Genomic DNA, 269,503 nt, shown 5'->3' with positions numbered 1-269,503 from the left:
GTTGATTCGTGACAACTCATTCAAGTGCATAGCCTACACTTCAGTCCACGCTTGGTGCTCACACTCTCTGGGTTTTGGCACCACATGATGACGCGTGTGCAGCACACCCAGGGTCATTTCACTGCTCCGAACATCCTCTGCGCTCCGCCCATTCCTGCCTCCTTCCCTCGAGCCCCGGCTCCTGGGAGCCACTGGTGGTTTTACTGTCTCCGTACTTTTGCTTTTTCCGGAGGTCACATAGGAGGAGCCCTGCAGGAGGTTATCCTTTTCAGATAACTGGCTGCTGTGTAAGAGGATTCAGCCACTCCCTGACTGTATCTGGCAGGATGGTTAGGCCTCCTCTGAGGAGGAGGCTGAAATCGGACACGAACGCCCTGGGGTCTTGTGGAAACGCAGGCCCTGATGCTGGGGGCTGCACTTCCATCACCTTCGCCGGGAATCTGCATGCCGGCGGGGACCACACTTGTTGGCGTGGGGGGGCTTCTAGATCACAAGGAGGAGGGTCCTGAAATGGTGAGAGGAGTAACGAGACCTACAGCTCCCCAGGCCAGTCGGCTGGAGGAGGCCCCCAGCTCCTTGGATTCTGGGAGGCGGCGGCCTGGGGCAGGGCAGAAACGCGGCAGTGATCGCAGGGCGGGGTCTGCCGTGTTGGCCTCGCTCGGGTTCCGTAGAGTCTCCAGGCTGCTTCAGCTTGAAAACGCTCCCCCTGCGCATGGGGTTTAGCTAAAAAAAAAAAAAAGAGCATAGATGTGATTCTTGTTTTGAAAAGAGATTTGAAGGAGCAAACACTGCAGCTAGCCGCAGCTCCTCTTTTCAGAAAATCTGCTCTCTCCAGCTCTTCTTCTGACGTGATTCCCCTAGCTACAGATTACAAAACGCTCATTTTTCTACACGGCTGCCTGCAGCCTGCTCTCCCCACGGAGATCCTGTGGATGTATTTGGTACTGAAGTTCTAGAACATTCCATGGTAACAGGGCACAAGGCACATTTTGATTGAAGATAGTGCATGCATGTCAGTGTGTGACCTAAGGGCCCTCTCTTTGGTAATTTGTAACTATAAAAATATCAGTACTGGGACTTCCCTGATGGCTTAGTGGTTGAGAATCTGCCCTGCCATTCCAGGGACGTGTGTTCGATCCCTGGCTGGGGAACTAAGATGCCACATGCCTCAGAGCAGCTAAGCCCTGCACCACAGCTAAAGAGTCTGTGCACCACAAGGAGAGATCTCACATGATGCAGCTGAGACCTGTAGCAGCCAAAAAATAAATATTTTTAAAAATATGTCAACACAAGCATTCAAGAAAACTCTGGAAAGGTGCAAACTGAAAAGCTGAGGTCATCCAGTAACCCTCCTGCCCTCCAGCTGGCTTTGAATTTGGACTTGGAGACAGTTGAAGGGAAAGGATTTCCTCCCAGATTTGGCATTTTGCAGGCAGCCCACGGGGAGGCTTGGATGGAGCTGCCCTGTTTCCTTTTATGGATGCTCAGATTATTTTTCAAAGTGCCTTTATTGTTTGTTGGAATCTGATTTCGTCTGTCTATAAACATTTGGAGGACCAGGGACAGAAGGGTGCCCGCAGTGGGGTTTGTCCCAGCCAGCGCGCCCAGGGATGGCCTTTGTGGGCTGTGTGGCTGTCTGTCCAGCCACCCAGACCCTAACCCTCTGTTCTGAGATGAAAGGCCATTTTCCTCGCACAGTCAAATAACAGGGTGTGTGTGCCATGAGCTCTTAGTTGTTCCAAGGTCTCAGAAATGCCCCCGCCCATTGCCATTATTCTAGCTTAGTTTGCATCACATCCAGTTCTCCGTTTTTTCCCATTTGTCTCCGGAAGTGTGAGCTGTTAGGTCTATAAACACAACAAATGCTCAACCCAGGACCCAGCTGGGACAGCCTGGTGGGTCCAGCTGGGGATTTTGTGCCTGATGCCCACAGGGTGGTCATACACGTGGAAGCATCTCCTTTTCCTAAAGGGCTTGGCAGTGGAGCTCCATGATGGGCAGACACACGACAATAAATGAGCACCTCATTCAAACGCACTTGTGCTTCAACAGCTGGTTTCCTGAGGATGGCGGACAGATGAGGACCTCCTGCCGCTGGCATCCTGTCCTGGCGACATATGGTTTGGGACGCGGGGCTGCCCAGCCCGTGTGAATATCTCACAGAATCTTGTTGCCGCGCCTCCCCGACCGTGTTTCTGATGAGCCTCTTAATAGCAAGGGGTTTTAATAGATTCTTAATAAGAAGAATACCCAAAGAAGTAACAATTATTTTCTAGTTATAAAGTGTTCTCGCTTCTAAATATGCATCCTGTTCTGTGTGTGTGTTGGGCACGTGTTCAAGTGTTTGCAGACGGAGGCGCTGGCCTGGCCCCATCCTGGCTGGCTTCCTTTGTCTATGCTCTGCTCCGCCGGCCCAGCGTGTGCAAAAGGGAACAGATGGGCGCTTCTCCTCCAGTTAGATCTGCAGATGCCGCTTGGGCTTAGAGCTCTGAAAAGCCAGAGACACAAAAACCTCTCTGCCTTCCTGCAAAGGGTATGTTTTCCAGCTCTCTGCGGTGGCAGCTCCTAAATCCTCTGAAGACCAGCTTGTTCTCAATCCTCCTGTAAAAGCTGAAAGGCAAGATGGAGCCCAGGTTCATCTGTGTGGTCACGTGAGCAGACGTCAACCTGACATGCAATGAACAAATACTTAAAGTACAAATTGTGCCTGCAACGAGTCGGACGTGGCAGAGAGACTGGGCAGCAAGTTGCGCCACTAGATCAAGAATTGTTTAAAATCCTTTCTTTCTGAGAGGCCCACATGGACCCAGGCAGAAATCATTTCAGACTTTTTTTCAAAAACCACATATTAAAAAAAAACCTTTTATTTTGTATTGAGGTATGGCCGATTAACAATGGTGTGACAGTTTCAGGTAAACAGCAAAGGGACTCAGCCATGCATACACATGTATCCATTCTCCCCCAAAGTCCCCTCCCATCCAGCCCGCCACCAACATGGAGCAAAGTTCCATGTGCTATACAGGAGATCCTTGTTGGTTATCCATTTTACATATAACAGTGATTACGTGTCCCTCCCAACTCCCCAACTATCCTTTTCCCTCATCCCTCCCCACACACTGCATAAGTTCGTTCTCCAAGGCTGTGAGTCGCTTTCTGATTTGTAAGTAAGTTCCTTTGTATCATTTCTTTTAGATTCCACATATAAGGGATGTCATACAATGTCTTTCTTTGACTTAGTACAGTAATCTCTAGGTTCATCCACGTTGCTGGAAATGACGTTATTTCATTCTTTTTTGTGGCTGAGTAATATTCCCGTGAGCCTCAAACCTGGTCTACACAACACTAAGGTCGGGACTCTCCCCAGATCTGTTTCTCCGTCTTCCTCATCTCAGAAGATGGCAGCTCCAGCCCTTCAGCCCGTCAAGCCCCAAACCCAGCAGTCAGCCCTATCCCTATGCCTTCTCTTGCCGCCACGAACCACATCCAGGGCACCGTCCAGTCCCGTTCCCTTCCTTTGCGCGCACCCACAATCGCCTCTGTCCCTCTCTCCTGGGGCCAAGGCGCCGCCGCCACCCCTCTGACTTTCGGCAGAAGCTTCCTACCTCGTCGCCTGAATTCTGGCCTTGTTCCCACTTCAGCCTACTTCAGCAGAGCAGCCAGAGTGATCCTGTCAAAACCAAAACTGGGAGTAAGATGCTGCTTGTCTTAGAAATGTCCGACACTCTCACAGCACCCCTGCTCCCGCAGAGTAAAGGCCAAATCCTCTACAAAGGCCGACGAGACCCCACCCTGTCCCCCAGACGCCTCGTACCTCATCTCATACTTGTTCACGCGGGTCGTTCTCTGAACACTGCTGCCCCAGGGCCTTTGCACTTCCTGTTTCTCCGTCTGAAACGTTGCTCTCCTGAAATCTGGCACCTCTTTCAAGTTTTTGCTGAAAGTCATCTTCTCAGAGAGTCCTTCCTGACCAAAGAGTCTAACTTGCAAGCCCCCTTCCCGCTTCCCCTTACTCCCCTCTGAGCTTTATAACTCTGACTTTTACCACCAGCTGATATAATACAGATTTTACTTGTTTTTACAGTTGTCTCTTCCCCTTTGCATCAGACTGTAAGCCCCCTGAGGGAAGAATTTTTCTTTTCTGGTTTATTCACGGCTGCATCCCAAGACCTATGCCAGATTCCTGGCACAGAGAGGACCCTGTGATGTAAAGATTTGTTCACAGAACGAACACCTCTGAGAAATAAGGCATTAAAAAAAAAATTATTTATCTGGCTGCGTTGGGCTCAGCAGTCGTGGTGTGGGCTTAATTGCTCTGAGGCATGTGGGATCAAACCTGCGTCCCCTGCCCTGCAAGGTGGATTCCTAAGCACTGGACCACCAGGGAAATCCCCGTAAGGCATTTTTACGTATGTCAACGTGATAAGACAAACCTAACTTCCCTGGACACCTTGGCGTGAGACTGTTAGGTCTGAAAACTTTCTGAAGCAGGAAGGCAGTGTGGTGAGCAACGTGGCATCCAGTCTCTGCCCCTCCAGAGACTGGGGGTTCCAGTTTGGCTTCTAACACTTACCAGCTGTGTGAGCTTTAAAGAATGACTTAACCTACTCCCTCACAGAAAAGTGGTTACTGAAGCAAACTTGGGTCCCCTCGCCCTCCTGCAATAAAGCCAGTCTCCTGACACTGGGTTGTGGTGGAGTGAAGTGCAGCTGGTCTTGCAAGGCCAAGCAACCAGCACAGGCAGCTTGTGCTCGAAAGGCCTGAGCTCCTGACGGATTTCAGGGTAAGGGAGGGACGAGCAGCCCGGGAATGGTTTGCTGATTGGCTGGGGAGGTGATTGAGCGCCAACATCAGCTTTCCAGCTCCAGCCCCTCCAGGGTCTGCGTGCTTGGGGTCAGCACGCAGCTGATTTCTTCCCCCTGGTGGGGATTTCCGACTCTGCTAAACAACCCGAGGATACGGTTCATAATATCATCTACAGCCCTTGAAGAGGCTCTGAAGGTCCTTGACTTTGCTTTGTGGCTAAGCTCTTAGTTTGTCCTGCTTCACTCTTTTCTTTTGTTCTGTGTTTCCTCACTTTTCTGATTAAATTTGCTCTTTGGAACTCAGGGAAGGCCTCGGAGGCTCAGGTCTTTCCACAGACAAGAGGCAGAGGGCACAGCAAGGCCCTCTTGGTGACAAAATGAGAATGACTCCTAACTTGGGAGGATGTGAGAATTAATTTACATAGAAAGATGGCTGACATAGGGTGGCAGTCAATAAATACAAACCATCACTACAACTTCCAAGCTTCGAAATACTTTTCAGCTTGAAGTTAGTTATAAATATCTATCTTAGTTGTAATAGAGGAATGAGTTTCATGAATCATTGTACTCTTTACTAGGGGAAAACAATACAATCAAATAGCACCTAAAGTGACCTACAACTGTAATAAAAATTCTATTTTTTCTTATTGAGAAAAGAGAAAAATGAGAAGAAATCATGTCATATGTATTTTCTTCAGAGTTCACTTTTCAAGTCATTTCACCATGTTTTTTATTGATTGTGGGCTACAGAGTCCTACTACTAATAATTTTCTGCATGTCTCTTAAAAATCCTCAATTTCAAGCATCAAGGAGCCTTCACTGCCTAAAAAATTGGTCCAGAAATTGCTGACAAGCCCAGCTGCATTACCTTCCTGCTGTTTTTTTTCAGATAAGCCAGTTTTGATCAAAGCACTTCCAACCGCCAGTTCCCCTTTCATCTTTCTTTTTTTCTGGAAGAGGTGAATTTTGAACAGATCATAAAAGGAAGTGACAGGTGAACAGAGAAGAAAGGAAGGCAGTCCCGTGGGGAGAATCTCAAGAGCCAGGGTTCGGAAGCAAGCAGAAGAGCATCCTTGGATGACAGCAAGCAAATCTGCCTGGAAACACAAGGGGCTTCCACTGAATAGGGAGAGAAAAGCTGCGGTCTCAGGGGGCACGATGGAGCAGAGGGCCTTTGCTGACCGGTCAGAGATTGACTTGTTTTTGTGGCTCTACATGTTGCTGGAGGCTTAGCACAGATACAGCTTGAGCGGCTAGAAGATGGAGAAGGTCGTGCTTGCCCAAGAAGGAGGCAGGCTGGAGAAGCAGAGGGATGGGCTCCCTGCCACACAAAGCATCTCTGGGCCAACAAGCAGCTGGGAGGGGACCCGGAAACCATAAAGACACGGCATCCTAAGGGGGTCAGAAGCAAGCCATGGGCAGTCTGGAGGGTCCCAGAGATGGAAAGGAGGCATGAGGGCAAGGCAGAAGCCCAATGGGCAGTCCCATTTCCGCACCTGGAAACTTCCCTCCCAACGCAGCTCTTCCCAGGGCTCTACAGAGCAGGGGTCAGCCCAGCACACGGGTCTCCTCCCCCTGGAAGGACAGCAACCAGCTCAGGTGGGGAGATCCTGGCAACTGCAGTTCATTAGAGGCAGCTGCTGTTCATTAGAGGCAGCTGCTGTTTGCGGGGAGCTCAGCGTGTTTCTCAGAACGGACAGACCGTGGAAAAGCTCACCCTCGATAACCGATTCACTCGGCTCTGCTGCGGCTTCCAGGAGGCCGCGCTGTCCCGTCACTGTGTCTATCCACGTCTTCCTCAGAGAGTCCGGGATGCAGTCGTGAAGGTCAACGCGGTCCCTGCTGCTGTTTCCAGATCTGGGTTACCAGGAGCCAGTAAATCAAGCCCCTCACTGCTGCCATCCCCTCACTTTCCAAAAAAGTCATAAACAGGGAAAGAAAAGCGCCCTCGCTGCAGCAACCCGAGGGTGTGAATTAGATGTGATCCTGTGCCCATGGGTCATCTTCCTCCACGCTCCTTCCCAGGGACGCGCTTGCGATAAACAAGAAAACCCACCTCTCCCCCGAGGATGCACTGAGCTGAGCCAAGGGCTTCTGCTTTCCTGCTCTCTGCACTCACCGTGCCCCCTCTAGAGTTCCAGTCCTCCAGACAGTCCCTTTATGCAGCACAGGGGGTCCCCAAAACCCCAATCAAGCAAAATCCTGTTCCATCAAGTCCAATTTTAAGTATCTTGGGGGAAGTAGAAAGCTCTTTCTTAAAAAAAACAAAGAATCCTTGTAGTTGATTGGAATTTTGAAGTTCTGGATGCTTCCGTGTCTGAGGACATGGGCATTAACTTAGATACTTAAGGCCAGTGTTTCCTAAAGAATGGTGATTGTTAGGAGGCACATAAGGCATCCGTGGTTACTGGAGTAATTCCCTCGGTCTTCACCTTTCACTGGCGGTTTCCCCTCAAACCACTTCTGTTGGCACTCTCCTTCGCACCTTTTCTGAGACCTCTACTCAGAATTCACCCTCTCAGCGTATCCCCCCAGGCCTCCAGCCCACTAAGCCAGGCGTTTTCAGTCTTGACTGTGCCTTGGAATACCAGAAAGTTTCAGAAAACATTGATGCTTTCTAGGTCCCGGGCTTCCCTTGTGGCTCAGCTGGTAAAGAATCTGCCTGCAATGCGGGAGACCTGGGTTCAATCTCTGGGTTGGGAAGATCCCCTGGAGAAGGGAAAGGCTACCCACTCCAGTATTCTGGCCTGGAGAAATTCCACGGACTGTATAGTCCATGAGGTCGCAAAGAGTCGGACACAACTGAGCGACTTTCACTTTCTAGGTCCCACCCCAGAGCTTCTGACTGAACTGGTCCAGGGTATACTGTGGGCAGTGGGACTTTTGAACTGAGTTTTAATTACTTTGATAGATTTGATGCTTTTCTTTGAAGGGACCTTTATGAGGCTTTATCACATAGGCACGACTGGTTAAGTCAAAGACCATTGGTTTTTAAACTTTATCTCCAACCCCTACCTCTCTCCCCACCCCAGAGATTGGGTGGAGGGGTGCTGAGCATTCTCACCTAATCACAGGGTTGAACCCCTGGCAACCCAACCCCATCCTTAGGTTACCTAAGAACTTTCCAAAGTCACTTCGCTAACATAGCAAAAGACAGCTTTATCGCTCTCAATGCTTAGGAAAATGCTAAAAAGGGTTTTAGAAGCTCTGTGGCAGGAATGGGGACAAAGATGAAATATATACTTTGTATAAGCCACAATCTCACAAAGTTGCACAGAGCCCCGGGCAGAGCTTCGCAGGAGCTCGTCCCCTGTCCCTGAGAGATAGTGGCACCCAAGACCTGTACAACTCACTCAAGGGCATCTCGGAATGCCTGCCCTTAGGCACTTGGCCAAATCACCAAGGGGGCACTCCAGGTGGAGAGCTTTGGAAAAAGAAGGCAGCTGCTTCTGCAACTTCCAGTTCTACCGAATTGCAAGTGGTGCTGAGAAATGTAAGCACCAGTTTCTAAAAGTGAGGAGCTGTGCTCCTTACAGGTCCAGCCCTGATCGCAGGGACGCTAAACCTCTGCCCACGTGATCTGAGGTCAGGAGACCCAAAGGTTCTTCTGTCACAGAACACTTTCTTCATCTTTCGTCTTGCACCCAGGAAGTCAATCTTCTGGTGAGAATGTTGCCTTTCAAGAAACAACGCAGACAGGTTGTCAGGGACGTTACTGTGTCATCTGTCCGCGTAGGAAGCCGGAAGGGAGTCTGGCAATGGGGCGGAATGATGCCACCGTCTGCATAGCGCTGTTGATGTCTTCCAAGGGTGGGTGACATCATTAATGCCTGATGACAGTCTAGGAGGAGAGTCACCTGGCATCCGGATCCCCCTTTTCTCAAGAAGGAAACTGAATGTGGAGGAGATGTTCGTGAGTTACCGGGGCTGTTTATGACACAGCACCTGAGCCAGCAATCTTCTTAAAATTGTGGTGACGTTGGTCTGTAACGTGACATAAGTTTCATGTGTTGGTCAGTCAGTCGTGTCTGACTCATGCGACCCCATGGACTGCAGCCACCAGGCTCCACGGGCTCCTCTGTCCACGGAATCTCCTGGGCGAGAATCCTGGAGTCGACTGCCATCCCCGTCTCCAGGCTCCCTGTGTCCACCGTGAGAGTCTGCCTTCTGTATGCCCTGCAGTGTGCTCACCGTCATGTCCAGTTTCCAACCATGCACTTGAGCTGCTGTGCCCATTTCACCCTCCCCCACCTTCTTTCCCTCTAGTAACTACCACCCTGCTCTCTGTATACCCCTGCATACCCCAAGAAAAGCCCTAAAGCCCTCGCTGAGCTGAGCCTCAGCAACCTTCAAGAGGAATACCGAAGCAATGGGAGAGCAGAAGGGACCCCTGGCCCAGCTTGGTTGCCCTTCCCTGCACTCTGCTGGGTCCCACTATCACCACCTCAAGCTGGTCTCAGGCCTCAGTGCCGGGGTCTCACTATCACCGCCCCAAGCTGGCCTCGGGGTCTCAGGCCTCAGTGCTTCCAGCACGTTTCCTGAGACAGAAACACCTCCCGGCTGGGCCACTCCACTTGTCAGCATTGACTTCTCAGGGTGCTTATAAGATGCTTCAGCAAATAAGTTTAGTCTGTTCTATTTTTATTTTTCTATCTGTATCCTGTAACAATGCAAAATAACGGCCACAGTTTGTGCAAATACATGCATATGATTACACCATTTATAGATACACAATAAATTGTGAGCAGGCGGTTCGCAGGTCTCTCTGCTTTCTCCCAAAGTTGTGAGTCATCCCTTCCCCAGTTTCGTAAAGACCAGGATGCTGGTTCTGACCTCCAGACTCCCCTCATTCTTAGTCTAGGCTGGGATTTGGGTGGGGAGCCTCCGCCCCTCTCCAGAGCCCAGGCTTCACCTTCTATGCACCCACTAGGGGTCACGCTTCTGTCTGAAAAGGTTACTGTCACAGTAGCCACTGAAAGGGCTGGGGTGTGTCCACATGCGGCAGTTGGGGAGGGACCCAGCCAGTCTCAGGCATAGATGGGCGTCTGGACATCCTCTCCCGGACAAGCCAGGGGTCTGAGCAGGTAGCTGTCATGGCGCTGTCACTCCGCATGACCGGTAAACAGCTACTGCAACTCTTGAAATGGTCGCAAGTGCAGCGCTGTAGGCTCAGCCTCCAGGGGTGCCCCGTGGTACGCCCCTCCCCAGGTCCAGTCCGCCCAGCAACCCCGGCCCACCCTCCCTGCGCTGCTTCCAGCCTGATGACCCTCCCTCTCCCTCCTCCCTGGGTGGGAGAAGAAAACTGGCCGGCCTTTTTCCTTTGATTCTAAAAGGCCTGTGTTGGGGGAAAGCATTAAAAACTGTACTCTCATTTTGCCTTTGTTTCCTATTCCTAGTATAGCGATCCGTTTCTCCTCGAGGCTGCATCACATCTGCCTCCCCACTCCCCCAGGACAGACCATTCGGTGAAGAGAGAAAAAAGAAAGCACCCTCCATCTGTTCCCTCTTCTCCTTTAGAAAGGTGTGTTGGTTGCTCAGTCGTGTCCGACTCTGCAACCACGTGGATGTTAGCCCGCCAAGCTCCTCTGTCCATGGGATTCTCCAGGCAAGAATATTGGGGTAGGTTGCCATGCCCTCTTCCAGGGGATCTTCCTGACCCAGGGATCGAACCCAGGTTTCCCCCATTGCAGGCAGATTCTTTACCTCTTCTCTAGAATCAGGACCCAATTTTGTTCAGAGAGGAAAAGTGCTTAGTTAGAACACTCTGTTTCCCAGACTCCTTTGCAGTGGAGCATAGTCTGGCTCACAGTTCTGACCAAGGAGGCCTAAGTACTCACTGAGGTGGGGCTTCCAGGAACTTTCTTTAAAGCGGATTCAGTTAGAGTCCAACTGCACTTTGGGCCCTTCATCCTTTAAGACTTTCCCTCCTGGAACATGAACTTGATAGCTGGAGCTCTAGTAATCATGTTGCGACCCTGAGGACAGAGCAGGATGGACACCCGGAAAGACATAAATTGCTGAAGACACTACAATCCTGCTGCGCCAGCCCCAGGCGCTTTACCTCCTGATTTTTAACTAAAGGAGAGAGGGAAAAAAACTTCATTTTTGTCTAAATGACTTCTTACTTGATACATCCTTTTATATAAGATGTTCCTCAAAAAATAAAGCTCCCAAAGTCATTCAAAACAGCACATGTCTTTGAACAGCAGCAGGGGTGCTCAGTTCCGGCTGTGCCTTATTGTCACCTGGTGTGCTTTAAAAAGGTCAGGGCCTGGGTCCCCCTCAGAGATCCTTAGGTAAATCGGTCTGGGGCAGAGCCTTAGGCAATAGGATTTTTAAAGCTCTCGGGGTGATTATGATGTGCAGCCAGCCGCGGGTCCCAAAACTCTGCTGTTCTAGTTTCCAAGGCAAGAATAATTGGTTAATTGATTCCTTCTGCTCTCATTAAACACTAATGGGCACCGTGGTGGACCATGTCCGTAGCCCAGAGGTTTATCAGCATCACCTGCTGGGCTGATTAAAGCACAGGTTGCTGGCCCCGCGCCCAGAGCTTTGGGGCCTGGGGTGGGCTGGAGAATCTGCATTTCTAACAAGCTCCCAGGATGTCGATGTGGTAGTGAGGGGCCAGAGCAATAAAACCAGGTATCTGTTTTTCGTTCCCAGGCCCTTCCTGCTCTGCCACCCCTCTGGGCCCTGAATGTGCTGCTTTGCTCTACTCTTGTGCCCTCCTTGGAAAGCAGAACATTAGCTTGCTCCCTCGGAAAGGACTTTTAGGCAGTACCACCCTAGAAGCTTAGGCCAAGACCCTTACCTCCTCTGTCTGAAAAAACCTTCACTGTCTTCCAAGTTTCCACTCAGAGGTCACCTCCTCCAGGAAGTCTTCCTTTCAGCTCCCACATCTGTGCTCCCAGAGGCCTTGGTCCCTCTGTCTCTTTGCACTTTAGTGCAGTTGCCTTGTTGAATCCCTTTTCTCCTAAGACAGAAATAAAGCTTCCTCTCTCTATGCCTGGGATTCAGCTGAAGCTCCAATACTTCGGCCACCTGATGTAAAGAGCTGACTCATTGGAAAAGACTCTGATGTTGGGAAAGATTGAGGACAGGAGAAGGGGACGACAGAGGATGAGATGGTTGGATGGCATCAGAGACTCAATGGACATGAGTTTGAGCAAACTCTGGGAGTTGGTGATGGACAGGGAGGCCTGGCGTGCTGCAGTCCATGGGGTTTCAAAGAGTTGGATGTGACCGAGTGACTTAACTGCCCTGGTCTCTGTCTTCCTCACCCTCCAAACACACTTTGCTTTGGGGACGCTCGGCAGAAGTTGTCTTGCCAGCACCCCAAGCCTGCTGCCCTTTCTGCCTCTTGTTCTGAAGTCCCCGGTCCTGGAGTCGTTGCTTAGAACAGTGGTGCTCACCTGGGGGTGATTTTGCCCCCCACTGGGGGCTCTGGGCACCTCTGGAGATACTTCTGGTTGTCACACCTGGGAGGCTCTACCGGCCTCTACTGGGTCCAAACCAGGGACACGGCTCAATGTCCTCCGTTCTTCGGACAGCTACCAGCAACAGAGAATCCTCTGGCCCAAATGGTCAGTAGTGCCGAGGCTGAGAGACCCTTCCCCTCTAAGGCCTCCCCAGGAGTGGAGAGGCCCCTCTGCCCTTGGCCCAGTGCTGGGTGGGTTGGTTAGTGCCGGTCAGTCTGTAACACAACAGTTCCTGGGGGTGGGCTGAAGGGGTCTTCACCAGCACAGGTGAGAATCCTCAGGCTGGTGATAGTGGGGATGACGGCAGTCATTCTGAGCTGAGGCCTGAGGTGCATGAGGCAGGCCCTCCCGGGCTCAGGGGCAGCTGAGCGGAGCTGGCGCCTCGGAGACGGAGGGACAGCGTCGTCTTTGTAGAAGAGCTGCTGGGAAGGAGAAGCCTCACAGAGCTGAGGAACTGGCAGAGATGGTCTCAGGAAGGACCATGCCTGGGCACCCTCGGGAACCGAAGCCTCTGCCCCATCGCTGCAAGGCCTCAGTTCAGTGGCTCTGGGAAATGGGCGGGAACCCTGGCAGGAAATGGATCCCAGGCGGGGCGAGCTCACGAAGAAGCGCCCTGAAGTTCTGCCAGATCCTGGCTGGCAGCTCTTTTCAGACGAGCTTCTCTGACCCACGTCGTGGTGTGTGGGGCTCAGAGCAGCGCTCCTCGCCACTCAGAAGAAATCAGCCTCTGTGGGGCCGCCCCCGGGGCCCCAGGGGCCTCAGAGGAGGCTGTGGTTTGTCTCCAAGATTTCAGAGTGTAGTGTAGAAGGTAGGATCCCTCCAGAGATGCAGAGAGAACGTCCCAGTAGAGCCAGCTGAGCACTAAGAACACATGTGTCTATCATAAGATACTGGAGAGCAGAAGGATGCCCACAGGAGGGCATGAAGCGCAGACTAGAGGGCTCGGTGTATGCTTAGGCGAATGACTATTGCTTCAAGTCAGAGCTCCTTAGCCCTCAGAGGGTCAAGGACCCTCGTGACGGTTGGATGACAGCTCTGGACCCGCACCCTAGGAAAGTGCATCTATGCATAAAAGGTCATTGTCAGCTTCGAGGGGCTGGAGGATCACTCTAGCTGCATCCCTGGACTCGGGATTTAATGCATCCATCCTCAGGACCAGAGAAATGCCAGCATCTCAGGCTGGCATCTGGCATGAGATAGCCACAGAGCAGATGTTCAGATGATTAAAGACAAGGTGTTTGGCAGGAAAAGAGGCCAGTGGATGAGAGAGACAGGCAGCCACATAATTGTAACAGTATGGATATTGGCCAAAATGAAATATTGATTAACAATTATATGGTCCAGTGAGTGGGGACAGGTCCCTGGAGCCAGGCATGCAATTCTTGGCTTTACCAATTATTTATGTAGCCAACAAATATTTATCACAAACCCACTGTGTATGAGCTGAGGATACAACAAAGTTCCTGTCCTTATGTGCCGGACCTTCCAGGCTGGACACGGAAAATAAACAAGTCAGGTGGTGAAGAGTGTTACAACAAGGGGGGAAGGCTTCACTGAAATGACAGCTTTGAGCAGATACAAGAATAGGGTGGAGGAGTGAAGTGTGCACGTGTCTGGGAGAAAGGTTCTGGACAGGAAGCAGCTGGTACACATGTCCTGGGGCAGAAGCACACTTGGCACATTTGAGGATCAGCAAGCTGGTGGGTGTGCCGTGAAGTGAGCAAGAGGGAGAGCAGGAGGAGATGGGGTCTGTCTGCAAGGGAGGTATGCGATCTTTGGGTTTTGTTCTCAGTGGGATGAGAAGCCATTAAAGGATCGTGAGCAGGGAAGTAACGTGATCTCATTTAGGTTTTTAAAATTAACTGAGTGCCAGTGGAGAAAGTGAATGGGCATGGTAAACATTCTCGTGACAATATTAATAGTCATATTCTCTTGCTTTGTCAGATAAGTTATTCACTCTTCCTCGATCTTGATGTGGGGTCAGCGAACTCTCTCTGTAAATGGTCAGATAGTGAATATTTTAGGCTTTGTGGACCATACGGCCTCTGCCATCTCTCCTCTCCTCTGCCTTTGGAGCTTGAAAACAGCCATCGGCAGCAGGTAAATGAATGACCCTGGCCGTGTTCTAGGGGACGAGCCGTCCCAACCTGCCTGGGACAGAGGGGTTTTCCGGAATCTAAGAGTCGCCTCTTTCTTAGCTCAGCTGAGATAATGTGGGCAAGTGGGGATGGCTGGCGAATTCCAAGACACCTTTGTGAATGCTGAAATTTGCATTCTCTGTACATTTTACATACCATGAAATAATATTCTTTTAATCTTTTCCCCAATACTTAAAAAAACATAAAAGCCATGCTTCGCTCACACAAAAACAGTCTGCGTTTGACCCACAGGCTGTAGGCTGGCAACCCCTGGCCTTGAGGACCCATCAGTGACAGGCACGACCAGGCACACCTGCCCTTCTGTGTTCCCCCTCCATCAGGCCGCCAGGGATCCCAGCCCCTGCCCACCTCTCTAGCCCCATCCCCTGCAGGTCCCCATGTTCCTGCCGCACCAGCTGGCTTCAGGGTCTTTGTCTATTCCAGACTCCATTCCGCCTGAAGACTTGACACGTGCCGCCCCCTTTTCCTGAGAATTCTTCCCCTACCTTTTCATCTGGAGAAGGAATAGCTCCGGCTCAGAGTGAAAGTTACATACTACTCTCTGCTTGAGACGCTCTCATTCACACGCCGTTTGTTTTTTCTGCCCCAAGGTTGACCAGCAGCCTGTGTCCCGGGCTGGAGTGAAAGACGCTCCAGTAGGAATACAACCAGTTCTCTGGCTCAGGAATCCAAACTGAGATATGGGAAAGGAGAAGTCACTTCGTAGCATAAGAGGAAATTGAAAAGATGCCCAATGGAGGCAGGCAAGCAGAAACCATGAAGTGGTAGGGCCATGAGACCCCAGAGAAGCAGAACATAGGCGTAAGCAGTAGTTACGGTTGAGCAGAAGCTGGAGGCGAGGATGGAGGCAGAAAAGGCAGCAGGGAGAGCAGCCGTTACGATGGCTGAGACTTGATTCATAGCTACAGCCTGCGGGGCGACCAGACTCGCTGGGCTCTGGGGTACTCTTGAATCCTGACTATCTTTCCACTCTCTGCAAGGCCTTGCCTTATGACTGTTTGGGGCTTCCGTGTGATTCCTGTCCTCTGACCACCATGTAGCCCCTTCCAAAACCGCTCTCCCCGGTGCAGCGCCTTACACATAGCAGGTATGTGTGTGATGTGAAATGTGTAAGAATCTCCTCACTTGAGATGATCTAAGGAAAAACTGCTTCCTGCAATCAGAACTTCTTGCCACACCACTTACATTCTGAGGTCATGATCTGTATCCACTTTCTTGGGGATGAATGTAGGGCTCTTTCCATGTCTTCCACAGTTCAGCACATCAATCGCTGTAATTGCTGAGCAAAGGATCCTATCTGGAAGAGCCTGAGCTCGTGGTGAGACACGGGCGTGTGTGTACTCAGTCGCGTCTGATTCTTTGCAACCCCATGGACTGCAGCCCACTAGGCTCCTTTGCCCTGAGATTTCCCAAGCAAGAATACTGGAGTGAGTTGCCATGTCTTTCTCCAGGGGATTTCCCAACTGAGGGATCTTACCCGGGTCTCTTGCATCCCCTGCATTGGCAGGCAGATTCTTTACCACTGAGCCACCTGTGGAGCCCAGAAAAAATCTCGGGTACAGGTTGGTAGGGCACTGGGAGGGGGACCCTAAATACAGCAGCTGCCCATCCAAAGGGTGGGTGAGAATCTCTCACTTCTTTGTATCCAGCAGTTATTGAGAGCCAAGTGGGAGACAGAACATGCTGTCCGGAAGACAGGCAGCCTTAAGAAATGAGAAGGACTTTAATTGGCTCTTAACTGGGCTAAATGTGCCAGGAAAGTGAAGAGACTGGTTCTCCAGGTGGAATAAGATTAGTTCTCATTTGGCATGTTTAATGGGTCAGCAGACACTCAATCGAACAAGCTCTTCCACTCCTCTCCCTCTCTGCCGCAAGCCTTTGAAAACTCATTTTATCAAAATTAAAGCTAGATTCTGCTGTCAGCTGCTGCTGCTAAGTCGCTTTAGTTGTGTCCGACTCTGTGCGACCCCATAGATGGCAGCCCAGCAGGCTCCCCTGTCCCTGGGATTCTCCAAGCAAGAAAGTGAAGTCCCTTGGTCGTGCCCGACTCCTAGCGACCCCAGGGACTGCAGCCCACCAGGCTCCTCCGTCCATGGGATTTTCCAGGCAAGAGCACTGGAGTGGGTCGCCACTGCCTTCTCCAATGCGATCACTATGTCACATTAAATAACAATGTGCTTGGACACAGTCGGGTATCCTGTGGCCTCACATGAAGTGATAGGCAGCAATATCCCCAGAGAAGAAGCTTCAATAAATGGTCTGAGAAATGGACAATTCATGGAGATTAAGGCAAAGGAATGGTATCAGAGGGGAGGAGAAGGCGGAAGGAAGGGAACTTCCGAAAACATCAGAGACGCTCACAGCTCCATTGTCATAATCCAGAAACACTCCAATCCTACCCGGAGGCCTTTTCACAAACTGAACTAAGGGTGGGGAGGTGGTGGACAGAACATACCTCTGTAGAACACAGAAAAAATGCTTCTTCAGTACCAATACTGATGCTGGTATCACTTGTCAAGATGCTCTGACAGACCCGCAGAACCCAGCTGAGGACTGTGCCACGTCCAGCTCCCAGTAATGCCTCCCAGAGGCGAAGGCCCAAGCCCTCCTAGGACACGGCACACGCCACCCCCCCACCCCCCCGCCCCGCCCGGGACTGTCTGGACGCACGGGGTGGTCATCCTCAGACATCACACTTGCATCATCGAGGATCGCATGGTGAACGGTCGCTGTCTGACTCAGAACATTGTTCACACTGAAGGTGTTCGGCATGTGTAGGAATGCAGAGACAGGCCAGGAAGGCAGCTCTGGGTTCACGGGCTGCGGCTTCTGCATCTGTCCCAAGTCAGTTGTTTCCTGCGCGTTTTCCAAGCCCTGGAGCAGTTCCGTGTCCAGCTTGCGGCACATCCCATGAGCTCTCTATACATTTCTTTCAGCCTCTCTCTGAGTCGTCCTGAACACACTCTCCTTGAGTTATAGACGAATGTCCTTAGCTCCTTTCTTCAGGGCCTCCAGAGGCAGCTGCTGCTCCTCCTGGAGCAAAATGTGTATCCTCTGGTATCAAGCTGCAATCATGAGCTTCCTTAAGGCTACATATTCCTTAAATGGCTGAATTTTCCCAGCCTCCTGGTTCAGAATTTGCATCTCTTCTCTCATTTTCTGTAAAGAGCCCATTCTCTCCGAAGTTTCTCCCGGGATTCCTCGGCAGCCCTGTGTATCGGCCTGTGGCTGTGAGCTGCGCGCTCGGGGCGTTCAGAGCAGGGTCTGGTCAGCCTCACAGAAGAGGCCTTTGGCTTCCTAGTATGTTACACAGACCTGCTCCTCAGAGCTGGGGTGGTGGTCAGCTCTGGCCTGCCAGCAAACGCTCAGACAGGGACGGCAGAAGTTGTGCAGTTTATGGAGACGGGGTCCAGGAAATAGTTCATGCAGATGGAGCAGGTGACTCCCTTCTGAGGCAGCTCCAAATGAATTAATTTGGAATACTCGGGTAATGAAATCCTTGCCAACCGCAGCGGTTGTGATGGGCAGGGACAAGTCCTGCCTGTAGGGGGCAGTATTGCAAGAAGAGAGCGGTCCCGGGCTCAGAGAGCTGGGAACGGGGGACGCTCCCCTGAGCTCTTTAGTCGGAGGTCTTAGCACTGGCATTCTAGGAAGGAAGGAAAAGTCCCAGTTGAATGAGATTTTAAAGGAATTTTGCCTAGCTCCCGCAACATTTAAAATTCTTCACATACACGTGCACTATAAATACACATATACAAGCACGCATGGGTGTGCACACAGACACACACGCCCCTGCCAAATAGTAAAACGTGTTCCTTTCACTTAAAAGGTGGTCTTTTTTCTGAGGCTGTTTGGCTGTACTTTTGAGAGGGGAACGCCCCCCCCCCCAGATAAATCCCAGGTTCGTAGTTCCACTGCTTTCTGGGGAACTGCCGGGAAACGTTTTGGAGACAAAAGGTAACCCAACCTCTGTCAAGCTGAAAACTTCTACACTTCACTCGTCAAGGTCACGACTGAAATTCTCTGGAATCGGGTGGCTGCCTGAAGCCCCCGAGTGCTGTGTCTTACCCTTATCCATGCCTTTCTCTCACACCACGGATGGCGATTCGTCCTTCTTCCGCCCCGCCCCGCCCCCGTATCCCTTCTCTTTCCTTCACAGAGTCTGCAGTTCAGCTCTGCCCTCATTTGGCTGCATTCTCACTAGACTGCCTAGTATACACTCTATATTCTGGGAGACTACCTCGGCTCTGCTTCAGTGACCGGCTTGGCACCTGAATTGTAGGAGGAACACACGGTTGATGTTGGCTGAATGAATGTCTTCATCTTGGAATCCCATGCAGAGTGTTTAAATATTCTAAGTATATGATACATGCGTCACAAACCTTTTTTTTTCTTTCCCAGAACACATAGTGACTTGCTTTCTAAATTAGGCTATCTTATGAGCGGACCCTTGGGAATGAATTTCAGTAGCCATCCACATTGGTGAGCTTCTGTGCAGTTTTGCAACCTCCTTTTCCTTCAGAAAGCCAGAAGGAAATTGAATATTCAAGGAAGACAGTGGATGCCCCCACCAGTCTTCCTCCCCACAGGCCCTAGGGGCGCCCGCCATGGCTTTGCCCCCAGTGGCTTCCTTGAGCCCCTGCCAAAGGAGGGGGAATGGACGGGCAGATGGGCGTCTGACTGCTGGCCTCGGGCTGGCTCTTCACGACAGGGAAAGAGGCGGGGGTGCTGTGACAGGCACCCAGGCTGCATCGTGAAAGAACCAGCTCACAGCTCACTGAGCTCCTGTGAGGACTGTTCTTCATGCATGTAACTGAAGAGCACGGGAATCCAGCCCCCAACTCCTCCTCGGGCCCTAAAGCAGATCCTGAGCTGCCCCTGCAGCTGGCGCGTGGAGTAAGGAGAGCCAGATCTTTCCCTCGCAGCCCTGCCGCCCAACCCGACAAATCGCCCTGGACCTACAACCTGCTGGCAAGCAGCCTCATCAAAATACATGAGTGATTATTTTCCCAACAGTAACTAAAATATATATATAAAACTTCAAACATTCAGGGTTTTTCCATCTGAAAAGACATGGAGGGCATAACTAAAGTCTGTGGTGCCCTGTCTGGGGCTCTGTGATGGTCTCTGGTGCCCCAAGGCCTCTGTGCCTTCATTTGGGTGACTACCCAACAACTCCTGGATGGAGAGCAGCTAGGGAAAGGGATGGGGCCTTTTTCCCTGTGTCCCCAGAGCCCAGGACAATACCAGACACACAGTCACTGCACAAGCCTTGTCTGTCCAGGGAATGGGAAGGATGCAGAGAAAGCGTGTCATCAGACTGTCCTCTGAAGTCTAGAATACCAAACCTGGGAGGGGGGTCTCCTTGAAGCCTGAGGAAGACAGTTCTCAGATGAACACAAGAGTGGGGGACTTGACACGGCGTCTCGCGACTCAGTCAGCAAGCGCCGCTCGACTCCCATTCGTGCCCACTCTTGGCGGGTGATGCTCAACAGACCACCACGGGGATGAAGTGGCCAGGCCAGTGTCCACCTCGGCCACAGACAGATGGGATGATGGCCTGAGCATAGTCCTTAACCTTCTGGGCTTCCATTTACTCATGGAAACAAAGAGGAAATGGGTTTCTAGTTCTAATAATATACTGTCTTCTGATTCAAGGAAGTAACCAAGCAGAAAACATAGATTTAAGAAGCATTGAAAAAACAAGAGTAGAATAGCTATCTATATATAGTAACTCTTGTGCCACCTCACAGGCCCTTCTTGGGGCTGGATGGAACACTGGGCAGGCCCTCAGTGGCAACAGGCATGTTCCAGGTACCCACTGTTCTAAGGTGAAAGGATTCACCTTGCAAAATACAGGCCTGTCTCCTGGGGGAAGAAGACGTCTTAACGTGGCTGCCTGGGCTGTCTGCCCACGTGGGATTTTAACAGCACTTCCAAGTGAACCCTTTCATCTTGCAAATGACATTTAGAGTCAGTAAGTGTCCCTGGGATGCTTTTTGCAGATAACTAGCAGTAATCATCCCAGTGGGAGCTGGAGAGATGCAAGCTGGGCTGGCGAAGGAGGCTGTGATTAGAGATGTGGGTGTCAGGCTGGAGGAGACGTGGCCTCACTACGTGTGCTCCTCACGGAACTGCAGGGAGAACGGGTCGCCAGCCCTGAATGCGGCACAAACTCAGGCAGGAATTGCAGTGAGCTGTTATGTGCGACAACCTGGCGGAAAGGACGCAGGTTGTCCTTTTGTGGGGCTCCCTGTTTAATTCCATCTGCGCATAATCTCGGACTTCCCAGGTGGCTCTAGTGGTATAGAACCCACCTGCCAACACGCATGAGAGACACGGGTTCCATCCCTGGATGGGGAAGATCTCCTGGAGGAGCAAATGACAACCCACTCCAGTCTTCTCTCCTGGAGGATCCCATGGACAGAGGAGCCTGGTGGGCTACAGTCCATAGGGTTGCCAAGAGTCAGATGCAACTGAAGTGACCTAGCATGCACCCACAAGCAAAACCTCAGGGTGAGTGCGAGTGAGGGAGGAACGCATGAGGCCAGCCTGAATTGTTGCTGAGCCTGTGAGCACTCGGGCTGGCAGTGCCTAGTGGTTGGCTGGGTCCCTGTTTGCTGGTCTTTGTCTGAATAGTTTGGCCACCTGCTTCCTGATCCCAAACTACTGCTTAGATGTTCCTTCTCTACCCTTATCTTTGACTTCCAGGTTTCAGGGTTTCGTGATATTTGGCTTTCTCTGCATCTGGAGACCTCACAGGGAAAGATCGTCCTATGACTTACCCCTCCCCTATCCTAGGGGCTTCCCACAGATCCCCAAGAAAGAAGACAGGGGCTGAGAATACTGACCCAATACCAGGATGTTAACCCAACTTCCACGCAGCCTCAGTGGGTGAAGCATGAGGCTGTGTGGAATAACCACCAAGTCAAGGAAGGATAATAGCTAAGGGACAGAATCTTAGATTCAGGAGACCCGCGTGAGCTGTACTCGCGTGACCAGACCATTGCAGAACCACGCCCGGTCCCAGTGGATACCGAGTCTCTGTGGATTCCAGTCCTGGCAGCTTTGTTCTGCGTTGTCTGGTCAAGTGAAATACTGTGCATGGGGTGATTCGTGTAAAGTCGCGCTCTCTGTCTACTTTCCTTCAATTATCATGCTCTCCAGAAAAAAACACAAAAAAGGTATCAGTGTGTGAATCATTTCAAGGGGGTCTGGCTCCCCTCTTGAGTGTGGACAATGTCAGGAGGGAGGAAATGGGAGGGGAAGGAGCTGGAGGTCAGACAGGAAAGGACCCTCCTCTTTTCCGGATGGAAGTCCCTCGGGACCTGTGCTGTGTACACAGGCATGTGTACTGGACTTACGTGGTCCTTTCCAGCAAGGAACCTGGATCTCTCTGGCAAAGTTTTGTTCATTTGATTCCCTCCCAAAACGTAACTGAAACAGTTAGAATAGTCTCAGACAGTCGTGAGCCCATTAATTTAAAAGCCTCCCCAGTGCCTAGGGCAGTGCCTGGCCTACAGTAGCCTCTCAATATGTTTACTTGATGAATGAGGGGTAAATAAATAAATAAATCAGAACTGGCTTCTGATGGTCACTCCAGCCGCTTTCAACTTGATTAAACCTGGGGGTGGCTTAGTTGCTAAGTTGAATCTGACTCTTGCGACCCCATGGACTCTAGCTCACCAGACTCTCTTGTTTGTAGGATTTCCCAGGGCCTGGCACTGGAGCAGGTTGCCATTTCCTTCTCCAGGGGTTCTTCCCGACTCAGGGATCAAACCCTCATCTATATTACAGGCAGATTCTTTACCACTGAGTCACTAGGGAAGCCCCTGATTAAACATATATGTGTTCATTTAGCCAAGTCACAGGAGAGAAGTTTTAGCCCGGCATAGACAGAGCCTACTCTTTACTTTAAATGCTTCTCACAGAAAGAACATGCAAGTGTCCCAGGTGTGACACTGGGTTTAAAATGCTCAGATTAGCTATGACAGCCCATACGTAGTTTATGTAATTTCCTGATGGAAACTCATTGAAACATAAGAAAGAAGGACCTAGCATACAAATTCAGTAGTCAGCCTGGTGACTGAGCAAAGTCAGTAGGAATCAAACATGTTCTAGAATTTCTGAAAGCTCATTTAAGCCATGTACAAGTTTATTGGAAAGTTGTCTTCACGATGACAAGTAGAAGATCCTCATACCTTCATACCTCATACCTACAAGCATGTGGTTTACAAACCCTAGATTTAAACCAATTTTAGTTTTCTGCATCTACCGTTTTCCTCTCCATTTCAGCTCAGTAAGCATGGGTTGAACAATTACCACGAGACTAACCTGGTGCTTGGGTGCTCTGGGGGACGCTGCAATCGTTTTATTGACTTGGGAAAACACAAACACTCAAAATCAATTAAATTATTTAAAACAACAGCATGAAAAGAGGCAACATTCACAAGACATATTGGTTATGAGCACAAAGGACCAGAATTTCCTCAGCAAGGACACAGGACTGGGAGCACTGCTCTAAGATGGCCTGTCCTGCCCACACCAAGCAGATGTCAGCACCTTCAGGGAGCGGGAAGGATTGCCTAACAGTAGCTATTTAGTGTGATAATGGCGTTTGATAGTTTGGACACAAACACCATTGTCACACTCCACAGCTCTGCTAAGGGAAATGGGTAGCCGTGGAAGTGTTGATTTCACCTCCGTCTTCCACCAGAGTCTCTGAGCATCATCAGAGAATCTTGTCGGTTTCATGGAGAGACCTGAACAAAGCAAAAAAGAGGGATAACAGGTTGGGAACATCTTGAGCAATGGAGAGAAATAAAGACGTTGGACTTGTGGAACAGACACTCTAATAAAGGGATCTGTTGCCTGTGATCTGCGACCACCCGCACCGGGAAGGAAGACTTCCTGCGGAAATGGATGGGAAATCTGTTTGCATCAATTTTCTGAAAGGGCGAAGAGAGAGGAAGAATCCCTAGTGGGACCTGATTTTAGAAAACAAATACTTAGTGGAAGGCAACATCATCAACGGTAATAACGCGACTGGAGTCCTGGCTCCTCCCTGCCTCTCTTCCTCACCATCTACCCCAGTCCATCATCAGTAACCGGGGGCAACCTTGCAGTCTGAGAACAGACCTAGCGTTTAGACAAGCTGTGATCCACTCTCAGTGTGGCTGTTGGATACAGGGGCTCGGATGTTGGCTCTCACTCACCGCAGTGGTTTCCCGTCACAGTAGCGAGTGGGAGATGGTGGTGGGGGGGAGAGGAGGAACGTGGAAAGAGAGAACTATTCCATTGTTGTTAATAACTCTCCTTTTCTAGCCAAGGGGGCCTCCTGAGAATAAATCCCTCCTGGTTTACTTGATTTCCTGTTGAAAACGGTTTCTGCCTGAAATATGCACTCCTGCCCACAATGCCACGTGAGAGGAAAGGAAGCATTTTATCTAATCCTTTCTTTCCCCCAAATTCTGGAAATGGAAAAGGGTGGAGGCCAGCTTACTCTTTCCCCCAGGATAACTGAGTTTTTAACCAGAGCCTCGCTTTGGGCATAAAATCAACCCATTTGTAATAACTGGAAAATGAACCCTTCTGCATATTTTTTTTTCAGTAAAAATGGCCCTTATTCACAGGCACGCCTTGCAACAGCCCTCTTCAGCCTGGGCTGTGTGGTTGTGAGCATACCACGAAAGTCACTCAGCTCCCACGGGGTCAGAATGTTGATCCCTGCCTCTTTTTTTCCTTTCTAGTTTTATCGAAATGTAAAACATATTCATTTTAGGTGTACAACATCGGCGCTTTTTTTTTTTTCTCGTTTTTTTTTTTTTTTTTTTTACTGTGTTCATGTGCTCATCCTTCCATTAAGGACTGACCTCCCTTGGTTCCTGTCTGAGACCCCGGATCACCTTTACAGGGTGCTGAGCATTAGCAGAGTCCCACCCAGCCCATGTGAGGTCTGCTCTCTTCAGGGGGAATTCTTCCCCTGGGCACTGTTCCCAGGATTCCCACTGAAGCCCGGCTCTAGAGCTCCAGCTGACCCCAATTGCTACCGCAAAGCCCTGGCATGCTGGCTGCGGCTGCTCATGTGATTAACCATCTCTGGTTTTTCCCCTCTCCTGATGATTTAGCCAGGTTCATCCACTTTGTCTTTGCCTGAAGGACATAGAACAGAAACCCCTCTTCCTGGTCACTCCAGGGATGTACCAGTCATGCTGAGAGGCTGCAGAAATCTTAGCTTGGTTGGAAAGAATCATTCACTAGTGACAAAGGTCCTGGTAGGACACGCTTGGAGGGTTTTCTCCCAGACAGACTCCTGAGGTCATTGCACTTCTCAGAGCCTCCCAGCAATGTCTGACCTCACTCCCCATCTCCAGGTGAGCCCCATGTGCGTCAGTCTTTCATTAACCTGCAAAAGACAGAAGGTAGAACCGTAAACAGGGAAATGAGAGGAGGCAGTGAATGTGTTAATGGTGTCGCCTCCTCTAAATAAACCTCAATTTCTTCAGTCCAGGAAATTCGTGGCCAGGAAAAAGTCCTCAAATTTGTAGAAAAGATTTTCTTTTTTACCCATTTGTAGAAAGGTTTACCTATCAGGTTGTCCACAGGAGCACTGTTTATAGCAGTGAAAACTGCAAGCAACTGTCCAATTATAAGAGAAGTATGACATATTTACAATACATACTAGTCACTTAAGGTGATGTTACAGAAAAATGGTTGTTGACTTGGAAAGAGATTCCGTGAAGAAGTAGTTTGTAAAACCATTTCAAATGCCCTTTCTGTGAAAACTGGTATATACGCCTGGGGCAAACATATCAACTATTAACCCTGGCTATGCCAGAGTGGTGGAATTACAGTGTGGGTTTGTTTCTCCTTTTGGGTCTCTGCATTTATTAATTCTACAATGAATGTAATGCTTTTGTAATGAGAAAAATAATTAGAATGTAAACATCTTTAAGAACCTTTTTTTGGGGGGGAGCGTGGATTCCCTAATAAAAATTCCTTATTGCAAAACACTCCCCTGAAAATTGGGAGGTTAGAATTCACCCTCTTCCTACTCTGCTTGCCAACAAGCGTGAGAAGTTAGCGCTGCGCTGAGATGGAGCTGCAGGCTAGTTTGCTAGCAGTTATTAGCAAAACGCTTTATCATACAGTATAACTGTTCTATGGTATTATGGCATCAATCAAACACTTTTATTGAGTGCCTATTATGTTCTTGGCCTTGTAAACAGTTTTAGATGATAACGGCCATCATCTTTTATTGCTCCTTTGGCTTTGGCAGGAGTGGTTGAATTCTGTCCACCTGCAAAGTAGTTTAAATGGGCAAGTCGAATGTTCTCATTTTTCTCAAATGCCATCCAATCATATGTCACCGATAAAAAAAAAAATTGCAAGTGGTTAATGCCAGGATCTACTTTGATATAGTTTTTAAATTTTACATAGTCACATCTCATTCTGCAGGTTTAAAAAAAACTTTCATATTTTCAAATTTAACCCCTGAACTTAAATAGCACCAGTTAATGAAAAACTGAAAGTAGTTTATAAACTGGTTGGGAAATCATTACACATGCTATTTCCTGTGAAAAAAATGAATCCTTAAAGGCAAAGGGGTTGGAAATTAATTCAGGGTGATGCGTCCGCATGCCAGCAGTTTTTTCACAGCTAGTAAAGGCCTTGGGGGATCTTGTTAAATTTCTTTCCTCTGATCTCAGCTCTATAAATCTCCCACCATCTCTCCTTGAGCCGTACTTCCTGAGATTTCCTGAGAGAAGCTGAGTCCCAGGCATTCCTAAACGGCTGTTCATTAGAATGAAATTTCTGAGCCGTGTCCTTGGCTCCCCTCCCTCGCCTTCCCAACCTGGACAGAATCTCTAGATGTTTCTCGTTGCTGTGGTCAGTTCAGATTGCCGTTTTCCTATTGAGCTCGCGGGTATGAAAATCGGGAGAGACTGGATTTTGCTCCCCTTTTAAAGTCGAGGGTTTCTTTTCCTAAGCGGGGAACAGGCAGGAAGGGGAGGAGTTTGTTGAGGAGGCGGCCTTCACAAAGCTTGATCCACTGGTGAATTCACCAGTCTGTAAGTATTCTGAGTGCATCCCAGCTCCCTGAAAGATGTCTTGGATTTGCAAGTACCCAGAATATCACAAAGCTCTCTGTACTTCCTTGGGTCAGGTCGGGGCATGAGCAACCTGGCCTGCTTTCGCAGGTCATTTCCTAGGGTCTGAGAACCTTCCAGGGCCAACTCCAGAGGGCTGAGAAAACAGTGCTTTGGGGACCACGCCATGCCTGTCTGTCGCAAACCTACCCCTTCAGCACCTAAAAGAGATCCTTAAAAAGCAAGTGAGACACGGAGATGCGCTTTTTAAAATCCCACATTTGCATTGCCTGTCATTTCAAATAGATGTATTAAACACATCAATTTGAGTCTTGTAGGCTATTATAGTCTAGAAGACAAAAGAAGTCAATAACATACGCCTGAGTCTTGTCATTCTGAAAGCACATGGAAACTTAAAAATAGAACGTTCTTTTCAATAGAGGCCAAGGAAGGATTTCTTTTTTTCGCTGAAATCTACCTTTTGTTCAGTTGTTCAGTCGTGTCCGACTCTTTGCGACCCCGTGGACTGCAGCACGCCAGGCTTCCCTGTCCTTCACCGTCTCCCAGGGTTTGCTGAAACTCACCTTCGCTGGGTCGGTGATGCCCTCCAAGCATCTGGTCCTCTGTCACCCGTCTCCTCCTGCCCTCTCCTGCCTGAAATCAGGGGAATCTGGAAAGCTTAGGCATGTATCTATTATGCCTGCTGTCACCAGAGATGAAGAGAAAATCACTGGGCAAATTCTCAACCAGGTTGGGGGTCTCAGTAGACTGTTTTATTTTTTAACATTGTTTGGCTGCACCGGGTCTCAGGGGCAGCATGTGGGATCTAGTTCCCTGACCAGGGATCGATCCCTAGTCCCCTGAACTGGGAGCTCGGAGTCTTGGCCGCCGGGCCACTGGGGAAGTCCCTCAGTAGACTCTTTTTAAAGAGAACTGCTGAGGTCTGGGGATTCCTAGGAACCAGTGTCATTTCTATGCAGGTGCCCAGCTAATCCCAGTGCTGTCCAGGGAACAATCCTAGTTGGACAGAGGAAGAATTCCAACGTTGGAGTTTTAGAAGAACAAAATATAGGGAGCCTTGTGGTCATGCTTGCTCTGAAAGAAGGGAAAGGGGAGGGTTTCTGGTCAAATAAACGTCCTAATGCTAGTATCCCACTGGTAGGACCTCGTTCAAAGGCCTCTACGTTACTGCTGGATCAGACCATCATAAAATAGAAAGTGGCTTCGTGTATAGCCGCTCCAAGGCCAGAAATAGAAGTCCACGACCCCTCCACGTGTGCAGAGTCGCTTCAGTCGCGTCAGACTCTTTGTGACCCCATAAACAGTAGCCTGCCAGGCTCCTCTGTCCATGGGATTCTCCAGGCAGGAATACTGGAGTGGGATGCCACGGCCCCCACCAGGGCATCTTCCCACCCCTGGGGTCTGACCCGCGTCTCTCACGTCTCCTGCACTGACAGGTGGGCTCTTTACCACTAGAGCCACCTGGGAAGTATCTTCTTTCCCTCCACTGGGTGGGAGAAGCATCTTTAGGAAAGTCTCTGGTTTTCTTAGGCTTTGTGAAGACACAGAACAATCATGGCAGATGAATTAAAATGTGCTGTGTGTAACATGACACAGTGCTCAGGGGGTCTTTCTAAACACCTGGGTCGCACCTCACCCCCACTTCTCAAAGTCAGCGCTCCCCCGCAAAGGGACAGCCCGAATCGCACAGAGGCGTTGGAGGGTGCTGGCAAGTGTGTGGGAAGCACTTACCTTCCAGTCCGCGCAGGCGTCTCTCTGCCCCTGGCCCCTTCTCTGCCAGTGGGATGTGCCTTCTGCAGGCTGTGTGGGGGCAGCTGTGGGCGCCAGCCCTGAGCATCTGTGGGTTTTAAGCCTTTCCCCACTCCCTTTATGGGATCCAGGGGTTTAAAGTAAACAAGTTTCTTTCTCTTTCTGATAAGTCACATTAAAGGATCGATTTGGAGGGAGGGAGGGAGGCCACAACCTTAGCCCTTAGTCATCGTCACCTTTGGTCCAGCTCGCTAAGCCGGGCTGAAGGCCCTTACCCCTGCCGAACACATTCCCCTCAGACACGCAGGCTTCAACCTGTTTAACTCTTTCTTCTCAGGAAGACTGCAATCTATTACCTTGTTGCCTCCTCAGAATTCTAGCTCTCGAAAAGTCACCTGATCCTAAGAGCCTATTAAGCATACCCTTGGCTCATCCTACTTCCAACTCTTGACCAACATTTGGAAGCCAGTCTGACTCTTTCTGACGTACTTACAATCTACTTATTTGTTCTCACCAACAATTATTAAGCGCCTCCTTATCTGCTCAGCTCTGGTATCACAATAGTGAGCAAGACAAACGGAGTTTACATTCTGTATTTCTTTTTAAGATAGATAAAAAGAGATATACAAAACTGATAACATCAGCAGGGCTGCCTCCCCTCCCCCAGCCCTAACGCAGGGGTCCGCAGCTGCCACTTGGTAACGTTTCCGACCATTTCTTTCCCTCCTCGGCCCACTTTGTTGGTTCGCCTTCCTACCCTGTGAGAGCAAGCTGTTTGCCACTCTCTCTCGTGATAAATGCCGTCTGAAGTGAGGTCTGGCTCTCCTAGTCAAAGCTCATGAGCCTCTGAGGCGAGGAGGCAGCCTTCGCTAGCCGGTACGCTGCCATTTCCCTCACACCTGTGTTTGGTTGTCGTGTTGTGCCTCAGGTAAAAGTTGGAGGGCAAGCAAAAATGTGCCCTGGGTTTTCTTTTTCTTTCCTGAGAACTGATCTCAAGAAATGAGCCCCGAGGTTGCCTCTCTTTTTGGGTCCCTTCCCTCAAACCACTTGAAGTCAAACTGAGCGCTCGCTCCTAGGAGAGACCAGGGGCTCCAGGAGGGCTGAGCCCCGTGCAGGCGGGGGCCCCGTGGGGGCTGGCACACTCACAGGGCAGAAGCCCCAGGTTCACCCTGAAATGGGAAAAGCACCGCAGCGGGCCCAGCGGGGTCGCCCAGGCTCTGGCTTCGTTCGCCGGCTCTGGCCTCACCGTGAGGCCTTACCAGCTCGCCTGTGGAAACTTGCTTTGTACTTTCAAAAGCTGCTTCTCCTGGTTTCAGGAAGCTTTTTTTTTTTTTTTCCAGAATTACTGTTGACTTTTCACCTTTTCAGTGAGATGGCATCTCAGTCTCCCAGTATAGATATTCTTTCAAACAGCAGGAAAGGTCCCCCCGACTCCCAGGCCTCACCACAGGGACACCCTGGTCACTTTCACCGGCTTCTCTCGGTCTCTGAAAGTTGATGCGTTTTTGCTGACAGTTTTCCTTTTGTTTGGAAAACCATGATGAAGACAAACGTTCAACTTTCAGATGACTTCCTTTAAATTCCCAGCCATGGTACTTGCAAGGATTTTGAATTTCAGAGAAAGGGTACACTTTGCCTTATTTATAATCTTAAAACAAACTTCTTCCTGCAAATCACAGAATCTCGGCCTTGGCTGCTTTAAAATGATCTTTTTTTTTTTTCCTTTTTTAAATTAAAGGGGATGCATACTTTTAAGATAAGATGAATTTGAATCCTGCAAGGTTGAAGTTCAGTGTGGCGTATCTGAAATCCCTGATATTTGTACTCAGGTACAGGCTGCAAAACAGAGAAAAACAAAATCGGGTAACTTTCCACCAGTGCAGCTGGAAGAAGGCCCCGCCCCCTGTGGGTGAGTGACTGGTCTTTTCCTGCCTGAAGTGCAGGCTTTTTAAAATGGAAAAAAAAGTAATCAGTTCCAATGAAGAATGCTAAACTCTTGCCATGAAGAAGGCTGAAGTTTGAGGACTGAAAATCCTGGGTCTCATTCGAGATTCTTTACCATTCAAAGTTTTGCCTTTGAAAAACACGCTTTATATTTCTGGGTTTCCCCTCTGTGTAGCAAAGCTGAGGATACTAGCTTGTCACTTGCTCTGAAAGCTTAGGCGACCTAGGAGGTGAATTCATCTTTATTAATGAAGAGAAGCGAAACAAAGACGGATACAGAGAAATTACCAAGGTCTTGAACTGTATTGACTCACTGTTTGTTTATTGGGCTAGTAAAGAAAAAGAGGCCCAGGGAGCTGAATTTACCATGTGAGGGAAAGAGAATCAAAGCTGCTTTCAAACCAGTGTCCTAATCCAGGACTCAGGTGGAAACCCAGGATGCTGACAGTGAGTCCTGGTTCTATCACTGCGGTCCCACACTGGCCACCTTCTCCCACTGAAGCTCCTGCTCTTACGAGTGGAAGTGGGCTCAGAACACCATTCGGCATGGTGGGGGGCAGGGACCTGACTCCTGGGGGGTCAAAGCAGTACGTGCTCATTTGAGTGAGCAGTACATGCTCCCAGAGTGCAGTCACAAACTAGTTGCAGAACTTATTATGCTACTTCTGAGCTAAACATTTCAGCCCATGTCCCTGGGGAATAGGAGTTTTCTGCTTAACCTGAGTACCCTGATCAGAGCTACATTAACAGTAATTCCCTAATTGTTGTTTAGTTGCTCAGTTGTGTCTGACACTTTGTGACCCCATGGACTTAGAGCCTGCCAGGCTTCTCAGACCATGGCATTTCCCATATCAGCTAATATTTAGCTCATTTTCAAAATTTCCCAATTATCTCCAAAATCTCTTTTAGAGCTCTTTTCTTTCTTTTTAAAAGCTCTGATCCAGGCAAGATTGATGCCTTGCATTCAGTTCGTCTTTCCTCACTTTTCTAAATCACAAAATTAATCTAGATGCTGTCTAGCACTCTGCCAAAATGTTCTGTTTCATCCTAGTTCTTCTGAACGTTGGCCACTCCTCTGGGACTTCTAATGAGACATGGTGTAGAATGCAGGCCCTTTAACCTTCTGCCTGGCTTCCCCTCTCCTCACGGCCTCCCTGCTCTGAAGATAAGCAGATACTGTCAGAGTAAATCTTCCTTCAACATCGAACAAGAATCTTCAAAGAGTCCTCACCCATTCATTCAATCAAGAAATATTTGTAGAAAGCCACAATGTCCACGGCATTATTCTAGATACTGGGTATGCAGAAGCAAAACCTACTCAACCAACCAAGAAAATCAGACTGAACTGCTCCTCTCCCATGGAGTTTACATCCAAAAGGAGGTGAGCTATAAACGAAATGAAGTCAGAAGCGGGTAGTGAGTTTGAGAAAGGACCCAAGTTCAAAGAGTGATGGCCAGGCCCCACCATCTGAACAGAGAACAGACAGAAACTACGAGTGAGCCGTAGGGAAGAGGGCTTCCAGGCAGAGGGACCTACATGCTCAGCTGTGTCTCAGAACGGGACGGAGGCCCGTGCAGCCAGGGCAGGGGCGCTGAGGGGGGCGCGGTTGGAAGATGAGGTAGTGTGGCCTGATGCTCATCTGGTATTTAGAGCTCCAGCGTGGGCTTGGTAGCCACTAGCCACAGTAGGCGGACAATAAATGGTTCATTTTAACTACGTTTGTTACAGTAACAAAGAGACAAATTGGAATTGGAAGAATTATTCAGAAATTAGTTCCACCTCAAGGTCATTTCCTAAACAATTGAATCTAGCAGTTTTTCAGATATGAACACACAAGATTTTCAACATGGTAAAGTGTGGGGGGAAACTGTATCTTTCAAAGACAGTGAAATACAGTCATTTGAGTACCGTTTCCTCTCTGCCTCTTTATGTTTGGTAATGTTCTTACATAGTGTCATTATCGACCCTGAGGTTAAGCTGCCTGGGTTTAGCCTCCAGCCCTCCCGCCTTCCAGCTGCGTGATCTTCAGAGAGGCACTGGGCCACTCTGTGCTTCTGTTTTCTCATCGATGAACTTATCTGAATAACAGTACCTGTTTCATAAGGCCACTGTGAGGATTTAGTGAATTAATATGCATAAAGTGCTTAGAACAGTGCCTGGCACAGGGTAAATAAGTAAGCCCTGTTAAGTGTTGTTATTATTAAATCCTTAGAACATCTTTGATCTATTTCCTGATTTTAAAATTGAAACAAGAATCATCAGAGACATAGCTAACACAGGTCAAGGCAGGGACTTGAAGCTCCATTTTTTGGAAGGCAACTCTGCTGTTCTCTTCAGCTTCCCTACCTAGGGAGGCTGAGTTTCAATACCCGTGACTTTGTTTTTCCAAGAGTAACTCAAAATTCTGGGCACCGGGGACAAACTCTTGTGCGTCACACTGTTTGTGCCCCGGTCCATGACCTCTGTCCGGGTGCTCCGTCGTGTTTTACAACCCACTGACCTGTCACCTTGAGCGTTTCTCTGCTGGGGAGCACAGGAATGTGGAAGGGACAGAGCGAGCCCCTGCTGGGGCTCAGCGGAGTTCCCTGAGAGTGGATCTCAGCAGCCACGAAGCTCTGGGCCTCCTTTCATGAAGGGAGTAGTGCTTATGACTCCTTCCTGCCAGGGAACCCAACGCCCAGGCCAAACGCTGAGTCACAGACCCAGATCCTCAGGCTAGAGGGGCCAATCAGCTCTTCCTCTTGCCCTTGGTGACTTACAAGAAATTCTGATGGCACCGTCTTCTCCCATCACCAGAGACTTCATATAGAAGAAGCCAAGCCATTTCATGAAATGCCACATGAAGACAAGATTTAGTTGAGCCGTTTATTCATTTGTTCATGGTCTATCCTAGGTAGCTCTCTGCTTGGACTTGCGCTGGCATCACAGAATCATCTCCCTTCCATCCCACCTCCCCACAAACACCATGAAGCTCCTAAGTATAATCCCAAAGTCGTCTAGATGTCTAAGGGTTAAAGGAACAGAGTGAATGACTGTTGTGATATGATTGTGATATGTTTAACAATAAATGCGCATTTGGTCTTCATCCCCAAGTCTGGCACAGAGCTCCTACAACTCTTGAAATTTCTTAAGTGGTAAGAGCTCTAAAGATGCCTTTTGTTACATTAATGAAGTGACTTTTGGAGCTTAGGTAACCAAAAGAGGCGGGCTGGTTGCCAGAGGCCCCAACCCCATGATTAGAGAATGGGACTGTTAGTGTCACCCCTGGACCTCTGGAGAGAAAGCTAAGAAGTCAGGTCAATAGTCAATAGCCAATGATTTAACCAGTCATGCTATGTACTGAAGCTTGCATAAAAATCCCAAAGAGTGGGGTTCAAAGAGCTTCTGGGTCATGCGCATGTCAGAGGTTTGGGAAGAGTGGCTGGTGGAAGGAAGACACGGATGCTCTGTGCCCTTTTCCCGCCCCTTGCCCTGCAGATTCCTTCTGTCGGACTGTTCCTGGGCTATACCTTTTTTTTTTTTTTTTAATAAGAAACAGGTAACTAGTAAGCGAATGTTTTCCTGAGTTCCATGAACCAATCTAGCAAATTAATGCCACCCGAGGAGCGGGTTCTGTGAACCTCTGATTGCTCAGAAGCACAGATGATAGCCTGGACTTGAACTGGTGGTGAAGTGAGGCGGAGGGCCTGTCTTGTGGGACTGAGCGTTTACCCTGCGGGGTCGGATGCTGTCTCCAGGTAGATAGGGTTAGAACGGAACTGTAGCACACCCAGCTGGCGTCCGAGAATTGCTTGGTGGTGTGCAAAACTCCACACATTGTGATCGATGGCCCAATCTTAACCACATACTCTGGACAATTTCAAATGCACCCCAGGTTGGCGGTCTCTGCTATAATTTCCTTGAAGGCCAAGGCCTGTGTGGACTAGTTTACAACACACATCCTTGTGTGAAATCCTTGAAATAGGAACTTGGCAGGAAATCCAGAGCTACTTACAGAATCGTCGTAATGCGGCTTCTCTTTCCAGTTCCCTTTAGATCCTGTCTTGGGCTGAGCAGTTCGGGCGCAAGTTCTGGGCGTGTTTCCCTCTTTTGTGCCCTCCTCGAGCATTTCTCTTAGACCCCGCTCTGACGGAGAGCTCTCCATTTTGCGTAGGCCATCACTTCCCCTTCTCTCCTTGCTCCCTGCCCTGGGTCCTTTCCCTGTTGCACAGGGAGGTATTCACAGACATTTACCTCCAGCCCTGGGTCTCCCCTGAGTCCTGTCCACCAGCACCTCCCAATAAAACTTTCTTGACTCGTTTCCTTTTCTACCCCCACTTCCTGGCACACTTAGGTCTCCGTAGAATCAACCCAAGAATTACTCTGAATTAAACAAGGTTCAGGGACTTCCCTGGTGGTCCAGTGATTAAGCCTCCACACCTCCAATGCAGGGGGCATGCGTTCGATCCCTGGTCAGGGAACTAAGATCCCACACACCTCGAGGCGTGGCCAAAAAAAGACGCTTAAAAAATCAAACGAAAACTAAAATAAATAGAACGATGTTCAATGGAAAGAAGTCTCTAAAAATCAAGTTAGTTCATTTGCTTTCTGTCCTGGCTGCAGCTACTTCCGTTTCACTTTTCTTTCCGAGTCAGGCAAAGAATGGAGTCGGCACTTAGTTTATTTTCTATTCTGGAGCCGCTGAGTCCAGAAGCCGCTGAGTCAGATGCCAGACTAGTTCTCTGGTCAGCGGCCTTACGGTCAGAGCTGGAGCCCCGAGGCATGTCAGGCTGTCCCTCGTGCCTCTCCTGCCGTGGTCCCAGCCTGCTGTCCCTTATCACCTCCTGGGACCCAAGTGTCAGCCCTGGGAATGACTGGTTAGGACCCACATCCAGCACAGGAATGCTTCTGCAGAGCCCCCATCCTGGCCTGGCAGTGGACTCTTGAGCACAGAGAGAGACCACTGCCCACTGCTTGTGTCACGTAAGGAGCGAGGCCTCAAGGAGCTCATGATGGAATTGAAGAGACTTGGCTTTAGAATTATTAACTCTATTGCGATCACGTGCACGGCCCCATAGTGGACTGTGGAGATAGGACTCTGGTCAGAGCAGGAGTCTCAGACCTGGCCCCAGCCAGTCTTCCGTGAGAGGGGCACTTTAGAAAGCTGGATTTGGGCTTGGGCCAGGCCCTGTGAATACAGAGGTCCCAGCCTACCTCAGTGACCAGGCTGAGAAGGGTGTCTTTAATTCAGCCAGCCATGGGGAACCAGCAGGCCCAAGGTGGTATATAGGAGACAGTATCTGCTAACTGTGGGCACAGAGGGGTTGGGGAGGCACACAAGGCTGAGATCCAAGCTGTGGGGCACAGGAGATGGTGGGGGGGGGCACAGAGGATTGTGGGAGGCACAGGGGGATTGGGGAGGCACAGACGGCTGAGATCAAGGGTGCGGGTACAGGGCATTGTGTGAGGCACAGAGGATCATGGGAGGCACAGAAGGCTGAGAGCCAGGCTGTGGGGCACACGGGACTATGGGAGGCACCAAGGATCATGGGAGGCTCACATAGCTGAGTTCCGGGCTGGAGGCACTAGGGATCCTGGGAGTTGCTGAGGACCGAGCGCCCACTGAGGGTGCAGGGGACGGTGACAGAGGGGGGGCTGGCCCTGCTAGTTGCTTGGCGTGTAGTTGGGAAGCAGAGAGAGGAAGCAGCTCCAAGGAGCAGGCGAGAAACAGCAGCGGCGGGATTAGTCAGGAGAGGACAGCTCCGGTCAGGGGTCTTCATTCACAGAGATGTACTGCAGGCCGTGCTTACGAGCGGGGGATTTGCAGCCAGAGAACCTGAAGCTTGAGTCCTGTTCCTGCACCTGTTGGATGGACTTGAACCTAAATTTGCTATTCTGTAAAATTCAGAAAATAATGCCTACCTTCCCAGACTATGGTGAGGATTAAATGCGTATGGGCTGCGTCATGTCTGACTGTTCTGCGACCTCATGGACTGTAACCTGCTAGGCTCCTCCATCCATGGGATTTTCTAGGCAAGGATCTGGAGTGGGTTGCCATTCCCTCCTCCCGAGGATTTTCCTGACTTGGGGATTGAATCCGCACCTCCCACTCTCCCGCGTTGGCAGGAGGATTCTTTACCACTGAGCCACCCGAGGATTAAATGAGATGATATTTTAGCATTATTATTACTATTGTTAAGCAGATACGATGGAGAAAATGTTGAGAGAAAAGACATTCAACTGGCTGTTGGTAGGGGCATGAGATGGTTTATCCTGGGAGACCACAGCCGAGTCCCTCATGGCCTCTGCTCTCTCTGTATCTGGGACCATAGGCTCCAGTGGCTATGAATTCCCTTCCTCGCTTTGCCAGGGAAGAAGGATCCTTGGGTCAGAGGTTTGGGGCCAGCTCGGAGGACAAATCTGGCCATTGGTCTGAGCCCTAAGGATTTCCCTCTGCCTGAGGCTCCCAAGTGAACAGGGCAAGTTCCAGATAATAGATAAAATGCAAATTAAGGGGTGGCATTATCCCTGTCTGTCTGTACCCTCTCACTCAAAACCATTCCTTCTATTGCTCAGATAGCTGCTTTGGCCCTGGGGAGGGTCAGCAGGGGAGTTCCAAGACCATGTGGAGCCTCCTCAACCTCTCGCTGCCTTTGGCTTTAGCTGCCGAGAGCCCAGCCTGGCCTGGACCAGGCAGCCAGAGTCCCCAGCTGCTGGCTGGGCTGCCTACCCTAGCTCCGCTTCAGCCCTCCCTGGCCTGGCTCACAGGCCCAGAAATACGTGTGCTATCTTACGTTGCTTTCCTTGGCTTGTGGTCGGCAATCCTTCTGTACATTTCTCAGAAACAAAAGACAATATCCCTTCATCTACTTGAGAGCCTCTTTCTTTCTTGGGTTCTGTGAAGCACATGCTGCTCTGCAAGACAGTATAGAACTGTGATTATTTCTCCAAGATAAAAAAGAAAATTTGTTTCACTGAAATCTAATTTAGTCCCCTCTACTTCGTTTTCAAGCTTCTGCACAGAAAATAGCTTTGTTTCAATGCTGAATTACAGTGTAATCCTGGAAGACATTTTCCATGGCAAACTCAAACTATGTTGTACCTACAATGCAGATAACGTAGTGAGCTGACACCATGACCAGCCATCACTGAGTTCTCATCGATGACAGTTACATTGTCTGCTGGCTGCCCAACAGCACTGATAAGGGCAATAAATCCTACAGGCATCCTAATTTCAGAGAGGCTGAAACATGAGGGGGAAAGGTACACTTTAACAGACAAAAGACAATTGTTTTGCAAAAATACGATAATTTAGCAGCTTGTATTTTTCATTCAATATTCTATCCTCAACACAATTCCATGTCAATATCTGTATCAACACTCTTAAAAATAATTTTGGATACCATTTTCATTCCTTGTGTTCCATCGACTGAACTTATTATTCACCAAAACTGTATTCTGAAGTAAGGTGGGTGTTTCCTTTTTTATTCAGAATGGTTGATAGTGATGCAAAGACCACATTTAAAGATAAATGATTGCACATATCCTCTGTAATTTCTAAGGCTTTGATACTTAATGCTTAACTTTTTAGTTTATACCAAGAAAAATGAGCAAAAGTATTTCTTGTCTATGAGATTTAAAGTGTTACAAGGTGACCTTTCTATATTTCTATATTAGTTTCTATGTTAGGAAGTCACTGTTGCAACTCAGCTAATACCTCCTCAGACCAAGAATATCACAAATCTTGTTACATGTATCAAGAAACTGTCTCTCTTCTGTTAGACTTGTCAGATTTAGCAACTAAAAACACAGCATGTCCAGTTAAATTTTAACTTCAAATATATATATTTTTAGGGTAAGTATGTCCCATGAAATATTTGGGGCTTTCTTATACTAAAAATTATTCATTGTTTATCTGAAATGTGAATTTAACTAGGGATGCTATATTTTATGTGACAGCCCTATCTGAACATATCCCAGGAGCCTCAGGATCCTGTGTTACTTAATCCACTGACCTGGCTCAGTTCTTTTTGGAGGTCGAAGGTCAGCATCCTTAGAGTTACGTCATTCCTTGAGCACAGAGGTGATTATTTCAGTAAGCGCTGCAGATGAACCTAGCTCCAGGGCAGGAATGGAGATGCAGACACGGAGCACAGACGCACAGACGGAGTGGAGGAAGGGGGCAGGGGACCTGGGAGATGAGGTTTCACGTAAACACGCTGCCATGTGTATAAAACAGACAGACAGTGGGAAGCCGCTGTTCAGCAGAAAAGCTCAGCTCTGTGCTCTGTGATGACCTAGATGGGTGGGATGGGAGTGGGGTGGGGAGAGACTCAAGAGAGCCCGGGATACACGCATACACAGAGCTGATTCACACTGCTGGAACCAGCACGACATTACACAGCAATTATATCCCAATTGTTAAAAAGCGTTGTATTTAGGCTTAGCGATGCTGTTCCATGGAAGCTGATGTAACCAGGAAGGGCGGGGGAGCTGGGGAAGGACCAGTAGATTCGGAGTACTAAGAAAGAGACTTGCGTCCCAGCTCAGCCCTTCCCGCTGTGTTAGCTTCATCTCACAGGACTTCCATTTTCCTGCATAAAAATATTAAGAACAGTGTTATGACTCTCCCTGGGTTGCTGTGTAAAACATCAGTGGGCTGATTTCCATGAAAAGATTTACAAACTCCAAAAACATTACGAGCTAAAACTCAGAGGGTAAAGTCCCGTGAAGCCAGAGCTTTAGAAATACTGCCTTTCTCCCCGGTTTGTGCTTCTGTGTCTTGTCTACCAGTATCTGTGCAGCTCACCCTCATTAACCCCTTCCTCTCCACACACATAAAGCTGCCCTGCAGGCCCTCCGAAAAGTCCCAGCTACTCTCAGGGATGGTTTAGCTGAAGGTGCTGGCACACAGAAGACCAAGGGCCACGGGGGAGTCCTCTTCCCCAAAAGCTTCAGGAAAAATTCAAGTAGATTCTTGTGTTTTAAGGGCAAGACTTTAATTAGGCCAGATTTTATGGGATGGTTTATTCAATCAGGACTGTATAAAGGACATTTGAAAATAATCAACAACCCAGACAATAGATTGGAACCAGGGGAAAAAAAATTAACCTCAAGCATATTGGTTATTTTGGCTGAATTTGTGAATTGGGGAAGGTCTCAGCTGCTGCTGCTGCTGCTAAGTCGCTTCAGTCGTGTCAGACTCTGTGCAACCCCATAGACGGCAGCCCACCAGGCTCCGCCGTCACTGGGATTCTCCAGGCAAGAACACTGGAGTGGGTTGCATTTCCTTCTCCAATGCATGAAGGTGAAAAGTGAGAGGGAAGTCACTCAGTCATGTCTGACTCTTCGCGATCCCATGAACTGCAACCTACCAGGCTCCTCCATCTATGGGATTTTTCAGGCAAGAGCACTGGAGTGGGCTGCAAGGCCTCAGCTAGGACCATCAAAAGGAAGGGCAGCCTTCAGCGTCTTGTTAAACTGATGTCTCAAGGGGGCTGAGGAACAACAGGCACCAGATGAATCTTTAGGACAGATGGAGGCAATTGTATAGCTCTTCCCCGGTGGCTCAGACGGTAAAGAATCTGCCTGCAATGCGAGAGACCCAGCTTCGATCCCTCGGTCAGGAAGATCCCTTGGAGAAGGAGATGGCAATCCACTCCAGTATTCTTGCCTAGAGGATCCCATGGACAGAGGAGCCTGGTGGGCTATAGTCCATGGGGTCCCAAAGAGTCGGACACGACTGAGGGACTACACTTAAAACTGGTCAAAATATGTGTAATTCTGGGCCAGAGAAGGCATTCTTAAGCAGCCCACAGAGCCTCAAATCCAGACTTTCTAACATTAGATAATTAGTAAAGTCAAAAGAAAAAAAGATCCAGGGAAAAATATTAGCAATCCAGACCACAGCCACATTTCTTCAGTTTAGAAACCATTCATATAAATAAAAACAGAATAATTCAAGAAGAAAATGAAGAAGGGGAAGAATATGAACATGGAATTTACAGAAAAATAAACACAGGAAAACATGGTTCACTTCATTCATCATTATAGAAATGCTGATGAGAGATCAATTCTCAGAGAGTTCATAGGTCAAAATTAAAAAGCTGGTCAATATCCAGTATTGGTCAGGCTGTGGGCAAGATGCCATTCTCGAATGCTGTCACTGGAAGTGTTACTGGTCTACTTTTTAAAGGATAATTTGACAGTGAATTAAAATTGGAAGTACACCCCTCTTGGTGCAGTAATCCTATTACTGGGAATTTATAAATATGGTCACAAAAGGACACTAAGACATGTACATAAAAATATTCAGTGCAGCATCAATTGTAAGATCAAAAACCTGGAAAGCAGACTGCAGATCCGTAAGGCAGCTGTGCCCCGCTCGGTTGCTTCAGTCATAGCCAGCTCTTCGCCACCCCAGGAAGCACAGCCCTCCAGGCTCCTCTCTCCATGGGCTCCTCCAGGCAATAGCACTGGAGTGGCTTCCCATTCCCTTCTCCAGGGGACCCTCCTGACCCAGGGATCAGACCCGTGTCTCCTGCATTTCAGGTGGATTCTTTACCAATGAGCCACCAGGGAGACCCCGGTGAGAGTGTAGGTCACGCCAAATCGCAAGGCAGTTTGGAAATATCTATCAAAATTACAAACGTACATAGTTTTGGACACACAATTCTACTTTCAAGAATTTATCCTACAGTGTGCAAAACTGCAGTGTTGTTTATATAGCAAGGTACTGCTGCTGCTGCTAAGTCACTTGAGCCATGTCCGACCCTGTGCGACCCCATAGACAGCAGCCCACCAGGCTCCTCCGTCCCTGGGATTCTCCAGGCAAGAACACTGGAGTGGGTTGCCATTTCCTTCTCCAATGCATGAAGGTGAAAAGTGAAAGTGAAGTCGCTCAGTCATGTCCAACTCTTCGAGACCCCATGGACTGCAGCCCACCAAGCTCCTCCATCCATGGGATTTTCCAGGCAAGAGCACTGGAGCGGGCTGCCATTGCCTTCTCTGGGCAAGGTACTAGAACATATCAAATATCTATTAGAAATATCAAATTAACATAGGATATATTTATAGAGCAAAATATTCTAGAGCCATCAAAATCATGAGAAGTATGTGGGTTTTTTTTTTTTAAACAAAACTGATAAAACAATTTCAAAGATCTATTCTTAAAAAAAACTCTTAGAACAATCTTAAAGTTTTACGAAGTGAAGGAAGCGGTATACCCAGCAGTGTGTGTAACCTATTTCCATTTCAGTACACACAGGGGAGGGGTAACCTGTGTCCTTGCTGGTCTAGAAGGATGTCTGGGAAACTGCTCATGATGGTTTCCAGGGGAAGGAAAATGGTGCCCTGGGGTCTGAGTGGTGGAGACCTCTCAGCTAAGACTTCGTCTCCAAAGGCCCTGATAAAGTTCAGCATCTTGGCTGAGAGGGTGGCCCATTCACCCATTAGCACTTCGGCGTAGACTAGTTGGTCGTAGTCTCAGCTAGAAACAGGAAAGGGATCCGACAGGGGCAAGATCTCACCCTTCCTGGCGCTGCTGTTCTATCCACAAGGTTTGACACTGAACTAATAAAAAGGCGCACACTGCAGCTGGTGAGGGCACAGACCTAGTGTGTGCTCGGGACGGGGTCCTTACAGTGCGTGACATCGACAAATGGCAGTTTTGATAGTACTCTTATGGTTCCCTTCAGGGTCTGGAGTTTCTGGAAATGTGTGTAGAAGAAAGAATCTCTCAGAATATGAGAAAAATTGGGTCTGGGCCCCTCTGCCACTGACGGCTTGTGTGACCTGACAAGGCAGCTTTCTGACGCAGGTGTCCGCATCTGCAAAGTGGGGCTGGAAAAATAATAGCAACCTCCCCCCGCCCCAAGTAGCTGTGATGTTTAAATGAGACATGATACAACCAACTAACCTGTACATGAGTATCAGAGCAAAGCCTGTGTCCTACTCAACAGTGAAAAGTACCAGATTTTAAAAATGGGGAGAGGAGCTGAATGGACATTTTTCCTAACAAGGTGGGCAGGTGGCCAACGGGCACACGACAAATTGCTCAACATCACTGATTACTGGTGGTGTTCAGTCGCTCAGTCATGTCCAGCTCTTTGTGACCCCGTGGACTGCAGCACGCCAGGCTTCCCTGTCCTTTGCCGTCTCCTGGAACTTGCTCAAATTCATGTTCACTGAGTCAGTGAGGCCATCCAACCGTCTCATCCTCTGCCCTCCCCTTCTCCTGCCTTCAGTCTTTCTCAGCATTAGGGTCTTTTCAAATGAGTTGGCTCTTCACATCAGGTGGCCAAAGGATTGGAGCTTCAGCTTCAGCATCAGTCCTTCCAATGAGTATTCAGGATTGATTTCCTTTTGGAGGAACTGGTTGGATCTCCTTGCAGGCCAAGGGACTCTCAAGAGTCTCAAAGCTACAGGGAGATGGCTTCAACTTGTTAGAATGGCTATTGTAAAAGAGACAGGAAATAACAAGTGCTGGAGAGGATGTGGAGAGAAGGGAGGCCTCGTACTCTGTTGCTGGGAATGCCCACTGGTGCAGCCACTGGGGAAACCAGTATGGAGAGTCCTCAAAATATGAAGCAAGGAACTGCCGTGTGACCCAGCTATGCCACTCCTGAGTATTTATCCAAAGAATGTGAAAGCACTCATTCTAAAAAACAAGATGCACCCTGATTTACATTAGCCGAGATGTGGAACAACCTAAGTGTCCATCAACAGATGAATGCAGAAAACAAGTGTGGAGTATCTGTGTGCAATAGAATACTACTCAGCCACGAAAAGACGAAATCTTGTCATTTGCAAAAACATGGCTGGACCTTGAGGGTATTGTGCTAAGAGAAATAAGACAGATTTTGTTGTTTATACTTGCTAAGTCACGTCTCACTCTCTGTGACCCCATGGATGGTAGCCCACTAGGCTCCTCTGCCCATGGGATTTCCCAGGCAAGGATACTGGAGTGGATTGCCATTTCCTTCTCCAGGGGATCTTCCCAATCCAGAGATGGAACCTGAATCTTCTATATCGGTCGGCAGAGTCTTTACCACTGAGCCACCAGGGAAACACATTAAGTCAGTTAGAGAAAAACAAAAACACTCCATGACTTCAATCATATATGGAGTATAAAAAGCAAAATACAAAATGAATGAACAAGCTAAACCAAACAAAAACCAACGTGCAGATACAGAGACCAGAGGAGCGGTTACGAGAGGGGGAGCAGCAGGGTGGGAAAGGCTGAAATGGGCGGGGGGGCTGCTATGCGGCGATGGGTGGAAGCACAGGTTTTCCATCCGCAGGAGAGCACACCCTAGGGTATCAGAGGTAGAAATACAATGCTGCGCACATGAAACCCAATGTTTTAAGCTGATGTTACCTCAATTAGAAAAAAAGACCTGTGCCCAAAGTTCTGGATACAGTCATTTCTCCATGTCTCCACTATGTTGCCTCTTGTTCTTTTTTCCTCTTTCTCTTGAGGATGTTTAATCACCAGCATCTTTTATTGGGAGCTGCCTCTCCTCCTCTTTAGAAACTGGTGGTGCATGCCCAGCAGGTTTATTTTTGTGAAAGTAACATGTGGCTTTCCCTTTGCGGTATCTACGCGGCTTTCTCTTTGCCATGCACCACACACTGGCGATGCCCACCACTGCTCTATTTTGCTCATTTCTTGCTTTTGCTAAATGGGTGTGATGTCACGTTTAACTGGGTCTTCTCTCTCCCTTCTCAGCCTAGGGCAGGGAGTCACCTGTATTGAATGCCTGCTCCATTCATGGAGCCTTCAGTGAAATGTGAGACCCTAGCCCCCGACCCCAAGGCCACCACTGTTGTTTCTCGTATGGACTGTTAACACAGACACACGTGTGTGCATCATAACCATCTTTAAAATACAAGTTGGGGCCAAATTATTCTGAACCTTGCTCTTTCACCTCACAGCATGTCTTTAAGATCACTCAGTATCAGTACATGTGGAGCCCCTCTCGTCTCTTTCCTCGGCCGAGTGATAGGATGCTATGTGTAACATTTCCTATTGCTCGGTAATGGTAACCAAGGCCCAGAGCTGTCGATGACCGATGCCAGGGGTCCAGGTGTTCGAAGGGGAGGTCCCATCGGCTTCCTGGCACCTCCTCAGAGGAACCACCCCTCACCCCCACTCCCCCCGCCCTGGCCTGTGTGGGGTGAGCCCTGGGGCTGGAAGGAGGCAAGGGGCCAGCTCAAGGCTGCACACAGTACTTGGGGAGAAGTCATACTTGCTGTCCCACCCACCGCCCACCCCAGGCCAAGTGGGTGGATGGGGAGAGACATCCCCAGGAAGCACTGAGAGGGCTCGCTGAGGGGAGGGGGCCTGCTGGCTTGACCAGCCTGTTGCTCATTGAGCCACAGGACAGACAGCTCCCGGGAGAGAGCTGGACCACTTGACAAGCCCTCTGGCAGCTTGTGGAAAGGCGGGCTGGGTGTTAGGGCCCCGCAGGGTGGAGGGGCCATGTCTGGGCAGGAAGGGAGGACAGCCTCACCTTCCCACTTCCCTGGGCCTCAGTGGGCTCCAAGAAGACCCACCTGAGCTTTCCCTGAACCTCACCATGAGGCTCAGACCAGGAGACGTGGGGCGGGGCCCCGCCGTGCCCAGGGAGGGGCTGGGGCTGTGCACCCTCCAGTCTGGGCCAGCAGGAGAGAAGGCACCCCCCACCCCCCCAGGACAGCCCCAGTGCCAGGAGCCCAGGGCCAGGCCGAACCCCACTGGCCTGAAAGCCACACTCACCAGCACCCAGAGACCACCAGGATCTCCAGAGACCCCTCCCCCAGTGGAGCAGAGACCAGGGACCACCAGCCACTAACAAGTCGTAGGGGAATGAGAGGAATCTGCCAGCTGTTCCTCCTCCAGCCCCCAAACCAGAACACGGAGGGGAGGAGGGACGGAGGGGGCCTGAGTCATTATAAGAGGTTGGAGTTTCAGGGAACCGCGTACAGGCAAAAACAGAGAGTTGCAAAGCCTGCCTGAGCCTTTGAGCAAACTCCAGGAGATGGTGGAGGCCAGGGAAGCCTGGCCAGCTGCAGTCCACGGGGTCACAAAGAACCAGACGTGACTTAGCGACTGAAAACAAAAAGGAGATTATTCATAGGCTGGGTGAAAGCAGAGACTTGGTGGGGAGAAGAAGAGAAATGTTATGTTGACACTCCACGACCTGAGTTCTTGATCAGCTCCTTCCATCTCTGTGTGTCCCTTGTAAGAGTGCATGGAGCTTGTCTAAAACGTTCCCCAGATTCATTCATCTTTTCAAACTATGCTGCCACCTAAGTCCCTTTAACCCCCTTGAGTGCTGTGTCTGGTTTGAGTTACAGCGCCGTGCTGAGAGTCTTGCCCGACTTTGTGGGACCTCATGGACTGTAGCTCACCAGGCTCCTCTGTCCGTGGCATTCTCCAGGCAGGAATACTGGAGTGGGTTGCCATGTCCTTCTCCAGGGGGTCTTCCTGAACCGGGGATGGAATGCAAGCCTTTTATGTCTCCTGCATTGGCAGGTGGATTCTTTTCCACTAGCACCTCCTGGGAAGCTGGTTTGAGTTAGTCTGTGGGTAAATTCCCATCTCTGAGATGTGAACATCACAGAGCACATCTCTGAACGCAGTCTCTGCCTCTCGGACCGTCGTCCTGACTTAGAATCAAGCCCTTTGGCAGCCAGAAGCTGCGTGTCCCAGACCCAGGAGGTTCCCCTTGCTGATGATCTGAACGTGGCCGGCTCAGCCTGGGGGGGCGTGTGTGCGCGCGAGGGGGGTTTTCTTGCACTGTGTCCATTTCTGCAAGGAGGACCAAGTCCTCCACTTGGAGCACTTCTTCCCACTGCTGGCTCTTTAGCCACGTCCTCTCCCTCTGCGTCTCTGGGGCAGAAATGCTCCTGCTGGTGCCCTTTGAGGTTGTCTGGGCTCCTCTGTGCCACGCTGCCGAGCAGAGGGCGGGTGGCCAGGCAGGACCCTGCGTTTGCTTGTGACACGGAGCAGGGTGTAACTTACAGGACAAGGGCCTCTGAATTCACTGATCTGTCCTGGGTGACACCATCTGAGAAGCCACAGCCAATCCTGTACCACCTTGAACACCTAGAAGAAAGCTGGATGACCATTTAAGAGAAGCAAGGAGAAGTCGGCTGCTTTCCAGAGCCTGGAACACAGCGGCTCTGCTGGCCGCCGGGCTGGGGCAGCTAAGGGCAGGCCCCATCACCAGGCGCTCTCCCCTCGCTGGTCAGAAACCCTGGAGTCTTACTGCTGCTGCTCACAAACAACAGGGATGCCCTGGTGCTGACGCCCTCTGAGCTCTCAGGGCAGGATCATTCCCCGCACTGGAGCTGATTTTGAAGCCCACAGATACCCCGCAACAGAGGCAGACAATTCGTAGTAACATTTAGAAAACCCAGTTTCCAGCCATGTGCGACAAAATGATGATTTAATAGATGCAAATGTCGGGCTCGAATATTTTTAGTCTTTCCCGTTGGTGCGTGAGTCATTTGGAGTGACAGATTGCGTTCAGAGGGAGAGCAAGGCTCTTACAGAACCCCACTCCTTCCCTAGTTTATTTCCTAACTTTGACTCCGGTGAACCTTCTCGATGATCCTGTGGGAAGTGGCCTGCAGCTTTCCGACCACCTGTTGCACACATATCCGGGATCAATTACCCAGAGCTGCAGCTGGGCCCCCGTGAGCTCATGGGTCAAGTCCCTTAGAGGGAAGAGCAGCTCCCGCGAGCTGGCCCTGCCGTGTTGGCACGGTGCACGTTTAGATGGCAGTGGCTGTTCCAGCCTGTTGGTTTCTGTCCCCACCATCCGCAGCTAGCTCTGGAGGAAGGCTTCTTACTTCAGTGGCCCCAGGCCTGGGGGAGTCTTTCGCTGGAAGGTGGCACTGGCCTCCTTTGGAGCAGGTGGTGGGGAGTCGGGGTGGCAGCTGCGACGATGCTCAGACAGCCCCACTCCCATCCCTCGTTCCCAGCAACGAGGCTCCCAGGAGCTGCAGCGGGTGGAATTGGGGCCTGTGACTCAAGTGGTGCTTCTCAACTCGGGCTACAGAATTTGATTCCCGAGGGGCGACTTTTCACTCCCCACGTGTGGAGCTCAGCCCCAGAGCCGCTGTTCTCATGGGTTAAGGGCGACCCCGGGGCCAGTGCTGTTTCTTCTGTTTCCTTTTTTAAATTTTGGCTTCAGATTTCCTTTTAAAAAGAAATATGTAGAGGATCCTGCTGTGATTTATGTCTGAGAGTGTTTTGCCTATATTCTCCTCTAGGAGTTTTATAGTTTCTGGTCTTACATTTAGATCTTTAATCCATTTTGAGTTTATTTTTGTGTGCGGTGTTAGAAAGTGATCTAGTTTCATTCTTTTACAAGTGGTTGACCAGTTTTCCCAGCACCACTTGTTAAAGAGATTGTCTTTACTCCATTGTATATTCTTGCCTCCTTTGTCAAAGATAAGGTGTCCATATGTGTGTGGATTTATCTCTGGGCTTTCTATTTTGTTCCATTGATCTATATGTCTGTCTTTGTGCCAGTACCATACTGTTTTGATGACTGTGGCTTTGTAGTAGAGCCTGAAGTCAGGCAAGTTGATTCCTCCAGTTCCATTCTTCTTTCTCAAGATTGCTTTGGCTATTCGAGGTTTTTTGTATTTCCATACAAATCTTGAAATTATTTGTTCTAGTTCTGTGAAAAATATGGCTGGTAGCTTGATAGGGATTGCGTTGAATTTGTAAATTGCTTTGGGTAGTATACTCATTTTCACTATATTGATTCTTCCAACCCATGAACATGGTATATTTCTCCATCTATTAGTGTCCTCTTTGATTTCTTTCATCAGTGTTTTATAGTTTTCTATATATAGGTCTTTAGTTTCTTTGGGTAGATATATTCCTAAGTATTTTATTCTTTTTGTTGCAATGGTGAATGGAATTGTTTCCTTAATTTCTTTTTCTACTTTCTCATTATTAGTGTATAGGAATGCAAGGGATTTCTGTGTGTTGATTTTATATCCTGCAACTTTACTATATTCATTGATGAGCTCTAGCAATTTTCTGGTGGAGTCTTTAGGGTTTTCCATGTAGAGGATCATGTCATCTGCAAACAGTGAGAGTTTTACTTCTTCTTTTCCAATTTGGATTCCTTTTATTTCTTTTTCTGCTCTGATTGCTGTGGCCAAAACTTCCAGAACTATGTTGAATAGTAGCGGTGAGTGAAGTAAGCCAGAAAGAAAAACACCAATACAGTATACTAACACATATATATGGAATTTAGAAAGATGGCAATGACGACCCTGTATGCAAGACAGGAAAAAAGACACAGCTGTGTATAACGGACTTTTGGACTCGGAGAGAGAGGGAGAGAGCGGGATGATTTGGGAGAATGGCATTCTATCATGTATACTATCATGTAAGAATCGAATTGCCAGTCTATGTCTGACACAGGATACAGCATGCTTGGGGCTGGGGCATGGGGATGACCCACAGAGATGTTATGGGGAGGGAGGTGGGAGGGGGTTTCATGTTTGGGAACACATGTAAGAATTAAAGATTTTAAAATTTAATAAAAAAAAAAAAGAGAATGGAAAAAAAAAAGAAAAAAAAAAAAAGAAAAAAAAAGAAAAAAAAAAAAAAAAAAGAAATATGTATTTGGCTGTACCGGGTCTCAGTTGTGGCATGTGGGATCTCGTTCCCTGACGGGGGAGCAAACCTAGGCCCTCCTGCATTGGGGGAGTGGGATCTTTGCCAACAGACCACCGGGGAAGTCCTCCCAGCACCATTTCTGAAGGGACGAGGGAGGAAGGGAGGGGAAACCACAAAGACATCTTCCTGGAGCCCATGTTATTGGTTCATCTCCTCACTAGCCCATAGAAGATACCCTAGAGGAGAAATAAGAGGCTGAATGGATGCCTGAGAATGAACTGGGAAGTTTTGGAGACAAATGACGAGAGGCCAGTGAAGGGCTGTGCTGGGTAAGTGGGCTCGGGCGTGTCCTCTCCCCTTGTGAGCTGGGTGCTTCAGGCAAGATGCCTCTCCTCTCTGAGCCTTTGTTTCCTCATCTGAAAGCAAGGGGTTTGGAACAAGCACTTCCTACTGTTCCATTTCTAAACTCCTCTGAGTAGACAGTTGCTATGCCGACCCGTGGCATTTGGCCATTTCTCTCACTTCATGTGTGATTCCAGTGCTTTCTTTACTGGCTTAAGCTAGAGAGCAGTTGTCCTTGAACAAGAACTCTGGGGCCATCAAATAGAGGTTGCTTGGTGACGGTCTGTGCAGCGAGACTTTCTGCTCAGCGTGAGGGGAAAGGCAGAATGTTCCAGGACATTCTCTGATGCCCACTGTAGTTCGTAGGTGGGTGGATCGGGGAGGGGCAGACGCACAAGCCTGCAGTGTTTGCTTTCTGATGTGAGCTGTAGGCGTGTGATGGAAGCGTGGAAAGCAGAACCTGGCTTTAGAGATTTAAAGGCAAAATTGACTTTTCCCCTGACCCCGCTTGGTCCGGCATTGCCCAACACTCTCCAAACACCACGGGACGGCTGTTTGTGTGGAGATGAAGAGAAGCTCTCTGTTGACTTGATTTCCAAACCCTGCCTTTTGGAATTGACACAAGGAGAGGGCGGATCACTCAGCAGGCTTGACCATCCGGTCAGGCTGCTCCAAGCCCCGATTCCAGCTCTCTGGCTCCATGTCCTCAAACAGAAGCTATTGAAACAGGTATCGACAACACAGATGAAAAAGGAGAGGAACCCGGGCTTTGAACCCCGGGGCCAAAAGGCTCATTGCAAACTGGTCAGCCTCTCGGTGGTTTCCAGCCTCCAGGGGTGAAAGACCACAGCTCTCCTCCTCCCCTGATACGGCTGCGTGCGTGGTCTGTCCCTGGGGAGGGCACAGGGCCACTTCAGGGACGTCATCCACGCTCCAAGTTGCCCAGAGCCCCAGATTTGCTGGGACTGCAGATGAAGCAGAGATGCCCAAATCAATGCAAAGACAGCGTGGTACTGAAGCGCCGACGCTGACACCAGACCACCTCGTCTGCGCCTTACTGGCTCCATGATCTTGGATGAGGGTTTTCTTTTTTTAATCTTCTGTATACCTTGATTTCCCCACCTGAAAAATGGTGATAGTAACTTACCTAGTGAGGGTGTTTGGAGGATCAAATGTGTTCATGATCCTAAAGCAGCTTAGAACACCCCCCTGGCACATCGGGTGTTTCAACTGAATCAGAGGTTCTGAAACTTCTGCATGAATGAGAATCTCCAGGAGAACTTATGAGTGGAGATTACAGGGCTCCCTTTTCCGAGGGCTTCAGGTGAGAGCCCAGGGTTTTTATTTTCAGCACCCGTCCCCAGGTGAATCGGAGGCAGGTGGGCAGCAGTGCCTGGTCCCTGCTGCGCCTGCCTCTCCTGCCTGAGCTATAGGAGCCCCTTTCCTTGGTGCTGGCGCTAGCTGTCCCGGGGGCTGCTCGAGGCTTTGCAGGTGGTGTGCGTCTGGTGGATGCTACGAAGGTCTCCCTCTGCGCCAGCTGGTCTTTTGAGTTCAGTTCAAGTGATCGCTTTTCCAGGAAAAATTCTTTTTTTTTTTTTAATGTATACAGCATTGTAGTCTGACATCTATGCCTTACAGAGTGTCAGTCTCAGAAGTCGACTGCCGTGCCACTGACTCCCGTCACCCCTGCCACCCATCCCCGGGTCCTCTGTCCCTCTGGTAACCACTAATCTTCCTTCTTATCTGTAAAGGTTTCTTATTTTGTGCATGTTTTTTTTGTGCTTGTTTTAGATTCCACATATGAGTGAAATCCTAGGGTATTTTATTTAGCATAATACTCTCAAGGTCCCTTCACATGATTACAGATGGCAAGATCTCACTTCTCAGGCTGAAAAATATTCCACTGTATGTATGCACCAGTTTTCCTTATTCATCCACCCATCAGTGAACATTTAGGTTTGTTCCATATCTTGGCTATTGTAAACAAAGCTGCAGTGAGCACAGTGGCAGAAGCATCTTTTTGAATTAGTGTTCTCAAATTCTTTGGAGAAATACCCAGAAGTGGATAGGTGGATGAAATGGTGGTTCTGTTCTTAGCCTTTGGAAGAATCTCCATACTGTTTCCAAAGTGGCCACACCAGTTTATAATTCCAGCTGAGTACAAGGGTCCCCTTTTCTCCATATCTTCTCCAACACTTGCTGCTTTTTATCTTTTTGATGAAAGCCATTCTAACAAGTCTAAGGCGATACCCCATTGTGGGTTCTGATTTGCACTTTCCTAACGATCGCTGGTGCTGAATATGTTTTCATGTGTCTGCTGGCCACGTGCATATCTTCTTTGGGAAAATGTGTATTCAAATCCTCTGCCCATTTTAAAAATTGGATTGTCTGGTGAGTTGTATGATTTCTTTATATACTTTGGATATTCACCCCTGGTCAGATATACAACTTGAAAATATCTTTTCCCATTCAGTAGTCACCTCTTTTTTGGGTGATAGTTTCCTTTGCTGTGTGGATGTGTTTTGGTTTTTTTTAGTCCTATTTATTTTTGCTCATGTTTCCCTTGCCTGAGGAGACATATCCAGAGAATTATTGCATGCCTGTTTCATCCTTGGGTTTTATGGTTTCAGGTTCCATTCAAGTCTTTGTTTCATTTTGAGGTGATTTTTGTGTGTGGCATAAGAGGCCTGATTTCATTCTTTTGCATGGGGCTGTCCACTTTCCCAACACCATTTACTGGCGTCCAGGGTGCATGTTATTTCTCCATTGTACATTCTCGCCTCCTTCGCTGTAGATTAATTGCCCATAGAAGTGTGGGTTCCACTGCTTTGTGTGTGTGCCAGGACCATACTGCCCTGGTTACTGTAGCTTTATGTTTGAAATCAGGGACTGTGATAGTTCCAGCTTGATTCTTCTTTCTCAAGATTGTTTTGGCTGTTCAGGATCTTTGGCATGTTTCTCTATACATTTGATAATTATTTATTCTAGTTCTATGAAATATGCCACTGGAATTTTGATACAGCTTGCACTGAATCTGTAGATCCTTACCTGAATTTTTGACAGACACTGACCTCTGGGCAGAGTCACAAGCCCTTATCTGCCATTTCAAATTCATTTTTTATAAAGGTGAAGCAATTCCATTTGGGACGAAAACCTTGTCAGATGGCAAAACCCTGACCTGACCTGACGTGAGGCTATTTATAGCGCCTGTTTATTCCATTTGGTGCGTGCATGCACGTGCCTGGCTGTAGAAATGTTAACGGGTTTGACAGTGTATCACCCTACCCTCTACTGGCGGCATCACATAAGGTTTGTTGTTGTTGTTTGGCTGCTAAATAGTGTCTGACTTTTTGCAACCCCATGGACTGTAGCCCACCAGCCTCCTCTGTCCATGGGATTTTCCAGGCAAGAACACTGGAGCGGGTAGCCATTTCCCTCTCTAGGGGATCTTCCTGACCCAGGGGTCGAACCTGAGTCTCTTGCATCTCCTGCACTGGCAGGCAGATTCTTCACCACTGAGTCACCTGGGAAGCCCATGACTGGGGCACTTCCTTTTCCAAATGCAGAGGCCTCCTCTGCACCACGCACCAGCCCCTAAAGGACATGGCTGAGCCGCCTTCAGGAATCACCTGCCCCTGTGTCTTTGTTTAGAAGGCCACACGCGGCTCAGGCACCTGAAGGTCTCCAGGGAAACCGCCATCTCTTGAACTAAAGTGTTGCTGATCTACAAGGCTTGAAAACCCTGAGAAGGATGAAAAGCAGAGTGAAAAAGGCATTGTGTTCATTTGCTATTTTTTTAGGCCGCAAAGAGAGTCGGCAGGCGCCAAAGCGCCCGGGCCGAGGCGGCACGACTCAGCAGGTCCTTTTCTGCAGTTTCAGTGTCTTTTGCTGACTGTCTGCTTGTCTCCTGTCTTCGTCTTTCACCAGAAGCCCCAGATGACTTTCTCACAGTCAGCTGGGTCTGGGGTCCCTCGCCAGGGTCGTGAAGTGGAAGATGCTTGTTCGCCTGACCAGTTTGATTATTATTCAGGAGTGGACCAAGGCGGGGAACAGTGAGGGTCATCCCAGCTGAAGCCCACAGATGACCTCCAAGCACTCTGGAACCTGCAGCCTCACCCTGCTTCCCCAGGCACCTAACCAGTTCCCTTTGACCCAGCCTTACTGAGCACCCAAGGGACAGAGAGCATTGATGTAACCTATGCTTTCAGGGTGCTTACGGTGATGAAGAGGAAGACAATAATTATACAACGAAGCACAGCAAAAGGCAGAAAGGGGCAGAGTGCTGTGGGTTCAGAAATGAGATGAAACTTCATTGGGTTGGAGGGAATCAGGAAAGGCTCCCTGGAGGAAGGGACATCTGAGATGGACTCTGAATTTTAGGTAGATTTAGACATGGGGGAGGTCATTCCCAGGAGAGAGAACTGCGTGAGCAAAGGCAAGAAGGAAGGATTGGATGGGCTGCGTATGGGGGGCTCGTGTGTTTGAGAGAAGAGAGGGGCAGGGAGGGAAACTGAGTCAAGGACCTGCTCACCCTTGGCCCGGAGAGCTTGGCTGAGGGGCTTAGATGTTCATGGGGTGACGCTGGCAGCCTTGATGGATTTCCGCCATGGAGGGCGATGATGAGAGCTGGGCTCTCAGAGCTGTGAGCACACTGCACTGAGGGAGGGAAGGGCAGGGGGGTGCGCTCAGGGTGGTGGGGGGGTCGTCATCACCACTTGGGCAGAAGGTCCCGAGGCGGTAAGGCGCGGGGTAGCCTGGAGTGGAGCGAGCCGCCGGGGGGCTCACGTGCGCCCCAGGCCTGCCCCCTCTGCGGAGCCTCCTCTGGTCGGGCCTCTGCTCCCCAGTCCCACCCAGACCTCCCCTTCCGAGGTCCCCGGTGAGTCCTCTGTTGCCAACTCGTAGTCACTTCGGTCCTCATGTTGGAGACCTGCCAGCAGCGCCTGACATGTGCCTCCCCGCCCTCCTCAAGCCGTGTCCCCTACCCTGCTCTGTTCCGCCTCCCTGCCACTTCTCCTCTCCTGACTGTGGCAGCCTCCAGCCCGGGAATCCCACCTCCTCAGTCTCAGCTTGAAATTCCATCGGCCGGCTGATGGCGCTGAAGTTGTTATCTCCAACCTAGATGTCTCCCTGAGCTTCTGCGTTCAACTTTGTGCTTGCCTTGCTCAGCTGGGATGTCCAACAGCTGACTCAATGCTAGCACATTCCCAAAGGGCCTTGGCCCTGCATCCCTGCCCTTCTTAGGGCCTTTGTGTTTGCTGCGCCTCTGTTTGCACCTGGTCTTCCCCAAGTAGCCACAAGACTCACCCTTACCTCCTGAGATCTTTTTCCTGAGCCACTAACCAATGTTTTGGCCTCTCTGTGTGGCATGAAGCATCTTAGTTCTCTGACCAGGGAGGGAAACCATGGCCCCTGCGGTGAAGTGCAGTCCTAGCCCCTGGACCACCAGGGAAGTCCGTTCTGTCCAGAGTTGCGTCCTCCCACGCCATCTCCTCCCGTTTGCTTTCCTTGGTTTCACCAACATTTAATGCGGCGCACTAGTCACTCATTATGCATTGATTGTCTGCTTCCACTGGAATGCATATTTATCGGAGGGGAGGATTTTTGTTCTGAATGGTTATATTTCTAGTTGCTACAAGCGTGTGGCCCATGGTGGCATGTTGATGGCTGGATGAGTGAGTGGAAAGCTGAGCTTTTTCCCTCTTGGAACCTGGGGAGCAAGGCCATGCAAGAGGTCACAGTTAAAGCCCCAGGGTGGATGCTTGGAAGACACCAGAGCAGAACGCTAGAGATGCTTAGGAACAGAAGTCTGGAAGCAGTGGGCACTTAGCCGGGGCTCTCCCGAGGAGGTCCGGGGGTGCTGGAGGGAAGGGTTGAAGGTGCTGGGAAAGGCCGGGCCTAGAGGCAGACCCGGTCACTGCTCGCGCAGCAGTGATGACTTTAAGCCACAGGGGAGGTGGGGAGGAGGGGCAAGACAGAGCGAGACGGGACACCGAGGATGACTTATTGGGAAACAGCTGCATGAGGACGGTACCGTGAGAAGGAGGGAACAACCGGGACAGGAATATGTCATGGGAACCAGGATCGAGCTTCAAGGAAGCAGAAAACGGTTGACAACAGTGCAGGCTGAAGCCTGGCAAGGCGGTGTTGGGGGCGACCCCCTGGAGGCCTGTCCTGCTGCCCAGGTGCCCTGCATGGCCCTGAGCACCACACAGGGGCTGACGGGCAAGTCGTGGACACAGTGGCCAGCCTGGCGGTGTGATCAGAGCTGGGCTGGAGGCGGGCTGGCCAGCGTGTCGGGCAGCTGGGAAAGGGGGAGAGAGTGGACACGTGCCTTGCTATGGTGGCCGTCCAGGCCAGTGGAGTGGTCTGGGAGCAAATTGTAAGGGCTGGTGGCTTCCACGTTCAACTTGCAGAGCAAAAAGACTGGCTCCAGGTCGCCTGGGTCCGTAAGTGTCCTGGACCTCCGAGACAGACAGCTGTCGCTGGTGACACAGGAAGAGCAACAGCGCGTTTCTCAAGGTCACGGTGCTCTGGCCTCTACAGCTAATATTTGCCTCTTATTGACCCAATACCCAGCCTGTTACTTTTTAACTGGAGCCTGGGGTTCAAAGGCCTGACTTTTGTTTGACTACGCCTTTGGATGGGGAGGGCATGTCCCCTGATAACCTCACCTGATGAACAAGCAAGGATCTTCTGAGTAAATATAGGCTGCACAGAGGCAAGATGGAGGCGGGCCAGAGCAGGAAGAGGCTGGGGGTTGGAGGGGAGAGGACCCCGGTGCCAGAGGAGCTCTTCTAATTTGTAAGAGAGCTGAACAACTAGAATTAGAAAGACAAATCCCAAACTCTCCACCACAAATAGTATTAAAGGATTTTAGCGATTAGCTTATGTTTATCCAACAGAAACACTTAAAAAAAAAATGTACATCCTGGCACTCCATCAGATAGTTCCCGAGGTAGAGAACCCAGCCCCCCGGCCTCCAGGTCTCCACAGCCTGTCATCTCTGTTGGACTAAGGGATGTTCGTGTTGCCCCTGGATCTGGAAAATGTAGGGCCCTTGCTTTCGAGGGTGGAAAGAGCTCTGTCCTGGGGCAGAGAGGCAGTGCGGGCCTGGGGCTGTCCCTGGGGAAGAGAGGCAGGGCGGGCCCGGGGCTGTCCCTGGGGCAGGCTGTCTTTGCAGGTAGGGGTTCCTTGTCTGGGGCTTCCCCGGTGGCTCAGGGGTGAAGAATCCGCCTGCCAGTGCAGGAGATGCAGGAGACACAGGTTAGAGCCATCCCCGGGTCAGGAAGACCCCCTGGAGAAGGCAATGGCACCCCACTCCAGTCTTCTTGCCTGGAGAACGCCATGGGCAGAGAAGCCTGGCGGACTGCAGTCCGTGGGGTCACAGAGAGTCGGACACGACTGAGTGACTAAACCATAACCTCTCTGTGTCTGTTGGACTTTGTGGCTTGAAGCGGAGCCTTTGCCCTCAAAAGCCCTCTTCCACTCAGCTTTCTGCGGGCTTCCCTGATAAAGAATCCACTGCACCTGCAATGCAGGAGACCCCAGTTCAATCCCTGGGTTGGGAAGAAAGAAAAGGCCACCCACTCCAGTAGTCTGGTCTGGAGAATTCCATGGGTCCAAGGGGTTGCAAAGAGTCGGATACGACTGAGTGACTTTCACTTAGATGCCATCAGGTCAGTCTTTACTCCTGTTGGTTTAAGTCTAAGCCTCACCTTTGGAGTCTGTAAAAACATCTAGAACGGGTCACGCATTTGGTGTGATCAGTCATGTGTATCTTGGTGTGAACGAGTGTCTGGGCTCTTCCCTTGGAGAGGAGGCTTGGTGCAGGGAGTGGAGGGTGGGCCAGAGTGAGTGGCTGGTGGGAGGCTTTGAGCCAAACCACCCGGGTTCAGATCTCTTCTCTCTAAGACTCTGGGCCTCCTGGTCTGAGTCCTCATGTGTAAGTTGGCGGGGACAGTATCTACCTTATTAGACTGAGATTTACGTAAGCAATAGGACTACTATCCCAAGAGAGGACCTGTAGGCTATGGAAGCTTGGCAAATGGCAGGAAGGGCACTCTCCGAAGGGGAGATCCATTCTGCAAAGAGGTGCTGAAGGATGCCTGTCGCTGAACTCCATTTCCCAGCCTCTTCTGCGGTCAGCTGTGGCTGGCGGGGGGTCTGTCCCTCTGGTCCTCTACTCTTTACAACCTTACATGGGCCGTCCCGCCCCCTGCCTGGGGGCTGCAGAGGGTCCTGAGACAGGGGATGGTGGAGGGGCGTCTGGGAGCAGCCCCTCACCTCCCAGCCTAGAGTTTACTGTGCAGACAGTAGGGCATGTCTGACTCTCTGCGACCCTCTGGGCTGCAGCCTGCCAGGCTGCTCTGTCCCCGGGATTCCCCAGATAAGGACACGGGAGTGCGTTGCCATGTCCTCCTCCGGGGGATCCTCCCAGATCAGGGCTGAAGACTGTCTCCTGCTTTGGCAGGTGGGTTCTTCACCACTGAGCTGCCCGGGGAAGCCCGCAGTTGTGCAGCAGCCCCGATTCCCACAAACAGCTTCTGTGCTGCGGGGCCCTTACCCTGCTCGAGGGCTCCTGCATTTTGAGGAGGGTGTGGGGACACACCCAGAGTGGCGGTGGGCTCTGGCCCCTGCCAGCAAGAGACGGTTTCCTGAGGATGTTGACTACGACCTCTTCCTGGCTGAAATGATACTGCTTGAGGTAGACTGAAGCTTTTTACACCATCCTGGTGGCCCGGCTCGGAGGAGAGAGGCTGCCTGGGGTGCCCCTGGCACCCATCTGGTCAACTGCCCTCCCACGGACCACCCTGCACTCTGCTCCACTGTGAGGGGTTTAAGAGAATGAGACCAGCTCAATGTGTTTGCAAGGTTCCCTTGACAACCCAGGTTTCCCATCTGAAGCGGGATGCTGAGGGTCTGACCTTGACCCTGGGCCTGACCTCACCAGAGGTGGCCTCAAGACTGAGGGCAGCTGCCCGTTTCCAGCTGGGCTCTCAGTGGCCCTCCTCTCTCTCCCGGGCCTGGTGGCGAGCGGCCCCTCTGCGGCAGACAAGCTGCTGGAGGGAAGAGACGGGGTCAGAGAGGTCACACCAGCCCCCAGGGACCCACGGGGTTTGGCCCCTCCCTGGGGGGGGGGGTTCCTACGGCTATCATCCTGGGTCTCTGCAGGGCCGCCCCCGAGGGCAACAAGTGAGGCCAACCGCACTGGGCACCTGGGGAGGAAGCGAGGGCAAGAACTGGGGACTCAGGCAGCCAAGGTCCTTCTGGATCAAACATTTGGCAGTTGTGTGATTAAAGCATGGTGAGCTCCAGGCAGTGCAGAATGGTCTGCCTTTAGCTGGTCTTGCTCTTCAGTCTGAACAAGGCCACACAGGGTTGAAAATTGGTAACTTCACTCTGGGAAGTGTATGTAAAAATCCCACGGTGCAGGACTGCTTAGAAGTTGCCATTAGAATGTATGATTTCCCTTTAATCACAGCGAGATCTGCCTGTCGGCTGTCACTCCAGCATCTTCAGTGTGCAGCTGGGGGCTTCCTTCCCACACGACCCTACACCCCTTCCAAATGGGCCTATCTGCAGGTGAACTTCTCCCGCAGAGAAGAGAAGGCTTTCCCCGAGCACTGGGGGAGGTGAGCGGAAGGGCTCAGGGAGGAAAGAGCCGCCCTCCCTCCTCCCCTCCTCCCCTCCGGCCCCCTCTCCCCGAGGCTGTGTCTGTTCTACAGCCAGCGAGGCCCCGAAGGGGTAAGTGGGCCAGACATCTGGCCAAGGAGGGGATTCAGATAGAACAGGCAGCTCAGGCTTCAAGATAAAGTGCAGGAGGCGGACCCAGAGGGGCCAGGATCTGCTGCTGTGAGCATGGGGGGCCGGGGCTGGGCTGCCTCTGACCTGCTCTCTGAAGCCCCAGGTGTCGAGGGAGCCTTGCTTCCGAGGCCCAGCTGAGGGGAGATGCCACTTTGCTTGGAGGCAGGGGGCAGCCTCTCCACTGCTTTCCGGTCAAGCTCACTCTGTGACTTGCTGCCAGGATGGACTTGGGCTTGGCTGGGAAGGGGAAGGAGGCACTGCCCAGGGTTGCAGGAAGGGTGATCGGGCCACTTGACCTATTCCCCAGGCTGGCCTGCGGTCAGTCCTGAAAAGGGAGCCTTGGTTCTGCACTTCCTAGCCCCCACCAGCAGGTGTCCCCTAGGTGGGGCCAGGACCCCCTAGTCCCCTGACGAAGGAGTCCGTCTGGGTCAATAAAAGCCACCATTGTTTTGTTCTCCTGTCCAGTCCAAGTCCTACAAAGACTCGCTTAGAGACCCCGTGGTCTGGGTTCTCTGGGAGCACAGTGTTGAGAGGCGCCGTCTTCCGGATGGGGACGCACCAAGGGGATGGGAACTGGAATCTGCCCTCATATGTCCAGGGGCCCCTCCGGATGTGGTACCCAGGACCAGCCACAGTGATGAGAATTCCCAGATGCCCATGCTTACCACCAGCTTTTACCAGGAGGCTTTCGAGTTTCAGGACTGCCTAGGTCACCTTTGGACTTCAGAGCAGGGTAAGCGTTTACTAACCCAGCAACCGTGTTACTGATGTATGATTTATTCCTCTATTTCATATAAACTCATCACGTGGGTTTCTCTCTGAGGATGGCCGCACACGCATTCAGGGTGGCTCTATCTGCTGACTTCTCCCTTGTGTGTTCCTGTGAGGCTGGAGGAGGCTGCAAGAATGCCGAAGTGCCGTCTTTCCAGCAGGACATGGTCTACTGCTAACTGAGAGACAGGGGGCAAGAGACCAGGACGAAATTACATCCTGCTTGGACGCCACCTCCCGGCAGTCTCTGAGGGCACAAGTTAAGGTCAGCAAGAAGTAAGAAAAAGGAACAAAATTTGAGTCGTCCACCTGTTTTATCAGGGAATTAACATGATAGCTGGATTTTCTGAGAACCATCTTAGGCTTCATTACTGAGTCTCATTAACGAACATAAACTGAGGGTGAGTTGGACGAAAACCAGAGATGAAATATGCCTTTCCAGTCATGGACTTTATACTACCACTTGGGTAATCCATCAAGTCATTAATTCTTAAATAAAAGACAGATGGATAAGAACAGAGGTACATCCCATTAAGCTCAACCCATGTGTTCAGGGAAGTCTTTAATGATGTTTTAAAAGATGTGGAACTTCTAGGGAGATGCTTCTAATGAGCATACAATCTACAAAGTTGCAGGCATTTGAATATCACCCCCCAATTAAGACGATGCATTCATGAAAAAGCTTTAAAACAGACAACCTGTAATACTTGATGTAGAAAAAGTTCCGGCTTCCACAATCCTTTATTAAATATTTGACAAGTCGCATCACGTCTTTACAATGACTTCATTTTGTCACAATACTCTTGTTAAGTCAGGAAAAACAATCCACAATTTCTCTTTAAGTCTCTCAAGAAAAACGAAAAGCAAAAGGAATTTGTTCTTCAACGAAACCTTTTCTACGTGTACCAAATTCAACTGTATTTTAAAGCTATTCTGATTGTGAAAATGAGCATTTAGCCAGACGATGTCTTTTACAAAATTTCCAAGTTGTTTGTTTTTTAATCACTGTATCAAATAGTACTTGGCTTTGTATTAGGAGGTGAGGTTATAATAAAAAGTTACGAAACATTGAGAATTCATTTGGAATGCTTGAAACTTTTCACCTTAAAAGTCACTTTTTTTTTTTTTTTCATGTTTTGTTTGATAATAGATGCTGAATTAAGAGATGACAGCATATTCTCTCATCATCTCCCTTGGGTTCTCTGAGGGTCAGAATTCTCAGGACACAGCTTGGAGAAAACGGTAGCAGGGACTAACCTCTCACTCCCTTTCGAAACCAGATTCCTCAAGGTAGGTGTAAATGCCATACAAATATATACAGATAGATTTGCACAGCAGATGTTCGTACATATATTACATACATAGTAGTGAAGGGGCAACAGGTAAATGCAAAGTTAACACGAAGGAGACCGTGACAGTCCAGGTGAAATTAGTCTGAGGGAGGGGCAAAGTGGCTTCTGTAGGAACGCAGATTCTGCCTGTGGACACGGGGTCACGGTCACGAGGCTTACGATGCACTGATACACGTCGAGAAGGCAGCACACACAGGCCTGTCACCAACGCCGTGAGACTCTACCGTCACTCGTACAAACACAAAGCCGACCACTGAAAAGACATGCGTCCTAAACATGCGCTGCTCTGCACGCAACACCTTTAACGAAGGGGAGGGGTCTAAACGAGAGGTTTTCTTGGACGATTCTGCACCAACAGAAAGCTCGCCTTTCCTATAACACATACAAGCTCACATCCTAACGCTACAGCTTTGTCCCTGACGTGCTGAAAACACTCTGGGGACGGGGGCGGGGGGTGTGAACGCAGATGTATATACACTGTTCGTTAAGGCTTCGATAAATTAAAAAAAAACCAGTGGTCCAAAGTATATCACATTTTTCTTCCCAGTTTTAAAATCTAAAGTACAAAGTGGAGTTTATTAAGGTTTATTTTAAAAAGCACATCTCGGACCTAAAACTGGCAGTTTGACTTACCAGGGTGTACCCCAAAGTCTGAATAAGACAGAGGTAGTGCAGGACCTCCTGGGGGTCGGAGGAGGGCCCCCTGCACGGCTTCGCCCCCTGCCGGCAGGGCAGGAGACGACACGGGGGTCCGCCAGGGCTGCGGAGACAGGGTGAGGAGGCCCAGCGCACCACTGGGCAAGGGCTTGAGGACTGGTTAACCCAGGCGTGCTCTATGGATCCTGATATTTCAGAGGCAAGATACAAGACTTAGAAAAACAGTGGAGTCAAGTGAGAAACAATTAGTAACTGTGAGGACAATTAGTAGTTTGCGGCACACAAGCTCGGTTTTCAAGGGGGCCAGTTTGGACCTGGCAAGGTCACACGGCAACGGTCCATGCTGTCCATTGAACAGTGTGAGATGCAGAGAGTGGTTCAAATATTTTGCGAACCATTCTTCTCAGAACCTGTCCCTGCATCCTTATGTGGGAGGAACAAACCATGTCAGGCATTTGTCATCCAGCCTTAGGGAGTATCTGGTGGGAGCTACCAAAGCGCCTTGCTAAGTAAAGGGACGTGTTTCAGGAGAAAGGAAAAGAGTGCTGAGACCCACGCCTCATCACTCCCTGTCGCAGAGGCGGCAGGTAGACGAGCAGACCCTGCCTGGAGCCAATCCCTACCAAGCAGGACTCCCCAAACTCACTGTTAGGCCGACAAGAGGGGGGACTAGAAACACGCAGGACTTTTACAGGTGACTGGGTTAGCCGATGTTTAAAAACCTTTCAACCACATGCAAATTCTGGAACTGACTTCTTAACCTTGTGGCAAAATGGCCCACAATGGCTCTTTTCCAGGGGACTAGAGAAGCTGGATCCCAGTCATTTCTAGGAAGGCATCACTGTTAAAGAGATCTGGGGCGGCGACACCATCCTCTGCCCCCAGGCCTGCTGAGCCAGGTGGGCAGAGGCCTCTGCTCGGCCCACTGCGCCTCTTCCTTGCCGCCGCCTGAGGCTACAGCGTGAAAGTGGTGGGCAGTGGTCGTCAGGATCCAGAGAAAGCAAGGTACGTGACCGTTTTAGACAAAGAGTGGAACACGGAGAGTTGCTGAGAACTGGGAAAGCTTATCTGGATTCAAGGAAGCCAAAACCCCCAAACAAACTCTAAACCCAGCACTTTCGAGCTGTCACTGAAATCAGATAATAAGGGAGAGATGAACCAAACTGTCGTTCACAATTACCGCCTTCCAAGTATTCACGGGGGTCTATTTCAATAATTCTTATCTGTTCTTGGCACAGAAATGATCTTAGAATGGGTTTTCTTGCGTATTTTCAGTACTTTGCCTAATTTGCATTCAGTGAACATTCTGATTTAAGAATTTATGAAATGACAGAAGAATCCCAGTTCTTCGACAAGGATTGTTGGATTTCTTCCCTATAATTACACATTTATAAAACCCATCCCGGCACACTGCTCTCCCAGGCTTTGACATGAATCATAAAAAGCAAGCTGAGGGGCTAAGAGAAGAAGATACTTGTTATATCAACTGAAGGGAGAAAATCCCACCAAGAGGTAAAAATAACGAAAAATATTGTTTTTTTTCTAATTACTCAACATCTAGGTTTTCTGATCACTACTGGATTTTTAAAAATCAACGTGAGAAGGGAACAACCCTCAGCTCTGTAGAACTCCACCTTTTAGATGCCAAGGGCTCTGCAGCCCCTTTAAACAGCTCAACCACAAACACTCGAGGCTTCCCACAAGCCACCCGGAAGATCCTAAGTGGAGGCCCTGAAACCACAGTTCTTTTGGTCTCATCTACGACTGGCAAGCAATCTATCCAGTTTCCCTGGGTGGCCGCCACAGGGCTTAGGACAACACAGGTTACGAAGGACAGAAGGGTCTGCTAGACCCCCTCGCCCTGCCTCAGGCGTCCCCTCAAAACACAGTTCTGCAGCGAGGACTCGCGAGTGGCCATGATCGCGAATCCCGCAGAGCTCTCCACCCCCAGCAGGGTCAGCTGGAGAGCCAGACGTCCGGGTGTCAAATCAGGTCTCTCCGCCCTTTTAATCTAGCACGCGACGGACACAGCGCGGGCAGAGCACGGTATGGAAGCATGCAACAGGTCATCGGGAACAAAACCCGGTTAGATTGTCTAGTAATCTTTGCAGTGGAGTAGAAATCACAAAACGCTTGGTGAGGACAGGCCTCTAGGCTCAGCTTTACAGCCAGGGTTTAGACACCAGCAGCCAGATTCACCACCGATAGATATTGCACCGGAAAGGCGTGTGCAGAGAGAAGAAATCACATTCAATGCTATGATTAAAAAACAAAACCAAAACAAAACCAGGCATGACCTCCATGTGGTACATAAAGTGCCTTCAGAACTGGTGCAGTTAGAACAGATGTTGCGTGTTCAGCTACCGTTCGCAAACGTGCACAGGCAGGAGGCTGCACAGGCCTGCTCTCCCGTCACTCGGTGCCAAGTTCCATTCGAGCGTCTCGACTACAACAGCGAGGAGGAGAATATGACAGGAGGGCTGTACAGCATCGGGAAGGGTTAAGTAGCTTCTCTTCGAGAAGTCATAGTCCAACCCTGCCTCAAACGTGCTCCTGCACACGTAGTTACTTCTAAGGAATAATGGTGTGATTCCTTCAAGTCAACACAAATTTTGTCATGCTATGTTACAATTCTCTCAGTCTGCAGCTATTACGCTAAATTTGAACAAAAAAAAGTAATATCCAGTTTTCATTCTGAGCATGGAAAAAACTGTCATGATGGCTAATGTTAGAGTATTGTCTGCAGAAGGATTTTGGACAGAAGTCAGTCTTCCATAGCTAATCCGGTAGGGGGTGGGGCTTTCCAAGTACTTTAAAAATAAAAACATCACCGACATTAAACCTGGTATGAAATTCAAATACAAAAAAAAAAAATATGCTCACTTTTCCAAGTACATGAGACATCTTTAATTGTGAAATAAAATCTGCAAATCGGTCTAAATCATTTTAAAAAGTAAACATGAGTGGTAATACTATACCTGTAGAGTGATTAATTCCATTCGCTGTCATTATAAAGTATGGAAAATATTTATTAAGGGCTTGGCCTACAGAGGCACAACATAAATAGAATAAGTCCTCCTGAAATGTAATCAGTATACACATCAACCAGTTGGAAATTGGTGGTGGGAAATGCAGGAACGCGACCCGGGACGGGGTCTCCCTGTCGGCTGTGGGCAAGTCGGGGGCAGGGGCTCCGTTCCGGGACCCCTCGCCGCGCTGCTCTCTGCCAGCGTCTCTGCAGAGTCTGTCAGGCAAATGCAAAAGTGCAAGCAGGACTTGCTCGAAGAACAACCGCCCTGAGGCAGGGGGCACTTAATCCACCCCCTCGAATCCCTGGGCATTTTCCACAGCCATGAGAAGCTTCTCTCGTAAATCTTCGAAGGTTTCATACGGAGGTAAGTCAAGGCGATTAAAGCTGCAAAAGTAACAACAAAGCAGAGGTAAAACACCAGCATTTCTGTCTGTGAGCCACACCTGGGTCTCCTCGATTTGGCTTAAGAGCGCACGTGGTGTGTTTGAGCGAGAGGATTGTAAAAGCCTCAGCACAAAAATTATAATCCAGTGATGACCCTGCCCACACCACACACCTGCAGGGGACAAGAAAAGGATTTCCAAATCGTCTGTGAAACCTCTCTACTACAGTCGGATGTGCACCCTAGAAGCGCATGCTGGGAAGGGAAGAGAACAGGCAAGGTAACTGGCGCACACGCCGAGGCTTCCAAGCCGGAAACCCAAGGGCTTTCCGCAGCAGGACAAACGGAGGCTCTCTGACGCTCTCCCTCATCTGACGCTATTTTAGGAAGCCAGCGCTTCTGCATGCAGCGCCCGTTTTCAGCACAGCCCCTTTGAGCGGGTGATGTTTCCCCGTTTTGCAGATGTGGGCCCTGCAGCTGGGTGGCAGGTCGCCGTGTCCCAGCCTCAGCCCTGACCGCACCGCAGACCTGAGACCAGAACCGAGGCCCCCGTGGCTCTGGGGCCCCGACACGGAGCGGCCCTCTACCCAGAGTCAGGCAAGTCACTGGCGTGCGGCGTGAAGAGCTGCCTTTACACAAAGCCCCTCCACAGCTGGAGGCCTTGGCTGGGGGGGTACAAGTCACCCTGGTGACGGTGAGACCTCCAGACACACGGGGCCTCTGTGAGCAATGATCACACGTGTTCACAGGACTGAGTTCAGATCCTGTCTCTGCCACCTGCCAGCCGGGTGACCTCAGGCCAGTCACTTCCCTCTCTGTTGGCTCTTCTGTGAAGTGGGGAGACTGCCGCAGGCTCAGGTGCTGGGAGGGTCCGATCACACACATAAAGGGGTCTGGCACACAGCGAGCGCCCACGGGCAGCCACCACTCACTCGCCAGTCCCTGCCCCCCACCACGCACCCCTCCACGCCCCAGGAACAGGGACCTGGAGCCCCAGACACAGACCAGGGAGGCGGGCTGCTGGCAGGCCTCTGTCATGACAATGGCCACATGTGCTCGTGGCTTGTTTGCACATGTGTGCATGCGTGCACACACACGTGCACGCCTTAGCTCATTATGCTTTCATAAGCTAACATTCGTGGAGCATTTGCCCCGCGCCAGCACTGTTAGTGGTGAGTGAGTGCAAGTCGCTCAGCTGTGTCTGACTCTCTGCGACCCCGTGGACTAGACAGTCCATGGCATTCTCCAGGCCAGAATACTGGAGCGGGGAGCCTGTCCCTTCTCCAGGGGATCTTCCCCGCCCAGGAACTGAACCCAGGTCTCCTGCACTGCAGGTGGAGTCTTCACCAGCTGAGTCACCAGGGAAGCCCAAGAATACTGGAGCGGGTTGCCTGTCCCTTCTCCAGGGGATCTTCCCCGCCCAGGAACTGAACCCAGGTCTCCTGCACTGCAGGTGGAGTCTTCACCAGCTGAGCCACCAGGGAAGCCCAAGAATACTGGAGCGGGGAGCCTGTCCCTTCTCCAGGGGATCTTCCAAGCCCAGGAACTGGACCTGCGTCTCCTGTGTGGCAGGTGGAGCCTTCACCAGCTGAGCCACCAGGGTGCTGTTCCTCGACCCCCTCAGCGAATCCTGGTGCCCACCCGTAAGGTAGGTGATGACGCATCCCTACTTGTAGAGGAACCCAAGGCACAGAGAGGTTAGGGAACTTGCCCAAGGTCACCCAGTAAGTGGCAGAGCCCGGATTCAGCCCCAGGCTGGCTCCAAGGCCCGGATACGGTCAGGCTGCCTCAGTGTCTAGGACTGTGCGCTCTCGGCACTGGCATAGGTTTCCAAGGATGAGCAGAGCATCTTCCTGTGTTTTAAAGCCAATCATTGTCAGCAGTAAGACCCGGACGCATGAGCAGGGTGGGCCCTTTAACAACCACTGAGTGTCTGATAAGACACACTGAGCTCTGAGATTTTTTAACATCAAAATACACAGCAGAGCAGAACACTGTGCCTCCCAAACCAGAGGGCTCAGGAACTCAGGAGCCCTGAAAGATTAAGACGGAAAGAAGTTTTCAACGTTTGGTTTTCACCGTGATAACGACCTCCAATGTAATTTCACCAGCGACAAAGACAAAACCCCATTCTGCAGCTACACTTAAAAGAGCCTTTTCCCAGGAGGCGGCTGTTGTCTTGATTTTAAGCTGGTATTTCACAGTCCAGGGCCTGCAATCCTGAGGGGCTTCAAGAGTCTGTGGCCATTTTAAAGAAGGTCCATAGATTATTCAAGCTTGAGAAATACTGGCATGATGGCGGGGAGAGAGAAGCAAGTCGGGGAGTGTGAAGAGCTGAGGTTTGGGATGTTGTCAGCTCTCGGGGCATCAGTTCCTCCACTGCTTAGAGGGGACTCTCAGGACCCGCCTCTTAGAACTGCTGTGACGGTGTCACAGGTTCACACACACGGCGCTTGTTAGGGCGATGCCCGGAGCACAGTGAATGCTCAGGGTTGCCATTTTTTCTGATGTCGGGAGAAGGTCTGGCTCTGGCCTGCCACCAACCAGCTACATGGCCTTCTTACCCTCAGGGGGTTAGCCTTGTTTGGAAGATGTGTGGGCTGAAGGAGATTATTTTTAGGTGGGTCTGTGCTGCTTAGTAAAGAGGAATTTTAAATATATGAGCAGTGACCTTTGATAGAACAAAGGAATGAAGCCGCTTCATGCTAGATATCCCACAATTATATGTCAAAGAACCCGCTCCGCCAAGCCCTCGCTCTCCTAGTAAATCAGGTTTAATCTTGACGCGTCACTGTGTATTTTGTATTTTCATCAAACATGGAAGAGATTAAACACATATGGCTAGATTTTATTTAGCCACATCTATGGTTGTCGCGGGGAAGTCTGTTCACAGCGTACCAAGAATGAAGCATGGTTGTTGTGTTTCTGTTTCAGCAGAAGCCAGGGCTGGATAGGAGGAGAGCCACAGCAGAGAAAAAAGAGGAACTCCCATGCCGCCAGCCCCGGGTCGTCAGCAGAACTAGCGCCCTCCTTGGGGCCCGGGGAGAGCGGCCTGGGAGAAGGCCCCGGACGCTCTCCTCCTGGGACACTCGATGAGCAGCGGGGCTGCCTTCCTCCCAGGGTTGGCCTCTGTCCTTCCAGAAGAAGAGCAGCGATTCTGAACCCTGCCTGTCCTCGCCAACCACCCGGGCGGCTCTGCAATCCCATGGCCCTGGTCGTACCAGACCAACTGGGTCCAAACCTCCGTGAGTGGGACCCCAGGGCCAGTGTTTGTATTTAATGCTTTCTAGGGGGTTCCAATGTCCAGCCAAGGTCGAGAGACACCGAGTCAGCGCCTTGTCTGGGCGGCCCTGTATTTTAGTGGCAGCTCAGCACGCGGACTCAGAGACAGAAGAACCGTTCAACGGCAAGATATCTGTCTTTGGGTCAACAGTAGGATGTGGGATGAGCGCTCAATTACTTGGTTGTCTTCAAAGAGTCTGGAAAGAAAGGGAACCATGTTCCCGTGGCAGCAGCTTAACTCTAGCGGTCAGTGTGGAGATTCTAATTCGGGCAGACCTGACTTCAAGTTCTGAGATTTGGGAGCCTGTGAATTCAGGCCACAAGTAAGCTTCCCAAGAACCCACAGGAACACTGCCGTCAAGGTGCAGGGCCTGCTCCACACGAGATGGCTGCGCCCAGTGACGCCGCTGTGACTCCTCTTTGAGTCTGGGAGCTCGGGCCCCATCCCGACCATCCTGGGGCTCAGCTCAGCACTGGCAGCCTTTCAGAGGAAGGCTACTGAGCCCAGAAAACCACACTGCATTCTGAAACTGGAATAAAAGCTCCAAAAGGCCAAAACATTCTCCCCTGAGAATAAAGGCAGGTGGTCAGGGAGACCGACTGCTCCGGCGATCGGCCAGTTTTAGCAAGACTCAGCCTGTTCTCCTGGCGCCGATGGGCAGGGACCACATCCATTCTGCTCGGAGTTCTTGGAATGTGAAAAATGGGGAAAACGTGCTTTCTGGCAAGGTGACGGAATCGAAGAGAAGCAAAAAAACCTCGCACAGCCCATTTTCCACAAATGCACCTGAATGAGACCTTCCTCCGAGCTGCGCCGGGCAGGGCGGGATGGCCCAGCGACTCTGGCAGTCCAAGCTTCTCCTGGGGAAGGAGGCTGGGGGCCTGAGCATCCACAGGATCCCCTCCACCTGCTTCCTATGAATAAGAAGCCAAAGCCTCGGCCGGGGAAACCAACCCAGGGGACCTGGGAGCCAGATTGAGAGCTCCTGAGGTCCTCCTCTCTGTGGGTCTCAAGAAAGTCCTCGGGGGTCCCAGAGACCCTCCCCCCTCCCCTCCCCTCCCCCCTCCCCTCCCCTCCCACCCCCTGGAGGCCTTTTGAGTGCCACTGTGCTAAGCCTCCCTGGGCAGGGATCCTTGGAACCTGTGATCCTCCTCTGTCACAATGAAATTACTAAATCCCGGAGACTCATGGGTTCTGGATAGCCATGGAAAGTCTTTTAAAGACCCTGTTGCTCCAAGGAATCTCATTCATGGTTCTAAACCAATTTAAGGCTGGAGTAAGAACTCAGTCTGCTCAGAGGCCAGGTGTTGTCACAGCCACATAGGGAGATGATACAGTGAAATCTCTGCTTCCCAGAATATTTAAGGAAAGAGGGGGACTGGAGGAGGAACACCCCAGGGGAAGCAGGAAGGGGGCATTTACCCTTTCATTATCAACATACCGGCCCTTTCACCTCCTGGTTCAACTTCATCAGCTCCCGTCTGATTACACTTCCACCTGCATCACTGACCGTTCCCACTCTAAACGCTCAATGGGCAGGGAGCACAGCTCGTGACCCTCTCGCCCAGTATTATCCATGGCTAAGCTTTGAAAAAACAAGTCTGTGTCACAGCTGGGTGGTTTTCCGTCACTCACCACGTGTGAGCTCTGGGCAGTTTTTCAGGACTTCCCCATTGCTCTATTGTAAACAGCTGAGGACCATTGGAACCTAGACAAAAGGAAAAGAAAACGCAAGGCTGAGTGCTCAAGGCAGCAGAGCGAGACAGGGAGGGGCTGAAGGAAAGAAGGCGGGGCGGGCAGGGCGTGCCTGGGGTGAGCCCGGGAACCCCTCTGCAGCTGTGACGTCACAGTGTGCAAAACAGGGGCAGCCACGGTTCTGCACCACCTCAGACCTCAGACTCACGTCTCCATCAGGACGGAACTGCGCCAAGCTGAACAGAGCAGGCATGACAACATATGGATGGGCGGAAGCTACAGTCTTTCAGCCCAGCCCTGCAAGCTTAAATGTGAAACTACTCCTGGGGCGGGGGCGGGGGCGGGCGGGGACATGAAATATCATGACCTTTAATATGCAGAGCAGAAAGTGATTTTTTTAATCTACAGGAAGCACTGAAGAATCCTGCCTTGTGGAGGGGTGCGGTAAGTTTAAGGTTCAGCTTACAACGACATGGATGATTCTGCAAAATCTAGTTGTTTTGGAAGATATACCAAAAAAACAGAAAAGAAAGAGAAGACCAAACTTACGGTTCTCTGTACAAAAACAAGAAGTAAAAACAGTTCCCTGCTTTTATACAGAGGTAACTACACAACAGGAGAAGGGGACGACAGAGGATGAGATGGCTGGATGGCATCACTGACCAGTGGACGTGAGTTTGGGTAAATTCCAGGAGTTGGTGATGGGCAGGGAGGCCTGGCGTGCTGCAGTCCAGGGGGTCGCAAAAAGTCGACACAACTGAGCGACTGAAGGACAACAGCAACACGAACAGCTGAGGATACAGCATGCTGCCGCACCGCCACGTGCTGTGTCCAATGCTGCTGCTGAGGCGCGTCAGTCGTGTCCGACTCTGCGCGACCCCATGACAGCAGCCCACCAGGCTCCCCCGTCCCTGGGGTTCTCCAGGCAAGCACACTGCAGTGGGTTGCCATTTCCTTCTCCAGTGCATGAAAGTGAAGTCGCTCAGTCGTGTCCAACTCTTAGCGACCCCATGGACTGCAGCCTTCCCACTCGGCTAGAGGCCTGGGGGCAGCCTTCTGGAGCCACAGCTGATACCTGGTAAACACTCATGGGGTGAGGGGAGGACAAGACGCCCTGGCATCCTGCTCACCATAAAGCTCGGCAAATCCATTCATAGGTACTCGAGACGTCCCCGTGACAAACTGCAGTAACCGGATGCGCTTCTCGGCGTCCATCAGCAGCACAGCCTGCAGATAGGGAGGGGCAGAGGTCAACACGCGGCACGGGCCGTGCAACGCAGCCCGGCAAACCTTCATCCCACGGGCACTGCGGCGGAAGTCCTAGATGGTCTTATACCTGGACGGGGTAAGGCCGGGAAGCATTTTTTTAAATGGCCACAACACTGGCCTCTAATATCAGACCGAGGGATCACAACGTCCCTTTCTCCATGTGTCCACTGGTCAAAAATAAGTGGTTAAAAAAAAAAAGGCAAACTCGTTGATGGCACTGAGCTCATGTTTCTGTTTGCAAGGCTTGCCGGTCCTCTTGAGCCAATCGAAAACACACACGATCCTCTCGAGCCATTCGGAAATACACACAGTTTGAAAAGTGTCAGCTCCAGGGGAACCCAGGTTATGAGGCAGGATTTCTGACTAGAGAAATTCTCTAAAGATAACATTTTAGCAAAAGAGAAATGGAAGCCAGGCTAGGCCTCTGAAATAACCGGTGCATCTTACTTATCTGAATTATTCTAAGAATCTAGTTGGCTTCACTGGTAAAGTCACTTGAACTGATATTAAAAAAAAAAAAATCCAAAATCAAAGCTGAGTAAGACCTGGACTAAGACTTTAGGATTTGATGATTCTGCTTTCTTCCTTTTCTACTTCTCTGCAGCACTTGAAATCTTATTAGTAACAGATATTTAGAAATTAAGACAATTCAAATGGATTTCTTATTTCTGTAAGTAAATAACCAGTGCTTCCCCCGCCCCCCACCGGAATTGTTGTTTCAAAGTCAGTTCACACTCTCTTCTTCAGACCTGCTCACTGTTTCACTTCTCTCCTAAAATGAGCAGGGTACAAACACTGGCCTTTAGAGAGTAAATCAGATTTCATTTTCATCTCTGATTGAAAGATGTAAACATCAAAATGGTTGTTGGAATTCACAAAAAAAGTTGAGAAAATGGTTTTTTAAACCAAAATGGCATCTTGGAAAAGCCAGCCCCAAAGCATGGATTTGTCCTGAGAAGCCTTTCTTTCTTATTCACACTCTGGAGGACTCGTTCCAATTCTTGAATCCAGCTATCTGCTTCTTAGGGTCATCCAACTCACACAAAAGCACTTGAGTAGGTGACTGAGGAAGACAGTGTGGCTGACTCAGGACAAGTGAGGACAGGCGTCCACCACGGTCACAGAGAAGCAGCGAGAAGGGCTCCGTCTGGCTCAGCAGACCTCTTTCCTCCCCAGCAGGCCACAGAGCCCCAAACCCAGCGGTGGACCTTGGGAGGCAGCACAGGCCCCGGGCCCCGGACTTACCTTCCAGAACCACTGGATCACGGGGTGGTTCGGGCAGTAGCCGTTCTTGTAGATAGAATGTTGTCGCCAGTCGTTCACATCCACGTCGCCAAGGCCGCACATCAGCAACTGGAGGAGACAGACCAGAGGTGAACAGGGTGTATCGTGAAAGCTGAAGAGATACACACGGAGAAAAGGCCTTCTCTCAACGCCAGCATCACGTCACGTGCAAAGCCAGACGATCCAGTGGACTGTACGAGCAACTGACGGGGAACACGTGCGCCACACCCCATCGGCCGCCTCGGGTCAGAGACAGAGAGGCAGCGGGGGACCCGATTCCAGTGCCTGTACGGACCCCCGTGTCTCATGCTGGAGATGAAAAGTCCAGACCGATCGCCCACCTGGCCCCTCTGATCTCAGCTCAGTGCTCACGGATTTGCTTATGCTGTTTACATCTGCTCGTGATGCTGGCTGGCTGCTCTTCTGAGAGGTTATCTGTCTCACTATGTGAAAATACCTCTCCACCCACAACAGAATTTGTGCTTTATGATAGCAAGAACGTGTCTTCCCCAGACGGATCCACCAGCTCAGGGCATCACCTCACCTCCCGGTGAGCAGATCTGTCCTGAGGCTGTGATTGCTTCTCTGCCTCACCGGGCCTGGCTCCCCTTTCCTTACTGCCTAACCCTCTGCTTCCCAGGTGGCTCAGCGGTAAAGAATCTGCCTGTCAACCTGGAGACACGGGTTCAACACCTGGGTCGGGAAGATCCCCGGGAGAAGGAAATGACTCCCCACTCCAGTATTCTTGCCTGGATTCCATGGACAGAGGAGCCTTGTAGTCTAGTCTATGGGGTTGCAAAGAGTCGGACATGACTTAGCAACTAAACCACCATCTCCAACCCCCTGCAGGGCAGTTTCCTGTGGACAGATGAGTGATATTCTCACAGAGGCACCAGCAGAAAATGGGAAAACAACTAAACCAGAGGCCTGAAAGGCGGGCTCGTAGGCCTGACTGTGCTCAGAGCCTGCTGGATAAACCTGTAATGTCATTAGCCTCTCCTAGCCTCAGTTTCCCCATCTTTCAAAAGAAGGGCTTCCTTGACATGCTTTCTATGACATCATCTACCCGGACGTTTCCATCTGAAGGTAGGAGAACGGAAAGCCAGTCCCTGGGAGCCGCTTCACTGGACAAGCGGCCCCTGAGTCCCGTCAGCAGCCTCTGCACAGACACAGCCTGCCTCGTCCTGCTTCCCTCGACACAAAGGCAAAGAGGTCCCTCTGCTCTGCAGACGCCTTGCTTTCCACATCAACCCCAAGAAGCTAGCACAACCTGGGATGAAGCCACCTCCTGCTAGCACCTTGCTGCTTTCTGGTGTGCCTCCTCACCAACACGACCCCTTCAAGTTCACGGCCACCTCTGCTCTAGGAGCCCTCATAGACACTCAGGCTCACGAGCCCCCCTTAGCTCTCACGGTGGGTGTGCAGAAAACCCGAGTCCTCAGCCGGCCCCCGCCCGGGGAGCAGGGTGGTGGCCCCCTCCACGCCAGCTCTACCAGAAGCAGCAGGTTCCCCGTCAAGCCAGGCCCGGCGGTAAGCCAGCTCAGCGCGGCAGGCCTCTGTCTGCTGCATCCCGGACCTGCCCTCTCCCAGGAAGGAACGCACAGGTGACGACTGCTGTTCCCTGCTCCCCAGTCGGCAAACAAGCCCCTGAGAGACCTGCGGTGGAACTGACCTAAGCTTACTCACTACGACACTGTGGATGAGAGCATATTACAATGTCAGCAGTGAAGCAACTTAAATAAAATCTCCTTTACATAAAATGTTTACAAACCTCCAGTTCATTTTCATCAAAGATTTTAATCAAATCAATAGGGAGCAGTTCCGTGAATCCCTGAAAGAAAAAAAAAAAAAAATCACCCTCAATACCTTTTTCTCTGAAAGAGACAAATTTTACAGGGCTAACCAGCTTTGTGTGGTTAGCTAGGAAAAAACACATTGTTCTCTGATGATTTATAGCTATCAGTGACAGTATTCAGTGATTTTAGTTCCGATAAAAACAGCATAATCACAGTATAAAAGATTTAAAGAGCGGCAGACTCCAGAGGGTTCAGGTACTTGAGTAATTCCTGAAACACTATGAAAATATGAGTTGCTGTAAGCAGGCAGCGGATTTCAAAAGCCATTTATGACACACTGCCGGGAGTCAGGGTGCCCGTAGACACACAGGCCATAGGCGTGCAAGCGAACTATTTACAAATAAGGTATCAAAGGCAGAGATGAAACCCCAGAGGTGGCTGTGTGATCAGCAGAGAGACAGGGAGTACAGAGAACCAGCCCTGTTCCCAGCTTAGTTGCTTAGTTATCACTAACTAATGGCTCAGACAGTAAAGAATCCACCTGCAATGCAGGAGATGTGGGTTCGATCCCTGGGTCAGTAAGATCCCTTGGAGGAGCAAATAGCAACCCACTCCAGTATTCTTGTCTGGAGAATCCCATGGACAGAGGAGCCTGGCGGGTTACAGTCCATGGTGTTGCAAAGAGTCAGACACGACTCAGCGACTAGCACTTTCACTAACTACTGCTCTGATCCAGGACGGATGCTCCGTGTTGCTGGCCCTTCGTGTGGTCCGTTTCTGCAAGTGAGATCACCTAGAGTGAGGCCAGCTGGGTTTCTTGTGTAAATAAGGTATGATGAACCCTGCAGTTCTCAAGTGCGTCCAATTCACCCATTACACCCAAGGTCCCAGAATTTTTCCGAGTGTCCTGCCTGGGCTGGTGCTTTATTCACTACGAGCAGGTAAGCGGGTGAGGGATGAGCTTGAGAGCATCAGCCAACGAGGACCCGGCATCGGTTCAATGAGAACGGAAGCCTGGAGTGGACACCTGGGGTTCGTTCTAAGTAACTAGAGCAACTATTAGGACTTGAAAAGAAACTGCACTTTGGGTCACAGTGAGCCATTTAAAAAAATGATGAACCACTATTCTCTGTGACGGGCCTTTCTCCTCAGGGGCCTTGTGGCATCACTGACGTTAACTACCAGGGTTTGAGAAGTAACTGCTTCTTACTTTAATAGGGTGAGGAATTGTTCAGCCAGCCATGAAGAAAGGGCAGGGGATTAAAAAAAAAAAAGTCCGACCGATGAAGGGGAAGGCACCGCTCCCGCAGAGGGATGGTATGAATGGAAACTGCCCAGGTCCTCCAATTCCTCAGAACCTGCGGTCACCGCGGCAAAAGGCTGAGGTGCTCCCAGCCTTCCCCGGGCACCACTGAAAACTGCAGGATGATGGTTCTAGCCTCTGTGGGGGAGCCTGCCCTTCTGGGTCAAGTCTGTAAAGATCTCTCTTTAAAAACAGCTACAGCAAATTAAAAACTAATAGCAACAAAGCTAGAAAACACTGAACCAAAGCTAACAAACTGAAGGCCGCAGCTCACACTCCTGTCCCGGGGCTGCAGGCGGTGGGAGTGGGGTCCCCCACACCTGCGCCCGTGTAGGGGACTGTGATGGTCCTCCGCCTCGTGCCCACCCCCAGGAGGAGGGTGGTCCTCTCCCAACCTCAGGGCACAGGCCTGGCTCCCAGTGAGCCCGACTCACCTCCAGGAAGGCGTTCATCTGCTTCTGGACCCTGTTCACAAACCTCCACTGGATGACTAGGCTGTGGGAGGAAATGGACGGCAGTTAACCACCCCCTTCACCCTGCTTTCATTCCTTCCTTCACAACTGCAGCCGCTTCTCGTCGGGCAGGGGAGGAGCAGGGCCCGAAGAGGGCCAAGGAGAGGGTGGGGCCACTGCTGCTGAGTCCTGGATGCTTTCGAGAACAGGGGCACACGTGGAGCCTCGAATCTCATTGAGGATTTTAAAAATGTAAGACTGGTTATCCTCGCTCCCCTCCACCAAGCCTGTTTACCAAAGCTGCTTTATAAATGTGACTGTCCAGAGAAAAGGGCAAATGGGCTTTGAATACAAACATACCTGGGGATAATGGACACATACACAAAAACCCACATATGCACATACCCACACTTATGTACAACCATGTACATATTTTTAAGGGGAATACCCAGCACAATATATGTGATCATATGATATTTCGTTCTAGTATCCAATGTGCTGGTTTTCAATGAAGACATACAATTTATCAGCATTTTACCACTAACATTAATACTTTAACACCAACATTTGGAGGACTAGTGGTAAAAAAACCTCTTTGAGTCACAGAAATCCACTGAAACCATGCTCCCTGTGACAACGTGTAGTGTACAGCAGCGTTTACTGCCAGACGAATCCGCTTTGGAGTCCCCCTAAGGCGTTCTGTCGTGAAATAGCACAGGGACCTTGTCACCAAGGGCTTGCACTTGCAGGGGAGGGGGAGCCGTGGCAACAGCGCCCGGGGACCAGCCTGCTGCCCGCCCACCGCTCAGCATTTCGGGGGCTCCCTGGCTGGGCTGCGATCACCAGCCCAGCAGCCTCCGCCTGCGCCAGGGGTGCAGGGGGCAGGGAGAAGCTGGGAGTTCAACCTGACTTCTGGCGGTGAAGCCAGTGGAGACGCTGCCTGAGGCCCTGCCCCCAACCCCCGACCTGAAACTGGAAAGAATTAACTGCAAAGAAAGATGTACAACACGTATCACAAGGTCCAAACCCTCTGACTCCTGGCCCTAGTCGCCCTGGGGTGGAGGGCTGTTAAAAATCGATTCCAAGTCTGCGCTTTCTGGGTGAAGACAATGGCGTCTGCTAGGACACCATTTACTTGCTGAGACTGTCCAAGTTCAGTGCCAATGAACGTGACCAGGCAAGAACTGTAGTATCTTACTTCTGGTCTTTGACTAAGAGTAGCAAGCTTTCAAACGTGCGAGTGGAGAAGTCCGTCCTTTATCAGGGTCTCTAGGGACTCGACACTCCCCCATTCTTCCTAATTAGGAAAGACAGTAGGCTTTTCTCTGCAGATGCTAAGGAAGGATGCTAGGACCCTTGGCCATTCTCTCAAGTCCTGTGACCCATTATACTGAGAGAGGAGGCAACCTGGCTTGTTGAGATGATGTTCTGAACACAAACAAGGAGCTCAGCCCATGGCTGTAGCTCACTAGACGAGCAGGAACTAAGACCCCGGGAGCCAACCACTATTACGCTGACCCACCCGAGGTTAGCGAGGGCAGCCCGGCAATCCTTGGAGGATACCAGAACCGTGTGCTTGAAGCATTACCTATACACCAAAGAGGAAAATGTAAGCTGCCCAACAGAGAAAGCCCTGCCCACTACAGATGTCCTAGATTTCCAAAGCACTCAACATCTTGTTCCACCAACGGAGGCTGAGGTTGAGTAAAGAAAATTACACACATCAGGAATGATGTTTCAGCACCTGCTGAATTCTCCTCATCCATTTTAACTCTTTTCCTACACTTTCATTATGGAAGAGAAGTCAGGAGAGAGAGGCAATATCTTCTCTTTGGTTGTTTCTACTTTTACCCTAACTGGCTTTCGACAGTGTGTTCCACCGCTGTATTTCTCAGTTTTAGACAGGACGCCCACTGGCTCCCAGAGTACCTGCTATGTTACTCAACAAGGACCCTTCTCTCCTCCCGCGGCTCCTCTGTCGGCGGCTCCAAGAAGCCGTGACACAAGCCGCCCTTTCCATCCCGTGATCCGGCATCCCGTGAGCCCAGCCGGAAGGGAGCCCAGGCTGCTCTGAGGGTGTCCACAGCACGCACGAGGTGTTCTGGCGAGGGCTGCCCACCAAACACGCCGCGCGATTTAATCAAAGGAAGGGCTGTGTGTGTACGTACTCGATGTACTCTCTCTTGTTTTCATTTGTTACCATTATTTCTGACCCGTTGGGCTTCAGATCCACTTGATATGTCTGCAATTACAAAGATAAAACAACGATCACCATCGTGAAGCTGTTTTGCACATTATCACTGAGTAATAACATCTCACTATAAAAGGAACGTGAGTAAAATTTATTCAGAACTCTTTCCCAGAAAATGGGCTCTGTGTCCAAGGGAGTATCTAATGAGGCCTTTAAATTGTTAAGATGTTACACGCTTAAAGATGTTATCATCGAAGGCAAATGATTTTATGGTTATTTATGAGTTTTAATTATCCTTCATACATTAGCAACAGTGGGGAACAACACTTTTTTTCATCTGCTATTGACTTATCAAGAAATTTAATTATGTTTCACAGAAAAGACAGGGCACATCCATCAAGACTGCAGAGATCCCAATTTGTTGCTGAAAATTAGATTTTATAGCCATAAAAAAAAAATACATGGAATTTCTTTCAAAGGGACTTAAGAGAGAGATGCTGAGGAAGTCAAGCTGAGGAATGGATCCACCTGCCCCCGGAGAAGCCCGCCTTTTCTGTGCATCAGACACCACCTTGGGCGTCCCCGGTGGCTCAGCAATAAAAGAATCTGCCTGCAGTGCAGGAGACGCAGCTTCTAGCCCTGGGTCAGGAAGATCCCTGGAGGAGGGCTTGCAACCCACTCCAGTGTTCTTGTCTGGAGAACCCCATGGATGGAGGAGCCTAGCGGGCTGCAGTCCATGGGGTCACAAAGGGTCGGACACGACTGAAGGGACTTGGCAGGCACACGACACCACCTCCTGGCTCCCTGTCCCAGAATGTCCCCGCCTCCATCAGAGCCGCTCAGGAGCGTGAAGAGCAAAGACGGCGAGCCCAAGGCAGAGTCTCCTCCTCTGCTGGCCCTGGCTTAACAGCTGAGTGGACAAAGTGGTAAGCAGCAGAAGGGAAGGAAGAGTCTACTGATCTAACAGGAGAGTGTTTACTCTCGTGGAAATTCCGGGGAAATACGGAGGAAAAAAACACCACCCACAGCTCCCCTATTCACAGATAACCACTTTCATATTCTGCTGGGAGTCCTTGTGGTCTTTCCCCTACATGCATCCGGCTATGTCCAGGAGGAAGCCAAGCCCGAGGGAGCGGGTTCTCCAGAGTAAACGTCCGGGCCTCATCCCTCACGCGGGATACAGAGTCACACCCGTAAGAGACCCCTGCTCTGACCCAGGTCCACTTTCAGCGACCTGCCCCAGCCCCAATACTCTGGCCACCAGATGAAGAGCTGACTCACTGGAAAAGACCCTGATGCTGGGAAAGACTGAAGCCAGCAGAAGGGGGCGGCAGAGGATGAGATGGTTGGATGGCACCACTGACTCCATGGACAGAAGTTTGAGCAAACTTGGGAGATAGTCATGGACGGGGAAGCCTGCTGCAGACACCCCTGAGCAACTGAACAGCACAGTAGAGCGCCCCAGCCCTGCCACACACACCCAGGAGCAGACCGGACGTCTCTGGCCTGCCCATCAGATCCTCTTCCTCTCTGAGCACTTCCTCTGATGGTGCACTTGACTGTTGTTCTTTTTCACGTGGAGGCAGCTTTTTCAATCGAAGCCTGCGGAGCCTTGGTCTTGGCCCTTCCCGTCGTCTTCTTCCTCCTTTCCTTCATTATCTGGGAAGAGATCTAGCTCCCCTCCCACGTGACTGAACCCCACTTTCAGCAGCATCAATACGATGCTTTCCCGTCCCCAGTATGGACTTAACTGCTACTGTATTTTTATATCTCTTCAAACCCTTCCTTCCCACTGGGCTCCCTTCCACCACTAACTTTCAGCCTGTCCAGTCGCCCCCCGTCCCCTCTAGCGGGGATCTGCTCTTGTACCATGTAGGTCCCAGCACTTCTTGAGGATATTGAACAGCTCTGCTGAGGAAGTGGGAAGGCAACAGGCGTCATGATTTTAAGGTGCAAGTCCCTTCTTATAGTCACTTCTCTTTTAGGATGTATACCAATGGTAAGATATTGGTACCAAAATGTGTCTTTCAGGATTGCTGTCTTCATACTGTTTATACGGTGAGATACTGAAATAGCCTAGATGCCAACCACTAGGGCGCGGCTAAAAATGTTTGGTCTATGGGGCTTCCCTGGTGGCTCAGTGGTAGAGAATTGGCCTGCCAGCGCAGGAGACATGGGTTCGATCCCTCCTCTGGCCAGACCCCACATGTGGTGGGGCGACCAAGTTTGTAACTGCCGAGCCTGCGCTCCGGAGCCCGCGCGCCCAACGAGAGAGGCCGCTGCGGTGAGCAGCCGGGGTACCGGGACGAAGAGGTGCTCTCCGCTCACCACAACCAGAGAAGAGCTCCCGCAGAGCAACACAGACATTGTGTAGCCACGAATAAATAAACAGACATTATTAAAAAAGGATGTTTGGTCTGTGGAATGAAATCCAGCATAGCTATTAAAAAATGGTATTTACTGACATGGAAAGCCAACTAGGATTTATTAAGTTAAAACTGTGCACACTCTACAATTCCACTCCTGTAATTAATAAATAAGTAAAAATAAAAATACCTTGTGTGTGTTTACAGAGAATAATTCTGCAAGACACAAACAAAAATTTAATGGTGATTTTTCTCTAGGTGGTAGGAACTAAAGGTGATTTTAATGTGTGTTTACTGTACTGACTTTAGTACAAAGATCAATATTTTATTATTATATTTGATAATCAGAGACATAAAATCATTTTTGAAAGTAAAAAAAAAAAAAAGAGCAGACTGTACTATCTGTGCAGGGAAGGAACTGCTGGCCAGGGCAACTCTGGGTCACATGGCTGATCAGGGCCATGGTTTCTCTGGGAGGCGGTGATGGGGGCTTGGGGGCTCCAGGCCCTTCTCTGGAGAACGCAAGTCCTCCCAGAGCCTCAGCTGCCCCCCTCCTTGCCCTCACACACCCCTGTGGGCAGGAACAGCTGTTATTCAAACTCCATTAGAAACTCACGTCCCTTGAGTCAGCAATGCCATCCAACCATCCTCTACTGCCCCTTCTCCTGGTGCCCTCAATCTTTCCTGGCACCAGGGTCTTTAAAAATTCCACTTTTTAGAAACAGTTGTCATCTCATGTCTGAATTCCTTCCTTAAGGACCCAACACTAACAAACTAACACAGCGCCTGGCACACAGGAGGGGGTCAACAGTGCTTATGGAAGAAAACTTCTTTCTTGAAGTCTCTTGGCCCAAGTACGAACTCCTCTCTTGTCTTTGTAAAGCAAGACCACGAAGACCAGCAAAACCTCTGGGATGTGGCTCTCACAGAACTGGACCTCACTTCTTTGCTAAGTAACAACTTGGGACTCACACAGGTCTCCCCGATCTTCTGGCAGATGCTTTAGGACAAAGGTCTGAGAAGTCCGCAGAGACACTGGGTCAAATCGGGCGTGCAGGAGCTGGTCAGAGGAAGGTCTGGCTGCTTCTCCTCCCACTCCTGGGCACTGCTGTCCCCGTCCTCCCCAGGGCCCCCAGCGATCAGTGCTTCTTCCCACCCTCATGCTCCCCGCAGCTGCCCCTGCCCATCTTCCTGACCCCATCTTGGAGGAGCCGCCTCCTCCCGGGTTCCTGGTCCGGCCTCTCCCCTCTCTCTCCCCTCCTGTCCCCAGTGTCTGTCTTTCCCCTGTTTGCTCTCCCCCACCCAGCGCTTCTCAGCCTTTTTCCCCAGTCAGGACCCCCTGAGGAGGCTTTTTAGATGCCAGCCCCATCAACTGCCCCTTTCCTCTTGTGCAATCTTACCAAAGGCGCCTATGGGACATCAGCGGTATGTTCTGTGGCCTCATGGAGGACACAAGCCCTTGTGATGGCTGAGACCTCTTGTCCTCTAAGAATGGGTTTTTGCCCCCAAAGGAGCACTATCGCCCCAGCTGGAAACGAGTGCCTTCACCCAGCTCAGGCCAGGCCCCAAAGAGCTCGCCTGCGCGGCTGCCGCCCAGTCTCTGGCCCGCCCCACTGCACGGCGCCTCTCACCCATCGGGCGCTGCTTTGCTGGCCCTGCAGTCCAGAGCTTCTGCGTGTCACAGCTTACATCTCTAGCTGGTGTGTGACGATTGTTAAATACTGAAATTTGTTCACTTGGAACATTTTTAACAGGCCTCCCCACCCAGCAGCTCCAGAGTCTCACCAACCAGAAAGAAGACAAACCGGAAAAGCACGGCAACAGCTGCAGCTCCATTACGTGGAGCGGCTGCCGCCACCCCACGGGCTGACATTTCTAATCACAGAAGGAGAGAAAGTGGAGAGCACTGGGGAAGGCTGACTGCACGCACATCTCGCTTCCGTGGGCACAAGGAGGTGTGGGCTCCCTTTTGGGTTAAGAAAACTGCAATGCACTGCAGAGCCAAGGAAACCATAAACAAGATGAAAAGACAGCCTTCAACATGGAAGAAAATAACTGCGAATGAGGCAACTGACACAGGATTAATCTCCAAAATACATAAGCAGTTCGTGCAGCTCAGTATCAGAAAAACAGAACGGCAGCTTTGCAAAGGGCTGGAGAGGGCGATGCCGGTACAAGCCTCTTGCTGATGTCCACGTTTTGGGCTCAACAACTCTGTTCTGGGCACTGGCCTTGCAGCGGGCACTGAGAGGTGGTGAACGCACAGCAGTGAGTGACAGGCAGCCCCAGGACAGCCGCCACTGGGTGGAGCCCGACGGGCGAGGCAGACGCTGAACACGCAACCGTACAAACGAGTGGGAAGGCACTTATGGTACCTGCCACAGGGAGACACAAGGGACCCTCTAAAGGACTGGGGTCTGGGGTCAGAGCTGGTTGTCCGAACCGAGGCTGGGAGTGTGTTCCCCACTGAAGGAATGGAATGTGCAAAGGTCCTGAGGCAAGAAGGAGCTTGGTGTGTGCAAGAGGTCTCGTGGGAGCAGACCCAGAAAGTATGAGAGGCAGCAACGACGCAAAGTGCAGCTGAGACAAATACGCCGGGCCCGGCCATGCAGGACTTCACAGGGCACGTACAGGATTTGGGTCTTTACCTCGACAGTGACAGAATGGGAATTCTCTGTGTGCTTTCAGCAGAGGAATGACATGACCATCTCACATTCTGCTAAGACCACTCTGCCACTGTAGGAGGTCAAGGTGGATATAAAAGACCAGTTAGACGTCTACAAGAGGGGATTCCCTGGAGGCTCCGTGGTGAAGAATCCGCCTGCCAATGCAGGAGACACAGGTTCGATCCCTGATCCAGGAAGATCAAAGATCCCATGATGCTGTGGAGCAACTAAGCCCGTGTGCTACAGCTACTGAGCTTGTGCTCTAGAGCCTGGGGGCTGCAGCTACTGAGCTTGTGCTCTAGAGCCCGGGGGCTGCAGCTGCTGAGCTTGTGCTCTAGAGCCCAGGGGCTGCAGCTACTGAGCTTGTGCTCTAGAGCCCGGGGGCTGCAGCTACTGAGCTTGTGCTCTAGAGCCCGGGGGCTACAGCTACTGAGCTTGTGCTCTAGAGCCCGGGGGCTGCAGCTGCTGAGCCCACGGGCCCTAGAACCTGTGCTCCACAAGAGGACGCACCGTGATGAGACGCCTGCGCCCCACAACGAGAGGGCAGCCTGCTCGCCGCAGCCAGAGAAAGCCCGAGCAGCGACAGAGACTCAGCTCAGCCAAGAAATGAGTAAGTAAAGTTACATATATGTGTGTGTGTATATATATATAAAATATATGTCACTATATATTATATGTGACCCCGTGGACTATACAGTCCATGGAATTCTCCAGGTCAGAATACTGGAGTGGGTCGCCTTTCTCTTCTCCAGGGGATCTTCCCAACCGAGGGATCAAACCCAGGTCTGCCGCATTGCAGGCGGCTTCTTTACCAGCTGAGCCACAAGGGAAGCCATATAGTATGTATATGGTAGCTTACCCTCAGGTACTGGTGAGGGGGCAGACAGGGAAAACAGAGAGAAGTGACAAACAGCAGGGAGTGAAAATGAACAGGGCCTGGCGACGGACTGAGTGTGGGAGATGAGAGCTAGGTGCAGCTGCCTGATTCACTCTACTTTTTCCAGAATACAAAATAGATTCGCTAGTTCCTCGTTAATCAGGTTTAGCTCTCTACAAAGGCAAGGCAGTAATTTCTCAAACAGGGCACCTAATCATTACCTTACTCACTGCGCGAGTCTGTTTTGATTACTGCATTACTCTACCTGATTCAATCCAAAGTCAGAAAAATCCACATTAATATGAGGAGGCTTGAGAATTGCTTTTAATGAATAATTGACATGAATTATGACGATCATGAAAATCTTTATCAGAAGTCTACTTAAAAATGCAAACATTTTCTGTTTGGTTTGTACCTGTAAGGTAGAAACAGTCATATTTAACTGTAACTGAGGAAGGTCTCTCAGGGCGTCTGCATCTAATCACGGCATCAGTGATGCCTTCTGAAACCGTGTTATTTAAGTTAGTCATATGGAGTCTTATGGGCTTCCCTGATGGCTCAGCAGTCACCTGTAAAGCAGGAGACGCAGGAGACATGGGTTCGATCCCCGAGTTGGGAAGATGACCTGGAGAAGGAAATGGCAACCCGCTCCAGTGTTCTTGCCTGGAGAATCCCACGGACAGAGGAGCCTGGCGGGCTACAGTCCAAGGGGCTGCAGAGTCAGACAAGACAGCGCAACCTGACTGAGTGTGGATGGAGCTCTATAAGTGGATATACATGAGACCCTTCTTTTTGCATTTGACAGTCCAAGACTGATTTTAAGTCTTCTTGGCTCTTTACGTCTCCCTCCATGTGTTAAAAACGCAAAGAAGAGATTGTTCCAGGATGACTGGCCATGTGCTACTTCTGCTAAGTTGCTCAGTCGTGTTCGACCCTGTGTGACCCCATAGACGGCAGCCCACCAGGCTCCCCCGTCCCTGGGATTCTCAAGGCAAGAACACTGGAGTGGGTTGCCATTTCTTTCTCCAATGCGTGAACGTGAAGTCGCTCTGTCGTGTCTGACTCTTGGTGACCCCATGGACTGCAGCCCACCAGGCTCCTCTGTCTATGGGATTTTCCAGGCAAGAGTACTGGAGTGGGTTGCCATTGCTTCTCCGAGCCATGTGTTATCCTTTGAAAACTGGCAGTCAAGACCCTTAAAAAAAAAGTCCAGCTTAATAAAAAGTCACCACAATTCCAATTACATTTTGTTTTCTCACATTTGGAGCTTCCATTACTTGCAACATTAAAAAAATGAGATGAGTACGATTCAGCCCTTTGCTCACTAAGCACGCAGTAGGCATCGCTACATGCTGGGCCCTGGAGAAACCCAGGAACCTCGAGGGCTCAGGGGGCGCAGCCGGTCAGAGGTGGCTGGAGGTCAGTGTGGGGAGGGCACGGGGCGTCCTGTGGGGCAGGACGGCAGGTGCCCACGGCTGTGAAGGTGGGAGGAAGGAGGTGTCAGGAGGGAAGGCAGCGGTATGCCGTGCAGGGAAGGCTGCGGCTCACACTGAAGGGCACGGGACGGCAGCGGAGGAAATGCTGAGCAGAACGGCCCCGGACTTAGGTGTGCTTCCCACAGCTACCACTCCTGGAGCACATGCATGGGGGCATCAGGGAGAGGCCTGGAGAGGCGGCAGCGTGGGGGCCAGGGGCCTGAGCGAGGGGAGGTGTGGACGAGGGGAGCGACGAGGACGCGGCGACCAGCTGCACGTGGTGGGCGGGACGGGGAAGGAAAAGAGGGAAGAGGCTGAGGTGGAGGGGGTGGGGGCCACTGATCAGACTGAGGCAGGGGGCAGGGCTGGGAAGAGGAAGTGGCTTTAGTTCAGTCTGGGGACCTGTGGGTCTTTCTGGAGGGAGGAGGGGTTCAGGAGACCAGGGGGAACCTGGACACGAGAGGAGGGGTGTGGACTCGAGATAACAGACTCGGGGGTGAGCAGGGCAGAGACGGGTGGAACCCGAACCACATGGTGGGGGAGTGCTGGGGGCAGGAGGAGCAAAGAAGCAGGCAGAGGAGCACCCACGTTGTACGGCTGAAGCAGCAGGACTTGGAAGAGCTGGAAGGGTGAAGGGGGGAGGAGTGATGGGGGAGGGGCGGGCTGAAGAGGGGAGGGGGAGGGGCTCTAGAGAGGGTGAGGGGTGAATGGGGCGGGGTGACGGGGGAGAGGGGTGACCTGGAGGGGCTCAAGGGAAGGGGGAGCAGCAGACGGAAGCAGATTAAGGGCAGGAACCATTTACACTTAGTCCTTGGGGGGCTACTGCTAATCTGGGTGGGACACCTTAGCGGGGGCAGGTGTGCAGAAAAGGTCTCCTTCCCCGTTCCCCACAAGACTCCCACAGGGACAGGTGGCGTCCACTGCCTGAGGGTTTTTGGTCACGAAGCACGATATGCAGCGGAAAAAGGACAGGAGGGTAAACGAGGTTTTTAAAGGAATTCACTGATCGCTCACATTTATCACAGGGTCCCTCTCATCCCTGGCGTTTGAAATTTTATGAGCCTCAACTCTGCCAACCAAGAAGGAAAGAAAACAGACTCCCCGAGTCCCGCCCACTCCCAGACTCACACTAGTGACTGCTCTTGGCTCCAGCACATGTACCAGTGACCCTGGCATCTATGTGATCATCTTACCGCTGAACAGTTTCTGCCCCCTCCCCCGCCCCTTTGTCAGAAACTCCTTTGTATCCAGCGGCATCAGCTGCTTTTTTCTAAGACTATGAACCCAAGAGGGCAGGGACCTGATTTCCCCACCTCCCTTATAAAACTGAGCCCAGCATCGTGAACAAAGAGAGATGTGAGCACACTTTTAGGGCAGTGGAGGACACTTTCAGTAATCTCTGACGCAATAAGGAACAGACCAACATCATCTTCCATAGTCAGCCCTTAAAATGGGCTCCATCATCTCATGAACGTCAAGCCTATGAGGTCTGGTCTGGGAGATGCAACTCTCTCTGGGCTTTTGTGAAAGGACAGGAGCCGGGGCTGGATAACATCTTGAGAAGACTCTCCCTGCCCCTACAAGCAGTGTTATCATAGGGGACAAATGAATCAAAAGTAACACATCCCCTAGACAACTTTAGGGTGATGATGAGAATTCCAAGCAGGCAATTTTTATCTTTGAAATTAATCTTTACAGTTAACATAGCCTGAGCTATGGTTTTTTCAGTAGTCCTGTATGGATATGACAATTGGACCATAAAGAAGGCAGAGAGCCGAAGAATTGGTGCTTTTGAACTGTGGTGTTGGAGAAGACTCTTGAGAGTTTCTTGGACTACAAGGAGATCCAACTAGTCCATCCTAAAGGAAATCAGTCCTGAATGTTCATTGGAAGGACTGATGCTGAAGCTGAAACTCCAAAGCTTTGGCCACCTGATGCGAAGGACTGACTCATTTGAAAAGACCCTGATGCTGGGAAAGATTGAGGGCAGGAGGAGAAGGGGACGACAGAGGATGAGATGGTTGGATGGCATCAACAACTTGATGGACATGAGTTTGAGCGAGCTCTGGGAGTTGGTGATGGACAGGGAAGCCTGGTGTGCTGCAGTCCATGGGGTCGCAAAGAGTTGGACATGAACTTAACTGAACCACAAGGACAGTACAGGTGCCAAGCAAGAAGGTTAGAAAACCCTGAGCCTGCTGAGCCCCCAAAGACAAATTTCATCATGACAAGGGAGCTATGAAAGCAGAGGGAACAAAGTCAAGGTCCCCCAGACATCACCCATTCCTGGTCACACATTTACATCACTAAGCAAACACTGACACTGAATCTAAATTTTAAAACCAGGGAACCAACATTCACATTCAGATCTGCTTTAGATGAGGGGTAGGTACTACTTCTTGCCCCAGAGGCCTTAGGATTTCTCTGACTTTGCAGCAAGAGCAATTCTGTGGCTTCCCTGGTGGTTCTGACCATAAAGCACCTGCCTACAATGCGGGAGACCGGGGTTGGATCCCTGGGTTGGGAAAATCCCCTGGAGGAGGGTGTGGCAACTCACTCCAGCATTCTTGCCTGGAGAATCTCATGGACAGAGAAGCCTGGTGGGCTACAGTCCATGATGCTGGAAAGAGTTGGGCACGACTGAGCGACTGCTCTTTTGCAGGAAGAGAGGCAGTTGTAACTGCGATTAGCTTCCTGGCATGACGATAAGGTGCCGATGATACAATGAGATGATAATGAACACCTAAAGCTCCTGGCAGCCATTTTTAATTGTCCAGCAAAGTTGTGGTACAGCCTGTGCAGAAGCAAAGACTGAAAGTCAAGGGCGAGCGCGGGTGGCCGCCTACAGCACGCACCTGCCCGAAGTTCTCTTCATCAATGCAGAACATGAGGTCCAGTTCAGTTGGGTCATTTTCTAAGATCCATTTCAAAGAGTTGTAATATTCGCTATCCTAGAAAATTGACACAAAAATTAAAATAGTTTTTCAAAACACACACTCATTTGACTTCTTTAAATGACTATGTCCTTCCAGTGTAATTCCATTCAGAATCTCAAGAAATGCATTAGTTACTGATAGCATGTTTCCAGCTCTGCCCCACTCTACTCTCCCCTGCTGAGGGTTGTAGTTGGATCCCATCCTCTGAGAAGGGAACTGGCCTGCTCCGCAAGGCAGTCAGGAAATCATACAACTGCGCCTGTAGAGCTCAGCACACTCCCTGTCTCTTAAGAGTGAAAATATCAGAGGGAAGTAGGAAGGACAGAGAACGTCCTAATTAAACACCCGTGGTTCCAAGCCGTGCCGCTTCCTGGGCTTTTATCACTCTCTGCAAGTCACTGTGAGCAAAATTTGGAACACAGGCCCCAGAGCCTGGGCTCCAAGAAGGAAAAAGAGAATGTGGGCGCCTACTATCCCTGTGGGGGATGAAATTAAATTAGACTTGGAGAGAAGCTTCTGTGCTCCAAGCTTCCTCACTGCACAGTAACAAAAGCATAAAGCTTAAGCTAAAGGTGAGAGCTGAAGAGAAGCCTGAGATGGGTAAGGTGGATACGCAGAGCTACGGGCCCACAGAAAAACCAGCTGAGTGGCCTCACGTGCACGCTGGCCTTCTGCCCAGAGGATGCGCTGTGAGCCACGAGTACACAGCTCACAGACCCAACTCCACAACACGAGCAGGCAGTGTAGCGGCAAGGCTGAGGGAAGAAGATGCTTCCTGATGGCCCCAGGTAAACACTCCCCCTGGCTCCCACCCTCGAGGAGGTGAACAGTGGGGTCGCAGGTAAAAGAAAAACAGAAGCAAAGGATACTGGGAAAAGAGCATTGGATTTTGCTTTTACAGAAAATCCTTTAAACTTTGAAAGGGTCAGCCTAGATTAAAAATGAGTAAGTTAAATGCAACATGAAAACCCAAATCAAAATTCAGCAATTACTGTCTAATTTTTCATTCTTCTTTGCTTATTTAAAAAGTTACAGACATCAATTAGCCTCTTGAACAACTAAACGTTTCCTGGTGCTCATACTGAATGAAGGTGCCCGTAAAAATCGCTGTGACTACCACAAGGCCTCAACTCCCTTTCTATAAAGCACAAGTGGCTCACGAAGTCCACTGGAGTAACCCGCGTTTACTCACCACAGATTCCATGTCATTCAGAGTTATCTGCTTTCCCAGCATCATTTTATAAAACGGTCGAATGAAGAAACCTAAAACGTGGGGAAAGCTGGGTTAGTTTCAAATCTTTGATGATGCTGTACCTCAGGGCACGAACTAAAAACTAACCCGCTTTCATGTGAATGAGAGACCAGGGTAGAACAATCGAGGGCTCTCTGCAGCCAGACACGGGCCTGGTGTGCACAGGGGTGGGGAGCGGACGGGGAAGCAGGGCAGTTACGCTGTCAGGGACGGCCCAGCGGAGAGCGGAGGGCGGAAAGGCTGCTGCGAGACGACCTATGAACTTCAAGCACAGGCAGGAACCTGCAGTGCAAACGGGGCGTGTGCACTCCTGGCGGGGGACAAGGCGGGGGCTCGCCGGGACAGCGGCACAGGGGCCCCGGCCGGCAGGCCAGGGAGGGACCAGGCAGTGGACACAGCACTCCCATGAGGCGCTGCAGAGTCTGGGCTCCTGCCCAGGGGCCAGGGGTCACCGACACGATGAGGGAGTCCCGTCTGCGTGTCAGTGTCATCGCTGGGGCCGAGGTGGGGAAAGGAGGACGGGGTGAGAAGGGAGCGCGGGAGACCGTGGAGGAGGCTGTGTAGCCTTCCTGGGTCAGGAGGCCTGAGCAGGGCGATGGCGGTGAGGAACACCCACCATGGTCCCGCAGGGGGCCCCTGACACCTGTGCCAGGCCGGCCTGTACCGCACGCCTCTCAACAGGACGTGGGAACCTTGGTCCCCCTCCTCCACCTTCAACCTCCATCCTCAGCCCACCCCAGGTCTCCCCAGGCAACCACCCCCGGCAGCAGCTCCTGCCCCCTCGGGCTCAGTGTAGCCCTAAGGCGAGGCTTAAACCCCGTCGGTGTCTGGGGAGGGAAGAAGGTGAGGCCCCAGAGGGGCTAGGGGGCCGACACCGACATGTTGCCTGTCTGCTCTGCCTCCAAGGGCAGTCACGGTCTTAGAAAGCACCTTCGTTATGGGCAAAGCATTAAGAAAAGAATCCACTGATTTACAGAGAACCAGTGAGGCTCTTCTGCTTAAAATCTATGATGTGAGTAAGACACCTCATAACAGACCACAGAGAACACTGTCTTATTACCTCCAGCACTTTTTAAAATAACTTACCATCTAGAAGTTTCCCGTGAAAAACTGCCAGCCCAGCAACTCTTCCAATGAAAGTGAAATAAGACAAATGATCTTCATTACAGAGGCCTGAATTGGGATTGATCTGAAGTGTGTAGTTGTCCCTTTTGGGGAGGGAGAGAAAAAAAAGAAATGTAATCAAATCAATCAGTCCTAAAGGAAATCAAACCTGAATAGTCACTGGAAGGACCAATGCTCCAATACTTTGGCCACCTGATGCAAAGAGCCAACTGAGTGGAAAAGACTCTGATGACGGGAAAGACTGAAGCCAAGAGGAGAAGGGAGTGACAGAGGATGAGACGTTGAGATAGCATCACCGACTCAACGGACATGAATTTGAGCAAACTCCGGGAGATGGTGAAGGACAGGGGAGCCTGTCCATGAGGTTGCAAGGAGTTGGACACGACTTAGCCACAGAACAACAGCAAAAGAAATGCAAGCATCTGAAGTTTCTGTTTCTGCCTGTCAACAGGCTTTCATAGTGCACCTGTAACATCCTATACCTGACAGACAAGGTGTAAAAGCTAGAGAACAGGGTTTACTTAGTGGCTAGCCTCTCTCCATGACCAAGGACGGAGACCTACTGGAGCTGGTGCGCATGCCCTGTTAAGGTAAACCTAAGGAGCTGCGGATATCTGACTGCACTGACTGACAAAAGCGGCAGTTTCATACGGTTCGGCCAAGTACCTTTGGAAGCTGAGAAACACCACAGACCACAGGGGCTAGACAGGGACTCCCAGCCATAGGAGTGCTTATGTAAGGAAGAGGGTCGGTGGTTTTCACAGGCTCTGCGGCCAGACTCCTCTGGAGGCCACTCTGGGATGTGGGTGAGGTGTGGGTGTGGCCTCTGATCCTCTCCTTTTTCACGGCTTTTATCAATTTCACAAAATGGGAAATTCTTGTCAGAGCACTGAGAAGAATACCGAGGCTGCTCTTTCCAAACAGCCCTCAGGAGGCTGGCACCAGGGGGAAGGCGTGGGAGAAGTCTGGGCCCCAGGGAGCACAGGCTGCTTCTCAAGGTCGACGACTCTCCTACTGAGGGACTGGACCCAGCCTGAGGCTTTGGAGAAGCCACAGCCTGGAGGACGAGACGGGTGGCCTTGTACGCAGCCTCGGCTTGATTCCTGAGAGAGCCTCAGTCCTCACGCCCTGCAGTGGTGAAAACCTAATGCGAGGGGAAGGCAGGGCCTCGCCTCTCAGGCTCAGGACAGTCCTCTGGATCCTAAAGGACGGAGCCTCAATTTCCCTTTAAGTAGTATAACGTCAGAAACTATTTCTGTTCATGAGACAATGACCTTCTGAATTCTGACAGTGACAAATTCCCCTGAATTAACATAACAAATGCAAAGTGCTTTTCCTTACGATAAGTACCCAACACATTTTCAATTTCAGTTACATGAACCCAACAGACAAGGGAAGAATTATTCTTAGGTGTTCACCGTGTGGAGTCAGATTCTGTTCTAGATGTCCGGGGAGGAGGGTGGGAGCGGCTGAGGTCAGCAGTGTTAATTCACCTCAAACGAGCGAGCGGCTTACTCTCTCATTGTGCTTTGTTGCTCAGTTATATCTGACTCTTCACAACCCCATGAACGGTAGCCCACCAGGCTCCTCTGTTCATGAGGATTCTCCAGGCAAGAATACTGGAGTGGGTTGCCATGCCCTCCTGCAAGGGATCTTCCCAAACCAGGGACTGAACCCAGGTCTCCCGCATTGCAGGCAGATTCTTTACTGTCTGAGCCACCAGGGAAGCCCCAAAATACTGGAGTGGGTAGCCTATTCCATCTCCAGGGGATTTTCCTGACCCAGGAATCAAACCAGGTTCTCCTGCACTGCAGGCGGATCCTTTACCAGCTGAGCTACCAGGGAAGCCCACTCTCGCATCATCTCACCTCTCTCGTTTATTCATGAGGAATAAGCCTATCTCAGTGGGGGACACATTCCGAATGCACTCCAGATACTTACGTTGCCGAGTACTCGAAGAGGCCGTAGTAAGGGTTGAACATCTCCTTGGACAGTAGGAAGAACCACTCTCTGGCCACGCCCCCGTAGTCCAGACCTTTCTCCGATTCAAACTCTATCCACAGCCTAGCTTTCAGGACATCTGGTCTTTTCACAGACATGATTCTCCTATAGGATTCTTCAAATATGTTATTTCTGTGAAGTTTCATTTCAAACCTATTTGGAATATCCGCCTAAATTAAAGGAAAAAAAAACCCAAAAAAACCGACACACGGTTAGACAGTAAATATACACCTGACTTCCTAACAGAAAACAATAAAGAACAGAATGATGGCAGCCTTCGAATAAACAATCAGTGACGAATGGCTCCAGTTGGGGCTCTGCCCTTTCTAGATTTTTCTTCACAGACAGAAAGCCTCGCTACGTCAGGAGGAGACACACAGCACCCACGAGCAGCTGTCATCCACTGAGTCAGCAACACGTGCTGCGGAAGAAACTACGCTGAGTAGAGACAAATCATCCTGGCCTGCTTTTATGAGCAACCGAGGGGCCCTTATCCACCCGCTGACAAGTGAAACACGGTCAGCTCTCTATATTGTTTCAGTCAAAGAAAGGGACTTCAGTCCAGACGATTAACCCCATAGACAGTCCCCACCCAGCCAGGCTGGGACGCCTCTGAGCCCTGGCGGGGCTCCGGCTGCAGGCGTGGGTCCATGATGCTCAGAAGCTAATCCTACTGCCAGGGCGGGGGTGGGCAGACTCTGATGATCAGGCCAAAGGCCACAGCTGTTTAACGATAAATGTGAAAATTAAAAGGCACTTGACTGAAGGTGAGAATAACTACTTCCTGGCGAAACAGGCCCAGGGTCGGCTCTGTTATGACGATGGATTTGCAGAGTCAGTTTCCAGGCAGAAGGCACCGTAGAGTATAAGTGCCACAGAGTGAGACAGGGTGGGACCCTCAGAGTCATCACTTATCCTCAGAAGAAACGCAGGCGACTCATAAAGAAACACGGGACTTCACAGGTTCAAATCTCAGTCATTCTGAAATGGAGTTACCCAGGAGCTCCTTGATTCAGGGTGATGGACAAGAGAATAAAACCCTTAGTGGGAGCTCCCCGAGGCGGAGGCTGGGTTCCAGGCATCTCTGCATCCCCAGTGTCTCACCCACAACAGAGGTGGGGAGAGGGCATAACTGAGGGAGTGGGGTGGGCTGGGGGAGGTGGGCAGGAAGCACAGGCAGACGGGGATATCTGAGCTGTGGGAGACACACGCCTTTTCCCAGAGAGCGGAAGCCAGTCAACAGTGACCCGTGCAAAAACACCCCAGAAAGGGTGAAGGCACAAACTGAGGAGAAGACTGGGAAAACCCTCACCAGACAGGCAAGACCAAAGTGAGACAGAAGACGCAGCGTTAAAAGGATTTGGGCAGATGTGTCGGTAGAAAATATAATACTATAATTTAAAACACTGCCTGCAAAAAGCCTTACAAGATTTCTTGGTTTTGCCAGAATCTTAATGGGTTTCCCAGTGAGAATTTTTACTCTGAAAATGACATTTGGTCTTAATATGCCAGAATATTACAAACTATATTTATGTTGTACATATTGGAATTTAAAGGGACAGACTTGAACATTTTTATAATTAGGACAAAGGTTTTATTAATTAGGGTAACCGTAAGCAACTGCACAGGCTTCTCCAAATTTTTTCACTTGGTCCTGAATTATTGTTTATCTCATAAAATCATTTCTATCTTTTTATGTATTACATAAGAAATTACCTTCAGGTGATTTAATATGTTTTGAGTTGGCCAAAATGTTTTTCTGAAAGATGATACAGAAACACCCAAAGGAACTTTTTGGCCAACCCAATAATACTAAGTTAATATTCACTTACCATTTCTGTTAAAAAGAAAATTCAGATTGGAGATCCAGGTGGATTAAAGTGCAGTGAAAAAAGGAAAGCAGCATTTTTGGTATAGACATAAAAGTAAGAAACAAGTTCTCACTGAAGTAATTTTGGTAACTTACAAATGACTAAAGCAACATTTTTGGAAGACATGTACTCACAGGTTTCTTTAATTTCTTTCTAAAGTAGTCATATTTCTGCTTAAATTCTCTGGAGTAAGGAACAGCCTGGAAGATAAATGTATAAATATAGACAATATGAACAATACAGTTGAAATTTTATGTACATGAAGCCAACATTCAGAAAATTTCATGAATCATGAACCTTAAAATTGTCACTCTTCATATAATCATTGAAATTTACATAATGTCTACACACCATATGGGAAGTTCTAGAAATGATTAAGATTATTCAGTACTGAATGAGGCTTTCATCTCTGAAAACAATACGGATGTTCAAGAAATCACTTAGAGATATTATCAGTTCAGTTCACTCAGTCATGTCTGACTCTTTGCGACCCCATGAATCACAGCACGCCAGGCCTCCCTGTCCATCATCAACTCCCAGAGTTCACTCAAACTCATGTCCATCGAGTCGGTGATGTCATCCAGCCATCTCATCCTCTGATGTCCCCTTCTCCTCCTGCCCCCAATCCCTCCAAGCATCAGGGTCTTTTCCAATGAGTCAACTCTTTGCATGAGGTGGCCAAAGTATTGGTGTTTCAGCTTTAGTATCATTCCTTCCAAAGAAAACCCAGGACTGATTTCCTTTAGGATGGTCTGGTTGGATCTCCTTACAGTCCAAGGGACTCTCAAGAGTCTTCTCCAACACCACAGTTCAAAAGAATCAACTATTCGGCGCTCAGCTTTCTTCACAGTCTGACTCTCACAGCCATACATGACCACAGGAAAAACCATAGCCTTGACTAAATGGACCTTTGTCGGCAAAGTAATGTCTCTGCTTTTGAATATGCTATCTAGGTTGGTCATTAACTTCCTTCCAAGGAGTGGCTTTTAATTTCATGGCTGCAATCACCATCTGCAGTGATTTTGGAGCCCAAAAAAATAGTCTGACACTGTTTCCACTGTTTCCCCATCTATTTCCCATGAAGTGATGGGACCGGATGCCATGATTTCATTTTCTGAATGTTGAGCTTTAAGCCGACTTTTTCACTCTCCTCTTTCACTTTCATCAAGAGGCTTTTTAGTTCCTCTTCACTTTCTGCCATAAGGGTGGTGTCATCTGCATATCTGAGGTGACTGATATTTCTCCCGGCAGTCTTGATTCCAGCTTGTGCTTCTTCCAGCCCGGTGTTTCTCATGATGTACTCTGCATACAAGTTAAATAAACAGGGTGACAATATACAGCCTTGACGTACTCCTTTTCCTATTTGGAACCAGTCTGTTGTTCCATGTCCAGTTCTAACTTTTATTTCCTGACCTGCATATAGGTTTCTCAAGAGGCAGGTCAGGTGGTTTGGTATTCCCATCTCTCAGAATTTTCCACAGTTTATTAGGATCTACACAGTCAAAGGCTTTGGCATAGTCAATAAAGCAGAAATAGATGTTTTTCTGGAACTCTCTTGCTTTTTCCATGATCCAATGGATGTTGGCAATTTGATCTCTGGTTCCTCTGCCTTTTCTAAAACCAGCTTGAACATCAGGAAGTTCATGGTTCACGTATTGCTGAAGCTTGGCTTGGAGAATTTTGAGCATTACTTTACTAGCGTGTGAGATGAGTGCAATTGTGCAGTAGTTTGAGCATTCTTTAGCATTGCCTTTCTTTGGGATTAGAATGAAAACTGACCTTTTCCAGTCCTGTGGCTACTGCTGAGTTTTCCAAATTTGCTGGCATATTGAGTGCAGCACTTTCACGGCATCATCTTTCAGGATTTGAAATAGCTCAGCTGGAATTCCATCACCTCCACTAGCTTTGTTCGTAGTGATGCTTTCTAAGGCCCACTTGACTTCACATTGCAGGATGTCTGGCTCTAGGTGAGTGATCACACCATCATGATTATCCTAACCATAACCCATGCCCAAGGTCAGAGGTGGTGGCCGGGAGGAGCAACCCCAAGTCCGAGAGATATTATACATGAACTAAATAGACATTCCATGTGACTTTTGTCTGAATGTGCATCAAGGTGCATTGTAATCTTTTTATGGATTGTAGTTTAGATACGTTATTGGCTACCATATATTTTAACACACAACTCAAAATGAGCTGCGCTGTCATTCAGAAAAGACTAACTGTGCTTTAACAATTTTGGGGAGAAAAAGTTAACAGCAGAAAGGCAAGTGAACTGATTCTCTTGTCAAGGAATAAAAAACTGAGTAGACAGCGTGCTGGAATCGTCCTCACTTTAGGAGCTCATTATTTAGTGGTCACAGGCAAGGATCTCTTTAAATCTGGAAGGCTGTGTCTATGGAGCAGAGGGATAATACACAGAAGTAAACTTGGTAACTGAGCTAACGTTATTCATTCTGGGATCTCTTCAGGTACAGCAGTAACATTTTTATATCGTCATTCAAATATTCCCTACTTGTTATGTTGTCACGTAGCTTACAGTATCTGAGAGCCCTGACTTCAAGCTGTTGAAAAGGCTTACAATTCTTTTTCTGAAGCAGAAAGGATTGGCTTTTACATACACACAGACAAAATTGGACAGCCTTACACTCAGAACAACTCCTTGCTTTCTGGAGCAGAGTGTGAGTCTGGGCAAGAATACTTCTGCTGGTATCATTTTGGGCTGCATTAATGAAATATACTGATCTTTTGCAAAGGGTTTCCAGACTCCAAACCTTATGCCTTGGCCACGCTTATTCCTGACCAGGAAGAGCGAAAATGAAGAGCAAGAGCTTCTTTCCTTCGTACTGCCTAAAGACATGACCTCACGGACAATAAGTAGGCCAAAACAAAAGTAGCTGCCGTCAGAAAACCATGATCATGTCAGTATCCTGCCTTGTGATTCAAGAGCAAAAGACATTACATTTATGTGTCTTAAGAGCATTTTGAAGACAACTGGCTGCTGAGGGGGAGAGGCAGAGAGATGGACTGGAGGTCGGGGTGGGGAGATGCAAACTGTTACGCCTAGAAACGACAGACGACAAGCACGGGAACTATATTCAATATCCTGGTATAAATCATACATAGTTTATATATGTAACTATATGTACATATTTATACATACACTCAGTGTGCGTATGACTGAGTCACTGCTGCATGGTGGAGACCGGCGTAATACTGCAGATTGACCATACTTCAGTTAAAAAAAAAAGACAATCTATACCACCTACGGTTTGTTCCTCATTTTCAGTTTTCAAGCCAGTCTTTGCTTCTCCACTGAACATCAGACTTGACTATATACCATATCTATTTTGGACGGTGTTCAGTCTATTGAAATAATGTATGAATTTTGATTCCAGAAAAGGTGGAGATTTTATTACCATCTGGACGGCCACCAACATAAGGAAATGGATACAATGGTCTGACATAAGCCAGTAAAGACATTATCATGCTTTTTGCTCTGTAGCTTTTTTAGAAGCTACTGTGAGCAATGGGCAATAAAAACTAAATGAATACCTAAGTAAATGCAAGGCAGGAAAATGACAGAATCCCTCTTATATGAGACGGTTGGGGCAGGCGGCTCTGGGAAAGAGAGCTGAGTAGAAATGCGAGCGACAGGAGGGAGCAAACCGTGACAGGAGCAGTGAGATCTCAAAGCAAGCGAAGCGTCGAAAAGGAAAAGTTTTCGTCTGAGGCTCTCAGGTATGGTTAACTGTGACAGAAGAAAACTAAGCCGGAAAAAAAAAAATGACTTCCTTTTATGGTTTCAGGCAAGCTTCAGAAGCCCAGGTTTGTAGGACAGACTCCCTGCCAGCTAGCTCCGTCACATGGCCGCTCTACTCTCGAATGCTTGCTCAGTGAAGTGGATGGACTCGACTAGTCAAACTTTAAGGCTCTTCCATTTCCCCAGATATGTCATTCCCAGTAATTATTTTTTGTTTCCTCATCTGAAAACACTGAAAAAAGGCTTGAACATTCATCACTGTGTATGCAAGTCTGACAGTCTTAAACGACAAGTTTCCCAAGGAATGTATTTCAAAGTGTTGCCCCAGCCCATGGTACTCCGCCCCTCTCTGGTTTATAATCTGCTAGCTGCTGACTAGCTGTGGGTGGAAATCAGTGCTGAGATATTTCTGGCCCTTCTTCCTGTGAGGAGATGATGCATGAAAGCTAAGAAATCTTCCTTCTCCTCTAACACGCATATTTTCTCTCTAGGGGTCATTCTTATAACGGCTTTTTATATCCTTCTCCTAAAAAGATTCCAACAACGTACCAGGATAAAGACATCCATTAACTGCAGCCTCTGAAGAGAATTACATTTCTTGTATCGGACAGGCCAAATTATTTATTCTCTCGTGAAACTCTGGCATCTTATTTGCTTATCCACAACATAACTTTTAAATAAACCTATTTAAAAAATGAAGGTATCTGTTGATTAAAGCTTCCCTCTATTAAATAAGCTTTCTTTTTTGAAGAAAATGAAAATCTGACACTGTGTAAGTGGGTCCTCAGTATTTGCCTGCCATCATTGTCCACTACTGACACTGGAGCTCCTGGCAGAGAAGGGCCCGGGCCTGACATAGAGACGTTGGTAGGGCCAGGAGAGCTGAGGCTCCGGCCTGGATTCTGACACAGACTTTAACTTTCAGCCACACAAGGTGCTTCTGAAAAACTGGCAGTCACAACTTCTTCCCTACCATCCTGAGGGGACTGCTGTGAGTTTCAAAGCAGTTGGTTATATAAAGCTCTTGAACAGGTACAAAGTGTTACACAAGCATGAGATAGTGTTCTTAAGAGAAGCAAGTACGAACAGCACTTCATGTTTCCAGGGCCTTTAATGGTGACGTTGGAATACCAAGAGCATACTGAATCACAGTAATGTCACAGAAGGGTCCCCTCTCCCCCAGTATGTAGACATTTTTAAAACTTGGGAAAAAGAGAGAAACTCTAGGTACCAGATAGGCAGAAAGACTCAAAATTAGAGAACTGGGGTTTGGACCCAGCCTTGGCACTTGGGCTTGAGTTTTTAGCCCTCATGTGGGGACACGGAACATGGCCTACAGTCTGTATGACCCAGGGGATCAGAACACAGGTCCCTGCAGAAGACCCTCATCTGAGAAGCATACAAGAAAATTCTACCCACAGGCCTGGGGAAGTTGCAAGGAAGCTTACCTTCCGTCCAGGATCATAACTGGGAGAAAAATAATAAACAAACTCAGACCTCTAATAAACTCAGACTCCAAGCCTATACACCAGAGTGAGTACAAGGCCCACAGTTATAGTAACTAAGGGTGTATAAATATAAACTAAACAGTTAACAGTAAGTACAGTTCAGGACATATGAAAGACCCGTAAGATAAAAAAAATGAGTACATATGCACTTAAAAACAAAAAATTATACATTGAACTAGACAATCACCTACCACTGAGGAGAGTTTACAGACATGACCAGTGGGAGAGTTAATACCACTAAGACCAGAGATAACAGTAAATATAAAAGAGGCTATGAAATCAGTATTCTAAGAATGATTTAAAAGCTGCAAGTATGCGTAGAAAAATAAATAAAAGCAAAGAACAGGACAGAATAACAGTAACTAAAAAGGCCAAGCAAATTTTAAAACATCAAAGAGAACTTTGAGCAATTGAACCCAGTCACTGAAATAACAGACACAATGAACCGAGAGAGAGTAGATGATAAAAAGGTAATTAACTGGGAGAGTTGAACCCGCAATATGGCAATAAGACAGAAGATAGACAAGCTCAGAAATAAGACAGAATATGAAATTGAATCAAATACCTAGTATGAGTTACTGATACAGATAATAAAAATGGAAAAGATACAATGTGCAAAGGAATAACCGTGGGGAACTTTCCCAGATAAAGGAAAGATGCAATCCCCAAGAGGAAGAATCACGATAAATCCAAAGTAGAACAAATAAAAAGAAACCTACACTTACATTCATGATAGTAAAACTGTAGGAAATTAAAGACAGAGAAAAATTAAAAATCACTGGAGAAAAGACAGATTTACTCATCAAAAAATGACAATCAGATTGACAACAAACTTCTCATCATCAGTTATGGAGGCTGGAATAGAAAAAAAACAACAACTTCAAAGTACTGAAGGAAACTAATTGTTGAGCAAGAATTCTATAGTCAGCTAAACTATCATTTGACAGACAGGTAGGTAAGCCCCTTCTCTCTCACACTCTCACTGAAATTGCTGACAGAGCAGAGGTTCTCAAACTTGGGTGGACATCAGAATCCTTGGAGGGGGGGTGGTGGTGTTAAAATATAGACTGCAGGGCCCACACCAACGTTGCTGATTTTCAGCGGGTCTGGGTTAGGACCTCAAACGGTGCATTTCTAATAAGTTTCTGAATGGTTCTGACTCTGCTGATCTACAGGCTGTAGTTTTAAAATCATTAACTAGAGGTTAAACTTCATTAAGGAGAAAACTAAACCTGGAAAAAAGTAAATGCAAGAACCAAGGGTAGGCAAAGAAATTTGATTACACATAAGTAAATTAAACAAACACTGACAGTTAAAAAAAAAAAAAAAGAAAATGTTAATGATTATTTGGCAAGTTTTTGGCACTTCCCTGGTAGCTCAGCTGGTAAAGAATCCACCTGCAATGTGGGAGACCTGGGTTTGATCCCTGGGTTAGGAAGATCCCCTGGAGAAGGGAACAGCTACCCACTCCAGTATTCTGGCCTGGAGAATCCCATGGATTGTATAGTCCATGGGGTCACAAAGAGTTGGACACGACTGAGTGACTTTCACTTTCATTTGGCAAGTTTAAAGATAAAGTAGTTTTAAAATTCCTTTGAACAATGGAAAGTGGGACTGAGAAGAACAGCACTTAAGAATTTTTTTTTATTTTATATTAAGGTATAGCTGATTAACAATGCTTTGATAGTTTCAGGTGAATAGCACAGGGACTCAGTTTCCCCCCAAACTCTCCTCCCTTTCAGTCTGCCACAAAACACTGAGCAGAGTTCCCTGTGTTATACAGTAGGTCCGAGTTGGTTATCCATTTTAAATACAGCAATGTGTATATGCCCATTCCAAACTCCCTAACTATATCTTCCCCTGGGCAACTGTAAGTTTGTTCCCTAAGTCTGTGAGTCTGTTTTTGTTTTGTAAGTAAGTTCATTTGCATCATTTCTTTTTAGGAGAACAGTATGAAAGTTCCCCAGAGTTGTATATTATCCAGGAAGAGAGAGAGCAGGTGATTAATTCTGACATTAAGTCAAGTATGTTGGTTAAAAGTATTAATGTGAGCACCAAAAGAACAGAAATAGAGAATACAACTTCCAAGTATAGAAAAATGAGAGAAAATAGCCTACTCTATCAGTCCAGCAGAAAGTAAGAAGAGACAGAAAAGATATATTAAGCAAATACTAGTGAAGCAGAGTGAGCACAGTGACTCACAAAGCCACAGTCGTCAGGAGGGATTCTGACCCAACGGACTCAATTACACTTGAAAAGCCAGGGAAAAAGTCATGATGGAAATGGATACTTTGAACACCACAGACTTGATCTAACAGGTGTATAAAGAACTCTATACCCAGTAAAGACAGAATATACATTCTTTTCAAAGACAAAACGAGCAGTAACAAAAAATGGTCAAGCCTCCAAAGAAGTTTCAGATATCTAACAATATCCCATGGACAATATTCTCTGACTATAATTAGTGAGAAAGAGGTAAAAACCATCCCGAACTCTTAGAAACTAAAAGGTTTATTCTAAATAATTTATAAGCTAAGGACAAAAAGAAATCATTGTGGAAATTCCCCAAAATTTAGAACTGAATTAAAACAAAAATCACTTATCTACACTAAGGTGATGATTACCTAAATACACATGCTCTCACTGAGAGAGATACCACTACCTATAATAAAAGAGTAAACAAACCGCTTTTATTAGAAAATAAAGAAACAAAGATCTTCCCTCACAGTAAATCTATCTGGATTTATGATGCTAAATAATTTCCAATAGCAATGAATAAGAACAACAAAGCTGCACGAAGACAGATGATCAGTAATTGACAGATACTCGAAAAGGCTTCAGAATTATTCACAAGTCCTCCACTGCTTGAAAAACAGCATCGTTTCTTGAATCTTCCTTGTTTCTCATGATGGAGAAGGGAAAATACTACTCTGACTTATTGTGATTGTGAATACATCAAAAGGAACCCATGGCAGTAAGGCAGGTGTTTGTTAAATTACATGAAGAATAGCTGATGTCTGTTTTGACACAGGTATTATTAGGCATCTTGCATTAACCAGCAGCAAAGCAGCCGAACAAATCCAACAAGTAGCTAAAGAGAAGTCAGGCATCAAGGTGCATTTGCCCTGTATTATCATCTAAGTTTTCAAACGGGCATAGAATTCAAAACGTGATTTGAACTGAATCAGATTAAAGTCACAAAATTAGTATTAAAAAGATTTTTTTGATGTGGACCTTTTAAAAACTTTTTATTGAATTTGTTATATGTTTTGGTTGTTTGGTCTCAAAGCCACGTGGGATCTCAGCTCCCCAACCACAGGCTAACCCTGCACCCTCCGTACCAAAGGCTGACCCTTAAACAACGGGCCACCAGTGACGTCCCCAAAACTGGTATTTGAAATATACCTATTGGTCTCTTAGCTCAGCCCTCAATGCAACAAACTTTACTTCCTTCAGCTCCTCTAGTTTTTAAAAGATTCCCCAGTTGTAATCTTCTGCTGACTCCAGCACAGTTCCTGCAATTTCAAGTCTCTCCTTTTACTTATGTAACCACTGACAAAAGACTGGTGCATTCCCTGTGACCACTGTGGCCTATTCCAGACTCTGCCCAGGTGTCTGAAACCAGGTACTTTTTAACTGCTGAGTGACAGGCAGACTATCTGCCTGATGAACATACATGAGGTGACTATTAGTGGGTCAGCAGAGATAAGGATTCTTTATAAGCTCTGGAGCTCAGCTACAATCTCACCCAAACCTCTGCAGATTCTTAGAGCCGGAAGAGATTCAGAATCCAATTCAAATTTGTTAGCATGCATATACTACCTGTGGCCTCGAGAAACATCAAAACTCTACAAATCGAGGACCAGATTTTGCTTCATATAAAAAGGAAGGGAGGACATTTTGGTTGTTGTATTTTAATCTACCCTCTTATAAAACACAAAAGAGAATGCTTAGTTTTGTTACCGCTAGTAACTCATGTTCCCTTCCTTTACATTTAAAGCTCTATGAACAGGCAAATGCAACAATCAATGTCTCACCCAGAAATTCCAGGGAGGAGGAGACAGGAGTGATGTTAAATTTCTCAAGACACCAGTCAGGCCCTTGGTACCAAGAGAGGCAGGAATATACAAGAAATATGTGCTTAGATAGAATACTGACCGGACCAGTAATAGCTGGGTTCTGCAGTCTTGGGTCTTCCCACTGAGTAATTTTGCTATCTGAAAATATTAAAAAGAAATAAAAAGGCTTATTAGTTCAAATCTATTTCATGTTAAAAATGTTTTAGAAAGAATTATTTCTGGATTTTCCAAAAGCTGCCCAGTTCCCCATCCTGACCCCCAAAGATAAATAGCTTAGTATTTCAGGGTTAGAACAGAATAGGCACCTCTGATACTGTCTAGTTAAAAGCAATCAATCAAAAATGCACAACTAAAGTACAACCATTTATTCACACTTTCTGGCAAACAGTCTGCTGGAATTTCAATTATAAACCCCTGTTTTTTCAAGGATTTATAACTTGATCTTGATTTTCATTTAATTTTTAAAAAGGCATAAAAAGTCTTAGTCCCCCAAAAGTTAATATGGAGACATGATTTTTTTCTCATTTCAAATACTATTCCGTTTACCTATGGTGCTGCAAACTGCTTTTGATGAAAAATCTTGTGCTGAACAAATGAATAATCCATTACATGTTTCACTCAGATGCACACAAAAATCAAAACAGCTAAGGAAAGCTGAAAAATGAGAATTAAATACAGCAGAGGAGGATGCCAGAGAAAAGACTCCCTTCTGGCCAAGCTGGAGAGAAGTGGCTCTTTCTCCCAAATGAGTCCGTGTCAACGAGACTGGTCAATGGCACCCATACCCCCGTTTCAGTGGTAAAGGTGGAAACAAACAGCTACCCAATCACTTGGGATCTGTGAAAGCACATTTGGCTCAGTTGGTAAAGAAGCTGTCTGCAACGCAGGAGGCCCAGGTTCAATCCCTGGGTGGGGAAGGTCCCCTGGAGAAGGAAATGGCAACCCACTCCAGTATTCTCACCTGGAGAATCCCATGAACAGAGGAGCCTCTCGGCGCACTATGGTCCACAGGGTTGCAAAGAGTCGGACATGACTGAAGCGACTTAGCAAATATTAATTAAAATGACTTTATGGATTGCTGTGCGTGTTGGGGAGGGGCACGCAGGGATGGACTCACATTAAAGATATGGGGAGGGGAGACGGGCAAGTTTTAGGAAATCTAAGTTGGCTTTTAAAAAAGGAAATTACTAGTTTGAGAAGCATATTATATTTCTGGTATACTCAGTAAATGGACCGATAAGAATAACTAAAATATTTGGTTTTAATGATTGTCCCAGGAATTTTCTGAAGCCTGGTATGGTAACCAGAGCAGTGGTGAAGTATTAAAATACAACTACCAAAGTACACGGCAACTGCAGATGCTAACAATTCGGTAGAAAAGTTACACAAAATATTTAAATGTTTTAGAGAATGCTGACGGAAGTAAAAGGCATTTTTGGGTTCCCTACTTTGAAAACAGAAGTTTTCAGAAAGTAAGAGCTGCTACTGTGATGGAGAACAAGAAAAATGAAAACTAAATAAAGGAAAAATATGCCTGAGTAAAAACTGCCTTGGACTATATACAGACTGGGCACCATTATCAAAGCAGAAAATAAATGAGCTGCTACCTGCATACGACAACTCGTGATCTGTCTGGATGGGAGCTCTGAGCTGTCATCCTTGACACCTACATCTGGATTTCTCATGGGAAACACCCCAAGCCCAACTCTGCCAGAGTCGAAGCCGTCATCTTCCAACACCAAAGCGGTTCACAGAACCTTGTCTTCGTCGTGAACAGCATCGTGATCCATTCCTGGTGCAAATCCGAGCCCGCCGCCTCCCCTGTCCTCCCCGCAACCTTTCACCACGGTGGCCACCGCTGTTCCCACCTCTGGCTGCAAAGGCTTCTCTGTGCAGCACTTGCCTGCCTGCACTTCTCTGAGGTCTCCTTGGCCTCAGGCTCCCTCACCTCTGTTCAGAACTCCCTTTACAGCTCTGCCAAGAGACTCTTTCTAGACGACAAATTTGACCACGGCAGTCCCTTCTGGATACTCCCTCCGGTGCTCCGGTCTGGCCGCGGAAGGGACCCAAGTCCCCACACCTGGCAGGCTCCTGCTGAACTTGACCCTGGGTCAGCCTGGCTCGTTGCACGCCGGCGGCTTGCAAGCCACTGCGCTTCTCTAATCACGGTACCACCCGCTTTCTCCCTCCAGAAACCTCTCTTTGTTGCATGTGCCCAACTAAACCACACTCATTATTTTGGATCCACTGGAAAAGCCACCCATTCCACAAGGTCCTTCTCTTGGAGCCTGCCTTCCCCCCCGGGAGCCCAGCACTTGGACAGGAGAGCAGGCTCACTCCCCTCAGGCAGCACTTAAATACCTCCTGGCACTCCCGACCTACTCGAGCTGAGCCCAAGGCAGACAGGGCCCGCACGCTGCTCATCTCTGCGGCTCCCTCTCCACCACTGAACACAGTTCCCAGCACGCAGCAGGAGCTTGGGGTTTTTTAAATGACCAAATGAAGTGGATGGTGAAAACGAACTCCTTTTTAAAACAGTCTAAGCTTTCAGAACCACACACGGTTCTGTAATCGTCAATTTTGCACTTAGGAATTATCAGCATAAGAATATGGGTGGCCAGTTACCCATTCGGCCCTGAAATGTTTGAACCTAAACTTGCTTTTTGTCTTTGAGCCATAACATTTCAAATCAAGGGGCAAGAATGCAGTAGAAGAATGAGACTTAGTCCATTTAGATACTATTAATGGGTTTGGTATGGCTTCCCTGGTGGTTTACATGGTAAAGAATCTGCCTGCAATGCAGGAGACCTGGGTTCGATCCCTGGGTCAGGAAGATACCCACCCAGGAGAAGGGAATGGCAATCTACTCCAGTATTCTTGCCTGGAGAATCCAGTGGACAGAGGAGCCTGGCAGGCTATTGCCTATGGGGTCACAAGAGTCGGACACGACTTCCTGACTAAACCACCACCACCACCAGTGGGCATGGTACAACTGAAATGAGATCGAGAGCACCCCTGGAATATTACTTTCCAGCTCTGTGTTGATATACAAGCTGCCGGTGGCCACCTACTTAGCACCTGGGCAACCGTACAATTGTAAGAAGAACCGTACGATTCCTGAGAGACGTAGGGCTCAGTTCAAGACCTTCCTTGAACCTTTTACACCAGGCTTGAAACATACAAACTTTCTGATAAAGTGAAAGTGTTAGCTCCTCAGTCACGTCCAACTCTTTGTGACCCCACGGACTGTGTAGCCCGCCAGAGTCCCTCTGTCCATGGAGTTCTCCTGGCAAGAATACTGGAGTGGGTAGCCATTCCCTTGTCCAGAGGATCTTCCTGACCCAGGGATTGAACCCAGGTCTCCTGCATTGCAGGCAGATTCTTCACTATCAGAGCCGCCTGGGAAGCCCAATCTGATAAATGCCAGCCAAATCAATCATGGACTCAAGAGATTAGTATTGAGCAGTCATGCTCTTCTGAAATTAAATCTTTAAGATTTTTTTATCTTAAATATGTCTCACTTCTCAAGAATTTATGAAGCAGAAAATAAAAAACATAACAAATCAGCAGACAAGTGCACTGCCGTCTCCTACGGTCAGCGCACAGTCACGAGTCCCAGCGAAGCGGAGGACGGGTGACCCTGAGCGCCCCACAAGGCGCCTGCTCTCACAGCCGCGCGGCGCGGTGGGGATGGCCTGCTCTCTGTTCTGGGGCAGCAGCAGAATGAAGCGAGATGCCAAGTTTTGCTGGAACTGAGATTTGGGAGAAGCGTTTGGAAGGAGAAACTGGTTTGGAAGGTAAGGTAACTCCAGGTAACTCAACCCATTTTGGAGTGGCTCTTTGTACCTGATCAAGTGCCCTAAAAAGAAAATAGGTATGCTGCATTTTTCAGATTAGACTTGTTTTTTTTTCTTTTTCCAGAAAGGCAATGAATGGAGCTCTGCTTCATTGATATGTACCTCTTTATTACATCCCACTGAATAACCTTGACAACTTAGGGAGAAATGGCAGAAATGTTACGTTACCAGCTAACGCGTGTGTGTGCCAAGTCGCTTCAGTTGTGTCCGACCCTTTGTGACCCCATGGACGGTAGCCCGCCAGGCTCCCTTGTCCATGGAATTCTCCAGGCAAGAACACTGGAGTGGGTTGCCATTTCCTACTCCAGGGGATCTTCCCAACCCAGGGATTGAGCCCCGCCTCTTGTTTGGCAGGTAGGTTCTTTACCACTAGTGCCGCAAATACACTGGCACAGCTCAGGCCAGCCAGGCTCCGTCTGTGGTCTATATCCTGTCACCTGAGTCCCGGGAGTTAAGAGGGAGAGGCTCCCAAGTGCTGTGTGGTCCGAAAAGAAGAACCAGGAATGTCGGAGTGGAGCTTGGAGGGACTGATGAAGAATTAGGAACTGCCCAGGCATTTAGCAAGGGACTACCCTCTCCAAACCAGGGGCTTCTCTGGTGGCTCAGACAGTAAAGCGTCTGCCTGCAATGCAGGAGACCCAGGTTCGATTCCTGGGTCAGGAAGATCCCCTGGAGAAGGAAATGGCAACCCACTCCATACAGTCCATGGGGTCACAAAGAGTCAGACACAACTGAGCAACCTCACCTCACGCTCTCCAAACAGGAGGAGGGCGCAGGCCTTAGGGTGGAGGCACTGTTTTGCTGCAGGCTTTCAAGCCAAGTTCTCTCCACTTTCTAACCCCAGGCATCAACTTCCCAACAACACTGGCACCACCGGCCGGCTGAGTCACCACTTCTCAAGCATTTACTTCCTCAGGTCTATGCACGCCTCCAGAAAACCAGGCCATGATTTTTCATATTTCTAATGTATCCCAGTATAGCACTTTGCAATTGTGCTGTTCTTGTTCCTGGAGCCTCGCAGGACATCAGGACAAGCTCTCTTCAGGTTGACCTGGCATCAGATCGCCAGCCGGAACACAGCCGCAATGCTGTGTGAGGTCCTTTCTGAGCAAAAGACCAAGGCTGTGTGATCGGTTAAGCCTTTGTTTTAATAAAATGGTCATTATTACTAGTACCTCTCTTTGAAAAGTGAAATGGTAATACGTGAAAAAACAGCAAACAAGGCTGTCTTTTGTTTTCAGTGGGAAAAAGACGTGTGACTATTTTAAGCAAATTATGCTAAGAAACAGCAGAATTATAAATAGAACATTAAGGGGAAAAGTGGGAGGACACATATTTCACTGCACTTACGGCAGCAATTTTATTCTCACTACAACTCTGGGAGCAGGCAAAAGTCAGTGTTATTACTGGTCAAAGACGAAAATGAGGTTATGTACCTTAAACTATCTAAACTTAACCAAGGGTAACACACATCCCTAAACATATCCAGGACTTCTACTATTCTGATTGAATTCTGAATTGCTGGGCTTGTTGTTTAACTGGATTGATAAAAACCTGTCAAACTCCTGTGCCTCGAAGCAAAGTTCTCTCTACGGTGCACGGGTGGCGCGGGAAGCTGGGAAGAGGGCCTGAGATTTGAGGCAGCGACAGGCTCCGCCCGCAGGGGGACCCAGGCCCGACCTCCCGGTCAGCTCAGCAAGGCGCTTAGCTAACCAGTGCAGTGAGGTAAGAAAATGTGAGAAACTTGATGGAAGTGAAAGAGGAGAGTGAAAAAGCTGGCTTAAAACTCAACATTCAGAAAACTAAGATCATGGCATCCAGTCCCATCACGTCATGGCAAATAGATGGGGAAACAGTGACAGACTTTCATCTTCTTGGGCTCCAAAATCACTGCAGATTCGCTGCAGTTTCAAGGTTGCAATTAAAAGACGCTCGCTCCTTGGAAGAAAAGCTATGACCAACCTAGACAGCATTTTACAAAGCAGAGACATTACTTTGCCGACAAAAGGCCGTCTAGTCAAGGCTGTGGTTTTTCCAGTAGTCATGTATGGATGTGAGAGTTGGACTATAAAGAAAGCTGAGCATTGAAGAACTGAAGTTTTTGAACTGTGGTGTTGGAGAAGACACTTGAGAGTCCCTTGGACTGCAAGGAGATCCAACCAGTCAATCCTAAAGGAAACCAACCCTGAATATTCATCAGAAGGACTGATGCTAAAGCTGAAACTCCAATACTTTGGCCACCTGATGCAAAGAGCTGCTGCTGCTGCTGCTGCTAAGTCACTTCAGTCATGTCCGACTCTGTGTGACCCCATAGACGGCAGCCCACCAGGCTCCCCTGTCCCTGGGATTCTCCAGGCTAGAACACTGGAGCGGGTTGCCATTTCCTTCTCCAGTGCATGAAAAGTGAAAAGTGAAAGTGAAGTCGCTCAGTCGTGCCCGACCCTCAGCGACCCCATGGACTGCAGCCTACCAGGCTCCTCCGTCCACGGGATTTTCCAGGCAAGAGTACTGGAGTGGGGTGCCATTGCCTGAGCTGACTCACTGGAAAAGACCCTGATGCTGGGAAGGATTGAAGGCAGGAGGAGAAGGAGACGACAGAGGATGAGATGCTTGGATGGCATCACCGACTTGATGGACATGAATTTGAGCAAGCTCCAGGAGTTGGTGATGGACAGGGAAGCCTGGCGTGCTGCAGTCCCTGGGGTCACAAATAGTCGGACACGACTGAGTGACTGAACTGAAGAAAATGTGAGGCTAGGCAAGCTGGTGTAGACTTAATGCTCACATTTATGAACCAAATGAAAACAAAGATCAAAATACTATCAGTCACACATGTACATGAACTTTAAATCTACTTGAAGACTTCTTTTTAACATACATTTTTCCGAAGGTTTAAGGGATCTACTAATATGATCCCATGGAGAAACACTCCAACAAGGGGAAAAAAAAACCCCACAAAACTAATGCCTAAAAGCAAACTTTTATTAGTTTAACTTTTAGTTGGCACAAGACACCACACGTTTATTCACAGGAGCTGGAGCAAATGTCCGCAGCAAATGTACTACAATTTCAAGAAAAGAACTGAGTATGTATTAGTGTGCTGGGTGCAGGGAAACATGCTGTGAATAGAAAATAAGTCAGAGCGGGCGTCTTGCCACGAGACCCCTGAAGGCAGAATTTAAAAAAACGTGATGGCTGCTTCAAGCACCCCTCATTCCATAGACTTCTGACCTGATCATCACTTCTTATCTTATTTTCTATTACCAGAGTATATTTATTAAAAGCGCAAAAGTCAAGGGGTCGTGAATCAGAAAAAAAATTTTTGCAACTAAAAAAACACCCAAAAAGTTAATAGGTCACAAGGTCAAACTGGGATGGCTGCTTCAAGCGAAGGCGGGGCAGGGACAGTACCGTACGAGGGCACTGCGTCTCTGGCATCGTCCTCGCCACATAACACCTGGCTGCCTAGACGAAGAGTGAGATGACACAGCTTTCACGGCCACACCTGAGTCACCCTCGCCCCCGCCTGCGTGCCCGGAACAGCGCCTACTCACTGTGGTCGATGTAGAACGTCCGGCCGTCCAAGTGAATCCTCTCTTCCCAGCCAGGCTGGTATCAGGGGAGAGAGACAGAGAAGACAAAAATAGCCAGCAGCTCCAAAATCAAAGGCGAACGCTAGACACCCTGCGGCACCTTCTCCCCGGGGGTACATTTTCCCATAAAGAGTAAATGAAACGGAAACACTTCAGATGAACTGGTGACAACACCCAGCAACACACTTTTGCACACGTGCTGCAGTCCAGCTGTACTCGCTGGGTGAGGAACAGGGACCAGGGGCTCTTATTTCAGAAGCTTCACAGGGAAACTTCGGCACACTGTGAGACCGTGGAGCCTGGGATGGAATTGCTCATCTAATTAAACGTATATTTACTGAGTACTAAAGGGAGGAGGCAGGTTGACATAAAACGTGAGAGATGGAGGCTATATCCATGTCATCAGGTGGCTGAACAGTCTAATGTGGTAATTCTCTATTCTGAACTCTCACTACTCGGGAACCAACAGATGTGGATAATTTTTCCGAGGTCAGTCTTGTGTGCTTTCATTATCTGGACTGTGCCCACGTGCTACTGAAGTCTAGAATCCACCAGACCTAAACAGCCTGCCACCTTTCACCTTCTAGACCCTCTCTCCAGTCTCTCCTCTGGGCTCCTTCCATCTAAACCCCGGAACCCAATAACTGGGGAGTGTGGGACATTTGTATAACCTGATGAATAAAGACTTCACCCTGATCTTTCGAGCTTCAAATTTGGCTGTATGTATAATACCATCTAGCAGGCATAGAAAGGTTCTTGGGAAACAATCACCAAAAAAATTCCCAGTACTGTTCCACTTTAAAGAAGTCTTGGAGTGGGCACCACTCCCCACCTTTCAGCCTCCATAAGGGTTTTTAAAAAATGGGGGTGGGGGTGGGGGGCGGGTCAAGAAGAAAGCATGGAGAAGGTTTCATTCAAAATTTAACTTGGAATGAATAGCTCATTTCTCACTCAGGCCCCAGAAAAGAACTGATAAAAATTAGATTTATAAACAGTCATCGACAAGGGAGAACAACTTAAAATATCTGCAGGATAAATGACTTAGAGAAACCTTCTGCGATTACTTACGTCTTTTTCTCCCACAGTTTTTAATATTTTTATTCCTATGACTAAATCAGCAGTATGGATGGAAATCAATGGTTGCTAAGTTACAAGATAAATGTGTGCTGCTTAACTCATCACCTGCAGAGAAAGCCTCGAACATCCTAGCGGCAAGGTGTACCTTCCACTAGCAAGAGGGCAGCCATCCCGACCCCTCTCTCAAAAGAGCTACGTGCGGTGTGAACTGTGTAAACTGACTCTGTTAAGAACTTACAGACCAAAGGGACTCAACCCGGAGAAGAAGATCACAGGGCTTCCCTATCAGTACCGAGCCTGTGACTCAGTAAACACTTTCAGACTGGTCTGTGGGTCTCCAGTGTACTCACAGGAAGAGGGCCAAGGTCATTGGGGTTTAAAGATGCCTTTGACCGCATGTGTACTGGAAATTTCAGGCGTGGATCTTCCTGAAAGAGAAATGCAAAAGGCAGGAGATGTTAGGAGTGACTGACCGTGGGTAGTATTGGTCCTCCCCTTCGGGAGGTGTGTGCTCCACAGCAACCAGGTTGCCTGTACGTGGCGATGCACTCCTGCTGCGTGGGGGAGGGGAGCATCCCACCTTGGTGTAGGAAGCCTGACACCCCAGCTCTCATAAACGATTCCACTCTTCCTTCTTGTCCTCGATGAGAGAAGAGTAAGAACATTTAAGTAAAAGGTTTTCCCAAGACCCAGAGCAGATGAAGAGGGAGAGGGTTCCAGCAGTGATGTTACCATGGAAACCAGAGTGGAGGATGCTGGTGAAGACGAGGCCCTAGTCCACTGGGAGGGGGTGGGGACACTGGTTTGTATAGCTCCCTATGGACCCTGCGCCCTGGCGTGAGGGCAGCTAGCCTGTTGGCAACAGCCTCTCCATCAGCACTTAAGTCTGCTGTTGCTCCCTTCCACCTCTCTTCAGCTAAAGCCGAAAGTCTGAAATCTGGTCTGACTGCCCAGGCATGTCCTGCCCCAGGATTAGTTGGCAACATCTTATCAAGTCCCATCCCCGTGAGAGAACTTCACCGGGACTCTTGACCAAGTTCTATAAATTAGATCTTAAAAGTTCACAAAATACTTTTCTTAAGGGATATGCTTTATCTGATACCACACAGAACCAATGAAAGAAAAATACATGCCCTGACATCTTGGGTCATGCTTTGTAACTTACCAAGAGCAGTCAGATGTACGATCCTGCAGCTACCTTGCTAGGAGGTTGGGCACATAATCTCTGCTCCCTTAGACAAGGAAACCGAGTCTCACAGAGAACAAGAACTTGCCCAGAGGTTCTGGTTTAGAGTCTAGCAGTTGCCCCTTCACTTATACAGACCCAATTAAAAATGCAGGGCAACCTAGGGAATCCCAATTTTAAACTCAAAAGATTAGAAAACAAACAAAATGATAATCTTTTAAGCTCAAATGACTAGAAAACAAAATGATAACATTATTAACTAAATAAGCCTAATAGGAAAACAAAAAGTCACCCTAAAATCTTAAGAAAAACCAAAACAACCCTGTATTTCAATAATGTTAAAGCCTTTGTTGCTCTTAAAATTACTAAAAGGTTTTCTGCCTCAGCATTTTCCCAAGTCAGCAAGAAAATGAAATAGTTGATATAAAACTGGGAAAATAATAAACCTCACTTTTTGCTGGAGATATGAAGTTACATATGATTATACACCAAGACTGTATTAAACATCTGGGTCATGGAGCGTGACTGCTAATGGGCATGGGGTTTCCTTTGGCGGGATGGAAATGTCCTACAACAGATGATGGTGATGGCTGCACATGTGTGTCATGCTCTCAACATCATTCTGAGGTATATTTTAAACGGGTGAATTGTATCGGATGTGCACGATACCTCGACAAAGCTTTAAAAATGTTTCTCGCAAATGAACAGTATAAACCCTTAGTATCACCAGATAATAACAAAGTGACAGATTTGGGGGCTTGCAAGAACAACCACAACAAAAATCACACATACACAAATCAACCTGTGCTTTCTGTCAGCTATAAGCAAACTGTTAATAGAAGCAATAAGTCATATTAGCAGTTTTCGATGGAAATTGATCTTGAACTTTTTAAAGGGATAATTAGAGACCTAAAAACACTCCAGTATTCTAAAGCATACTGGAACACCTACAGTGTAAGTAGATATACAAGTAGCTTTAGGATTCAGAAGGTCCAAAAAGCTGAATATCTAATAAACATCTGTGACTGTTTTGTCATGGAAAGAGGAAAACCTTAGAATGGTGAATTCCACCAAACACATCCAAGGCTAACTGTGAGCTGGCCCAAGTAATGTCCCCACCATGGGGAACCCTGGGCCCCCCACAGCCCTGGATGATGCTGGATTCAGAGAAACTCCGAGGCTGGGATCACAAGGCTGGGGCTTCTGGATGCTCCATGCTTGGAATTACACATGCAGGCTACTGTGAAAGACAACCAGCTCTTCTGGTAAAGAGCTGCTGATTGAAAGAAGATAAACAAACAAAAAATCAACTGCAATTAAACAAAAGTGACCAACCAGGAATGGGGGAAGAAGCATGAAGAATAAAATAAACTCCGTTTCCCAGGTCTGCTAAAATGGCCCGGCACAGAAATCTGGAACCCAGAGAATGTGAGGGCTGGAGGCAGCGGTGTGTGTGTGGGGGGGGGGGGGGGGGGTGTCACGTGATTTTATTGTACTAACAAAAATCACAACACTGGCAGCAGCTGCTATCCATCAGGCTCTGCGAGCTCAGCCTAGGGGGCCCCACAGAGCCGCCCTCCCATGGACTCCCCTGACCGACAGAGGGCGCAGCTGGCAGGGCAGGAAAACAGCCAGGCCCCATGTGAGCTGGGACAACCGGAGGGACGAGAGTCAGCCGGAGTCCCAGCGAGGTGAAGGAGTGAAACACACAACACGGGCTGGGCTGTTCTCCCTTGCCTCAGCACAGGAAGTGCCTCCTTCACAATTACATCAGTATTTCACAACCGCTTCCCTCAAATACAGTTGAAAGGGCTTTTAAATAGAAGGCAAAGATCAACATTAAAAAAAAAAAAAGGTTTCGGGGAGTTCCCTAGCAGTCCTGTGGTTAAGGCTTCACCTTCCAAGGCAGGGGGCATGGGTTCAATCCCTGGTTGGGGAACTAAGATCCCACATGTCTCCCCTACCCGCAATTTCTTATTAGACTTATTAGAAACAGATAAAGTAAGGGCATGCTGGCTGGTTGAAAAGACAGTGGTGCTTTTTCCAGCCTGGAAGGGAGCAACCACCAGACCTGGACTACAGTGACTTTTATTAGTTTGGACCTGGGCAGAAAAGAAAACAAGCCTAAAACTTAATTACGGTATAATCTTTCTCATGACAGAAATAAGCCAATGCTTTGTCCTGTAAAAGACATAAATATGTTCTTACACACATGCTTTGAGCTGCTTCTTCAGCAGAAGCAACAGACACACTGAAGTCTCGTGTAATCTCTTCTCACCTCCCTAGGGGTCTCCCCGAGATCCACAGCCAACCCACCCCGGTGAGGACCAAGAGATGAGCATTTGACGTGTCTGACTTGATTACCGACAGCAGGCTGGTACCTTGCCTCTGTGATTCGTGAGTGCAAGAGGCCGTGTTTTATAAATAGACTCAAAGGGGTGTGTGTGTGTGTGTGTGTGTGTGTGTGTGTGTGTGCGTGCGTGCGTGCGTGTCAGACTCTGTGACCCTATGGACTGTAGCCCACCAGGCTCCTCAGTCCATGGGATTCTCCAGGCAAGAATACTGGGGCCAGTTGCCATTTCCTTCTCCAGGGAATCTTCCCAACCCAGCGATCGGACCCACATCTCCTGCATTGGCAGGTGGATTCTTTACCACTAGTACCAGCCTGGGGAAGCAAAAGGAAGGTTCCTCTATCAATGTATACAAAGGAGAAGCTTCTGGTTCGTGCAGGACTCGAGAGCACACGGGGTGCAGAGGGAAGATGTCCGTTTTCATCCCTCTTGACCTGTCTGACGGGTCTGTCTTTCTTTTATGACAATGCTCAAATCTAAGAATAGCTGTTCTTTCTTTAAAAACAAAAACAAAGCAACCCCCAAAGTAACTCAACACAGGTTTTAAGCTGAAAGTTATCTTCTTGTTTCTCCCCATCCCTCCACCTTTTGTCAGAATAAACACGTGTTCAGAGCATGTGCTCTGCAGCCAGCGCTGCGGATGGGCCTTTGTTTAGCAGGGATAACGCAGCTGTGTCAGGGCCTCCGCGCCGAGCGGGGAAGGGTGGTGACGGCTGGTGGAACTCTTTGTTGCTACCTTCAGGATTTTCATGACAGCAGCCGTGACAAAACATTGTTTCAACAAACTGAAATTTGAAAATCAGTGAGTCACGAGTATCTGGTCGAAAGGGGCAATGGGAAATTCAAACTGGGTTTCATTCAGCAACAATGCAGGCAATAAATAAAGCGGGTGCTATTTAAAAGAAAACCTGCCCAGCTGCGATTACACTGCAGTTGTGGCGTGAAAGGCTGTGAAAAGGTTAGGGGATTTGATTACTAAGCCAGTTCAGATTACTAAAATCATAGCTTATGTTGGCAAGCCACAGTGGCTCCATACACTAATCCATCTACTTTTACAATGTTTACCCCCTACTTCTGGAGCTCCCATTTCTGGCTGAGGAACTGAAATCCCAGCAATGCTGTACCAAGTAGAAATGGCTTCAGTAGTAGGACTGCTACAGGTTCTACATCCCTGAGGGGGGTTAAAAAAAGACTTTGAAACCAACCTCTATCACTCTGTTTTCCAAGGAGCTTCCTATCTATTACTCTCCTGTTGCCACAAACCCGTAATATTATCTTCAGATGAAACTGTTACTTATTATATGTCTGAGAAGTAGTGATGAGTTTACCAAATGAATGCTACCAGATCTGAATTTTAAATTCTATCTGCAGGTTATACCTTTACTTCCAAATTGGAGTGGTTCTCACTAAGGGGTGTTGGGAAATGCCTGGGGGCTCCCGAGCTTTTCAGTGTGCTTTTCAGTGTGCTGGGATCCGGAGGCAGGGGCCGAGGATGGCGAATGCCCTGCAGCAACAAGCACAGCCCTGCCCCGAGTGCTAAGAATGTCCTCGTGAAGACACACTGCACCGTGATCCATGAGATCTGAGAGAGCCTAATCCAGTTCTCAAGGGACTGAATTACCATCGTGCCATGGGCAGAGTGTAAATGACAGTCCAGGTCACTTGGGTCCAGGTCTCTTCCTTCACATGATACTGCTGTTCTAGCAACTGGGTATATTTGGTGTCTTCACTAGAAGTGGGAATTTAAAGCATGTGTTGACTCTGGGTCCAAGACCAAAGAGCCAGGGCCAGTGACAACCACCAAAACTCAACCGGATTTCATGTAATCATCGGTTCTAAACAGCAGTGCAGCACATAAAAAGAATGAGCCCAACTCCATACCTGGGTAGTCAGTTGGGGATATAAGGGGCAGGAAGGAAAGCAAACCTTCGGGAGCATCAGAAACAGTCAGAAACCTGAGGACCCACTTCAGGTTAACTACTGGCCTAGAGATGAAACAGTAGAAAAACAGCACTGACTTTAAAAAGAACTCTATGCTACCTCCAATGAGCCACCACTGACTGCCCTGAACAAAGGAAGGGCGAGCAGGGGACTGTCAAGACACGCACACGTCCTTTTCAATAATCTCATTTTTCTCAAAGTTAACACAGCATACATACTCTCTCCCCCTCGTGCGTGATTCAGGGGTACAAGGACGAGTACTGTTATTAAGGAAAAAAAACTGCGACAAGATGATCACAAAAAAGAGGTATCAAATTTACAAAATTTAATCTCCTAACCCACGATTAAAGAGTGTGATGTAGCACTGGAGTGTAAAATACATATCTGATGCCAACTGTACACACCAAAAGGACGCATCAAATAAAAATAAAGATGGGTAATGGCAACACAAATGCAAAAAAAAGAAGTGACACAGAGAAATTCTTCGTAAAAAGACTGGAATTCCTAATAAAGTCACAGCAGCCTAACACAGGAAGTGGCAATATCAAAATTCCCGCAATATGGAACACTATCTTTTCTTCCAAAATACGGTAAACTGTCAACACTGGAGCTTCCCATGAGTGCTCTGAGGAAAAGGCATCAATACCCAGGGTGGCTGTGAGTCCGTGCCCATAAATCACCCACTCCCACCAGCCCCTACGTGCAGAGTCGAGGCGAAGGCTCAGGAGACCCTCAGGGGATACACTATAGTGCCAGGAAATTTCTCAGCAAGCACCATGGATACTGAGTCAGGGACAGATGCCAGGCCTCGGGGTGAAAGTGGAGCCAAACAAAGCAGCGGCCTTACCCACGTCGTGGTCTTTGTGTTGTGGTCAATGAAGAAGGGCCGGCCGTTGGGCGCTATCCTCATCTCCCAGCCGGGCGGCAAGAAGCTCTGTGTGACTTTGTGTTGTGGTTTGGGGGAGTTGTAAGGTGATGGCTGTGGGGACTGTGGGTTGGAAAGGGTATCTTTCACAGCCCGACGTACGGGTGAGTCCTTGGCGCCCTAAGGAATAATAATGAGCATTAGAACTCTTGTCACGTGCTGGTTCAGAGTGGTCAACACGTCCCCGGGGGTCAGGGAACGCTCCTCTCTCTGAAATGGGACCATGGGGAAACGCCTAAAAGAAACCTGCTTCTGTCATCTGCTTACTTTAAAAAACAATCTAACTGTGATGTTTTCCTATTGGTTCAATACACAACAATATTAAGTAAGTATAACCACCCTCCCTTGATAGCTGCTCGGTACATAACCCCAAATACTTTTCGGTAGTAACCATTATGGATGGGGATTTTACAGAAGGTGGAGAAAAACGTGGCCCTGCTCTTAATGAGCTCACAGTCTAATGGAGACGGACTGGCAATTTCTGGAGCAGAAAAAGAAAAAGCTCTATCAATGGAGACAAGCACCTGGGATGGCACAATTGTTAACCAGGACACCCACATCCCAGCCTGGAGGAGGCATGTCCCCTTGCCACCCCTCAACCTCCTAAACCCGGGCACAGAGCAGCCCGCAGCCATCTTTAAGATGCCCGTCACGTTTACAGCATCAAAGGTTTAGTCTCCGGCCTTTGTGATATTAAGGGATGTTGCTAAGACCACAGAAACGGGAGGGCGCAAAGCGGATGACCAGCGGTGACTCAGAGATGCAGACACGCGTCAGAATCACGAGGCCCACACGATGGAAGACCCTACAGTAGGGAGGCAGGAAGAATGACCGAAGCGACAGCTGTGTGTGAAAACTCAGCGGAAGCACTGGGATTGGAAAGAGCTGCTATGCGCGTCTCATGAGGCAGTAAGGAGTGAAACACAAGAATGGAGAGAGTTCGGAAGAGAGGCGCCCACGTCCAGCAGGGGCTCGCCGTGGCCGCGGCCCCGTGACAGTGAGAATCAGTGAGAGTCCAGGGATGGGAAGCATGGAGCGAGGCCGCACGAGGACACCCCTCACCGCGAACACAGCGACGGCCAGAGACGGGGGCGGCGCCCTGCGCGCCCCCGGCGGAGAGAGAAGAGCGGGTGAGAAGGGGTCAGGGGAGCCGGGCAGCCGTCTCACCTCCAGCGGGGCGGATAAAGTTACTGTTGGCGAGCTGAGGCTACGAGGCCGGCGGATCTGAGGCTCGATTAGGTGGTTGTTACTGTTTGTGGCGGATCCGGATGCGCCGTCTTCTGCGAGCTACGTTGGAGGCAAACACAAGTTAGCGGCGTGCGAGGCGCTCCCTGCGCGGTGCGGACCCAGTGACAGCGCGGCCAGCGGCCACGAGAGGCCTGTGGGAAGCCTGGAGGAGCCGACCCCACGCAACATCGGGGGCGGGGGCGAGGGATGGCGGAACACGCTCCAGGGAAGTAAACACTGAATCACGAGCCAGCAGAAAAGCCAGCCTCAGAGCAAACGGGGGCTGGAGGGGCGCTAACCCGCTGGGATCAACAGGCTCTTCCTTTGAAAATCTCTTTCGGGTCATATATATTTATATTTTTTTTAATCAAATGGACCCTCTAGGGAGAGACTGAGCCAGGGACTGAATTCTTTCTTAGGAAAATGTTATGTTTAAAGTAATGCATTTGCAAGAAAAGATCTTCTTTTGACATGGGTTCCTCAGAACGGCACCTAAAACCCGGGAACGCGGGGGTCGTGGACGTTTTGGCTTCTGAGTGCCTGTGACTGAAGCTGCAGGGCAAACCGCATACCTGCACAATAGGCCGAGTCCAAGTTGTGGTTCGATTGTTATGATTGACATAGTATGTGCGTCCCTTAGCATCTTTCCTCTCTTCCCAGCCTGAGGGCAGGCCCGGCGTGGTGTGTACATAGGCCACTGATGGCTGTTTGTGTAAGAAATCATCATTACTGAGGATCCTGCATTTGCTTTTCGATCAGCTTCATAAAGTCATACATACCCCGAGGATTAGCTCTGCTAGACAAAGTGAGTTAATTCTAGTGGTACCGGAAACACGACTGTCCGGAAAACAGCAACAGGTTTCCAACAGCTTTAAACCTAGTGTGAAATGAACCCCCACCCAAGCTACAGGGTCAAAACCTCACAGGACTCACTTCTAGGCCACGCAGCCTCCAACGTAGAGGGCTGCTGCCAGCGTGATCGTAAGGAAGGAGACGACGATGCCAGTTTGGTTTGGTTACCAAATTTTACTTCAAGCCACGTAGAGCTTAAAAGACGTTTCAAACTGTCAAACGTTATTGTCTCTGAGAGGGATGCTCTAAGTATCTCTTCCTCAATCTAGCTGCCACAGGAATGTTCTCCTAGCTTATCCCTAAATTCTTCAACACCTTAGGGCCCTTATACTATGTAAATTTCAGGGTCGGGGAGTGGCTGAGACACAGAATCTGTTTTCTATGAGATCCCCCTTTACACTAGTGACCGACCAGAACATCTCAGCTGCCCCAGCCCAGGAGGAGGCAGGCCAGAACTCCCAAGGAACCTGACTGCTGAGGCTATATTTCCCCCATCTTCCCGTGTGGGATTTGTCTCTTGAGAGGGTGAATGGAAGGCAGGCAGCTTCCAGGCTGAGAGAGAATGTCCAGCACTGAGGGACTAGATTTGGACGCGCCAAAGGAGATCGCTAAAGGAGTCCTGTGATCTTTTGGCTTGTAAAAAGCAGTCTGAGAAATGCAGGTGGGGTGGAGAAATACTGGGAAAGCAGGATGTCTCCATGACTCATGGAGGCCAAGAGAAGGATGTTTGAGGTCGGTGCTGCCCAGGAAGTCCTGCAGGTACGGATGCTGCATACAAGATCTGCAGCTGGGGTAGGGGTGCTGCTCAGGAACAAGAAGCCTTGGCAGACATGGCTCTTGACAAGAGTGTAAAAGAAACAAGAGGCCTAAATTCAGGAGTAATCTCTTACGTGTGGTTACAGAAGGGAGCCACTTCCTTTAGGGCCCATCTTCCCTAATTAGGATCTTCTAAACCTCCAGATGTTTCACCAGGTATATTTTCTTTTTGCTTGTTTAAAATTTACTTTTTTAATTGAAGGATAATTGCTTTGCAGAATTCCGTTGGTTTCTGCCAAACATCAACATGAATCAGCCACGGGCATACATATGGTGTATTTTCTTGATGAGGTTGATATTAACCTCTCAGCTGGGCTTCTCCCCATGTCCATCCCATCTTTCGTGTTCACTACCAACAGTGCCCCCTGGCAAAGAGGGTCCCCCAGTCCACTGCGAGACCTCGAACTGAAAAGCATGATCAGGGAGGCTGCTGTGGAATCTGGGGACCGCAGGCAATGAGGCTTAATATCCTACCTCATGAGTTCAACAGCACATTCCAAAAAAACCACGAGAAACTGAGACCATGAAGTGACTGCCTTAATACTTATTTCTAAAACACATTAACCCAGCAGGGCAAGCGCATCTGCACGACAACTTTGTGCCAAAACCTCAGCAACTATTTCTTGATGTTATTCCAGATAAAGTCCCCAAGGCCCCATAATGGTAATTTCCAGACTGACAACGTAGCATCCTGAACTGAGGTGCAGGGATACAACAAGAGTGGAAGAAACACCAGCACACAGGCTTGATCCTTCTGTATTAAAGACAGATGAACCTGTCTATAGCTGAAAGCTCTTTCTGCCCTCCTCCTCTTGCTGTGGCACCAACATAAAAGAGCTATTTCCAGGCTACTTTTTATCTGGGCGCTATGGCAATGGACTCTGCTGACCTAAGGTGGAACCCAAGTTGCAACCTAAAAGTTAGTGGCCAATTAGTATTTTTGGCTAAATACATGCTATCAAGCCTTGACCTACTGTTGTTTACATGAGGAACAAATGTGTTTTGGCTGAATGGAATACCAAATGGAATTTGCTGCTTTCCTCCTCTTCGAGTTATTTTTTTGGGGAGAGGCAATTAGATAAGCCTTCAGAAAACTCCATTCTGGAAACCTTAAGGATAGTTTTACAGTTATGGCATCCCTGGAAAGGACATTTATGGGGAGGCTAATAAACAAAAATAACTGGGATGTGTCATGGATAATCTCAGGACTGAGGTCTAAAGCTGGGAGACTTCCAGCAGAGTCGTCCAGCAACCAGATTACTTTCATAGAGCCACAGTTAATAGGACTAATCAGTTTATGGAAAACTAGGAGTGTTGTAGCGGATAAGGCAATGGCACCCTACTCCAGTACTCTCGCCTGGAAAATCCCATGGATGGAGGAGCCTGGTAGGCTGCAGTCCATGGGGTTGCTAAGAGTCGGACACGACTGAGCAACTTCACTTTCATTTTTCACTTTCATGCATTGGAGAAGGAAATGGCAACCCACTCCAGTGTTCTTGCCTAGAGAATCCCGGGGACGGGGGAGCCTGGTGGGCTGCCGTCTATGGGGTCGCACAGAGTCGGACATGACTGAAGCGACTTAGCAGCAGCAGCAGGAGTGTTGTAGAGAACATGGCATTTGAGTCAAATGTGCATTCTACCTTCTATGGAGAAATGACTTGGCAATGTATAATCTAGTTCCACTGATGCAAGATGGTGTTATTAAAACGGTTCTTTACAGGTTTCTTTCCAAATGACCCTGAAGAACTACCTGTGTGGACAACTCCATCTGTGACTCAAAACTATACATCCCGCAGCTGGGGAGGAGCAGGGCTCAGTGTCCATGAAGAGACCGTGGCAGTGCTAGCCTGGAGCCAATGTCAGACTCTCCTGCAGTATATATGCACATATGTGTGTACATTGTGGTGTGTGTGCATGTGTGTGGGTACGTGTGCATGTATGTGTGTGTGCACGTGTGCATGCATTTGTGTACGTGTGTGTGCGCGCGGGGGCAGGTGTCTGTACTGCTCCTGCACACGTGCATCCCATGCCACCTCAAGAAACAGTTAACAGGGAGCCAACTGAAACACAGCTGGTCGGCTGAATCCAGAAGTTCACAGCTCTCCGTCTGCATCTACCGTTGTCTTTCACAATGTCAAGGGGCCATTTGACCACAGCTTCTGGGTAGCTCCATTGAGTTCATTAAAATGAAGCGCTCAATAATGCTGAAGCTGTAAAAGTTTCAAAACGCTTTTAAAGATGATAAACAGCTTGGCGCTATCACATATCCTCAAGATTTGCTCAAACCCTGCCACACTCTAACCTCAGTGGAATATTAAGGGGATAGACAGCAACCCCCCCAAACTGTGCTATCCCTTTTCATTTCCTCTCACAGAGTGGACTCTGGCTCAGCCAGCTAGACAGTGACACCACCGTGTATTCACTCGTCACATGTCAGAGCTGTGGGTCCGCAGGTGAGAATTGGGGCGTGCTGATCGTAACAGAGACGTGAAAGCCCTGCATGGAGAGAGAGCAATGCCAGGACAGGTGAGGCCGCGGGACAAGCAGCTGCTGAGGGGAGGCAGCCGAGGGCTCATCTTTGCGGGAAACACGGGACTCTGGTGCATTCACATCCCAGCATCTCAATGTAACCAGTATTATGTAATAACCAGTATGTCCCAGGGAAATGACCCAAGTGAGTATTAAGTCGATTAAGTAATATGTATACGAGCTCTCCGTTTTCTCCCTGTGTGTGTGCGTGCACGCGTGTGTGTGCGCGCACACGTATGTGCATGTACCCACAGGTACATCTGTGAGAGCACAGAGGAAGGAGGGGTGGGGAGTCCCAGGGTTGCTCCAGGCTGACAGGGCACACTTGGGTGTTGGGGTGGACAGGGAGGAGGTATAAGAGAGGGGAAAATCCATGGAGGAGACGGAATTGGAAAAGCAAAGGCTATTGGTGACAAGGGCTGGTGAGGGTGGGGAAAAAAAACCCATACGTGACTGTTTCTCATGTAGTCATAAAGGAGGTTGGCTTACTTGAGCCAAAAGATCACCAGGTGTGCAGAAAGCATGAAAGTAGATAAAACATTTAGGAAATATTACTACCCGCTCTTTAAAGATAAGAAACAAAAACCAAACTGCTATTTTTAGCTCACTGCTGGGGGGAGGGGGAGGGCACAGGTGAGAAGCGTCGCCTTGTGGCGGGGCTGTGTGGACCCTACTGGATGGGTCACCCTGCCCTGCCAGGTGCCTGGCTCGGGACGATCCTAGCTCAGTCCATCCTGTCACTGGACACCATCAGCTATCAGGACACTCACAGCAGGTCCCGAGGCCAATGAAGTGCTTGACGGGGTAGAAGCTCACTGGCCCCGCTTCCTGTTAAAGCCATTTCATGAAGTGATCTCATCCACCTCGTAGCTCTACCCCCACGGAAACGACTAGCGCACAATACGAAGCTCACTAGGTCACCTGGAATTTCTTCAGTTCTCCGGGAGGGTGAGCCTGGCCCACCTAACAGGCGCCCTTCACATCAATCACTGTGGCTCGATGCCTTAAACTGGCCTGATTTTTGCTGACTGCCACTTCGATTTTCCAGGGTACCATGCTGAGCTGTCAATTCTAACAATGTAACTAGATTGCTCCTTTAAATCAATACCCTGCAGAAAATCAGCAATCGTGTATGTATTTAAAGGTGTTCTCAAGTAATAAGCAGCTATAACAAACACACAAAGGTGAGACAACAAGGAAAACTCTTCAAACAGCCATACAGCACCAACCTAACTATAAGCTAGCCTATGTTTAGAGATCAAGGAGAAAACTGGCGAAGCACACAGTCATGAGTTACCCACAAACATGAATAGCAGGGATTACTTAAAACGAAGAGTACACTTGGCTTAAAAACACCATTTTTTCCCAGATCCTTTCAATTTCTTAATTATACTTTCTCTCTTCTCCTGAATTATATTCATATGTTCTCCTCCTGAATATCCATTGTTCATACCTTTGAACCTGTGAATTGGGGGGCCTGGCAACAGAGAAAGGTCACTGGTTCCTGCTTGTGATACAGAACATCTGAGTCAGCCTTTGAAATGCGGCAGTGGGAATGCATCACTGAAATTCACATGCACAAGTGTGTGCAATTTCTGGGGCTTCCTTGATTCTCCTCCAACCAAAATATTTCACCCATGTCTTCTAAACACATGGGGGAAACTTATCAGGAGAACAAACACTAAACGGCAGAAATAAACTCTAAAAGGTTCAGATTAAAACTTAAAGCTTGACAGCTCTTAGAACTACATGGGACTAAAAATTGTTTTGTTTTACCCGGTACCTTCAAGGAGTGTGAAAGTGAGGTTTTATTAAAATAAGAAATGTGCAGCTCCGTGGCACATCAGAAGCTGCTCTTATCAAAACAAAGAGAAAAAACTGTATATTCACCATTACCCAAATATTAAAACAGACCCACAGTTTTGCCAAGAATGTCTGAACGAGGGTGTCATTACCGTTGGCGCCTCACCACCAGTGACAGTTGATGAACGTGCTCTCCCAGCTGGGGCACTGGGCTGTTAAATGATAATTTACATCAGTGAAATGCATTCTGGGAGGTCACTCACTGCTTACTGAATCAGGGATCAGAGCTGGTGCAGCTAGCAAGGCAGGTGACATGAATCAGAATCTCTGCAATCCACCCGGGCCAAACAAAGTGGAGCAACCACTGCTGATCAGAAGGAAAAGAGGAACAGGATCACCCGGCCACCCAGAGAAGGCTCAGGGTGCAGCCGTGACCTGGGTAAACAATGAACTGACAACCTCAACAATGCGAGATGTCGTATGAAAAAATAAAGAAAGCACCACAATCATGCTCCCACTGTTAGACAATTAGCAGATTCTTAAATCTGCCAAACTCATAAAGAGACCGCTGGTGATCAGTGAGTTCACAGTTTCGTAGAGCGCAAAGAAAGAGGGAAGAATCAATGGCTCTTTTGGCCAATACAACTGACAGTGATTTTTGAAAAGGAGAGAAAGTGCCATTAATTCATCAAGGACAATCACAGAATCATCTGAAGAGGATCCCACTGGCCCATCACAGCTGATTGTTCCGTTTTTTGCGGGAGGCCTGCACTGCATCCCAGAGAGGATACTCTTGTCACGCTTCTGACCTACCAGCCCTTTCCATGTAGGCCACAACTGAATCTAATCTGTTACTCAGTTGACTAATGTATTTATTAATTCATTCTGTAAACATAAAAGACTTAAAATCTAGGCAAAACACATCCTGTGAAGTTGAGCAGAAATGTATACAACAGGGAAGATGCCATGATTGCAAAAACTGTTCAGTGCAATCTTTCTTTCCCTTCAATTTCAGATCCAATAAGTATTAGTGCTAACGATGATCAAGGATTTGTCATAATAATAAAAATTGGTCAAGGTCAAACATTAAGTTGAGCATGCTAAAACCACATAACATTTTCTCCTCCAAAACAAGAAACAAATTTACATAAAATTTATTTTTAATGTGTATACTAACACCTCCCCAGGCAGTTCTGGTCTGCATTAACACCCTTTACATGTCCACGTTTGCTGCTAGCTATGAAAACTAGTGGGAAAGTGGAAACAAATTATAGCCAGGTCTTGAGTCAAGGGAGCTGTCTTTAAAGAGAAGGTACAGAAGCTCAGTGTGTTAAGAGTTAAGCCTGTTAGTAATGGAAAGGGCTCCTTGCTGCCCACCCAGAAGAGTTTTTCCTATGTTCTGGAGATACAGGTCACTTGAATACAGCTTTGGGGACCAAATTAAGTTTTTAAAAAAGGAATTGCTAATGTTTAGATCAAGTAGGCATATCAGACTTGGCATTCACTTGGATGGAAAAGCAAAGCAATGGAGTTTTTCAGCATTTCAGAGACTCTGGTGGCAGTGACAACTCTCTGTATTGGAAAGCCACTCTCCTCGGGCAATCTGCTAGGACATTTTAAGGTCTCATGTGTATGGCAAGTAGATTTTGCACAGGAAAAACTCTTCCTTGGTAGCTCAGATGATTTTAAATAAAAGCCGAGAGAGCCAACTGGTGGCTGGAAATGAGTGTGGGTTACCGGCGGGAGATGAGCCTGCTCCGCGACCGCATCGGTGACGCTGCAGGACCTCAACCTGGAGGATGGCTCTCTCTGCTGCAGGAGGAAAGCGCACAGAGCATCAGAACACACACGCTGAGAAACAAGTTTCCTGTTTAAAACACTGACCGCTCAAGCCTACTGACTGCTCTTTAATATCAGAAGGTAATTCAATGAAACACCATCTTTCTGGAGTAGTGAACATAATCTTTTACGTCATCAAGTATCTTTCATAGTCATTCTCAAGTGTCGAGCAATAACAGCAAAAATAAGAGGCCAAAACACGAAAGGGGACGCCACCGTAATGAGGCTTCAATGATGGAAAAAAGCAGCCGAAAGTCATATATTGTGCTTTGAGAAGCAACCTCTGGGTAAATTCCAGTGGAACAGGAATAAAGGAAACGATACTGACCTAACAGTTATTAAACAGTCATTGACTGTCCTTATCACTGACAAAGAATCAGTTGGATTCTATTTCTAGGGGAACTCACATACAATCTTAGGCTACTTCTGAAGGGCTAGGTATTAATACTTTCAGCTTCTGAATGGAGATGAAGTTGTTCAGAACAGGAATGAAGGAAAATAGGTGAGGTTAATCTAAAAAAAAAATCTCGAGTATAATGTATAATATGTGCCTCTCACTGTTTGTATAGGTCTATATGGCTTAAAAAAAAAAAAAAAGACGCACAGATCCTCAGCAGGTCACACACTCAAGGCAGGGGGTCAAACGAGCAACTCCCATGAGTCTGCACATGGGACAAGTCTGTAGCATCTCCTCACTTTTAATATTTTCCAGGGAGGACAGTGGGGTAAGGTCCAAGACGGACTCTGTGGTGGTAAATGGGAGGCTTCTCAAGTCTTCCCACGTGGTTAGCGTGAAGGATTCGTTCTTTAGTAAAAGTTCACGCTGTTGTCCTTGAATACAGAGTGACTCTGACAAGCAAAACTGGAGAAGAACCCCCTTTCCTAAATACTTACTAGTTGAACTGGACTCAACACAAAATAATTGTCACTTATACTTTCATCTTAAATATATTTTATGAACCTAGAATGAAGAAGTTCCCTATTACAAGTAACTGAAATGATGGCTTTCACTTGGTAGACTAAAGGCATACCATTGCTATGGTTCTGGCAGCACTTACTCCCTTTTATAAGGTTTTAAATACATGACTTCCATGCTTATGCTGTTTCCACAGCAACAGTTTTATCAGTTCAGATTCCCCATGTATGCAAACTCTTTGTTTCCCCCCATCCCTGTGGTACTACATTTACATCTCAGTGTTATTTCTCTTTCTGAAAGATACTCATAGAGTTTTAATACAAAAGCACATTAACTGAGTAGTCACTGTAACTCCAGATGGGGCCAATGGTATCTTTTAAAATAACAACACACAGCTGAAGGAGTGACAATCTTGTGAGTACCTACTAACTTTTACATTTTATGTAGCCCTCCTATTCATTTATGTGATATGGCTGTAATGACGATTATTTTTTTAGGATGCCATTTTCAGCTGAGGGACTACCATCATTTACTACAGTGCATCTGCTGGTTCAGTTTCTCAAGAAATACTGAGACTGCATTGCTTCTCAATTCTGTGTACAAGCAAGAATTTTCTATGGGCTTTTCCTGCAGTTTTGGGTTGTCAAACACAGGTCTTCATGGCTGATTCTGCTGACTCTCACTGGGACTTAGCCCCACCTGAAGCACCTAGAATGAATCTGCTTGACAGCTGAGAATTCAAGTTCAAATGCTACCCTAGTGGCAGTATCACAATTTCACAGCCTTTCTCTGGGACTTACAAGATGTCTTCTGTCTCCCATCCTAACCTGTCTTGGATGGATCACTTAACCATCATGCCTTCACCTGTGAAATGAGAATGATAAAGCACGCAGAGTATGATGTATGAGATTAACGTGGAGGCCCAACGGCTCTCAGGTCCCACTGCGAAATACCACTTTGTGACGAAGGTACTGTTTCAGGAATCTTTTGTGGGAAAAAATTCTATGAGGTTAATGCTTAATAATACAGAAGTCATAGATGAGTTATCTATGAATCAAGAAAGCACTTCATCTGCTTGGGCTATGTTTGGTATAGTTTTGCTTCTCCCAGGGAAGAAGGAACTTGGCAAATGTCAGAATTATTTGGGGGCTAGGAGACCCTGGTCATTATTTGCAAATAAGATTCTCTGAAAACTGACAACAACAAAAAATGTCAAATATTCTCTCAACTTCTCAAACAAGACCATGACTTACAATCAAAGACCCAAACTGCTCGCCGTTGGAGTCGGGAGTGACCTGCAGCCTTCTGCTCAGCTCCTCGGACAGCTCTTGGGGGCTCGTCCGGGACACAGGCGAGGCTGGCGGCGGGGGCAGCGCCAGGCTGAGTGAGTCTCCGCTCATGTTCACTTCCTCCGAAATGGTCTCCCAAGGCTGCCGGGGAAGAGACGCTGTGGTGAGTGCTGGAACGAGGGACCCTCTCGTCCCCGCCCTGGTAATAACCATCCTAACTGTCATTCACATTTACTGAGCGCTAAGGAGGCACTCGGTCTTCCCAGCATCCAGAAAGAAGATAAGGCTCCCACCCTGATTAACATCTGAGGAAACTGAGGTCAAGGGAGTGACTGGTGCCAGGGGACAGTGATCCAAGGAGGCCTGGCTCCAGGGGCTGTGCTCTTAACCCCTTTATAACAGCACCGCTCTGAGCAGTGGCTTGCTTCTAGCACTTGATACTACTTGCACGGGTTAAAAAAATATCCTCAGGAATTTACGATTTTCATGAATTTTCTTTTACTTTAACCATTGAGGATTCACAATGAAAATAGCAGAGAGGCTATAAACTGTTAGTAAGCACTGGTATCAAGTAACTTTTAGTGAATTTAATACAGCATCTTTCATTTTGCTTTTCCAATTTTGACCACTGGAACATTTTGTGAATGATCTGCCTAACGTAAGAATGGATTCCCAATAAGTAAACAGCGTTGTTAAGGCAGCACTGAAGTTACGGCAATTACTAATTTGTTGTTCAATTTATACATATTTTCCCAGTGATTTGCCATAAGCATTTAAGGGTGAACTTATGACCATTTATGTTCACCCCAATTTGTATTTTCTTGGTAATAACCTGTTTCACCATGTCAAAACCACTCAAAATTATATTTGGTACCCGAAGAAGTTACAGGGCAGGGTTCCATCAACTGCTCAAAGATGATTACCATGTTGCCGTTTAGTAAGATATGTTTAGACTCTGGGGTAAAATAAAAGCATAAAGTGAAAATACACTAAGATTAATTAAGTGCTAAAAAATGTCATGCACTTTCCTAGTGATGTGAATTAGGCGTGCTTGAAGATGGCCTCTAGAAGCACTTTCGAAGTTAGTAAATACCCCAATGGTCCTCAACTAGCTAGCGGACTGTGCTCTTTTCCTTCAGACAGCCTTTACTGAGATAACACCCGGAGTCCACAGACAGAGAGGGGGCGCTGTGGCGGGTGAGCAGGCGGGGGTCTGTAGGGAGTGAGAAGGCAGGGGCCGCACCTCGGGGCCCTCCCCGCCCTCGCTGGGCTCCGGCTCCAGGTCCTCGCTGATGTGTCTGCGCGAGCGGAAGCGGCGATGCGCGGCCTCCTGGTTGATCTGCCGGATGTTGCTGTCGGACTCGGACGACACGTCCCTGGGCGCACACGGAGTGAGAAGGAGAGACAGAGAACCGGTGTTGATACCTGGCCCTTCAACCCAAGCCCGACATCGAACACGATGTCAGTGCTCTCCCGTTCAACCCTGAGAATCAGCTGGCCACTCAAAGGAGAACCTGCCAACATCTCTTGGCTGGAGTATACTTCCAGGTATACTTCATTGAAATAAACACGTTTTAAATGCCTCTGCCACAATATTTTTGAGTATCTTTCAGGGATATACTCTAGCATGTACTTTATGGTGTTTAAGATGAGAAATCAAAGTTCTCCACCCAGCTGCCCCCTGAGAAGTGAGGCTTTCTGAAGGAGAATGGCAGATGAGCTCACACTCGTGGCCAGCCAGTGGCGACCCCTCAAGGAGTCTGGCAATGACAAGGCCCACACTTTTGTCATCAGCAATCAACCAGTAAGTACAAACAGTGTGAATTCAAAGCTGGGGTATGGAGGAAACACTCCCGATTCAACATGAACTTTTTTGGTCACTGCGGGTTTCATCTTGACAGAACCTCACAATCACAACACTTTTTAAACTCCACTTTTAAACTCCCATTAAACTCTATTTTAAAATTCACACAAACATCAGGCAATTACCTCCCAAATCAACTAGGATCTGAAGAATACTGTAACTTCATAGTCCTTTTTCTTTTTGTCATGTAACTCTTAATTTAGGATTTGAAAAGCACTGATTCCATCTTTAAAACTTCTGCAGTAAATTACAGGCAATTCTCCTTTGGGAGAAATATTACTTGGAGGCTTTTAAAGCAGAGGTTTAAATGTCAAAATGTTTTTCAGAGAAAACGCTTACAGACTCTTTCAATAAGACACCATGATGTTGCAAATTAATATTTCACAATAGCTGAAAACATTATTTCAGATTAACTGAAATCCAGTATTAATCAAGGGCCCTCATTATAGATTCTCCTTAAAACACAGGTTTTAAGACATTCTAATGCAGTCTCAGACATGCTATCTTCCCCCAAAAGAGCCTACTGGGCCCTGTAATAGTGAACAGCCTGCGATGAGCAGCACTATTTGCAAATAAATAGGTGATTCTTTATCACCAGCTTCTAAGAGTCTGGATAGTTCCACCAAAAATCTTCACACGTTTTAGCTTTACTGGTAAAGTGATAGTATGAGGTTGGCTTCTATTTAATCCATATTAAATCAATAACTCTTAATAAAGATCTAAGTGAAGTTTTACTGTATGTATAAAACTGATGCATAAATTCTTAAAACCTCACAGAAATACCTATTTTGCATATTTTATAGCTGTATTAAACTATATCTGAAAAAAAGGACATCATTAAGGCCACAAAGAAGCTAATTAAAATCAAGGGACACACAAGTATACTAATACAATTTATGAAATTACCAAAACAGAATGATAAAAAAATAACACTCTCTTAGATATGTTAGCAAATATAATATTATCTTTAGGATTTTACACTGCTACAGTGATTTTTGCAGGATATTCAATTCAATTTAACTTTATAATGGCTTTACTTAAAAACACTGTATATATAGAAGTTTCATGAAAATTTTATATATTCACTTGAAATATCAGTTGTCACTTAGTCATCACCACATGCGTGTTCTGGGTTGTAACACACACTTGAATTGTTACAGGGATTTCGGAGAGGTTGAGGAGAATAAGGTTTAATATTACTGTATCTGCATTTTCTCTCTGAGAAGTATATAAAATTCCATTATTCTGAAAAGGCCTTTTTTTTTTAAAGGGGTGTTTAAAATCAATTATGTTACTCCTCCTTATCCAACATGCTCAAATAATTAGTAATCAGTGTGAACCAGAAACAACTAAAAAGTATAAAGAAGAACGATACCTCTGATTCTGAAATTCCAAGTCTGGGCTTTTTTATGGTCTTTAGTGATGAAATGAAAATATTCATACGAAGGAGGCCTTTGGCCCTTAATTAAGCAATTGAATGAGAGGGTTGATGAAACTGATAGGAAGTTTAAATGGTCACTAATGGGAAAATGAACATTCAAAAATAGGTTTAAGCTGACAAAACAGAAACATGATTTTACTGGGGGCAGGGAAAAAAAACCTAAAGAGTGGCTCTTTCAATTTTCTTCATTCATTAATTTCACATATATATATTTCATTTGACTGTCATAGGAAATATACAAGTTAATAAAGATAAGAAAACCCATACATTTATCAAATTCAGTGCCAGTTGAGATCAGTGTATCGGATCATTTACATCCTATCAGTGACTGTCAGTGACAAATGATGACCTGAGTCATCAAGAGATGATTAAATGATTGCTAAGATGGGAGAAGAAGTACAAAGTGGTTAAGAAAGAAGTACTAAAAAGAGTTAAAATGAGTGTTTCACAAGTTCATCTTCATTTATAGTCTTAATACGATTCCTTCATCATGTTTTTTAACTTCTGCTTTTAACAGTAAAAAGTTTATAGTTTACATTTAAATAGGACCAGGACAAATCTAAAATTAAAGGTGTTTTAAAAAGCCACCATCTGACTCGAGAGACCTGGGGCAGTGTTCTGTGGTTGCCTTCCGTCCTAATCTCTGCATCAAGTCCCTGACAGTTCACTAAACCACGCGTCTATACCCACTTTCAGAAACAACTCATCTGTAGTCTCTCATTCAGTTAAAAGTGCCTACTTTGTGCCAGGTGCTAGGGGCTGGTCTGTGAAGAGGAAACCACAGTCCCTGATCGCACAGGCAGTAAGAGAATTATGTGCTCTGTGTCCTCATGGGAAAGCATCCAGCTTTCAGACAGACTGGGACAGAAGAGGTCTGGCTCTCCCAGAGGAAGGGACAGGAGGCTGGCATCTGAAGGTTGCTGGGGGAAGAGGCACATTCTGGTTTTGTTTTTTTGGGGGGGACTGAGGGGCAGCACACCCACAGGGCCTGGGAGAGAAAGTCCTCAAGAGCAGCCTGCATGATCAGATGCTGTGTTGATGACCGTGGGTGGCAAGAGGCAGGGAGGGCAGGACCCTGTGAGAATAGCCTGAGGGCACTGGGGTGCCCAGGAGGACTTGGCAGGGCCTGAAGTCTGGGTAAGCAAACTGGGTAAGCACTGAGACTCCCCAGGAGGGCCACCATTCTCTGTAAAATGAGACCATCACTTAATTATATGGCTTCCTCAGGTCAGTTGTAGCCTTTGAATAAAGACATTTGTTAATACCCTGCCCCACCCCCATCCCTGGAATGCTTGCAGGATTCTGTGAAAATTGATTTATGAAAAAAATCATTTTTCAATTAAAACAACACTTTAAAATCATCTGGAGGGCTTGAGGGCTCTGGTCAAGTCAAATCAAGTTAAGGACAAAGAACCTCAAATTCTCAAGTGGTTCAACAGGAGGTTATCATGGAAACCGACCCTTTTCCCTCATAAGTTTTCTCTTGCTTTCTAGACGTCATGCCTGTTGGGAAGGAGGCAGCTGGTAAGTTGCACCCAGAGCTCTGCAAATGTCCCTTCTGGTGAGCCACCTGTGCAGACCACCACGTCACTGACATCTCCCTAAACTACATGTGAACCTGAACTTGGAAGAACCACAGTTTCCCAATTTGTTTCTGGACTCCTGAGGAGCCAGCATTTACATAAGTTACAGTGTTTGTTTTGGTTCAGTTCTACAGGACACTGAAGGTGGTGTGTTTAGAAGAACGTATGAAGTGTTCCTTAGGGATTTCTCCATTAGTTTCACCACTCTCTGAGGCAGAGAAAGTAAAAACTGCTTCCACTTACCCCACAAATACAGACTTTGGTCTGCATAACTATTCATGACAGTGAACATTTCTCTCTCTATATCTTGGTTATTAGTCTCTGTGAGCTCCTAGTGGTCACTTTTTTTATTTTTACAGAGATCACAGGACACTAGGGTCCCCATAAAGTGTTATTTTCAGATACTGTTTTCCTATGACCTTTAACAAAGATAAAGGTACTCTGTGCAGGGTGTTGCTACCGAGAATCTTTTGATCACTACATGTAACCAAGTCCAAGGCAGTTACTTTTTTTTAGACTACAAATAACTAGAATAGTCAAATGACTTAAAACAGTTTTAACAGCTTTGGTCATTGATTAAAGGGAAATAGTAAAAACAAATAAATTAATTAAAAAACCAACGAACCCATTTCCATTTATATTTCTATGTGGAAAAAATTATAACAAAGAAGAGTTTGACATCATCTGGATGTTGGGATACTATGCTGTCCCAGCAGCCATGAGCTGGTGCTCATGCTAGGTGGCCCAAAGCTGACCACGGGTGCCTGATATTAACGAGAACCCACTCAGGGGCTTAGGAAGGACTGGCCTTCATTGTTGCAGATTCTGCAAGCTTTTCCTCTAAATCAAACACCACCTAGACTAGACTTCTTGGCAACCCTTCCCACCCCACAGTCTTATGCAGACTGCCGTTGCCATTTCTAAAGACAAAGGGTTATTGACACCACCACCCATCACCTTTAACACTTGTTCAAAAACCGTCATCAGCTAATTTGCTTCAGAGTCTGGGTTAAAGAGAAAATTATCTCACCCGATATACTTGCCTGTATACTGAAAATTATACAATTTACTGATAATTACTTCCTTGTCTTGGCTGCCGGGGAGCTTACCTTTTTTAGGATAGCCTTTTCCTTTTACATTTTTAGTATTTGTTTTTGTCTTTTATTGTATATAAATAGTTTTATGTCTTGCTCTATACTATCATTTAAAACAAGCTGCTTCAAATCCTTTTTTACAGTCATGAGGTTTCATTAGTGTTTGCTATTATTAAACCAAAAATTGTCCAGTGAACAAAATAGTAATCAATTCACTGTGTCCCTGTGGGACTAGAACCAAGAGTATTACAAACTGTAAGTTAGCAACCCTCCCACCTGCTTCTAATGATATCACGGGGGTGATCTATAAATTTCTCAAAAAGGGAAAAAAAAAGTTTTGAGAGGGCTTCGAAATCAAATAATTATGGAATAAAACTCCAAAAAGTTAAAGAGGAAATGGTACAGCCAATATGTTTGCTGAAAGTGAAGAAGGGAGCAGAGATGTAATCACCATGTATTAAGCGAAACCTAACAAAAATGACCTTGGTTTTACATCTCATAAATCTACATAAAGATGACATGCAAAATAAATTAGTGCATATTTACAGCAGGAGACCACGATACGGAGGCCAGAGCTTCTTTATAACCTGATAGGTTCTGGTAGGTTCCCACGCCCTCTAACTACACCAAGAGGATTCCCGCCGCAGCACACAATCATGTGCTTCCACCAATGGAAGACGTGCTTCCCAGCTTTGTCGCACAGAGCTGCTGTGGGCACCTGTCTGCAGAGCGTGGGGACGTGCTTGCGACCACGGATGGCACTCACATGAGGCTGGGCCGGTGCCACTGGGTGGTCCGGTTGTTGTGGTTGACGTAGTACGTGCGGCCCAGGTTGTCCACCTTCTCTTCCCACCCGGGGGGCAGCGGAGGCGGGGGCAGCTCCTCCTGGTGCTGAGAAGCCGAGTCATTGGAGTCAACGACTTCCCACCCGGGCTGTGGGGCAGAAGAGAGGGAGGGGCGTCAGGCTGGTTCACTGACTCCAGGGCATCCGTGCTCTGTGTCCTGGCTCCTGTGGGCTCCGGCAGTGGCTTCGTGCGCCACGTTTCAAGAAATTCTCAAAACAAGGTGGAAAAAATGTCAACTCAAAGAGAGTCACAAAAACGCTCTGAGCCATGGCCAACAAACTGCACTGCCCTCCCGAGGACGGCGGTGCGGGTCGTGACATGGACAGGGGATCCAAGCAGCCCCTCACGTTACCGAAGTCCCATTATGCTCTTTTGTAGTTCGTGTTTGTTATTTTGACCTGATGGCCTCTGGGGCTGTACAAAGCCATGCCGATCATGTGGGTCATGCTACAGCTGTCATCTTTTCAACACCTCCGGAAGGTAGGAGGGAGCTGGGAAGATGAGCCTCACAGCATGTGTGTTCTTGCAGATGCCACAGGCGGGCCACCAGGAGGCCCAGGGTGCTCTCGCTCCCCAGGGAGGACCACGGGAAGGTGGCCCCCGGAGGAGGGGGAGCTCCCTGATGCCCCTCTAGGGAGGACGAGCATGCACGGCGGCCAGGAACAGCCTGGAAGCTGCCTCTTCCTACTCGGCCATTTCCCACCTGCTGCTGCCGTGTCAGCAGCCTTCATGGTCCCTGAGTCAGAGGTACTCCTTTGCAATACATATTTTTGGCATTAAGTATTCCTTCCTGACATCCCCTAGTAAAGTCACTGGAAAATTAACTAATTCACAGTTGGAAGGGTGGAGGAGTGTTAAAAAAAAATTCCTTGGATTCGAGATAAAAATGTGTGGATGTGCTTATGAAATCTTAACAGTCAAGACTACCTACCACCCACTTCAGTCCTTCTCCCAGAGATAGATGAAGGCCTGCACATGAAATACTGCTTGGAAATATGACCTCTGGGTCTGGGCCAGGGGGCGGGGGGTGGGGCGGGTACAGTTACTTGCCCATAATGCATTATTCACACACCACGTATATGCAACAGCTGCAAACAGATGTGCGAATAGGCCACAGAGAGGTCTCGAGAACGGACATTCTCGGACCAACACGAGAACGTGTCTTGGGAAGCAGCACTGTCTGCAGCCTGTGCTGCGAAGGTCCGATGGGACCCACAGTAGACGTATGTGACAGGAAAGATAAGAGGTGGTGTTTTCTGTTTTAACTTGCCAAGAGGGAACAAAAGAAACTTCCTCTGGACAGCTAACTGCGGAATGGCCTAGCTAGAGCAGAGCTGCTCTAATGCACGCGCTCACCTGCAGGCCAAGCGAGCAAGAAACTTGGAACAGCCTCTACATCATTCACCCACTGTGAAGCAATTCCAAGTGCTACAGGGAATTTACTAAGTGCTGAAAGTCCAAAGAAATAAGAAAATTAAATATGTGGGGGAGAATTTCACACAGTGGTGGGGCTGTTAATAGAACAGGGGTTAGAGCAGTTCATAGAAAGACACCTCTTCGATGATTAGTGTTATAAGGTAAAATGAAAAGTTTACCTTTTTTTTTTCTGATAAAAGCAAACATTGGTAGGTCCATGGAAGATGCAGATTCATGAACACATTTAAGTTCCTTCATATTTATAAACATTTAGTTCCTTAAATTATAAAAGCTTCATGCAAAATATCCACGTGCTCTTAGGGAAGGAAAACAGACCACGGCCCAGAGTGCCCGGCTTACCTCCATCTCATCCCGCTGCTCACTGTTCTCTTCATCTTGGCCTCCGTTTTTGGGCATATAGGCCATTTTCAATCGCAAAAATCCCTTAACCCGAGATTTATGACTGCATGATGGAAGAAAAATTTGTTACAAAGGATGTGACTTGGTTTGACACTTCATTTATGATGCTTTAAACAGATGTAATCAGTTAATATGTTGAAATCTTCCTCAGAGTAAACCAAGGCCAAAGCATAAAGAATGACTTGCAGCCTAAAAGCCTTACCTTCTTGGCCGGAGGAGAAAGTCCTTAAATGTGTAGGGTCGCTCCATGGTTGGGTCTTCTGTCTAAAGGAAGAAAAAGTAAGTTTCCGTGCTCCTGACAGACTACCAAGAATACACTTGCATGTTTTAGAACGTGCTCGGCAAAAACAGAGTTGACTCCTCAGACAGTACTTGATAATTAATTACACATTTCATAGGTCACAGAACTTTATCTCCTCAAGACCCGCTAGATGTCACTATCAACACCCATTTTTTAGGAGCCAACCCCAGCCTTCCACAAATTTACAAAATTATAGCTGTTACTGCCAAGTGTAATTTCTAACTGCTGGGTGCAGGCCTCAATCTCATGCTGCTGATTAACTCTGGAGAACCAGGGGTCACTGGTGTCTGCCTGCCTGTCCCTTGTGAGTCAAGAAATCTAAGAGTGAGGTTAACGGGAAAATATGCAAGATCAATCTGTGAATCCAGTTTTACTTTACTTTTAACATTAAAATATGTCCTCAGCCTCAGATAACTGAAAGAGCATCTCTTCCACAGAGACTGTCCTAGGTAGTATCATCCATCAGCCTTTTGCTGGTGCTTATTTCAAGAAGCTATGAATGCAATTGTGGTATTTATTCATTTAAAATAGAAATCAGTATTTTGTTGTGCAAAATCAGAGGTCAAAGCAAGTAGGAAAAGAAATGTTCCTCTCTCATTAATTTAAAAATACACCAAGTGGGCTTTATTCCAGGGATGCAAGGATTCTTCAGTATTCACAAATCAATCAAGTGATATAGCATATTAACAAACTGAAAGATAAAAACCATATGATTATCTCAATAGATGCAGAGAAAGCCTTTGACAAAATTCAACACCCATTTATGATAAAAACTCTCCAGAAAGCAGGCACAGAAGGACCATACCTCAACATAATAGAAGCCATATATGACAAACCCACAGCAAACATTACCCTCAATGGTAAAAAATTGAAAGCATTTCCTCTAAAATCAGGAATAAGGCAAGGGTGCCCACTCTCACCACTACTATGCAACATAACTTTGGAAGTCCTAGCCACAGCAATCAGAGAAGAAAAAGAAATAAAAGAAATACAGATTGGAAAAGCAGAAGTAGAACTGTTTGCAGATGACATGATCCTCTACACAGAAAACCCTAAAGACACCACCAGAAAATTACTAGAGCTAATCAATGAATATACTGAAGTTGCAGGTTATAAAATTAATACACAGAAATCCCGTGCATTCGTATACACTAACAATGAAAAAACAGAAAGAGAAATTAATGAAACAATCCCATTCATGACTGCAATGAAAAGAATAAAATACTTAGGAATACATTTACCTAAAGAAGCAAAAGACCTATGTATAGAAAACTATAAAACACTGATGAAAGAAATCAAAAAGGACACAAATAGATGGGGAAATGTAGCATGTTCGTGGATTGGAAGAATCAACATAGTGAAAATTGTATACTACAAAGCAATCTATAGATTCAACGCAATTGCTATCAAGCTACCAATGGTATTTTTCACAGAACTAGAACAAATAATTTCACAATTTGTATGGAAACACAAAAAACTTTGAATAGCCAAAGTAACATTGAGAAAGAACAGAACTAGAGGAATCAAGCTTCCTGACTTCAGACTGTACGACAATGCCACAGTCATCAAGACAGTATGGCACTGGCACAAAGACAGAAATATAGATCAATGAAACAAAATAGAAAGCCCAGAGATAAATCCATGCTCCTATGGACACCTCATCTTTGACAAAGGAGGCAAAAATAGACAGTGGAGAAATGACAACCTCTTTTACAAGTGGTGCTGGGAAAACTGGTCAATCATGTGTAAAGAAATGAAATTTTCTAACACCATACACAAAAACTCAAAATGGGTTAAAAGATCTAAATATAAGACCAGAAACTATAAAACTTTTAGAGGAAAATATAGGCAGAACACTCTCTGACATAAATCCTCTATGACCCACCTCCCAGAGTAATGGAAATAAAAACAAAAATAAACAAATGGAACCTAATTAAACTTAACAATTTCTGCACAACAAAGGAAACTATAAGAAAGGTGAAAAGGCAGCCTTCAGAATGGGAGAAAATAATAGCAGCCGAAACAACTAACAAAGAATTAAACTCCAAAATATACAAGCAGCTTATGCAGCTCAATACCAGAAAAACAAACAACCCAATCAAAACGTGGGCCAAAGAACTAAACAGGCATTTCTCCAAAGAAGACATACAGATGGCTAACAAACACATGAAAAGATGCTCAACATTGCTCATTATTAGAGAAATGCAAATCAAAACCACAATGAGGGATCATCTCACGCCGGTCAGAATGGTAGCCATCGAAAGGTCTACAGACAATAAACGCTGGAGAGGATGTGGAGAAAAGGGAACCCTCTTACACTGTTGGTGGGAATGCAAACTCGGATAGCCACTATGGAGAACAAGGTGGCGATTCCTTAAAAAACTGGAAATAGAACTCCCATACAACTGAGGAAAGACACGCTGCACACACACCAAGGAAACAAGAATCGAAAGAGACACATACACCCCAGTGTTCACTGCAGCACTGCTTACAATGGCCAGGACAAGGAGACAACCTAGATGCCCATCGGCAGACGAATGGATGAATAGGCTGTGGTACAGGTACACGATGGAGTATCATTCAGCCATAGAAAAGAACACATTCCAGTCAGTTCCAATGAGGTGGATGAAACTGGAGCCCATTACACAGAGTGAAGTAAGCCAGAAAGAGAAACACCAATACAGAATACTAACGCATATATATGAAACTTGTAAAGATGGTAACGACAATCCTACATGGAAGGCAGCAAAAGAGACACAGATGTAAAGAATAGAGAGTTTTTGACTCTGTGGGGGAAGGGGAGGGTAGGATGATTTGAGAGAATAGCATTGAAACATGTATATTACGATATGTAAAACAGATGACCAGTGCAAGTTCGATGCATGAAGCAGGGCACTCAAAGCCAGTGCTCGGGGACAACCCAGGGGGATGGGGTGAGGAGGGAGGTGGGAGGGGCTTCTGGACGGGGGACACATGTGCACCGGCTGACTCATGCCGATGTGTGGCAGAAACCACCACAATGCTGTAAAGTAATTAGCCTCCCATTAAAATCAACTAATTAAAAAATTAAGTGATGTAGTAAGGGCAGACCACAAGTTATATTTTCTAGAATTACTATGTAGACTTTTATATATGTTGCAGCCTGAGTTGGATGTAATTGTGTGTAAGAGCAGGGACAGATCTAGGTTCAAAGGCTGGTTATAGTGCTAATAACGCTGTTGCTTACTCTCTTTAAGCTTCAGTTTGTCTACAGAATGGAAATGTTCGTGCTTATTATTAGAATGCTGTGAGGCTTGAGTGAGTCAATGTATGTAAATCCACAGTGACTGGTACGTTCAAACACAGCAGCTATTACTAGTAGGAATAAAACTAATACTTTTATTGAAATACATATAATAATTTTATTTCAAAAAAATAAAATTACATGCAGTAAAACCTCAAATACCTAGGCTCTTTAATTAAACACAATTTAAAATACCTTTGCAGCAAGAGGGACAAACCACAGCAAAATGATTTATTATAAATCAGTAGGGGTGTGTGTGTATTTTATATTTGTAATATTATCTTTTATATCGTTCTCTGCTTTAAACTTTCAGTGACTTCCTATTCTGCTTATAATAGGCTGAAAATTCTTCCTTATGGGCCTACAAGGTTAAACGTGGTCTGGTTCTTCATTATCTCTCGTCTCACCGGGAACCAATCTCTGCAATCACCCCTGACTCCACTGGGAGACAGTGAAGGACAGGGAAGCTTCGTGTAGTACAGTCCCTGGGGCCACAGAGTCAGACACGACTGAGCGACTGAACCACCACCACCACCCCTCCTGACCTCATCTGTCCTGCGTGCACGTCGTCTAACCCCACCCTCACAGGTCCTTCTGCTGGACATCCCTGACTTCAGACAGCCACGTGGTCTCCACTTTGCCATCCAAGTCCAGAATCCCAAGTCACATCCTCAGACATTGCATCCTAAGTCACCATCACAGCCTCCCTTTCTCATCCTCAACTGCAGTGTCCTGATTCATCTCCCTCCTTTCCACTATTTTATGTATTTATGCTTATTTATGTATTTACCAGTTTATCATTCTATCACCTATAGAATATTACCTTGTAAGATCAGAGACTTGGATTTGCCCGCCACTGTATTCTTGGCACCAAGAGCACTGTCTGGCATGAAGGAACCACGAAGTAGCTGACTAATCCACCTGATCTCCAGTAAACTGCTAGGGCCACAAAAGTCCACCCTCACTAAGCAAAGTCAGCTATATTCTCTAGACTTTTTTCTGAAGTCAGACACACACACACACACAAAGTCAGAGCTTACAGGGACTCTAAAAACAGAACTTTCCATACACTACATAGTTTAAATGACAAACACCACACAGACTCAAGACGTAGACATCCTAGGTCTGTGCTCTGGCTTTGCTACCTACAAAGCCACGTGGCCAAGGGCAGAGTCTTTACCTCTCTGTGCCTCAGTGCCCTCATCCACGGAGTGGGGCAGTAACAGGAGCTTATAGAATCGTCACAATTAAATCGATCAACTGAGCTGGTCGATAAAAAGTCCTCACAAGGGTTCCTGGCACACTTAACAAACGTCGGCCATTATCATCGTCAGTCAGGTCTACGTTTCCATGTCACTTGTGAACACTATCAATTCAGTGCTCTGCAATAAAGACACGGCGTTAGAAGATGAGAATTCACCTCCATGGAAATTCTCCAGCATGAACAAGATGGCAATCTCTGACAACAGGATTCTTCCTAGCACTATTCAGGTTCCTGCTGGATCCCAGTCCCTGGAGAAATGCCCGGGGGAGACTCCCTGAGAGTGTTTCTGGGAGAAAGCCATCTCAAACAGGTTGATGCTAATAGCACCAGTGGCCAAAATAGATGCTTCTACCCCCTACCCCAGGCCACGAGAATTCAAAAAAAAATCTTTTGGTTACACAGCAATTTCACCTTATAAGGATTTATTGCTTTAAACAGAACTGCAGTTACTTGACATATACGTAACGTTAAAAATAACTTTGTGGGCAAGTGGAAGGGAATGGCCTTATCAGGACCCTAGGCTCAAAAGAGGGATGCAATGGCTAAAAGCACCCAAGCCTCAAACTGAGCCCCTCTGGCCCCCTAACGGCACCACAGATCAATGTTGGAGACCTCTGGTCTGGTCAACCTGAAGATCACTGGGCAAGCCACCGACCTCTGTGCACCCAGGGGTCCCCACCCGTAAAATACAGGGAATGGACAAACGGTCTCTAAAGTCCCTCTAAGCTCTAAGATACTGAATTCTGTACACGTGAGACAGAACCATTACCCTGGTACCAGCTGGAATTATAAGAGGGGTGTTCATCATTTGAGTTACCTTCAAGTACAATTAAGATGACAAATAATAGCGCTACCATCCCGATGCCGCCTCACTGTAGAAAAGCTATAAATTCAAGTTAACCCTGGTTGCCTTGAGTAGCACCTGACTAAAAGAAGAGAAATTCATGTTTTTAAACAGCTCTCTCTACCTCAGTGTGTTTTCCACAGATACAGAGATTTTGCATCTAGGAGGGGTGATGGGAAAGGGCTCAAAGGAGAGGGAAGACACTGATAGAAGAATCAAGACAAGTTTCAGAGGTGTAAATGGCAAACACCTGCCAGAAATGGCCTTCTGTTGTTAATGCAAGTCTTAGAGCTATTTTTGTCTCTAAGTAATTATTAAGGAGAAGTCATAAAATATTGTATGAACTTTTGGGGAATGACACACAGAATTTAATAAACATGTAAAAAATGCTAGTGTTTCTTAAAAAAAAAAGTCAGACTAGGAGAGTTATAGCTAAGGTCACTTTTGGTGATGCGCTGGAGAAATAAAATAGAGGAGCTTTGTTTCAGCTGCAGACAGACATCAGGAGAGCAGGACCACCTTCCTAAAACACAGCCTCTACCTCCGCCACGTGCGTCGTGCTGCCCAAGTCTCCTGGGCAACACACACGTCGTCATGGTCGCAGTGCCTCTGCTTGTGAGCGCCACAGACAGCTAATGCCAGCTAGTGCCATGGACAGCGAAGACGCCCTTTCACAGAGCTGGATGGAAACCTGGCATCGTCTATGTGAATCCTCTCGTTTTATAGGTGAGACAAACAAGAGTCCCATAAAGGATTACTAACTTATTAAGGTTACCAAGGCAACCTGCCCATCTCCAGGCTCCAAGTCAACTATTCCTGAGAGGTCTTTTAAAGCTTGACATTTGGAGACTTCTGTGAATAGGAATCTATGTTTTCTTAATTCTCAGATCTGCATAAAAGGTCAGACGACTAACCTTTCTCTTTTACTCACTCCCAACCTCAACAGTGGGCTTCCCAGATGGCGCTAGTGGTAAAGAACCTGCCTGCTAATGCAGGAGACGCTGGTTGGATCCCTGGGTTGGGAAGATCTCTTGGAGGGGTCACAGCAACCCACTCCAGTGTTCTTGTCTGGAGAATGCCATGGGGGGAGGGGCTAAGGATCATAGGGTTGCAAAGAACTAGACACAACTAAAGCGATTTAGCATGCATGCACACTCAATAGTAAGTAAAATGGAAAAAACAAAATTAAAGATGAGTGGCATATTTGCAACAGAAGCCAAGGAAACAGAGTCCCTACCATTTTAAACTCCCTGGGTCTATTTCCTATCCTTTTTTCCCCCCCTTCCACAAATAAAACTGGCAGAACTGGCCTGAGAGCCAAGAATGAAAATGAGTGACAAGTCAAAATCATTTTCTTTCATCTGGAAGCATTTGATAAAGCACTGGGGAATTCATAATCAAAGGGGGGAAAAGAAGTTACTTTTCCTTCTCATTATGTCTCTCTACTCTTTCCTGTTTAAGGGCAAACACGGAGCTCACGCTGGGCTCCTGGGGCCACTGTGGTCACTGACGGGGGTAATGATGCTTTAACATGCAGAGTGCATCTCGGCTTCACACGGCCCTGCCGGCCTCGTCTCTCTGTTTCCAGGGACCTCCTTTGCTTGTCTCCCTGGCAGAAGAACTCCAAGCCGGACCGTCCCAATGGCCCCCAAGGCCCAGCAGCGCACACAGTTGATTATCCGGGGACCCAACAGTGGGCAGTGGGCTGAGGAGCACTGCTGTGAGTGCTCTGAGATGCTCAAGTGCATATAACTTGGCTTGTGCGTCTACGGATAAACCGGAAGTAGGCTTGCCCTGACCCTCTGGTCTTCCGGGTAGGCTTCTCGAGGTCGGGGAATTTACAGGTGTGAGTGAGGACAGCTTAGGAGAGACATCCCTAACGACTTAAGAGCACGGTTGTACACCGCAAATGCCAGTATCCACCAGCAACTGTATTCTGGTAGGGGGGAAAAAACTGAATCTTGAGTGATAATTCTGGCTAGTGGTACAGAATTCACTTGCCAACGAGGAGATGAAAAAGACATGGGTTTGATCCCCAGATTGGGAAGATCCTTTGGAGGAGGGCATTATAACCCACTCCAGTATTCTTGCCTAGAATATCCTATGGACAGAGGAATCTGGTTGGGAGCTACAGTCCATGGGGTTGCAAAGTTGGACACAACAGAAGCGATAGTACGCACACGCAAAACTTGGGTGTGAGAACCCCTCCTCCCCCAGTTCTCTCCAATAGGCAGAATTATCAGCTCAGGAAAAGGGAATTCAGAACCATACAGTTTTCGCCTAAGCTGGGGAAATCTGGTCTGATCTCAGCTGAACCAACTAAGAGGGTGCCACATTGCCACATGTAGCTTTTAAATATAAACTTTAATGACTTGAAATAAAATGATAAATTCCATTCTTTAGTCACATCAGCCACATCTCAAATGCTTGACTAACGTGTTTACGGCAATGGTGGCCCTGCTGAGCCACGTGAGGGAGGAACTTGCTTCACTGATTTTTCCTCAGAGATCAGAATCATGTCTGTATCAGCAAGCATCTGTGAAAGGAATAAATCCTCTATCAGGGAATGGGGCTGTCTGGAATTAATTAGCAACTGGATGCCCAATCTGATTCCTCAGAGTCTGAGGCCCGGGCAGCACCTCACTACCGCAGGACCCCTCTGCGCTACCTTCCCTCATGACCAGTGAGACAAGGTTCCTAAGCTCTTTTACCTAAAGTTTGATGACATTAAACATCACTGAATCCACAGGCCATACAGCCTTGACAGTGGTCGAGTAGCTATTAAGAAAAGAGCATTCATTATCCACCCACAAAATATATTCAGATGCTAGCATCCATTTTACATACTCACACCTGTGTTATCAAACAACGTTAACTGCAATTTCCCCATGAGGGTCCTACACAAAGGACTGAAGATACACTTGAGAGCACCTCAAATCCTGGGGTCAAAGCCGTGTCCACTGAGAACACGCCGGCCGGGTTCCACTGTCACTTAGAGGATGCAGAATGCACCTTCGCCTCTCCTTCTGCGTCCCGTGTGGCCCATCCTGAGGACTGTCCTGGGCTCCACAAAGCCAGTCAGTCTTAAGGAGGAGACACGGTGCCCCAGGGCGCACTCATCCTGGAGGCCTGCCACCGGGAGGCTCAGCTCACGCGCAAGGCCTCAGCCTTCTCTGAACGCTCGCTGTTCCACTCTTGAACCGGTTGGCTTCTGTTCTGGCCTGGAGCTTTTCTTCCTCTGAAAGCTCAATCTTGCCTCCACCCAACTCCAAAGGTAAAAATATTCTCTCTACCAACTTGTCTCTGAAGAGAAACACTCTTCTATCCTCTGAGAACTCCCCTCAACCTTTCTAAACCAACCCATGCTCCTTCTCTCAAACAGGGAACTGGAGCAGGTTGTTCAAAAATGCCAGCTGCACCTCTTAAGTACATAATTTGCCTTGACTATGATGTGTGTGTGCGTTTTGTTATTTATTTATTTGGCTGTGCTGGGTCTTAGTTATGGCATGCAGGACCTAGTTCCCTGACCAGGGATTGAACCTGGGCCCTCTGCATTGGGAGCGTGGAGTCTTAGCCACTGGACCACCAGGAAAGTCCCTGTGATGTGGTTTTTATGTTAGGGAAAAGGGTGGTTGGGGACACCCATGTAAGAAGTGGCCAAACAACCAACACTGTCTAAAAATGTAATGTGATTACAGCTTCAGCCTGAAGAGCATGGAGAGAACACCCACTGATGTAGAAAAACATGAACAATCTTTCTGCACAAGGTGGAGACACCCCTGCACTCTCAGTGGGACCATAAAAGGACAATCAGTGTTCTCAAGGCTCATGGAATCCATCTCGAGCATATGACCACTTTCCACGACCATCTTGGAGCTTCAGGTTTTTATGCAGAGATAAACAAAGATATTCTAATGTCACTACTGCTGTTTCCAATCTTTGGGAAGGGAATGAGCTTCAAAGCTTTTGTCCTTAATAGCTCCCCTGAGTAAACAGGAGTAAAGTGCTTGCCGTCACAGTCCCTCACAGCAGATCTTCAAGAGCTTCCTGGGTAAGACGGCCTTTCTTGGTCTTTAATAGAGAGTGACAGCTACAGCTTCAACACAGCGGCAGGCTCATACTAGGTGGTTTGGGTGATTTTAGTTTATAGACGATTTAGGCTATTGGCTCACATAGAGCCTTTTTAAAAAATGCCCTTGGAAGGCAGAAACATTTGACTTAGTCTCTCTTAGTTGCTATTGTGCGGGTTTCCTTGGTGGCTCAGATGGTAAAGAATCTGCTTGCAATGCAGGAGACCTAGGTTTGATCCCTGGGTTGGGAAGATTCCCCTGGAGAAGGGAATGGCTACCCAATCCCATATTCTTGCCTGGAGAATTCCATGGACAGAGGAGCCTGGTGGGCTCCAGTCCATGGGGTCTTAGAGAGTGAGACACGACTGGGCACTACTGAGGTGCTACTGAGGGCACTTCATGACGCCCTGGGGAAGAGGAAAGAGAGCTGGAGCACAAAGCCATTTACCTTTCGCCAGGGAGGCCTGGGCCCCCATTCGATTGGTACTGGAACACACCGGAGTCACCTTTCAGCTCAGTCACAGTCAACAGCCCCCGTCCTTTTGCTACACGTTTGAGCAGAGGATTACTAGCAACAGCACACGTGCTGACCCGATATCGTTTCTGAAACCAGAGTCTTTCCAGCTGACAAGTTCACTTAGGACAAGAGCATCTCTTCTTTCGCCTCTGTGCCAACCAAGAAAGCCATAACCAAAGTCACGGAAACACAGTCTGTGTAGGTGAAGTGCAGGAGAAACAGAGTGTACAATTCCAGACAAAGGGAACACACGTGGTTAGAGCCAAAGGATGAACTTGAAAGCAAGGACATTCCAGTGACAAGGAGAAGGGGTTTGGCAGAAGCAGGCAGCTGTTTTGTATGAAGTGACAAAGGAAGATGAGATAAGAAAGTAGCTGGTGACGCTGATAGATATCTGTAGATGGTTCAAGGACACCTGGTTTTTACAATTAAGTGATCTCCTAGCCTCTTGAAAGGACCACCTTCTAGAAGGGGTCAGGCTCACAGTATCTGTGCTTCATTTCAGCCTTCTCCACAGTGTGGAGGAAATACTGCCCTGAAAATAACCCTGAATTGCAAACAGAAACTGCCATTTACTGCATGTGTTATAAAGTAGGCAACCGATCTTACCGGGAGATGACTAAGGGGTATGTCCACCTGTCCCAGGAAGTCGTCCCGTGTCTGTTAAGAAGAGAGAAAGTAATTAGTGTTTTCATCTATTGCGTGAGTGTCAACATTCTTAAACGTGTTTCTTTACAAACAGAGAAAAGTCCAGGGTCTGGGCTGGGAGAATGGTGGGGATGGGTTGAAGACAGAGGCCCAGGTGAGCCACAGATGGTTGTTGCCTTGGAGATGGGTGAGCCCAAGGCCTCAAACACCTGATCTTCAGCTGGCAGACACCCTGCAGGGCATCGATCACCCAAGAGACTGGAGACAGAGCCTCTCTTGGACTTGGGGAGCAGGCAGTCAGCCAGGGAAGGGATACCTGAGATTCCAGAGGGCCTGGGGGTACAGCTGGCCCAGTTTAAAGAGAAGTCGGTAAAGAAATGTTGGGGCCAATTTTCATGAATATTTATAAAGTGTAATAAATGAAAGAGCTCCTTGAGAGCTCAGTCTTGAGAAAGAGTACAGAAGCCAGTTACTAATACATCTTGTACATTACTTATTAAAAAATGGCCCTGAACTTTCAACCTAGTAATTATACTGCTTCACAATCTAAGTTCGTAGACTATCTACTGGTTATAATTTTGGACACATGGTACTTCTTCCTATCTATATCTACTGCACAGACCTCAACGAAAATTTATGTGGGTAAGCTCACATGTGCCTTTTCAGACTCTGGGAATCATGGTAAATCTTAAAGTCAGGGTCAGCAGCCCTGGCCCAGACCCCGGGGTGTCTAGCAGGCCACTGGACACAACATCCTGCTTTAGGGGCATGTGCATCACAGCCCCTGATACCCAGATGGCCCGCGATATGAATTGGAAGAATCATGATGATGACTTCCGCTACCCTCGCCAACCTCATAAAAAAAAAAAAAAAAAAAAAAAAACTGCCCACATTCAAATGCCTATGATAGTTAGAAAGTTCTTCACAGACATCATCAGACTTGTCCCACTACCAGCTTGAGGAGCCCGAGAGAATCCAGAGTTCCACATTCCAAACTCTGGGCTCTTATTTTCAGTCTTACTGTGAAATTTTCTAATTTATAAAATGAACTTTTCAAATGCACTTGAAAAAAAATTTGCCTCTTGCATTTAAAAAGTGGCAGCAGGTAAATGTGAATGAGATTTACTGCACTGATCTATTCCATACTTAGGATGTCCTTTTAAGAAATTTTTAAAATCTGATTGACTAGAAAGCTGTCTGTCTCCTCTAGAATATGTGAAGGGTAACGAAAGATCAACGTCACCACTGGCTGAGTGTGCCAAAGCCTGAGAAGAGTTCCCACCCTTCTGATGAGGCTGTTTTCTTCTATTTCCTCAGATACATCTGCCTCCGCCCACCATGCACAAGGCCCTGAGGTGCCAAAGATGTACCTCTTAACGAGCAACAGTCAGCACAGACGTCTTCACTGTCCAAACAATTAGGGAGCAGTCCCATTCTGAATGTGGCTGATTTAATTGTGTGCATGTCAGTTAATTTCACTATTAGAAACTCAGAGCTGCCTGACTCCTGACTACAGACTGTGTGTCTCCCTAATGAGAGTAATGAGGTTCTGCCCTTGTCCCTCTCCTGGCCAGCTACTAGTGCTGACGCCAGGAAGGACAAGGACTCGGGGAGGAGCATCAGAAGGAGACACTTTGATCCCAGAGCTCTGTTTCATAATCTGCTCTCTTTGGCTACTCTATCAATTGTTAACTTGAAGTACATCTTCACAAAAATTCATGAAACATCCACGTTCCTGCGCTGTTTTGGGAGGGAGATGTTAGACTTCTAAACCCATCAGATGAGTTCACCATCTGAATCTAGAGACAGGCGCTGGCCACTAAGGGCTATTGTAGCAAAGCAGGTGCTGTGTTCAGGGCACACCAAATCTTCAGTGAGCAGCTGCAGTGGATGGGCACGATTATTATGCCCATTTTACAGATGGGGAACCTAGAGACCAGAGAGGTTGCTAGCTGGGTAGACTGGTTCCAGAGTCTTGGCTCTTAACCAATACTTTGTCCCGCATCTCATTAACAGCAGGACAACTCGGCTGGGCACCAGCCTTGGGCTTCTCATCAGGATGCTGGTTCTCAACAGTATGGATGAGAAGAGACTTTGATGACAGCACAGTATATGAGGCTTTGGGGAGGACGGTTCTGCCTAAAATGCCCATCTGGCATGTTATCTTGAACAAAACCTCTTGTTCCAACTTGGCTCCATGCCTCAAAGCAGCAGTTTAATGGATCCCCACGGTACTCGCTGCAAAGCTAGATGGCTTCACTTGTACCTTAACAAGGTTTCTAGTTACATTAAAAAAAAAAAAAAGAAAGAAACACAACAATTCCTATAACAGAAGACGACGAGGCAACCTCACCATTAAACACGAGGCTCTTATTTTCTGGTTTACATCAAAGGTAACGGTAATAAAATCATTTTAAAAATAAAATGGGGATCAAGTGTATAGAATAGCACAGGGTCGAGAGGAACTGGCTTAAACAAGTGATTCACCAGTCACTGGAACATGCTGGTGAGATCTAGGTTTCAAAACATCCCACTGCTGACAGAACCACAGACATTTCAAGCAATGCAGAATATTTAGATTAGTGACACTACACCAATGATAAAACGTGCCTCCAATATCACTACTGAGGAGTGCTAGGAGCGACCAGAGAGTCAAAATGCATGGCCTCTGCGCCAAAATGAGAAGCGGGGCTACTTCCAGGACACCTGGGTGTGCCGATACGGCAGGGTCCCCACCTGTGGGCCCTAGAGAGCCAAGGTTTGAGGTCATCACAACATCTTGAGGTCAACACTGCTTCAGGATGACACCCTGCACCAATGTTATGAAAGCACAAGATTCAAGTCATTTGAACAGTTTCCATTACAAAATCACTTCCACCAAGCATCATGTTAACCCTTGTTGTTGTTTATTCAGTCATGCCCGACTTTTTAGTGATCCCATGGACTGTAGCCCGCCAGGCTCCTCTGTCCATGGGACTTCCCAGGCAAGAACACTGGAGTGGGTTGCCATTTCCTTCTCCAAGGCATCTTCCCCACCCAGGGATTGAACTTGAATCTCCTGCATTGGCAGGTGGGTTCTTTACTGCTGAGCCACCTGGGAAGTTCCCGTTAATCCTAAAGTGCTTACAAAAACCAAATTAGTTTCCACTTCACACAGTGCATACTGGCATTTCTTGTGCTCATTTTTAAGTGGTAAATGCTGTCAATTTCAACCTCAATTACCTGTCACACTGTTCCAGAGGCTGAAAATGTGCAGGCTAGAAACACAATTATAAATATTCCCTTCTGACAAGCCATCAAATATTTTCCCAATGTAATGACAATGCAAACTGGAGCCCTTGAGATGTGTCACATAAGGGGAAACAAAAATCTATATTCTATTACTGGAAAAGTGAAATAAATATACCAGACACTATCTCAGAGTTTGTGCTCCAAATGATGATTAACTACCTATAGGCCCACTCTCCCCCATGCCCCTTTAAAATAACTGTTCCTTTTTAAATAAGAACAGACCAGGATGGCATGTCCACGGAGAGATGTGTGGGACTGTCACTGGGCCCCGAAGCTTGGGGACCATCACAGCAGCTCCAGAGAAACCCCAATGCAGCCCTCAGACATTTCTTCTGGTACACACTGGGTGGGAGCTGCCAGCCTTGAACTGGACACCAGGCTTAGCTGTCCTCACAAAATAAACGAGCATGAATTTCTCAAAGAACACACCGATTCAAGAAACAACACAGACGGCTGGTCTTCAGGTTGCACTGCACTTGAAGGATGTGATCTGAATCTTCCTATGTACTGATGACCAGAGGTCACCGTGCAAGCACTAGGCTAAGGCTGTAGGCTGCAGGGGAGCAGGGGCACTCTGTGGGGAGAAGAGCCCTGCAAGTGAGGGGTGCTGGCAGGAAAAGCTTGGGTCAGCAGGAAGGCTTTTCAGGAGAGGCTGTATCAGAAAGGACCGGTGACTCTCAGAAGGCAGAATGACCCACAAGTAACATAAGAGCTATACGTGAAGGCAGTGTTTTTGTTTTAATTGTGATTTGCAGTCCCACTAGTAATTCATAAGAAGCATCAGTGTAATGGAATAGAAAATATTAAAGAGTCTTACAGGAAATGTAAGTACTGTTTCAAGTAATCTGTTTCAGTTACATACGTATATGAATGCATGTCCTAAATTGTTTTGTAAAATTCATTTCTTATGCCCTGCCACCATCACAAGTTTGAAAGCTACTCAATGTTGGCCAATGAAACCCATCCAGTGATACCAATGTCACAGAAATCATTAAGGAGTGATAAGAAAACTATACTGAGAATTTCTCAAGACAAATGAAAGAGATGTAGAGAGGAAACAGACATCAGCCACAGAAAAGGAATTTAAGAGTAAAGACATAAACGCCTGTTGTTGTTTAGTTGCTAAGTCATATCCAACTCTTTCACGATCCCATAGACTGTAGCCCCGGCAGGCTCCTCTGTTCATGGGATTTTCCAGGCGAGAATACTGGAGTGGGTTGCCACTTCCTTCTCCAGGGGATCTTTCCTGACCCAGGGATCGAACCTGAGTCTCCTGTCTTGACAGGCGTATTCTTTACCACTGAGCAACCAGGGAAGCCCTGTGGGAAAGATTAGATCTTCGTATATTATAGATCAAGGTAAACCTCCCAGCTCTGAACAGTGAGACAGAAAAACAACCTTTGTTTTGCTGCTAAACCAGTAAACACTGCTTCCTGGTGAGGCACACAGCACCCACCAGACAGGGAAACAGGTTCTATTTTTAGAGTGACTTCTGAAGCATGTACTTTGAATTATTTAAATAATTGAATGGCTTGGCAAACTTTTGCAAAAGCTTTTAGACAAAACGTCACAAATGTAGTGACTCTCTTCAACAGTCTACTGTCTGGAGGTTGAGATGTACTGAGTTTTCGATGCTGTCTCATTCCTCAAGGGAGCATGAGATGCCTTTGCCGTCACGTCCAAAGGACGGAGGAATATCCTTTCTTGCACATCCTCCACGCACTCCAGCGTCTGTCCTCTGACAGCAGAGCTGCCGCAGTTTAGGAAGAGAGAGTGTTTGGTTCCACCCACCCGACGCATCACACGGTCCAACATTTTACCATCTGGTGCCTCTGACTTCCAAGCCTTTCTGACTTTGAATTGTTCTGAAATACATGGTCAAAGCTACCTTAATCAAACAGCTAGGTGGCATTCCTGAACACATGTGCTCTTACCAAAACCCACTTGACATGCACCAGGACACAAAATCCAAATAAAAGGGATTTTTTTGCACAGTTTTCACCCCTCCAGCCTCTCTGCCATTTAGTTTTTAGAGGTCAGGGCTGAAACCTCCCATTCACTAAAACAGGACAGGGTGTGTCCTGGAGACAGTGGCTCTTATTTCTAACAACAAACAAGACCTCCCCATCAACAAGATGTCAGAACAAGCTCGCAGGACTTTTATAGGCTCCCGTAAATTCATGCTGGGTAAGCGAGCAGAACCAAACCTTGTGGCTGGTGCGTGATCATGAGCGCCTCTATTTTAAGGGACACTCTGCTTGAAATTCAGAAGACAAGCACAGAGGTGGGGAGAGAGCAAAGAACCATCCCGCTGGCAAAGACTACACCAGCTGAGCAGAAGCGGCCTGGCTTCCACGAGAAGCATGACCAGATCAAGGCAAACTGGGCTGAGAAGCCAGAGCTCTGGGAGCTCTGGGGCTCCCGGCTTCTCCAGAGCTGTCCTGCTTCCACACGAGGAGTGAGATGGGCTTGACGTCTCCCCGCCTTCTGAGGGTGGGGTGGTGATGATGGAGGGGGCTCAAGGGCACAGGCCAGTCCTCTCCCCCAACCAAGGGTGAGCATCTTCCAGGCCAGGGGTCAGCTGAGGGCCACAGGAATTATAGCCTTCTGCCAAACCTGATACTCTGAACTTATGATCCAATAAACTCTGGGAGTACAAACACTGGGGAAGAGACTTGGGAACCAGACACATGAAATGTGAGCAGCTCTGCTGAGGTCACTTCAAGCAGGGGTGGTCACCCACAGGCAGACTGCACTCCACTGTGTCCAGCCTGAAAGGCACAGACTTGGTGCCCTCACCACCTAGTGATGGAAGCTAATCGGCCCTGACCGTGAGAAATGTAACAGGAGCCCCACCTAGAACATGAAAACTTGTAAGTCCTGTTTGAGAAAAATAAACAGGTGGAATTAATTCTAAGGATATATTTTTAGTTGATCCAAGATATTCAAAATATTATCATCTCAACACATAATCATCATAAAGACCATTAACAAAGCCTTTGAAATCTGGCGTAGGCTTCTCGCCTACAGCACACCTCGCTCTGGACCGTCCGCGTTTCAAGTGCTCTGCAGCCACGTACGGCGGCCATGGCGGTCCTCACCTCAGAGATACGAATGGACGGCGGCAGGGATGGGGGCGGGTCAGGGGGACGGAAGTGACCGATTCTATCCGGGGTCAAGAGCAGGCGTGACCTCACGAAGGAGGACATCTTCACGCAGGGTCAGAAGCAGGAGGCTGCCGGGGGACAGATCGGGGTGGAAAGAGGATGCTGTGAAGTTGGATCCGGGGAGAGGCTCGGGGGCCTGAAGAGAAGACCAGGGGAAGGGGGTTCTCGGGGCAGAGAGGAGGTGATGCGGCCGGCCCAACACGGTGATGGACGAGCACGGCATCCTGGGGCGAGAGGACACGAGGACGTGAGGGAGGGAAAGACTGGCGAGGACTGCGTTTAGAAAGGTCCCTGGATAGCGGGAGGGCGAACTGACTGGAGGAGAGGACTCTGAGGGAGGTGTTTAGGAAGAGCGCCGAGTTGTTCAGAGGAGACCACGCAAGGGGCTGGACCACGCGGGGGTCCGAGGGTGGGGTTGCTGGTTCACAGCATCTCTCTTCCAGACCCTCCTGGACAGCCTGGAGGCTGTTCACCGTGGGACCAGGGAGCAAGGACCGCGCCCCGTGCGAGGCCCTGACTGCTGTGCCTGGGGAAGCCACTGTCACGGTCAGTACACTGTCACAGGGAGAGCAACGGCTGGGCCATGACAGAAGGCAGTCCTGGAAGTCAGTGGAGGCAAAGGCCAGGGACGGGGAGAGGCATGGCTGGGCTTGGGGGTGCCTCCCACCCAGGGCAGAGGGGCTGCCTATGGCCTGCGGGGGCATTAGCCCCACAGGGCCACCCCAATATTCATCTCTTTATTTCATCTGTAAGGAAGCTTTCCTCCAGCCCAGACGTGCTTGGTAACACAGGCTGTGGTCTACAGTTGTGTGTCATTTCAGACAGGGGAGGTGGCCACGGCCAGTCACCCCTCCACGGCCTGGGGCCTGGCCTGGTGCCCTCTCACATCCGCCTCAGAGCTGCCCAGCCACACAACAGCTCCCCACCAGCGGCCCTGACAGGTTCCTATAAGGCTAACTGATCTCTGTCAAAAATGTCCCTTGAGAAAATCTTGGGCATCACTGTCATTCCTTGTGAAAGGAATGGTAAATTTGCTGAATGAAGTATCAATTTTTAAAGACTACGACCTGATGTGATAAGATAAACATTCACATATATTCTACTTGTGACAGAGCAAACTGACCTGACATTAAACTTGAAAGTTAAAAGGAAGATGTGCACTGGGTCCATTTAATGACACGATACTACTTCACTCTGTGCTTCTGATCTGATCAGATCATGCAAAGCTGTTTTCATTTCTCAAGATTTCAGGCTATAGTGATTCTTTGCAGGGTAAGGGTCTCATTCCTTCTCTGGAGAAGTTTAAAAATCAGTTTCTCTGCAAGCAATTTTAATGACAGATTAAATGAATAAAGAACAAGTAAAGATAGTTCTGGATTCTGTACTTTATCTGTGAACTTAGCTACCAATAAACTGATTTAATTATCTGATTCACAGGTGCCTTCAGTAACCAAGATGCAGGGTAAAAGAATGGTCAAGTGATGGAAGAAAGTGCACCTAGGGACACCATGGGCTCAATGCCATTTCTATAGTTTGATTTCATTAACAAGTTTACTGGTCAAAGGTCCTCCTCATACTTCGAGGCATTTGGAACCAGTAGTCCGTCTCCTTGCTTGGCGGGACAGTAGTTTGGCCTGTGGAATACTGTCCTCAAGCAAAAACAGATCACATGGAACATAAGTGCTGTGTGGTATCTTTCTTGGAATTTTAATGACTGATGACTCTGAACTAGAGATAAATAGGTTTAGACAAGGACACTGACTGACTTCCCTGGAGCTTTGGCATCCCAGATGGTCCTGATAAGTCTCTTTCTGCATTGGCTGTATCTTGGCTGAAATCCCATCTCTGGCCAATGGACTCCATCAAAGACTGCCTGGGGGAGAGTTCCAGCCATACTCTGGTAAGAACTTCAAGACTGCAAAGAATAATAAGCTTACATGCAGCTCGTCAATCATGTGTCAGAAACTGTTTCTGGCAGGTTGAGAAACCTGCGCAAGGCCACTGATCTAGTAAAGTAGCAGCCAGAATGTGAACCCAGGCAGGCTGGCTCTGGGGTCTGTGCTGTCAGCAGCAGCACAGGGTTAACCTCACACTGCACGCAGGCTTCCCCACCCGCAGAAGACCTTAGTTTGATGTGTTGCAGACCCCAACTCCAAATCCTCTCTGCTTACATTTGCCAGATACAGTCCCTGCAATCTGTAAACTCCCAGGGAACAGACTCTAGGACACTGTCATGTTCATATTCTCATACGCATTCTTCTCTCTTTACCTGTATTTTAAAATGAAAGTGAAATGAGTAAACTATACGTTTGGAAGAGAAATGGCAAGGAGCTGACTAGTCCTCATTCTTTTACTAGTCGCTTCCCTCTGGCCCAAACCTGATCTCTTCAGACTGCAGCAGGCAGACTCCTGAAGATAAAGAAGACTTTCTGGGGGATCCGGGCAGGGACAGTTTTAGAGAAACCATTTTCTCAACCCCTCCAAATGGCCTTTTCCCTACACTCAATCTGCCTGAAAACAGCCTCTGCCTCTTGCTGCCTTGCCCTTCCTAAATCTCAACTCCTTTCTCCTGCTTTCCAAAGAGAGGTTTGCGTCTCACCCTTCCTAATCTCACCATGGCGCAGGTTGCTGGGTATAAAAACCTCTGAAACCAAAACGAAGGCCAGATTGAAAAGGAGGGCACAGGAGAGAGATTCCTATCTTCCCTGGAAGAGGGGCTCACAGAATGACAATGTCTTGCATGTTTACCATCTATCCGATAATTCTCTTGTTTGATGTAAGAGATGAAATCAGATGTTTAAGTGACAGGAAATAAGCCTGATATGGCTGGCTCAGGTTTAGCGATAAGCTCTGATTTGGTTAATTCAATTTTATGGCAGGTATTTTCCATAAAAAGAGCTCGGTCTGATCACAAGATGAGAAAATCAAAATACTGGATTGGTTACGAAATATATTTAAAGTTTGCACACAATACTTCATACACTAAAAATTACATCTTTTGCAACTACTTGACAAATAACTTATTGAGTTACTGAAAATAATAGATGTCATCTTAAAACGTGTGAGAAACAGTGCTTCAAAATTATTTATTAAGGTTTGCTGAACAAAAAAATGTTTGGAGACTAGAGTTTAAAGCATACAGTTGATTATAAAGTCAGGCCATTAACTAGGTGGTTATTTAAAAAGTTTCTCTCAAAACTCATTAAGTATCTAAAGCTTTCTCCTCCAGGGTACAGGAATGCAGCCATAAAAATGAAAAAGCTTCTCCTTTGCACACTACACTGTTGAGAACAATAGCCTGGAAAGGAAACCTTCAAAGCTTTGTGAAAAAATAAAGCAAATGTTTACTTGTACCTTTACATTATACCATTTAAAATAAGGAATTGGAAGGATCAGGAGAAATGTCCATTTAAGATCCCAGTAGGTGTGAATTTAAGACCAGAGAGGGGGTCCTCTTCTCCTCGCTATAACCTGGAAGGACATCCTGGAAAGCAAGGCCTAGCGCCACCTCCTCCTCCTGGTCGTCTCTTCAGGACAGAGTACCCACCACAAGTACCTGAGTGAAGCCCCCCTGAGCAGAATGAGTGGAGTTGACCAGGGGCTCCTGGCCTGGTTGGACATTACCATCTCCTGGGAGGCTCTTGAATCCCTGCTCCCCAGGCCTCACCTGAGACAACTGCATTTGGAGCGGAGAGGCCCCAACCCAGGTGAGTTTTAAAAGCTCTCAGCTCATGCTTATTTGAGGCCTGGGTTGACAACCGGTGAGTAAATCTTTTGGTTCTCCTTCTTCTCAGAAGAGCAACTGTGATTCCCTGTGACACTGGAAGGATTACACTGATTAGCAAACGGATAATAAATGGCAGTCTCCCTTCCTTTGTGCCTCTGCTGTGCTCCCAGATGAGAACTGGCTGGATTGATTTACACATACCTGGGCCCGGACTGTGCATGAGATGGGGGTGGGGTGGGTTTCTGGCTGCCCCTGGATGGAAGCCTCTGCTGATAGGGCTGGGATAGTAACAGGAGCAAGACCCACGGGTGCTCGGACAAAGCACAGAGGTCTCGCTGGTCAGGGCCAAGGGCTATCTGCTCGGCATTCTGATGCTGGAGCTAAAAAGACAAGTCCCATTTCAAAACAATCAGAGAACGTGATCCTAGGGAGGGACCTCAAAAGTCATTTACTGAAAAGTATCTGAGACTCACCTCTCTGTCCATCCCTCAAGTGACTGCTCACCCTGCCTGGTTTTGAACTTCATCAGGGATTAGAAGCTCACTACCTACTGGGTTGGCTGAAGACTTTGGACCCATCTATACCTAATGTCCCATGTCTATCTAGAAACTGCTGAATAGCCAAAGGCAAGTTTCTTAATCAACACCAAAGGTCGATCTTCTCATCTGTAAAACACAGATGGTAATGACTGTACTTTGCATAGTCACTGGGTATTAGATGGGACAATTAGATTCAATAACCGAGGACTTTTCACCCTCACCATCACTGGCATTTGGGGCTATATAATACTTTGTTGGGGAGGGGAGCGTCTCTGTTCTATGCATTACAGGGTTTCAGAAACACCTGGCTTTTACCCACAACATTCACAACACGCAAAAGGAACCCTAGCCCCCGAGTCATGGCCATCAAAAATGACTCCACAAACGGTCCTGTCTTGGCCAGGGGTGGACGGCGAAAGCGCCCCCAGGTGAGAACCGTGTGCAAGTCCACTTCCCTCCCCTGTACTCCTTCCGTAGGCGCTCACAGTATCTTTTGGGTAATTCTGTAGGAACGTTCTTATGATCTGGTGTTCATTTTTCAACTACCTCCCCCTTGAAGCAACAGGGAAGAAAGAAGTTTAACTTTCTATACCAAGAAAGTGGCAAAGCTGAGATCTGAACACGAGTTTTCTCTGACTTCAGTACCTTCCTTTGTTTCAACATGGAACTTCTTAGGAGCCAGCTAACTGTGGACACGGGAGTGGGACGGCTTTGTCATTTACGTGAAGAGAAGTCCATCCTCATCAGTTCCAGCTGATTTCCCTCTCTTCCCCCCCTCCAACCCAAGGAATTTCAGATGACAGATCTGCTAGCAAAGCTTCACGCACTGGACTACTTCCTAATTAATGGGTAAAGCAGAGAGGGGGACAGAGGTCACTGTGTGGCTGCCAGGAAAATCCCCAGGAAGCGGAGACTGAAGGCTGAGCTCCTTGCCTGAGTGAGCTGTGCTTAAGATCAACAGCAGAAGCTACACAGCTAACAGGAAGGAACTGAAGCTCTGGGACAGAAATGTTTCCAGACAAGGAAGCATGTTGTAAAGAGCCCAAACTCAGAGCACACAGTGGGGCTGGCATCCAAGCCAGGAAGGCCCAGAAACAGGGGAGAGAGTGTGTGCGCACCTTAGGTTAAAAGCCACAGGGAGAAAAATGCCCCCAACATACCCTGCGATGTCATATCAAAAGTCTGGATCCCTCAGACCACGCAAGGCAGGAGCCGCACCCTGGGCGCCAGACCTTCAGCCTACTGATGCCTCACGACACAAGGGAAACCTGCAGGAAGGCTGTGACCTTCCCTAAGAACCACAGGGGATGAACACTCAAGGGCTCGCCACGCCGTACCAGAAGTGGACGCACACCCACGTCTTTTGAAAATCCGCTAGGCCCGGAGCCAGGAAGAGCCCAGTGAGGCTGCTCATGCTGATTTAAGTGCTTACTTAAAATCTGCCCTCTCCAGGACTTCCCTGGTGGTTCAGTGGCTGAGACTCCGTGCTCCCAACGCAGAGGACCTGGGTCTGATCCCTGGTCAGGGGAATAGATCCCACATGCCAACGATGAGCGAAGATCCTGAGTGCCGCAACTAAGACCCGGCACAGCCAAATAAATAAATAAATATTCTAAAAGTAGTGAATTCTGAACCCTAGATGCCTCTCCTGCGCCACCTTACGCCTGGCCCTGAAACCCACCTTCGTTGCACTGTACGCCCTGCACCGACGGCTCAAAGGCAGCGTGCGGTGCATGCAAGCTACGTTGCCCAGTCGTGTCAGACTCTTTATGACTCTATGGGGTAGTCCGCTAGGCTCTGTCCATGGGACTCTCCAGGCAAAGGTACTGAAGTGAACTGCCATGCCCTCCCTCTGGGGATCTTCCTGAAAAAGAGATCGAACTCGAGTCTCTTGTGTCTCCTGCATTGGCAGGTGGGTTCTTTACCACAAGCACCACCTGGGAAGCCCAGGGAGGTACTGTCTTTGAGAAGCACACAGCCTCGATGCACAGGTTTTAAATTACGGGCGTGGTGCACCAGGGAAAAGAACCCTCAGAGGCCCAGAGGCTGCCTTCTCGGGAACTAGTGCGACCTCAGGCTCTAAGCTTTCCCTGGACCAGTTTCCTCATCTGGACAATGGGTGATGACCACTTCTTACTTCCTGCTTCATAAACCATCACACACTTCCAATGTCAGTGTGTGTGGAAGGCCTGTGCAGGTTTCTACGGAATGGGCTTAAATTGCCTTATATTTTGAAAGCTGAGAAATGAGAGGAGTTGTGGGGTGGGTTTCCCTGCCAATAACCAGCCAATGATAAACAAATGGCTATTTTTAGAAACTCGGGTCTGGTCTCCAATCAAAAAACTTGCATTACAAAGAGCTCAGCACAGACAGTTTGAGAAACCCCGTTCCATCCGAAGGGGAGAACAGAGGAAAGAGCTTTAAAAATGCAGTGGACTGTGGTAAAGCTAATTATCCCTTAAAAAAAAATACATGAAAAAGAAATGTAATGTCAAGGACTGAAAGAAAGCTAAATAAGAATTAAAAAGCTTAGTCTAAGCTTAGAAATTTTTTTTTTTAATATAAAGATGATCTGCAGTGAGGCTATTCATCAACTTACAAAGAAGCCATAGAGAAGGGTCTGTTTATGTGTGTTGTTCAGAACATTAAACCCATAATCCTAAAGAAAACTGTATCATCAACAGTAATCCCCAGACTACACAACGAAGGCTCAGAACATTTATGAAATAACTGCAGCAAAGAAGCAACACTAACCCCCTTCCGTTATCCTCTGACGCCACCCCCAGCTTCTCAGCCAACACCTCCCACTAGCTGGGGCCACGAGGGGCCAGGATGAGCCCCTACCGACATCACCACACTGCCACTTTTCCAAATGCACACCGCTGGGCACTTCCCCTAAGTCTCCTGCAGGGACTGGCGGGGCAAGGGTTAATGACTCTCACGGAAGAGGTGGTCATCCTAAATGTTAATGAGAACTCTGCATATTACCTACCACAGTAGTTCCACGGCTTATTTTAATAGGAGTTACAATTTTCCCACAAAGATCTTTCAGTGAAACTGAGAGTGAAGGAATGCTCCTGCTTTCTACTTGGGATCTGCAGATACCAGCTTGGAAAGCACAGGCATCCCATCAGCAGTTGCAGGGACCCTGGCAAAACTGTTAAGCGGCACTCTCCCTCTGACCTTGAGTGAGCTCCTTAACTATCAGAGTGAAACACTACGTGCAAAACCAGCATCACACCGAATAAACGAGATGCCTGACAAGTATCTTAAATCACTGTTATTCTACAGTGTACCTCCCTCCCCAGAAAGAGGCATGGATTGAGACTGTCTTTACGAGCTTATCTATGTGTTCACAGCCATAAACTGTACAGAGGTCTATTAAAAAAAAAAGACACATAAAAATATAGCTACATTCCCATGTAATTCCTAACCTTCTCATGGGTCAAAGCTTCGGATGTCATCAAGATTAAACATCCAGTGACTGCATTCCTGGGCTAAACATTAATTACTGGAACATGGAAGTGGCTATCAATCTACAGGAATGGCCCCGGGAACTGAATAGTCTCAGGTAACCAGATATGAAGCAAACACTTAAATGAGCTTTAAACTGTCATTCTTTTATCTGTTCTCTCATTGAGTTTTCCCACATAGCTGAAAGGAAGAAGTACTAAAGGAGTTACCTGGGGCCCTAACTTACCATGGAATCTTGGATTCCATGGAGAATTCTTAGATTTCTGTGTCTTATCACCTCCATTATAAAATACAGTAATTCTAAGGTTCTTAACTGTGTACAGTTCCCAGAACTTAAGAGATAAACTAACTGTACCAGTTTCTCTTGCCCTTCGTGTCAATTTTGGACAAAAATATTAACTCAGAAATTTCAACAGCAGTCTGTAAATCAAGCAATATGCACCACTTTTTAAATCTGAAACTGAAAGAAACACCTAGAACAGGAGACAGGGTGGTATACTGCCCAACTTTGCCCCCTGGATCTCACACTTAATCACAGTGGAGCCCCTCACACACAGCAGAGTCCAGAATACACTGGAATCCAATCGTGGAGCAGGAGCTGTTTTGACTACCATGTCCAAAGCAGCTACACATGACTTCACAGACCGCATTGCTTTCTCCTCCTTCTGGGAAGCCGCTGAGGATCAGACCTTGTGCACAGCAGTACTGAGAGAGGGGGCGGTGGCTCTGTCTGACTTTCATTCTGCTCCCAGCCCTGCACCGTATTTTGACGGTGACTTGATGCAGTTACTTAGTCTAAGTTTAAGTTTCCTCTTCAGCAAAGCGGAAGATGACAACAGCAACGCTGAGAGGTGGCGTGAGAATGCACAGTAACCTTCATACTGGAAGAATCAGGACAGCGTTAGATGTGCCAGGGCCAGCAGGTGGGAGGGAGTATTAAACCGAATATATTTCTCAGGTACAAAGTACAGCAAACACTTCTACTGAAGTTGAGGGTAGTAACCCCCCCAGAGGTCTGCATGACACAATTCATCTGAAGCAACAAACCAACAATTACAATTAGTATGTAAGGGACCCTCACCCTGGGCCCAGCACATTCTAAGTGCTTCACGTAACTTATCTCCCTCAGTCCTCCTGACAAGCACGCTATGGGCATGCAGACCGAAGCCCAGGAAAGGCTAAGTAGTCTGCACAAGGTCAGAGGGCTGGCACGGAGCACAGCCCAGGTGTGAGCTCTCTCCCAGCATGGACGCTCTCTGAAGAGTCACGGTATAACCCCCAAGTCTTGTGTCCTTTTGCTTTTTGCTGGATAAAAAGTCTTCTTAGCCCGGTGCCAGCTCACCCTCACCCATTCCTTCAGGAGCCAGTCTGTGGATTATGTGTCAGAGCATAAGGGGACCACAGTTACATGTTGAGAATAAATTACAAAGCTGAGCCTTGCTTTGGATGCCATCTGAGAGAAATTGAGAAGAGTTACCCACGACTCTTAAAACTATGAAGGCCAGCCGTCTTTGTTAAGCTCTCCACCACCCTCATCCCAATCCATCTCTAAGACAGGCCAGCAGCATAGGGGAGGAGATGGCTTTTCTAAGCAGTGCATTTATGACCTATGTATAACCTGATGATATCTGTGTCAGGCCTTATCTGTAAAAGCTGTCCATGTTTTTCTTCCCTACCTATCCAGAGGAAACAATCGGGGGGCATTTCAAAGTCACAGTAATGGAGATCAGCTTCAAAGGGAAATTTTAAAAAAGAAACCAAAATATATCCCTTTTATACAAAGGCACTGAAAAATGTTTTTGATTCATTAGTACACACTATTCCATATCTCTTTTTAGGCATCAATGTGCCAAAACAAAAACAAAACCACCTTGGTATCTCGCAGTCAAGGAATCTAACAGCTTTTCGTTATCAGTCCGCAGCTCTCTCCCTGTGAAGGGGACATAAGACGGCTCGTGGACAAAAGCTCAGATGTGGCGCCTTCCCCAGTCGTTTACTATGCTGGGTGCACACACTGTGTGAGCAGTTAGTGCCTCTGCGTGGGAGGAATCTTTTTGTTCTTAAAATTCAGGTAAGAACTTTAATAGAATCATCAACTCCAGGATGACTGTTGTTCAAACCAAGATGGGCCCCGCCACGTGCCTTCGTCAACCTGATCGTGCACAGAGGGGGTGAGCGTGCATGTACATTACGGTCTAGCAGCAACAGTATATGCACACCTTTGGAGACGTGATTAAAGATAATGGTTACGACTGTATTCCACTGTCATCGTTAACTGTGATGGCTACTCAATCCCCAGTCGAGGTACAAGTTACTCCTAGACACAGGCTGCAAAGAAGTTAACTGTTGATTTAATTTTGATGTTTACTGGAAAAACATACTACACTGCCATTCAAGAAGCCCAGGGAACAAAAGAACGAGAAGATGTTGTCATATAAAATGAAATTCAGAAGCTTGGTTGATGTCCAAGGTGAAACAGTTTCCCAAGGAAGGTCGCATTTGTCATCATGTGCTTGTCGGAAGGGACCAGGCAGGACAGTATTTGATTACTTAGGGTGGCTGCTAATCAGGGCCAATAAACCCGCCCAGCCCACAGACGTTTGCTTTTTTTTTTATTTGAAAGGAAAAAAGAGGAGAGAGAAGGAAAAGACAAATTTTAAGGCCATGTTCTAAGCACTTTATATGTATTATCTCATTTCAGTTCAGTCGCTCAGTCGTGTCCGACTCTTTGCGACCCCAAGAACTGCAGCACGCCAGGCCTCCCTGTCCATCACCAACTCCCGGAGACCACCCAAATTCATGACCACTGAGTCGGTGATGCCATCCAACCATCTTATCCTCTGTCGTCCCCTTCTCCTCCCACCTTCAACCTTTCCCAGCATCAGGGTCTTTTCCAGTGAGTCAGCTCTTCGCATCAGGTGGCCAAAGTATTGGAGTTTCAGCTTCAACATCAATCCTTCCAATGAACACTGAGGACTGATCTCCTTTACAATGGACTGGTTGGATCTCCTTGCAGTCCCAGGGACTATCAAGAGTCTTCTCCAGCACCACAGTTTAGAAGCATCAATTCTTTGGCGCTCAGCTTTCTTCATAGTCCAACTCTCACATCCCTACATGACTACTGGAAAAACCACAGCCTTGACTATCCAGACCTTTGTTGACAAAGTAATGTCTCTGCCTTTTAATATGCTATCTAGGTTGGTCATAACTTTCCTTCCAAGGAGCAAGGAGTAAACGTCTTTTAATTTCATTGGCTGCAGTCACCATCTGCAGTGACTTTGGAGCCCCCCCAAATAAAGTCAGCCACTGTTTCCACTGATTCCCCATCTATTTCCCATGAAGTGATGGGACCAGATGCCATGATCTTCGTTTTCTGAATGTTGAGCTTTAAGCCAACTTTTTTACTCTCCTCTTTCATCAAGAGGCTCTTTAGTTCTTCTTTACTTTCTGCCATAAGGGCAGTATCATCTGCATATCTGAGGTTACTGATATTTCTCCTGGCAATCTTGATTCCAGCTTGTGCTTCTTCCAGCCCAGCGTTTCTTATGATGTTCTCATTATCTCATTTAACCTTCCTAATAACCCTGAGGGGGGTACCATTATTAGCCCCCTTTTGAAGATGTAAGAATTGTGCTTTAGAAAAAGTTCACTGACCTCACACCATCCAGTCAGCACAGCCAGGATCTAAACAGTGATGGACCCAGGATTTAAACTTGGACTGTCCCATCTTTTCATGTTGTCTCTGTGAATTTACTGAAGACAACCAAGGTCCTGGAGTTAAACTCAACAGCAGACAGCCCTGGACTCTTATCAAAATCATGCACTGCAACTCAGAGACATATAGTTTCTCTTAAAGTATATACAGAAAAGATCATCATTTTTTAAAGGCATATTATCATGGTTTTCACTAAGATATGTGACAATCATGTAAATTCCAAGTTCTCCAAGTGATAGAACCTAATATTGTAATAGATGGATTCTACTGTGAACTTATGTTTCCAAAATTTTTTCTATATCACTCATCTACAGAAGTGATTGCGCTTGCTGGCACAGAGGAAAATTCAAGAAACTGAACTGCTATTTTACTGGAGAAAGATACTGAAGGATAGACACTTGCAGCATCAAAGTCCAACAGGAAAGAAGACGACATCCAAGAAGGCACACCCGCAAGAGGCAGCTTCTGGGGAAAGACCTGGAGACAGCGGAAAACAATGCAATGGGGAAGAGCCAAGCGGCGAGTGGACACGGCCATCTGAGTCTCTCCCGGGTCAAGCGCTCACGCATGCAGAGCCATCCTCACCAAGCACACAGGCAGGGGCTCGAGCAACCACTGTCGGTACCACTCCCTGGCTCTTGGGATCTAATGTGACCTTTTTCACAGGACTCATTTTACCTGCATGTCTTCCCTTCCGGCAAAATCACAAACAATCCCAGGGCAGACACAGTTTTATATATCATTCTGTCTCCCACTGTGCCTAGTCAACAAGTGGTACATTTTCAATAATCACTTGATTTAATTTCAAGAACAGAACAACTCCTGTTGGACAGAATCTGAAGCCTTTGGCTCTCTCTGTAAGCCATCCTAGGTATTGAAAATGGGGTGTAGGAAGCTGAATAATGATCCACAAAGACATCAGGTCCTAATTCCTGGAACTGGTAGATATCAGCTTATCTAAAAAAATGGTTTTTGCAGATGTGACTAAATTAGGGATCTTGAGACAGATTATCCTGGATTATACAAGTGGGCACTAAATGAAATTGCAGGTGTCCTTATAGGAGAAGCGGGCTTCCCTGGTGGCTCAGAGGGTAAAGAATCTGCCTGCAATGCAGGAGACTGGGGTTCAATTCCTGGGTTGGGAGGATCCCCTGGAGGAGGGAATGGCTACCCACTCCAGTGTTCTTGCCTGGAGAATTCCACGCACAGAGGAGCCTGGTGGGCTACAGTCCATGGGGTTGCAAAGAGTCGGACACGACTGAGTAACACTTTAAATATTTCACTTATAGGAGAAGTATAGGAAGAGACTGAGGACCTAGGAGGAGGTGGCAATGAGACACAGGAGGCAGAGACTGGAGTGACGGGGCCACAATTGAAGGGACTGACTCCCCTGAGCCTCCGGAGGAGCACAGACCTTTGACATCCTGATTCCAGTCCAGCGATTCTGATCTTGAATTTCTGGCCTCCGGAATTATGAGAGAATTCATTTCTGTGTTTTGAGGCCAAGTCTGTAAGTAAGCTGTTGACACTGCCACAGGAAACTGATACATGGGCGAAGGCCAATCCAAAAACCTGTTTTAGGAAGAGGAGAACTGGAGGGCTGGGAGAGGTCTCGTCCTCCGACCCACGGGGATATTTTTTGTGAATCCAGCAGGGACTGAACTGCCAGGGGAATCCTGTTCGAAACAGAGAACGTCCTGACCAACAGTGATATGAAACGCCATTCAAATGTTTATCCTGGGTGCCACCAGAAATAAAAATGCTAGTATGGGTCAAACTCCGATTCTGCGAGAGTGGTAAGGCCACCTGAAGGTGTCCCCCGATATTGTCTCCCCAAGAACACACCCGTCGGCTTTACGTGCACACACCGTGCGTTCTCCCTGCCCTGCCCAGTGCTTCTGGTCTGTGCACACGCGCCAGGAGGCACTTTCTTTCCGGAAACACAAAGACAAGACAGGCAAAAAAGGAAACACCTATCTATTCCAAACCCCTTCAAACGTCTGCTTAGAACAACTCTTTTCCCCAATAAAACGTAGAGGATTCCGAAGGGAATCTCTATTACCTGACGGTAATTTCCTCTTTCAACATCCGAAGTCCTCCTCCATTTTCATTTGCCTGCCCTGAGAGCCAGGCAGAACTATGGCTGACTGTCCTGCTTACATAAAGTGCACGCTAAGTCTCTTCGGTCGTGTTCGACTCTTTGCCACCCCACGGATTGCAGCCTGCCAGGCTCCTCTGTCCACGGGATTCTCCAGGCAAGAATACTGGAGTGGACTGCCATGCCCTCCTCCAAGGGATCTTCCCAACTCAGGGACTGAACCTGAAACTCTATGTGTCCTGCATAGAGGTTCTTTACCACCCAGGAAGCCCACTGCAACCATCTTTCTTCGCAATGTTATACAAAAGCACAAAGCAAAATGCATTAATATCCCTTCAGATTCTGAGCTCGTTAAACTGTGGTTTCTGAGGCCACCCAATCAACTGAGATATTTAAGTACTACTGAAGTACTTAAGTTTGATCTGAACTACGGTTTCCTTTAAAATAAAGCTCCACTGGCCGTTTGAATACGTGAAGGTTTGTTGTGGCTGCTGTTTTACTGCTATTATTTTAAAACCATTTAATAGTTTAAAACGGAAGCTAAATACACAATGTGAAATGACTCAACTGCTTTTACCTCTGACCTCAAAAGTTGAAAGGAAAAATGAGGCTGGTCTGGCAGCTTCATCAGATGTCTTACTGTGAGAATATCTAAGAAAAACCAGTACTTGTGGCACAGAAATTGCACACACTGGCAGCTGCTTGTTTTTGACAGAGCAACCATTTCTGCTCATTTCAGTACTGCCATATTTTTATTTAGCCACTTCCTAAGAAATCTGTGTCAACAGCTGCTTGGTTGGAAAATAAAAGGCTAACAGTCACACTTCAACTTTAAAAAAAAAAAAGCAGAGAGATTAAAAAAACAAAAAGATTGAATTTGGAGCCATTCAGTGAAAGTGCTTCCCCCTCAATCCCAGATGCAACTTGTTCTTAATAAAAAAGGAAGGGAAACCAAAATGAATCTATGTCAACCTAAATTCAAGAGGCTTGATAACACACCCCACCTAGACTTTCTAAAACTTTCTGATTACCTTGGTTATTTAAATTAAAGAAGAAAATATTACCAGAAGGTGGCAGGAAGGAGAATCCTTCACTTTATTGTGGGAAAAAGCAGAAAGTGGGGTGTGCATTTCCATGATACTGATTCATGATCACACTTCCCAAGTGCTAATGTGAAGGCTCGTATAAAATGGGAATACATGTCACTGAAGACAAATAGTACTGAAATATTTCCTAATACCCAAACCCTTACTCAGGGTAAAGAGATTTTATAAACAAATGATGAGAACTCATTATTACACAGCAGAGAATACATGAGTCAAAAGCAGTAAGATGTTTTACAAAGACTAGGTTATGTTAACTAAAACTTAAAACAAAAAATAGCATTAAATAAGCAGCTTATTATACATCATAGCACACATACATATGCTAACGTACCATTTAGAAGTAAGAGCTTTATTGTACACAGCTTGGGTTATTAAAATTACTGTGCTTTCTAGTGACATTGAAGCACACAACAATTATCCCATATCCAAAGGCTGACATCTTCTTGCTATTCCAAAAGGGGATTTATTCCTTTTTAAAAAGGTGATCTGTTCTTTAAATTAAAACCCAGCTAGCCTGGTGCATTAACTTCACTGGCGCTGATTTTGCCAGGAACAGAACAAGCCATTTCTCATCTTAGCTTCATAAAATTATTTTATTAAGAAACATGATTTGACTGTTAAGGAAGAATCCAAAAATGCACTTATCCCCCAAATGAAAAACAAACCTGTGCACAGCGTGTACTAGGTAGCCACCAACCAAGTTTTCTCCTTTTTTTTTCTTTTCTTTTTGACAAGATTCTCTGAGCCACTAGTCTCAAATTCTGGGATGTCACCCAGCTGGATATGATATAATCTAGCAAAATGATTTGGGAGAACAATATTCCTTTAGGTATACCCTTCCTCCAAAGTCAGCATTAGTATATTTCGGGCTCCCAATAAACCCAACTTATAAAAGAGTAAAAAATTACATAGGGTCATTTGTTTTTGAGATAAATATTCTATGAATCAAAAGATCTCACTTTTCAGATTAAATCTTATTTTATAGGCATTCACTTACTTAGTACCATTGTATTGTAATCCAAAGAAGATTAATACTGGGGAGCTAACATTCCATATATGTATTTGTACTAAAATGAACATATAATAAATTCATTGAATAATTAAAGACCATTAATCACATATAATGGAGAAGGAAATGGCAACCCACTCCAGTATTCTTGCCTAGGAAATCCCATGGACAAAGTCTGAGCCTAGTGGGCTACAGTCCATGGGGTTGCAGAGAGTCGGACGTGACTTAACAACTGAGCTGAGCAATCACATATAATGTGGCGCTAGTTGGTAAAGAAACCGTCTACCCATGCAGGAGACTTAAGAGACCTGGGTTCAGTCCCTGGGTTGGGAAGATCCCCTGGAGAAGGAAATGGCTATCCACTCTAGTATTCTTGTCAGGAGAATTCCATGGACAGAGGAGCCTGGAAGGCTACAGTCCATAGGGTCACAAAAAGTCAGACATGACTGAAGTGACTTAGCACACAAAGTGTTTAGTTACTAGACAATACGGGTAGAAGGGAGAAAAGCCCGACCTCATAAGCGCTTAGAGAAAGGGATGTAGACGGAGACACACGTACAGAATCTGTGAGAACCAGGTAGGATGTAACGTCACGAGCAAGGCAAGAATAAAGCTCTGACTTGGGTGGGATGGCCACACGGGGGTTGGGGGGCTGAGGGGACCCCTGGGATGGGAGGAGGGACTGGGCGGAGGGGCCCAGGCCGAAGGCAGAGGACAGCAGGAGGCGCCGGTCAGGCTGAGCCAGGGGAGGTTCGGCAGAAGGGGGAGACCAGGAGAGGCACGGTGGAGGGCCACCCCCGACACGCGGGCCTGGGGAAGCGAGGCCAGGGGTGCCTGGGGCATCTGGAGTCCACCCGGAGGGGGACGAGGGGGCTGGCTCAAGGGCAGCTGGTCTGTGGAGTCCCTGCAGCTCAGCTCACAGGGGTGCGCTCCGTGTGCCTTCACCGCGAGGCCGCCGGCACCCACCGGCTGACACCCAACAGTGACGCGTTCAGGTTCTCGTCCTGCTGTCAAGGTGTGAACCAAGGTGCCTCTGGAGACCCTGCAGACCTGTGACCTTTCACATTACTTTCTGCACTTCAGGATGACAGGCAATTGATGGCCACATGGCTTATTCAATCTAGCTTCTTAAACCAGTTATACCCCAAGTAAGAGTGTGGCTTCCCTGATGGCTCAGCGGGTAAAGAATCTGCCTGCAGTGCCGGAGACACTGGAGATGCTAGTTCGATCCCTGGGTTAGGAAGATCCTCTGGAACAGCAACTGGTAATCCACTCCAGGATTCTTGCCTGAAAAATCCCATGGACAGAGGAGCCTGGTGGGCTACACCATGGGGTCACAAACAGTCAGACGTGACTGAGCACATTGTCATTCTCTGGTAAGAGAAGACAACCTGGGTTGCTTCTTTTTACGTAAGGAGTGTGTGTGTGTGTAAACGAAATGCTAGGAAGCTGCTGGCACATGTTCACTATATTCATGGAGGGCTGGGGGAACCCTGGAAATTCTTGATTCACATATCAATTATTTGCTGCAATTTTTGCTTTGCATTTAGTTTCACCCAACTATGGTTTAGCTTTAAAAACTGATATATGAAGTCAGCTGATTGGAGAATACCAAACAAAAATGCATGCTGCCTCTCTTAAGCAAAGATTCCACACCACAGGCCAAATTCCATTCATTGTATGCCAATAAGCTGGTACAGTGGGAAAATGAACCAGACTCCATCATTTTCAGGGCTTAGAAAATAGCTGCTTGACATGGACTTCGACAGATTCAATTAGTCCTTTTAAATCTGAAAAACATGGTGCTGGCTTCATCATACCACACACTCACTCATTGATTTTAACAAGAGAACGTCACTCACCAGTTGCAAAAACTGTTCTCTCTTCTCCCTAGACACAGACATCTCCGCTTCCCGGCCTCCTGGCAGGCAGGCATGGCCACAGCTCCAGTGTCAGCCAGGGCCTCTGGGAAGAAGGGACAAGCGGCACCCCCTAGTTGGGCTCCCGTGTGACCTTCGCTCCATCTGGGTCTCTGCGTGGCCACATGGACGGGCACTGCCTGCCGACCCGCCCTGGCACGCGGCACAAGCGAGAGAGAAACTTTTGGTGTCAAGCCAGTAAGATCTGGGGACGCCCTAACAGACCTCTCTCTTTCTCAAAGGCCATCACCGCAGGTGCGTCCCTCGGTGGACATCCGGTGGACAAATAGGGTTCCGCTTTGTGGGCAGAGGACGAATCTCCATGAGACAGAGTATTACACGTCTACGTAAACAAACAGCTCCTTTTCATCAAAGAGAAACTGGCTACAGTTTCGGTCCACATTCCAGAAGTACTAATCCTGTGCTTCAAAGTCACAGTAATATATGTTCTTGTTCTAAATTGTAAAAGACATTGCTAGGATTCTTTTCTTACACATCATTTCTAATAATGCTGCCTTATACAAACACTATTTTCATATGCAACAAGATAAGGGATTATCTGGCTATTTTTAGATGCTCTACCCGCTTTGAGTCTGGCCAAGGTTGTTTATATACATTTGGAGGAACCTCCAAGCTTTCATGCTGGTTATTATTTCACATTTGCCAGGGGTGGGATTTCGTCAGCAATAGCAATACATCATGCAGATGACGGGAAGTTTAATCTATTTTATCCTGCGTTTATGAAGCCCAGTCGAACAATGGGTTTGGATCTATTTTAGACTATCCAGTCAAACAATGAAGGTGGAACTATTTTTAATAACAAATCCTTTGCACTAATAAGATTAGCAAAAGAAATCTGGCCAGTGTACTTCCCCACTGAACTTCCTGATTACTAAACTGTGTGATAAATAGTTGGTCCATTAGTCATTTCTTTGCATTTTCATTCATTCATTCAACAAATACTTGTTCTGTGCCTGCTTTGTTTCAAGCACGTAACAGGCTCCAAGCATCCGGAGTTGAACGCCAATCTATGTGTTTATAATATTTATTAAAATATCTATCTGAACACTGGATACCTAGCAGTTGTCTATATTTTGCTTTAATAGTACAGAGAGATGCTTATTAAATGTTTCACTTTTAATTGTGACATGTGAGATTATTGAATAAAGAATGAAGTTCCTGAAAGTCAATTAATTTTATTAAGGAAATTCTGAGTATCAGTGGGATACAGCAAGACCTCAGGTTCACGAGAGCGAATTCAGTTAATTTATGGGAGAACCTGAAAATCTGCCAAGAGCTGTATAGTTATTCACACTTTGCACATAGACATTTCAGGGGACTGTATAACTCTGGTAACCCTAAGATGCCTCCCTGGTGGTTCAGTGGCAAAGAATCCATCTGCTAATGTAGGAGACTCAGGTTTGATCCCTGTTGGGAAGATCCCCTGGAGAAGGAAATGGCAACCGGCCCCAGTATTCTTGCCTGGAGAATCCTACAGAGGACACAGGAACCTGGTGGGCTACAGTCGTCGCAAGAGTTGACTTAGCAACTAAAGAACAACAACAACCCTAAGACACGCAAAATCCACAGAAGACATTCTCCTGCCTCGGACACTGAAGACACTCGATGGGGATGTGGTGGTGATTAGTGTCAGGTGGAGGCCTCCTCCCCGCGTCGCCGAGGGCGTCTCTTACTTTAGGTCCCGTCGCCATCAGCAGCTGCTAGAGTAGGGCTCTGAGTGTGCGCGGCTGACTCACATGCTGAGAGGCACGTGCTCGGCAGACGGCGTGCAAGACACACTTCGGTCTGCTCACAATCTTATTTTAAAAGCACCCTGAAGAGCAGATTCTAGTCTTCAAAATGCTAAGAATTCCATAAACGGAACGGTTAGGCTCAACCTTTTTCCTACCCAGACCTGATGTCCTGTTGGCCTTGCATACCATCAGCAGTTCCCGAGACAGAAGCCGCTCCCTCCTCCCTCGGCTCCTCGGCCCCTCCCAGCAGAGCCTTCCCAGATGCAACTCAGAGTGAGGAGACCAGAGCCAGAGTCTCGAATCTGAGTTAGTTTATTCACAAAGCAATCACCTGTGAACACTAGCCATGTGTTATCACATTTACGTGGGAAAAACATTCACAACGGATCGAGCACTCATGCCTTCAGCAACGTGGGTCACTCATTCGTTTACTTTTACAGCTAACCTAGACAAAGGAATACGCAGACTGACTTAGTGGTGCTGCAGCAGGAAAGTTTCACTTGACAGAATAGCACAGCAATTACTTCTGATTATGACTACACCTAAACCCAGGACACAGTGCCTAACCATGGGCCTGTTCTTTCGTCAGTGTACGCACATTTGTACCCCTGGATGCGTGGTACAAGGAATCATGCTGAATTTACACTGAGAACACGGCATAACCGGAAAACCGAATGTCTGATACTTCAGTTTTTCTAACTGGACCCAGTACAACCTAGTTAGTCCGCTGAGCTGCTCAGTTTTTAGGTAGCAAGTTAGTAATATTTATCTAGATCACAGAGTAAGTGATACAATGAATGTTCGACGTTTAAACACATTTCCACTGGGACCTCAATATTAAAAGCACCCTCAGCGGTGTTGTTGGTATGTATTTGGTCAGCATCTGTTGCTGAGCCTTGAAAATAAAAGTCTATATTTAACCGAAACTTATTCTATTTTGCTAACAGCAAACTGGAGGTCTTAAGAAGATGATACACTAAACTGTAAAACACAGTTAAACCCCTACGTTTTCCTTCTTTCCTCATAAAATAAAAGTCCGCAATAAAACTCTTACTAAATCATGTCAATACCCACCTCACAGCCTTACGTCAACTGTCTGATACTTATTTCCACAGTTTAGTGCTTTAAAAATTTTACTGTACAATATGAAATTTTATGGTTGTAGTCTCTTAAACTAGGAGACTACTCGCAATTATTCACGTTTCTATTTTGTGTACTAAAAAAAAAAAAAAATCCTACAATAAAAGTGAGGAAGAAAATAGAATAGAAGCCGATGTCTTCTGTCTCTTGACGGTTTGGCACAAAGATGTGTTCTCTTTTAGTTATGAAACCTTAAGGTATGTCACTATATTTTCCACAGTGAACCCTGAGATAAGAGGTAACATGAGCCTTCTCCACAGCCCACTATTAAATTTTTCTCAAAGTTGGTAGAAGAACAGCAAGATTTCAGTGAGAACTACTGGGTGGGCAAATTAGGCATGGATGACCAAAGTTCTACGGTAATTTGATTTTAAAGCTTATTTTCTTGTAATACTTGAGATCATGCTCAGCTGTAAATGAAACTGGAGTAGGAACTAGGCACATGATAGGCACATGACTTCTTGTGTTGTTTTGTTTTGTTAATGGCTGTCAGAGGACTCTTCCCACCATCTGTGTTAGGCAGAGCAAACGGGCTCTGCCTTGAGCTCATTCCTTGCTCTTCCAAGTAAAACACAGGCCTGTGCATGCACACACAACTGATAAAAGGACACTGACCAGCAGTGAAACCCTAACCCAGTGACTCAACTGTCTACCAAGTCCAGTGTTTTCTATTTGACCAAACATAATGCGTAAGGAAGCAAACGGAAATTTGCACTATAAAACTCTTTTTAGACCTCATTTTGCAAAACTCTTTATATAGCAAAGATTTATGAATAGCCAGAGAACATGAAAAGCAGTGTGAATGAACAGAGGTTTAGATTCTGCTATGTAAAGTCAGAACATAATTATTCAATTTATTCAGAAATGTAATACAGACATGAAGTCATGATCATGAGGGCAAATTCACCCTGCAGGATCCCTGTAGGACCCTTGCCCGCAATTCCACTCTGTGGACTCCGTGGGCAGGAACCACATACTATAGGAGATATGTATATTCCACTTTCTTCTTATGGATTTATTTTACATAAACTTATTTCCACTTCATATTTTAGACACAATTACTGACCAAAGCCTTGTCCTCTATTTGTAAGTCAAGCATGCAGTTGTCTGAATTCTTTGGCCTAAGGCAAACAAAAATAAATGAGACTGGAATGTCAGGCTGGCTTAAGAGCTGCCTTTTTGATCATATAGACCTTTATTAAGCTCCTTATTATTTGTACAGGAGAAAGTTAAATGAGGACAAAGTTATACAAACTTGAACAATGTCAAACTAGAATAATCCAGTAAAAAAAGTCAAAGAAGAAAATGTCTTAAACTAGCTCTTTTAAGTTCTTCAATTAAATATTATCAGCACACTGAATTCCTTCTGTGTAAATGTTAGCCTCCAGGTGCCCATTCTGGGTCGATTAAAAAGGTTATCATCATTAAGGTCACAGAACAATATTCTCATACATGCTTGGCCTTTTGGGGGAATTTCTGTTGGCCGCCATACACGACCTTTGAATCACAGAAAATTTCCAAATGCAGGTGATGCACATGAACAACGGCTCAAGCTGTCATCACCGCAGCTCCGATGTCCAGCAAAGCCCCAGTGGTGTCCTGTATTTGACTGTTTACCCAAACTGACCCGTCTGAATTAGCAGTACTGTGGGCGATGCATCAGCAATCAGGTCAGCATTCCAAGCCGCTGGGATTATCAGTACCTTCAGGAAATCCTCAGTGTGCTCGGCTTCACTCTCCCACGTACTGCAAGAGCTTGGTTTCTATTGTCGTCACTATATCCACGAGATAAAGAGTATGGGCCATGTAAGGACTGTGCGTTATTTTCATAAGGTGCCCTTCTCTTTAAGACACCGTCCACTGACAGGAGTTTGTGACCGAGTTAAACGCAAACACGTGAACAAAACTGAAAAGAACACCGTATATTATATAAAGTAGTTTTTAGGTACTTTATATAAAAAGGACAGCACTTTTTGCAGATGCCAAATTGATGCGTCAAACACGGCGCATGTACTGGAATATTGCCCATACTGTGGAACGCTGAAAACCAGTGTGGTATCTCCTCACATTCTTCACAACACAGCGCCTCTCTAGGTGCATACTCAGCAAATGTTCACCGAGTTTATTATATGGACCTGCATTATGATGTACACAGTATTTTAGAAATGCAGAATTGTCTACATAAAAGTTACCCTACACTTAAATATACCTGTGGTGACTGAAAACACTGATGTTGTGTGCCGAACAACATGCACCCACATGCAAAATGCTCCAACATTTCTGAAAGACTGTATAGGTAATTAAGAACTTAAGGTATGGAAATTGTGTACAGTTACTTATAAAACAAGTTAGCTTTTTTCATAGGTGAGGAGCCTGCACCTTAATAAATAATGTCCTATTTACTGGGTAGCACTTCCCTGGTGGCTCAGATGGTAAAGCGCCTGCCTACAATGTGGGAGACCCGGGTTCAATGCCTGGGTTGGGAAGATCTCCTGGAGAAGGAAATGGCAACCCACTCCAGTATTCTTGCCTGGAAAATCCCATGGATGGAGAAGCCTGGTAGGCTACAGTCCATGGGGTCACAAAGAGTCAGACACGACTGAGCGACTTCACTTCACTATTTACCGTGTAAGCAGGATAAGAGCTTATTAAAACATGTTGTTTGAGTAAGATTTAAAGGGTAGGGAACTTCCTGGCGGTCCAGTGGTTAGGACCTGGCTTTTCAATGTGGGGTCCCGGATTTGATCCCTGGTCAGGGAACTAAGATTGTGTACGCCGAGTGGCATAGCCGGGCCGGGGGGTGGGGATGGGGGATAAGGTGTTGAAAGAATGAGGAATGAACCCAACAGAAATCTAGTTCATCTAACATTTAATTTCTACATTCTGCTTTCATAAAATCGCTTGATTAAAAAGTTTGATTCTTGCAAAGAATCATTTGTAAGAGGAGGACAGGTTTTAATATCTGTAAAACTGACATTCAATGTCTAGAACAAACTGGACTAGAATCTAGAATGTCTTTTAAATAGGAGTTAGAAATACCTGGTATGAATGAAAGCTGGCCATTCTATCAATTTTACAGGTGAGCTATTATCAACTGCTATCTTAATTGAGCCTGGTCTCAGATAAAGGCCTCATTGAAAAGGTAGGAAGTGATTGCGGGCAGGAGAAGGGGATGACCGAGGACGAGATGGCTGGATGGCATCACGGACTCGATGGACGTGGGTCTGAGTGAACTCTGGAAGATGGTGATGGACAGGGAGGCCTGGCGTGCTGCGATTCATGGGGTCGCAAAGAGTCGGACACGACTGAGCGACTGAACTGAACTGAACCATATGTTAGAAAAATCTAGAAGGCAAAACATGTAAATTTACCTAGTGAATTTTTTTATCTTAACAATCTGGACAATTATGATTGTCCAAACATTCCCAACAGACAACTCAGATTACTGAACACCATCTAGCCAAGGAGGGAGACTGACTCCGGACCTGCCCGAAAACAAGACAGTAAGACAACTTATACTAAGTCCTCTAACATGGCCATATTCAGACACTCACAGAAGAACTTGATAATATAAGAGGCCACTCTCCCTGGAACTGACAAATAATAAGTCAAGTTTTTTTATTAAGTACTTTAGGCATATTTAACTCATTTAGACAACATGAATTTATTGTCTATTATCTTACACAATACTAGGTGGTAAGGGATGTTAATTCTGAGCAAATCAGTGAAAATGAAGCAAAGAAAAGGCAAAAAAGAACCAACATATAACCCAGAAACTTACCAGGCATCTTCACAAACACCCTTGCTAAATTTCTTTCAAGGTGCATATGTGCTAAGAAGCTTCAGTCATGTCTGACCCTTTGTGACCCTATGGACTGTAGCCAGACAGACTCCTCTGCCGGTGGGATTCTCCAGGTAAGAATACTGGAGTGGGTTACCATGGCCCTCTCCAGGGGATCTTCCCGACCCAGGGGCTGCACCTGGATCTCTTACCCGTCTCGCATGAGCAGGCGGGTCCTTACTACCAGTGCCAGCTGGGAAGCCCTCTTTCAGGGTGTGGGCTGAACAATGGAAACAGAGACATGCCCAAGGTGTCCTCAGGGTGCGGGCTGAACAATGGAAACAGAGACACGCCCAAGGTGTCCAATAAGAAAGGAACTGACTTCACCAAAATGACTCTGCCATATCTAGTAATGTGACCATGGCTGGATCAAGGAGATTTAAAGGGGCCCAGAATTAGAAGGAAAAGAAAACGCAACACTACTAAGAACCAGTATGAAATTAAGATGAAATCTAAAGAAATCTGATGCACCTGAAAGCTGTTAAGATGAAATCTAAAGAAATCTGATGCACCTGAAAGCTGTTATCCAAGGAGTAAGAAAGGAAGTTGGCCAAAAAAATTCAGGTAACTAGAAATTAATTCAAGGAGCCCCACATAACTGCCCTCTTATGACTTCTCCTGGACCTTAAGACCAGAAATTAATGGGAAGAGAACTACAGGTGGGTGGAGATGTATTCCATCAACAGGCCAGCCATCAACCATACAAGGACATCGTCTTGAGAATCTTCCTGTATGTGACCAAAAACTGTAGAGGAGCTGTTATAATCAATCAGATTGTAAAGAAACGTTCACAGGCTTATTGGAAAGGGAAAGCATAAGAAACCAGTATAAACTCAAAAAACCAAAAACCTACAGGTGTCAGGATAGCTGTGTATAAAGCTTTGGTAATTTATTACACTGTGAGTTGAGTTTCTGTATTTCTTCTGTATTTAAGTAAACAAGAAGCTCGGGGAATTCCCTGGCAGTCCAGCGGTTAGGACTAGACGTTTTCACTGCCCTGGGCCCTAGTTCAGTTCCAGCTGGGGGAACTAACATCCCACAGCCAAAAAGGAAAAAAAAAACTCCCTGTGCTGAGGTCCCAAGTTGAGTTTGCGTCTGAGCTTCTGTCTGAGTTGGGCTTCCCTGGTGGATCGAATGCTGGAGACCCAGATTCGATCCCTGGGTCGGGAAGATCCCCTGGAGAAGGAAATGGCAACCCACTCCAGTATTTTTGCCTAGAAAATTCCATCGATGGAGGAGCCTGGTGGCCTATAGTCCATGAGATCACAAAGAATCGGATATGACTAAGCGACTTCACTTTAAACAAGAAGCTTGAGACTAGATTCAAGAGCAATAATCTACCCTTTATCATTGAGGCAAAACATTTTCAGGATATGTCTTAATCTACTATTTTTCAGCATAGGTATATACATATATTCAGCTTTCATTTAATAAAATTCCAAGAACAAAGACGTACTATCTAACATTTGGTATATAAGCCTTATCTTTTCAAACACCATGTGCATTTCCTGATTGCAGAGACCATGTAGTCAACTTAAATCCCCCTCATCACAGCCATTAGCAGAGCCAGACATATGGAAGGATGTTTAGAAATCGCTAATGATTCCTCCGATGTGAAAAATGCAGCGAGCCACTCAAAGCTAAAAGCCATTGTGTCCAAAATAGTCTTTCCAGCGACTTACGTTCCATGTTTTGCTTCCCTTACTATACTGCTACCCAAGCCAGTTCAGGGAAATTCTGAACACAAGTGAAGTGATAATTTACACAGAAAGAAAAACTGAAGCAACGCATCACAGTTGTTTAAATCAGCATCTAGAGTGAAGCAAGAAGGCTGATGAAGACCTGCTCATTTATGACAGGAGTGAAGGGCTTCACCCAGGAGTATGTGCAGCGTTACTTGAGCAGAGCAGCTGATGGTTCTACTGATCGTCTGTATAACTGGAACAGCGAAAACGGAAACGCACGTCAGTAATCAACTCAAGTAGCCATGTGGTTAAAGGAGAGAAAATATTCTACTATCCTTGGTGTATGATAATCCACTAGAGATACGTTAGACAGAGGCAGGGCCCCCCTGCAAATCAACACAGTGGCATTGGGGCAACAGTCCAAGTTCGTGGTAAACCAAGAGGATGCCTTTGTAGGACCACGGACACTCGTGCCTGGGGGCGGGGCAGCCAGGACGTCGTGTGATGACGGTTTAAATACAATCCCAAACAACACTACACTATCCAAAGGAAATGCCGCAAAGGGGTAAGAACACGCTCCTTATTTCTCAAAGCAAATAGGTTTTAGAGTCCCTGAACTAAACATCCTTCTCCACTTTCCCACCCTAAGTTGATTATGTCACTCACTGTTCCCTGATTAAGTCAGGGGTAGAGTGGGCCTTCTGCTGAAATTTTGTGTTGAAAATCATCTTGCCATAGACCAATCTGCAGATCAATTTTCATATTAGCTTTCAAGAGAAACTCTGAAAGATGATCTTAAATTACAAAGGAACAGCTCACTGATTCTTTCCAGCTCTCGATTTGCCACTTTGACTTTTGAACTGAATTTTTAAGTCAATTTTTGCCATATTAAAACCAAGCGAGGCTTTGCAATTAAATCTCAAAAGCAGGATAAATATGTTTGCCTAGAATGTTCTCTTCCAGCGAGTTCAAATTCTGTCCCTACTTCTCTTCAGCAAAAGATGAACCAACTGCAGCATTTAACCTCTGAATAAAAATCTTTTTCAAAAAGTATTCTTTATTTATATTCATTTCTTTGGTGACTATAAGGAAACTCTGAAGTTTTTGGTCAATTAGAACTGAGTATTTCAACAAGAGTTTGGGCCACATATAATTTCAGGATAACTCATGTATCCACCAAAAAGACTACAATTTACTAACTTTAATGTACTAAATTTAAAACAGTTAAAGGATTTACTAACAGAAAAGCATTTACTAACTTCATGAAGCATTTATTTTGGTGATTATGCAAACAGATATGACTTGCCTTTTTTAAAAAAAGATCCAATGAAACAACACAAATCTTTACAAAGAAACAAGACATCATTAGAACATGTGTGGACTTGACTATGAATTCTACCACGCTGAAATTTCAGAATGTCACAGCACAACCATTCTGGGCATACAAGGGCATCAAGACTGCATTAGAGTCACGTGGATTTTTTGCGTTTTGAAATATGCCCGGGTACATCATTTCCCAGGCCTGCTGGCTTCCTAGGGACTCTCTGAATGAGTCTGTTTACTGCAGACAGAAATCACTTTAACACCCATCCACAGGCCTCAGCACCAGAAGAGTGTGGTAAGCAGAAACACAAAATCTGAGATTCACACAGTGTAGGAAGGGGAACACTGCAAAAAGGGTAACTGGGTAATCGTTCAGCACCTTCTTTTCAGCACTGATCAATTAAATCCTTGGCTTAAAGCATCTACTTGGAATTCTTTAGATTATATAGCTCTTGACCCTGAAATGTATTAGCATGTGTGTGTATGTACGTATGGGATGCATGTATAGCGGGGAGAGCCAGCACAGGAATTCCCCACGACAACACACGCACACGGAGAAACACAGCAGCTCACCAGCACCTACAAGTGCCAGCCGGGTACCCAGCCAAGGAGCGTTACCAGTCACCCATCAGGTTACCCATAACTGGACAGCGCCCACAGCATTATTCTCTATGGCAACAGTGGAAAAAGCAGGTTCACAATTAAATAAAATACCCAGACACAAGGTTGAGCAAACTAGTTTAAACGGGAAGCATCAGTTACATACAAGTTTTTCAGAGCAATAAAATTAAGTATTAAACAAATCATCTCTACTGAGAATAACAAGATGATGCAAAATCAGCCTGCCCAGAAGACCAGATGTTGCCCCAACAATGGAGATAAGCACTGATGGAAGCGCCTGGCATGTCTGTGGATAGACAACCCTCCCCTCCCCCATGGCTGACTAAAGTAGCTCCAGCCCCCAAAGCATTTCATCCCACACAACCTTTTCTGATATTGATAACCATGTGCAATGGTGTCATAAAGATAGATTATTCATATCGCTACTATCATCCCTAAATTTCTCTTCTTACTAATACAGAGTTCTTGAGAATGTATCTTATTCTTTGTTTCCAGGACTGAGACACAAGCAACGTCTGCAGAAACTCCCAGGCACGCGGCGCCAGGGTCATCTTGGCGAGGCTTCATCAGACCTTCCCAAAGTGGCCTGTGCTTTGCTCTCCCCGGTAGGTTTGCTTGTCAGGCCCAGGAAGAATTTTTTAAACGTATACTGATGCGTGAATTAGTCTGTTAATAAGGCAGGAGGAGAAGGGGGCGACAGAGGATGAGATGGTTGGATGGCATCACGGACTTGACAGACAGGAGTTTGGGCAAGCTCCACAAGATGGGGAAGGACAGGGAAGCCCGGTGTGCCGTAGTCCCCGGGGCTGCAAAGAGCTGGACACGACTGAGCGGCTGAGCAACAACAAAGTGCCACAAGCTGGGCGGCCTGCCCAACAGAGACGTACTGTCTCCCAGTTGTCGGGCTTCCCTGTGGCTCAGCTGGTGAAGAATCCACCTGCAATGCTGGAGACCTGGGTTCGATCCCTGGGTTGGGAAGATCCCCTGGAGAAGGGAAAGGTTACCCACTCCAGTATTCTGGCCTGGAGAGTTCCATGGACTGTATAGTCCATGGGGTCACAAAGAGTCGGACACGACAGAGCGAGCTTCACTTTCACAGTCATAGAGGCTGGAAGACCCAGGTCAAGGTGTCAGCAGGGTGGGCCCCTTTTGCGGGCGGTGAAGGAGAATCCGTTTCAGGCCTCTCCCTCAAGGTTCAGGCAGTCTGCTGACCGTCGTTGGTGCTCCACGGATTCTGTTGCATTGCCCTGACCTCCGCCTTCATCCTCACAGGGCATTTCTCCCTTGGGTCTATATCCGTATTTCCTCTTTGTTATAAAGACACCAGGGCTACTGAATCAGGACCCATCCGAACAATCTCACCTTAACGTGTCTGCCAAGACCCTATTTCCCAATGAGGTCACATTTTTTGTTCCTGGAGTGAGGACCTCAACATCTCTCTTTGGGGGGACACACAGTTCAACCCATAACAATTAGTAATGGTGAAGTGGGCAGGGGAGCTGCTTCCTCAGAAGGGGCTTCTCCCAAGTCAGGTGAACGGTGTGTGGCTGGGGCACTGAGCGCGGGGACCCCTGTAACAGGGAGGACCGTGTTACTGCCCCCAAGCCTTGTGATGATTAAGGTGGATAAATGGGCAGCGTCTGAGTCCTACAGACTTTTCTCCAGCATCCTACCTCGCCGCCTTCTGGGCAATGGCAGGCATGCCTTGCTTCTGTCTGAAGTCGCCACGTGGCCTGATGTAGCCGAGGATGGGCTGTGTGCCTTTGCCAGCAGCGTGCCGTCCGCCACGCTCCTTGCCCCCACGGCAGGGATGGAGGAAGCACACCACCCCTATGTGCTGACACCCGGGGGACCCTGGTGACCACACCGAGCCTTGCTCCCCTGCTAACAGATGCTGGACATCTATCTCGAGCAAAACAAATAAATAAGTCTTCATGGGTTAAGCCACGGATTATGCTGCTGCAGCACGACCAAGCTTGAAACAGACGGGAATTCCCTACTTTGAGTTCATGCTCTCCGCAGTCCTTTGGGTGTCTCTTTTTTATATGTAAGCAGGGGAGGGAAAGCCCTTTCTCAAGCCCATATAAAGTAACAGGCCTAAATGCAGAACACTACACCAGTCTAAACCACTGGGCCCCACCCACTGAGAGCATTCAAACTCAACGGAGACATCAAAGCCTGCCGGAGAGCTAGACAGATCCAGTCCCGGGCAGGTCAGCTCAGAGCAAAACTCACTTATTCATGCATTCAACCTTGCGGTGGGTGCAACTTTTTAATTTAAATCCATTGGACTGAGGCAAAATGGACTGAGTGATCTTTTATTTAATTTCAGTCATTGCAATTATTGATAGGATTTCCCATACCTTTTACTTTGCACTGAATATCTGTTTAAATTTCCTGGAGTGTAAATTTCAGGGGCATTCTAAAATCAGATTGATGAATAATGAGCCACCTAAGATAATGATAAGTGGTTCAACCCTCTTTTCTAAGAAAGAGTCCCTGCCTCCCCTCTCTGAAGGGCAGAACTGGATTTACCAGCAAACAGACAGCACTTTAACCAGGTTAGAAAACACTCCTTACTGCCAGAAATGAAAGGATGAGGTGGAAAAAGAAGTAGAAATTACTGCTCACATGGATGTACTTACTGCTGAAATTGTAAAATAGACATGTCCATCAACTTTATGTTTCTTAAAATTGTTACTTTTAAAATTGCTTCGATAGGTCAGCTGTAATATACTAAGGGGGGAAAAGGCCTTCCCGCCCCACCAGATCCCCCCCACCTTTAAAACAATTTTCCAAAGATTAGAGGAAACTTTTATTGCCTTGTTTATGAAATGTGACTTTTCTTAACATTTTGTAGGCCTGGAGCGCAGGAGGAGGACTCATTCCCTAAAGATGAAAAGAGATGGTATGAGATGAATAAGAGAAACCTCATGTAGAAGTTGAGAGGAAAACACGGTGAGAAATGTGCCACAGAGTGGCCGGGGTCACCGAAGAACAGACAAAAGCCACTTCAGAAGGTTTCAGGATTCCCCACAGCAAAGTCAAGCTAGTATATTTCACTGGAGGTCTCACCACTGGCAGTGGGGCCATTCCGTCCAGATTAAAGGAAAAAAAAAAAAGAATTATAGCAGAGTTCAGGAAGTGGCACATAAGTGGAAAGTGGTTAATTACGAGGCAAGTCATTTTCTGATTATCCTTTAACACCAAATTTCACTGTTCATCTTTTCGATGCTTCTCACATATGTAGCAGAGAATACAAAGTGATTTTCTCCGGGGGATGGGGCTTCAAGGTATTCTGGTTTGTTTGGTTTTACTTCTGAATTTTCCTACAATTAACATATATTAATTGTGGTTGAATGAGGGGGAAAATGAGAAAATAATTTGAAAGGACTATTTCTCAGCTTCGCCCTCATTTCCAATTGCCTCTGCCTCTCTCTCCACTCCCCCCACCCATCACCTCCCCACTGTGAGTTCCTAGTGAAAACACACTAGCAGCCTTCTAGAAAAGCTTTAGGAAGTTAGCCTGTCTTACACAATTTTTCAGCCCCCAGAGATCTCTGCCTTTTTAAACTGTTCATGCTCATGAGGTTTTTGTGGAAGGGAACTGGAGCGGTTTGCCATTCCCTCCTCTAGAGGACCACGATTTGTCAGAGCTCTTCACTGTGACCCGGCTGCCCTGGGTGGCCCTGCAAGGCAAGGCTCATAGCTTCACTCGATCATGCAAGCCCCGTGGCCATCAGAAGGCTGTGATCCACGGCAAACATAGACAACGTGTTAAAAAGCAAAGGCATCACTTTGCTGACAAAGGTCCGTCTAGCCAAAGCTATGGCTTTGCCAGGAGTCATGTGTGGAGGTGAAGACTGGACCATAAAGAAGGCTGAGCGCCGAGGGACCGAGGCTTTCAAATTGTGGTGCTGGAGAAGACTCTTGAGAGTTCCTTTGACTGCAGGGATATCAAATCAGTCAATTCTAAAGGAAATCAATCCTGAATAGTCATTGGAAGGACTGATGCTGAAGCTCCAATACTCTGACCGCCTAATGTGAACAGCTGACTCATTGGAAAAGACCCCGAGGCTGAGAAAGATTGAGGGCAGGAGGAAAAGAGGGAGGCAGAGGACAAGATGGTTAGATGGCATCAGCGACTCAATGGACACGAGTGTGAGCAAACTCTGGAAGATAGCGATGGACAGGGAAGCCTGGCGTGCTGCAGTCCATGAGGTCGCAGAGAGTCGGACACGACTGAGCGACTAAACACAATAGGCTTAGGCCTATTGGTGCCTCCTAAGTCCTTCCCACATCTGGTCCCCCTACATTGCCTCTCTGGAGCGCCCGCCAGCTCCTCTTTGTTTACTCAGATTAAAGTATTAAGGCTACAGCCCAGCTCAGACTTTCCTGCTTTCTCTACCTGGTACCCTTTCCACGGCCCCTGCTAAGAAAGCCTCGCTCACCCGGCCAGCCTCACGGGGCCTTTTCGTCACACAGGAGGCCAGGCAAACAATGACAGTGTAAACACAGAGACATACCGAGTGCCCTGCAGACTCTGCTGGAAGGGAGGCCTGTTCTCAGAGCCTACTTCGGGCATGGAGGCTGTGGAATCTTGCCAAGAACACTCGGCCCAGCTTAGAGGAAAGACTGAGAAATTCAGAGGCTTTCCCTCCACTCGAAGCCTGTGCATTTCACAACTTACAGTGTATACAATGCGGTCTCTTCTAAACAGACTCTCACATATGTACCACCTGGCCCTTTATAGGAAAAATCTGCTGACTCCTGGTAGAGAGCATAAAACAAACTCTTATTAAATCAAGCAGAGTCCACCGTGTCACGTATCGTGGTCCACATTCTGCCAGAACCTGCACCGACAAAACATCCTGCTGACACCCTAGCGAACAGCATCTACACACCTGCTTCACCCACCCCTCCAGCCCTAGTTCTCTGCTCACCCACACACCTAATGACCTACACAGGCTGATTCACCTGAGATTTTTCTCTCCTCCTCCGAGGCCTCCTGTTGGAAGGACCTTCTCTGCCTTCGGCCCTACGTATTCTTCAAGATCCCACTCCCTCCTCTGTTCCTTTGCAGGCTTCAGGCGACCTCGATGGTGGGAACTGGGGCTATTCACCCACCTCTGTCTCGCTCCTGAACTCGTACCTCCGTAACTGGTACCCACTGCCTTGCATGCATCTTTTCCATACATTTTCCGCTTTCAGATCTTTCCCGCCTCTCCCCAGACTGGAAAGCTCCCTGAGGGCAGGCGCCAGACGACTCTGAACTCCCTCACCTGAACTAATGAACATTTTTAAAGTAAAAGAAGCCCAAGTATATACCTGCTGTGTGAACAGTTGATTCTGAAAATCTGTCTTCGAATTCCAAATTTTTTAGCTTCGCTTGAGAGGAAACAGATAAACAGAGAGGTTTGATGGCAGAGATGGAGGGAGGGGGTAGAAGACGGGTCAGCGAGGGGCTGGCAGGGAGTGGGCGGAGGGCATCCTGGCTGAGCCACAGGGATGAGGGCCTAGACAAGGGCGCGGGGCCAGGGATCGCTTGCCGGGCGATGGGCGGACGGAGCCAAGAGACGCATAAGGTGAGCGATGCGAACAGACTGACCCTGCGGTAAACGAGAGGCACTGGGGGCTAGCAGAATGTGAGAGGGGGAGATCTGAAGCTCCCAGGATACCACTTCAGGGCAGCGATGAGGACGATGGATCAGGAGGGTCGGTCTGGAGACACTTAACAGCCTGACCAGTCAGGTCACCACTGTCCTGAATGAGAGGCTGGCCACAGCACTGGTGGGGGCAAGTCGGGAGGGGCCCTGCAGGGGCCGAAGGGGCCGGCCCGACCACCAGGTGAGTGTGGGTGGAGCACAAGGGGCCTCCGAAGTTTCTGATCTTCCAGTGGCTTTGGCCATACTGAAAGGTCAGACCCCAGCTCCAGACCAAACTGCATATATACTGTGAGTTGCAAAACACAGAGATTTCCAACCTGTGTAATGGAAAGACTGCCTCTCTGAACCTCATGGGCATACCTGAGGGTCAACGCTCTCAAAGTAGTAGACAGGATTGTGGACACACTGCATTTTTTTTTTTTTTTTGGTTTTGAAAAAGAAAGCATACTTGATGTTTCTCCAACAACAGCTTTACAGCTGAAAATAACTAAGCTAGGGAGAAAATATTCCCAGGTTTTCAGTTTTGAGTGAGGCATCATTCAACATCTCAGCCTAAGATTTCTCAAAGCGGGTCATGGACCACCTGCATGGGCATCACCCGTGATGCTTATAAACACTGAAGTTTTTGACCTTAACCTACACGCAGCCAATTTAACCAATGAAGATATAACAATCATCGAGAAGTAGTTAAAAATAAGCTGGCAGAGTATGCCAATGGATTTCACACAGCATACACAGACTCTCCAAACATAAAACACAGTGATAGCGTATTTTACCTCACACAGGTTATATGTTTAAATGTATCTTCATGATCTTCATAGCTGTAAAAGGTTAAAAACAATAAAAATGAAGTTCAGGTGAATGTTGGCAGTCTCAGAAGCAGCCTTGGGAGCAAAGTTTAAAAGCCACAGGTTTGAATTATCTCCTTTATAAAACCCACTGAGAAACAAGCCAAAAATGCAAACGTAACCAATGAGCTGGCCAATAGTCAGTATCTAGCAACTACTACTGGATGACGACAACTGTCATTAACAAGTCAAGATCCACCACGTGAACAAGAGGCCTGGTCCCCAACCCTCTTTTCACTGCTACCAGGCTTCCCGAACCAACCTGACATGCCTAGAGGAAAACGACCCCAGCCACAAGCTCCCACCCCAGGACCCTCAGCCTAGAGCCGGCCGTTCTCTGCTGCATCAGGGATTGTGTCAGAATTACCATCCTCTATTTTATCTGTTGCTTCTATTTTCACCAAAGCATTTTTCTCCCTTTCCCCTTCTTAACGCTCTCTCCTCTCCCCTAGGAGGGAACCCACATGATCCAGAATTCAAACCTCAGCCCCCAGGGCAAAGTGGGCTCAGCGATGCCAAGGCTAACGTGCCGCCCTTTCAATAGCCAAATCCCCTTTCTCCTCCTTGTCCAGCGCTCTTACCCAGACCTGCCATAAATTCCCCCTTATGACCTGGCTGCCCATCTGCAAAGCAAAAAGCCAAGGGTAGGACAGCCAACATGGAGCCTGGCACTAAGAAATAAATACTCTCCAGGGAAAAAAAACAACTCTCTTTAGACAGAAATGTTTAACAAGCAGCAGGACATGGTGTACCCCAGCAAAGTGCCTACGCACAAGGGTGTCAGAAGTGGTGAGCATGGACATCCAACGCATATCACAGGCAGGGCCCACCTTAGGCACAGCTCAGACCAAAGATGTGGGTCTTTATATCTAATCACTGAAGCCCGAAATCTTTCTCAAGCCATCATCTGGGAGGCTGGGGGTGGGCTGGGGTGGGGTGGTGGTGGCGGCGGTGTGTGGATGGACTATTATACTTTCTCTAGTAAGCATTTCATCAGGAATAACAGCATAATCAACCACACTTGTACAGCACATTATCATCGCCAGAGCTCTTACAGCGATCTCATTTATTCCTTACAGAAACTCGAACGCGCGTGCTGTCACTTAACAAATAAGGAAGTGGGCTCAGAAAAATGACGTGACCAAGGGTCACAGAAACTGCCAGCAGAGACAAAGGGCCTTAAGTCGAGTGCTCTATTTATTTAAAACACTCCAGCAGGGCTATTTTTAAAACTGCAAGCAAAACCTCAACACAAGGCCAGATTTTTTTTTTCCTTGCTACTGGACTTGAACAAGAATCTTTAACAAAACATTAGGGTGAAAAAGTATCAAAAGAGGCCATAGAGTTAACCTAACCAGTTGCTCCCGCAGGCACAGGCCCACACACACCATGGCGACAGGTGGCTGAGCCTCGTCACCGGGGACACCAGCGGCCCCCAGGTGATCGCAGGGTGCAGTGGGGTGGGGGCCTCTGCTTCGTAGGGTGGTCCCACCCTTCTCCAGGTGAGGTCAGAGCGCGGGCAGGGGGTGTGGCCCCGAGGCAGCAGTGGCAGAAAGGCTGGTGCTCCTCTGTTCAGGTCAGCTGCTCGGCCGTCAGCACTTCTCTGCGACCCCAAGGACTGCAGCACGCCAGGCCTCCCTGTCCAACCCCAGCTCCCGGAGTGGCCCCCCGACGTGGAGGTGGTTCAGGCCACGGCCAGAGGACCGGCTGACAAGGGTGCCAGACGGTGGTTTCCCCCAAGACGAGCGCGCGCACAGCTTCGTGTGCCAGATGTGCAACTAGGGCTTTGTATCTTTCCAAGTTACTCAAGAAACATGACATTCCCTTCATGCCAAATCTGTTTTGGGGGGCGTGTGTGTGTGTGTGTGTAGTGGTTAATCACACGGAATGAAGTGTGTGTGTGTGTGTGTGTGCAGTGGTTAATCACACGGAATGAAGTGTGTGTGTGTGTGTGTGTGTGTGTGCAGTGGTTAATCACACGGAATGAAGTGTGTGTGTGTGTGTGTGTGCAGTGGTTAATCACACGGAATGAAGTGTGTGTGTGTGTGTGTGCAGTGGTTAATCACACGGAATGAAGTGTGTGTGTGTGTGTGTGTAGTGGTTAATCACACGGAATGAAGTGTGTGTGTGTGTGTGTGTGTGTAGTGGTTAATCACACGGAATGAAGTGTGTGTGTGTGTGTGCAGTGGTTAATCACACGGAATGAAGTGTGTGTGTGTGTGTGTGTGTGTGTGTGCAGTGGTTAATCACACGGAATGAAGTGTGTGTGTGTGTGTGCGCGCGCAGTGGTTAATCACATGGAATGAAGTGTGTGTGTGTGTGTGTGTGTGCGCGCAGTGGTTAATCACACGGAATGAAGTGTGTGTGTGTGTGTGTGCGCGCAGTGGTTAATCACACGGAATGAAGTGTGTGTGTGTGTGTGTGTGTAGTGGTTAATCACACGGAATGAAGTGTGTGTGTGTGTGTGTGTGTGTGTGCAGTGGTTAATCACACGGAATGAAGTTGTGTGTGTGTGTGTGTGTGTGTGTGCGTGCAGTGGTTAATCACACGGAATGAAGTGTGTGTGTGTGTGTGTGTGTGCGCAGTGGTTAATCACACGGCATGAAGAAAATCCACCGAAGTGCGCAGGTGTGCTCGTAGCTGACATCATTTGTTGTGATTTTAAACGTTAACAGATTTTGCTTTAGAGCAAACTTTAGGTAAGTGGTATGTAATGCAGATCAAATGACTGGGGAAACTAAACTGATTCCACTTACTGAGCACATACTAAAAAAATAACAAAGCAAGACACACCTTACCAACTGCTACGGCTACAAGGGCCTATGGGACGAGGTCAATGACATTTTCCTGGACCCTGAAATTCACTAGCAACTCAGAGAGGAGAAAATGAAGACCATCATCCTGTATCAGGCCATTTTTCTATTATTTGGAAGAAGTCCTTCACCACCACTTACTAAACTAGATTTTAACAACTGCATCTTGGTTGGCAAGCCCTAGGTAAAGACCGCCTCCCTCAGTGCCACTTCCAACAGCATGATGGGTTTCCTTAAACTACATGTTTCTCTTCCCCCTTCGAATTGAACAACTCCGTTCCCGACAGCGAGACGCCCACTCGCTCGGCTCGTCGGGGCCACTGCAGTTGCCTCTCAGCTGTCTAAGCCAGTGTATCCCTGAGCTATGCGGTCAGTCCGTCCTGTGCACGGCGGCCCTCCTCCAGCTTCCGGGAAGAGCAGCTGTCTGAGCCTTTCACCCCACAGCCCGCGGGGCTCACCTACATGAGGCGGCTCTGATGACAAGTAAGCGTTAAACCCCATGGCTGAGTGTTAAGGAGCTTATCTGTCGCCAAAAAAAAAAAAAAATCCACCCAGAAGTTTAGGGGCTCAAAACCACCAGAGCCATTTAGATGGTCTATCCAGGCTTCGTTCACCTGTCGGGCACTTTGGTGGGGATGATGGAAGGCTGGAACTTTTCTCCATGGCGCTAACGTGGGCTTCTTCACGTGTCAGCTGGATCCTGGAGGCACACACTCCCCAAAGGCAGGAAGCAGAAGCTGCCAGGTCTTTTAAAGACTAAACGTCGAGGGAGCCCAGTGTCCCTGCCTCTGCGTTCACAGCGCTGGCCAATTCCAGGGGAGGGGAGACACACCGCCTCGTGATGAGCAGGGGCGGCGACCCCAGCAGCCACCCTTATCTTCCACACAGTTTTCTCATGTTTTCTCGAAGAAGGATGTGTGCCTACAATCTCCTGGACTTAACCAGAGTCAGAATGAAATCTACACTGAAGGTCACACAGCCAACTACCACTGTGGTCCGAAAATGGAGCACGTTGCCAACTGGAACTTACTGAATGGATAGATACATTAGCCCAACTCGTTACCAGGTCATAAAGCCCTATCTACAATACCCAACCATCAACAACCGTACGGGGTCCCGAAAATGGAAAACAAACAAGACCAGCGTACACTTCTCTGCCCGACATTTTAAAAGTGAAGATGGAATCTAAAGACACATAAGGAAATCTTTATGACCTCACACATTCCTACCTGTCCTGTCTTTAGGGATCTCAGCAGAGGCTAAATATGCGTCACAGAATTTAGGAAAGGAAATAAGAACTGCCTTTTGGGGGGAAAGGGAGTTTGAGATTAGCAGACACAAAGTACTATATCCTATGATGGATTATCAACAAGGTCCTCTTGTATAGCACAGGGAACTATATTTAATATCCTGTGATAAACCACAATGGAAAACTATATGAAAAAGAATGTAAATACATATATAACCAAATCACTTACTGTACAGTAGAAATTAACACAACACTCTAGATTAACTCTAATTCAATAAACAAAAAAATTTTAAGCGCCTTCCTATCATCTTTAAGAGCAACAGGGACAGCGTGAAGGGACAGAGTATATAATTAAATAGTTCATCCCATTAGGGGGATTGTAAGTAAAAAAATATGGGAGAGCCCTGTAAATGAATGGTTACTCAAGAGAGCAACTTTGCTTAACCATAGCCCAAGCAGGCTTGCTTATCAACAAAACCATGCCACAGAAGCACGGGACATGCCCCCAGACAACAAAACAATGGAGACACGCATCCTGCCAGTGAGCTCAGTAGGTTAGGGATCCCTAGAACATGCTCTCTGCACACATAAAAGACAGTAATTTGTGGACCTGGCTTGACCACGTAGGGATAGTAAAACTCCCCTGCTCAACCTGGAGGAGGAGCTGGTGATGGACGCATGGCGTCCACTCAAGAAAGAGGAAGACGTTCTCCCCCGCCCCTCTTCTCCTTCGATTATAAACCTGTATCCCCAGGAGGGATCTCGGGGCCTGGCACCCGCCTGCCCACCCGCCTGTGAGCCTCACAAGCGTCCTATTCTAACAAATCACTTCCCAACCCTCACTTTGCCTCTCGCTGAATTCTTTTCTGCGCTGAGACATAAAGGACTGTGGTACTGGAGGCTCTTCAGTGCCCCCGAAATGACACCCAAATGGTTTGCAGAGGCACACTGGAGTGAGGAACCCTTTATACATCTCAAAGGTGGTATCAGATGCTAAGTGCTCTTCCTCCAGGAAGTCAGATGACCTATACTTTTAAAAACTTTTTTCCCCCTAGGCTCCAGAGAAACTGGATCAAAATTTGACTTTTTTTTAATCTACCAAGGTGCTTCCACGTGACCTAGGGACAGGACACAGCCTCTGATGTGAAGGCGCTGGGGTCCGGACTCCTCTTCAATGCCCCGAGGACCCCCACCCACTTCCCTCTCTGCGCTCAACGTCACTGTGATCCCCTTCAGCTCCCCCAGCTCCCTTCGTGGGACCTCTGCGAGCAGGAGAGGAGGTTTCTTCTGCCCGCGCTTTTCCCTCGCAGCTCACCCGTCAGACCCAGCCACAGTCAGCCACTGAGAGGGCTTCTCCTGACCACCCTTCTTCACTCAGGCCTCCCCATCACTCTCTCTGTCTCAGCTCCTGTTTACCTCCTTTGGCATATTTCTATAAATGCTCACTTCATTTAGTATCATCTTTTTACTAGCATAGCTAGAGTACCTGGAATGTAAGTCCCCCAAGAGCGGTGGCCACGATTCTCTTAGAGAACACCTTCATCTCCAGAACTGCATCTGGAAGGTCAAAGGGATTCAGAAGGGTCACGAATCCTCCCTGGTCTTCAGGTTCATAAAGGAAGCAACAACATGCAAACCACAAACCTCTCTGGAATTAATTAACTTTTTTTGTTAAAGGGAGGAAGCTGCATTAAATAATATTAATTTCCTGCCAGCTTCACCACTGAATTATAGCTTATTCCACAGCCGTTACCTAGAGACTTGGGTTTAGTAAATAGTTACTATTTAATCAGTTAAAGATTTGTTTTCTAGTCTCTGATTTCCAATAAATTTAACACAGCAAAATCTTAACACAAATAGAGATTTGTCTGGGGTAAAACACTATCCCTAATCTTATATTACATTTTAAGTATCTTAAAGGCATATAAGAAAAGTCTAATATACGAAAAAATCTGAAGTAATAAAGTCTTTATATTTTTCATACACTGGAATTTATCTTCTATACCAGGGACGATGTCCAATCTATAACAAACTGCAGTCCTATGTTTGAAGTTGTAATTTGCTGACAATCTCATTTCAAGCACATCCAAAATTAGCAACTAATTCTTTACACATACTTTATTAATAGACTCCTGAAATTCAAAGATAAGAGAGAAGCACACTCAGTGTGAAGTAGGGAAAACATATAAAAAGAAAAATAAAGGCTCATTTTAATACAATTATTATCAGATAAACACAATCAATGAGGTTAACTCAATTCCTACATTTTTATCCTATTCAACAGCAAAAGACACAATATGTGCAATTACATAACTGTTGATAAAGTTACTTGATATAATCAACTGTACATCATGGTTTATAATTTGGCTTTCATGCTTTACAGAGCTAAAGGGTGACTTTTAAATTTTGACAACTGTTTGGATTTAATGAAAATCAGAAAGAACTTTCCCAGAAATACATCTAGGGGAAAGGCAGCCACTATTATAAAGTGATCTTGGTTTGGCCTTTAAAAAAGAGGAGAATAAATCATTTTTGCTGCACACCAGAAACTAAAACATTATAAATTAACTATAGTTCAATTTTAAAAAAAAATGGAGAATAAACCATCAAACCCTTGAAAGTCCTTAAAGTCTGAAGTTGCCGACACCTGGTAGTTTAGTGACTCATAAAATCTTTTCTAAGAAAACTTTTCATTGATTCTTTTTCATGGTTCTTCCATACAGTCCAGTAGAAAATTCATTAACCCTAAAAGGATAAGCACAAAACCCAGACAGCAATAACAATTAAGATGAACCGGAAACGTGTGCACGAACATAAAAGCAGATGACAGGTTTGCTGGGCGGGCAACCCAACCCCTAAACACCTGTGAAGAACTTACATCTCCTTCAGATGGAATAATTATAAAAAGAACTCACACTGATTAAGCACTAATACACTACATGTGCCAAGAACTGTGCTAAACAGCTGGCACAGATTTTATCCCACTGAATTCTAAAATCTTAAAATAATCTGATTCCAGACATGCTTCAAGGAAAAAAAAGAATAAAACAGGCAAAGGGACTGGAAAGACAAAAGACAGATCACATGCTTTATTCAAAAAGAATGACTCAAGTCCTTATTCTCAGCCTATTTACAGCCTCACTCTATATACAATCCTAACCAGCTTGCCTAAACACCTGCTGAGTCCTTAGCAGGTAAAAGGAAGGCAGGTCACTATACAGATGGCTATAAAGAGTAATTGATGAGCAAGAGAGATGGGAAATCAACATAAGCAGCAAGCTAGTCCCAAAGATCATGGGCGTCTTGAGAGCGTTAATGATGATGCAAAATGTATTATATATTTTATTAAGCCCTGACGGCATCATTAAGAAAAACTTCCGTAAAGAATGACTACATTATACGATAATCCTTTGCTGTGCGGTTAACAGTCAAGGACAAACAAGACAAGCATGGAGCTATGCTTGGAATGCTCTCCTTAAGACGCGTGAAAAGGAGTGACAAGCGTGCGAACTATCCTTGGAGAGCCCACCTGTAAGACTCCCGGCTGCAGCTGGAGCAAATACTCCGTGTGCTGGATGCGGCGGGCTTCCCACACGGCCCAAGTAGTAAAGAATCCGCCTGCCAGCACAGGAGACTCAAGAGACACGGGTTTGATCCCTGGGTTGGGAAGATTCCCTGCAGGAAGAAATGGCAACCCACTCCAGAATTCCTGCCTGGAAAACTCCATGGATGGAAGAGCCTGGTGGGCTACAGTCCATGGGGTCACGAAGTGTCAGATACAACACTTGAACGCACCGGGTGTAGCAGGAACAGCCGTGGTTTGGGCATCAGGCCTCCTGGCATCAGAGGCTCTGAGACCCTCTCCCTGTGTGTCTTTGGACAAGCCGTACGCTTGCTTGTTTAAAAAATGAGACACTGGTGCAGCTAACCTTAAAATTGTTTTGCATTTTTAATATTCTGCTTTTAAACATTACAGGGAAGAAAGCACCTATTACCACTTCTCTGAAATTCATGAAGGCTTGATGCCTTGTCAACACTTCCAAGAAGTGGAGTTTTCAAAACCACAAAAATGCACTCAGTTAATATTTACAGAAGGAAGATAACTTTCATTCCCTGGAGAAGAGTCACATTTGCAGGTAAGATCTAACAGGGCAGACCGGTCTTGCCTGTCTAGAATTGGAACCCCACTTTCACTTGCTTGTTGCAGTTTGAAATGGAGGAGAAAATTATTGCTTTCATTTCGAAGCAATTTGGGGAGAGAAATTTTTCTCCATGTAAGTTGCAAATATCCAACTTGAACACAACTGTTGCTCTTAACACACAGGCCTCCTTGGAAAGGAAATTTACCTTGTGGACTAAGCCACAAAAGGACACCCCACTTCCAGCGTGAGCCACCGCATAGACAAATGTGTATTTGGAGGGGGGTGATGAGGACATATAAGAATAAATGCACTAAGTCAGTATTTACACCAGGGGTGATTAATTAACTCCAAGCCGAGATTAAGGTGGTCACTAGCATTAACTTCTTGAACTAGTTGTTCTCAACCCTGGCTGCACTTAAGAGTCACTTGGGTGCCACCCCCCGCTCCCAACAATCCCCCACTCCCAGCCAGGGGGTCCTGTAATGAGCTGGATAATCGCATCAACGAGGTTCTCCTTACCAAATCGGCATCATCCTTGGCAGATTCCATTCTGTTAGGAGTCTGCCTATGAATAGGCAGAAAGAGCAATACGTTAAAAGAAAATGGAAAAACCTGATGGCCAGTGGCTTGTGCTGGACAGAAGGTTAATGTTAATACTTAATTCTTCCTGCTCTGTTGAACTATTTAAACCCCATTCTGAATGCAGGGTGTGGAGAGAAAGGGAAAAAAAAAAGAGGCCCTCAGTAGGCCTGGAAATGCTTCTGAGAACCTAGGATGATTTTCTGAGTTGTGAAGCAATGGCTTTTTAAGCTGCTATCCTGCAGATAAAGACCATTTAGTCCTGTCCCGCACTCAACACGATCGACCTTCCCTGCCCCTCCACCACCAGCCCCCCCGCCCCAACCCCCGCTTCAGGGAAGTCTTCCCGCATCTGTTTTGCTTGGCAACACACACCAGCATTCCAACACAGGCCACCTGGCCACCGAGACAAGGTTGCAACACATTCATGTGGCAAAATAAGAAACCTGCTCAAAAGGAAAAACTATCTGCACGAAGGGTTCTGGGAGCACAGATCAGCGGACTGCAGGGCTCCGCTCCGTAAGGGAGGCGCCTCCGAACCACTTGGTACCCTGCCCCTGACCCCTTCTTCCTGGTCGTGAGGCTGAGACACTGTTCCCAGGCCTGCTCTCTCTAATGGAATTTTCCACTCTCTGAGGCCTCGGTCGGCTTCTCCAAACCCAGCACCTCTGCACAGGCCTGAGGAGGTCGGTTCCGAGAAGCAAGGAGAAATTGGCGGGGCCACTTTCTGATGCCTTAGGCAGGACATCAACACAAAACACTGGCGCTTGGTATTATTTCCCTTTGTTTCAACCCACGTTATCAGGGAAACTGTAGCTGAGACAAAGGAGCATCAATTTCCTTAGCAGCGACTTAAGAATGCTCTCCCGGGCTCACGTCTTCTCCCTGCACCGAGGCTGTGACCGTGTTTCAAGGCCTCTGTCCATCAAGGAAGCACACGATGAACCAGAGGGCAAAAACAATGACCTCAGAAACCGGGGAAAGCAGATGCAGCAAGCCCCGCTCCCAGACATGGCTTCTGGAAGGCCTGCCTCTCTCTGGGGGTGAGGCCTGCAGGCTAAACGAGCTATTTTAAACGCTGCAGATCTGCTCTGCAGCCCACACATTATTCATCAATGGACAATATGCCTTACAATAAATGCAATCTGCAAATCAGGAGCAGACTGCCTGGTGCAAAAGTGCAAAAAATAAACCCACCCACATCCTGCCGTGACACAGGCAGCGGAAAGCCTCTTGAAAGAACACTTGCTTAAGAAGAATAAATGCTTCCCATTTTCCAGGCCCTGCACCACCACAGGAACGGTCCCTGGTACTAAGGTCTGACGGTCTGAGAACCGAGGCTAGACGAACTAGCCTGAGAAAACTCATGACTGTTCCGAGGTTCTAGAAGAGGAAACTCAGCCAAGGCTCGGGCTCTGCCCATCCTCTAAGGGGACGGGCGCAGCTCTGAGGCCTCCCTCTTTCCGCCTGCAGCCCCCGTACAGGAGCCGGTGCGGGCCCTGAGGATGTAAACAGGATCGCACCTGCCATCAGCAGCCTCCTCCCTCCGTATGACACCCACGCCACCACCACGGGCTTCGAGGCCTGGACATCCTGGCCCTCTGCACCCACTTCAGCCCTGTTCACCTCCACACCCGTCCTCCTACCTCCAGCCAGGTGCTGACAGAATAGGTCTGTAGAAGGCAGGCAGGTAGGAAAGGAAGGGATTCACTCAACTCCACATTTGATGGCAGGAGAGGAATTATTCATGCTGATCACCACACGCCCCCTATACCCCACCCCGCCACCAATTCTTCAACAACCATTCACATTAAGAAACAACAGGTTGAAACTTGCTAACTGTGATCAAGGGATTAAAATTCTTGGGCAAATACAGAAATCACATCACTGGTGGTTTCTACCTTCAGTCTTTCAAAACTTGGCTCCTCCCACTGACCCACTGAGACAAATCCAGGTCATCTTTCCAGATCTGGTTCCAATCTTCCCCTTCCATGACATCACTTCTGTCCATCGTGACCCACAGCGTCCTGTCCTGTGTGTAAACATGCCTTAATGGTTGGAATCTAAGAGGCTGGGAAGACTGGTCTGTAGAACTTTCTGTTCAGCGGATAGGACAGCTCCAATGAGGCATGAGTGCCCAGCAGAAGCACTGACTCAGGAGACCAGACACAGAGCAAGCACTGGTACCCGCCACAGGCAGCGGGCGACAGAATGCTCACAGCACTTCGCACGCTGCACATTCAAAGATAATTACTGCACGCTTGTGAGACACAAAGAATATTCTCAAGTGTGAAAATAACACCCTCAGTCTCCTCATCTTTAAACTGGAAGGGTTAGGGTTAAGGTCTACATAATTGTTAAGGAAACTCACATCTCTAAGTTGATAAACATAAAACAAGAAACGACCCTTGCTGCACATAGCTATCAAAGGAGAGTGCCAGCCTGCAGGGCACAGGAGCATTTCCTGCTAATATAATTTCTACCGAGGGTGTAGGCAGGCCCTTAAGCACACTGTGTTTATATAAAACTATTTTCAGCACTTTGCCCTTTGCTACAGCATCTGGGTATCCTCATAATATATATGTGAACGTGCAGATTATTATATCAGGATTTTAAAAAAATGGCTTCTACTATAAAAGACTGAAAGTGAAAAAGTGAAAGTTAGTCGCTCAGTCGTGTCCGGCTCTTTGCGACCTTGTGGACTGTAGCCCACCAGGCTCCTCTGTCCACAGAACTCTCCAGGCAAGAACACTGGAGTGGGTTGCCATGTCCTTCTCCAGGGGATCTTCCCGACCCAGGGACTGAAGCTGGGTCCCCTGCATTGCAGTCAGATTCTCTACCATTTGAGACAAGAGGTTAACAAACTTAAATACTGAAATTACATTAACGTGTTTAAAGTTATACTACAATTAGGCATCTCTTTTTTCAAATGGAAAAGCGTGATCACTGAGTACACACTGAATAGATACTAAGCTTAAGGTGCTTTTACTCTTGAGAAAGATACTATAAAGAAGCCAGAATGAGGCTGTTAGGATGCAGTGTTCAACCCAGCCCAACTCCTTAGGAAAGTTGAGAGTCCCACAACAGACCTCCCAGCCTGAAAACCTCTCTGCTTTGAAGACGCACTAGGCTCTTCGGCTGGAGCTTAGGACACGTGTTTCAGTTTTTCTGCTCCATCTTGACTTTGCTACTCTGCTCAGTTTTTAAATAATCGGACCACAGCAGCTTTTCTGTCCTCCTTGAACAAATACCTAGCCGGGCATTTTATAAGAAAATGGAAAAAAAAAAAGAAAAAAAACCCTCAACAAGTATGATAATGAAGCTTTAAAAAGTCACTCAAGGAGCTGGATGAGTTATGACATATGTGGGTCATTAAATATATTTTAAAAGTTTGTCAGTTCTGGATTATCCCACAGAGAGTAAGAATAAAAAACTATACATCTATCAAACTGTTTGAATCCTCACATACTTAATATAAGGACATCCCTACCCTGTCTGAACCTCCCAGAAAAAGGTAAGCAACAAAAGATCACGGATTAAAAGCAGATTCCTCAGAGTTATTAGATGAGAGATGTAAATGCCACCTAACTTGCCCTGATGTATAAAAATGAGGCCCCCAAAGAAGGCTATGTAAATTCTGAAAGGCAAATTCACCTGGGTAAACGCTGGTCTTTTCCCCCCTGGAGGGACTTTCTGCTTACCATGTATAGGTCATAATACTCAGCACTAAAATAAACAAGTTGTTTCAAAGAACAGATAGTGGGGGCAGACACCTGAAGGAACCAAAACCAAGTATTTGAACACTAAGTGTGCCCACAGGGGGCTTCCCTTGTAGCTCAGGCGGTAAAGAATCTACCTGCAATGTAGGAGAATCGAGTTCAGTTCCTGGGTCTGGAAGGTCCCCTGGAGAAGGAAATGGCAACCCACTCCAGTACTCTTGCCTGGGAAATCCCATGGAGGAGCTTAGAGGGCTACAGTCCCTGGGGTCACAAGAGCCGGTCAAGGCTTAGCGACTAAACCACAAGTGTGGCCGCAACAGTCAAACCAGAGAAAGCCGGGTCCCTTTCAACTCAATTGATGATACTTCCATGACCTTTCCCTTCCCTTGAAGCAGTCTAGTCCAAAGTGTCAGCACAGCCCTTGGGTCTAAAATGATCAGGGTATAAAAAGCAGGCTTCGTGACATTCAATCTGCTTCACCCTGCAGCCTGAAGACTACACTTCCTGTTAAGATGTGGTGATGCCTGGAGACCCCTGAGGTGTCCATTCAGGACACAGCACAAAACAGGCGAGACACTGACCATTTCACTCAGGCCCACCCATGCAGCCCACTATTTCACTGCCATTCCCTCTTGCCCAAGGAAGCTATAGCGAAATAAATAAAATAAAAACAAGAGATTTTAAAAAGGAAAATCCACTGGAAACATCATGCATCTGCGATGCATACTGTGTCGAGATTACTTCTAAAAATCTTTCCACCATCTCCATCTGCCCAGAAAAAATCACCAAGCTCCTAAACGACACATTTTAGCGCATATTTTTAACACTGTCCTTGCAGGCCTTTTTCACCTTAAACTGGAGCTGGCTGTATATCGGGGGTAGACTGCTGTCCTCTCTTGTGGAGGACATGGAATATTATGCGGCCTGGTACGAATCTAGGGAACTAGATGATTGCAGACAGGTTACCAAACCTCTCAATAATCACCAGCCAATTGTGGAGTGGGCTTCCTGAGCTTCTTTTGGCATTCAGAATGGAAACTTAGATATTCTGGTATTCGAGCATTCAAGCAACAGTTTCAACACCTTCCATGAATTCCTGCTTTTTCCTCATTTTTTGCAAATGTCTTAGAGTTAAAAAAGGACAATGTATTTAGGGCATTGATCTGTTTCAGCATTAATGCAGTTGATTACTTTTATTTAAAAAATTGCACAGACTCCTATTCATAATTTTTACCTATAAAATCTGAGCTATAGGGAAGTGACTATTTAGATTAGCCTCAATTAATTTAAAACTATCAACTATACAGAGACACCCAAAGTTGATTAAATTTAAGGTAATTCTTACATGGAGTAAATGTCTTCTGGAATTGTGAACTTTTGTGTAGAGATAACAATTTTCTTATTAGCACGTATTATAAAATTGTAGTTTTAGTTCAATGCCGAAGAACTCTGCCTCCAAGCTTAGCCAAGAGAAGCAGCTGCAGCATTTATGAAAACCCTCTAAAAGGCAGTATCCAGTAAGGCCTATTCCCAAATACTGCCCTCATTTGTAAACCACACAACGTGGAAATGTTATACAGATAACGTTAGACTCCTGCTCAAAAGCCACAGCCAATAAGAAGGAAAGACAAACAACTGGAAACATGGCCTGGTTAAAAAAACATATATATATATATATATATATATATATGTACACACATATATATATAGATAGATAGATACACACATATATATAGCCAAAATGACACGGCAAACCAACAACATGTCTGAAATGCCAGCAGACATAACTACGTTTAAGTTTCAAAATTCAATCGCGCGAACACAATTGAAGGTCCTGTTGTCTGAGGCAGAGCTGACAAATGAACTGCAGTCTCTTCAAGGCCTGTGTCACCACAGGGCACCGTGAAGGCCTTGTGATGCTGATTATCCGAGGGGCGAACACTAGGGAAGGCTGAGATAACAGTACACAGGAGATCAAAGCCAGTTACCAAAGCAAACGATTCCAGGTATTCCTTAAATCTCTGTGGCCCTGTGTCTAACGCCCTATGATCAAAAACCGACTGTTCATAGCAACCGAATTACCTCCCTTGGGGAACAATTTGTACCTTACAGAGATGTGGGTAACAAAGGAAAAGACCAACACAACACCTCATTGAAACCTCACCATAAACCCATGAGTTGGGTGTTTTTAGCCTCCTTTTTCACTGACAAGGGAGAATGCTCAGAGAGGGAGTCTCACTTCCTGGGGCATGTCAGGAATCTGCAGAGCCCAGTCCACTAGGCCAGTGCTCCAAGGCACCCATCGGAGCCAAATCTTCAGCATTAGAACATCACATCACAGAGAGCACTGAGCTGCTACACAGGTTTTTTATGTGCAAAGATATAAACTTATTTTTTAAATTCCCATTCTACATAGATACAAAAAATGATAGATAGAATGTGATACTGTCTTTAGGTGTGTGTCATTAGTTATCACACCTAATGACAGGATCACATACCTTCACTGGAAACAGTAAAACAACAGTTTTACCACATGATCGTCGGAAGAGCTGAGCGAGGCAGTCGGATGGTTATATTAAGTGAGATAAAGGCTGGCACTGATCAAACTGTGAAGTGCTACAGAGATGTGAGTGTCACCCAAAAGCCCTTTGTGTTTCTGTGTGTACACACCTACACATTATCACGTACACTTTTCACTAATCCCTTTAAGGTGAAATTTCAAGTTACATAATACTGGAACACAGCTATATATAACCATGTTGAGAGAGACAGCTGAAAAGAAAAATTCACAGAATCTGATCAGAGACCAAGTCAATGAAAGGACTACCAGCTATTTTTTAATCCACTACATTGCAGTGGTGGTGCTTTTAAATAAAGAATCTGCCTGCAATGCAGGAAACCCGACTTTGATCTCTGGGTTGGGAAGATCCCCTGGAGAAGGGAATGGCTACCCACTCCAGGATTCTTGCCTGAAGAATTCCATGGACAGAGGAGCCTGGCAGGCTACAGTCCATGGGGTCGCAAAGAGCCAGACACGACTGAAGGACTAATGCTTGTACATATTTTCCTAGAATTAATTTTTTAAGGTAAAAAGGAGACACCAACTAATACTAATGTCAAAAATGTTCTGTAGAGTCAAACCACCCTGTCTAAAAGAGATCTAAACTAAAATTCTCCCCGAACAAAAAGAGCTTGGGTATTCCTCTGCCATTCAGTAAAAAGAACTGGGAATCACAGAAGATTGCCAAGCCACTTCTGTGACATGTGTATCCATGGGAAGGACACAGGAGGAAATTCAGAGAACCTAGAAAGGAGTAGAGAAAGAATGCTCTCTCCCTGTAGCGTATGGAGTGGTTGTCCAAAGAAGTGTTCTGCAACCCTGCTCGGCTCTTTGATCTCTGTTTACATTCTGAATTCTGTGTCAGCAAGAAACACAGAGTCCCAGAAACTTTCCAAGGACTCAGTGTGATGTTATATACATGGTGGACCTTAAACACTAAATGACATTATTAATGGGATTAGAAAACAGGCTCCTGAAACTTGTAGGATGCAGAGCCAAGCAGTTACTATGCACGAAAGCATTGTGCAAGGGCACAGAAACCCCTGATAAACAGGATCCCTCTTCCTCAGAGTCACTGTTAGGGCACAGAAACCCCTGATAAACAGGATCCCTCTTCCTCAGTCACTATTAGGGCACAGAAACCCCTGATAAACAGGATGCCTCTTCCTCAGAGTCACTATTAGGCAGTTAGGAACTTTAACCCAACCAAGGAACCCAAAACACTAATCTAAGAAAATAACTAAATTACTCACTAAATAACCATTAAAACGCTACAAAGTAAACCGGTAAGGTATAAGCATTTTGAAATATTGTAACACTGTAACTGATAACTCTAAAAAATCAATTCTTACTTCAGACTGGGTAGAAAAAAAAAATCAAGGATCACAAGAGGTTCCTGGAATCTGATTAGCATTTTTTTTTTTACAATCATGTTGCATTTTAAGTTTATTCATGAGAGTCATGACAGGATGTCTGGGAGGCACCGAGCAAAGTTCTCAACAAAACAGCCTTGTAATAAGGGCTAAGGCACGGATCGTGACATCTGAGCACATTCGCAAAAGGAATCTTGAAAGGTTTTCCCCATCAAGATTTTTGACATCATTCAAAAGACCTGACTGTAATCGATTTTTCATGTAAACTAATAATGAAATGCCCTTCTGTCCAAAGCAGCAGATATTTGAAACGTCAAAAGAGCTTGGTGGCGGCCAGACTGTAGACGCCCAAGTGAATGTTTTCCCTCAAGATAAATAAGGCCGAGGCAGCTGCTGCCTACACTTAACACCCCTGCCCATTTGAAACACGTACAAAGTGTTGAATGGAGCCGACAGTTTTGTTAGGAGACAAGTTTTGTTTTTGCTTCTCGAAGAAGCAAGTTTTCACTTAAAAGAAAAAGCCAGCTTCCTACCAACCCTTCACAAATTTATAGACGTGTACAAAAATACAAATTCGAAAATAAAAACTACTATGCTTTAGAGGGAACTTACTTTCCACAAAAAGCTCTTTATTCTAGAACTTACATTTCCAAATGTGAAGAAATTTTATTTTCCACTCTAACAGCCCTTGAAAGTTAGAATGGCCCTTACATGTAAATTACACACAGTGCTTGGTATGTTCCACTTATTTTTTTAATCCTGGGAGAAACGTCAAGCCAAATGAGACTGTAATTATAAAAATCCATTTGTCCTCCACACCTAACTGCAAAATGATTTAAAAGTCTGATAAGTTGTCAAAACTTAGGATATGCATGTTGTCAATATTCATGTGGTAGGTGGTCCAAATTCAGCACGAAAATATGCTGCCCAAAGAAGTCTACACCTGTTGTGATGGTACTTTCTTGGGCTGAAGGTTAGATGCTATTATCAGAATTTTGTTGAAATCTGTACCACTGTATAAAAACGGTATTGGTTCAGACCAGAAATAGAGCGTTTCCTAATGAAAAGACTAGAGGTAATAAAAGAGAAGGGTGTATTAAAGGGAAAAGAAGAGGAAACAGTTACATTAACAGTTATAAAGTTATATCAACAAGAAAAATATACTGACATTTAGCGCCTGATCATATGCCTTCAAAATGGTGAACGACAACGATGGATCAGTGATAAAACTTACTCATATGGCAAAAAGTATTTCTCAACACAAAATAATAAAAGAGGATACGGTTCCACAGCCAAACTCAGTCATCCACTTTGAAAAGTCGCAATTCACAACTGAAACCAAACACAAAGTCTCCTAGACATTTCACTGCCGTATCCTGAAATCCAGCCATCAGAGGAAATTCAAGGAAAACAACCCCAATTCAGAATACAAGGAGCCTGTCCTCTGAAAAAAAATAAAGCACGTGGCTAGTGATTAGTAGTAAAAGAAAGCTAACTGATGAAACTTTGCATCCCATGACAAACTATGAAAGCCGCAGAGTCATCATTTGCCTGGTGGAGTTGGCAGCTGTCTGTCTGAACTCCATTTCACTGAAAGGGAGAGAGCAAGAACACAGGAGCAAGGAAGGCCAAAATCTGTTGCTGGGCTTGTTTCCACAGCTGGAGGCTGGGCACTTAACTATTCTATATACAGCAGCCCAGCTGAGACACTCAAGTGGGCAGTGTTAAATTGCAGGGGTGTGCAACCTGACCGTTAACAAGTCCCCCATCAGTTTCCCCTCGCCTTGGCCCTACAGGCCAATCTGCTTCAAAACACATTTCCTCCCGGCCCACAACTGTGGCTACCTCTGTTCACTCTTACTTACTGGGACCAAAAGGGAAAAAAAACCAACAACAAACCCACAAAGACAATACATTATACAACCAGGGCCAGCCCTGTACAGCTAAAAGGTCATTAGGAAGAATGCGTTCAACCTGACATATGCTTAATTATGAAGAAACCAGACACGCTTAACCTGTGATTCTCTCACCTGGATTAGAACGGATTATTTTTTAAATGCGAGCGTTGTCACAGCCTGTATCTGCAAGCAGTTTTTTAACACATTTCCAATGTCAACACGCTGAGGCACTACACATTAACTCAAAAAGTAATGACGTCTTAAAAATTCTTTTATTGAGAAGGGAGGGAAACGAGGGGGAAAGGGTTGCCCAGATTTTTCAAAACAGAGTTATGTGACTTTGAAGACCTAAGGCTACGATATTTTCTAAAATCGGCTAACTAGTTTCATGGACTTCTACCAAAGGCGGGACCACAAATCGTGGACCCAGAACCGCCCAAACACACTAAGTTACTCTGGCCCGAAGCAGGGAAAGTCCCAGAAGGGAGGAGGATGTTGTTTTAATTCCGCTGCAGAATACGCCTGCTGGGCTAGAATCGGCCCCTTCCTCCTGCAGACACACGGCACAGGCTCACTTACCGGGGCGCCAGCTCCCGTGGAAGCCGGGCCAGCCGCGGCGGCGTCCTCCTCGGGACTCTGGGGGGCTTCCTCGGGCCCCCGAGTCACGAGGATTCTGAAGTGCTGCTGCCCCGCGTTTTGATCCTGCCTGATCTTAAACGTGCAGCCCTGGCCTTGTGGCGACCTCTCGGCCGCCGCATCGGTCCTGTGGGCATCGGGAGCCACCCTGCGGCCCCGCGGCAGCGCCTCCGGGTCCGGGTGGCCGCGCTCCTCCGGAGGACTCCCGCGCTCGGCCCGGGGCGGCGTGGGGTACGAGCTGCTCCTCTCCAGCCGGATTCGGGGATACCTCACCAACCTGTCCCCCTTGGTGCCGGTGAAGCCGAAGTTGAAGTCGCCGCCCGGCGTGGGCCCGCAGCCACCGACTGGCGGCTGCTGCAGCTGGAAGACAAAACAGCGCTTCCCGGAGCTTCCAGAAGCGTCTGGAACGTGCTGCAGGGACCAGCGCCTGGGCTCGGGCGCTGCCGCCGCGGGGCCAGCCTGGCCCTCAGCCCCCGAGGGCGTCAGCTTCACCGGGCGCACATCGGCGCTGGACGCGCGGTGTTGGATGCGCACGGCTGGCGGCTCGGCCTCCTCGCGGCCGTCAGGGCCCGGCGCTCGGCGGCGGCCGCACGTGCCATTAAGCTGTGGGCCCGGAGCTCCGGGCCCCTCGGGAGGGGAGCCATCGCCGCTGCCGTCGTCGAGGCTCTTGGGCTCGGGGGGCTCCCCCGGCGGCTCCGTGCCCGCATCGCCGTCGTCGGGGGCGCCGTCAGCCGCCTTGCGCTGCAGGGAGATCTGCACGGACGAGCTCCGCGTGGGCCGCGCGTCCACGGGGCCCAGCAGCTGCGGAATGAACATGGACGTGCTGCGCTTGAGCGCGCCCACGCCTCCCCGCAGGCCCGCGTCCTGCGCTCCGCTCGGGGCCAGCGCAACCGCGCCGCCCCGCCGCGGGAGCGTGTGGAATGCCATGAAAAAGTCGTCTTCTCCCTCCTGGTCTAGGATCTCCGACTCGGGGGCTGTGTTGCTGCGGCAGGAGCCAAAATGAAACCGAAGCCGATGGGCCATGGTGCCCAGAGGGCCAGGGAGGGACAGGGCGAGCAGCAACAACAGGCCCGGCGCTGCCAGCAGTCAAACCCCAAAGACACGAACTCCAAGGAAAAGCGTTCCATCTGCCAAAGCGTGAGCACTGCGGCACCAAGGGCGGCAGATAGCAGAAATAACCCAAGTGGCAAGCGGCATTCCAGGCATGATTGGATAAGAGCAGAAAGCTCTCATCCGCACTGTGACAGAGGGTAGGGTGGCCGGAACCACATGACCGCAGTCTCCCTCTCCAATGCCAGCTTCTGGACTTAGTGGAGTTTTCTTCCCCCTCTCGCTCTCATTTTTTTTTAAACAGCAAGAGCCTGAAACAGCACCTTCCCAGCTGCTGGTTTTCCATCAGACAGGAGTGGCCCCAGCGGGGAGCTCTCACAGCTGACTAAGGCAGCAAACACAGTCCGAGCCGTGCGGCTATAAATCTCAGCGCAGCGCGCTCACCGGACAGTTCTTTCCAAACCGAGCTGGGCACCCGGGCGCTGTCTCACCGATGCGGAGCAACTGGCACCCACGGCAGAAGCACACAGAGGAGCCCCCCTTCCCATCGAACCCGACAGTGACAAGTGAAGCTGCAGGGGCTGCAGGAAAAGCCTCTCAGGAGCAATCGGATGTTACGCGCCCCACTTACACATGATATCACCACACTACCACGATGGAATGCAAACTAATAAAACGTACTATAAATACGATTACACACCCCACAGAATGCGTGTCCCTTTAACGCTAAATAATTAGACCATGATCTACAAGTAACAAAATAGCTGAGTGGAGGGAGGGGGGCGAACAACTTACTGCCAGTTGGGGTCTGCCTCTGGCTACCACGACATGTTTTTTATTTGAAAGATGGGGAGGGCGGAGGACACAATCTCACACATAATATGATTCTCAGATACGGCAGTGCCAGAGGAAAGAAACCCAGCTGGAGAAAACATTCCCCACTGTATGCCAGATAGGAGAAAAAAACAACATCCCCCCCACTCAAAAAAAAAAAAAAAAAAGGGAAAGACAGTTGAAGAAGCCTGTTGCTTGTGGCTTTTGTAATAAATTAACTTAAATACCATGCAGAAAAAAAGGCTGCCTGGAGCTGACTCTTTTCCAGTAATAAGTCAGCAGGATCACCCCAGTTGGGTTACAAACAGAGAATCTTGTTGCTTTTGAAGGGCCAGAAAGGACCTAAGTAATAAAAGTGAAAGTCCATGTTCAAAAAACTGTCATCGGACTTGTAGCTAATTTGGATATATTCTGTGTGCTTTAAACATACTCTTTTCTGTGAGCCAGAAACATCAGTTATTTTAAAAAAGAGGTTTATTTAGGAGGGAATAAAAAAAATGATGGGGGGCAAAGGGGGAATACCAAGCTGTAAAGAGTGACAAAAAGTTTATTTTAAAATCTGCAAAGCATGATTCTGTCAACAGCTCTGGAGTCCAGGGTGTGGAGGATTAACCCTGTGTTTACATGCACTCAAACCTGTCTTCTAAAGGCATGGGTTTTAAATGCCAAAAATGATCTCTACGAGAGAAATGGAAGCCGGTTTGTTTGACGCGAAAACTGCCGAGCACCACTACAGTCACGTATTCTCTTAGCTGGATTAATACCCAACAAAGGAAACAACCACCACCAGCAGCATTCACTGCATAGTAACAACACTGCCGATGGCCTGGGGCAAAGCTCGGTACATAAAACACAATTTTTCAGATAAAATTTGGATTCACGTGGGATTTCTTAGAGCTTGACATTCATTCAAAGCCCTTTCGGGCTGGAAACTCTAGTTTAGGGCTCATGGCAAGGCCATCTCCACAGTCATTCTTTTAGATAATGGAAATGGAAAACAAAAATTTTTACAGTGTATTTCTTTTAATAGAAGAAAAATAATGAGTTAAAACCCACCTGACAGGAGGCAAGTTTTCCACAATGCTGACCCTTTCTTCACCTTCAAGTGTTATTATACTCAGTGAACGAGAAAGGAAGAATTGATCCCTGGCTGCATGTGTATCTCCAGGGACTGACTGTTACTCACTGAACCTTTGCCGAATTCAGTGTTTTCTGGATAAGAGATGGAGTGCCAAGAACTGTACTCTCAAGCAGAATTTCTCACTGGATAACTTCATACACAGAGCAAAAGTGATTTAGCGATTCAGTACTACTAAGTGTCACCTAAGGTATAAAATGTCAAGCTCGATGCAAAGCCACTGAAAATCTACATATTTTAATAGAAAAAGCTATCAGGATGGTGGGCCAACATCTGTTGATTTTCTAATTTGGAGAGTAATACCAGGCAAAGGAGATCAAATATGCTCCCAAGTTCCACTCTAAGGGTTAAGGCTTGGCTATTCTCCGCCACTGGCTTCCCTGGTGGCTCAGCGGTAGAGACTCCGCCTGCCAATGTAGGAGATGTGAGTTTGACCCCTGGGTTGAGAAGATTCCCTGGAGAAGGAAATGGCAACCCACTCCAGTATTCGTGCCTGAGAAATCCCATGGACAGAAGAGCCTAGCGGGCTATAGTTCATGGGGTTGCAAAAGAGGTGGATATGACTTAGCGGCTGAACAACAACAAATTCACCACCACTGGCCTGAGACTTGAGAGATTAGCAGTTACATAATTACATAAGGGCTCTAGACCTCAGTTCTCTCATTTGCAAGGACAGGACATTAAATGAGATATTGTAAGTCTCCTTCAGATCAAATATTCTATTAAACTCAAGCTATTCAGGTAGTTCCAGTTGAATTCTGCAAAAAGAAGGGTTCATAAGGATGTTTATTTTAAGCAAATGATGTATGGTTAAACCTCTATATCTATGTTCTACATTCATGGATTCAACCAACTGTGAATCAAAAGTATTGGGGAAAAGGGGTAATTCCAGCAAGTTCCAAAAAGTAAAACTTGAATTTGCCTCATACAGGCAACTATTTACATAGCATTTACACTGTATTTGGGTATTGTAAGTAATCTAGAGATAAATTTCAAGCATACAGGAGAATGTATTTAGGTTATATGCAAATATTACACCATTTTATATTAGAGACTTCAGGGTCTTTGGATTTTGGTATCTGCAGGAGTCATGGTACCAGGCCCCCCATGGAGACTGAGAGATGACTGGACATTAAGTTTCAGGACATTGAGTTCAGGAACTCAAAAGCAGATTTGCGTACAACAACTACACTCACTTATAAGGTTTGCCAAAAAGTTTGTTCAGGTTTTTCCATAATACCTTACAGGAAAACCTAAACAAACTTTATGATCAACTCAATACCACTTCTGAGAGTACATTAAGTTTGTATGTATCATGATAATATTCGTTATCATAGATGCAAACCTTGCCTTGTGAGTACTTGGTGTATACATTCTAGGGAGTTAATTTTGGCAAAGTACTTTAAGCCAGATTTACTTCTGAAATTCCATTTCTAAAATGAAATCTAAGTTGTATCAGTTACATACGTGTGCACACACACGCACACACACAAAATATACAGCTACCTAGTATCCATCTATCAGTTCAGTTCAGTCGCTCAGTCGTGTCCGACTCTTTGCGGCCCCATGAATCGCAGCACGCCAGGCCTCCCTGTCCATCACCATCTCCCGGAGTTCACTCAGACTCATGTCCATTGAGTCAGTGATGCCATCCAGCCATCTCATCCTCTGTTGTCCCCGTCTCCCCCTGCCCCCAATCCCTCCCAGCATAAGAGTCTTTTCCAATGAGTCAACTCTTCGTATGAGGTGGCCAAAGTACTGGAGCTTCAGCTTTAGCATCATTCCTTCCAAAGAAATCCCAGGGTTGATTTCCTTTAGGAAGGACTGGTTGGATATCCTTGCAGTCCAAGGGACTCTCAAGAGTCTTCTCCAACACCACAGTTCAAAAGCATCAATTCTTTGGCGCTCAGCCTTCTTCACAGTCCAACTCTCACATCCATACATGACCACAGGAAAAACCATAGCCTTGCCCAGACGGACCTTATGTTATTTGCAGCAAATTGATGCCTCAGGCATATCTCTGGTTCTTTGAAGGTACTTTCAATCAAAATATTTCTTAATTTTACCTGTTAAATATATTACCTTTTTGCTGTATACTGTTAATTAGATTTTTGTTTTCCCAAATACTGAACGTGTCACCATCACATAGTCTGACTTATACATAAAAACCCTAGAAAGGTCATTTACATGAGTAATGGCCTTGATCATTATGAACATTAAGCTAGTAATCGGACAAAAATGGTCTTTTTGAGGGACATGTATACTGACAGAAGTACAACATAAATACAGATTTCTAAAGTACAGTGCTCTAAAATATTGGTTTTTGTTTTTTTTTTTAAATGAAGCTAAAATTAAAAATTAGGACCCACTTACCAGTCTGTTTTCATCAAATACTTCAAACAGGAGTCTGTGATTAGATGGGTTTACCTATAAGGGACAGAAATAATATATTTTAAATGGGCAGAAATAATTCCAAGGAATGAAGTAAGGGACTGAAAGAATAAAATACTTTATAATGCACTCAAATCATTGTACAATGTAAACAACCTGCTCTTCCATCTACTAAGTTTTCTATTATTGACTTCTATATTATTCCATGCCTAATATTTAGACATATCAGAAGAAGAAAATGGTTTTAAGCGCTGCTTTTCTAAAATAAGAAAGGATAATTCTAAATGGTTTTTTAACAGTTCCTAAACCTCCCCTAAAAAGGCACCCCCATGCCTGCATACCAAGGCTACACCCTCATAAAGGTCTACTCCTGAGAAAAGTTCTTAGGCAACGATCAAAAATCATGAAGAAAATAGTAAAAAGCAGCTATTTACCACTGTGTGCATGCTTTTTAGGCACTATCTCCTTATTAAATATCAAAACATATGTCCCATTTATTCTCAAAGCACCCCTATGATGTATACAACTGTTGCTCCAATTTCACAAAAGAAGAGTTGAGACCAGGAGGGTAAAGTAACTTGCCCAAGAGCCCACAGCTAGTATGCAGGGCAACTAGGAGCTCCACCAGGCCTGGCCCAAGCGTCTACAGAGCCCACGCTTGGAGCCATTAGAGAAAAGAGAAATCAAAGATGGCCCCTCTTCCAGCAATGGCAGGGTCGTCAGAGCCCCTGGGCTTTTAGTGTCTTTCTGCTTCTTTCTCTTTCCCCAAACCTCACTGAAATAGCAGGAATCGTCCTTCAGACCCAAGTGTCAGGTGCAACGTGTTCTCATGTCTATCACTGTACATAAATCCTGGAAACACTCTTCTTAAGTAAGGACTCCTCTCTCACTAGCAGAGCCCGTGGGGAGTGTGAGTCCTCAGATGGCTTCTCCAGGGTCAGAAGGGCTGTCAGTGGCAGAGCTGGAGATGGGACCCAGGTCACCCATCACTAAGCCTCAGCTGTCTCAGAAGGGAGAAGCGAAGGAAAGAACACTTGATGGCGCAGAGAACACGGCTTGTGCTCCTGACCCCTCGGCTGGCTCTTAACCTGGTGATGGAGCAAGCAGGTGGGCCGGGCGGGTGCGGCGGGGGCAGACGGTGGGTAGTGTCTGTTTGAAAGCTCAGTGAAGGGCTGTACTGCGGACCAGTGGGTCCACACGCCATGACAGGGGCTGGGATGCAGTAGGCACTCAATAAAGATTTGTTCAATGAACGGGACAAAGAAATTTTTAAATACGCCCCCTTCCCCCCTGCCAAATCAAGTTTACATATCTTTAGGGCTAATACAACTTGAAAAAAATCTTGAAAGTACTAAAACTTATAGAAATGTGGCCAAGGTGTTTAATTAATTTTTGTTTCCCTCAAACTGAAAGACGCCTAAGTAGTGTGGAGTGTTACAAGTGGAAAGCTGTATCCGAGAGTTAGTTACGGGCCAACAACTATCTGCCCCCACTACATGTTCAGTCTTTCACCAAGTAATTTAAAAATACATCTGGTAGTGAAACCGGGTACAAGCCCATGTGTCCCTCAGTTTCAGTAGAGGCTAGACATAGGAGCTCACCAAGTATTCAAATATCAGTGCCATATTTTAGCTCTGAACAGAACAGAAAACAGATGTCATATACAGTGATCTATGTTCGGAGCACATAAAACATATAAAACATTGTTGTGACTGAAAGGAAGAAATCAGGGCCGTCACCATCAGTCTAACGGTGATATTATGCTTTGGGAATCTATGCCACTCAGAAGATCTCATCTAGAATACTTCTGGAGGCAGAGTAGCTTTTAATAACACAGCTATTCAGACAGTTAAAATTAATTCATCTTGAAGAGAAAAAGACATATTTTCCATTAAATAACTGAGCTGCTTAATAGTTTCAAAATTTTAATACCCCCAAAAAAGCAATGACCACATAAACTCACTGAAAAGTAATTTCCATTAATTTACAGAATTTAGTCATTTCTACATGTAGCTCTTCTAGATATTACATATAAAAGGTTGAGGAAATTTTACCTAATTTGGTGATATTTAAACTTCAGATGTAGTTTTATATTACACACATATGGTCACACTCAATATCTGAATTGTAAAAATTTTCTTTCCAAACTGGAACATGATTAGTAAATTTCAGGCTTCTTTTTAATCATGCTGCTTCTATTGAGCTCATACCTCACTGAATAATTAAGCTACTGTTTTAATTTTTCTTTATTTTTTAAAGAAAAATTTGCATAGGAAAGCTAAACTTTGCTATTTGGATAACTTTCTTTTTGTTTCCCTCAAAGATCCCCAAATGAAACAAGTCCAGATTTTGTTACCACTAGTTATAGTTTTTGAAAATTTGGGATACACTAGAAAGCTACCTAACCTTTTCTCATCTTAAAAGGAATCTCAATAAAAATTTAATAGCTGTAATTCAGTGAGTTTGTTGAGATAATGTATCAATCTAGTTATCAATAACAATTATGATCCCCCACCCCAAGAAAAGAAAAACTTACTCTAAAATAAAATTCTTCATTCCACTTTGGGTTCAGCGTCTGGAAGAGAAATCATCTTGTAATTTCTTTTACAGTCTTTGGAACGTTAACAGTTACTGGTACAGTGCAGTCCACATATTTGCTTAAACTTTTTTTTTTTTTCACTAAAAACATAGCTAAGAGATTTTCAAAATGGCCATTAAAGAAGCATTTAAGTCATCTGAGACTATTCTATATACCAAACTAGATGGAGAGGGGATGTATGTATGAAAAGGATAAGAAACCATAAATTTCGTGCCATCAACCAGAAAGAATAATGTCAGAGGCCTACAAAGGGCCATCACCGTGGACATCAAGGTGTTCTTCAAGGAATTAACATTGATATAATTCTGCAATCAAGAAGAAATGGACGTTTTTCACTTCCCTCAACCTGCTACAAATCTGTTTTGGAGAATCATGAAGCAGGTGGCAGAAGGGTGACAGTGTTCACTATTTACACAAATACTGAAATATAAAGACTATTTTATAAAGAACAATATTGATGATCAGATTACATAACATGCAAAAATCCTGCCAGTTATAAACCAAAAGTGCTCTTTCTCCCTAAATAACTAGGTTTACAAATATTCACCTACCCGTGTACTTCAATCCTCTTTTCTGTCCATCCACACCCATCCACCCATTCACCCATCCACCCATCCATCCATCCATCCATCTGCATAGCAATCCACATAAGCATACATCTCACAAGGTCATGGAGAGTACACTTTTGTCCTAAGCTTTGATAAAAGATAAGACTGCCAAACAGCCGTTGAAACTAAGATGAAACATACTCTGGAAGACTACATATACACACGTGTTTGTGCATTTGGACAAGCATTATGCTCTGAAAGGAACACATCTCTCAAAAACTGTATGTAAAAATGAGACTGAAAAATCACCCCCTCACCAAGGACTACAGAGATTTTTAAGTTAGAATGATATTTGCCTTTATCCATCTATCTTTCTGTAAAAACTAGTGCAAGAAACAGCAAAATAATAACTCAAAGCATCATAAAAAATAAGCATAGGATGCGTACAACACTGAAATGGCATTAAAGAAAGAAAGAGTCAGCAATTTCCCCACCCACAGCTCAAGGGGGAAATCTAAGCCTAAATAAAAGGGGCTCGCGCTTCTAGTTCCGGATGGAGCCTGGGATGGAAATGAGTGAACGCGAGCAGGAGGGAGGAAGGGCGAGGTGCTTGCAAGCCCGGGGCTGCGGGGGCTGCAGGGGGCCAGGAGCCCCACTCCGGGGAGACGCGGAGGGGGAGAGGCAGAGGACAGGTGGGGTTGGGAGCAGACAGGTGAGGCCACAGAACGCGGGCAGCGCCGGGCACCCGCCCACGAGGAGCAGAGGATGATGCAAACGGTTCTTCAACACCCCGCGCCACAGAGAAATACTAACCGAGCCGGGCACACAGCGCAGCCCTCTCCCGTGGGCCGGAGGAGGGGGCCTTCCCCTCGGAAGGAAACGCGGTTCAGTATCCCCTGATCGCCGCTCCGGTTCTCTGCTCCTTCTGCGTCCCACCGACAACCAGGTCCCGAGCTGCCTCCCCCGCCCGGCGACAGCGCCCAACAGGGAACAATGGCCTCCGTCCTTCGCAGGAATCCTCCCCACCCATCAAAATACCGGACCCTGCTCTCCAAACTCTCCAGATTTTCAGTGCCCAGTCGGAATGCCAGGTGGGAGACACGCTAGACTGCTGTCTCTTCCTTTCACAAAATGACCTGGCAACAGACCCCGGGCGTCTGCACAATAGCAGGAAGACTTACCATTTTTTAAAAGCCCTCGCACACTCCAGGAATTGCTTATCACTGGGTGTATTAGACCGTTTACCCCACAAAGATGGGGAAGGAAAAATAACGGGGATCCATAAATACTACTGAAGCACAGATAAGAACAGTACTTTTGGTAGAAAACATGCATCGTCAATAAACGCCCCAAATATGCGGTGAATATATGATTTAACAGATACATACAAAAACATGGAGTAGATGAATTAAGTATAGATATAAATCTATGTTCTAATGTATTTTATAGATGCATATAAAAACACGGAAATATGAATTAAGGCATAATTATGGAAACAAATCTAATGAGATCATGCGTGTAAAATTTAGAAAAGGGAAGCACACACACACATATAGTTTCACTGTTAATATTTTTTATTTGTTTTCATGTAGCTAAGCAAGTATTTTGCTTCCTTTGGTAACACCTATTTTAAGTTAAACCATTCCCTTTGTTCCTACCAAATCCACAAGCCACTCCATTTCATTAAATATATTTTAAATGGCTTTAAATTTCTTTTCATAAACTAACAAGTCAACAAGAACAAATCCATGTTTTGCTTTATTCTTTGCAGGGGAAAAAACTGCTACTGGTAACAATGCTTCTTTGAATACTGCTTTTATAGTAAAAAAAATCCATCTGCCAATCCAGGAGATATTGGAGACCTGGGTGAGATCCCTAGGTTGGGAAGATCCCCTGGAGGAGGAAATGGCAACCCACTCCAGTATTCTTGCCTGGAGAATCTCCATGGACAGAGAAGCTTGGCAGGCTACTGAGTCCATGGGGTCGCAAAGAATCAGACACGACTGAGCATGTATGCACTTAACTAAAAGCCAAAATCAGTGTCTTAGATTAATATTGAAAAGTTTGATCTCTGCTGAATTTATAGATTTCATACTGAGAGGTTTAAAATAAAAATACTGCCAGCTTAAAACAAAAACATCTACAAAGCCCAAAGACATAATTAAATCAGATTAAATTATGACTTAAATGATGTTTAATTAAGGATGGACACTTACCTTTTTAATTGTTTTTGTTTGTACCAAAGCAAGTTCCCTATTCTCATCTGCTACGTACAATGAAAGTTTCACATACGGATCACTGTAAGAAAAAACAGGATTATACTTTTCATTTTAAGAAGACAAAAGAGAAAGCAGCCATAACCTAACTGAAAATGCAAAAATATCAGTTAATGACCCAGTTTATGTAAATGTTACAAACTAAGCAGTAACGTTTTCAGCATGCTTACCGGGGAAATAGACTGAGAAAAGTTCCTGACCAAGGATGTTTATTTAAAACCAAAACTAACATGAAACTCGTACTCTAACTTTAAAGATCACCTTCTCTATTATTAATTCCAAAGAATTAATTTGCCGTAGTTTCTTTTTTCCTAAGCACATTCAGATTCTGGAAAGATTATAATAAAAATTATTAAAAGGCATATAAAATTTGTTCAGATTAGCAAAATCTAGCTTGAAATTTTAGTTTGCATCTTATTTTTATTCTGATTTCCATTGCTGCTGCTGCTGTTAAGTCGCGTCAGTCGTGTCCAACTCTGTGCGACCCCATAGACGGCAGCCCACCAGGCTCCCCCATCCCTGGGATTCTCCAGGCAAGAACACTGGAGTGGGTTGCCATTTCCTTCTCCAGTGCATGAAAGTGAAAGTGAAAGGGAAGTCGCTCAGTCATGTCTGACTCAGTGACCCCATGGACTGCAGCCTACCAGGCTCCTCCATCCATGGGATTTTCCAGGCAAGAGTCCTGGAGTGGAGTGCCATTGCCTTCTCTGTCTGATTTCCATTATGTTGGTAACAATTATTTTTCTTTCAGTGGAGGTAAAACAGGCATTGTTTATCTAAACCAACATGTATCATCTTATAGAGTAAAAGAAAGACACATATATAAAAAATTAAAGCCCAGTTAGTCAATAAGAGAGTTGCCCAAAGTTACAGACTCCAGTAAAGTCTTGATTAAATTTCAGGTTTCCTGACTACAAGTTCCAGAGTTCTAATCATTTCCTTGGGAAACTATAAACTTTCAGCCAGAAAGTATACTGAAAGAATACTTAATGTGGATTATCTACTAAGAACTTGGTAAATCCACTCATCGCATGTTCTAGAGTTGCTCATACTAGGATAGCTCAAATCTAGTTAAGCTAAAAGAATCTGGGGTCCAGGGTCTTCTTTTTCACACTTGGAATCCTCAAAATCATAGAAAGGGCCTTCATGTATCCAGTCCCCAAATTTTCACTCATCTAATTATCTATAGCCGATAATTTATTTTCTTCCAATTTGAGAATTATCCTTTAGTAGTTATACACTGTAACCATTAACTCTTATTTTGCAGCGTCCAAGGTATTTCTTAAGATTATATGGAGCATCATAAAATGCTGAAACATTGGTTTTGATTCGATAGCTATAGGCCATGATTTCCCGTAAGGAAAGTGACAAAATGCAAAGTTTCGTATTAACAGAACTGTATTTGACATCCGAAAGACAGAAATCAAGAGTCAGTGAAAGATACTGTCGGTGTACACCTGTAGTATTTATTACTCATAAAATGCATCTTAGTGGAAGCTACAATACATCTCCTTAAACACAAAAAAACCAACAACAGAATTTGCTCTGTTATATTCTGAGTAGATACTACATATATATTTCTTAACATTCTGGTTAAAATGTTAGAAATACATTTAGAAAAAGGTATTAGTTAACCCTCTGTCACTTATCCATAAACCATAGATACTTTTTCACCAAAGGACATCTGACCAGACACACCTACTCCTTCTGATCTGGACACACTCAGCCTCAGAATAAAGACGAATCAAGAGCCAGGATGTAATCTAGGTTTAAAAAACCCGAGACCACCTTCCTAATCAAAGCGATGGTCTGGGTGATGGATCAGGAGATAATTTCTAGGGTCAGTGTTTCTCTGGCTTTAGCATATCAGAATTGCTGGGGAAAAGGGATAGTTAAAACATAGATTGCTTGGCTTCCAACCCCAAAGACCCCCACAGAGGTCTAGTAGGTCTGGGGTGGGATCAAAGAACCTGCGTCTCAAACAAACACCCAGTGATGCTGCTGCTAGGGATTCAGGAACCACACTCTGAGAACTACTGCTCCACATGGTATCTGAAAAGAGTATTTTCTAGCTATAGACACCAATTTTCTATTTCCAGCCACCAAGTTATTGCTAAAAAGAGCTCACGGCCTGCTGTCTCTGTTATCTGAAGAACAGCTCCCAGTCTGCCACAGAGGTGCACACACGCTCATACACACACACAAAACCCCATGTTATGGAGAAGACAACGACCTCTGCTGACTGCTGTCTCTTCTCTCCATGCCCCTTGGCTTTCATGATTGCTGCCTGTTATACAACTGCTATAAAGAGCCAGCCACGCACTTTGATGGGGCATCCATGTTCTTCCTCCAATCCCCTCCTGGCCTCAGGTTATGCCCCTTTGAAGAGTTCACAGTGAGTGGCACATGCAGCTGAGGGTGTGGCCTCTGAGTCCGGGACAGTGTCCCCCAGCTGCAATGAGGAAGGCTTGCCTGTGTCTGTCTTGAGTGTGCATCCAGGTAGAGGCAGGTACTGGGTGACCGACTACCTGAAGGTCTGACCAGGAAACTTCCTGGAAGAGAATTCAGGGTGAACAGAGAACCAAAGGCCAAGGTGTGGGGGCTGGAGAAAGGAGAGTAGGGTGCACGTTCAAGGGGAGGGAGCACAGGGCTTGGGTAGGCTGGTGAAAGGACAGGGGGGTTCAAGAGCGCTGGGGGCAGGGAGTGAGGGGAGCCCTGCCCGGGGGCTCTCCCTTTCTGCTGGCACAGCAGCACCACCACCATCAACAAATGTCTAGAGAGAGACCACACTGCCTGCATGCTAGTGCTAGTGAGCTGGGGGAACCAGTGGGCAACAGCGAGGACTGAATCATCAAAGGTCAACATGGACATTCATGCATAAAGAAGATATGGTACACAGTCACAGAGGAATACTGCTCGGCCATAAAAAAAAAAAGAATGAGATGATGCCATTTGCAGCCAGCATGGATGCAGCTAGAGACTAGCATAATAAATGAAGTCAAAAAAAGAAGGACAAATACCATATGCTACCACACATATGTGGAATCTAAGCTATGAAACAGAGTCAGCGACACAGAGAATAGACCAGTGGCTGCCAAGGGGTGGGGGTGGCGAGGGGTGGACTGGGAGCTTAGGATTAGCAGGTGCAAAGTGGTGCATACAGGATGGAGAAACAAGGTCCCACTGCGTAGCACCAGGAACTATAGTCAACATTCTGCGATAAACCAGGAAGGGGAATATGACAAAGAAGATATGTATGTATCTGTTCCGGTTGTCATGTATGGATATGAGAGTGGGACCATAAAGAAGGCAAAACACTGAAGAACTGATGCTTTTGAACTGTGATGCTGGAGAAGACTCTTGCAGAGTTCCTTGGACAGGAAGGAGATCAAACCTGTCTATCCTAAAGGAGATCAACCCTGAATATTTATCGGAAGGACTGATGCTGAAGCTGAAGCCCAAATACTTTGGCTCCCTGATACAAACAGCTGACTCACTGGAAAAAGACCGTGATGCTGGGAAAGATTGAAGGCTGAAGGAGAAGAGGGCAACAGAGGATGAGATGGTTGGATGGCTGCTGCTGCTACTGCTGCTGCTAAGTCACTTCAGTCGTGTCTGACTCTTCCTAATCCCATGGACTGCAGCCCACCAGGCTCCTCCATCCATGGGATTTTCCAGGCAAGAGTACAGGAGTGGGGTGCCATTGCCTTCTCCGCGTTGGATGGCATCACTGATTAAATGGACATGAACTTGGGCAAACTCTAGGAAATAGTGGAGGACAGGGACGCCTGGTGTGCTGCAGTCTAGGGGGTCACAGAGAGTTGGACATGACTGAGTGACTGAGCAGCAACACACACACACACGTATAATTGAGTCACTTAACACATTATAAACCAACTATGGAGGTGGTGGTTTAGTTGCTAAGCCGTGTCCTACTCTTGCCACCCCATGCCAGGCTCCTCTGTCCATGGGATTCTCCAGGCAAGAATACTACTTCAATTAAAAAATTAAAAACTTTTAAAAAAGATGATAAAAAAAAAAAAAGACATCATGAATGGCCCTTAGTTCAGCTGAGTGGGGATAACACTTTCCCATTTCACCAAGGGGAAGGCTGGAGCAGAAAGGTGCAATACGGACAGGGCATCAAGCATCAGAGAGTGAGCATGGAGATGCCAGCGCAGCCATCACCTCCGCCTCAACTACGGGCACAGCTGCAACCAGCACCCCCATCACCGCTACCACCAGCCCAGCACCCAGCCGCCGTCAGGCATCCATCTGCACCTGGCCAGTACTCGTAGGCAGCATCTCACTCCACTCTCACATACGCTTCTGAAGCTGGCACATGTTTCAGGTGAGAAAATGAGAAAAATCAAGCAGCTTGTCCATGGTTAAAAAGGAAGGGAGGAGATGGGAAGGAACACAGGCATCTTTGCTCCAGAATCCAACCCTCTGAGTGCATGGATCCAGCTTGCCCGCAGTATGCTATGCTGACCACCAACAGAGCTGCCCGTAGAAATGTTGAGGGGCAGGAGTTCTCAAAATTCTGCTGAGTTGGAAATCATTATGTGCTATAACTGCCGTTATGACCTAATCTGTTATTTTTATTCATTTGGCCGCACCAGGTCTGAGTTGCAGCATGCCGGATCTTTAGTTGCAGCATTCGAACTCGTGGTTGGGGCACATGGAATCCATTTCCCTGACCAGGGATCGACCCCAAGCCCCCTGCACTGGGAGCTCAGAGTCTTAGCCACTGGACCACCAGGGAAGACCGAGGGGGGCTGTTTTAGCTAGCTTATCTCATTTTTTTGTCTAACTCTGGTTGGGGGAACAACCAGACTTGGGCTGTGTCTTTACCTTTAAGGAAGATCACACTTTTGAGATCTTATCTCCTTCTCAACACTCCAAATAACCAGCTGCGTGACCTTGAACAAGTCACTTGAGTGCTCTGAACTTCGATTTTCCTATCTCCCAAATCAAGAGGCTTGGACTAAATCAGTGGTTTTCACACTATAGACGAAGCAGAGCCCTAGTTCTGTGCAACTATTTCAGGATAACTACAGGTTAGAATTTGCACCTTAATCTGTTTTATACATTGGTTTTTCATGTTAGAATTTTTTTTTGGCTGGGGTTCTATACTTAAAAAATTAAAGCCACTGGATTGGTTAGAATATTCTGAATTTCAGAACAATTCGAACTTACTTCTCTTCTTTCATAATAACAATAGCCCAGTCCATTTTAAGAAAATATGGACTGACTTCCTGAAGATAAAATAGGAAGAGAGAATAAAACTCTACTCTCTCCATCAGGGCATGAAAGCCGAAGTCCACAGCAGTGAGTATTAAGAAACCACTCCTGATCATCACTTCAGTTCAGTTCAGTCACTCAGTCGTGTTTGTTTCTTCGCAACCCCATGGGCTATAGTTCGCGAGGCCTCCCTGTCCATCACCAACTCCCGGAGTTTACTCAAACTCATGTCCATCAAGTCGGTAATGCCATCCAACCATCTCATCCTCTGTCGCCCCCTTCTCCTCCCACCTTCAATCTTTCCCAGCATCAGGGTCTTTTCAAATGAGTCAGTTCTTCGCATCAGGTGGCTAAAGTATTGGAGTTTCAGCTTCAGCATCAGTCTTTACAATGAACATTCAGGACTGATTTCCTGTAGGATTGACCAGTTGGATCTCCTTGCAGTCCAAGGGACTCTCAAGAGTGTTCTCCAACACCACAGTTCAAAAGCATCAATTCTTCGGTGCTCAGCTCTCTTTATCGTCCAACTCTCACATCCATGCATGACCACTGGAAAAACCATAGCTCTGACTAGACGGACCTTTGTTGGCAAAGTAATGTCTCTGCTTTTTAATATGCTGTCTGGGTTGGTCATCACTGGGGTGATATTTTATACATGTTACCCACTTCTAACCAACTTACATACTAGGTATCAAGAACACATCACCTGAGCAACAGCCAAAACTAAAGGCACAAGGTGTGGGTGAGCCTGGGGCCAGGCTGAGGATCAGTAAGCCTCGTCACCAGCTTCTTTTCCAATGCTTGTTCACTGTCTTCACCTCCGATGACCTTCACCTGAAGGTGACGCTCTGCGGGGGTGGGGAGAAGACTGCAGCTCCCAGAGACTTTTTCACACTGATCCACAGAGGCCCGCCGATAAAAGTGGCAGTTCCGGAAGAACCTTCTGCCCTCTGAAGGGTACTTATCAGACCCTCGATCTCTCCACACCTTTACTACAAAAGGTCAGCCAGATCCCAAGGCTGATGGCAGGTTATGCTCCAGGCTCCCCCCTGCCTCGCCGAGAACACCAGAAAGTCTAGGAAAGACACGTAAAGAAGCGGGTCTGCGCCTTCTCTTACGGGGAGTAGATACAGGGCATGGCTGCAAAGGTAGAGGGTTCCGGTTTCTCATGTCACTTCCTATATACCGAAGATTTTTGTTGCTGTTATTAACCATTAATACATTATACTTTTATAATTAGTAAAAAAAAAAAAAAAATCTGGAAGGGCATGGAGGGAAGTCGGCAGGTCTCCTCCACCGGTGCGTCTTCATCGGTGCCTGTGGCCACATCTCCATTGGAGTCTCCAGCCTCAACTTCACCAACTCTCTAAGGGACCTTCAGACAGTCACTTAACCACTCTTAACTTCAGGTGGTTTGTCAATGAAATGGGAACGACAATTCCTAACTCAGAGTATCACTGTAAGGATCAGAGGATATTATGTATTAATATTAGTGCCCATTTCAGCACCAAACACGCAGTATAAGTGCCCCATAAATGACAGCTGTAACTGTGATTCTGTTTTTCCCTCTTTCAAGACTTTTAAGGTTCTCGGTTGCTCCTTCCAAGCCCCCTGCTCCTGAGGTGATGGCGGATCTGGCCTGACACTGATCGCCTCGTAGCATAAATGGGTGCCAGCCGAGCATAGCACCTTAAGTATTCCGTGCTTCATGCTTGTGGAAGCCCTAAGGGGATCTGGTGGAGATGAGCAGACTGGTCACCTTATTTACAACAAAGCTCATTGCAATTTACTCTTGACAACCAGTTACTACCCTAGTGGCTGGTGTGCTGTACAACTCGGGGCTGGCATTAACATTCCTCTCTAAGAAGCTCAACGCTTTGTGGATTAGAGAAGACATTCTTTTTGTCAAACCTTTTGTTTTCTCTGCTGCGTACTGAAGCTACTGAGGTATTACATTCTTTCTTTTCCAGTCCTTCCAAGGAGACAAATTGATATTAGGATTCAAACAGCATCCTAGTATTAACTGAGTAGGGCTTCCCTGGTGGCTCAGCAGTAAAGAATCTACCTGCAATGCAGGAGATGCTGGTTCAATCCCTGGAGCATGAAGACTCCCTGGAGAAGGAAATGGCAACCCACTCCAGTATTCCCGCCTGGCAAATCCCATGGAGAGAGGAGACTGGTAGGCTACAGTCCATGGGGTTGCAACAGAGTCGGACGTGACTTATTGAATAAACAACAACAATAAAGTAACTGAGTACTTGGAGTACTTGCTGTATTCCAGACACGGACATAGGCATCACAAATAGAAGACACTGGCCCATCTGAATGGGGCACAGAAGCAGTGGCTGGGACACTGTGCCAAGTACTCTGGCACTCAACACTTCAATATAAAGACTGCAGGGCTACAGGCCTACTCTGATCTTAACCAGGCTCCAAGAATTCAGAGGCGGGTCTCATTCTGTCTTCGTCGCCACTAAGCAAAAACAGCACAGATGAGGTCATTTCTCAGGGAGAGGTGGAAATAAGACTTGCTGGGTTTCCCCGTTGCTCAGCCTCCCAGGACACACTCAACAAGGACCGTTAGGCCTGATGTGTCACTAAGCGGTGACCCCCTCCATCTGAGTCACCCAAGTGCTCTATGATAAACCGCAGAGTGGAAAGGCGAGTGCTGCTGCACCGATTACTTGCTCACTTTTCGCAGACTGGTCTCTGATGAGACCGAGGTACTCTTCAAGGAGGCAGGGGAGTGGGGGGAGTGGGGAAGCAGAGACGAGGGCGGGGCTGCCTCCACTGGCCAAGTGCTCTGGGGGTTAGGTTCAGGCTGCGCCACCAGGCCGGACCGGCACCGCCGTGTCCACCGTGTCCGCCAGCTAGAAACCTCTCCTTCCAAGAGGCTGGGCTATTACGAGAACAGTGAGAACAGTCTTCGTTTTTCAACCATGCCTCCGGTGGGAGCACTCCAGCATCACCTGAAGGAAGCAATCATTCTTTCCCATAAAATGAAGTTGCTTAATATGCTGCCGGGACAGTCTGTAAAAACATCCCATCTTTGTTCCCTGTGAGCAGAGCCGAGCCTAACGTAGCACATTACATAACAGTGTAGGTCAGATTTATTTTGACTACCTGACGTATGATGGGCAGAGAAGCCTGGTGGGCTACAGTCCGTGGGGTCGCAAAGAGTCGGACACGACCGAGCGACTAACACACAACACACACCTGACGTATGATAGACACACTAAAACTTAGCGAACCCAGAGAAAATTTCACCGGAAAACCTGTTTTGCTGAAGGTTTCTGCATACCTTTCCACTTTTACTATCACAGTCAGTGTTCCATAAGTTACTAGTATCTGTAATAAAGAAATAATGCAAGACACTCACAAACCAATAAGGAAAAATGTTAGCTAGAAACTGAGATAATAAATCACATGAATATAGGTGATAATATCAAAACGGAAGCTTTCATCTAACAAGGGGTCACGGATTCAAAAAAGCTAACACTTTCTAAAAAGAGGCAGACATTTTAATACTCTACTACTGCAAAAAAAATTATCACAAGTTTTTCTAGAAAGCAATATGGCAGGAGGTATCAAACATTCAAAGAACTGGTGCCTTTGATTCAACAAATCTACTTCTAAGGATTAATCCCAAAGAAATAATCAGAGATGTAGGCAAATATTTATCTGCAAAAGATACTCATTACAGCATCATATATAAGAAAAAATTAGAAGCAACTTTCCAGTCCAAGAAAGAAGTGATTAAATAAATTATGGTGTAATCATCTGCTAGAATATTATAAACCAGAAAATCGTCATTTCAAAGAATATTTTTCATTGGGAAAAAATAATCATAGTATAACATTAAGGGATAAGCACGGTCTAAAACTGTGACTAATTCTATATATATGCAAAAGTAATTGAGAAAATGGAGCTAAAGTTAGTCATTCTCTCTAGATGACAACTTTATGAATTATGTTTATTTTCCTCTTTGTGGTTTTTATTTTTTCTAGATTTTCTACTGTGAGCAAGTACTACTTTGCTAAGTACAAAAATTATGAAAATAACAATAATAGTTACATATGTGCTTCAACTATAATAAAGTCTTCAGCAAGGCACAAAACCTTGTAATTTCAAGGTTAACCTACACCTTAATAAAAAACCCCAAAGAGCTTCAGAAGTTTTTTCCTACCCAGAAAATTGCCTTAAATGGGTGACTACTGAAGATTTTTGAAAGAAATATGCACATACCTTCCAACCCTTGACATTTACTGAAAGGCATGAATTACACTCTGAAATACGTCACTTGTCACCAACACCGACAGTTAGTTACTCTTAAATATGTATGACCTTTCAACAAATGCCAGAAAGGAATGGGTCTACTACAGACAAATGCATTTTTAGTTTTGTCCAAGGGAGCTCAAGAGGCATTAGAACTTTATATTATAGCTTAGGTGGAGGCATAATCCTCCCAGACTTGAAAGCCACAGTAATCAAAACAGCATGGTACTGGCACAAAAACAGACATGTGGATCACTGGGATAGAACAGAGAGCCCAGAAATAAACCCACACACCTTTGGGCAACCAATCTTCACCAAAGGAAGAAAGAATATATGATGGGGAAAAGACAGTCTCTTTGCAAGCAGTACTGGGAAAGCTGGATGGGTGCATGTAAATTAACGAAGTTAGAACTCACCCTCACACTACACACAAAAATAAACTCAAAATGGCTTAAAGACTTAAAGACGTGACATCATAAAACTCCTAGAAGAGCACATAGGCAAAACATTCTCTGACATCAGTCATAGCAATGTCCTCTTGGGTCAGTCTCCTAATGCAATAGAAATGAAAACAAAAACAAACACATGGGACCTAATCAAATGTACACACTTTCGCACAGCAAAGGAAACTGTAAACAAAACAACAACCTATGGACTGGAACAAAATCTTTGCAAATGATGTGACTGACAAGGGCTTAATTCCCAAAATATACAAACAGCTCATACAACTCAATAATTAAAAAAAAAAAACAATAACAAAAAGTGAGCAGAAGATCTAAATAGACATTTCTCCAAAGAAGACATACAGATGACCAATAGGCACGTGAAAAGATGCACAGCATCACTGATCATTAGAGAAATGCAAATCGAAACTACAATGAGACGTTACCTCACACCCGTCAGAATGGCCGTCATTAAAAGCTGGAGAGGGTATGGAGACAAGGGAACCCTCCCGCTCTGTTGGTGGGAATGTAAATTGGTGCGGCCACTGTGGAGCCAACTTTAAAAAGCTAAAAGTAGAGTTGCCATATTGATCCTGCAGCCCTACTCCTGGGAATATACTGAAGAGAAAACTACAATTTGAAAAGATCTCTGTTCACAGCAGCACTGTTTACAACAGTCACGTTACAGAGACAATGTAACCGTCCAGCAACAGGTGAACGGATAAAGAGGACGTAGTGCATGCACTCAAGGGGATCCCGCTCAGACCGAAGACTGGACCAATGCCACGCGCAGCAACGTGGATGAGCTTAGAGGTTAGCATGCTCAGTGAAGGCAGAGGAGACAGATGCCATATGGCATCCCTTACACGTGGCATCTAAGCTATGACACAAGGGAGCGTACTAGCAGAACAGAAACCGACGCACAGACGTGAAGACAAGCATGGTTAGCAAAGGGGGAGGGGGCAGCGGGGGGCAAACGAGCAGACGCAGACCACTCCATACAGAACGGACAACAAGGGCCTGCTGCACGGCACGGCTTCCCTGTGGCTCTGTTTGTGATGCCGGAGATGCGGGTTGGCTCCCTGGGTTGGGAAGATCCCCCTGGAGAAGGAAATGGCAACCCATTCCAGTATTCTTGTCTGGGAAAGCCCATGGACAGAGGAGCCTGGCAGGTCCCAGTCCACGGGGTGGCAAGAGTCGGACATGGCTTACTGACAAAACCACCACCACCGCCACTGCACAGCCCAGTGAACTACATTCAGTATTCTGCGAAGAATATGAAAAAGAATGTATGCATGCGTGTAACTGAATCACCTTACACCAGAAGCTAACATAACATTGTATATCAACTATATTTTAACAAAACGACTCTACAGTTCTGTGAAGCTGCTGAAAAACACACTTTTGGATATCTCAGGAATGATTCTGTTGTCCGGAGCCGCGCCTTCCCCGTCACCCAAGGCTGGAAATAGCTGGTCAGGATGAACCCTCTCCTCATCCCTTGCCATCTAAAACAAGGTCACTCGGTGGTCCCAACCCTGGATCCCCGGGACCCACGGGGAGCAGGGCGGGGTGGGGAGACAGCAGCACTGTGAGGGAACTGTTTATCTCTGACACAGATATTCACAGTTCTGTTTATGTCTATGCAGATATGCACCAGCTCATGAAAATATTTAAGCTGAAAGAGTTTGCCTTTTTAAGCAACTTTAATTAAAACCAATGTCTCCTTATCTTCTGGTAGTGTCACTATCATGCAACAGAATAAGTATCATTCATTCATGTCCAGACAGCCGCCAAAGGAGGCTGACAGTTGGGATGCGCCTTTATCTCCAGCAGTTTCTCTTACGTGTTTTTCCCATGTATGTGCAATCACAAGAGATTAAGAAAACACTTTTCTTTTACGCTAGTAATAGCTTAATAGAGCCAACAGAGATAGCAACTCACAAAGTCCTAAGGGAACCGGGCACCCAGAAACTGCTCCCTTATTAGAAATTGTTCAGTAACTAATCCCTCAAATAGAGTGTCCCTCATGACAAAGGACTGTGGTGGGCACCAAGGGGGAAGGTCAAAGAAATGGGGGTGGGGGTGAGGTAAGCAGATATAGAATCTGCCCTCAAGGAGGCTGTCTACACCTGCTCCAGAGAAACCAAAGTCAGACAAGAGCAAATGCATGTGACGCAGAGGTCACCTTTATGAACGTTGGCTAGGCAGACATAGTAAGAATTCAAAACAGTCATAAATTTTTATGATTATTCTCAGATGATCTGAAATGCAGGGACAATCTTATGAATACAAACAGCAACTTGCAATGTTATTTATTAAGTGCTTTCTGACTGCAGAGCATTGTGCTTGGTGCCTTATGTATACATCATCTTGAGTCCTCAGAATGACCTGGTAATAAGCAGCCATGAAATTAAAGGACGCTTGCTCCTTGGAAGGAAACCTATGACAAACCTAGACAGTGTGTTAAAATGCAGAAGCATCACTTTGCCAACAAAGGTCCGTCTAGTCAAAGCTATGGTTTTTCCAGGAGTCGTATACAGATTTGAGAGTTGGACCACAATGAAGGCCGAGCAACAAAGAATTGATGCTTTCGAACTGTGGTGTTGAAGCAGACTCTTGAGAGTCTCTTGGGCTGCAAGGAGACCAAACTAGTCAATCCTAAAGGAAATCAAACCTGAATATTCATTGGAAGGATTGATGCGGAAGCTCCAATATGCTGGCCACCTGATGCAAAGAGCTGACTCATTGGAAAAGACCCTGATGCTGGGAAGGACTGAAGACAAAAGAAGTGGGCAGTAGAGGATGAGATGATTAGATAGCATCCCTGACTCAATGGACATGAATCTGAGCAAACTCTGGGAGACAGTGAAGGACAGGGGAGCCTGGTGTGCTGCAGTCCATGGGGTCTCAAAGAGTCAGACACAACTTAGTGACTGAACAACGGCAACAAAGCAGGATGTTAGTAATCCCCGTTTCACGGAGGAAGAAAAGATGATGTCCTCATACATATGAGCACACGTGAAATGCCATGGAGCTGTTACAACGGGATTGATGAAATACTTGATGTAGTTGCCTGCACTCTGTTTACAAAGAAAATTTTAAAAATATAGTCAACCTATATTAGCAAATAAAATTAAACCATAAAAGCAAACACACTTACTGCATTATAAACGTATTGAACTATAAAATAGTGTTTATTACTGCATTTACAAGACCATGAGTGATTTCTTTTTCATCTCTCTCTATACTGCAAATTATGGGGATGGTCACTATTTAGACTGGAATGCTGAGGCAGCGAGGTGATACAGCTAGTCCCTATGGCCAGCCTCTCCCACCCCTCCCCCGCAGTGAACTCCCACTGCAAGTGGCCCTCCCCAAAATGGCAGCCACCAGAAGGCTCAAGTGACACTTATGCTTGCGTCAATATAGCAGGGAGGGGTAGAAAGCACTTCCAACCTTAACATCAGCCTCTAAGGGAACAATCGCCTTCCTTTCCAAGTAACGGAGTAAAGACATCTCAAAGAGCCTTTAAAGAAAGGTATATAAACACCAAGTGGAGTGAAAACAAACGCCCTTCCTTAGCATCCCTGTTACGCATCCTGTGGGTGAAACACGCTTCATCGCCACCGCAACAGGGTCTATTTGTGGGGCCACTGAAGGGATGCTTAGTTACCATGTCCACACTGAACATCTCCTTTATCATCCCTTTAGGGGCTTTTAAAAATCCACTCTGCCAAAGGCCCCAAAGTGTTCTCCCCCATGAACGTGTGGGGGGGAGCAATTCAAATCATGCATTTATAAGACGAATGACCCATTTTCCAATGTGGTTAGGAGAGACTGCACGAAAGCATATCTTCTGAAAATGTAGTTTAAAAATACGTCACAGCACATGCACATCCTCAAAGCACAACCACATAAACAAGCAACTTTTCAGCCACCCGAGTGCTTACAGAGTGTGGAGGGTTTCACTGCCTCCTATGAGTGAATGGCCAAAAGTCGTGATCCACGAAGCGGTGTTTTAAATGTGGATTTCTCAGATTAGAAATGGTATAAGAAAGTTAAAACCACTTTGGATCATTTTCTCAGCATATAGTAGTCCCAATCTCTTAATATGCAGTAAACATTACAGACATCATGGAAATCTTTGGCCAAATGAGATCACTATTTCAAATACTACGATCACACATGCCATTAAGTTCAAACTCCCATAAGACAGCTCAGAGGTACTTTTAATCACTTTCTTCAACTTTTATATGAATAGTCATGTTTGTTACCTTCCCACGACTAGTCCAGCATAAAGTGGTGGGTAATAATCTGAACCCTAAGACCCTTACCTCAAGGACTGGGGAAGCAATAACCATAGGAATGTGTACAAAACTATAATCAAAGGAGTGGGTACTTGTATTCAGACCAAAAATATAGAGAGCTCAAGTTCACCTTATATAAACTTTAAATAGTCCTTAAAGGCTCCGGCTGAACAAAAATCTATATATGAATCATTTCCTCGTTATCTCTTATCACAACCCCACAGACACTGTTTCATGAACAGATATTTGTTAAAAAAAAAAAAAAAAGTGATTTTAAACACATACAATAAAAGAAGTCATACTCTTGTTACTTAAAAGAGCATTTGGTCTTTGCCAATAAATTATTTGTGTGTATTTAATTCATTAAAAAAAGGTCCCAGAAAAATGTCCAATGGGAAATAAATATACTCACAGGACAGTACAGAATCAGCATAATATATGCCTGCTTTCAAATTTACCATACAACTAAATTCATATTTCATCTTCAGCTTTCACTGGTGTTAAATATTTATGTAGGTATCCTACTTACTTATGTAACTGGAATAATTAACATAACCCTAAAGCTGTAAGTTTTCAAAGACCAAGTTATGCCTAATATAGTTGTAAATTCCCTTACCAAATGCTCCACAGAATTAATTCCTGCCTAGAGAAGTGTTACCCGCTGGAAAATACTCATGTGAAGTGTTTAGCACCAAGAGTGATAGACTTGTAGCAGAAGTGAAGGGGGCAGGAATTCCAAGAGGTTGTTCAGGCAGGAACTCTGCAGGTGGGGCAAGCACGTTAGTAAGAGAAGCATAGAGGAGTCTCAAGGAAGAGTTCACTATGCAGGACTCTCCCATGTCACCATCCCCTGCCGGCAAGAGAATCCCGGGCTGGTTGATAGCAGGCTTGAATCTAAGGGGTTCTATGGGTCCTAAAGAACTGTGGGACCTAAATGCTCAATCTTCCCCAAAGAAGATCTTTGAAAACCAGAGTCCAATCTTACTATTTAAGCAGTATGTTGGGCTTCCCAGGTGGCGCCAATGGTAAAGAACCCGCCTGCCAATGCAGGAAACCTAAGAGGTTCGGGTTTGATCCCTGGGTTGGGACGATCTCCTGGAGGAGGGCATGGCAACCCACTCCAGTGTTCTTGCCTGGAGAATCCCATGGACAGAGGAACCTGGCGGGCTGCAGTCCATGGGGTCACACAGAGTCAGACACGACTGAGCATCTGAGCACAATAAGCAACATGTGCTCTATACTGTAGCAGAAAGAGAGAGGAAATGTGCTCAACCTGGGGACTGTCCGGGCCAGAGAAGGCAGTCCACACGGGGCACAGGGAGAACCACCACATAAGACGTCTTGCGTCGCAAAGAATGTGAATCCTAGGACAGATGAGGAGGTTGCTGAGATTTATCATGGAAACATTTCTTTAAATTCAAGTATAGTTTGGGGGCTTTCCTGGTGGCTCACAAGTAAAGAAGCCGCCTGCTAATGCAGGAGAGGCGGGTTCCATCCCTGGGTCGGGAACATCCCCTGGAGGAGGAAATGACAAACCCATGCCAGTCTTCTTGCCTGAAAGATCCCATGGACAGAGGAGCCTGGTGGATTACAGTCCACGGGGTTTAGCAGCTGGGAGAGGGTGGGATGATTTGGGAGAATGGCATTGAAACATGTATCTATCATGTAGGAAATGAATCGCCAGTCCATGTCCGATGCAGGATGCAGCATGCTTGGGGCTGGTGCACCGGGATGACCCAGGGAGATGTTATGGGGAGGGAGGTGGGAGGGGGGTTCATGTTTGGGAACGCATGTACACCCGTGGTGGATTCATGTCAATGTATGGCAAAACCAATACAGTATTGTAAAATAAAGTAAAATAAAGTAAAAAAAAAAAAAAAAGGCTTAGCAGCTAAACAACAACAACGATAGCTGCCTTATAATGTTGTGTTAATTTCTGGTGTTACGGCAAAGGGATTCAGTTATAAAACATACAGCAGTTTGCCTCTGTTAATCCCCAACTCCCAATCCATCCCTCACAACCCACCCTTCGGTAACCACAGATCTGTATCACTGAAACATTCAAATATTCCCCATAAGTGCCTCCTCCCCCTTCTTAGAACAGTCTCCTGCCCACCTTTTGCCAGGGACCTGTGGAAGGCTTATTCATTCTTATGCTCATTTGGCAGGACCTACGCTCTGGTGGTGTTTGCTCACAGTAATGATTAACTAGAACAATCTGCAACACCTCCGCATACCCTCCCTGTCATACGTGCACTCAGACAAGGCCTCCGCGACGATGCAGACGTGTGGCTGCCAGCGCCCAGCGTCACCGCAGCAGCCGGGCTGCCTGTAGAAGGCCTGCCGACGCGAGGAATTCCTGCGAAGAGGTTCTCACCACGTGCGCGCGTCAGGGCCGCCTGGCGGGCTGGGCCCAAGCCCCGAGTTTCTGATGCGGATCTGAGGCTCGACCTGATAACCTGCGCTTCTAACAACCTGCTCACCTGGCACCCCAGTTTAGGAAGCACGGAGGTTCTGCCTTGTCTTCCTTCCTTCTCCAGGACCCAACGCAAGGAGCCCATTGAACTCAGTGCCTGTCTGTCTCCAAGCCTTCACTCCTGAGAGGATGGGCGGAGCAGACAGACAGCCTCCTCTCAGCTGGGCATTGAGGGCTCTGCCTGTCCTGCTGGGCATCCCCTGGCCACTGGCCACTGCCCACACTTCCTGGAGTCACAGGAAGGGCAACTTACAGGGCCGATCTGTAATTACAATTTACAGTTGGCGCTGCATTGTTTTGTTCTGTTCGACGTGGGGGGGGGTGGGAGCTGAGTAAAGGCAAGTCAGTTCTTGTCCATTTTTAAGAACCACCACCTTGTAGCAAGTACCCTGTAATCATAACAGCTCATCAGGAACTCCGCTCTAAAGGAAACAGGGCGGACCTCCCTTGCAATCCAGTGGCTGGGAATCTGCCTGCCGGTGCAGGGGACATGGGTTTGATTCCTGCTCCGGGAGGATCCCACATGCCTCGGGACAACTAAGCCCGAGCGCCACAACTGCCGAGCCCTCCCTCAAGAGCCTTCTAGCCGCAACTTCACCCTGAAGCCTGTGCCCTGCAAGTAGAGAGCGGCCCCCACTCACCACAAGCAGAGAAAGCCCGCGTGCAGCATCGGAGACGCAGCACAGCTAACAGGACATAAATACATGCTTTTTAAAAATGAAGGAAATGAGGCAAGGGGACAAATTCTGAGGCGCGACCCCTCATCAGTTTGTTCTGAGTCTGGTGGACAGTGATACTCGCTCATTTAAAAGTCAAACCAACTCAAACTTCTAGCAAAGATTCATTCGTCAGATGTTCCTGGCGGTCCAGTGGTGAAGACTCTGAGCTTCCAACACAGAGGGCTCAGCTCGGATCCCTGGTCAGGGAACTAGACCCCATGTGCAGCACCACACACACACACAAAGATACATTCATAATTGCTCTTAATTATATTTCTTTAAAAAAAAAACACTATCTCCCTCCACTCTCCCAATTTATGAAGTCAGCAGCCTAAAACAACAGGTAAGCAGACACCGAATCACACTAAGTCACCAAGGACTCTCCAAGTCACCACTGTGGCTCCGGAGTCCATCCCTCGGTTCACTTCACCTGTGCCCTCAGGATGCAAAGACACAACGCTGTTCCAGCAGAAGGACTTTGAACTCCATGCCAAAGTGGACCCAACACTGAGCTGCATGGAACTAGAAAAGAGGGCGAATTCTAAGGCAGATGACTACTCAGGGAATTCAGCCTTTATTAACTACACAGGGAGAAAAAGACACTTTTAATTAACTGTGGAAGAGCCCTGGGTTCTCAGAGCACAGACTGTGTTTGACGTCTGCTCTGGGTGCTGAAGAATTGATGCTTTTGAACTGTGGTGCTGGAGAAGACTCTTGAGAGTCCCTTGGACTGCAAGGAGATCCAACCAGTCCATTCTGAAGGAGATCAGCCCTGAGATTTCTTTGGAAGGAATGATGCTAAAGCTGAAGCTCCAGTACTTTGGCCACCTCATACGAAGAGTTGACTCATTGGAAAAGACTCTGATGCTGGGAGGGATTGTGGGCAGGAGGAGAAGGGGACGACCCAGGATGAGATGGCTGGATGGCATCACTGACTCGATGGACGTGAGTCTGAGTGAACTCCGGGAGATGGTGATGGACAGGGAGGCCTGGTGTGCTGCGATTCATGGGGTCGCAAAGAGTCAGACACGACTAAGTGACTAAACTGAACTGAACTGGGTGCCAGGAAGCTCTCGGGACCCCTGGACATCCGAGACAGACACTGCTGAGACCTCCGGTGCTGGGGGGGGTGTCTCAGCCACAAAGGTCTCCAAGAAGGAGCTGCCATGCAGATGAGTGAACAACTGTGCCAACAGGGGCCAACCTTCCTGGGCGGGCAGGGCATGTGGTGTGAGAAGAAGGAGTCCAAGGACAGCTCACCAGCTCCTGCACACAGAAGTGTTGAGCTCTCACCCAAGCGTTCACTACGTGCCAAGCGCTGTCCTAGACTTTCCGTACGGTCCTTCCTTTAACGTAGCTAGGAACATTCTAGACTTCTCAGGGATGGGAGTGATAGTGGTACCAGAGGTACCTCGGGGGCGGACCCTGAGTCCAGTTCAGTTTTCACTAGAAGACACTGTCTTTCTTCTTCCGGGCAAGCTTTCAGAGGGGGCTAACACAAGACTTGGCACTGTCTCGAGTCTCAAGAGGCGGCCCCCAGGTGCCAGCTGCTCAGCAAAGCAGCTGCCGGGCCACCAGAGAGCCAGGAGGCCAAGGTCCTGAAACTGGCACTGGCCTGAACACAGCAAGAATGGACCAGTGAAACCGTTCCCCGGGTTACAGGCTCCACTGGGTCCCCTCAAAATGGTGTGAGAGCCTAATCCCAGAGCCTCAGAATGTGACCTTATGAGAAAAAAGGGTCTTCATAGAGATAGTCAAGTGAAGAGGAGCTCGTCGGGTTGGACTCTAAGCCAGTCTGACTGTACTCTCAGCAGTGGGGAAAACCTGGGCAGACGCACACACCGGCATGAAGACACCAGGGAGGCGATGGCCACGTAAGCGGAAGGGTGCTAACAAGGACCACTTCCAACACCAGAGGAGAGAAACTCGAGGAAGTTCTCCCTGACCCTGGGGACAGCATGGCTCTGATTTCGGATCTGCAGCCTCCAGAACTGAGACAACACAGTTCTGTTGTAAGCCACCCTGTTTGTGGCACTTCACTCTGGCAGCTTTAGGAACAAGGCATCCTTTACTGGAAACCCCAGAGGCCAACTATGTTCCAGAACTCTGACCTTCTTTCTTATTTTAGATGGTCCTGACTATTCAAGTTACTGTATAACAACCCCAATGGGGGTCTGGGGACAGGACCCACAGCCAAATATGTATAAATACTTGTATTATGTGTTTTACATAAAACCAGAAATACTCTTCAAGTCCACTGAGGTCAGGGTTTGCCACCAAATGAGTTTCCTACAAACCTACAATGATGTTTTCTTTCCAGGGCTTTTTGGATCTTTGAACTGCATGGGATTACGGACCTGTACTAAGTTCGATTCCTAGGTCGGGACTATCCCCTGGAGGAGAGCATGCCAACCCATTCCAGCATTCTTGCCTGGAAAATTCCATGGGCAGAGGAGCCTGGTGGGCTACATTCCATGGGGTCTCAAGGAGTTAGATATGATTGAGCAACTGAGCATGCCTACTAAGCTGTACAGCAATACTTAAAATACATTGATGCTACCTTGCCTACCACAGACTGCCCTCTAAAGCACAAAGAATGCCTGCGAAATCCTAGAATTGCTCAGGCAAACAAAAAAACACTTTCCAACTCTCAAATAAATTGGCCAAATATTTAAAGTTCTGTCTTCAAGGCTATTAAACACACAAACAACCACCAGAGACTTGACCTTTCCATGATGGTGAGTCCTGCACAACATCACCATAAGGCTTTTTAGAACAGAATTTCAGAAGAGCTTCACAGCCTTATGACCGGAAGGAAAAGCTACAGTCAACTGGAGGAGGGCTGGCTTATGACAAAGCCCCGCCCTCACGGCAGGAAGGCATGCAGGACGTTTTCCCAGTTACCCAGACAGATACAGGGCAGGTCCTCACATTTGGGCCCCCAGGGCCCATGTGTTGTCAAGAAGAGAATTTACAGAAGAAATGAAGTCTTCATCAGCAGTAAAAATCTTGACTGATCTCACCAGCATGAACAGCACATTTTCAAAGCAGGATGAACAAGGAGATTTTTCTCTGCATTCAGGTATTTTGAAATCCTCCCTTCAGGTACCATGTTGGATGAGACTGGATACCAAAGGATCTCTAAAGAGAGCCTGGGGTAGGTTCTAGAATTAGAGAAGCTGTGTTTCGTACCCACACCATGCCCACCTTGTCAGGGTGTTATAGCTTATGCTACAAGAAGACTTTGCTTTATGGATATATGTTTCTCCCTGTCCCTGTGACCCTAAAGGAGAAAGCACCAAATCACCATGGGCTAAGGGCACCAAAGACAGATTAAGACAATCTATGCAGAAAAAAATGCAACTTTCCCAGAATAATTATGGAGGTCAGATCTCTGGTCTACTGAAACTTGTTTCACTTTTGCCCCATGCTTAATCCATCAGTGATGAGAGACGTCTTAATACATCTTTTGTTACCTGAACGTTATTGACCAGAGACATTTCAGTACTCACCTACATAACAAATGGCTGGCCATAAGTACTAGCTTCTGCAAAACAGGACCCGTCAGTAATGAGTTAAGAATTTCTATTAGGCAATAAGTGCAGAATCCAATTAAACTACCTTGTCAATAACAGCCACATGTGTTTGATTCCCCAGATACACCAATCTACCACCTTCAAAGTTGTTAGCCCACTCATGCCTGGTGCCTACTCGCTTATGGGAGATCCTTTCTCTTTTCTCCCCTTCCTCCTATGGAAATGCTTGATCCTTCCAGGCTCCAGGCAGCCAGTACCCCCTCCTCATCTTCCTAGAACAACGCCCTGTAATAACCAGCCTCTCTGTGCTCCGCATTCCGACAGTTGTGGCTGTGGAGGCCACTCCTCTGCGGTGACTTACGTGCCTTTCTGTATTCATTGTCCTTTTTCGAGTGTGTAAATCTTGACACTCTTAAATTAGGTGCACGTCTCTTACGGCCCATATCTACTTCTTAGGCTAGACTGCATTTTCCATAGGACCTTGCAGAGAACGCACCCTCAGTAAGTATTCCTTCCTTCCTTGACCTCCTACTCATCATATGACAGGGTAACTTCTCCCCAGGGTCACACGTTTGGAAAGGTTTTCTTGCCTCAGCTGCCAAAACATGGAATTCTCATCACATACCTGATACTGATCAACTAGACACATAATGTGTTTTCCATGCAAAGTCTCCTTTAATTAAATTCTCTTCACTTTTCCACAATGTGGGAGCCACAGGGTCCTTTCCTACATTGTCCTGAGTTATAAGCTCAAACTCAAAGACATAAGAAAACAAAACAAAACAAAAAACTCTCACAGTGAACCTCATTTTCAGCAATAAAACTACCTAATACCCCAAACTAACAGTAGTGCGGCTTCCCTGGTGGTTCAGAGGGTAAAGCGTCTGCCTGTAGTGCAGGAGACCTGGGTTCGATCCTTGGGTGGGGAAGAGCTCCTGGAGAAGGAAATGGCAACCCACTCCAGTATTCTTGCCTGGAGAATTCCATGGACGGAGGAGCCTGGAGGGCTACTGGGTGGCCGCGGGCGGGGGTGTGTCACAAAGAGTTGGATTGAGCAACTTCACGAATGCCAAACTAACAGTATGAATCACCTTTGATTAACAAAACCAAAACCTTTTAACAAATGAATTATGCAACTGACACACTCTTGTATGAGAAAGTTAAATATTGAAATCTAAAGGGCACAAAAAATGTTAATGGCTGGGGACTAACTTAGGGAGATGATAACAGTTAATTCCAAACACCCTGATTACACTGTTGATAAGCACTTATAAACTGGAGAGTTCATATTTTTAACATGTATCACTAGCTCATTATGCACCATTATGAAATTTTTATTCCAACTGTACAAGTTCTCAGTATTTTTTTTCCATGCTTTTGTTATCTGCCGCTGATCTTTTCCCCAAGCCTGAAAAGGTTTCCTTTCAAAATAAAGACGCGTAAATCTGAACATGGATGTGAATTTTCACACCCCAAACTCTTAAACAGTTTTTAATAAAAGCATATAATTGAGAAAACATTCATTGTAATTAGCCTCAAAATTTTTTATTGTAGTGTAGCTGATTTATGACATTGTATTAGTTTCAGGTGTAGAACAAAGCGATGCAGTTACATAACGTGTTGGGTTGGCCAAAAAGTTTGCTTCACAAGGTGTTACAGAAAAACCTGAACCAACATTTTGGCTGTGTGTGTGTGTGTTCTTTTGCAGATTCTTTTCCATTATAGGTTATTACCAGATATTGAATATAATTTCCGTGCAGCTGACACGGATGGTATCATCCAACAATGATCACAGTCGCATCAAATATCAGCCACCTGTGGATGCGGCTGGAGTCACCACGAAAGCGAGACGCGCCCTCTCTCTTCACTGGGTCACTGGGGGGAAAGGGGTTAGATGACCCCAAGCAAGGTGAGCGTGTAGGTAGCACGCTCCTCCTTACAAACGACCATCAAGCCCTACCCAGACTGCGATCTGAACTCGAGAAACAGCTCTTCATCCTAGCCAGGTGCCACATATTAGCTGTTGATTAGATTTACACTCCGTATATTCTACAGTCTGCAATTTTGAGAAAACTTGAAAAGCAATGAGGTCCTATAGAGAACACAGAAGAAGAAACAAACCCTCTGCTTTTACGTGATTGGCAAAGAAGTTCTACAAAAGGGCTCCGAGCACTCTGCCAGGCAAAGCAATCACCTGAGGACTCTGTGTTAATGCTTTGTGCTTAAGGAAGTGTGAGGTGAGCCCTGGTGATCTGCATTTCTAACAAGCTCCCAGGCGATACTGCTGGTGGGTGTAGCAAGGCTCTAAGGGTGATTAGAACACAGCACTCAGGAGTGAACCGCAGGTGTGGACAAGCGCATGCGTCTCATATAAAGGACTGAGACCAGGACACCCAGGCCGGAGAAATACATGTTATATGCTGTGTCCCCCCCCATTTCATCTTCGACCTCTTTTCACTCTACAGTGCTCGCTGGGTGGGCTCACACCCCCTTCTTCTACAAGACTGGTAACAGCGAAGGGGTGGCCAAGTCGACTGCAGCTGGTCCCTAGAGCTTGAGCACCAAAGAAAACAAAGGAACCTCCTGGCCATCCCAAGCCAGTGGTGACATGCCTCACGGAGGAAATCTGCCGCAAGCCTCATCTCTTCCAGTCCACATCTTTATGCAGCCGAATGACAACCCGATCGCCCAAGCCACACCCATGGGAACGTGGTTCTTGGTAACCTCAGAGATAAAGTCCAGACGACCATGGCACCCACAGTCTGCCCGGCTCTGGCCTCTACCTGCCCCTCGGAGGTCATCTTCCGTGTGCCTTGCACATTTAGCAAACACTACGCTTTTCCTCCTCTCCTGGAAATGTCCTGATCCCACCATGCCTGCACCGACCCTCACTCAACGTGAAAGACTAGCTCAGCTGTCTTTGAGAAGGTTTTTTAATGCCAAACCCATGCCCGCTGGTAGAAGACAACCAGTACCGCCGTGGCTTACCTGCGTGACTGTTACTGGGACGGGTCTAGGAGCGACTTGCAAATGGGGCCATGTCTTGGTCACTCGCATATACGACATTCCTGTCGCACAGGAGGTCTGCCTTAGAGGGTTCAGTGACGACCCAAAGGCAGATTAGGCATGGAGGGTGAGGTGAGAGGGCGGGCAACTGTGAGCTCTGTTGTCAGCAGAGACTGTAAAGTGTCACCGTGCATACCGAGCACGGAGAATGTGCACGGAGCACGGAGAATTCACGTGCTGGGCGACGGCCATCGCTGTGAAAGTATGATACTGCCCAAACTGCGGTACTTCGGATGGAACTAGAACAGCCTCGCTCACAATCTCTCCGTTTTCTTTTTTTCCTCATGCCATGACTGAAACAAAGAAATCCAGAAGTAATGGAGCAGAAGCTGAAAGTGAAGGACACCTGCTCTGAGGGGGTTTGAACAGCAGGCAATTAATAAAGGACTCAGGTTAAGTAAAACCGCAGTGGAGCATGCGACCGCAGCGTGCTGAAGGCTGAAAACCAGAGCGGCAATTAGGCAGGGAAAACCCACAGGAGGTCAAACACTCTTCACGTCGGTGAACAGCTTGTAAGGAGCTCCATGGAGCTAGTCCCCGGAGGACCAGAGACCTCCATGTAGCAGAAGCGGGGGGCTCGACCCTGATCCGTGGGAAAAGCCTGTGGGAAAGGCTGGTGATGAGACCTCCAGAGTCACGAGAGCCACCCAGCCAAGTCCATTCTGCTAACGCCTCAAGATGGTGCAAGGCGAGCTCCAGACAACGCCCCTCTAGGGACTGACAACTCAGAAGAAATCACAGCCCCCAGATGACTAAGTCAGGACCCCAAGGACACCCAGAGGCTCCCTCCACAGCCCATCCAAAGGTGTGAGCGTCTGGTTTCCTCTCTGCTCCTTCGCTCAGCCCATTCACTGAGCACCTACTATGCCTCGGGCATTGGTCTAGGCACCTGCGATTCACTGGGGAAGAAAGGATTTGTTTTCTTAGTGAACGTCACCCTCCAGCAAGGGGAGACAGGTGGTAAGCAGACTACAAACACTAAAGAGATAAGAAATGCAGTGACTTCCCTGGTGGTCCAGGGGCTAAGACTCTGTGCTCCCAATGCAGGGGGGTTCCTAGTCAGGGAACTAGATCTTGCATGCCACAACTAACAGCTCGAATGCCACAACTAAAGATCAAAGATCCCACGTGTTACAACTAAGACTGGGCACAGCCAAATAAATGAATAACTTTTTAAAATGACACACAGCAGGCAAAGAGGACTGACCTTGGGAGGTGGAGGCAGGCACTGATTGTTGTTCAATTGGATGGTCCTGGAAGCTGTCTGAAAGGGTGATTTTTTAATAACTTGAAGGAAATGACAAATTATTAAGTGGGAGACCCTCACAAAAATTTAACAATTGCACATTTGACAAAGATAGGAGTTTTTTTTTCCTCTTCCTTTAATGGCTGTCCTGGTTTAGTTGATTTAAGGCAACATAGCAACATAATTGGGGGCTTCCCTAGTGGCTCAGGGGTAAAGACTCTGTCTACAATGCAGGAGGCCCAGGTTTGATCCCTGGAGCAGGGCATCACAACCCATTCCAGTCATCTTGCCTAGAGAATCCCATGGACAGAGGAGCCTGGTGGGCTGCTGTTCATAGGGTTGCACAGAGTCGGACACAACTGCAATGACTTAGCAGCGGCAGCAGCAACGTCGCTGCGGGCAGGTGCCCTGGAGTAAGGCACCAGGTTTGTTTCCTGGAGCTGCCACCCACACCGGGAAATAACCAGATGCCATGATTGCTGCCCATTGAGCTCACCAAGAGGAGAGCGAAAAAGCTGGCTGAAAGCTCAACATTCAGAAAACGAAGATCATGGCATCTGGTCCCATCACTTCATGGCAAATAGATGGGAAACAGTGACTGACTTTATTTTTCTGGGCTCCAAAATCACTGCAGATGGTGATTGCATCCATGAAATTAAAAGATGCTTGCTCCTTGGAAGGAAAGCTATGACCAACCTAGACAGCATATTCCAAAGCAGAGACATTACTTTGCCAACCAAGGTCCATCTAGTCAAAGCTATGGTTTTTCCAGTGGTCATGTATGGATTTGAGAGTTGAACTATAAAGAAAGCTGAGCACCGAAGAATTGATGCTTTTGAACTGTGGTGTTGGAGAAGACTCTTGAGAGTCCCTTGGACTGCAAGGAGATCCAACCAGTCCATCCTAAAGGAGATCAGTCCTACGTGTTCATTGGAAGGACTGATGTTGAAGCTGAAACTCCAATACTTTGGCCACCTGATGCAAAGAGCTGACTCATTTGAAAAGACCCTGATGCTGGGAAAAATTGAAGGGGGGAGGAGAAGGGGGTGACAGAGGATGAGATGGCTGGATGGCATCACTGACTGGATGGACATGAATTTGAGTAAACTCCGGGAGTTGGTGATGGACAGGGAAGCCTGGCGTGCTGTGATTCATGGGGTCGCAAAGAGTCGGACATGACTGAGCGACTGAACTGAATTGAATCACACCAAAAGGTAAGGGGGGCTTTCCAATCCTATACTTTCAAGATAGCAGTAATTTACAAGGCTTGGTTCTATAAAATGCTAAAAAAATTCTGACTTAAAAATGAGAGTTCAGTGTTGGATGTCACTTAACTCGACAGGGCCCCATGTGGCAAACAACAAAACTTGTGTCACACCAGCGGTGCGGCCACAGGACCGACCCTTTGCCTCTGTATCCAGGCTGCCACACGTGTGAGAGGGTGGAATAACTCGTCCCTCCTGGACTACTCCATAGATGTGCCTGTCCCTGGCTTCCAACATTGGCAAGAAAAGATAAGCATGCTAGGTGAGTGGAAATATTTTTTTCCAGGAAAACACCTTTGCATTCTGGTCTAGAAGATAAATGGCAGCATTGTCCCTTCTGAACACAATAACCTGTAGCCTTCTACGGGGAGGAGTTGGCAGAGCCTTTTTAAAGCAGGTTTTCTGACCACTATCCCAGTGTCGGCCACAACTTCCAAATGAACCAAAAGACAGTCGTACTGGAAAATGTTAGAAGCTGCCTCGTGAGACAGCGACTGAGGAAAAAAAAGAAAGGCTTGTCCGCCCATGCCATTGTTGTTCCCTTGCTTGGTTATCACACTGACACGTTCCCTTGGTGACTGTCGGCTGCAGCTCCCTTCAGATGCCGCGTGGCCCACGGCCCAGGCACCAGCGTACACCTGGCCCCTCCTGCTGCCCCGGGCCTCCCCAGCACCCGGCTCCCGAGTGGACCCCCCCAGGGGCTCCGGGCACACTTGTCGAATAAATAACTGAGCCTCACCACAAGACTGGGAAGCCACTTAGAGACTTACAGGTGCACTCTTCACCCGGAACTCACCAACTGCTTTTCCTTTCCTTCTCTGCCCACACTTCTCCCCTCCCCTAAAAAAGCAGCAGCCAAGCCAGATACAGAGCACAGCCAAAGGGCGACTTCAGGATGGCGCAGGTGACACCTCGGCTGGGCAAGCGCAGGAGGCCTGCAGCTCTGGGCCGGGGAGGGGCAGGCGGTGCCCCACCTGCCAGCCCGCCTCTGAGTCTCACCGTCTGCCGGTCTCAGCCTTAAGCGGCTTATTGCCTAACTAAGATGCTGGATTTGTCATCAGAGCTTTCTGTGCTGTGTCATGCTCCAAGTCTAATTTTCCCCGTAACATCCCTGCAGTGGGTGATGCCCCATCTCCTGGGGTTTGCAGGTCCCCGGAAGTGACTGGGCCCCGTTTCAGCCTTCTCACTCTCATACTCTCTCTGACAGGCATACTTTTCAGCTGACGTAATCGTCCTAGCCGTTAAATTCTTTATTTCCTTCAGAAACAGGGCTCCTCTGGCATGCAAGTGCACGCACACACAGGGAAAAATCACTGTGTGGACTCCCTGTGAATGAACAAAGAATTGAAAAAAAAAAAATTTTTAACTGGCTAATGAAATTGGGAAACATATTTTTCCCAGTCTGCCTAATCTCACCAATCAATTAAATGTTAATTGTCTTTGATGGCCATCCCCACTCAGCTCCATGCTTAAGGGCGGCTAAAGTATGTATTTAAAAAGAAAATCAACCCAGTGAAAACAAGAATGAGAAGGGGGAGAAACAGTCAGCCTTTTAAAAAGAATCTGAGCTCCACAAACACTGCAAATTGTAAGCAAAAAAGAGGTCTCCAGCACAAAGATACTTAATAAATATTTGGTCAGGGACAGACTCAAATAAGAAGACAAATTATTCTAAAGGAATGAACAAGGATACTCAGTAGCCTTGTCGATGAGTTAAGATAGCCACACAGATGTATTACCAGACCAGTCAGTGTCCTTCAGACACACCACTCACGAACCTCACATGCAATCATGCCCCTGAAAACCTCAACACAACAGGGCAAGAAAGAAAAAGTGGGAGACATTAAAATTCCTTAAAGCCCACCACACTCTTTCCTCTAACAAGGCTGGAGAATTCCTTGAGTCTCAAGCTTGTCTACACAGTATGGCAGATCTTGGCCAAAAATCAACTCGCCAAGCCTGTTAATCGAGCTGCAGGTTCAAATCAAATCCCTGCCCTGGAAAACGTTCCCAAAGGTCCCAGCCCCAGGGCCGTCGCTGACCTCTGCTCCGGAATCTGTGACCAGATGCCCTCTGTAATGTGACGAGGTTTCCAGTCATTGACCTGAGTCAGAGGCGCTTTATAATCACATGTGATCCCGTCACCCGCAGCGGGCGGATGAGTAATAGTGAAGCGAGCAGGACAGCTTACATCACTGCAAGTGGTGATTTTTAAATGTGTTTCTATTCAACCCCAGTTACCCTACTAGAATCCATCATCTCTGAGTTGCCACTTAGTCTGGAGCGATGACCGCTAACTGCCTCTGGGAGGACATGCCCTGTCACACGTCCACATGCCATTCCAAACATTTCCACGGACGTCTCTGTTTTCCAGGAGTTGTCTTCTGGGCTGATGTCGGTGGGGAGCTGGAATTCTCCCTTTTCCCCAGTAACTGCTTCTAAGATGAGTAAGCGGCTCACATCGGTCTCAGCTGAGAGTCCAGCTGGTGGTTTACCTGTCTTGGCTGATGCGGTTTTGGGGACAACACCAAAGCAGGAAGGAGTTTCCCTAAGATCTAGACCTCGGGCCTCAGAAACGAAGCTGTCTTTGACTCCAGGCGGGCAGCTGGGGGGCTCGGTCAGGCAGGCCTGAGCCCCGAGTCCTGGCCAGCGGGTGTGACGGCGCCTGCGACCCGCGCCCACACTGGACGCTGAGAAAGCCAGGCTGTGCTGGAGGGCACACAGACACGGGCCGCAGGTGTGTCAAGGGACCCTCTGTGGAATTCGGAGCCACTGAAAACACCTGAGAAGCTGGGCTTCGGGCATCACTGCGGAGGTGAATGAACTCAGGAGCCCCTGGGATCTGAGGGGAGAGACCAGTCCACCTGGAGAACCAGAAGTCCTTGACATGGGCAGCGCGTGAAATCACCGCTAACTCAACACCCATGAGGGAGGCAACCACAGGGAGGAACAGGCTTCTGCCCAAGTGAGGGGAGTGACCACCTAAAAATCGATTTGAAGCCCTCAGAGGTACAAACACTGTCTGGAAAAAAATTCAGAAACACAAAACATCCCTCCCACCCCAGGCAACCGCCATAACCCCAAAGTCTTACCAACCGCCTTTAAGATACTGTCAGTAAGGACAGAGGGCTCCCCACACCCACCAAACAAACCACTTTAGAATAAAGTTCTTATATTCCTCAAGTAGCAAAGCCCTATCATTCTGCTCCTGCCTAAGTTTGATATCTTTTCATTATTCTCCAGGGTAATAAAAGAATGTCCTAACAGTATTTTTTAACATAGGTATATATGTATACCTATGGCTGATTCATGTGAGGTTTGACAGAAAACCACAAAATTCTTTCAATTAAAAAATAAAACAAAAATAGAAAAGAAAAAACCTCAACATTTAGTTGCAGTACAAGACCCCAAAAAATATAAAACAAAACCTTTAAAACAAAACACAAAAAAACACTGTACGTGAGAATCATTCCCACTGCTTTTCTCTGGTCCAAAGAGAAGGCATTTCTTTTTCCTCTCTTACTTTCACCATCGTCTTTCTCAAATCCCCATGGGAATGGCAGTTCCCATTTTCCTCCTCACAAATATGTAAAGCGGGCGGGGGAGGCACCACTACACAGGCTCTTTAAATTCCCTCTCACAGTTTCAGTGGTTTGCCTTTTTTTTTTTTTTTTGATGGGCACCACCTAACTCAAACATAAGTAAACATCATGCTTCACAAGGGGAACGAAACAATAACTCAACTTTGGCTATTGGCTTGGCTATTTCATTTGCTGGTACCTTTTTTCTTTAATCGTCTTAAACAACATTTAATATTCGGTACACTTTTTTGAAAGTAACCTGGCTTGTTAATAAAAAGGTGCAACCTGCACTCCAATTTGTTTTAGCACCATACCGACATACATGAGCTGGCTAACAGTTTATGAATCATCATCAAATGAGACAGTAAAGAAACAAAACTCACGTGTTAATTGTAATACATATCCGTGCGTACGAGCAGTAGTGGTGGGAAAATGCTAACAAAACCTCAAGGAAAAACTAGCTGAGTATGTTCCAGGCTTAACCATTTGCTCTCTCCAACCAATAATAACAAGAATAATAATAATAAATGCATTTAAGATAAGTCATGAAAGGTAAATACTAGTGAGAAGAAAGATTTCTATCATTACCAACCAAAACTTCAGGTGTAAACCATAAATCATTTTCTAAGCAAAGCCGTTTTACAACCTGAGATGTTATTTCATCTGAGGCCAAGTGCAGGGGCTCCCTCTTCTCAGTGAGTTTCCTAAGCCAGAAATACTCAGAGAAAACACAGATCCAAAACACAGCAGGAAGAAAAACATAACTGCTTCCTCCCCAACCAGTGATTTCTAAATCAGAGAACAACATTCACAGAACTCCAATGATCGATGCTTTCCATTATTTCCCGAGGAAAAAAAATACGAGTATCCACTGTGTCCTCACCTTCGGAATAAAAAACGTACAGTTTTCTAAACAGCCAAAACAGACAGGAAAGCCAAGCGCAGAGAATCAGGAATATTCAGCCCACAAGTCAAGTTTCGCTTTTTGCCGTCATGCTGTCTATGCAGACATAGAACAAAACTGATCAACTACAAGGAACTCTGAAGAGCACACACAAGTAATTTACAAAGGGGAATCTTGATGCTAGAATACTGCTACTGTTGTAAAAAGTACTATACCAAAGGCAAACTCCGTGCCAACAGTGGATGCTACCCATTCACATAATAAAAGCAGACAGTGGTGTCTTTGTTCTTACCTATAATTGTCCTCAAGGTTCACGAAAAACAAGTCATCTCTGCTGCCGGGAAGCGTCTGGTGGGGCTGGTGCTGCAGTCACCCAGCTGGGAGTCTGCCTCAACGACCCCTGGGCTCCCAGCCTCAGCTTCCCTTGTCCTCACACCTCTGCTGATCCTTGGGGACCACAGGCAAGTTTTTAACACAACTGAGGAAGAATGCCCCGAACCGGCTACTTATACCGATGATTCACTTCAATGACAGCTAGACAGAAATGCTTGTTGGTAGAAAAGGAGTCGAGTCAACTCCACCCCTACCGTAAGGATTAAGTAACTCCACCCAGCTCAGCAATTAGCTTAAGCAGCCACTTGGTTCCAGGACGTGAAGCTACCAGCAGCATTGCTGCTCCCACTGGCAGTTCTCAGCGGGTAGGGAGACAACGCAGGGCTCACCAAACAGGACGGGTGACAGACAGTGAACACACGTTTCTGTGAATAACTGTAACCTGGGCTGGGCTGCCTGCTCCTTTAAAGCCGTATCCAAGTTTTCTGAGCAGACAGGCACACAGGTCTGTCCCTCACCATTGTTTTTTTAAACATTTTCTTTTTTAAATTTTATTTTTGTCTTTCTGCCATGCTGCACAGCATGGGGGATCTTAGTTCCCTGACCAGGGATTGAACCCACACTGCCTGCACTGGAAGCATGGAGTCTTAGCCACTGTGCTACCAGGGAAGTCCCTGTCCTTCACCTTTTTAAAATGAACTTTGCTTCTACTCAGTTTCTGAGTGGGAAGCCCCATGATATGAGGCAGGCTGACAGCACAGTCTGTGGAACTCCCCCAGAGAGCTTAACTAGGTCTTGACGTGGTGAAAAGGCCAGAGTAAACATAACTATGATACAAACTACAGAGCTTCCCTGGTGGCTCAGAGGGTATAGAATCTCCCTGCAATGCAGGAGGCCAGGGTTCAATTCCTGGGTCAGGAAGATCCCCCGGAGAAGGAAATGGCAGCCCACTCCAGTCTTCTTGCCTGGAGAATTCCATGGACAGAGGAGCCTGGCGGGCTACAGTTCGTGGCGTCGTGAAGAGTTGGATATGACTGAGCAGCTAACACACATGTGATACAAACTACAACACCAAACAGGACTGACAGGCTGGGGGGCCTGGTGTCACATGAGACAGACTCCCGCTCTTCAAGCCCACCACCTCTGGTGTGCAAGCCCGTTTTGGGGGACCCACGGGGTGCCCCTCGATATAGGTCAAGGGCAGTGAGTGGGGCCGGCAGAGCCCAGCTGGGTGCTCTCCAGCACTGCGTGCTGTGCAAGCGGCAGGCACGGTTCACCCACCTGCCCGCCCTCCATGGAGCTCCCACGGCAAGGAAGACACGCGCTCTTCCCCTGGCTCGTGGGCTCAGGCACGCCTCGCTCTGTGGCCCCATGGACTGCAGAGCCCACCGGGCTTGTCTGCCCTTGGAATTTTCCAGGCAAGGATACTGGAGAGGGTTACCATTTCCTACCTTGGCTTGTGACTGGCACCCAGTTACACCTCTTTGCTCTTGCTTGAAGCACGTCAACAACCCCATCAGGGGGGCGGCTATGACAGGAAGTGCCCCCACTTGTAGCAAAAAGCTAGTCTTCCACGTGAACTCAAATGTTCCTGGTATGTCAGCTGAGAAACTATAACCCACAGGTGCTGGGTCAACAAAACCGATCACCAGGGGAGCCAGTGCCCTCTAATGGCTGGGAGGATGGCTGAAGGCTTGCTGGAGGAAGTCTGCACTGGCTTACTACCAGAAACCCTGGCCCCAAACACACCCCCAGAGAGGCAGGCTGACAGGTAGCACCTTCTACTTTCTAAACAAGAAGAGAAATAGCCCCCAAATGTTTAGTACTGAGCATGTGAGGACACACAAATGCTAAACAGCGTACTCTAAGAGCAGGAATTCCATCTTCTTAACGGTATCTGCAATGATACAATTAAGCTGGTTTACAGAAAGAGACACAGATTAGGAGAACAAACTCACGGTGGCTGGGGGGTAAGGGATAGTTAGGGAGTTTGGGGTGGACAGGGACACGCTGCTATATTTAAAATGGATAACCAACAAGGACCTACTGTATAGTACATGGAACCCTGCTGGATGTTACATGGCAGAGGATGAGAGAGGAGTTTGTGAAAGAATGGATACATGTGTGTGTGTGGCTGAGTTCCTTCACTGTTCACCTGAAACTCTTAGACCATGGTTAATCAGCTATACCCCAGTACAAAATAAAAAGTTCAAAAAAATAAAGCTGTTTCACATTCACACAATGACTGGAAGGTTAAAAAACAAAAAACCACAATATACTATACGAAATTATACCGAAACAAGTTGAGTAACTATCTGCCTGATGCCTTAAAGATAAAAGGCACCTAAACTCCCTTGGGTGAAATATTATCCAACTGTTATGGGCTGAGTCGCATTCCCTCCCCAAATGCTAATGTTAAAGCCCTAAACCCCAGTTCCCCCGAAACTGACTGTTTGGGGACGGAGCCTGTGAAAAGACAACGGAGCTAGCAAGAAGTTGCTGACCCAGCGTGACTGGTGCCTTTCTAAGAGGAAATCTGGACGGACAGGCGGGAAGAGAATGTGAAGGGAAGGGGGGAGACAGGTGGCCGTCCGCAGGCCAAGGGGAGAGACCTCAGGGGAGACTAACCTGCCGACACTCTGAGCTCGGGCTTGTAGCCGCTAGGATGGTGAGACAAGGAATTTCTGTTGTTTAAGCCACTCAGTCTGTGGCCCTTTCTCATGGCAGCTTGAGCAAACTAGTATTCTAGGTAGACGATGGTTTCCCTCCAAGTATTAATACCAGGAAATGAAGACGGAATTCAGATTTCTGATTAACAGCCAGTCTCGCCCAAATACTTCCTCTGAGTGTTTACTCCCTTCTTGTCCATTAAGTTCTGCCTTGAAAAAAAAACGCATGAGGAAAACCTTATCCTGGGAGAAGAGGGTGAAATGCCTACAAACCCCTCCGAGTCCACTTCTGCTATCTCCACTTACAGTCAGGCTTACTGACCAAGGGCCTCGATCCGCATCTTACCCCCCAACTGAAAATCAGCTTCTGCCCAACCTCCACTAAAAGAGCACCCAAGCCTAATCAATGACAGTCTCAGCACTCAATTAAGAGCTGTTAACAATGGAGGAAATGCCAGAGGGCTTCTTAGTTCAAGTCCCTCAGTCTAGAGAAGGAAATTAGGACCCGAGCAGAAGAGCACCAGGATCTCAGAAATAAATGCTACTCCGACACACAGTCCTAATCCAGTAGTTACCAGCCCTGCTCCTGCTACACGATTAAATGATGGCCTGAAATGATCAAATCTCTCCAGTCTCACAAAGGAAAACTGCTGCTCCACGGAGCAGCTGCAGTAAAGAGGCGAAGATACAGACACCGGATGGCGGGTGGAGAATGGCTGAGGTCAGGGACTAGGTCTACAGGCTTTCTTCACCTGGGCTCCACCACCATTTGGGGTCACGTCATTCTCCGTCGTGGAAAGCGGCTCTGTGCACTGTAGGGTGTTTACCAGCATCCTTGCCCTCTACCACTAGACAAAAGTTCTCCTCAGGTGTGAGAACCAAAAACAGCTCCAGATGTGGCCAAGTGTCCCCTGGGAGGCAAAAACATCCCTAGTTGAGAACTGCTGGCTTAAAAAGACAGAACCAAGACTTCCTTGGAGGTCCAGCGGTCAGGACGCTATGCTTCCAATGCAAGGGGCTATCCGCGGTTGCGGAACTAAGATTCCACGTGCCAAGCGGTGCAGCCAAAATATTTTTTCTTAATAAACTAAAGGACAGAATTCCATGCAGAGCAAAGAAGTTGGTGGCACTGGAGAAGCAGGGGGAAGTAGCTTCTGAGGGGATACAGAAGAAAAAAGGACTGATGCTGTGGGAGATGAGCCAGGATTAAGGCCGAGGGAAGGCAGTGTGTAGCAATTTCCCCAACTGAGGGTCTGTTTTGTTATTTCCAAAGAAGTGGGTCATAGGGTCATAGGGTGAAGAGGGTCATAGGGTGAAAAGATCAGACAGGGAGTCAGGAATATCCAAGTCTGGGGCCACAGGAGAGCAGAAATGAGTCAAAGACGTCTCAGGAAAGATAAGACCGTAAACAGAGTGGCCCCAGCAGGCACAAAACTTGCAGGTTCCTCCTGCAAGTTGGAGGATCCAGGAAGGGGGTGGGGAGGCTGGTTGGGTGAATGTAATTGGAGCTCCTCAAGGCTTCAGGCACAGCACCAAAGCGTGCTGCAGCTTCTAAGGTCATTGTGGTCAGCAGTAGCACAGATCAGCCTAGTCACTGGTGCTGAAAACAAGGAAACACGCTAGAATCTCTTGCAATAAAATAAATAAAGGACGAAGAAAGCCTAAAGAAGGAGATATCCCTGAGAAGGAAAGAAAGAGCCTGTTGACAGTCCAGAGGGCTGAATACTCATACCCTCTGACTTGATTCTAGTCCAAGGAATCTTTTCCAAGGAAACAATCAGATGTGTAAGTTGAGCATCAAGAAATTCATTACAAAAATAAACAAAAAACTGAGAAAATTTAATGTCCAATCATAGAGAAAATAAATCACAGCAATCTATAGGCTCATGTTCTCAAGGAATATTTTAAAACATGGGAAAACACTCATAGTATAATGTTTAAAAATGTAAGCTATAAAACTATACATGACATAGCCCAATTTAGAAATTGTACATATTTACAGGTATACACTTTTAAAGCACCCAAGTCAGTCTCTACCAAGGGAATAGCAGTCATTATGAGATTTCCAAGGTTAAAAAAAAAATCATAAGGAAAGAGGGTGACTGTCCTGGAGAAGCCAGCACAACAGAAGGAGTGATCAGAGCGGAAAGGAGGGGCTCCAGAGCCCAGAGGCACCAGAGTCAAGGGCTACGTAACAGTGGAAAAGGAGAGTGCTGAGCAAACTCAGGCCTCCCTGGACTGGGTGAAGAGGAAGGGGCTGGTGTCTTAAGACGGATACGTGAGTTTCACAGTGCTGGCAGCATGGAGTTAGCAAAGAGGATGGAAGAAACAGTAGCCTTCCTTGGAATTCCCCAGAGTCCTCACTGGTTCGAGGAGGCCGCAGGAGGCACACCTGTGAATGAGCAGGTGTGGGTCGACCAGAAGTCTGCCAAGAGGAAATGCTTCTGTCCTTGGGGTTTATTCCTCTATATTTAAATTTGAAGTATATTAAAAACTTCATGGCAATTCTTTAATTCTCTACTATTCACACAATTGAATGCACAGCCTTCATATGGCTCCTAGTAATACTCTGTGGATATATATTCTGTATGGGAAAACCCGGATGAACTTGAAACAGCACCCCACTCCAGTACTCTTGCCTGGAAAATCCAATGGACAGAGGAGCCTGGCAGGCTACAGTCCACGGGGTCGCAAAGAGTCGGACATGACTGAGCAATGCCACTTCATACGTTAAAAGTAACTAAATTTTAAGTTCGTATGAGCAAAAGGAATTTTGCAAAAGTATGGAGGCTGACTTCCTTCGAAACAAAATCTTACTAAGAACAGAAAATTGGAACTTCAGAGTAGCATTCCAAAGACTTTTCGGTGTTTCTATTTTACCTGCTTTTGGTTGTAATCTCAGCAAGATCTGTCAGTCACCAAGATCATCGAGAGAGGTTTTTTTCCCCCTTAACCACACCCATACTCTGCAGTCTTTAAAAATACACTTCTAAAAATAATAGAACACATTTTCATCAAATGTTTACCACTGTAAGGCAGCTATCCTCCAATAAAAAATGAATACATTAAAAATGTTTATCATAAAATATTTGTTAAAAGCTTGATTCCAAACATCATTATAGCATTATTGCAAATATATAAACTGCTTCCATATACATGTAAAAAATAGAGCAAAGGACAAGAAGGAAATAAAAGTGTAACCAACAACCTCTCTCTGGCTGTTCCGATTACAGGTCAATTTTGCTTTATACTTAATCTTTTCCAATGTCTACTTCCTTTATACTTAGGGAAAAAAAAAGAATTATTTAAAAATTGCTAAGAATATACTATCACTTATTTATAAAGCATGAGTAACCAAATGAAGAATCCACAGGCTGGGGGAGAAAAAAAAAAAAATACCAAGTGTCTGTTCTGTTCAAATCCAGCCACAGTTAGAAGAGAAACTGGGACACTTGGAGGGGGAGGAATAAATTGAACCAAACAAGGATGGCATGACACAGGCAGAAACCTTTACATAACACAGGCAAGGTTTGGTGACTGCAACACAGTCGTGGACTTCCTCACAAGGTCTTAAACTGAATCCTCCTAACTTGGGTTAGCCTCTTCTTCCAAAAAAGCCTTACAAAATATGATGAGGTGGGAGTTCCACGTTTCGCAGTAGTTAATGCAGTCAAGTCACCAGTGACTGTATCGAAACATCTAAAAAGAAAACTGTCTCATCAAGCAGGGGAAAATGGTCTCTTGAATCGTTAATCATCACTCAGTAAACATCATATCCTGCATTTACGCTGCTCAAGGCATTGGCCAGGACCCAGTGGTTGGTATCCTCCAAGCATTTATAACCTGACAAGCTCACAGACACGGCTGCCCAATTTATGAAGCTCCTGTGTTCCCTCAAGGAACAGGGCAGCTACTCAAAGAACCCGAACACATTTTCGCATGGAAGAAATACCTTGTTCTTGGTGATACAGTCCTTTGATGTAAAGACCATCTCAGTGCAAATGACTCCCCCAAAGGCCTATCCAACCCTGCTCTCTCTCTTGAGCTCCACTCTTGTTTACCATCACCTCCTTCAAGTGTCCACGTGGAGGCCGAAGAGACCCGTGAGCTGCTGATCCTGCCTCCCCATCTGTTCCCAGCTAGCCCTCACATCTCGGTGGTCGCCAGCTGGCCAGTTCCTCAGGCTGGAACTTCCTGGACTCTGTATCCCTCACACATCCAGTCCATCAGGAGGCCCTACGGACTCAGTGACCAAAACCAAACCAAACCAGACATCCCCTTCTCTCCATCCTGACCGCAAGCCTCCTCTTTCAAAACACAGGCTACTGCCACACCCTCCAAACTGGCCTTGAGGGAGGGCCACTCTCACCTGCAACGGTGGTCACACCAGGCCACTGCCCTGGCTGGCTGGCAGCTCTCTCTGCCAGCTTTCCGCAATCTTAGGCATAAAATGCGAATTCTTCACGCTGGCCCTCACAGCCCTCAAGAGCCGCGACTCCTGTCTGCTTACTCCTTTCCGAAGCCCCACTGGCCATATTCATCTCCATCAATCTCGGAAAACACTCAGGTCTGCATGAGCTCTTGCACCCACTGGCTGTGCCTCCTTCTGAATGCTCTCCCCCAGATCGTGGGGCGGGCTCTTGTCTACTGATTGAGGTCAGAGCTTTTATGCTGAAGGGAGCGTCAACTGGCACCACAATTTGGGAAAGCAAACTGGTAACATGTTCCAAAGGATTTAAATCCTGATATTTTTTTAACTCAGTACTTCCATTTCCAGGGAGGCACAGAGCTTAATACAACTTAAAATTTCTTGCAGAGATATTCACTGCATCCTTTTCTTTCTTATATGAGAACAGGACTGAAATGATTAAGACAATGTACTCTGAGAAAAACGGAATGCTGAATATCACATGTGGGAATTTTAAGTGACCAAAGAAACAGGCTATGAAAGTCTACTGACATTCTGAGGTTAATTATGCAAGCCTGGTGTGCCGCAGTCCATGTGGTCACAAGGAGTCTGACATGACTGAGTGACTGAACACAACATATGTAAAAATACACATTCCCTACGAAAAGGAAAATGTCGAAATACTGAGTGATGTTCCTTCTGCTGTTGGTGGATTTTCTTCCTTCTAATCTCCTTTTCCTTCTAACGTTCTGTGTAACTTTCACAATTACAGGGAGAATACTCCTCACTTTTAACATAAAGAAAGAATGCTACCTAAACAGTTGTTAGCTTTATCAAAGAACCACAAAGAAGGCATGTTTAAAAGTACCATGTTAAACTGAAAAGCTTCTCGATACGATATGCAATCATTCAAATGAGAAAAACAGGGGAAACATATCACAGACAAGGACCCAAACCTCCTATTCTACAGATTTCTTACAAATCAATGAAAATTTAACAACCATAAGGAAAAATAGAAAAGGTAAATGGGACCACATAAAGAGGAAATGCAAACACACGGAGAGCTGTTCGACTTCACTGACTGAAGACACAAAATATTTCACCTTCCATAACGGCAAAGATTAAAAGATTGACAACATGGAGTAATGTTGAGGATGGAAAAACTGGTACTCTCATCAACTACTGGAGTCAGAGAAACTAGTGTAACACTTGAGAGGGCAATTCACCAATGTCTATAAACATCATACTATATCCTAACCACTGGACTGCCAGGACAGTCCCCCCGAAACACTATTATCAGTCGAACAGAAACAGGACGAGTTGGGTGGACGGAGAAACAAAACCAGAGCCTCCAAGAGCACAGGAGAGAGCTGCACAGTGGACATATTCTCTGAGCGCCAGAAATTCACCAGTCAGTTGATACAAGGGACTGGAGAGACCCTGGGGCAACTGTCAGGGTGATTAGCTGTGAAACTCTGCTTCCTCTAGCTTCTCCGGTCACTGCCTTCTTCATGCAGGTGAAAGCAGGAGGGCCGTCCTAAGTCTGGAAGCGCAAGGAGCTAAAGATGGCCAGGAGGGACCCGCAGCAGCCACAGGTGGAAGGCTACCCCCGGGCTCCTCCCACCAAGCCCCGCAGGGCCTCAACCTGACGCTCACCAGTGTGGGTACAAACGGAGCCCACGGGAGTCACAGACGCCAAGGTCACAGACGCCAAGATCCGCAGACAACCAAGAATCGTCAAATGTGTGAAAAAAGCAGGCCGTGAAAAAGCCAGGCCATGTAACATCAGGTCACGAGCTTAGAAAGGGAGCGCGCAATCAGACTTGGAAAAAGAATTGCAAAGATGCATAATCCATATCCTGACAAAATCTGACAGGGTTTCCAGACATCAAAACAAGCACAGGCTGGAAACAGAAAGAAACAGAATTAAGAGGTCTGAGAGGAGGAACCAGGGTTTTTAACTTCAGGCAGCAGAGCGGTTCAGCTGGCCCCACACGCATGACGTGGGGTTAACCCTTACCAGCGGTGGGTCTTCCCCCTGGCTTCCTCCTGACCTACCATCATCCACACCAGCCTCCACTCTGCCCCTCCTGACATGGAGAACGTGTGCTCTCATCACCTCCTCCACGTTCACGGGCAAACGCTGAGAAGCGGAGTCTGCTTCATGCTTGGGTGTTCTGGGCTTTTCCACTTCTTGCTTATCCTGCACTGTTTCTCAGAGAAACCCCCTCGAAGCCGATGCTAATGCAGGGCTAACCCTTCCCGTTCCACGGTTGCATAATACGACTGACTGACTGACTGAAGTCACTCAGTTGTGTCCCACTCTTTGCGACCCCATGCCTACCAGGCTCCTCTGTCCATGGGATTCTCCAGGCAATAGTACTGGAGTGGATTGCCATTTCCTTCTCCAGGGGATCTTCCCAACCCAGGGCTCGAACCTGGGTCTCCCACATTGTAGACAGACGCTTTACCGTCTGAGCCACCAGGTACAGATAGTCCATTTTTCAACCAACAGGCATTGGTATTTTCAGGATCTTGCTACTAAAATCTCACAATAAACCTCCTTTTACAAATGCCTCTGTGTACAGACACTTTCATGTTTAGAAGACAGACAGGTAAGGCTGCTTAGGAGAAAGGAATATTAATGTTTCACTTTAATGTGCACTGCCAATCTGCTTTCCAAATAAAGCATGGTGATTCACATTTCCATCAGTATTATGAAAATAACACTTCTATTACATCCATGCTAGCAAGAAGTGCTATTCTCCTTTTTTTTTCTTTTTAAAGCCAGTCTGATGAATTTAAAGTAATGTCTCACTGCTGTTTTAGTCTGCAATTCCCTAGCAAATATTGACTGCTTTTTGAAAGGTTTCCTGGCTTATCTGCATTTACTCTCTGGGAATTGCACGTTTATATTTTTCGTCCGTCCTCCCCAAGCTGTGTTTGTCTTGTCAATTCACAAGTTACAGACAGTAACCCCCTGACTGTCATACGTGTTATACGCTCCCCTCCCCAGCCGTCTAGCTTGCAGGTACGGAATCTTGCTTTAAACGTTCTCCTTCACTCCAAGATTATGCAAGTATGTTCTTACATTTCCTTGCACATTTGAACTGCTTGTTTACATTTAAGTTTCTGAAGATTCTGGAATTTATTTCTGATTATAATGGAAGAGAGAGGTCTATCTCCCCCGCACCTCCTTCCTAAAGAGATGGTTGTGCCAATACCGTCAAATAGATGAACCATCCAATATATGAGGTATTCTTTTCTCAACAGAATTGAGCTGTTCCTCTCATGATGTGTTAATTTCTCATGCTTCAGGATACAGAGTCCTGGGTGCTCTATTCTGTTCCACTGAACCATTTATGTAATCCTGTATCGACACCACACCGATTTGACCGCAAAGACGTTATTAGCATAGTAATAAGATCACTACTGTGATCACTTGTCAGCTAAGTTTGTCCCCTCCGTCCACAGGTTTTACTCTCCATATTTAGACGTGCTCTTCACAGGTATGCATTTATTTTTCTATATAAACTTTAGAAATATTTCATTTAGTTTAAAACAAGGAAAACAGGGGAAACCGACTGCCTTGGAAATTCTAAAGGCAACAGCAATTAATGTATTAATCTGGGGATAACTGATGTGTGTATGGTACATGCTTTTGTTTTACAGCCTTCACTACAAAGAGCAGAGGTGTCGTTCTTGGTCAGTTTCTTCCTAGGTTATTCACTGCTGCTGAGAAAAGAGATGCATAACTTCCATTCCCAGGCGCTCATTTCCAAATCAGAGAAGTGATCACTGGTAAAGACTTATTTTATCCAGCCATCATGATCATTTTTCCAACTGATTTTAGATTCTTTTTCCCAACATAAGCTCTTGTGTTTTCTAGACATGCAAACATTTCACTAGTGACATTTATTATAACCTCTAAGACAACATCAAACTGTAAAAGCAGACATCTTTTTACAATTCCTAATTTCAACAGAAACAGCGTTTTGCGTTTTAGGGGAATATCTGCTGTTAGTTGGTTTTGGAGAGTAATAAATAGCCTTTAAGTAATATCCTTTTATCCTTATTGGTTTTTCAGATTATACTGGGTTGGCCAAAGAGTCCATTCGGGTTCTTCCGTACCACCTTATGGAAAAACCTAAACGAACTTCTTGACCGACCCAATAATATGTTAGGGACGGCTGCTTACAGGATCAAATGGCTCCTCTGATCTGGGCACAAGCTCTGCTCCTTTAATACGCTGGGGTACAAACGTGTGTGATGGTCAGTGTCCCTAACACCATCACCAAAGCATTACTGGAATAAACTATTAATCATGGTACCTCTGACCCACTCAGGAGTCGATCTGTTAGTAAGTTATTTTGAATTTCTGCATTTGCTTTGATAGACATTGTTCTATAATATTTTCTGAGTTTAAAGCTTAGATAAAACTCAGCTGGAAACCCATGAAATCCTGATGCCTTTTTCAACAGTCATTTTTCACCACTTTTCCTACCCCTTCTAGACTAACTGGTCTTTTCACGTTTTCTAAGCTTCTTGAATCCATTCTGGTAATTTGTATTTTATTACGGAATCAACGTTACATTTTCAGATGTGCTTCCAGAGGGCTGCATGTAGCACTTCCCCATAAAGTCAGTTAATCCCTCTGGTGTCTCCCTTCTCATTCGCATTCTCTAGTTCTGCTTTCTCTTCACCTCAGTTAGGATGATGGGAGTTTAGTTTATTGGTCCCTTCATATAAGCAGCTACTGGATTTACTTATCCTTTAAAATGTTATCTCCTGTTTTGTTAATTCTAACTTTTCTCTTCATGTCATCTCTTAATTCCTTTTTCCTAGTTCTTTCTTTTTTATTCAGTTGGGTTTTTTTTTTTTCCCAAATGTCTTACAATGCATATTCAATTCTCATATTTTTCATCTTCTTAAATAATGAAGGTAGTTACCCAGAAGGTGATATGTTCTTCAATGTTTAGAACGTTCATGAAAAACAAGAAAAATACCTAAGATGACGATTTTAAGAGCCACAATACAAGCAGGCAGTGGAATTAGTCCACTAGTTGACATTTGATGAGCAGAGGATGGATAAACCAATGGAAGAAAGGAAAAGTCATCACCATTCCCTTAACACAGAACAAGTTCAAACAAAATTCTATCATCTCCCTTACTGACAGGTTTTCACCCTGCATTTCACATTTTGGGAAAAGTGATTTAATTCATAGATAGGTTTTTCTTTTTAATTATCACCAGAATAGATGTTGCCTAATATTAAAACGTCTATCTGTAGTTAGAACAATGTTCTAAATCTAGGGCACCAGACAAAAATTTGTCATGATCATGAACTTAATGCAGGAATGCGGCCTGTCACATTTGAGCTGCGTCTTCAGGGCGAGTTGATACAAAACTCTCAGGTGATCATTCAGAACCCACTCTGTGCCCAGGTTCAGCAATGTAAGAAGCAACCTTTCCTGTGTGATTGCTTCAGAGAGCAACTCTTAAAAAAAGATGCCGAAGGGACAGAGAGAGTGTCTGCTGATTCCAGGGTGAGTGGCTCTGACCTAATTCGACAAGTGTCTGAGGCCAGAAGCAAAGCTGCTCCTATTTCCTAATCCTCACTACAGGGAACTTTAGAAGACTTACAAGGGCCCAATCTGGCCTGGGGAACTTGAAGATAATGCTCTAAGAAAACCACTTTCATTTACACTCTACTAATTCAGAATTATTTTTATGATCTGGAAAGAGTTCGGACTCACGTTTCCATTTTTAGACCCTAGGACAACAGGCGGAGAACGAGGCTAACTCTACTTATGGGAACAAATTTTAGAAGCTCTGACTCATGTGTAAACAACCAATGTGCTAATAATTTATCTGTTGGTTAAAAGCACACACTTCTATTTGGGTTGCCACCCTAAGTCCTGGTAAGAACTGAAACCAGAAGGAGGTTTTTTTTTTTTTTTTAACATGTTCTATGTTTAATTCTTTTCTCACTCTATTCCTGAATGTTTTCCCCAGTGAATCCCAGTAAATAAAACATTACTATTAAAGCCTCATTATAATAGGAACTCTTCGGTAATAGGACACAATGTTCTCAAGGGTCTCCGAAACTAGTGAGGAAATCCGACTCGATGGACATGAGTTTGAGTAGGCTCCGGGAGATGGTGATGGACAGGGTGGCCTGGTGTGCCGCAGTCCATGGGGTCGCAAAGAGTCGGACACGACTGAGCAACTGAACTGAAGTTCCCTCGAGACGATACGCGCTGTTTCTGGGAGAAAGACCACAACTTCACCACGTCCCACACCCTGTCTAGGTGATCTGCGCATCCTGATCAACAGTCAGATGCCTGACAGCAGGGCCTCTGTGAGCACAGAGGCGAGGTCAGGCTGTGCCTGGACCCCTGAGGACATGGCATGGGGGCCACTGCTTCCAAGTCTAAGACGCGTTAGAAAGGTGCAGCAGGGCTTGCGGGCCCTAGGCTGTCAAGTCGATACACCTGCCTGCACGTAATCCTGCCTGCCTCAACCCAGTCTTCACGGGCTGATGCTGCTCCAGAACTATGAGTCACTGGTTCATATCCAAGGCCCAGTATCGGCTATAAACAAGCAATTGTTTTCAGCTCTCCAGCAAAACAATCTTTAAAATGAGGTCTTTGGTTGGCTGGCTTTTTTTTTCTGCACGCCACTCTGGTTTTCATCAGTCAAGATGAAAGGGAGACACCTGTGTTTGCTAAAGTTCAATGTCAATCAGCTGCTGGCCATGGTCAAGGAGTAATCTGGTTGAGCTGGTTGGAATTTCCAGATATTCTCCTATTATCCTTTGAAGTACTGAAAATTTCACTTTCTGGTGGAAATACTTCAGTTTCTATTCTTAGCAAACAATTATACGCTAAAGCTAAAAATGAAGAGAGGAGATGGCAGACCTGGAGTGTATTTTCACAGTGCAAAGGGCAAGAGGGAAGAAGGGCACTCGGAGGGGCTTGTTCAAGTGCAGGGAGGGGCGGGAGGATCACACCCAAAGGTCACGCCACCTTCCTATCACAGTGAGTACCACAGTGACGATGTACAAGGTACCCGTGTGGGAATGGGATTGCTCCAGCCAGCTTGTTCGTGCTGCTGTATATGCCTAAAGAGGTCAAGGAGAGATGGACCCCGGCCCCCTACCCAAACCTAAGCACCTGTAATGCCTCCAGACCAGCCAGCAACTCTGTGTCACTCCAGTGATACAGTGATATAGCCTGTTCCCTCCCCTCCATTCTCACTGCCCTCTCTCCGCTTTCTTGTATTATTGCTGCCATAAATCTGAGACGGTAACACCAGTTCTCTACTCTCTAATTACTGTGTTAGACAGAGATGGATTCATCCCCTCCTCCAAGAACTGAAGTCTGGGAACAGGAGGAGGTTTGGTCCAAGTGGAAAACTTGATGTAACCTTTAAAATGAGTTCACCAAACTCAGCTAACCACACTTCTGCGGCAAGTTTCAACGAATCCTAGCGCATAGGGGAGCATCATGGATTCCTCTGAGGACGCCCCGACTTCAATTAGGAGGGATGAAGAGAACTCAGGAGGCCTGCATGCAGAGGCTGGTATGGGAACAAGGGCTTGTCAGGCGATCAGGGCTCAGACACACAGGAGACGGGAGGACCTGGGGCATAGGCCCAAGAATTGCACGTTGGGAAAGAAACTCAGGACATACACAGGGAACACAGGCTGTTCAACTGGCCAGGAACAGAGTGAATGGAAAGGGAAGTGACAGGGGAATTGGGCTCAACCAGAACATATTCAAGGACAGAGGAGCCTGGCGGGCTCCGGTCCAAAGGGTCGAAAAGAGCTGGCTATGACTGAGTGACTAAGCAGGCACGCATGCAGAACTAAACCCTACCTGAGCAGCAGGAAGAGGGCAGGAGACCTTTTCTCCCAACCGTTTCCTTTCTTTCCTTAATTGCTGGTGGTTTCCATTATTTTCTCCTAAGTCTTCAACTAATGACTAATGGAAAGCCCTGAAATTTCAAGAGTCTACTTCCCACGCGTTTTCTATTCTTATTCGACACCAATTAACTTAATCATCTCATTTCCTTCTCCCAATTTTCAAACTCCATGGAGCCTGTATTAGTCGCTTCTCTCCCCCCCCACCCCCGCCCACTTCCCTCCCTCACACACACCCCTCCTTCAAGGCAAAACAATCCAAACTACTTCTGATGATAAAACAAACTTTCAAATATTTTTACCCAAAACACTTCTCCTAAATATAACTCCCACCGTTTTGAGAAAGGCCAAATATTTTTGCCAGGTGACTGTATTTATCTTTCTTTAATCTCTGTTATTCCTCTGGCCCTTTGTGAACACAACAGATTACTAGGAGGGTTAAGTACCTCAGTGTTTTTAAGTACTAGCTAGATGCTGGTGACCACTAAACAGCCTTAGTTCACTGGCAATTAATTAAGAGAAATAATGATCTAACTGGCAAGAAGCACAAACGGGCCACAGTGAATAATCTACATCCTGATCCACATGCTTACTATACTTGATCTTAGACATCTTAGAACATCTCGTGATTACTCATAATATTTACTCAAATAGCTTCACTGTCGCCCAAATACCTTGTATCAAAGAGCTCATGGGCTACTGGATATTTGCACCTGATACACATTCTCCTTGATAATTACACTGAGTTTATCTTTCCTTTTTATTTTTTACCCTATTTTTTCTATCCTTTCTCCATTGTACTCCACCAGATTTTACAGTTGGAGAGTTTCATGTCATCTGCAGACTGTTTGAAATTGATCTTTCTAGTGTTTTAATACCTTCCTTTCTTCAACTTTCACATGACTGACTCTCACAAAGATATATAATACTCAGGAAACCTTTTATGTGATCAATGTTTAATGCTATCAACATTATGGGAATTCTTAACCTAATTTTCAAACCACTAGCTAAAGCTCAGAAACATTCGCAATTCCCAAATAGCATGACCTGTCAATCAACATAAAGTCAAACATCTGTAACAAGAGTAACTTTCATCTGTTTAGAGGCCTATTCATTTACTTGGTTGGAGTGATACCGAGATACTCTGCCCAGTGAAGATTTTAAGGTTTCTATTAGTCTAAGTGTCTAGAAGTCAAAGGACTTAATCCTCTTTGTATTCCAGACTGTCGTCACCTGTCACATGTACACAAAGCAAAAAAAAAAGCTCATATTAAAAACAAGAATCACCTTGAACTACTGAATATTTTATGAATGTATTAGTACCTGAAAAGTGGAGTGCAGACATTAGGAAGGTGTCAGTTAGGCCTCCAAATTCAAAAAAGGTTGAATTTTTTTTTTTAATTAGAAGTCATTCCTTGGAACTGATTATTGTCTGAGGCTTTCTTCCCCCATAGCAGTTGACTTCAACTGGATTCAACTAAACCAGGATAAAATTTACTAGTACAAGTTTGAAAATACCGAAACTTTTTCTTTAATTAATTAGGCCGCTATAATTGCAGCACATAGTTGTTATTTTTCAAATGCTCCAAGTTTTTAGGGTCTGATTCACTATCTCCTCAGACAGTCTGGCAAGACTTAATTTATCTGAGAGATCAACTACCAGAGAATTTCATTTAATTATATAAAAAGCAAAAAGGATTTGAAAAATGTCTTACCAGTCACAGTTATTTTAACATTTACTAATCTGAGTGCCGCTAACATCATTTAGGAAAAAAAAAAAAAGATCGTCTGGTTTTTAGCATAAAAAGCTGCCTGCCTTTAAAAAAATAACCTCTTATTCTTGTACATTTACCAACACTGCATATTATTATACTAAAATCTTCCCTCCAGTGTACTAAACCTCAGCAATGAATCTAGATAAATTATTACTTCTGCTTTCCAAAAATTGACCTTCCAAAACTGAAATGTAAGAGAGACTAGAAATACTGAATCCAACAGTAGAAGGATCTTGCTTTTATTAAGACAATGGTTTCACCACTAGTAGTCATTTTATCTGCCAATTCAGCTTGTGGACAATTTAGGGAGTAATTTCCAATTAAGTTAAAAGTATACATTGAGGCCAAATATCAGTTCTCGTAACAGGTGTGGATGTAGATACCCCACTGGAGAAGGCAATGGCACCCCACTCCAGTACTCTTGCC

General features: G+C 46.9%; 1 protein-coding gene, 1 long non-coding RNA gene and 1 pseudogene across 6 annotated transcripts; 1 reads left to right on the top strand and 2 right to left on the bottom strand.

Annotated features, from left to right (window-relative positions):
• Nucleotides 1-12,480: 12,480 nt before the first annotated feature.
• Nucleotides 12,481-18,517, bottom strand: LOC138097492 (tripartite motif-containing protein 64-like; annotated as a pseudogene).
• Nucleotides 18,518-50,161: 31,644 nt separating this feature from the next.
• LOC138097554 (uncharacterized) lies at nucleotides 50,162-64,715 on the top strand. 3 transcript variants are annotated; one of them, XR_011146499.1, is made up of 5 exons: nucleotides 50,162-50,519; nucleotides 59,598-60,035; nucleotides 60,921-61,060; nucleotides 62,577-62,784; nucleotides 63,341-64,715. It is a non-coding gene; the product is annotated as an uncharacterized lncRNA (long non-coding RNA). The 3 variants fall into 3 exon arrangements; XR_011146498.1 differs by having other exon boundaries at nucleotides 59,465-60,035; XR_011146497.1 differs by lacking the exon at nucleotides 50,162-50,519 and having other exon boundaries at nucleotides 58,561-60,035.
• NEDD4L (NEDD4 like E3 ubiquitin protein ligase) lies at nucleotides 64,686-220,925 on the bottom strand. 3 transcript variants are annotated; one of them, XM_068993775.1, is made up of 29 exons: nucleotides 220,844-220,925; nucleotides 218,017-218,055; nucleotides 215,463-215,516; nucleotides 150,137-150,187; nucleotides 139,451-139,512; nucleotides 139,189-139,291; nucleotides 137,334-137,500; nucleotides 131,829-131,961; nucleotides 130,550-130,726; nucleotides 128,279-128,353; nucleotides 126,694-126,753; nucleotides 121,114-121,245; nucleotides 120,482-120,601; nucleotides 119,237-119,434; nucleotides 113,262-113,339; nucleotides 111,796-111,850; nucleotides 104,464-104,522; nucleotides 95,169-95,234; nucleotides 93,104-93,333; nucleotides 91,124-91,245; nucleotides 89,978-90,048; nucleotides 88,705-88,800; nucleotides 78,443-78,516; nucleotides 76,257-76,317; nucleotides 74,495-74,554; nucleotides 72,685-72,792; nucleotides 71,301-71,397; nucleotides 70,111-70,183; nucleotides 64,686-65,194 (listed from the first exon to the last, which is right to left on the bottom strand). In XM_068993775.1, the coding sequence occupies exons 5-29, from the start codon at nucleotides 139,495-139,497 to the stop codon at nucleotides 65,092-65,094; spliced, it is 2,565 nt and encodes an 854-aa protein (XP_068849876.1). In that variant the 5' UTR covers nucleotides 139,498-139,512; nucleotides 150,137-150,187; nucleotides 215,463-215,516; nucleotides 218,017-218,055; nucleotides 220,844-220,925; the 3' UTR covers nucleotides 64,686-65,091. The 3 variants fall into 3 exon arrangements, with proteins under 3 accessions (XP_068849876.1, XP_068849877.1, XP_068849878.1); XM_068993776.1 differs by lacking the exon at nucleotides 126,694-126,753; XM_068993777.1 differs by lacking the exons at nucleotides 121,114-121,245; nucleotides 126,694-126,753.
• Between the last annotated feature and the right edge of the window lie 48,578 nt (nucleotides 220,926-269,503).

Source organism: Capricornis sumatraensis, chromosome 21, assembly GCF_032405125.1.
Source record: "Capricornis sumatraensis isolate serow.1 chromosome 21, serow.2, whole genome shotgun sequence".
NCBI classification, from domain to species: domain Eukaryota; kingdom Metazoa; phylum Chordata; class Mammalia; order Artiodactyla; family Bovidae; genus Capricornis; species Capricornis sumatraensis.
Note: the sequence above shows the minus strand (reverse complement) of the source record. Positions and strands in the feature narration are given on the sequence as shown.

Excerpts from the sequence above, each read along its gene's own strand:
- NEDD4L (XM_068993775.1), bottom strand. The coding sequence starts at position 139,497 with ATGGAGCGACCCTACACATTTAAGGACTTTCTCCTCCGGCCAAGAAG. Across the intron at positions 119,435-120,481 it reads CTTTATCCGCCCCGCTGGAG|GGCGCCAAGGACTCACCCGT; the intron begins GTGAGACGGCTG and ends ATTATTCCTTAG. Across the intron at positions 95,235-104,463 it reads ACCCAGCTATTACTGGTCCG|GCTGTTCCTTACTCCAGAGA; the intron begins GTCAGTATTCTA and ends TTTATCTTCCAG.